Source organism: Gossypium hirsutum, chromosome D01 (assembly GCF_007990345.1).
Source record: "Gossypium hirsutum isolate 1008001.06 chromosome D01, Gossypium_hirsutum_v2.1, whole genome shotgun sequence".
Taxonomy (NCBI): domain Eukaryota; kingdom Viridiplantae; phylum Streptophyta; class Magnoliopsida; order Malvales; family Malvaceae; genus Gossypium; species Gossypium hirsutum.
The window spans coordinates 437,601-697,101 of record NC_053437.1 but is presented as its reverse complement, the minus strand read 5'-3'; the positions used below and the strand labels follow the sequence as shown (position 1 = coordinate 697,101).

General features: G+C 31.8%; 28 protein-coding genes and 1 non-coding gene across 51 annotated transcripts; 16 read left to right on the top strand and 13 right to left on the bottom strand.

Annotated features, from left to right (window-relative positions):
• The first annotated feature begins 38,848 nt into the window (after window positions 1-38,848).
• LOC107928837 (FT-interacting protein 3) lies at window positions 38,849-42,370 on the top strand. Its single transcript, XM_016860112.2, has 3 exons — window positions 38,849-39,160; window positions 40,203-41,609; window positions 41,750-42,370. The coding sequence occupies exons 1-3, from the start codon at window positions 38,849-38,851 to the stop codon at window positions 42,368-42,370; spliced, it is 2,340 nt and encodes a 779-aa protein (XP_016715601.2).
• Window positions 42,371-45,341: 2,971 nt separating this feature from the next.
• Window positions 45,342-49,446, top strand: LOC107928852 (exosome complex component RRP43). Its single transcript, XM_041086632.1, has 8 exons — window positions 45,342-45,516; window positions 45,604-45,653; window positions 45,747-45,816; window positions 45,917-46,022; window positions 46,451-46,517; window positions 46,694-46,769; window positions 47,704-47,999; window positions 49,192-49,446. The coding sequence occupies exons 1-8, from the start codon at window positions 45,357-45,359 to the stop codon at window positions 49,273-49,275; spliced, it is 909 nt and encodes a 302-aa protein (XP_040942566.1). The 5' UTR covers window positions 45,342-45,356; the 3' UTR covers window positions 49,276-49,446.
• A 3,417-nt stretch (window positions 49,447-52,863) lies between these two features.
• LOC107928919 (vacuolar-sorting receptor 3) lies at window positions 52,864-60,689 on the top strand. Of its 4 annotated transcripts, none has more exons than XM_016860214.2 (13): window positions 52,866-53,421; window positions 55,121-55,813; window positions 55,946-56,034; window positions 56,137-56,206; window positions 56,279-56,362; window positions 56,714-56,790; window positions 56,865-56,946; window positions 57,540-57,622; window positions 57,718-57,784; window positions 58,175-58,303; window positions 58,400-58,509; window positions 58,882-59,024; window positions 59,395-60,689. In XM_016860214.2, the coding sequence occupies exons 1-12, from the start codon at window positions 53,115-53,117 to the stop codon at window positions 58,978-58,980; spliced, it is 1,890 nt and encodes a 629-aa protein (XP_016715703.2). In that variant the 5' UTR covers window positions 52,866-53,114; the 3' UTR covers window positions 58,981-59,024; window positions 59,395-60,689. The 4 variants fall into 4 exon arrangements, with proteins under 4 accessions (XP_016715701.2, XP_016715703.2, XP_016715702.2 ...); XM_016860213.2 differs by lacking the exon at window positions 59,395-60,689 and adding an exon at window positions 59,233-59,296; XM_016860212.2 differs by lacking the exon at window positions 59,395-60,689 and having other exon boundaries at window positions 52,864-53,421; window positions 58,882-59,296.
• On the bottom strand, window positions 60,689-65,889 carry LOC107928957 (zinc finger protein-like 1). The gene is made up of 10 exons (XM_016860274.2): window positions 65,820-65,889; window positions 65,590-65,680; window positions 64,850-64,930; window positions 64,272-64,392; window positions 64,055-64,149; window positions 63,467-63,538; window positions 62,435-62,674; window positions 62,212-62,320; window positions 61,836-62,022; window positions 60,689-61,073 (listed from the first exon to the last, which is right to left on the bottom strand). The coding sequence occupies exons 2-10, from the start codon at window positions 65,611-65,613 to the stop codon at window positions 60,977-60,979; spliced, it is 1,026 nt and encodes a 341-aa protein (XP_016715763.2). The 5' UTR covers window positions 65,614-65,680; window positions 65,820-65,889; the 3' UTR covers window positions 60,689-60,976.
• Window positions 65,890-67,304: 1,415 nt separating this feature from the next.
• LOC107928808 (40S ribosomal protein S29) lies at window positions 67,305-69,382 on the bottom strand. Its single transcript, XM_016860085.2, has 3 exons — window positions 69,094-69,382; window positions 68,211-68,310; window positions 67,305-67,493 (listed from the first exon to the last, which is right to left on the bottom strand). The coding sequence occupies exons 1-3, from the start codon at window positions 69,153-69,155 to the stop codon at window positions 67,485-67,487; spliced, it is 171 nt and encodes a 56-aa protein (XP_016715574.1). The 5' UTR covers window positions 69,156-69,382; the 3' UTR covers window positions 67,305-67,484.
• A 4,594-nt stretch (window positions 69,383-73,976) lies between these two features.
• On the top strand, window positions 73,977-75,025 carry LOC107928816 (uncharacterized). The gene has a single exon (XM_041086630.1). The coding sequence runs from the start codon at window positions 74,000-74,002 to the stop codon at window positions 74,738-74,740; it is 741 nt and encodes a 246-aa protein (XP_040942564.1). The 5' UTR covers window positions 73,977-73,999; the 3' UTR covers window positions 74,741-75,025.
• A 9,289-nt stretch (window positions 75,026-84,314) lies between these two features.
• Window positions 84,315-87,978, top strand: LOC107928960 (RNA pseudouridine synthase 4, mitochondrial). The gene is made up of 10 exons (XM_016860276.2): window positions 84,315-84,747; window positions 84,872-84,943; window positions 85,766-85,903; window positions 85,999-86,046; window positions 86,130-86,210; window positions 86,601-86,714; window positions 86,825-86,926; window positions 87,048-87,162; window positions 87,241-87,287; window positions 87,366-87,978. Exons 1-10 carry the CDS (start codon window positions 84,385-84,387, stop codon window positions 87,723-87,725), a joined length of 1,440 nt encoding a protein of 479 aa, XP_016715765.2. The 5' UTR covers window positions 84,315-84,384; the 3' UTR covers window positions 87,726-87,978.
• A 243-nt stretch (window positions 87,979-88,221) lies between these two features.
• Window positions 88,222-94,111, bottom strand: LOC107928961 (protein unc-50 homolog). Of its 5 annotated transcripts, none has more exons than XM_041086626.1 (12): window positions 93,999-94,111; window positions 93,787-93,916; window positions 92,705-92,772; window positions 92,133-92,158; window positions 91,472-91,562; window positions 91,012-91,107; window positions 90,336-90,413; window positions 90,146-90,204; window positions 89,927-90,049; window positions 89,210-89,281; window positions 89,024-89,123; window positions 88,222-88,333 (listed from the first exon to the last, which is right to left on the bottom strand). In XM_041086626.1, exons 1-11 carry the CDS (start codon window positions 94,055-94,057, stop codon window positions 89,059-89,061), a joined length of 867 nt encoding a protein of 288 aa, XP_040942560.1. In that variant the 5' UTR covers window positions 94,058-94,111; the 3' UTR covers window positions 88,222-88,333; window positions 89,024-89,058. The 5 variants fall into 5 exon arrangements, with proteins under 5 accessions (XP_040942560.1, XP_040942561.1, XP_040942559.1 ...); XM_041086627.1 differs by having other exon boundaries at window positions 88,222-88,310; XM_041086625.1 differs by having other exon boundaries at window positions 88,222-89,123.
• Window positions 94,112-95,672: 1,561 nt separating this feature from the next.
• Window positions 95,673-97,818, bottom strand: LOC107928825 (transcription factor MYB73). The gene has a single exon (XM_016860102.2). It carries the CDS (start codon window positions 96,887-96,889, stop codon window positions 96,161-96,163), a length of 729 nt encoding a protein of 242 aa, XP_016715591.1. The 5' UTR covers window positions 96,890-97,818; the 3' UTR covers window positions 95,673-96,160.
• Window positions 97,819-103,114: 5,296 nt separating this feature from the next.
• On the top strand, window positions 103,115-105,996 carry LOC107928912 (probable carbohydrate esterase At4g34215). The gene is made up of 2 exons (XM_016860203.2): window positions 103,115-103,892; window positions 104,708-105,996. The coding sequence occupies exons 1-2, from the start codon at window positions 103,326-103,328 to the stop codon at window positions 104,963-104,965; spliced, it is 825 nt and encodes a 274-aa protein (XP_016715692.1). The 5' UTR covers window positions 103,115-103,325; the 3' UTR covers window positions 104,966-105,996.
• A 1,994-nt stretch (window positions 105,997-107,990) lies between these two features.
• Window positions 107,991-114,822, bottom strand: LOC107928836 (LRR receptor-like serine/threonine-protein kinase EFR). Its single transcript, XM_041086624.1, has 2 exons — window positions 113,789-114,822; window positions 107,991-108,443 (listed from the first exon to the last, which is right to left on the bottom strand). The coding sequence occupies exons 1-2, from the start codon at window positions 114,718-114,720 to the stop codon at window positions 108,227-108,229; spliced, it is 1,149 nt and encodes a 382-aa protein (XP_040942558.1). The 5' UTR covers window positions 114,721-114,822; the 3' UTR covers window positions 107,991-108,226.
• A 7,223-nt stretch (window positions 114,823-122,045) lies between these two features.
• On the top strand, window positions 122,046-126,396 carry LOC107928802 (cyclase-like protein 2). 2 transcript variants are annotated; one of them, XM_016860078.2, is made up of 6 exons: window positions 122,046-122,567; window positions 122,650-122,694; window positions 123,845-123,917; window positions 124,280-124,377; window positions 125,373-125,443; window positions 126,152-126,396. In XM_016860078.2, the coding sequence occupies exons 1-6, from the start codon at window positions 122,189-122,191 to the stop codon at window positions 126,215-126,217; spliced, it is 732 nt and encodes a 243-aa protein (XP_016715567.1). In that variant the 5' UTR covers window positions 122,046-122,188; the 3' UTR covers window positions 126,218-126,396. The 2 variants fall into 2 exon arrangements, with proteins under 2 accessions (XP_016715567.1, XP_016715566.1); XM_016860077.2 differs by lacking the exon at window positions 126,152-126,396 and adding an exon at window positions 125,623-125,845.
• A 1,009-nt stretch (window positions 126,397-127,405) lies between these two features.
• Window positions 127,406-132,228, top strand: LOC107928920 (cyclase-like protein 3). The gene is made up of 6 exons (XM_016860217.2): window positions 127,406-127,942; window positions 128,036-128,080; window positions 128,178-128,250; window positions 130,242-130,339; window positions 131,067-131,137; window positions 131,910-132,228. The coding sequence occupies exons 1-6, from the start codon at window positions 127,552-127,554 to the stop codon at window positions 132,033-132,035; spliced, it is 804 nt and encodes a 267-aa protein (XP_016715706.1). The 5' UTR covers window positions 127,406-127,551; the 3' UTR covers window positions 132,036-132,228.
• Window positions 132,229-132,807: 579 nt separating this feature from the next.
• LOC107928921 (leucine-rich repeat extensin-like protein 3) lies at window positions 132,808-136,137 on the bottom strand. Its single transcript, XM_016860219.2, has 7 exons — window positions 135,580-136,137; window positions 135,379-135,483; window positions 134,557-134,683; window positions 134,397-134,468; window positions 133,502-133,547; window positions 133,120-133,411; window positions 132,808-133,024 (listed from the first exon to the last, which is right to left on the bottom strand). Exons 1-7 carry the CDS (start codon window positions 135,620-135,622, stop codon window positions 132,987-132,989), a joined length of 723 nt encoding a protein of 240 aa, XP_016715708.1. The 5' UTR covers window positions 135,623-136,137; the 3' UTR covers window positions 132,808-132,986.
• Window positions 136,138-137,756: 1,619 nt separating this feature from the next.
• On the bottom strand, window positions 137,757-144,431 carry LOC107928925 (phosphatidylinositol 3,4,5-trisphosphate 3-phosphatase and protein-tyrosine-phosphatase PTEN2A). Of its 10 annotated transcripts, none has more exons than XM_016860223.2 (15): window positions 144,242-144,329; window positions 143,452-143,515; window positions 143,143-143,225; window positions 142,388-142,875; window positions 142,130-142,231; window positions 141,998-142,054; window positions 141,379-141,444; window positions 140,660-140,836; window positions 140,462-140,548; window positions 140,278-140,342; window positions 140,126-140,202; window positions 139,559-139,605; window positions 139,303-139,433; window positions 139,137-139,206; window positions 137,757-138,364 (listed from the first exon to the last, which is right to left on the bottom strand). In XM_016860223.2, exons 4-15 carry the CDS (start codon window positions 142,799-142,801, stop codon window positions 137,969-137,971), a joined length of 1,689 nt encoding a protein of 562 aa, XP_016715712.1. In that variant the 5' UTR covers window positions 142,802-142,875; window positions 143,143-143,225; window positions 143,452-143,515; window positions 144,242-144,329; the 3' UTR covers window positions 137,757-137,968. The 10 variants fall into 10 exon arrangements, with proteins under 10 accessions (XP_016715712.1, XP_016715716.1, XP_016715713.1 ...); XM_016860227.2 differs by having other exon boundaries at window positions 142,388-142,829; XM_041086623.1 differs by lacking the exon at window positions 143,143-143,225 and adding an exon at window positions 138,638-138,762 and having other exon boundaries at window positions 138,287-138,364; window positions 144,242-144,331.
• Window positions 144,432-158,738: 14,307 nt separating this feature from the next.
• Window positions 158,739-160,572, top strand: LOC107928958 (uncharacterized protein At4g06744). The gene has a single exon (XM_016860275.2). It carries the CDS (start codon window positions 158,932-158,934, stop codon window positions 160,477-160,479), a length of 1,548 nt encoding a protein of 515 aa, XP_016715764.2. The 5' UTR covers window positions 158,739-158,931; the 3' UTR covers window positions 160,480-160,572.
• A 1,871-nt stretch (window positions 160,573-162,443) lies between these two features.
• On the top strand, window positions 162,444-166,104 carry LOC121213690 (putative NAC domain-containing protein 94). The gene is made up of 3 exons (XM_041086621.1): window positions 162,444-163,333; window positions 163,605-163,894; window positions 164,894-166,104. Exons 1-3 carry the CDS (start codon window positions 162,538-162,540, stop codon window positions 165,536-165,538), a joined length of 1,731 nt encoding a protein of 576 aa, XP_040942555.1. The 5' UTR covers window positions 162,444-162,537; the 3' UTR covers window positions 165,539-166,104.
• An 853-nt stretch (window positions 166,105-166,957) lies between these two features.
• Window positions 166,958-167,747, top strand: LOC107928791 (40S ribosomal protein S16-like). Its single transcript, XM_016860057.2, has one exon. The coding sequence runs from the start codon at window positions 167,163-167,165 to the stop codon at window positions 167,598-167,600; it is 438 nt and encodes a 145-aa protein (XP_016715546.1). The 5' UTR covers window positions 166,958-167,162; the 3' UTR covers window positions 167,601-167,747.
• Window positions 167,748-169,500: 1,753 nt separating this feature from the next.
• Window positions 169,501-169,573, bottom strand: TRNAR-UCU (transfer RNA arginine (anticodon UCU)). Its single transcript has one exon. It is a non-coding gene; the product is annotated as a tRNA-Arg (tRNA).
• Window positions 169,574-170,935: 1,362 nt separating this feature from the next.
• Window positions 170,936-174,447, top strand: LOC107928826 (cold-regulated protein 28). Of its 3 annotated transcripts, none has more exons than XM_016860103.2 (5): window positions 170,936-171,208; window positions 172,745-172,903; window positions 173,017-173,230; window positions 173,819-173,931; window positions 174,035-174,447. In XM_016860103.2, the coding sequence occupies exons 1-5, from the start codon at window positions 171,053-171,055 to the stop codon at window positions 174,116-174,118; spliced, it is 726 nt and encodes a 241-aa protein (XP_016715592.1). In that variant the 5' UTR covers window positions 170,936-171,052; the 3' UTR covers window positions 174,119-174,447. The 3 variants fall into 3 exon arrangements, with proteins under 3 accessions (XP_016715592.1, XP_040942553.1, XP_040942554.1); XM_041086619.1 differs by having other exon boundaries at window positions 172,742-172,903; XM_041086620.1 differs by having other exon boundaries at window positions 172,742-172,903; window positions 173,819-173,936.
• Window positions 174,448-175,375: 928 nt separating this feature from the next.
• LOC107928817 (glycoprotein 3-alpha-L-fucosyltransferase A) lies at window positions 175,376-180,551 on the top strand. The gene is made up of 7 exons (XM_041086618.1): window positions 175,376-176,056; window positions 177,223-177,383; window positions 178,175-178,416; window positions 178,493-178,597; window positions 178,672-178,828; window positions 179,312-179,539; window positions 180,022-180,551. The coding sequence occupies exons 1-7, from the start codon at window positions 175,667-175,669 to the stop codon at window positions 180,275-180,277; spliced, it is 1,539 nt and encodes a 512-aa protein (XP_040942552.1). The 5' UTR covers window positions 175,376-175,666; the 3' UTR covers window positions 180,278-180,551.
• A 1,143-nt stretch (window positions 180,552-181,694) lies between these two features.
• On the bottom strand, window positions 181,695-184,646 carry LOC107928893 (protein CYPRO4). Its single transcript, XM_016860171.2, has 2 exons — window positions 182,941-184,646; window positions 181,695-182,161 (listed from the first exon to the last, which is right to left on the bottom strand). Exons 1-2 carry the CDS (start codon window positions 184,537-184,539, stop codon window positions 181,880-181,882), a joined length of 1,881 nt encoding a protein of 626 aa, XP_016715660.2. The 5' UTR covers window positions 184,540-184,646; the 3' UTR covers window positions 181,695-181,879.
• Window positions 184,647-187,000: 2,354 nt separating this feature from the next.
• LOC107928815 (EKC/KEOPS complex subunit TPRKB) lies at window positions 187,001-189,583 on the bottom strand. The gene is made up of 7 exons (XM_016860092.2): window positions 189,337-189,583; window positions 188,343-188,409; window positions 188,114-188,236; window positions 187,935-188,018; window positions 187,742-187,828; window positions 187,564-187,655; window positions 187,001-187,198 (listed from the first exon to the last, which is right to left on the bottom strand). The coding sequence occupies exons 1-6, from the start codon at window positions 189,402-189,404 to the stop codon at window positions 187,569-187,571; spliced, it is 516 nt and encodes a 171-aa protein (XP_016715581.1). The 5' UTR covers window positions 189,405-189,583; the 3' UTR covers window positions 187,001-187,198; window positions 187,564-187,568.
• A 1,286-nt stretch (window positions 189,584-190,869) lies between these two features.
• Window positions 190,870-212,096, top strand: LOC107928866 (putative leucine-rich repeat receptor-like serine/threonine-protein kinase At2g14440). Its single transcript, XM_016860138.2, has 9 exons — window positions 190,870-191,068; window positions 191,894-192,443; window positions 194,395-194,858; window positions 196,200-196,338; window positions 210,035-210,106; window positions 210,320-210,388; window positions 210,905-210,976; window positions 211,258-211,329; window positions 211,906-212,096. Exons 1-9 carry the CDS (start codon window positions 190,978-190,980, stop codon window positions 211,934-211,936), a joined length of 1,560 nt encoding a protein of 519 aa, XP_016715627.2. The 5' UTR covers window positions 190,870-190,977; the 3' UTR covers window positions 211,937-212,096.
• Window positions 212,097-216,277: 4,181 nt separating this feature from the next.
• On the top strand, window positions 216,278-223,630 carry LOC107928806 (probable quinone oxidoreductase). The gene is made up of 18 exons (XM_016860083.2): window positions 216,278-216,407; window positions 216,562-216,735; window positions 217,230-217,411; window positions 217,510-217,615; window positions 218,166-218,242; window positions 218,348-218,435; window positions 219,413-219,608; window positions 219,963-220,089; window positions 220,290-220,370; window positions 220,503-220,604; window positions 220,725-220,820; window positions 221,133-221,207; window positions 221,759-221,878; window positions 222,196-222,321; window positions 222,456-222,530; window positions 222,889-222,975; window positions 223,054-223,140; window positions 223,229-223,630. The coding sequence occupies exons 1-18, from the start codon at window positions 216,353-216,355 to the stop codon at window positions 223,277-223,279; spliced, it is 1,905 nt and encodes a 634-aa protein (XP_016715572.2). The 5' UTR covers window positions 216,278-216,352; the 3' UTR covers window positions 223,280-223,630.
• A 6,356-nt stretch (window positions 223,631-229,986) lies between these two features.
• On the top strand, window positions 229,987-237,397 carry LOC107928951 (probable quinone oxidoreductase). The gene is made up of 18 exons (XM_016860263.2): window positions 229,987-230,249; window positions 230,398-230,571; window positions 230,819-231,000; window positions 231,105-231,210; window positions 231,826-231,902; window positions 231,988-232,075; window positions 232,881-233,076; window positions 233,381-233,507; window positions 233,708-233,764; window positions 234,028-234,129; window positions 234,253-234,348; window positions 234,515-234,589; window positions 235,227-235,346; window positions 235,770-235,895; window positions 236,259-236,336; window positions 236,670-236,756; window positions 236,863-236,949; window positions 237,038-237,397. Exons 1-18 carry the CDS (start codon window positions 230,195-230,197, stop codon window positions 237,086-237,088), a joined length of 1,884 nt encoding a protein of 627 aa, XP_016715752.2. The 5' UTR covers window positions 229,987-230,194; the 3' UTR covers window positions 237,089-237,397.
• Window positions 237,388-240,291, bottom strand: LOC107928952 (B3 domain-containing protein Os01g0234100). 3 transcript variants are annotated; one of them, XM_016860265.2, is made up of 7 exons: window positions 240,169-240,283; window positions 239,461-239,535; window positions 239,048-239,079; window positions 238,785-238,947; window positions 238,496-238,702; window positions 238,307-238,397; window positions 237,388-238,226 (listed from the first exon to the last, which is right to left on the bottom strand). In XM_016860265.2, the coding sequence occupies exons 1-7, from the start codon at window positions 240,205-240,207 to the stop codon at window positions 237,526-237,528; spliced, it is 1,308 nt and encodes a 435-aa protein (XP_016715754.1). In that variant the 5' UTR covers window positions 240,208-240,283; the 3' UTR covers window positions 237,388-237,525. The 3 variants fall into 3 exon arrangements, with proteins under 3 accessions (XP_016715754.1, XP_016715753.1, XP_016715755.1); XM_016860264.2 differs by having other exon boundaries at window positions 239,461-239,538; window positions 240,169-240,266; XM_016860266.2 differs by lacking the exon at window positions 239,461-239,535 and having other exon boundaries at window positions 240,169-240,291.
• Window positions 240,292-242,351: 2,060 nt separating this feature from the next.
• LOC107928956 (uncharacterized) lies at window positions 242,352-247,932 on the bottom strand. 2 transcript variants are annotated; one of them, XM_016860272.2, is made up of 7 exons: window positions 247,525-247,932; window positions 245,049-245,106; window positions 244,862-244,942; window positions 244,712-244,747; window positions 244,349-244,585; window positions 244,120-244,261; window positions 242,352-243,188 (listed from the first exon to the last, which is right to left on the bottom strand). In XM_016860272.2, exons 1-7 carry the CDS (start codon window positions 247,704-247,706, stop codon window positions 242,716-242,718), a joined length of 1,209 nt encoding a protein of 402 aa, XP_016715761.1. In that variant the 5' UTR covers window positions 247,707-247,932; the 3' UTR covers window positions 242,352-242,715. The 2 variants fall into 2 exon arrangements, with proteins under 2 accessions (XP_016715761.1, XP_040942551.1); XM_041086617.1 differs by having other exon boundaries at window positions 244,349-244,576; window positions 247,525-247,885.
• A 3,307-nt stretch (window positions 247,933-251,239) lies between these two features.
• LOC107928862 (cyclin-dependent kinase inhibitor 7) lies at window positions 251,240-252,774 on the bottom strand. Its single transcript, XM_016860135.2, has 4 exons — window positions 252,188-252,774; window positions 252,006-252,061; window positions 251,733-251,894; window positions 251,240-251,535 (listed from the first exon to the last, which is right to left on the bottom strand). The coding sequence occupies exons 1-4, from the start codon at window positions 252,479-252,481 to the stop codon at window positions 251,466-251,468; spliced, it is 582 nt and encodes a 193-aa protein (XP_016715624.1). The 5' UTR covers window positions 252,482-252,774; the 3' UTR covers window positions 251,240-251,465.
• Between the last annotated feature and the right edge of the window lie 6,727 nt (window positions 252,775-259,501).

Below are 259,501 nucleotides of genomic sequence, written 5' to 3'. Positions count from 1 at the left end.
TTAAGTTTTTTTTTTTAAGTCCACAAACAAAGATCTTATTGTGTTTGTTGATACCATTTATTACTCTATTAATAATAATAATAATATAATTATTATTTATTCATTTATATCTTTTAGTTTTAAATTTTATTATATATGTACATTATATATTTTTATAAATTTTGTTATTGTTATTATTGTTGTATTTGATGCTTGTTTGTTTATATGTTTGTTATTATCTTCAGTTATGTCCGGCTTCATTGCTGCATTGCATGAAGGCGCAGTACAAGGGGAACAATTGAAAAAAATAGTAACAGACCCTGAGTTTCAGTCGGGGGTGGCTAAACTGGCTGAAAGGTTTAAAAGCTCTATGGGAGATGATTCCGGGAGTGTGGATGGGACAACTTCTGCCTTAGCTGATAAGGTTGCAGCTTCCCCAAAATAAGAAACGGTTCAATTTAGAAACCTCAAAAACGAGAGAAAAAAATAAGTTATTAAACCATTCTATTATTGCTATTTTATTATAATAAAAATATTTAAGTTAAATTAAGTTTTACTCAAGGGAAAAAAAACACAAAAAATTTTGTGCATGTGCCATATTCATTTAATTTTATAAAATTCAAAATATTCTAATTTTATCCTTAAACTATTGGTAATATGTCAACAAGGTCCTTCCGTTACTAAAATTGTTAAATGAGATGTCGGATTTTATGTGACATAATTTAAAAATGAATATTTTAAAAATGGGTGTTGTAAAAATCTTTGGTTTGAGGCTTTCAAAACTTGCACAGAAGCTAACGTTCACTCGCTCTTTCTTTTTTTCGGTTTTATTTTATTTTTAGTTTTTAATTTAAAAGCTATGCGACAACATTTTACTTTCTTTAAAATTTTCATTTTCAAATTATGTTATATAAGATTTTTTGTGTCATTTAAATGTTAAAATAACGGTTTCAAAAATAGAATGACCTGATAGATGTAACATCGATAGTCTTTTTGCGTTCTTTGCAATATGTGTAACACCCCCACCCCGTGTCCCTCGCCGATACCGGGTTACGGAGCATTACCGGAGTTTATAGATCAAGCATACAAAAATCTCAAACATTTTATATCATTGAAACAAGTCATTAAAGCATCATTTTAATCCAAATTATAAACTCTCCAAACTTAATCTTATAAATTCATTTACAATCAAACCACAAAATAGCTATTATTTAGACACTCTAGGTCCATGCCGACACAAAGAAATAACCATCACCATATTTGAGTTCGGGATCGTTGTTGGATGCTGAATCAGCGATCAAACTTATGTACTTAACCTGCACACAGAAAACAAAACTCGTACGCTAAGTAAAAACTCAGTGGTATTTCTATAATCCGAATTTTAAAAAAAATAAAACAATAAAATATAGATAATAAAATGTTAAGCACAATTAAACATTTAAAATAACACAATACTCAATTTTTATCACTTGCTATATATAATACATTTCCACAATTTATTCACGTATCATTTAAATAATGGCACTATTCATTCCACATTCAATTTATGAATATATAACTCGTGTATTCCATGTATTTACAACATATTTCACATTCTATTTTCAGTTTACTATATCATATTCTTAGCCCAGAGTAGATTTTATCGAACACACCGGATATACGGAACAAATAAAGAGGTACATTATTACGCACTAATGAACAGAGGGCACTAAAGTGCTATACAAAGAGCACAAATGTGCTAAACGTAGAGCACTAACGTGCTAGTAATTAGAGAGCGCACTAAAGTTCCTTAATGGCATGCCACTAATATCCTAGTAGTTCTAAATTCCGTCTACTTGGGCATTAAAACTGAATTTTATACATATCAAAAATAATTCAATTATCATATTTGCACAATTTCACATTTACACATATATATTCATAATATATATATTCTTATTCAATTCAATCAATATAATTTCATCACATACCAAAACAATCCATTTCAATTGTAAAACACAATAATTCTCACCTCAATCACTTACCATAACATTTAATTAAAATACAATAATTAATAATTAGATTCAGATTATAGAAATGCAAACCAAGAATTCCGAGCTATTCCTCGTCGACTATATTTTTTCGCTTTTTAGTCGAGAATTCCGGTGCGACACTAGCTACGGAATTAAACAATTAAAAATCATCAATACAACACCATTCAATCTCACATTAAATATTTCAATTTTTACTTAATATTTTCCTAAATTCCAATTTAGTCCCTGAACCAAGACTAACTTTTGTTCTCAAAACTAATTTCATATTTTCATTCCATTCCCACTTTAAACTAATTTAACTCTCTAATTTCATCATAAATCCCTAATTTTTAAATTCTCTCAATTTAGTCCCTATTAATTCAAAACTTATGTTTTATTTTACAAATCAATCCTTTACTAACTCCTAACTGGAAATTTTATCAATTTAATCCCTAATTCTTCAATTATTCAACATGAACAACTTCTAAAAATTTACTAACTTTCAAAATTTCAACTTAAATCAAGTAGTATTTTGTTCTAAGATTCTAAAACTCAAAAATTACAAGAAAAGAGACTAAATTGGCTTACCAATCAAACTCTGAATTTTGAAATCCCAAATTTTCTTTCTTTCCTTCCCTTTTTCTTTTTCTTTCCTTTCTCCCCTGATTTTGTTTTGCTTCTCTGTTTCTTTCCTTCTTTTCTATTTGGTTGTTCTTTTATAATATAATATAATATAATATAATATAATATTACACAAGCCCAATTTTTAGCCCAAAAACCCAATACAACCCAATCAACTCCCTATACACCAAGCCCAATTAAACTAACCCATTCCAGACCCAACTAACCAAAACAAAACCCAATTAGCTTAACCCACTAACCTTCAGCCCAAAACAACTAAACCCAATAGACCCAATTTAGCCCAAGCCCAATTCCCTAAAAAATATCTGCCTAGGGTTTCAGAGACTGAAACCCTAGGCGCCGCCTTCCCCCTTAGCCTTTTGACTTTTGGCCTCCTGCCAGTCACCGCCACCGGCGCCGGACGTCCCATCTGTGTCCATCACCGCCATGCCCACTTGCACCGTCACCTGCAAAGAAGAAACAAAACAAAGAAAAAGAGGGCAAAGAACACAAGCAGTAGAGAATCGGCTATAAAAGCCGAATATGTAACTCTTCTTTTTTTTTGGGAGCGATTTTTGTAACACAAAAACAAACATTAGCAGAGAAATATAAAAAAGAAGTTTGAAGGTGATTTGCGATTCTCTTGTTTCGAATTTGCTTTTTTTTATTTTCGTTTTTATTTTTCATTTTTTCTCTATACACCAGCAAATAAAGAAACAATTAAAAAGAAAAAGAAAGGGAGTACCTTTCTTCCAATGTCACGCTGGAGGAGGGGAAGCCAAGCGGTTTCGCTACCTTTTTTGCGCTTTTCATTCGTCTTTCGCCAGTTTCGGCCTTAGATCTATAGCCTAGAAGTTACCGGCTTTGAAAAGGAGTCGAAAATGCCCTATTTTGCGCCCATGGCCGCCGCCCATGGAGGCGCGCCGGAGCTTTTGGCCGGAATTCATGGCCGGATGAAGAAAGGGGGGAGAGTTTTTTAGTTTTTTTAGAAGGAGAAAAAGAAAATGACGCCGTTTTGGCCCTGACCCGCGCAGTGACCCGACCCAGAGGGGAGGATCCGCGTGTTTTCTTAAAAGGGGTTATTTACTCGCGCAGTCCCTCCTATTTTTCAGCGCATTCCAATTTGATCCTATTTTGTTGTTTTCTTTTATTTTGATTTAGCTCTAAGATTTTACTTTTGTTTCATTTTAGTCCATTGAGGCGCTGCGTTTTAGAACTTTGGGGTATTTTGCAATTTCGATCCTCCCCCTTTCGGCGCGTGTCACGATTTAATCCTTTTCTTTTTTTTTATTTCGAATTGGCCCTGTATCTTTATTTTTATTGCAATTCAGTCTATTTTTAGTTTCCTTTATTATTTAGCTAATTATTCTTAACATTATTATTATTATTATTGTTATCTTTACTATTATTATTAATATTAATATTATTACTATCATTATATTTCCATTAATAATTACTTATATTTTTAAATATATGTGCCATGTTATATTATCATTATTATATAAGTGTTTATATATTCATATAATTTATTTGACATACTTTTTTTTATATATATGTGCATATTTATATACGTATATCTATATACTTTTTTTTCTCTCTCATGAATATATGTATACATACTTATATATGTATTTTACTTAATAATTTTAAAATACACATATGTACATACATTTTTTTATATTTTATAATTTTCATATATTTTCCTTTATTTTTATGCTCATTTATGTACTTATTTATATGTTCATTTTTATGCTTTAGTTTATTTATTTGTTTATTTGCTATGGTATATGCATGATTTATTTTATTATTCGTTTTTGTTCATTTTTATTTCACATTATCATGTTTATTACTCCATTACGCATATAAATATCATATTTCAAAAAAAGAAAATATTTCTAATTGAGGCAATACTTAGCATTTCGAAATTCGAGAAAACATGCCCTAAGGTGCTGGGTGTCGATTTTTCTCGTTCGACCAAATAGCTAAATATCCTTTTAAGAATTTTAAAATAAGGCAATGTTTTGCGTTTGGAAATTCGAGAAAACATGCCCTAAGGTGCTGGGTGTCGATTTTTCTCGTTCGACCAAATAGCTAAATATCCTTTTAAGAATTTTAAAATAAGGCAATGTTTTGCGTTTGGAAATTCGAGAAAACATGTCCTAAGGTGCTGGGTGTTGATTTTTTCTCGTTCAACCAAATAGCTAAATATCCTTTCAAAAATTTCAAAATAAAGCAATGTTTTGCGTTTGGAAATTCGAGGAACGTGCCCTAAGGTGCTGGGTTTCGATTTCTCGTTTAACCAAATTGCCAAATATCCTTTTGAATTTTAATCCATGCCATTCGAGTTTTTTTTAAGGATCGTATTTTAAATTTCTTTAAAGTTTTCAATTTTCGACATTAAGACATTGAGTAATCAACTAGGTACCAATTTTGGGCGTATCGAGGGTGCTAATCCTTCCTCGTTCGTAATCGACTCCCGAACCCGTTTTTTCTAAATTTCGTGGACCAAACTTGTTGTTTTAATAAAATCAAATCGTTTATTAAAAACAACCACTTTTCAAGGTGACCCAATCACACCTTATCAAAAAGGATTGGTGGCGACTCCCAAGTCGACCCCGTTTTCAAACAAAAAAATGGTGTCAACAAATATAATATAATATAATATAATATAGATAATATATATACTTAACTTTTAAGTAATATTATTATAATATTATAATATATTTTAACTTTAGATTTTTAAATAAATATCTACTTATGCCGCCTCAACTTTAAGCAATGGCATAATTCCTTCTTTGATCCCTTTAATTTTTTAATCTATAATTCAACTTTCACCTTTTATGCAATTTAGTCCCTTTTAATTAATTAACTATCGAAACGTTAAAATTTCTTAATGAAACTTTAATACCACCTTAATGACACTCCGTAAATATTTATAAAAATATTTACAGCTTGGTTTATAGAACATCTCATTTTCTAAAACCACTTAACCGAATAAATCTTCATAAAACACTAATTACTAATTAAAAAAAATCTTTCTAAAATCATATTTGACTCATAAATATTAAATAATAATATTTACGAACTTACTTGCCGGATTTGGTGGCCTCAAACCACTATTTCTGACATCATTGAAAATTGGCTGTTACAATATGTTTAATGTGAGAGAAATTTTTGAAGCTTTTGAAAGATCTCTTTAGAATTGTCCTTTTAAATGGAATTCTGAAAATCATTGCAGGTTAAAGGGTTCACCAAATAGCGTAAAAGGATTACAGAAAAGCCATCACATGGCTAAAGGTGAGCATGGACTGGGTTCGAGTTGGGCCATAACGAAAATTTAAGCCCGCCTGATAGGTTAAATTAAAACAACAATAATAATGACAAACATAGCTTTTAAAATATGGAGAGAAGTTGCACGTATTTTAATAGTGTATGGCTATTAAGCACCGAACCAGTCAATGGCCCCTAAATTCGGCAAAACTATCTCATTTTAAACTCTTTAAAATTGGTCTCGTTTCCATCCCTATGAGTTGATAAAAATATATATTACTTTTTTTGCTTAACCTTTTTTTTTTAAAGATAACATGGTAAAGGTTTCTTTCGTTGTATTCTCATTGGCTTTGTTGCTCTCAATCCAATTTGTGGTAGGACAAAACGAGGATGAGGCGACATCCCCAGAACTCGAAGCAATCCAATTTGTGGTAGGACAAAATGAGGATGAGCCGGCATCCCAGAACTCATTATGTCTGACATTGGGGAGCATTTCAAAAAAATAATAGCAAACCCTACCTTTAAGTCGAAACTTGTTGAGAAGTTTAAAAGCTCTGTTGCAGATGATTCCGAGAGTGTGGATGGGACAACTTCTGCCTTAGCTGATGAGCTTGCAGCATCCCCAGAATCCATGAGGGTATTTTCGCCTTCAGTTATGTCCGGCTTTATTATTGCATTGCAAGATGGCAAAGTACAAGGGGAACAGTTGAAAAAAATAATAACAGACCCTAACTTTCAGTCGGGGTGGCTAAACTGGTTGAAAAGTTTAAAAGCTCTGTGGGAGATGATTCCGATAGTGTGGATGGGGCAACTTCTACCTTAGTTGATGAGGTTGCTGCTTCCCCAGAATCGGAAGTAGAAATTGATACTGAAATTGTCGGTGGCTTGTCGAGGAAAATGGGAAAGGATGGATTAGTAGACCTGAAAGAGATGACTAAAGCCGTTCAATATGATAAAAGCAATGGTAACACAAAAAATGAGAAGAATTAGTGAGGGAATGATGCAACAAATTTCCATATACATGTAAACTAATCGCAACGAGCAACCTTATGCCATGTAATTGAACAAAAAAAAAACATTATGCAATGTATTGATGTCTATATTTATAAAGGCTACCAATTTTTCTCAATGCCAAAACAACAACAAATTGGAAGTCTAATTGAAAAGGCATTAGAAACTACATGTGATTGCTATTTCTTAAAAATTAAGACACAAAAAAACTTCAGGTACCAAATTGAACAATAAAACTAAACTCATGTACCAAACAGTATATTAACCCTATGATAAGAAACTGAAACCTCAGAAAAACAGAGAGTTAAAATATTTGAGGATTCAAGGGAAAAAAAACAAATTTGTGCATGTGCCATATTCATTTATTTTTATAAACTTTAAAATATTCTAATTTTATCCTTAAACTATTGGTTTTATATAAATAAGGTCCTTCCCATACTAAAATTGTTAAGTTAATTGTTAAATTATTTTTATAAACTTTAAAATATTTTAATTTTATCCTTAAACTATTGGTTTTATATAAATAAGGTCCTTCCCCTACTAAAATTGTTAAGTTAATTGTTAAATGAGATGTCAGATTTTATATGACATAATTTAAAAAAAATTTTTAAAGAAAAATGAATATTGTAAAAACGGGTGTTGTAAAAATCTTTGATTCGAGGTTTTCAGAACTTGCATAGAAGCTAACGTTCACTTACTTTTTTTTTCGATTTTACTTTATTTTTAGTTCTTAATTTAAAAGCTATGCCACAACATTTTATTTTCTTTAAAATTTTCATATTTAAATTATGTTATATAAGATTTTATGTGTTATTTAATGGTTAAATTAATGATTTCAGAAATAGAATGACCTGATTGATGTAACATCGATAGTTTTCAGGATGCAATTAAAATATTTTGAAGTCTGGGGACCAATTTAAAATAAGGGTCATAGTTTGGGGACGTCTGGCACTATTAACTCTTTATTTTAAAATTTGTTATCTTGACCAACAAAATAAGCAATAAAAAAGTGCAAAGTTTTTGGGCATAGCCTTGTTGTATAAAAATAAGCTAACAAATGCATGCAGGGGTGAATCTAGAAGGGGTAGATAGAGGGCCCTCGCCTCGCAAAAAAAATGCCTTTTTAATCTCGAGTATTTACAAAGTTTTAAATTAATTTAATGGTAAAATTGTATTTCGAGTCTTCCTAAAATTTAAAATTAAATTATTCCCTCTCCAAAAACAAAATGTTTATAGTTTAATTCCTTAAAATTGTAAAAATTTACATAAATACTATGACGAAATTACATTTTTAGCTCACTCAAAAATTTATAATTTAAATTTGACTCCTCCGAAAACAATTGTCTGACTTTACTCTTGAATGCATGGTCCTGAAAACTTGATTTTGACTAATAAGGACATCTCAAACAATCAAGAGAAGACCATGCACTCCTATGTTGAAAAAGGACTCACAAATAACAAAAGGAATGAAGGTGAGACTTAGCTATAAAGAGGAAGGTACAACTATTAACAACGACAACCTTTATTTTTCTAATTTTCTCAAAATGCTTATACTACAAAAATTTACTAAATTAATCAATATCATTTTTTTGGGTAAATATAACGCTTTTAAATCGGTTACATATTTCAATTATTATAATAGAAACAACTGCGGCATCGGTGCAACCAAGCGCAAGAGATTAATAACTCTATCCTTAGAAAGTCGTTCATATTTGGGGCGCAAATGATTGACGACTCTATCCTTAGAAACCCGCTCATATTTGGGGTTCATGTCAGCCTTTCTAATAATATTATTTTTAAGGTTTAAATTTGCGCTCTCTCATTAGAAGTACAACATGTGTTACCACTGCACCCAATACTTATTATTTTCATATTTGCGATGTGATTGAAAAAAGTATGTAAAAATTTATGGGGTAATTAGTTGTAATAAATCACTAAGAAATAAGCCTAGCTTGATGGTTAAGTAGTTTATATATTCCTTCAAACCACACCTCTCCCATTTATTTTCTTTTTATTTTCAGCAAACTAGGATGAAAGACACTTAAGAATATATAATAATTGAGTAAAAGTTGAACAAGAGTGGGCATCTGTCCAAACGGTTAAACATGCTTGTTTCCCCCTTTCTTACCCAACTTAGAACCATCCCTTTTCGGCAAAAGGGGTAAATTACTCTATATCCCCTCAAATATTCTAAAAACCTAGCTATTTAGTCCCTTTTGCTAATTACATTAGGATTTTGATTTATTTCTTTCATTCCAATTAGAATTTCGATTTGCCTTTTCAAATCCCCTTACAATTTTGCTTCCATATTTTCTATTTAATCCCTCTTTCTTTTCTTTTCTCCCTTTTACATTATAATTTTATTCCACTGTTGAAAATTAATTTTTGCCTCTCAAATCAAAATCTATAACACCATTAACCCGTCTTCGTCACTAAACTAGAGTTACTGAGTACTACGATTGTAATACTCTGAAAATTTTTACAATAAGGAAAGTAATATAATATCTTTGATATAGTAAAATAAGGAAATAAAGTGCTAAAAAGGGGTAATTTTGAGTTATGGCAATATTGGGAAGTATATTATAACATATTAATTCAAGAAAGGATTAAATCGCAAAAGTGAGAAAAGTTTTGTTACCCAAGAGTAAATACTCAAAAGTTGAGGGGTTAAAGTGTAAATATGAAAAAGCTGAAGGACAAATGGTGTAAATATTTTAAGGGTGGAATGATCTAGAAACTAAGAAAAATGGATGGATTAGGACCAAATTGAAAAAGGTGAAGAAGTTTAAGGGACTAAATCACAATTTTACCAAATTAAGTGATGACTCAAGGATGGAATTTTAAAAGATTATGAAGGGCAAAATGGTCAATTAGAAGAGAGAGAAATCTAGAAGATAATGATGATGTTGGAGATATTTTAGATTAATAAATAAATAAATATTAGTTTATTAATATTTTAATTTGATTTTTTTTAAGATGATATTATTTTATTATTATTAATTTATTTAGTATATATATATGTGGAAAGAAGGATGAAAAGCAAACATTCCCACCATTTTTGCATGCATTAATGTGGGAAGAAGAGAGAAAGAAAGAAAGTTTTGCTTTCTTTACAATTTGGTCCTTTCACCAAAAATGGTCCATTTTCACTTAGAAATTAAAGAAATTTCCATAGCCACCAAGAGAGAAAGTTGACAAGGAGACTATGGGAAGCTAGAATACCAAGTTAGATTCAAGAAATAGAGGCTGGAGGAGAGAGAAAATCAACTCAAAGATTGAAGTCAATTGAGCAAGGTAAGAACATCATGATTTCAATATATTTTTGAGTTTGATATTATTGAAAAAGTATGAGATTGATGTTAATGTAGGGTTTTATTATATAAGGTTATATGTTCTTGATATGTTAGTGAAGAGAAAATAAGAGAAAGTGTTGAGAAATAGTGTAGAGAAGGAAAGTAAGAGTGTTATAGACTTAGTAATCAATATTTTGCACTAAAACAGTTTTGGACTGCAGCAGTAGGTTAACTTTGAAAAATCACCATAAATTTTGGAAAACAAATTAGAGGATGAATAAAACATTAAATTAAATCTTATTGAGTCTAGTTTCTCATAGAAGAAACGGTGTAAGCAATAGAATTTTAAATCATGAATTTTGGTTCCCCTGTTCTGACTTTGGAAAATTATTAAAAATTGTAAACAAATAATTATGGGATAAAATTTATATTCTTAGAATCCTTGATGAGTCTATTTTCAAAGAAAATAAACAAAAACATCATACAAATTCTATAAAATTAGGTAATTCATTTTTAGTGAAGAGTGGTCGGAACTGTCAGACAGCGAAACAGGGGAAACTTTAAAGAATAAACTGTACTATTTGGCTAAACCAAAAATTCTGAAAATTTTATGGAAAGAATATATGTGAGTCTAGTTTCAGGAAAAATTAACGTATCTTAATTTGGAGCTCTGTACCTCTGGATAAAAATAATTTAGTGACTCTGACTCGAATAAATAGCTTTGAATATACATGTGAGTGAATAGTGAAATTATAGTTAATGTTGTTTAAGTGTACTATACACATTAAGGATGTGGAATGGAGAGGAGGAGGAGGAAAATAAATGTATGAATATTCTGCTAGCATGGATTTGCATTACAATGGTTAATTTGCATGATTTGGGCTCAGGGACTAAATTGAATAAAAGTAAAATTTTAGGGGCAATTTTGGAAAAATGTCAAAAATGAAAAAATTGCATGAAATGAGTTGTTTTATTGAATGAAAAATTAATTTAGACCAATATCGGGTAGAAAATCGAGAAAAATGGAAAATTATCAAACTGCCCTTGTATCTTGGTATTTCTGCAAATTAGCCTGGTAAGTTCATATGGCTGAAATTTAATGATTAAATGTTAATTTAATGAATTATATAATGTATGATGAAATATATATTTATTGATGAAATGAGAATAAAATAAAGATACGAAAACTGAATAAATGATCAAATTGAGCGGAACGTCGGATTTGAGTACTTCTGATCAAGTGATAAGGTGATATCAAGTGATAAAGTGATAAGTGGTAGCTTTAGCTACACTTATCTGATCAAGTGACAAAGTGATAAGTGGTAGCTTTAGCTACACTTATCTGATCAGGAACAAGTGATAAGTGGTGACAAAGTGATAAGTGGTAGCCTAACTACACTTATCTGATCAGGGACAAGTAATAAGTGATCATACGTAAGACCATAGTGATACTATGGCAAAGTGAAAGTGAAGTACTCAATTTTCCGTAATCGTTCCCTAATTTGATTAAGGATGGTAAGTGACAAATGGACCCAAAAGAATTAAAGAAAATAGATAAGTGATAGTATATTTATACCAGGATGAGGTTGTTATATAAGCTAAAATGATATTTTCATTGCAAAATTTAGAATTTCATAAATGTGTTAATGAATGGTATAATCGATAAAAGTTGAGTTAAATGGTAAATACGTATTAGTGTTGAACTTAATGTCATTGAATTGTACGTGAATTAAATGGAAATTGCTAGTGATATGATTTAAATTGTGAACATGAGAAATTGCGAATTGAATGAAATGGAAATGAAGCATTGAATTGCATAAGTATGTATCGGGTCTCGTAGGCCCTAATTATTATGATTATAATATTTTGAGGATATATTGTGAAAAGTTATAGAAGCATGTTAATTATTTTGAAAGTTTTAATTTAGATGAAATTTTATAACTCAGTTTAATACGTTTACAAGTGTATGTGTTTTGGTAATGCCTCGTACCCTATTCCGGTGTTGGATACGGGTAATGGGTGTTACAACGATAACATTTCAAACATTTAACATTTCATACCATTAAATAAGTAATCACATATCATTCATAACTTATATATATACAGACCTTAAAACGAGTCAACGAGGTCCTAAAAATAGATTGGGAACATTCTAGGTCAAATCATAACAAAATGGAAAGTTGGGAAAAATGGAAAATTTTGGAAACATGGGATACACGACAGTGTGGACTGCCCCAGACCGTGTGACTTTTGAAATTGGGACACACGGCCGTGTCCCAGCCCATGACTTGAGACTCACAGTGAGTCATTTGACTTCAATACTGGAATCTGCCATTTTGTACCGTATAGTCTTTTTGCGTTCTTTACAACATGTTTAATGTGAAAGAAATTTTTGAAGCTTTTGAAAGATCTCTTTAGAATTGTCCGTTCAAATGGATTTTGAATATCATTGCAGGTTAAGTGTTCGCCAAATAGCATAAAAGGATTGGCTAAAGGTGAGCATGGGACAGGTTCGAATTGGGCCATAACAAAAATTTAAGCCCGCTTGATAGGTCAAATTAAAACCAACAATAATAGTGAAAAACACGGCTTTTAAAATTGTAGAGAGAAGTTTTATGTATTTTAGTCGTGTATGGCTATTAAGCACCGAACCAGTCAATGGCCCCTAAATTCGGTAAAAAAAATCATTTTAAACCCTTTAAAATTGGTCTCATTTCCATGCCTATGAGTTGATAAAAATATATCTTCCTTATTTTGCTTAACCTTTTTAAAAAATAAAAAAACATGGCAAAGGTTTCTTTCGTTGTATTCTCATTGGCTTTGTTGCTCTCAATCCAATTTGTGGTAGGACAAAACGAGGATGAGGCGGCATCCCCAGAACTCGGAGCAATCCAATTTGTGGTAGAACAAAATGAGGATGAGACGGCATCCCCAGAACTCGTTATGTCCGACATTGGGGAGCATTTCAACAAAATAATAGCAGACCCTACCTTTAAGTCGAAACTTGTTGAGAAGTTTAAAAGCTCTGTTGTAGATGATTCCGAGAGTGTGGATGGGACAACTTCTGCCTTAACTGATGAGCTTGCAGCATCCCCAGAATCCATGAGGGTATTTTCGCCTTCAGTTATGTCCGGCTTTATTATTGCATTGCAAGATGGCGGAGTACAAGGGGAACAATTGAATAAAATAATAACAGACCCTAACTTTCAGTCGCGGGTGGCTAAACTGGTTGAAAGGTTTAAAAGCTCTGTGGGAGATGATTCCGAGAGTGTGGATGGGACAACTTCTACCTTAGTTGATGAGGTTGAAACTTCCCCAGAATCGGAAGTAGAAATTGATACTGAAATTGTCGGTGGCTTGTCGAGGAAAATGGGAAAGGATGGATTAGTAGACCTGAAAGAGATGACTAAAGTCGTTCAATATGATAAAAGCAATGGTAACACAAAAAATGAGAAGAATTAGTGAGGGAATGATGCAACAAATTTCCATATACATGTAAACTAATCGCAACGAGCAACCTTATGCCATGTAATTGAACAAAAAAAAACATTATGCAATGTATGGATGTCTATATTTATAAAGGCTACCAATTTTTCTCAACGCCAAAACAACAACAAATTGGTAGTCTAATTGAAAAGGCGTTAGAAACTACATGTGATTGCTCTTTCTTAAAAATTAAGAGACATAAAAACCTTTGGTACCAAATTGAACAATAACTAAACACACGTACCAAATAGTATATTAACCCTAAAATAAGAAACCGTTCAATTTAACAACCTCAAAAAAGAAAGAGTAAAAATAAGTTATTAAACCGTTCTATTCTTATTATTTTATTATAAGAAATATATTTAAGGATTCAAGGAAAAAAAACACCAAATTTGTGCATGTGCCATATTCATGTATTTTTATAAACTTTAAAATATTCTAATTTTATCCTTAAACTATTGGTGTTATATCAATAAGGTCTTTCAGCTACTAAAATTGTTAAGTTAATTGTTAAATAAGATGTCGGATTTTATGTGACATAATTTAAAATGAAAATGTTAAAGAAAAATGAATATTGTAAAAATGGGTGTTGCAAAAATCTTTGGTTTGAGATTTTCAAAACTTGTATAGAAGCTAACGTTCACTCACCTTTTTTTTCGGTTTTACTTTATTTTTAGTTCTTAATTTAAAAGCTATGCCACAACATTTTACTTTCTTTAAAATTTTCATATTTAAATTATGTTATATAAGATTTTATGTATCATTTAATGGTTAAATTAATGGTTTCAGAAATAGAATGACCTGATTGATATAACATCGATAGTTTCAAGATGTAATTAAAATATTTTGAAGCTTGGGGACCAATTTAAAATAAGGGTCATAGTTTGGGGACGTCTGGCACCATTAACTCTTTATTTTAAAATTTATTATCTTGACCTACAAAATAAGCATTTAAACATAGGAATCAATGAGTGCAAAGTTCTTGGGCATAGCCTTGTCATATAGAAGTGCTTTAGCTAACAAATGCATGCAGAGGTGAATCTAGAGGGGTAGATAGGGGGCCCTCGCCTCGTAAAAAAATGCCCTTTTAATCTCGGGTATTTACAAAGTTTTAAATTAATTTAACGGTAAAATTGTATTTCAGCTCCTCCTAAAATTTAAAATTAAATTATTCCCTCTCCAAAAACAAAATGTTTAGAATTTAATTCCTTAAAATTGTAAAATTTTACATTAATACTATGACGAAATTACATTTTTAGCTCACTCAAAAATTTATAATTCAAATTCGAATCCTCCAATATCAATTGTCTGACTAAACCCTTGAATGCATGGTCCTAAAAACTTTATTTTAACTAATAAGGACATCTCAAACAATCAAGAGAATACCATGCACTCCTATGTCGAAAAACGACTCACAAATAACGAAAGGAATGAAGGTGAGACTTAGCTATAAAGAGGAAAGGTATAACTGTTAACAACGACAACCTTTATATTTCTAATTTTCTCAAAATGCTTATACTACAAACATTTACAAAATTAATCAATACCATTTTTTTGGGTAAATATAACACTTTTAAGTCAGTTACATGTTTCAATTATTATAATAGAAACAATTGCGGCATCCGTGCAACCAAGCGCAAATGATTAATGACTCTATCCTTAGAAAGTCGTTCATATTTGGGGCGCAAGTGATTGACGACTCTATCATTAGAAACCTGTTTATATTTGGGGTTCATGATTGCCCTTTTTAATGATATTGTTTCAAAGGTTCAAATTCGCGCTCTCTCATTGGAAGTACAACGTGTGTTACCACTGCACCCAATACTTATTATTTTCATATTTACGATATGATTGAAAAAAGTATGTAAAAATTTCGGGGGTTAGTTGTAATAAATCACTAAGAAATAAGCCTTAGGCTTGATGGTTAAGTAGTTTATATATTCCTTAAAGGTCCTACATTCAAACCACACCTCTCTCATTTCTTTTCTTTTTATTTTCAGCAAACGAGGATGAAAGATGCTTGAGAATATATAATAATTGAGTAAAAGTTGAACAAGAGTGGGCATCTGCCCAAACGGTTAAGCATGCTTGTTTCCCCATTTCTTACCCAACTTCGAACCATCGCTTTTCAGCAAAAGGGGTAAATTACCCTACAACCCTCAAAAATTCTGAAAACCTAGCTATTTAGTCCCCTTTGCTAATTACATTAGGATTTTAATTTATTTCTTTCATTCCAATTAGAATCTCGATTTGCCGTTTTCAAATCCCCTTACAATTTTGCTTCCATCTTTCTATTTAATCCCTCTTTCTTTTCTTTTCTCCTTTTTACATCATAATATTATTCCGTTGTTGAAAATTATTTTTTGCCTCTCGAATCAAAATATGTAACACCCTTAACCCGTCTCCATCGCCAGATTGGGGTTACTAAGTATTACGATAACATTTCAAACATTTAACATTTCATACCATTAAATAAGCAATCACATATCATTCATAACTAATATACATATACGGACCTTAAAACGAGTCAACGAGGTCCTCAAAATAGATTGGGAGCATTCCGGGGTCAAATCATAACAAAATGGAAAGTTGGGAAAAAAATGAAAAATTTGTGCATGGGCCATATTCATTTCTTTTTACAAACTTTAAAACATTCTAATTTTATCCTTAAACTATTGGTGTTATATCAATAAGGTCCTTTCGTTGCTAAAATTGCTAAGTTAATTGTTAAATGAGAAGTCGGATTTTATGTGACAGAATTTAAAATGAAAATTTTAAAGAAAAATGAATATCGTAAAAACGGTTGTTGTAAAAATATTTGGTTTGAGATTTTCAAAACTTGTATAGAAGTTCACTCACCCTTTTTTTTTGTTTTACTTTATTTTTAGTTTTTAATTTAAAAGTACAACATTTTACTTTTTTTTTTAAATTTTCATTTTTAAATTATGTTATATAAGATTTTATATGTCATTTAATGGTTAAATTAATGGTTTCAGAAATAGAATGACCTGATTGATATACCATCAATAGTTTCAGGATGTAATTAAAACATTTTGAAGTTTGGGGACCAATTTAAAATAAAGATCGTTGTTTGGGGACGTCTGCGCGATTAACTCTTTATTTTAAAATTTGTTATCTTGACCTACAAAATAAGCATTAAAAATAAACATAGGAATCAATGAGTGCAAAGTTCTTGGGCATAGCCTTGTCATATAGAAGTGCTTTAGCTAACAAATGCATGCAGGGGTGAATCTAGAGGGGACAGATGGGGGACTTGGCCTTAAAAAATAAAAATAAAAATGTCCTTCTAATCTCTCGAGTATTTACAAAGTTTTAAATTAATTTAATGGTAAAATTGTTGTAACACCCCTTACCCGTATCCAACACCGGAATAGGGTACGAGGCATTACCAGAACACATACACTTGTAAATGTATTTAACCGAGTTATAAAATTTCATCTAAATTAAAAACTTCAAAATTATTAACATGCTTTTATAACTTTTCACAATATATCCTCAAAATATTATAATCTTAATAAATATAGCCTATGAGACCCGACACATACTCATGCAAGTCAATGTTTCATTTCCATTTCATTCAATTTGCAATTTCTCATGCTCACAATTTAAATCATATCACTAGCAATTTTCCTTTTAATTCATGTACAATTCAATGCCACTAAGTTTAACACTAATACGTAATTACCATTTAATTCAATGTTTATTGACTATACCATTCATTAACACGTTTATGAAATTCTCTATTCAATAACTTATTCTATTTCATATCTAAACCTTACAACATAAATTTTTTTAGTAATTATTTCACATTCATTTCAATTTCCCATTCCATTTTAATAATTTATCCATCATCAATTTCCATTGTCAATTCGTTTTTTTTTATAATTAATTTACAGTTAGAGTCTTTAAATACTCACTTCATACACTAAATCCATAAATATTTTTCAATAACTTGTATTCAATTAAATTCAAATATTATTTCACTATTTCAAATTATTTCATTTTCACTTCTCATATTTACATCATTTTATATTATCAAAATCTATTTCATAAAATTTATCATTATCTGACATTAAATCACACACATACTTTTCATTACAATTATCACTACTAATAAACAATTCAATCTTTTAATATTATCAACTAATTATATATAACTATCATTATTATTTCTTTATTTAAAATTTCACTTTTCACATATGTCTTATCATTCAGATTTAGTTTTATCAGTAACTTTATTTCATTTGCCCCTATTAACTTGACTCGGACTCGACGGATACACGGATTCCAACCAAACACACCAGTATACAGTAATCAGTAACGGTAGCAGTAACAGTATTCAACACACAAAGTGCTGAATCTGTAACAGTAACAGTATTCGACACACAAAGTGCCGAATCGATAACAGTAACAGTAACAGTATTCGACACACAAAGTGCCGAGTCGGTAACAGTAACAGTAACAGTATTCGACACACAAAGTGCCGAGTCGGTAACAGTAATAGTAGTCGGCACATAAGTGCCTAATCAGTAAGCCGGCAAATACCCCGTACTCTTCCATATCCTATGGCATGCCAACTATATCCGACTAGCCCGACTAGTTAATAGGGTATTTAATTCACTTTCCAGTATAAATTTCCATCTTAGTTCAGTATCAATTATAATTTCTTATTTCAATCAGTTTCACAGTATTGCAGTAATTCATTATTTCAGTATTTTCACAGTTCAATGCAGTATACATAACAATATTCAGTATTCCGTAATTCAGTTCAGTATCAATCTCACATATCAATTTCCACTTTCTCAGTTTCAATTCCAATAAAATCCATATCAATCACCAATTTCAATATTCCAGTTTAATTCAATAATTCAATTCAAACCATTTCAATTTCTATTCAATAATCACATTTCAATGCATAACTTATAAATTTAACGTGACATAATTCAGCCATTACTGTAACACCCCTTACCCGAGACCGTCTCCGGAATCGAGTACGAGATGTCATCCAATTTAACTTACCGATTCGGAGCATAAAAATTTGCTTTTAAAATTAAATTCACTGTTCATAACAACACTATCCACCTGCGCAACTGTCACTAATTTAATTATAACTTGAGTTACGAAACTCAAAATTTAAATCCGTAAATTTTCTATGAAACTAGACTCATATTCCTACTTACCATAAAATTTTCAGAATTTTTGACTTAGCACATTAGTACAGTTTATTCATTAAAGTATCCACTGTTTCACAGCTCGACAGATCTGACATCTTGGCGCTAAAAATCAAATATCTAATTGTACAGAATTCATATAAGGTTACCATTAATTTATTTTGAAAATAGACTCACTAAGGAATCTAAACATATAAATTATGACCTATAATTATTTCTGTACAATTTATAATGATTTTCTAAAGTTAGAACAGGGGACTTCGAAAACCATTCTGACCCTGTCTCACTAAAATTTAAATATCTCAAAATATAAAATTCCTTTGCCTACACCTTTTCTTTCATGTAAAAATAGACTTGATAAGATTTAATTCTATATATCATTCACCCTCTAATTCCATTTCTACTATTTATGGTGATTTTTCACATTCACGTCACTGCTGCTGTCAAAGAAACTGCTTCTTTGAATTAGTTACCATTTAAACATACATAACTCCAAAACATATTCTTTAATAACTACTTCAATAGCTAACATTAGCCATATCATTTGGACATGCTCAAAATGATTAAGACTCTATACATGCCATAGTTTAAACATTTTGAAAAGCACATAATACCGAGATGGTTATGATAGTGTGATACGAGCTCCGACGGTCCACTATTCGATCAAGTTCAAATCACTATAAAACAAAGGAAAGAAAGAGATGTGTAAGCTATAAATAGCTTAGTAAGTTACACGTAAACAATAATTACTCAATTAATAATTAACACTTTTAACATATAACTAATCAAAACATTTCTTAGCAATTTCAATCACTTACACATACACAATCTTACCAATTCACTTGCATATACATTTTCACACTTAACATTTCATATTCACTTTAATTCATTATTAATCCCGTTGAACACTTGGAATATACACGGATACGTAGAGATTTAGCACATAAGTGCCACACTGATATGTAGCCGAAGCTACCACTGATATGTAGCCGAAGCTACCACTGGATGTAGCCAAAGCTACCACTGAAATGTAGCCGAAGCTACCACTGATCAATAACACTGGAAATGTCCACGGGTCTGCTCACACAAGCTGTCAGGTGTCTGCAACACATGCTAGATCACCCAGCACCCGGGACTCACTGTAACACTGTAACACTGGTCTCTAGTGACATGTCACTTGTATCCAATTCTATTCCTAAGTTCAACCGGGAATTTACACTTAACACTTTATTTTCAACACTTTATCACTTGAATAATTCATGAACAACTTTCCTTCCATATTCAATATTAATTCACATATCAAATATAATTCACAATTTATACAAATATAACTATTATTTACATATAACTTACCTCGGATGCAAAACGACTATTTTTGTAATTTAGTCGATAACTTTCTCTTTTCCCCGATCACTTGCACTATTTCTTCTTTCTTGATAATTGAGCTTAGGAAAATCAAAACCCTTAACTATGGTAACCTGAAACTTTCGGCAGCAAGCTTCTGATTTTTTTGAAGAAGATGGACACTTATTTTCTCTTTATTTTGTCTTTTACCCAATTTGGACAAAAATGCCCTTGACCCATTACTTAGATATTTTTCTAGAAATACCCTTTTGTGTCCATAACACTAATTTATGGTCTAATTGCCACATAAACACTTCCAATTTCATGAAATAATTCAATTAAGTCATTTAATCACTAATTAGACACACTTTGCATTTTTCTCAATTTAGTCCTAAAAATTCAATTAAGCACTAAAGCATTAAAATTTCCTATCCATATTTTCACACAATATTTCAATCAATCAGTAACTAATAAAAATTTATAAAATTAAACTATTTCACTTCGGATTTGTGGTTACGAAACCACTATTCCGATTAGGCCCTATTTCGGGCTATCACAATTCTCCCCCCTTAGGGATTTTCGTCCCCAAAAATCTTACTAGTGAATAAGTTGGGATACTGTTTCCTCATAGCCTCCTCGGTTTCCCATGTTGCCTCTTCCACCCCATGTCGTTGCCATAACACTTTCACTAAAGCAATTTCTTTGTTTCTCAACTGTTTCACTTCTCGTGCCAAGATTCGAATCGGTTCTTCTTCGTATGTCATATCCGATCGAATTTCCACTTCAGTCGGTGAAATCACATGTGCGATCGATATCGCCTCAACATAGAAACATGAAACACATTATGAATTCTTTCCAATTCCGGTGGTAAAGACAATCGATAAGCCACTAGACCAATTCTTTCTATCACTTCATACGGACCAATAAATCTTGGACTTAATTTGCCTTTACGGCCAAATCTCAAAATTTTCTTCCATGGAGACACTTTCAAAAATACTTTATCTCCCACTTGAAACTCAATCTCTTTTCTTTTCAAGTCCGCATACGACTTCTGTCGATCCGATGCAGCTTTCAAACAATCACGGATTATCTTCACTTTTTCTTCGGTTTCTTTTACCAAATCGACTCCATGTAACTGATTTTCATTAAGTTCAGTCCAATATAATGGAGTCCGACACTTTCGTCCATACAACGCTTCATAAGGTGCCATTTTTATGCTTGACTGATAACTATTATTATAAGCAAATTCCACCAAAGGTGAATATCTTTCCCAATTACCTTCAAATTCCAATACACAACATCTCAACATGTCTTCGAGTATTTGAATTACTCTTTCAGACTGTCCATCGGTTTGGGGATGGAATGCTGTACTAAAATTCAATTTAGTACCCAATGCCTCTTGTAATTTCTTCCAAAACCTTGAAGTAAATCGTGGATCTCTATCAGATATAATAGACATAGGTACACCATGTAATCGGACTATCTCAGCAATATACAATTCAGCTAACTTGTCAAGTGAAAAACTCATTCGCACAGGAATGAAATGAGCCGACTTAGTCAATCGATCAACTATAACCCAAATTGAGTCTTTCTTTTTCGGTGACAATGGCAATCCAGAAACAAAATCCATAGTAATTCTATCCCATTTCCACTCGGGCACCATAATAGGTTGAAGTAATCCTGAAGGTACTTGGTGTTCAGCTTTTACTTGTTGGCACACTAAACACTTTGTCACATACTCGGAGATATCCCGTTTCATACCCGACCACCAATAAAATTTCTTCAAATTATTGTACATTTTTACACTACCGGGGTGAACTGCCAAATGACTATCATGTGCTTCTTGCAAAATTTTTTGAATTAAATCAACATTTTTCGGAACACATATTCTATCACGAAACATTAAACATCCATCTGAATCAATCTGAAAATCAGAATTATTGTCCACTGCACACTGAGTCTTTCTTCTTTGCAATTCATTATCCACTTTCTAAGCCTCACAAATTTCTTGAAGAAACAATGGTCTAGCTTTTAACTCTGCAAACAATGATCCATCTTCAGTCAATGTTAATCTCGTATTCAAAGCTCTCAAAGCAAAGAGAGACTTTCTGCTCAAAGCATCAGCAACTATATTAGCTTTTCCCGGATGATAATCTATCACAAGTTCATAATCTTTCAACAATTCCAACCATCTTCTTTGCCGCAAATTCAGATCTTTTTGTGTCATAACATATTTCAAACTTTTATGATCTGTAAAAACACGACATTTCTCACCATATAAATAATGACGCCAAATCTTCAAAGCAAAGACAATAGCAGCCAACTCTAAATCATGGGTAGGATAATTTCGTTCATGCGGTTTCAATTGTCGAGAAGCATACGCTATCACCTTTCCTTCTTGCATCAATACACATCCAAGCCCATTTAGTGACGCGTCACTATAAACAACAAATTCCTTTCCTGACTCAGGTTGCACTAACACCGGTGCCTCAGTTAAACACTTCTTTAATTTCTCAAAACTTTGTTGACACTCCTCGGTCCATTCGAACTTAACATCTTTTTGCAACAATTTTGTCATCGGTGAAGCTATCATCGAAAAACCTACTACAAATCGACGATAATATTCGGCTAAGCCCAGAAAACTCCTAACTTCAGATACATTTCTTGGAGGCTTCCACTCAATTATTGCCGATATCTTATTCGGATCCACTCGAATGCCATCTCCCGAGACAATATGCCTCAAAAATCCAACTTCACTAAGCCAAAATTCACTTTTGCTAAATTTAGCAAACAATTTCTTTTCTCGCAGCGTTTGTAGCACAATTCTTAAATGTTCAGCATGCTCGGCTTCACTTCGGGAATAAATAAGAATATCATCTATAAACACCACAACAAATTTATCCAAATAGGGCCGAAAAATTCGATTCATCAAATCCATAAAAATAGCTGGAGCATTAGTCAGACCAAAAGGCATTACAAGAAATTCATAGTGGCCATATCGGGTTCTGAAAGCAGTCTTTGGCACATCTGACTCTTTAACCCTCAATTGATAATATCCGGATCTCAAATCAATTTTGGAAAACACTGTGGCATCCTTTAACTGATCAAACAAGTCATCTATTCGGGGTAATGGATACTTATTCTTCACTGTCACTTTGTTAAGTTGACGATAATCAATACACAATCTCAATGTCCCATCCTTTTTCTTCACAAATAGCACAGGAGCACCCCACGGAGAGTAACTTGGTCTAACAAATCCTTTATCTGTCAGCTCTTGTAATTGCACTTTTAATTCTTTTAATTTAGTTGGTGCCATTCTGTAGGGAGCAATCGATATTGGAGCAGTACCTGGCATTACTTCAATACCAAACTCTACTTCTCTAATCGGAGGCAAACCTAGCAACTCTTCTGGGAACACATCTACATATTCACATACCACTGGCACTGATTCGATCTTTATTTCAGACACTTTTGTGTTCAACACATAAGCAAGATATGCTTCACAACCATTTTTCAAACATTTCTGAGCAGACATGGCAGAAATCACAATTGGCATCACATTTGACTTATCTGTTTCAACCCGAAGAACTGTACCACTACCACACTTCAACTCAAGAATTTTCTGACTGCAATCTATCTTGGCCTTATGTAATGTCAACCAATCCATTCCCAAAATAACATCAAATTCATCAAATGGCAACAACATTAAGTTGGCAGGGAAACACTGACCTTGTATAATTAAAGGACAATTTTTGCATATTTTATCAACTATCACATGCTTGCCTAAAGGATTCGACATTTTAACCACATACTCAGTCAATTCAACACACAAATTCTTATCAGACACTAAATTCATGCATACATACGAGTGAGTAGAACCAGGATCAATCAATGCAAGAACATTAGTGTCGTAAAGAGAAAATATACCAGTGATCACATCAGGAGAAGATGCTTCCTCTCTAGCTCGGATGGCATAAGCTCTTGCTGGAGCTCCCACTTCAGATCTTACAGTCGTGTCTTTTGTTACGCCTCTACCACTAGTTCCAATCCCCACATTTCTCTGTGGTCTTCCTCTAGTAGTCACACTGCTCGATCTCACATTCTGAAACTTTTCTATCTCTTCTCTTTCCGGACAATCTTTCACAAAATGATCTTGAGATCCACATTTAAAACAAGCTCGGCTGATTAAATAACATTCCCCCAAATGTTGTTTTCCACAATGTTGACATTCCGGTCTAGTAGGTTTAACACTACCTGTACTTGCCATAGAAGTTGCCTGAGCTTTAGAACCTGAATATTGTCTTCCTCGATCTCTTTGAAAATTCACACTAGAAACATTCGATCGAGTATTCATTTCTTTAAACTTCTTCGCTTGAGACTGAAATGGCTTGCCCATTGATCTTTTTCTTTCATCTCTTGCTTCACTTTCCACCTTTCTTTTCTCTTTGCTCAATTCTTCAGCCTTGATAGCTCTTTCAACTAGTACCACTAACTCTTTAATTTCAAGAATTCCCACTAGCAATCGGATATCCTCGTTTAATCCATCTTCAAACCTTTTACACAATGTAGCTTCATTAGATACACACTCTTGGGCATACTTGCTTAATTTGACAAATTCTCGCTCATATTCGGCTACCGTCATGCGCCCTTGTTTCAATTCAAGAAACTCTTTTCTCTTTTGATCAATGAAACGCTAACTCACATACTTCTTCCGGAATTCTTCTTGAAAGAAGTCCCATGTAACTTTCTCTTTAGGCACCACTGACACTAAAGTTTTCCACCAATTATAAGCCGAATCCCTCAGCAATGAGATAGCACATTTGAGACTTTCTTCTGGAGTACAAGATAATTCATCCAACACTCTGATAGTATTATCAAGCCAGAACTCTGCTCTTTCAGGATCATCATTTACATTAGCTTGGAACTCTTCGGCTCCATACTTTCGAATTTTGTCCACTGGAGGCTTTGACAATTTTAACACTTCAGTTTGTTGAGGAGCTATGGGAACAGCTTGAGGAGTAGGAGGGGGCGGAGGAGGTTGAGCATTAGGATTAGTTCTAACAAACTCAGTGTACCAATTGTTCATCATTTGGAGAAAAGCTTCTCGAGCCTCATCTCCTTGACTCTGAGTCTCGAATCGACTTTCAATAGGCACATTACTTTGAGCATCATCAGCTGTATCTCGGTTAGAATCCATTACTAAAAAAAACATTTTAAGATGTCAGGAGTCGTCACACTATCATTATTCAATTATGGCATGTATAGATAGTCTATTACACTCGCTACGTTAGTCCGAGAATCGACTAAACCGTAGCTCTGATACCACTAAATGTAACACCCCTTACCCGAGACCGTCTCCGGAATCGAGTACGAGATGTCATCCAATTTAACTTACCGATTCGGAGCATAAAAATTTGCTTTTAAAATTAAATTCACTGTTCATAACAACACTGTCCACCTGCGCAACTGTCACTAATTTAATTATAACTTGAGTTACGAAACTCAAAATTTAAATCCGTAAATTTTCCGTGAAACTAGACTCATATTCATACTTACCATAAAATTTTCAGAATTTTTGACTTAGCACATTAGTACAGTTTATTCATTAAAGTATCCCCTGTTTCACAGCTCGACAGATCTGACATCTTGGCGCTAAAAATCAAATATCTAATTGTACAGAATTCATATAAGGTTACCATTAATTTATTTTAAAAATAGACTCACTAAGGAATCTAAACATATAAATTATGACCTATAATTATTTCTGTACAATTTATAATGATTTTCTAAAGTTAGAACAGGGGACTTCAAAAACTATTCTGACCCTGTCTCACTAAAATTTAAATATCTCAAAATATAAAATTCCTTTGCCTACACCTTTTCTTTCATGTAAAAATAGACTTGATAAGATTTAATTCTATATATCATTCACCCTCTAATTCCATTTCTACTATTTATGGTGATTTTTCACATTCACGTCACTGCTGCTGTCAAAGAAACTGCTTCTTTGAATTAGTTACCATTTAAACATACATAACTCCAAAACATATTCTTTAATAACTACTTCAATAGCTAACATTAGCCATATCATTTGGACATGCTCAAAATGATTAAGACTCTATACATGCCATAGTTTAAACATTTTGAAAAGCACATAATACCGAGATGGTTATGATAGTGTGATACGAGCTCCGACGGTCCACTATTCGATCAAGTTCAAATCACTATAAAACAAAGGAAAGAAAGAGATGTGTAAGCTATAAATAGCTTAGTAAGTTACATGTAAACAATAATTACTCAATTAATAATTAACACTTTTAACATATAACTAATCAAAACATTTCTTAGCAATTTCAATCACTTACACATACACAATCTTACCAATTCACTTGCATATACATTTTCACACTTAACATTTCATATTCACTTTAATTCATTATTAATCCCGTTGAACACTTGGAATATACACGGATACGTAGAGATTTAGCACATAAGTGCCACACTGATATGTAGCCGAAGCTACCACTGATATGTAGCCGAAGCTACCACTGGATGTAGCCAAAGCTACCACTGAAATGTAGCCGAAGCTACCACTGATCAATAACACTGGAAATGTCCACGGGTCTGCTCACACAAGCTGTCAGGTGTCTGCAACACATGCTAGATCACCCAGCACTCGGGACTCACTGTAACACTGTAACACTGGTCTCTAGTGACATGTCACTTGTATCCAATTCTATTCCTAAGTTCAATCGGGAATTTACACTTAACACTTTATTTTCAACACTTTATCACTTGAATAATTCATGAACAACTTTCCTTCCACGTTCAATATTAATTCACATATCAAATATAATTCACAATTTATACAAATATAACTATTATTTACATATAACTTACCTCGGATGCAAAACGACTATTTTTGTAATTTAGTCGATAACTTTCTCTTTTCCCCGATCACTTGCACTATTTCTTCTTTCTTGATAATTGAGCTTAGGAAAATCAAAACCCTTAACTATGGTAACCTGAAACTTTCGGCAGCAAGCTTCTGATTTTTTTGAAGAAGATGGACACTTATTTCTCTTTATTTTGTCTTTTACCCAATTTGGACAAAAATGCCCTTGACCCATTACTTAGATATTTTTCTAGAAATACCCTTTTGTGTCCATAACACTAATTTCTGGTCTAATTGCCACATAAACACTTCCAATTTCATGCAATAATTCAATTAAGTCATTTAATCACTAATTAGACACACTTTGCATTTTTCTCAATTTAGTCCTAAAAATTCAATTAAGCACTAAAGCATTAAAATTTCCTATCCATATTTTCACACAATATTTCAATCAATCAGTAACTAATAAAAATTTATAAAATTAAACTATTTCACTTCGGATTTGTGGTTACGAAACCACTATTCCGATTAGGCCCTATTTCGGGCTATCACAATTACTTGGCCAAAGCCTAAGCATGTATACCAAATATGTTAGCCAAATACACATATAACATAAGCATTATAAGCATGGATGAGCACAACATTTATTAATGTGCCACATTTACCAACAGATGTTAATTCATAAACCATTCATGACATTACTTCATGCCCAATCATGTACCAAATATACTATTCACACGTACTATGAAACTTTATTTTCACACATGAGCTTAAACCATATACAATAATGCACAAATATAAGCATCATTTCTATTTTCTCGTTTATCAATTATAATCAAGCATATGACCAATTATACACAAATCATTCATACATTTCCCAATTTTCCTCCTCCTCCTCTCCATTCCACATCCTTAATGTGTATAATACACTTAAACAACATTAACTATAATTTCACTATTCACTCACATGTATATTCAAAACTGTTTATCTGAGTCAGAGTCACTAAATTATTTTTATCCGGAGCTACAGAGATCCAAATTAAGATCCGTAAATTTTTCCCGAAACTATATTCACATATCTTCTTACCATAAAATTTTCAGAATTTTTGGTTTAGCAAAATAGTACATTTTATTCTTTAAAGTTTCCCCTATTTTGCTGTCTGACAGTTCCAACCACTCTTCACTAAAAATTAATTGTCTCACTGTACAGAATTCGGATAATGTTTCCATTTATTTCTTCTGAAAATAGACTCGTTAAGGATTCTAACCATATAAATTTTAACTCATAATCATTTTTGTACAATTTTTAATGATTTTCCAAAGTCAGAACAGGGGAACCCGAATTCATTCTGACCTTGTCTCACAAAATCCATTATATCTCATTATTTACAATTCCATTGCTTACACCGTTTCTTTTATAATAAACTAGACTCAATAAGATTTAATTTCATATTTTATTCATCCTCTAATTCAATCTCTACAATTTTTGGTGATTTTTCAAAGTTAGACTACTGCTGCTGTCCAAAACTGTTTTAATGCAAAATGTTGATTTCTATTTTGCCCCAAATTTCAAACAATTCAGTCCTTTCTCAATTAACCCCTCAATTGATCTAATTCTCTCAATTAATACTTTACCTAGACATTATAAGTTATTTCACAACTATTGAAATTCAGAATTTCCACATATAGCTCTAACTTCAAACTCTTTTACTATTAGGTCCCAAACATTCACTTTCTATTCAATCCTTTCAATAAAATCAGCATATGAACAATTTAAAGCTCTAATTTCATGCTAAATCATCATATAATTCCAGCACATATTCATATCAACTTTCAACTTCTTCCATAAAATCAAAAACTAATGAATTCAACAAGTGGGCCTAGTTGTAAAAGTCACAAAAACGCAAAAATTTCAAGAAATAATCAAAAATTGAACTTACTTGCAGTAAAAATATGAAGAACCAGCTTGAAGAAACCCTTCCATGGTGTTTTAGCTGATGAGAATGCAGAAAAATGAAGAGAAATCTAGATAATTCCACTTTGGTCCTAACTTTATTAAGTAAATTTTGCAATATTCCAATTTTGCCCTCAATTCTCCTGATTTTCTGCATTTGCCGTCCAGCCCAAATAGACCTTGGGTCTATTTTCCTTTTAAGCCCTCTTCCTTTTATCATTTAAGCTATTTAATCATTTACTATAATTTTGCATTTGTTACAATTTAGTTCTTTTTGTTCAATTAATTATCGGAACTTTAAAATTTCTTGACGAAACTTTAATACTAACTTTTTAACACTCCATAAATATTTATAAAAATATTTATGGCTCGGTTTAAAATCTCTGAGGTCTCAATACCTCGTTTTCGATTCTAATTATTTTAATATTTATTTCTAGTGCACTATTCACTATTTCAAAATTTTTCCTAACTTCACATTTAACTTGTACTCACTAAATTAATAATATTTTCTACTCATTTGTCGAATTTAGTGATCTCGAATCACCATTCCGACACCTTTGAAAATTCAGGCCATTACATTTTTTTCCTCGTCGGATTTGTGGTCCCGAAACCACTGTTCCGACTAGACCCAAAATCGGGCTGTTACAATTTTATTTCAGCTCCTCCTAAAATTTAAAATTAAATTATGCCCTCTCCAAAAACAAAATGTTTATAGTTTAATTCCTTAAAATTGCAAAATTTTACATTAAGACTGACGAAATTACATTTTTAGCTCACTCAAAAATTTATAATTCAAACTCGACTCCTCCAAAAAAAATTGTTTGACTTTACCCTTGAATGCATGGTCCTAAAAACTTGATTTTGACTAATAAGGACATCTCAAACAATCAAGAGAAGACCATGCACTCCTATGTTGGAAAAGGACTCACAAATAACAAAAGGAATGAAGGTGAGACTTAGCTATAATGAGGAAGGTATAACTGTTAACAAGGACCACCTTTATTTTTCTAATATTCTCAAATTGGTTCTTCTAAAATGTTAATTTTTGTTTCTTTTTAGAGGAATTTTTTAATGAAAAAAAACCTTTGGTTCGCACTTGGAAAACAGTTTCGTTCCAATAGTTGTTAGAATAGAAACGAACATAAAGGTTTACTACAAAGTAACACAAGGAGAAAAGTAATAAGAGACTTAGCACACGATATTTGTTAACATAGTTCAGACACAACGGTCCTATGTCTGCAGAGGCTTACCCAATAAATGATTTTATTCAACAATCATTCAAATCACCTATCAGCCTAAGCCCAATCTACCCTTACACAAATAAGTAATTGAAGCCCCAATACCAACCCCATTTGTCACAAATCAGTCATCCAAATTCCTCACAATACAATCAATAAACTCTTCAAAGAATACCTAAAAGAGTGTCACAAAATAACCACAACAAAACTGTCAACAATGACACTCCAAAACTACCCTCTAAGTGAGGGCACAGATAGCCTATTTATAGGCTGATGCAAGAGTCCATCCAATAGAGCTTTGATATGATTTAAACTCCTATTTAAAAGCTAAAATTATCCTATTAATTATCTAGAATATTTTTCAAATAAAAGTCTTTACAAATTAATCTTGCAACTGCTCCAAAACCCTCTCAAGAGATAAGAATAAGGATAAATATTGTCTTCATATTAAACTTCCCAATATGACTGATAGTCACGAAACTAACTAAAAATACGACAAAAGGCAAGTGCACCTATCGATAAATAGTATAGCTACAGTGAGTAGAGATATAATATCCACGATGACTAAAAGTACTAGTAATTACCGTTTTCCTATTATTTAACTGACAAATTGGAGTGATTGGTTTAAGCTAAAATCTACTAAATCAATTAACTAAAGAACTCAGTAGAGAATAAATAAGAAAAATAATTGAGTAATAACCAAGAAGCTAAACAATACCCAGGAAAGAATCCACCTAGACTTCATGTAATAGCCCGATTTTAGGCCTAGTCGGAACAGTGGTTTCGGGACCACAAATCCAACGAGAAAAAAAATGTAATGGCTTGAATTTTCAGAGGTGTCGGAACGGTGATTCGAGATCACTAAATTCGACAAATGGGTAGAAAATATTATTAATTTAGTAAGTATAAGTTAAATGTGAAGTTAGGAAAATTTTTGAAATAGTGAATAGTGCACTAGAAATAAATATTAAAATAATTAGAATCGAAATGAGGTATCAAGACCTCGGGGATTTTAAACCAAGCCATAAATATTTTTATAAATATTTATGGAGTGTTAAAAAGTTAGTATTAAAGTTTCGTTAAGAAATTTTAAAGTTTCGATAATTAATTGAGCAAAAAGGACTAAATTGTAACAAATGCAAAATTTTGGGAAATGATTAAATAGCTTAAATGATAAAAGGAAGAGGGCTTAAAAGGCAAATAGACCCAAGGTCTATTTGGGCTGGACGGCAAAGGCATGAAATCAGCAAGAAAGTGAGAAGAATTAAGGGCAAAAATGGAATATTGCAAAATTTGCTTAATAAAGTTAGGACCAAAGAGGAATTATCTAGATTTCTCTTCATTTTTCTGAATTCTCATCAGCTAAAACACCATGGAAGGGCTTCTTCAAGCTGGTTCTTCATATTTTTATTACAAGTAAGTTCAATTCTTGACTATTTCTTGAAATTTTTGTATTTGTATGACTTTTACAACTAGGCCCACTTGTTAAATTCATTAGTTTTTGATTTTATGAAAGAAGTTGAAAGTTGATATGAATATGTGCTGGAATTATATGATGATTTATCATGAAATTAGAGCTTTAAATTGTTCATATGCTGATTTTATTGAAAGAATTGAATAGAAAGTGAATGTTTGGGACCTAATAGTAAAAGAGTTTGAAGATAGAGTTATATGTGGAAATTCTGGATTTCAATAGTTGAGTAACAACTTATAATGTCTAGGTAAAGTATTAATTGAGAAAATTAGATTAATTGAGGGCTTAATTGAGAAAGGACCGAATTGTATAAACTGTGAAATTTGGGGCAAAATGGAAATCAACATTTTGCACTAAAGCAGTTTTGGACAGCAGCAGTAGTGTAACTTTGAAAAATCACCAAAAATTGTATAGATTGAATTAGAGGATGAATAAAATATGAAACTAAAGCTTATTGAGTCTAGTTTCTTATAAAAGAAATGGTGTGAGCAATGGAATTGTAAATCATGAGATATAATAGATTTTGTGAGATAAAGTCAGAATGAATTCGGGTTCCCCTGTTCTGACTTTGGAAAATCATTAAAAATCGTACAAAAATTATTATGAGTTATAATTTATATGGTTAGAATCCTTAATGAGTCTATTTTTATAAGAAACAAACGAAAACATCATCCAAATTCTTTACAATGAGATAATTAATTTTTAGTGAAGAGTGGTCGGAACTGTCAGACAGCGAAACAGGGGAAACTTTAAAGAATAAACTGTACTATTTGGCTGAACAAAAAATTCTGAAAATTTTATGGTAAGAATATATGTGAGTCTAGTTTCAGGAAAAATTAATGGATCTTAATTTGGAGCTCTGTAGCTCCGGATAAAAATAATTTAGTGACTCTGACTCGGATAAACAGTTTTGAATATACATGTGAGTGAATAGTGAAATTATAGCTAATGTTGTTTAAGTGTGTTATACACATTAAGGATGTGGAATGGAGAGGAGGAGAAAAATTGGGAAATATATGAATGATTTGTGTATAATTGGTCATATGCTTGATTTTAATTGATAAACGATGAAATATGAAATATACTTATATTTGTGCATTATTGGTCATGGTTTAAACTCATGTGTGAAAATAAAGTTTCATAGTATGTGTGTATGGTATATTCAATATATAATGTGGCATGAAATAATGTCATGAATGATTTATGAATTAACACATGTTGGTAAGCCTGATATATGAATAAATGATCAAATTGAGCGGAACGCCGGATTTGAATACTTCTGATCAAGTGATAAAGTGATAAGTGGTAGCATTAGCTACACTTATCTGATCAAGTGAGAAAGTGATAAGTGGTAGCATTAGCTACACTTATATGATCAAGTGAAAAAGTGATAAGTGCTACACTTATCTGATCAAGAGACAAAGTGATAAGTGGTAGCTTTAGCTACACTTATCTGATCAAGTGAAAAAGTGATAAGTGCTATACTTATCTGATCAAGTGAGAAAGTGATAAGTGGTAGCCTTAGCTACTCTTATCTGATCAAGTGACAAAGTGATAAGTGGTAGCCTAGCTACACTTATCTGATCAGGGACAAGTGATAAGTGATCATATGTAAGACCATAGTTATACTATGGCAAAGTGAAAGTGAAGTACTCAATTTTTCGTAACCGTTTCCTAATTTGATTAAGGATGGTAAGTGACAAATGGACCCAAAAGAATTAAAGTCAATGGATAAGTGGTAGTGTATTTATATCAGGACGATGTTGTTATTCAAGCTAAAATGATATTTTCGTTGCAAAATTGAGAATTTCATAAATGTGTTATTGAATGGTATAATCAATAAACATTGAGTTAAATGGTAAATACGTATTAGTGTTGAACTTGATGTCATTGAATTGTACGTGAATTAAATGGAAATTGCTAGTGATATGATCTAAATCGTGAGCATGAGAAATTGCGAATTGAGGGAAATGGAAATGAAGCATTGAATTGCATGAGTATGTATCGGGTCTCGTAAGCCCTAATTATTAGGATTCTAACATTTTGAGGATATACTGTGAAAAGTTATAGAAGCATGTTAATTATTTTGAAAGTTTTAATTTAAATGAAATTTTATAACTCGGTTAAATACGTTTACAAGTGCATGTGTTTTGGTAATGCCTCGTACCCTATTCCGGTATTGAATACGGGTAAGGGGTGTTACACTTCATCTATTATTATGAATCTGAATTAAATGATTTATTCACTTGGTATCTTGATCCGTAGAAATCCCTAAATTATATTAATATCTCTTTCGAAAATAAGAGCAATTGACTTTAGGTTGATTAATTGAAATTTCTTTCTAATTAAAACCCCTATTGTCGCATTAACTCGATCTATGGATTCCCCTATTAGATTTTACTCTAATCCGGTAGATTTATATCATTCTATTTCTAGGATTGCATGCAACTCCACTCAATTATGCTAGATCTACTCTTGAACAGGGACATTTCCTCCTCTGATTTAAACACATTAAACATGCATTAATATTCAAAAAATATTAAAATAAGAGACAAACACACATAACTGAGAACAAGAATAAAGTATTTATCATGTAAAATAGAAATCAAATAATAGAATTCATCAGAGGATTCATCTTCCCTAAGTATCTAGAGAATTAGTTCATAATTGTAAGTAAAAACATCTCAAAGATAGTATAACCACAAGAAATAAAGGCATTCATAAAAACTTCAAAGAAATTAAAAGGAGGTTTTCAATCTTGATGAAAATCTACTTCAGAGTCTACTTCAATGGTGTTCTTCGAGTTGTTTTCTTCAATACTCTCTGATGACTCCCTATTCTCCTCTTTTGTTTGGTATTTATAGGTCTTAAAATGCCCAACAAGCCTAAAAATTGCATTTTTCTGCGTGTTTGGGATGCGAATTGCGAAATCAACATGGTCTGGCACATGGCCGTGTGCCAGCCCATGTGGCTCACAGGCCATGTGTCCAGCCTGTGTGGGAAAGCCCAACTCGTGTGGCTCTTGATATATGTTCTATTTGTTCAATTTTAGTTTTTTTTGTTCCTTTTGCTCTCAAATGCGCTCCTAAGTATAGAAACCTAAATTTAAAGTATTAGGAGCATAAAATTCACTAATTTGCATAAATAATCATCCAAAAAAGCATTAAGAATGGGATTAAAATATGATACTTTTATCACTTATGAATGACTGATAAAAAAACTGAAGAGTCCTAGCTAGACTCTAACTGTTGTTTTATCAAACATGCCACTCATTAGTAGGCCAAAAAAAAGGTCAAACACCTATGGGACTGAAAAAGCCCACGACCCAAGAAGAAAATTCGTTCTCGTTCTAACAAAACATAAAACAAGCATGTCAGAATCCCCAACATTTAGTTACCTTATCTTTGATTTGATTCTCATGTTTTCATCCTCTGTTCAAAGGTTTAATTTTTCATGTGGTAAATTTTTTTGGTTAAAAATGAATGTTTAAAGGGTTTGCGAATGAGGAAGAATCAACTTGAGTGAGCAAATTCACTCATTGTTGCATAAAAGTATGAGCAAAACGGTTAGAATCAAATTGGTTTGAGGGAGAATTGGATTTAACACCCTTTTGAGTAAGCTTTATTTTGCTTGGAAACCTTTAACTACAACCCATCCCATGGATTTAGGAAATGAGTACTATACGGTCAAATTCAATTCACTAGCTTGTCAATATTGAGTGAGAAGCTATGTTTTGGACAAGCCTTTGACCTCGCCAATCCCACATCCCATAGTTTTTGTAAAATATGTCATGTAATAATTTACTTTTAAAATTTTAACATTTGCTCAACCAATAAATATATTTAAGTTTCATTTTAATAAAGCAGATAACATATTTTATTTTGGAAAATTAATATTTTTAAATTTACGAAATGATCTATTAATTCCTCTTTTAACTTTTCGAGAATGAAATGAAGAGTACAAATCAATAAAAGTATTATGGAGACCTCTATACTAGGAGTCAAATTCCATTTGTCCCTCTAATAAAAAATTAGACAAATTAGACCCACAATTCAAGTTTCATGTTTATAGTTGCACCAAATTAAAATTTATGTATCAAATTGCACATTGAAATAAAGTTTAAGTATAAATTTGATATTTATCCCTTTCGGGATTGAATCCAAAACAAGAAAGTTATTTTTTTTTAATTTCAAAATATGTGTTAATAATCAATCAAATGTCTTTTTTCTTTAAATTAAATTTCTAAAATTACATGTATTTTAGTCGTGTATGGTTATTAAGCGTCGGACCAATCAACGGACCCTAAATTCGGCACAAATATCTCATTTAAAACTCTTTAAATTTTGTTTCATTTCCATCCCTATGTATCAATAAAAATATATCTTACTTTTTTGCTTTAACCTTTTTAAAAAATAAAAAAGATGGCAAAGGTTTCTTTCGTTGCATTCTCATTGACTTTGGTGCTCTCAAGCCAATTCATAGTAGGACAAAATGAGAAGGCTATTGATGAGGCAGCATCCCCAGAAGCGGTAGGAGTATTTGGGGCTTTAGTTATGACCGGCATTATTTCGAAATTGCAGGATGATGGAATCCAAGGGGAGCATTTGAAAAAAATAATAGCAGACCCTAACTTTGTGTCGAGGGTGGATAAACTCATTGAAAAGTTTAAAAGCTCTGTTGGAGATAATTCTGGGAGTGTGGATGGGACAACCTTTGCCTTAGCTGATGAGGTTGCAGCTTCCCCAGGATCGGAAGAAGAAATTGCTACTGAAGTTTCCAATGGCTTGTTGAAAATGGAAAAGGAGGGATTAGTAGACCTCGGTGATGTGACATCAGACCCAAATTTTAAGGAAGAGGTGGCTAAAGCCATTCGATATTTTAGAAGCAATGCAAGAGATAATGCTAACACAGAAAATGAGAAGAATTAGTGAGGGAATGATGCAGCAAATTACCATAAACATGTAAACTAATCGCAACGAGCAACCTTACGCAATGTAATTGAACAAAAAAATTATGCACTTTAATTGATATACATTATTTACTTAATGACAAACTTGTAACAGCAAAAAAAAAAACTTAATTTCTTAACGTATAAAGATCTGTATGTATCAATCTTATGATAACAATGTTCTCTTCTAGGGATATCGCTAAAGTGGATTGACATTGTCACTTTCTTTATTCAGAGGAGGGTGAGATACTAAAAGGTTCGATTAAGAGATGATGAACCGAAAAATAATAATTTAAAGAGACTCTCTTCAATGCAATGGGAAAAATGGTAGATGCGAACAATAATACAGATGAGTAAGATAGTAAACTCTTAGATGGTGATGTTTTGATTGAAGTCGTTGATCGAATCCCTTCAATCAAATTCTCTGAGCAAATTCTCTCATTGTTGCTTAAATGTATGAGCAAAACGATTATAATCAAATTGCTTTGAAGGAGATTGGATTTAACACCTTTTTTAGTAAGCTTTATTCTACTTGAAAACATTTAACTACAATTAGACCAGCTCATGGGTAAACATTTGCATTGAAAAAATTGACTCGATTCTTTCTGAAAAGTTAATTACTAAATTCAGTAAAAAAGAGAGAGTCAAATTGACCACATATATAAATATTGAGGATTAAATTTATCATTATGCTATTTAAATATGATATGATGTTTTGAACTTAAAAAAGGAAATAAAAAAACCTTTACAAACTTAATCAATATCACTTTTTAATTAGTTACATGTTTCAATGATTATAATAGAAACAACTATGGCATCCGTGCGACCAAGCGTAAGTGATTAACTACTCTTTTCTTAGAAAGGCGTTCATATTTGGGGTCCATGACTGCGCTTTCTAATAATATTGTTTCAAAAGTTCAAATTCACATTCTATCATTGGAAGTACAATCTGTGTTACCACTGCACCCAATACTTGTTATTTTCATATTAAAGATATGATTGAAAAAAATATGTAAACATTATAGTCATTAGAAGTTATATATTAATAATTTATAGATCTATAAATCTAATTATATCAAAAAGAAGATCCAGATAATTATTCCATTGACCTATCATACACTTTATATATACATTTGTCTCGAATAAATATATAGGGGATCTTTATATTTAATTTATTTTAAAATAAATAGAGTAATTTAATTGAAAATATAGCGACATATTTATTTCGGTTGATAAATGACTAATTTAGTCCCTTTATTTTAAGATTATAGGACGAATTCTAAAAAAAAGAATTTGGCACAATCAGTTATCTATAAAAATATTTAAAAGGAAAAAAGAAAATTTGGAAAATTCCATTTAAAAAGTAATTTTGAATATGCATTTGAAAATCAAAGAAAAAATTGGAGTTCAATAATATTGTATTCCGGTGCTTTTGACAATAATTCCATTAATTTTTAAAATGAATCGAAAACTTTAAATATAATTTTAATAACAATTAATCGAAAGTATTTTCCATGTGATTTGGTATGACTCTATTTCATCTAAATTTGATTCCTTATAGAAATGTCTCTTACATAAAGTCTATATATCTTAAAAGGGAATCGCTTTACTACTAGCGTCGCCAACTATTCCTCTCCTACTAAGGGAGGAAAAATGATTTTCGTGTTGAGGTAAAAAATACTTATTAATCAACTTTGGATACCCACATCATGTGCCCCAACCCCAATCCCACCTACACACAAGGCACAATTTAACTTAATTATTCAATCAATTAAGTGGATCTCATATATATATATATATATATACATCTCACACTTGGTATTTAACCAATGTGGGATCTAAATTTTTTTTCCTCAACAAATATTTTCAAATAGCTTATTTTGAGTATCAATTTCTCATTCATCACTCAACTATCTTGAGCATATAATATACTGTTGTAAAGGTCTCATGAAATAGAATATAGACCATAATTTATGATTCAACTCTCAACCTTTACCGATTGAAAATATAACTCAAAGTTTTCATAAATTACAATTTTTCCAACATTATCATTAGAGATGCGCAAGATTCTACACTCAAAAGTATCATTGCATGAAAACATGCCTTCCCCTTTTGCGGCCGAAGCAGTGGCATGTTTGCAGGTGTAGACTTAACGACGGTGGAGGTTGAAGGTGATTCTTTAACCGTGATCCGAAAACTGCAAAAAGAAGAAATTGAAAGGTCTGAAATAGCGTTGGAAAGTTGTGTTTTTAAGCATGTGCCGAGACAGGCGAATAGTGCTGCCCATGTTCTAGCTACAGAGGGACTAAAAAGAGAAGAAGCTCCTTATCTGATAGGTGATGTTCCCCTTTATGCAAAACGAACGGTAGAAGATGATGAACGGTGGTTGGCCCTTTCAACTACGGCAGATGGTAGAAGGTTGGATCCACTCTTCCAGCGAGTGGTTGGATAACAAAACTAACAGACATGAGTTTCATCCTCTTCTATTCTCTTTGATACTAAGAAAACAACTTCATCAAGTAAAGATATATGCACGATGGACTTGTACCCCTCAAATGGAAAAATTATCTTTTAGTCCCCTAATAAATTGTAGAATTAAAAGTTACTGTATGGTAAACTTGTAACATAAATATTCACTTACTGCAATGACATTAACTAGGGATGTTTTTCCAGGCCTATTAAAGATAACTCCATTTCTTGCTTGAAAAAGAGACTACAAGAATGAGATCTAGTATGCAGGAAACTTAATCCAAACATAAGGGATTAACATGCAAAATAATAATAATAATAATACATTCAGAACTCTTTCTTACTTATAACATAATCTCAAAATCTTACGAGAAGTAACTAGACCTGTTCGTAAGTTGGTGGTACAAAAATATTAGATATGTTTAAAATATGGGTTGGATTTAGATTTTAACATTCAAAGGTCAAGCTCGGCGCAGTCTATTTTTAAGTTTGTAGTACTTTATATTATTTTATTTTTATATATTATTAAATAAATAAATATATACTAAATATATAATACTACTCTAATTGTAAACATTAAAATAATATTAAGATGGCTATATAAAAAATTTCAATAAATAAAAATAAATAATTTTTTTAAATATTAAATTATAATTTTTTTTTAAAATAATACATAGTTTAAAATGAGTTTAGATTAGACTTTTGCAAATACTGACGAATTAAACTAATATTTTGAATCGAATCAAATTTAAACAAATATAAAATACATTAATATTATGTTTAAAATCAACCCGACCCAACCTATAACCTAATTTCGAGCAATAATTATAATTTCTAGACTGTAATATTAACTTTATTCACTTATGACATAAAAAAATATTAAATGATTATTTAATGTAATTAAAATTTTAAAACTAGCCGTATCTAGTTATATATATATATGGCAACTCTATAAAAGTTGAAATTTATATCTTTTGAAATCTAATCCTATTCTTTATTGTCTTTTCTTTTTCCAGAATCTTTTCAACTTTCGTTCCTCTCTTTCCCGCGGGCATTGCACAATGGCAGTTGAAAAAGTAGATTTTTCTTTGAAAGAAACCAGCCCAAACATCGGCAGTGACCGAGTTTCCGGCGGCGAAAAACTTACATCTTCATTTGATCTTGTTGAGAAGATGGAGTTTTTATTTGTCAGAATAGTTAGAGCTAGAGACTTGCCATTGAAAGCTGTCAATGGAATCATTGATCCTTACTTTGAAATAAAAATCGGAAACTATAACGCGACAACCAAGTACTTCGAGAAGAAACCGGATTTTGAATGGAACCAACTGTTCGCCTTCGGACAAGATCGGTTGCAGGCTACAACTATGGAGATCACCGTGAGAGACAAGGAACTAATAATTGGTGACAATATGATTGGCAAAATCACCGTTGCTTTGCATGAGGTTCCACCTTGTTTTCCCCCTGATAGTCCCCTCGCTTCACAATGGTATAAATTGGAAGATAAAAATGGTTTCACTTTAAGAAAAGGTGAATTGATGTTGGCTATGTGGTATAGCACACAAGCCGATCGCGTGTTTACCGATGCTTGGCACTCGGATTCGGCAATTGTGAGTGGCGAAAGCCTTTTGAATACTCGTTCAAAGGCATATCTTTCGCCGAGACTTTGGTACCTTCGAGTTAACGTAATTCAAGCACGAGATTTAGTCCCAGGAAGCAAGGATCGAAATCCCCAAGTTTATGTTAAGGCTGTAGTTGGGGATGTGATATTGAGGACCAGAGTTTCCCCTGATAAGAATGTGAATCCTCAATGGAATGAGGATTTGATGTTCGTTGTTGCTGAGCCATTTTTCGATTCTTTAATAGTAACGGTCGAGGATAGGCTCGAAAATAATACGGTCCAATGTTTAGGGAAGTGCGTGACTCGTTTATCGAATGTTGAACAGAGGCTACTACCTTTACCAGCTGATCCGTTGTGGTACACTCTTGAGGACATTGTATTTGAAGATGGAATGGAGAAAGAGGCGAATTTCTTTAGTAAGCTTAACATGTGTGTAAGTCTTGATGGCGGATATCATGTGTTCGATGAATCTGTTCACAACGGAAGCGATTACCGGCCTACTGCAAAAATGTTGTGGACGGCTATGATCGGAGTTTTGGAGTTGGGGATCATAAACGCTTCCGGTCTGCAGCCAATGAAGTTAAGAGACAGCCGTGAAACGACCGATGCTTATTGCGTGGCGAAATACGGGCCTAAGTGGGTCAAGACTCGGACAGTTGTTGACAGTTTCGATCCAAAATGGAATGAACAGTTTAGTTGGGATGTTTATGACCTGTATACCATGCTTACCATAGGAGTTTTCGATGACTGTCACTTGCATGGTGGCGATGCAGTTGGAGATGGAAAAGATCCGAGTCTCGGAAAGGTACGAATTCGACTTTCAACTCTTGCAACGAACAAGATTTACACATATTCTTATCCCCTTTTGGTGTTACAACCCAATGGAGCGAAGAAAATGGGAGAACTTCAGCTAGCAATAAGATTTACTTGCTCATCTTACTTGAGCTTATTTCTGGTTTACACCATGAATCCTTTGTTGCCTCAAATGCATCATATTTACCCTCTTTCGATATACCAACTCGATATTTTAAGGAAACAAGCCGTTCGTATTCTTTGTTCGAGTCTAAGCCGAACCGAACCGCCGTTAAGGCAAGAGGTTGTGGAGTACATTTGGATGGAGGTTCCCAAATGTGGAGCCTAAGGAAAGCCAAAGCCAATTTTCAGAGATTTTTGGCTACTTTTAAGTGCTTTTCCAATGCTCGGCAATGGTTCGATGAAATACGCAAGTGGAATAATTCGGCAGCAACTGTTTTAGTCATGGCGATCTACTGCATTATAGTTTTTAAACCAGATTTGATATTACCAACAGTGACTCTTTATAGTATTCAAGTTATGATCCTCCAATGGAGAAAGCGACAGAGGCGTCCAACTCATATCGATGTGAACCTATCGGTTGCCGGATCTGTAACAGCCGATGAATTGGACGAAGAGTTTGATACTTTCCCATCTTCAAGACAATTCGATGTTCTTCGGATGAGATATGATAGACTGAGAAGTATTGCGGGGAGAATTGTGACAGTGATCAGTGACATTGCAACACAGGTTGAGAGGTTTCACTACTGCTAAACTGGCGTGACCCAAGAATTACAGTGATGTTCCTTGTTTGTTGTCTTGTTGGATCATTCATGTTATATTATTTAATTAGTCTTAAGATTTTTCTTATTTTTGGAGGATTTTATGTAATGAGGCCTCCATTTTTAGGAAAAGATGTGCTAAATGCACCCCAGAATTTCTTCAGTAGGCTACCTACAAAAGCAGATTACATGTTATGAGTACACGGCGCCAAGACTTCTTGTAGGTTATTTGAGCCAAAATTCAATTCAGTAATTATAAATTCAAATTTGAACAACTCGAATTATTAATCAAATCAAATTTGAGTATTATAATACCCGTTTCGAATGGTTTAATAGTCTAATTGAATTTTCATTTTTTTAGTATTTTTATATTATTAATTTACAATTTCATTATTGTATATACAATATTAACCTTAATTTTCCCTTCTTTTTTCAACCGAAACCTATGTTCACGGGAAGAGAGCTTATGTTGGTTTAAACAATAAACCCAACTAATTTGGTTTGGTTTGTCTCAATTTGAGTGATTTGGACAGTTCTCTAGTTATAAGATCCATCTTACCAGTTAGTTTTATTAGTTATCAATTTTTTAATTTTTAAACCTGGTTAAAAATAATAATTTAATTTCATATTTTTCAAAATTCAAAATTATATTTTATAATATATAGTAAATATATATCGTTGAAGCTCGACTTTGGAGTCGAACTTAGAGATGATTATGGGCCGGATCGGGCTCGATAGAATTTTAGGATCAGGACTGGTTCGGCCTAAAAAGTGGACTTAAAATTTTGTCCAAGTTCGGATCGGATAAAAATGTTAAAACCTAAGTCTAGCCTGCTCGTATCAAAAAATTTTATATTATTGTTTTTACATAAAAACAAATTTAAAAAATATAATACATCAAATACATTAAAAACATTAAAATAAATGTTTCTCAACAAATTGAAAATAAATTTAGAAAATTTATTTATACTTAAATAACACTAAAATAGGTGCAACTTAGCATGCAAATACTTCTAAAATAGTAGTAAAATTAACAATAAAACAAGAGTTATACAATATCAAAACAATCACAACAAAATAGTAACAATATAATAGCGAAACTGCACCAAAAAAGTGACAAAACAGCATCAAAAAGCAGCAGACTTTTTTTTCAGATTCGGGTCGACCTCGGGCCAAAAAAGCTTGCCCATGGCCCGACCTGTTTAGAAAATGGGCATCTCTTTTTTTTGCCCAAACCCGTTTTTCGGGCCTATATTTTTACCTAAACCATCTCACTTTTTTGAGCAAACATTCGGGCCGAGACGAATAGCCAGACCCATGATCAAGTCTAGTTGAACTCGAGCCCTAGATTCCTTCTATCCAAAAAAAATGCATATTTTATTTTCAGTTGGCCCCTGGACTTTTACCTAACGTGTAATGTAGTACAAATTAAATGTCCAATTTGATACACCATATGGTCCAAAATTTTTAACACTATTTAATTCACACGCTCACTTAACACCAACAAATAAATAGATACAATGTAATTTCTTATGATTGGTTTTGAAATTTACCTCTAATTTTTACTGGCTAATTACATTTTTACCAAATAATTAAAATATTTTATTTTATTTTTCTTATTTCAATTTTCAAAGGAACAACAAAATTTTGAAATAACTTAAAATTTAATTAAGTGGTAAAAATATAATCAACGAATAAAAAGTTATATACAAAATTCAAAATCAAATACAATGACATGTTATTCATTTATTCATTATTGTTAAATCATTGGTTAAGTTGTATTAAGGTTTTGGACGCAATCTAAGGTTGTCAGTATTGTATTAGTGAGCATGCCCTTTTTGTTATAATATTAGTATGTATCAATATTAGTATATTTTAATGTATTGTTTCGAATTTATTAATATTTTAAAATACTTTTCATGTATATGAAATCTAATTCTAATTTCTCAGTAAGTTATATGTTATATATACAAACAAATAAATATCAATTACATCTATTTAAATACATTTATACGTAAAAATAAGTTCATCTATTTAAATATATTTATACGTAAAAATAAGTTCTAAATTTATTAATTGGTCCAATAGCTTCACTTTATTTTAATTTTAAATGTAATTATAATAAATTAAAATGTTTAAGATAAAAAATTAAAAGATAAGTTTAAATATTAAAATTTTGTAGCAATTGATACAGGTTGGTATTGGCTAGAATGGACCAAAACACATTGCAACATGCGAAGCATACAAAGAAAACGACCCTTTTTGTCCCATGATTGAGATTGTTTATTAGCTCCTCTTCACCAATTTAAAGTCTCATTTTTCTTTGGCTTTTTATTGGGTGTTTTCATCATTTTTCCCTTTCTTTGTATGGTGGGTTATTTCTCGTTTCTAATTTGTTTATTGTTTTCATTTTCATTGCATGAGTTTATGTTTCAAATATTGATTTTGAGCATTGAAAATTTTCCGATTATGCTTATTTATTGATGAATTAGAATTGTTAATGTAGAAAGTTCTGCTAAAATTTATAAAATAATGATGCTCTTTGTACAACTAAAACACATATTTAATGGAAAAAGCAGTATGGAAACCGTTTTGCCCTTGTTCATTAAATCAAAGAACAAACTAGACCTTTCAGTCAAAATTTTTCATCTAAAGTGGTTTACAAAATAATCAGACAATTATATTTGACGCATTACATGTACCTTATTTTGATGTATAGGAACTATTTTTTAATAGTAGAAATGAATGAAAATTTTAACACAAGGACCAATTTGCTCTTTGATTTAAAGTATAAGGACTAATTTGCTCATTTTTTTAGTAGAATGGGCAAAAAGCAATCTGACTTCTAGTACAAGGGCTTCCATGCTACTATTACCTTGAAAACAACATTTTAAAATGAATGAAATATAATTTCTGATAATGGATCGGTATAAATGTGTTTTTTCCCCCTTTTTCGATCAAAAGAAAATAGATTGACGATGGGATTACCAAATGCGAACGGTGACTTGTCAACTGAAGTTGAGGTAGATGCTTTCAGACGCCTCTTTCCCCTTCATTTCTACGAGAAACATCTTTTAGAGTCTATAAGTCCTGATGCTCGTCCGCTTGGAAGAGCAAGAGAAACCACCATTGCCCTTGGTTAGTAAAAGAAAAAAGATATAACTGTGAAACTTTTATGTGACATAATATTTCTTCATACTTGGATCTGATTCCTTTAATATCCAGGGGCTGTTGCATCTGCTAATGGTTCAGCACTTGCAAAAATTGGTTCAACTGTAAGTTTGTCACTTTCTCTTAATACATATACTGCTTTGCTTTGGCAAGCAATTAAGCTTGGAGTTTAATAATTAATTCCTTGCATGGCATAGACTATGTTGGCTGCTATCAAAATGAAGGTCATGACCCCTTCATTGGAAACACCGGATGAGGGTTGTATAGGTTTGCTGCCGTTAGCTGCATGCTTTCCTGTTTCTCTTTCTCTTCTTAAAACGTATCTGTTATCTCTCGTACTTTATCATAATTTCTTTTTCATTTTCAGTGATTGATTTCCACATGCCTCCAATTTGTTCTCCAATTGTTAGGCCTGGCGGACCGGCTGAGGCAGCACCAGTCGTTGCAAAGCAATTGTCAGACACTATTTTAAGGCATGCCAATTTAGTTCCTTGGTTGTTTATTGATGCTGAGATGCACCCTATTAAGCCTGTTAATTTACTTGTAGTTGTGACGTGTGATGTTTGTCTGTGCTGTAATTCTTTAGAATGCAAAGTCTGCAATTTGTTATCTCATCTTTGTGTGGATTCAATCATTATCTTCCTCTTCGCCTCTGTATTTACTTATGATTATTGATGTGGTTAACTGGGTATTTTAGCCTTGATATTGGAACTTTGAGTTCTCCCTCTTGCTTCTTCCTGCTTGCTGAAGCACACTGCTCAGTTATTTTATCTAAATTTGTTGGTGGTTTCGTTTCTTTTGAATCTCTTTACACTTATAAATGTTCTGTTTCAAAACTGTTCCACTTTGTATCCTTTTCTTTCTGTTAGGTTCTCAAACAACTTGTCATGTGTAATTACAGCTCTGGCATGATCAATTTGAAGGAACTGTCCTTGGTTAGTGGAAAAGCTGCTTGGATGGCATATTTGGTACGTGAATGTGGTTTTAAAATGTCTTAATTATCCGTCTTAGGACTTTCAAGTTGTGTAAGAGCTCGAACATAAGCCATCTAGTGTTCATGCAAGTTGATATGGAAATTCAAGTAATACCATAGTGCCTTTGTTCTCCTTGAATATGGAAGTAACATAGTATTCTGTTTTTTCAGGACATATACTGTTTGGATGCTGATGGTGCTCTTTTTGACACTGCATTACTCTCAGCTGTTGCTGCCTTTTCTCATTGCAAGTGTTTCTCTCATTTTCATCAAATATTATAACATCAATTCACCATGCCACTAAATATGATAATTCTTGCCAAAAACAACCAACCTCTTCCATGAGAAAGAAGACTGGCAATGAGAGGGAAAAGAAAATTTGCGATGGTAAATTGCTTTGTTCTTTCAAAGAGAAAAATGTATGACCGCCTGAGGAATTCCTCCGGTGTAAATTAAATTAAAAGTAGCATTTCATTTATTTATCAAGAGTGAGTCATAATAGGTTGACAAAAGACACTTGGAACATAATGCTCCTTTTCCTTCTGTTATCTTTAAGAAATTTATGATAAACCACTAAAAGCTATATCCACTTGATGCATTAACATACAAATTGATTTTATTTCAGGGTTGACATTCTGATTTTCATGCTTCTTTTAAGTGTGTGTCTGGCGATCTTGGGGTTTTTGCATGAGTTACTTCCTTTAGTTTTAACATAGGAAACGCATTTTCATGTACCAGCAAAAATTACCACTGCTCTATCTTGGCAATACAATGATCAGAATTTGCTTTAGGAACATGGTTTCATCTAATCCATGATTAAAGCTTTTCCTTGGGTAAACCAAAAAATTACTAAATCTCATATTAGATGAGTGATTAGTATGCATAATTGGTAGTATAAATCTTGACCAAGCTTATTGGTTATAGGGCATACTTCAATGGTAAACCCTGTTGCAAAATATCGCAATTTATACTTTCATGATATAAGATACAAGGCAAGGTCAACCATATGTTATGGCTGTAATCTATTTACCTTTTAATTTTGCCTAGCTTGCTGTCCCATGCAAAGCCTCTTTATATTATCTGGTCTTGATATTCCCTCTGCAGCTACACTATTGATTTAATAGATTTTGTTTTGGAGTGTCTAATCTAACTGTTTTTATTTTACGAAAAAAAAATTCCAGTGGAAATCCCGGTCCCGGTGGTATCTCTCAACGATGATGGAAAGATCGTTTTATCAGAGGAACAAGGACTATCTGACAGGGAACCAGTCAATAAGGAGAAGAGAAAAATTAATCTGAGCAGCATTCCGTTTTCATTGACATGTGTACTTCACAAGAACTACATTTTGGCAGATCCTACTGCCGAGGAAGAATCTATTATGGACACGATTGTAACCGTGGTTTTAGATTCATCTAGTCAACTCGTCTCGCTTCATAAACCAGGTGGAACAGTTCTAGCATATACATCAGCTATCCAGGTCAGTTGAATCTTGATGTCCCTTTTTAGGTTTAATGAAGCTTTAGCAGCATAATACATTTTAGTGCTCTTATCATGGTGTATTTTTCACCGTTAACTGTTGAAGCCACCTTGCCTCCAAGATTAGGCCTGAAGGTCATTTTCTTGTCCAAAGTTAAATAGTTTATAGAAATATAGGTTGTCATGTTCAGAGTTCAAACTTTATTTTATTTTTCTTATGATGCTTTACATTTTAGTGCTCTTATCATGGTGTATTTTTCACCGTTAACTTTAGAAGCCACCTTGACTCCAAGATTAGGCCTGAAGGTCATTTTCTTGTCCAAAGGGAAATAGTTTATAGAAATATGGGTTGTCATGTTCAAAGTTCAAACTTTTTGGTGCTTTGAAGTCTTTTTTTTTTTATGATGTGTTTGCCATACAAATTGTTGTAAAATTAGGGTTAATGTAATTTTTGTCACTTAAACTTGACAACTAGGTCCAACTTGGTACTCTTAACTTTTTTTTATTAGTCTCAGAACTCGGTGGCTTTTCTTAATTTAGTCATTGAACTTTGATTCCATTAAGGTGTGATGACTTGACACTCTAATATTGTACCATGTCAGCTTTTCCCAATTATATATATTTTAGGTGATTATGTGGCACAATCTCAGAGCGTCATGTCATCACACTTTTAACGAAATTCAAGTTGAAGGACCAAATTGGTAAAAGTTGCAAGTTCTAGGACTAACGTGGACAAAAAAAGTTCAAATAGCAAAGTCAACTTAGTTGCAAGTTCTGGAACTAAAAATTACATTAACCCTTGAAATTATATTGTTAAAATTATGGTTAATGTAATTTTTTACCCCTAAACTTTGCAATTAAGTCCACATTAGTATCTAAACTTTTTTTTATCCACATTAACTTGGAACTTGGCAGCTTTTTCCAATTTGGTCCCTAAATTGGGTTACGTTAAGGTGTGAGCATAACACTCTAAGATTGTGCCACTTCTTCAAACAATCTCCAAGTGTCTCGTTATCACACTTTATGAAAATCAACTTGCAATGACCAAAATGTAAAAAGTTGCCAATTTCCAAAACTAACATGGGCCAAACTAATTGCAAAGTTCGGGAGCTAAAAATTATATTAACCCTTAAACTTATACTGAACTAATGGACCAAAAGCTTGATATGAAAATAACTTTTCCATGGATGCAGGACTGCATTGCATTAACACGGCAAAGAGTGAAGGAACTTCAAAAGATTCTAGAGGAAGCCATTTCTGGTATGGAGGTTGACTAGTCTTGCACCTACTAATTAAATGCTAATAATTGATCTTTTTTAAATTATTGTTGTTTGTTCTATTGCGTTTGTTTAGTGACATTATTAGTTCAGGGACTGGTTTTTGGAGGGTGTAAGGTACCAATTCTAGTATGCTTAAAAGTGGCAAATTTTGTTTATTGCTTTTTGGTATGTTAAAAATGTTCCCTTTTTGTTCTATAGAATTTCTTAATGTTGAAAGTATATGCTAAGTCCCTCTGTTATAGGAGCTGAATCAAATTTTTACTATTAAATAGATTGATTTTGTCTTGAATTATTAAAAAGAATCAAATGATGTCAAATTGTAATAAAGTTAACATTAAGTGTTTGAAAAATTACATGAAAAACTAATTTTTATTTGTTTCTAGTTCAACTCTAAACAAAGGATTTTATTTGCAAAACCACTAAATTTTCAAAATATTAACTTTGTCAAAGACTTTTTTAAAAGAAAAATGTTAACTTCGTTGAAGTTTCACCTTATTTGATTCTTTTTAATCGTATAGGGATTAAATTGATTCAGAGAAATTAATTTGATCCAATTTTTATAATAGAGGGGCCTACCAGGTAGTTTGCCATTTCTTAATTGTTCTAGAGTAAATGCTTGATTACAAAATTGGTCTCAAGCTATACCACTTGTTCCTCTTAGGTGCCCAAGGTGTTTTTTTTTTTTTTGTCAAAAAGTAGGCAGATAAATTATTCAATTTCGTCTTATTTTAGTGTACAATATGAGGGAATTATTTTTAAGATGCTGAAAATAAAAATAGGTTTCTAAAGAAAAATATGGTAATTATTTGAAGGTTAATTTTGCATTTAATTTTAATTTTAAATTAATAAATATATGATATTTTATATACAAAATTAAATGTATCTGTATTATAGCCGGTATTTGTATCCAAATAATTAATCTTTGGATGATAAACCAATCAACTAGACCAACATTTTTTTTTTAAATCTTCATTCTAAATCTATGAGCAGTTGTTAGATTATTTATTTATTTTGTTTTTAGCTTTGGATAAGACCGGATCGTATCACCTAAAAAAATCCAAATTAATTAAATTTATTGTTTTTTATATTTATATAATTAATTATTCATTAAAATATTCTTAAATATAAATCAAGCCCACCCAATTTTATTACTTTTTTTTTTCAGTTTTTGGACTCTTATGTCCATTTTTATTTTGTCTATATTTGCCTTAAAAGTTGACATTTTTTTAATTTAATCTTTATATTTGTGATGATATGGTATTTTGTGATTGTTTCAAATCATTATTTAAAAATTAAAAATTTATATAAATTTGAGAAAAGTTAATGTGACAGAACTCAATGTTATATAAGTTTAAGGATAAAATTTTAAAAAAAATGTTAGAAATTAAGACTAATAGAAAAGTTCAATATTAAAATTAATTTAATTATTAAGTTTGAGGATTAATTTGAGACTAATAAATTTTTTAGACTAAACAAATATTTCTTTTAAGTAAATAATTTTATTTGAGTCCCACCACCACATTCATTAATGATAATTAAATAATATAATATCATATAATATAAAACTTTTAGATGTAGTCGTTAGGATCCGACACTATTATCTAATAATTTCAAGCATAAGTTTAGGCATAATATAAATTTTAGTACTTGAACTTCGGAATTAGGTTCACTTTAATATTTATATTTATTTTTTTGTTTGATTTTAATCTTTAAATTTGATAACTAGATTCATTTTTATCTTAAAATTTAGATTTTGTCAAGATTTGATGACATAATTAATATTACTGGAACAAAATTGGATTGGACAGATTGATAATTGATCGATATAATGGTCCAAACAAAATAGTTGAATCGATTGACTCATAAATTGCTTGAAATTGGTAAAAATCAAAAATTGGGATAAAAGTCGACAGTTGAACATATTGAACCAGTATAATAAATTTTTTTAAATACTTTTTTAGATTTTTATAAATTTTTAATTGTTTATTTAATTCTTCTTGGTCCTGTTGTCAATTAGATCAAAGTGACTGAACTGAGAATCGGTGGTATGATTTGTTCAATCATTTGTTCGGTTATTAAAACATTAAACATGACATTCTAATATTGTACCATGTCATCATTTAAAAATGCATACAATTTTTATAATTTTCAAGTTCAGATATCAAAATAGACCTATTTGTTAAGTTTAAGTGTCAAAATGGACAAATAAAAAAATACAGAAACTAAAGTGAACTTAGTTGTTAGGTTTGCGAACCAAATTTATATTATCCTTTAATTATATATAAAATAAATATAAATCGAAAAATAATATAATAAAATCTATAAATATAATCCTAAGGTTAAACCTCAGCAAGTTCGAATATTATTTTTGGCAAAGATTTTTTCTTCCAACTCTATTGAAAATTCGAATGCTTGAACAAGCAATAGTTTCAACAAGCAGAAGCACTTCCTCGGATGCCTATTGATAAACCATTAAAAAGAATTAACATAATGATTTATTTAGTCCTCCAATTTTACAAAAAAAAAGGTTATTTTAAGTTTCAATTTAATTTTTTGTCTCTTTTTAACCCTTGAATTTATGTTATTTATCAAATCACTTCAAAATAGATTAAAAAATTAATGTCTATTAACTTTGCTGATGTGACATCCACATGTATGTCATATCAATAATTAATTATTTTTTAAAATTAAAAAGTATATCTTTTATATTTTTAAAATTTTTAATAGTGGGTTTTTTTTTTAATTTTTTGAATTGAAAAATAATTAATTGTTGATGTGGTACCCACGTGGATGCCATATTTTCAAAATTAACAAACATTTTTATCTATTTTTTGGTGATTTAACATACAGTGCAAGTTCAATAGTTAAAAGACACGAAAAACTAATTGAAGGGTTAAAGTCATTTTGTAAAGTTTGAGAGCCAAATAAGTCATTATGTCAAAAGAATTAAAATTTTCATACTCGATGATGTTTGAACTCACATATTAAATGAGGCACAAGTACAGGTTGGCTACATCAACAATAATTCACATAAATTATCTCAAAAACTCGAGCTAATTGAAAACATCTATTGTCATGGATCGAGTGAAAAGAATCTTGATTGTCTTTTAAACTAAACTAACTTGGACTGGCCACTCGAATATAAAAACCTCTAGACCCAACCCACAAGCACTTAATTACAACGAGAGTAAATTGCATCAGAGATTCACAAACTATGACTCATTTTTAATGGGTCTCTAAACTTTAAAATATTTTAATTACATCTCCAAATTTTCAAGGTTATGTCAATTAAGTCCTTCCATTACTAAACTTGTTAAATTCACTGTTAAGTAGAATGATGCTTTACTTTTTAAAATTTAAATTATGTCACATAAGATTTGATATTTTACTTAATAGTGAACTTAATGGTTTTAGTATCATAAGGACTTAATTAACATAATCTTGAAAATTTGAGGATGTAATTAGAATATTTTAAATTTTAACGACCAATTTAAAATAAGTCATAGTTTAGGAGCCTCTAGTGCAATTTACTCTTACAACGAGCCACACCTATGAATGACTAAGATTTTTTATTCGTAGCGTGTCAAAATTTCACTAGCTGTGTTCTAAAATCATTTAAAACAAATAAAAGAATCATAAAAATGTTTGTTTAAAAGATGAAAGATTTCGACTTTTGATTTAATATTTAATGGCCATTTTCACTATTTTTATTTTTAAAAAATCCATTTAATTTTACATGTTTTTCATACACGACCTTCATCTTCTTCATCAGTATCGTTCTTAAAACTGATCCAATCCAAATCCAAATCCAAGAACAAAAAACCCAAAGTAAAGATATGGAGCTACGAACATTCCATCATCATCTTCTTCAAGGGTTTATGTTATTATCTTTGATAAGCAATTGTTACGCGAGATTCGTGGTGGAAAAGAACAGCTTGACGGTAACATCGCCGGAGAAGATTAAAGGAACCCATGATAGTGCGATTGGGAACTTTGGGATACCTCAATATGGTGGAAGCATGGCTGGTGTTGTGGTTTACCCTAAAGAAAACCAAAAGGCTTGTAAAAGCTTTGATGACTTTGGGATTTCGTTTAAATCCAAGCCTGGTTCTCTTCCTACCTTTGTTTTGGTCGATCGTGGAGGTACCCTTTTTTTTTTCAAATTTTTCGCCTTATAAGAAAAATTAATCTGTGATTTTGTTTATTTGAGCTATAATTTGTTTGTTGTATGGTTGACTGATGAGGAATTTTTGTGTTGTTTTAGCTAATTTGAGTATTTCCAATTTGGGGAATTTTTAATATTAGGTTTATAGTTCAATTTGTTGGATTTGGTTTATTTATGGGGCAATAATTTATTTGTTAGTTTGGGATTTGAGGGTTAATTGATTTGGTTTTTTCATCTACTTGGATTTATGTTGTTATTTTTTAACTCTAATTCATTTAAATAAATTTAGGTTTATCAGTTTGATTTCGTTATCATTATTTATATATTTATTCATTCATTTATGTATTAATTTACTTGTTTTCAGCTTTGCTTTAAGTTGTTTGGACGGATGTCTTTTTCTCTTTTTATCTTACTAGTTGTTTTCTGAAATTAGGTCCATTTTTTTAGCTTCATTTCCCTCCTTTCATAGGGATATAGCCTTAGAGGTGTCTACAAAAGTAGAGCTAAGTTTCTCTGATTCTTGGTTTTGCTTTAAGTACCAGTTTTAGACTCAATATCCGAACATGTGTACGGTGATGTGATTTTTCAAAGATCCTTCTAGGTACATGAAAAAAATTTGAATATATCTGTTCAAACACATGCCTGTATTTGAAACTCATACCCGAGTCCAAGTGAACATAGGTTTAGAGTGTATGCTTTGAGTTTGGTTGGTTCTCAAGATAGATGTATGATAATAAAAATGAATTTCAAAATGCTGGTTATCTAAGAATTTCGTAGTAATGGCTTATAGTTTTCTCCGGATTGGATAAAGTGGTTTAGAGCTAAGTTTCTCTGACTCTCAGTTTTGCTTGAAGTACCCGTTTTAGACTCAATATCTGAACATGCGTGCGGTGATATGTCTTTTCAAAGATCCTCTAGGTACATGAAAAAAAATTGAATATATCAGTGTCAAACACATACCTTTATTTGAAACTCGTACCCAAGTCCAAGTGAACATAGATTTAGAGTGTATGATTTGAGTTTGGTTGGTTCTTAAACAGATGTATGATAATAAAAATGAGTTTCGAAATAATGGTGATCTAAGCATTTTGTAGTAATGGCTTATAGTTACCTCCGGATTAGATAATTCAGTTGCATTACTACAATGTGATTACGCTGTTAATAATCCTCTAGATATCCGTTTGAAGTACCCGTTTTAGACTCAATATCTGAACATGCATATGGGGACACATGACTTTTCAAAGATCCTCCAGATACATGAAAAACAAAAACAAACATATCCGTGTCAAACATGTGCCTATATTTGAAACTCATACCCGAGTCCGAGTGAACATATATTTAGAGTGTATGATTTGAGTTTGGTTGGTTCTCAAACAGATGTGTGGTGATAAAAACAAGGTTCAAAATGCTGGTTGATCTAAGCATTAGGTAGTAATGGCTTATAGTTACTTCCGGATTAGATAATTCAGTTACATTACTATAATGTGATTACACTGTTAAAGAGATGAGAAAAATCTGAAGTGTTGCCTATATACGGACACCAGTTGCTGCTAAGGTTGTAAAATTTGCTTATTGTCCTTGATTGAGTTATGGTCTTAGATGTAAGTTTTCTTTAGTTTTTGATAAATATATTTGCGGAGACTGCATTTAGCGCTTTTTTTCTTATTATTTTTCCAGATTGCTTCTTTGCTTTAAAGGTTTGGAATGTACAGCAAGCAGGTGCTTCTGCAGTGCTTGTTGCGGATGATATTGAAGAAGCATTAATAACCATGGACAATCCTGAAGAGGACAGTTCATCTGCCAAATACATTGAAAATATAACAATTCCATCTGCCCTTATCGAGAAAACTTTTGGTGAAACTCTAAAGAAAGCTATCAGTGGTGGGGATATGGTCAATGTTAATCTTGATTGGCGAGAGGCTGTTCCACACCCTGATGATCGTGTCGAGTACGAGTTATGGACCAACAGCAATGATGAATGTGGAGTTAAATGTGATATGCTGATGGCATTTGTGAAGGATTTCAAGGGTGCTGCTCAGATACTCGAAAAAGGTGGCTATTCGCAGTTCACACCCCATTATATAACTTGGTACTGCCCTCAAGCTTTCACACTAAGCCGACAGTGCAAATCTCAATGCATCAACCGCGGAAGATACTGTGCACCGGATCCTGAACAAGATTTTAGCTCAGGTTATGAAGGGAAAGATGTAGTTATTGAGAACTTAAGGCAGCTTTGTGTTTTCAAAGTGGCAAATGAGACCAATAGGCCCTGGGTGTGGTGGGATTATGTGACTGATTTTCAAATAAGATGCCCCATGAAGGAGAAAAAATATAACAAGGAATGTGCAGATGTTGTTATCAAATCTCTTGGTAAATAGTTAATTGGAAGAATCCTTGGTTTATCTTAAAATTTCTGTTAATAATAATAGCACAGTCAAAAATCAAAATCTTGCTGGAAACTAGTAATAAATTGATGATATTCTTTTGTCATCATCCATTCAGGGCTTGATGCTAAAAAGATTGAAAAGTGTATGGGAGATCCAGATGCTGATATGGAGAATTCCGTTCTGAAAGAAGAACAAGATGCTCAAGTATTCCTCTCAGGCTTAGATATTTTATGTTTTACTACTCTTTTTCCAATTCATTGTCTTCTTTGACCTTTTTAAAGCTATTTAATAGAAACATTTTCATAGGTGGGGAAAGGATCTAGAGGAGATGTTACCATATTGCCTACACTTGTTGTCAACAATCGCCAATATCGAGGTTCGTATTTATACCTGTATTTCCCAGATAAAATTTAGGGTGCTTTCCGTGTCTTAACATATCTGCATGCAGGAAAGCTGGCCAAAGGTGCTGTTTTGAAGGCCATATGTGCCGGCTTCGAGGAGACTACTGAACCAGCTGTTTGTTTGAGTGGCGGTGAGTTTAGGGGTCAAGTATTCAAAGCTACTGAAAAGTGTTTTTTTTTTCTTGCAAGAGAAGTATTTTAGTCTGGTTCCACTTAGGGGTGCTGACTCTTTACCTCTCTTGAGTACCCATGTCTGACACGTTTTCATATATGAGTATGGGGATATGACCTCCAAAAACACTCTGAATACAGGAAAAACTAAGAACAACTTGTACATATCCATGTTAGACATATGGCCTTATCCAACTCTCACACTAAGTAACATAGGTGAGAGCTAGGCTTTTAGAAATCCAGTGTAGTGTTTCAACTTACCGTCCAGTTGTTATTTGAAACACTAGTGATAGCAGTTACTTTTTTCGCAGATGTGGAGACGAATGAATGCTTGGAAAATAATGGTGGTTGTTGGCAAGATAAAGCAGCAAATCTCACAGCCTGCAGGGTATGAATCAAAACATATTTGATAGAGGTTCTCTTGTCCACGAGCTTATTTGAATATATTGATTTGCTTCTTAGGATACATTTCGAGGAAGAGTTTGTGAATGTCCCTTGGTTGATGGCGTGCAATTCAAAGGAGATGGATACAGTCACTGTGAACGTGAGAATCAAGATTTTATTTGCACGGATTAAGTGTTTATTTCAAAGTCAATGTTTAAAATATGAAGTTACAGATTCAATGTTCATTTGTGATTCATGTCTTATGATATGGGTGTAATAGGATGCATGGCATTATAGGATTCATGTAGCCTATCTAACATCCGTGTCCAACACATATTTGGACATGGGTATAGGGCTATGGCCATCTAAGGTCCCTCCAAATATATTGAAAAACTTAGAAAAATTAAACATACCCATTTTGGACACATATTTGTTCGATACTTATACCTGAGTTCGATTAACGTAGCATTTAGCAATCCCGCATTGTGAGAAAAGTTTGATTTGTTTTTTTGCCTTATGTCTTGATTTGAAGCCCCTCATTGGCTATTATGTTTTGCATATGTTTGATAAGGGCACTAAAACTTTCTTCTTGAGAAAGGACTTTGTAACCCTGTCATATATATTTCAAAACATTCATATTGGGATATGATCATCCAAGGGCTCTCAAAATACGTTTACATCTTGAAAAATTTTGAATATGTCTGAGTAACATAGATTTGTATGTTCGCTCATTCTATTACTCTTGCCATTCAGCTGGTGGGCCTGGAAGGTGCAAGATCAATAATGGAGGTTGTTGGCATGAGTCACAGAATGGGCGTGCATACTCTGCTTGTTTGGTAAGCTGCTATCTTTATTTTTTACAAGCTCCTCCATTTTTTGTTTATTCTTCCTTGTGAAAGTAAGTTTATGTTCTGATCAATGCTCTGAACAGGATAACGGAGATGTTAAATGCCAGTGTCCTCCAGGGTTTAAAGGTGACGGTGTCAAAAGTTGTGAAGGTGAGTTTTGAATGAATGAATACACACAAACACACGTGTGTGTTTCATGCTGTGATTAGGATCTCAAACTAGATTGAATTGGGATCTATCCGCTACGGGACACATTGACATCACCTACTTCTTTCTTAAAATGAAGAAACTTGCATGAAACTTGAGTTTGTTGAATGTTCCTATGTTGTTTGGACTTTTCATTTTTCTTGAAGTATCCATACCCAGCACTTGCCTTACACATTTTTGAATATGAGTTTGGGGATATGACCCTTTAAGGATCCTACATTTCTGGATATGCGTAGAGAATGTGTACTCATATGGCTCATATCCAACATTTTCAACCAAGTATTATAGGAATGTTATATTAAATTATATGTTTCTGCCTTATCCATCATGCAGATATTGATGAATGCAAGGAGAAGAGAGCCTGCCAGTGCCCTGAATGTAGCTGCAAAAATACTTGGGGAAGCTACGAGTGCACTTGCAATGGAGATCTTTTGTATATCAGGGACCATGATACCTGCATAAGTGAGTTGGAGGATCTTCAATTTGCTACAACATATTTTCTTCAGAATATATGACTTATGATTAATGTTTTTATATCGATTCCATGTTCTATCTCAGGTAAGAGCGGTACTGAAGTACGATCAGCATGGGCTGCCATGTCGGTCATTTTGATCGGCTTGGCAATGGCTGGTGGTGGTGCTTATCTTGTTTACAAATATCGATTAAGGGTAAGTTGTTGCATTACATTATAAGATAAGGCTGCAATATGCAGTTTGGACTGCATATTGGTTGGTTAAGAAAGCGACTTTTCTTACTGAAAGTCTTGGGTTTCTATCGAAATGCCTGGTCTTGACGGTTTTGATCGGCAAGCCAAACCTGAACAATCGATTCGGATTTCCTTCTATATTACGTGTGTATATATATTATTTATATTTTAAGCGTACATGGGTTTCAATCAAAGTGCCCGGACTTGAGGGTTTTACAGCGAGCCAAACTTGAACTATCCGTTTGGATTTTCTTCTATATTATATGTATTATTTGTATTTCAAGTATATATGGGCCATTTTCCCTAATATTCACTTGATTTATTACATATGCAGTCATACATGGATTCCGAAATCAGAGCTATAATGGCACAATACATGCCTCTGGATAGTCAAGGAGAAGTTCCAAACTATGTAAGCAATGATCGTGCATGAAGAACGAAAAACTCCAATATTTTCACGGAGTTCAGATCATTCAGGTTTGATATGGTTCTTGTTATGCCTTTAGTTAGATTTTTTGAGCATGGATGTTATTTCGATTAGAAAAAATGTATCGGACAAAAAAAAAAGAGTCCAGAATAGAAGTCGACTATCTGTTCGCGTAAACACCGTATTCATGCCGAAAAGGTTGAGATCAGGGGCAGATCTTAAGGATCTGACTGTAGCTTCTTCTTTTTTTCTTTACAGATTCTAAATCCTCAGAAGCTTGTTTTTGGGTTTTGCTCCATAATTTAAATGGCAATTCTGTCTATTTCATTTGGGTTTTTTTACTGTATTTCTTTTCCTACTTTTTAACTCCAAAATGAGAAGGAAAAAAAAGGCTTCTTTTATGGTGTAATGTTGATGCAGATTAAAAAAAAAAGGAATATATATTGATTATAGCAATTGGATAAGTCAAGCAAGGAAATTTGAACCGGACCAGCTGGATCGAGAATCGGCAGGGTATCCGTCTAGAGAATGATATTGAACCGGCTAAACAAATTACTATGTTTTACGTTTTGGAAATTTTAATAAATTTTAATTCGGATCAATTCAACAGTCAGAGTAGCAAACCAGTTAGATCAGCAGGAATCAGGTCAATTGGATTATATATATATCATTTCTGTAATCGAGTCATTTGAATAGATTATTTTTATGATCAGGTTGTTTAAAGTTCATTACACTTAGGTTTGCTAGCAAAAATTTTCGGGTTGAGTCTAATTTGAGTTACTTGTTTAGTTCATGGTATATTATAGTTCAAATTGACTTGAGTTTTAATATTTTAGGCTTGATATTTTTACTATTTTTTATAATTAAATTAAAATTAGCTTATATTCAGAATAATCAAGTCAAATTCGAATCGGTCTTGCATTAAAGAAGATAGCAGGAAAAAAAAAACTTAATTTTGGCTTTCATTTGTTATGATATGCTTAGTTCATAAAAGTATAATATCATTATTTAATTTCACATTTGTTAAGTTAATCGTTTACGCAGTAAATATTAAAAGATATATAGACCGTTGGTAAAAAGTTTCTAATTAAATTGGAAAAAGATATAAATCCATGAGCGTCCAAATTTACAATTTCAATCTCAATTGCATGAAAATATATAGGGCAAAATTACTCATTAAAAGTTTAAATCTCATCCCGTGCGAGTTTTTTAAACTTCATATAAAAATAGTATAACTCTATAAAAAACACGATTTTTTTATTTCTCAACTGAGTTTGAACCCCGGTGAACAGGCGATATAACTTCGTTGATAGTTTAAAAGGTAAACTAAACTGATCAACCAACTATAGCATTTTTTCTTTTTTCGATCTCAACTCTAAAAAGTTACAAAATATCACTTAATAATTTTCTTGTCACCCAACTATAAAAAAAATTACAAAATAATTACCCATCAATTCAATTGTCCTTTTTTGCCACTAGCCGACTACCAAACACCCAAAAATCTAAAAAAATTGAGTAACCAAATAATATTATATATAATTGAATGACTACTAATGTAATTTACGCTAGTAAAAATATAAATAATTAAATATATTAGAACTATTAACAAGTATCATATCATATTCATTATACCCCTATTATATATCAACATCATATAAGAATTTTGTTGTTGGCTTTTAAAATAATTTGAATCAAAAAAAAAAAACCTTGAATATTGTAAAAAGCATTTAGGTACCTCTTTACAACGTCATTCATTTAAACTCCAATACCAACAAAACATAGAAGAAGAAAAAAAGCTCAAAAAAGGGCCAAGAAAAGCTATGTAAACATTCATTTTTAACTTCATTGAATTGACAATTTTTCTTTGTATTAACACCAAATAGGAAATATTTTAAAAAGATGGGACTGATGGATAGTAAGTACCTCAGAATTTATCCGCCCAACCGCTGCTGTCGAAGCTAAGGTCAGAGCAGACAAGGCAGGTTTTATAGCAGTTGAAACTTTAATTAGTTACTATCGGCTCATCATCGATGAGTCCCTCGCCCAGAGCTCTTTGCGCAATTCTGTAATACAGAATACCCATGGTCGCCATGCAAGCCCTGCATAACACAATAGACGGTTCATTTTTTGAATAACAGATATATGCAGTACAAAGGCATCTGCAGTCTATGATTCTCAATACGAAACGGGACGAGCAAAATGATATGAGTTAGCAGTTAGGTAAAAGAAACATAAAACCAAGATTCGTGACATACAGGTATATTAACTGATATGAGCAGTACAAAGACATCCACAGTCTATGATTCTTGATACGAGATGGCATGAGCAAAATTATACGAGTTAGCAGTTAGGTAAAAGAAACACATCAAACCCAGATTGTGACATACAGGTATATTAACCGATATAAGCAGTACAAAGACATCCGTGGTCTATGATTCTTGATACGAGACGGGACGAGCAAAATTATTAGAGTTAGCAGTCAGGTAAAAGAACGGATAAAACCCAGATTCGTGACATACAGATATATTAACCGATATAAGCAGTACAAAGACATCCTAGGTCTATGATTCTTGATATGAGATAGGATGAGCAAAATTATATGAGTTAGCAGTCAGGTAAAAGCAATTGCAGAAAAAACCAATCTCGTACCAAGCAAAAGATTCGAATACCGAATCTACTTACATATATTTCTAAAGATCTTTTCTCCCTTATTTCAATCTTTCCGTATTAGTTGGTTTGTCATAAGCACAAATATCTATGCATACTAATCAGAAACAGGCAAGTGCATGCATATGTAAGCTAGTGGTTAGCATTGGCAGTTATCCATATCTGTATATATGTATGTATAAGTGCTAACTTACATGATTGCCATGAAAAGTAGGATTTTTCGTGGATCCATCCGTGATGACCTTTGATGCTTCAACCGACCTTCAGGGACATCATCCGCATTTGATGCATCTTTACGCGGAGGTGCAGTCACCGGTAGAGTCGGTAATGCACTTGACCAGAAGGGAATCAATGCTCTGAGAAACTTATGACGAAGTGGACCTACAACAACAAATTATACAAACGATAAAATGAATCATGAATTTGAGATCGGAGCATATAATAGATCATGATATATCCTAGTTATCCAAAAAGATCTGAAATGAAAATAGGTCATAGCCAGAGAAAAATGGAAATTCTAGTCAACTACAGAGCAGAATGGCTTCATGAACAAAGGCTTTTTTAACTTACCCCTCCTAGAATACTTTTTACGATTTCCGTCTTCATCATCTGCATAATATGAGATTTCTGAATTTTGTCGATCAGCATGAACTGTACTCTTTCGAGTTGTAGCCACAGGCTGGGTTGTGTAGCAACATAGAACAAACATCCAAGATAAGGAAACAAAAATTTAACATACGGAAAATGACACATACAAGCAGGGAAACCAACAATCTACAAGAATAAAACTTACAGCAACAGGACTAGAAGCTTTAATGTAATTCTCAGCTGAACTAGGACCATCTATCTCCATTATTTCAGTCACCGAAAGTTTAGAAGGTCCTGCAACAGTTGAGTATCCTTCATCTATTGCCACAGAGGGCAATGAATTCCCATCCCGATCCCTTTGTCCAGTAGAGTTCACGTTTACCAGTGGATCTGAAGCAAATGCAGGTGGAGGATGATTCCCGAACAAATTCTTCTCCATGCCAGTCTACACATTAGCAACTTAAGTCATTTGAAACATACATAAGCAGATACGGAAGTTGATCGACTCAGAATTATATTCATTTCAGCCTAAAGAATACAAAAAAGATCTGAGACAGAGCATGCTAAATCTAAAATCAATCCAAACCACTTTTTCTTTTGAGCACTTCTTAAAGATAATATTTAGATGTTAATTTCAGAGGGTAATCTATAAGTTCGGCATTTCGAAGCATGAAAAGATTTGAGTGGCCACCCCACATGAGGAGGGGATCTTCAACATTCTGGTGGCTGCGTTTTGAGTTTTATAATTTTGAAATAACTTTGGAAATGAGGTTTCGGGATCTATCTCATAGTTCAATGCTTTCACTGGACAGGGAAAGAAGAGGTTTGGCTATAAACTTCCATGGCCTACATTTTACTTTATTTTTCATTGGAAGCAGTTGGTTCTGCTGATCAATACATTTGACAGGAAAATTTTCTTAGCAGAATTTACGGCATCCATTTTGGAAACCTTTACCACAGTAACAATTAAATGCCAAAACATTCACGTCACCCACTGAAAGGCCAAAATCAAGCTTGACCACCACATCGTGAAAAGCATAACAACTGACAACTAGCAAGTGGCAAGAATGACTTCGAGGCACCAATGGGCAATATGATAAAGAAGCAAAGGATGTACTCAACAAAAAGCAAAAGAAAAGATTGGTAAGAGAAATATTGAGAAAAAGAAAAAGATATCTAAAGTTCACATTTAGAATGAGTGGATTTATAAAACAACTGAAATCTAGAATGAACTCACCTGCATGATAGCCTCCTTCAGCAGTGAATGAAGACGAGATGCTGAATCTTTTACATTCTTGGGAGGCCATATCTGGGCAAGAAAGCACTGCTAAATGAGGCAAGCCAAAGAACCACTACTGGCAGAAGTTTTAACCAAGACCATTGCACATAACTGCTATAATCCATGCATATAAATATACAAATTGAGGAATGCCACAAGAAACTTCTACAGATTCTTATACCTTAAGTAATAGATCAAAGGAATTGTTCTCACACAGGAGAGAATCTCATTTAAATTCTGTTCCAGTTATTAATTTCTACCCTCTGCTTCCACTAAGCCCATAGAAAAGTTTCAATTGAATGAAGTTAGAGGAAAACATCAGAAAAATGGTAATCAGCAAAGGAGTTTTCATCGACTAACTACACTGACTAGCTCCAAAAGAAGCAGCAGGATCACATTAGTTTTTATCATGGCCATCTCTTATCCATCAAGGTTCAAGAATAGCGTCACAAACAATTTCACAAGCGCAAATTTATCAATTGAAAAAATAGTTAAGAGAAGGATGTTACTGTGAGATAGCTGATTCATGATGATTAGAAAACTTACAGTTGTAGAACATGAAGGACATGTATAGCCAGCAGGTGCAGTGTGCGGAGGAAAGCTTTTGATATGTGAAATCAAGCAATTTGTGTGTATAACATCTAAAGAAGCAAATATATATGATAAGATTTACACAGCAAAAGTCAAACATGCAGCCTGTAAACAGATCAAATAAAATAAAAAGAAAAAGCTGAGGCAGTATCTAATCAGCATAAACACATACGTAAGCAACCCAACCGAGTAGTTTCAGAGCCAGCACCCTCCTCAAGCACAGCTTGGCATTTGCAACACTTGGGAGGCCAGTTATACTCTCCATCTATTACCCATTCCGAGTAGGTACGAATCTAGATCAAAATGGAAAGAAAAGTACATTATAATCCCCAAAACAGCATCTATACAACATCTCCACTTAAAAATGGTTTGTAACACTGTCAAGCTAATATATACATGGCAGAAATTGGCGTACTAACATCATAAAAAAGCAATTTTCATGATGTTGCATATTATTTAGTAAATTGCACATAAAGGTTATCGTAAAGTAAACTATTACAGTATCCAACATATCCCAAGAAATATAATAGAAAAAAGGTTGTAATCAATCCATGACCCTAAAATAGTTTTTACAAGAGTTCTAACTCTACAAAGGCCGCCACAATAAACCACTGCCAACACCAACTTTTTAGGTATAAATAGGATTATTATTTTCGTGTATTCACTGAAGCATAACCAGTCCATTTTAATCAATAAAAGTGCTTGGAAATACTGTTTTGAATGCAAATAAACTGAATGTTAAAAACTTACCACACATATTTGATGCTCAGGAAAACAGATGCATTCTCCACAAACTGGAACCTTGTGCACAAAACAATATAACTTTGTTGCCTACAACACCAAAAGGAGGAATAGATGTTTACACGATGAGATATTTGCAAAGCTTTGACCCCAACAAGATAACATAATCTCAAATTTATCCTACGCAATACACACTAGTAAATTCACAGCATAACAAGTCACTCTAGCACTCCAAATATCAAGGTCAATGTCCCCGCTCTGTTCGATTCATTCATTTAAGTAATCAAATTCACATTTTCCAATTAATAAAATCCAAAATTAAGAAACAAAGATCTGAAAACGTCCTAAGATGATTATTTTTTGGGATAGATCTAAAACTTGAGCAATAAATTACACATCGCAACACATATTCTACAAAAATGAAGTGAATTCATAACATAACAAGCAACATTCCACTTGAAATCTAAAATCTCTATTAGATTCGTTCATTTCAAATTCGCATTTCCAATTAATAAGGTCCAAAATTAAGACAACGATGATCTGAAAACAGCTAAATTCTTTTAAGACGATAACAAACTTTTTATAGATCTAAAACCTCCACCGATGAATCATAAATTGCAACACATATTTCTCAAAAATAAAAATTAAAAAATTCACCACGAAGAAATCTAAATCTACAACGCTAACACTAACAAAAAATTCATCATATGATAAAAAAAATTCAAAAAATTGATAAAAATAACTAATACCTTGCGGCATTTGCAGACCACCATTGCATAGAGAAGCGATCAAGCACGGGATCGATCACCTTGATAAATTCGATTCCGTTACCGTACAAAGCTACGGATTTTAGAAATGGATTGAGGTGAAAAATTAGCTAGGGTTTAAGGAGAGCTCACGATTAAAAAGGAAAAAAATTAAAAAGAAAAAGAAGAGAAAGATCTGAATTGAGATGAATATAGCAAATTTAATTTCATACACTGAAAAAGCAATATTTAAGCTTTTGGAACAAAATTATTTTTCATCGACGAGCCTTATTTTTTTCTCTGTTATAAACATTTTTTAGGCCGACTTCACGGGTAAGAAATAATATCTAACATCAAATTAATATATATATATAAGGTTAATTCTGCTAAAAGTCCCTAGACTATTGCTTAAATTTAAAATCGATCCTAAATTTTAGGGATAAAGTAACTAGTCCCTAATCTTGCCAATTTTTTCCAACTTGGTCACTGAAATATTTTGTCCATATTAAAACCGGAACTTGAAAGCTTTCCCAATCTGATCCATGAATCTGGATTTCGTTAATATGTGATTACATAGTACTTTAAGATTGTGACAGTTCATCATCTTAAAAATTAAAAAATATTAATAAAATCTAAAAAATAAATAATATATAAAAAATATATTTTTTAAATTAATAATGATATGAAACAATCTTAGAATGTCGCATTATCATATCTTGTTATAGTCTAAAATCAGTCGAGACCAATTTGAAAAAATAACCAAATTTCAAGATTAATGTGGAAAAAAAATTGAGGACTAAAGTAAAAAGTTTTCAACTTCAAAAACTAAATATTATTTATCAATGAATTTTAAATTATTCTAACTGAATCTTTTTTTCATTGAGATTACGAGATAGTAGGTTATTTTTGAAAAGCTTTTTACAACTTTTTTTTGTAAAAAGATAATAAAATAACATAACATAATCTCGAATCTCCTGTTATTATATCTTAATCAAATCTAAATTCAAAAATCAGATTAAGAATTTAGAATTAATGTGGACAAAAAAAATTCAAGAATTAAATTAAAAAATATATAAATTAATGAAATTTTCTCTCTTAATTTTTCGAAGAAAATGTAACAAACTTCAGATTCATTAAGAAAAAGATAAAACAGAAAAACAGATTTGTGATTATTGCAAGCAAAGCTTAAAAAAATGGAAATATTTTATGAAAATAATTGGAATTAACATAAGATACAATGTCCATTAGATTTCTGTTCATCTCTACATTTCAACTCCTTTAAATATTTAATTCTATTGTTTTCATTTCTAAAATTAAGAGTCCAGTCATCTCAAATTTTGTTCATTCATTGCTGACTTTTAACAATCAAATCAAAATTGGATCTAATTTAAGATGATCAACTCAAGTTTTCTAATTTCGAACCAAAATTAACAGGTCTAACATCAGAATAAAGGTTAAAATATCCCATAAATCCTTGTACTCTTCATAAATTTAAAATTTGGTCCCTATATATTTACTTTTAGGAATTTAACCCTTTTCAAATTTCAAAATTCTGGTACACCTGAATTTACAAATCTAAAAAGTAAAGGTATTAGATTCTCGAAAATAAAAATACAGTGCCTAGATTCTAAATTTGTGAAGAGTACAGGGACTTGTAGCTTATTTTAACCCAAAATAAAATAACATGAAATGCCAAAAAATTAACAGGACCATCACACTGCAAAGAAAGTTAACAATATGATTACTTGATTGAGAAAGGAGAAAGTATTTTTAGTTCAAGTTCATACTAAATTAACCAAAAACCAAAACGTTTCTTCTAGTACCGATAAATTAGAAAACTCCACACCAATGATTCGTGCTTAAACAAAGTCCTTCCTAATTCAGACCATATAAATTCTTCAGCGGTACTGCAAGATTTAAAAACATGAAACAACAGGAAGTTAAGAAATTACTTGCCCGAAAAACATATAACATCAAGATAACATTGACCATTGGAGCAGTGTTAGCAAGCCATTGCGGCTTAACATCAAACAACAAAAGCGCCTTAGACCCTTTTGGGCAAGAGGCATTCGATTATGCACACACCGAGTTGCCATTGAACACCCTTTTTTCTAAGACAATCGGAGCAGACAAGAAGTGTTCTTAAGCCGTTGCAGCTTAACATCAAACAACAAAAGTGCCTTAAACCCTTTCGGGCAAGATGCATTCAATTAGGCACACACCTAGTTTCCCTTGAACACCCCTTTTTTTTTTCTAAGACGATAGATGCACAAATAACCCGTCTGCTTGAAGTTTTCTAAATTATCCAACAATAAACATGGGACCGTAAGGAAATCATGCATCTTGGCTAGCAAAAAATAAAATAAATATTTTGGATGTTTGGAAAAATTTGGACCACTTTGCAAGCTCATTATCATGGTTATATACTTAAGATTATTCTATATACACACATACATAGACACACATAAAAACAATTCCATATCGTGCCTTTCTTCACTTAAGTTAGCACTTCTTTTTGGCTTAGCACTACAAGTAATATAAGAGTTCTAACGCCTAGAACATGTTGTATGCACTTAACTAAAGTGATCAAAAGAGTAACTGGCAACAATATTAGTTTTATTTACCTTGATGAATCCGATTTCCTTGGCATTGCTACGGAAGCACTGTCTGCAACACATGAGCCCATACTTCCTAATAATGGCATGGGGGTTGCCGCACACACGGCTATATAAACAAAAAAACAAAGAAAAACAAAATTCTAAGTCGTCGTAAACCAAAAGATCATACAAAGACATAAAACCCAATTTTACAATGGATCATTGCAGAATACTTCTACATCCTACACTAAAACAATTCATGGTACTCCAAATTTAAGCAAATTTGATGTCATTAAAACATATGCTGCTTCGACTAAGGGTGTAATCAAGCCAAGCCAAATCTAAATAGTGGCAAGCTCGAGCTCAACTCAAAATTTGAGACCCATACTCAGCTCAAGCTTGTTTATTATTTTTTGTACTCAAGATCAAGCTCAATTAAGCTCGTTTGTATTCAAGCTCGAGCTTTCAAATTCAGCTTGATTAATAGCTCAAGCTTAGCTCGATATTTACCAAATCAAATTCGAGTTTTTTAGTTGAAATCGAATAGCTTGTGAACACCAATATCTCATTTACACCCCTAGCTCCAACTACTCAGTTTTTGTTAAAATCATCCAAATACATGGAAAAAATTTGAAAATCTAACCATATCCATCTCATACACATTCCTTCACACTCAAATCCAAGTAACATTGTTAAATCTCTTAAGAGGCAAACAATTAACATTCTAATTCGTACGATGCAGGCACTAAAAATTTTCAACAAACCGAACTTCCGTTTGCATTTTTCTACGCATTTATATGCTAAAAGATTAACATTTTGCACAAAGATTAATTAAGACTTAAAAAGGTTTAATAATAATAAAGGCAATTTCTCGAAACTAAATAAGAATTATAGAGAAGGAAACAATTACCAGGCGCGAGATCCAGGGCCGTAGGTTTTCGGGTGAGAGTTCCATACGTTAGAGTGACCCATTGTTGATTTAGCTGCTCGTCAATGGAAGCTCTGAAAGAAGGCAAAATTTAAAACCCTAGATTTCGACAGTGGATTTGGTCCACTGGGGAAATTAGAGTATTTATATGGCGGGGTCAAATGTATAATTTTTTGGGTCAAAATATGCTGTTAGCACACGTACTTTTACCGAATTTTAGATTTAGTTCTTTCTACTTTAAATATGCTCCAAATCTTTTTGCTCCTGCATTGAACTATACTCAATTGACAGATTAAGTTATAATATAAATTTGCTAATTAATGTAGGATTTGGTTTCAATGCTTCAACTGGTACCTGAAATCGGTTTGGTTTAATTTGGTACTTGAACTTAGTTTCTTTGTTCAATTTAGTACTTACAGTTAATGACTTATTTGAACAAATTTGAACTATGAAGCCAAGTTCAAGTACTAATTTGAACAAAAAAGCCAAGCTTAGGTATCTAATTGGATAAAAAAGTCAGGTGTCAATTTGAACCTTGAGGCTAAGTTTAGGTACCTAATTAGTAAAAACACTTAAGTACCAATTTAAACTTCAAAGCCAAGTTCAGATACTAATAATGTATATTTTCCCCATAAATAAATAAAAATAAGAGTAGCAATGTGCATTAACTTAAGGGTTTTTTTTTGGGGTAAACTACAAAAAATAGTCACTTTTTTTGTCTCAGATTATATTTTAATCACTTATGTTTGAAATGTTACGTTTTAGTTACTTGCGTTATTATTTTGTTACGAAGTAGTCATTCTACCGTTAAGTTCCGTTACCTCCCTAATGGCAGTCCTGTGTGGCAGTCCGAATGGATTTTAAATGCTAACTTAGATGTCGTACGTGACAATCCAAATTAAATTTATTTAATTAAAAACTTATTTTCATTCTAGCAACTGGACATTCAAGTTGGCGTTTAAAACTCATTTGGACTGCCATGTAGGACTGTCATTATGGGGTAACGGAGTTTAACGGTAGAGTGACCACTTCATAACAAAACGATAACGTAAGTGACTAAAACGTTAAATTTCAAACATAAGTGACTAAAATGTAATCTGAGGTAAACAAAAGTGACTACTTTTGAGTTTACCCTTTTTTTTCCCATAAAACTAAGGTTTAATGCTAAATTTGACCCTCAAATTATACATATTTTCCCATTTTAGTACCTAAATTTTTATTGTTTTAAATTAATACTTAAACTAACATTTCGTTACCTGGTTCAGCTATATTTTTTGGTAATCATGTTGAAAAAAAAAGTTGCCACATGGTTTTATATTTATTTAAAATAAAAACATTGACCCACCATTGATTGGCTTGATAAATTTTGATCGTTCATGTGACATTATTAGAACATGCCATATCACCCTTTTATTTTGTTTTTTAGGGTCTGTTTGATTGCCAGTAAAATATTTTCCGTAAAATGATTTCGGGAAAATGTTTTACTTTTCTGTAAAATGATTTACTGGAAAATATTTTCTGGTGTTTGATTGAATCTGTGTAAAATATTTTCGGCTGTTTGGCAGATTTCCTGAAAATATTTTTCGAAAAAATTGTTTTTACATATATTGATATATATTAATAAATTTTTATATTTTAAATTATTTTTACATATATTGCAATGATTTATTTATAATAATACTCAATTATTAAGCTACAATATTAATCGTTATAAATTGAAAAAAATTAATATCAAATAAATTATTTGTAATTGTGTTAAAAAAACAAGTATTGAATAATTAAAAAAACAAGTTACTGGAAAATCGAAAAACAGAAGCAATTTTCTACCGGAAATGAAGGAAGGAATGAAGGAGGCGATAGAGAGGAGAGCACGGAAAATGTCTTACGAAAATTGAAAGGGTAAGACATTTTCCCTAAAATGTAACCCATTTTCCCTTGTTTTGGAGTTCATTTTCCAAATGGAAAATGTTTTCCGCCAATCAAATGCTGGAAAAGTTGGAAATGATTTTCCGGAAAATCAATTCCTTCAATCAAACAGACCCTTAATATCATATATAATATATTGTTTAAAATCTATAAAAATAATATACAATATATAAATAATTTCAAAAAAATTAAAATAAAAAATTATAAGATATATAAAGATAAAGTTATATAAAATATTTAATAAAAATTGATTTTTTTAAAATTATATAAAAATAAAATATTATATAAAAACTGAAAATTTTAAAATATATAAATTTAAAAATGAAAATATTATATAAAAATTGAAAAGTTTTCATACTTTTTTTTCAAAAACTTTAGAGTTTTTTTTTCAAAATATATCTATATTTCTTTTTTAATTTTTAGAATTTAGAGTTTTTGAAAAAAAGTAAAATTTATGAAAAAATTTCAATTTTTTATATAATATTTTGATTTTTAAATTCATATTTATATATTTTTATTTTTAAATTTTTTTAATTTTTATCTAATTCTTTAAAAATTTTCAATTTTCATATAATTCAATTTTTAAAAATTTATATTTATATATTTTAGAATATTATGCATTTTTATTTTTTTAAATTTGAATTATTTATATATTATATTTGATTTTTATATTGTTAAACAATAATTTATATAATATTCAAAAAAGAAAAAAGAAAGATGGCGTGATGCATTCTAATTGTAACAACCCGGTTATTGACCCTAATCGGAATAGTGGTTTCGGGACCACAAATCTGAATTAAAAAAATATTATTAATATTATTTTGTGTGTTTATTTTGTGTGCATTTGATTGTGTGAAATTTTCGTGTTTTAATTTCGTCGTTTAAGTGTCCGATTTAATAAAAGGGCTTAATCGCGTAAAATGAAAATTTAGGGGTTAATTATAAAAGCACCTAATTATTGTTGTCTTTATAATTTAGAGGTTTTATTATAACAAATTTTAAATGCCATGTTCTTCATCTTGGCCGAATATAGAAAAGAAAAAGAAAAGAAAAGAGAACAACAAGGTTCGGCTATCTCTAGGTCTAATTAAGGTATGTTTTTGCTTCGGTTTTTGATGATTTTTACGTTTTTTATATCGTTGCTTTGAATACTACCCGACCCATGCTTGAAATTCTGATTTTGATGAATATTTTGAGTTATGCCATTTATGAATATTTGTGTTTTGTGATGTTTAATGATGAATAATGAAAGATATGTCTTAGATTAACATGTTTTGTCTTGGGATTTTTGATGAATTTGAGTATTTAGGGTTAAATTGTGAAAATAAATTTTTGAGGGACTAAAGTGTGAAATAAATGCAATGTGTGGACTTGTATGAGAACCATGAATATTCGGCTCTTGTGTGGTATGGGCAAATTTTGTGTATTTTGTGTTTTGTGCAAAAAGGACTAAATTGCAAAAAGTGCAAAATGTTAGGGGCAAAATGGTAATTTTCCCATTTATGTATTTTTGAACTTAATTGAATGTTTTGATGAATAAAAAGGTTAAATTTGATTATGTTTAGATCAAGAAACGAAGAAAATGAATTTGGATCGGGGAAAAACGAAAGTAATCGAATAGTCGATCGTGTCCGCTGATATCCGAGGTAAGTCTATTAGCAATTTGAGGTTATTAAATCAGTATATATGCATGTATATCTATAGTAATTTGGTGAGCTGAAATTGAAAGTATATGGATTGAATTTTGTTTAAGTATGAATGATATAAATATATATATGTATCATGTTCGAAAATATATATATGTATAAATACTTGTTTTTAATCAAAGGTATTTATATATATAATATATATGTAAACATAAGGTCCGAATATATATAAGCATATACATGTATAAAGCCTTGGACTTGGTTAAAGGTATGAATGTGTATATATATGTACACGTGAGTTGTAATATATATGTATACTCATGAATAAGTCTTGAATATATTTAAGTATGAAATTATATATGTATATGTTAGATTCGAATATGTATATACGTACATGTATAAGTTATTGTATTGAATTTAGATATAAAGTTATATACATAAATTTGTTAGGTTGAATCATGAAGTTATTGAGCTGGATTTTGGTGTTTGAATTTCATGTACCTATGTGGTTCAAAGATATATGTTATAAATTTTGAGCTGAATTTTTATGTATGGATTTATATACATATATAGTTCGAATATGAATTACAGCTCTTTGGACTGAAATTATTGTTGTGAATTATGCAAGTATGTTTTAAGTGCATGTTTGTTACGCAGAATTGAATATAATTCAATTTCGACGGAGAAATGACTACCGAATTTATTGCCAGTGAAATTATTCAGACTATATGTCTAGCAGGCTAAGTGCCGGTGAATTGAATCGGACTATACGTCTAGCAGGCTAAATGCCGGTGAATTGAATCAGACTATACGTCTAGCAGGCTAAGTGCCGGTGAACTGAATCAGGCTACAAGCCTAGCAGGCTAAGTGCCGGTGAACTGAATTAAACTATAAGCCTATCAGGTGAAGTGCCAGTGAATCTGTTTAAATTAAGTGATTCTATGCATTGGGTATAAATATATATGCTTTTGTTTATATGAAATGGATAAGTTTATGAACATTGTTTCAAGGTGGTTGATGAGTATATAATCGTTCGAGTCCTTGTGAATAGTGAGTATGTATATATATATATATCGGTTGTCATGAAATTGTTGGATATATATATATGTGTATGTATGTATGCATTCGGCATAGGTGGGTATAGGTGTATATTTGCATTCGGCACTTATAGTTGATCAAGTATAAAATTATTATGCTTTTGGTATATGTATTTGAACAATTATATTTAAATGGATCCGATGAAGTGCGAACAATAAGTACTATAGAAATCAGTATATGCAGTTAATGATTATGTTAGTAAATTGACAAATCAAAAAATGATTCACCAAATCAAACAAACAAACCAAAAAATGGCTAATCACCCAGTTTTCTTCCTCGTTTACCTGCTCGCATTAGCTACATCCCTTCACAGCTCCACCGCGGTAGATTACACCGTCACAAATGAGGTCCCAACGACTCCTGGAGGCACCGTATTCGACAAAGAGCTCGGCGTCGAGTACACACGGCAACAAATGGAATCAGCCTCCCAGTTCATCTGGAACCTTTTCCGGCAACCCGATCCGGCTTCGAGAAAGAACGTTCAAAGCGTAAGCCTCTTCATCGTCGATAACCTAGACGAGAGAGTCGTCGCGCTTGCGAGCAACAATAACATCAACGTGAGCGATAAATCGATCCAAGGTTTAACCGGCGATGAGCTGAAACGGAGCTTCAACGGGGTGCTTTACCATGAGATGACTCACATATGGCAGTGGAATGGGAACGGGCAAATCGGCGATGGGCATCTCGGGAATTTGACGGAAGGGGTCGCGGATTTCGTACGGCTGAAAGCGGATTACGTCCCCGGAGGGTGGCCACGACCGGGGGACGGCGAGCATTGGTACGACGGGTACGCCGTGACGGCGTATTTCTTGGATTATTGTGAGGGTTTGAAATCTGGGTTCGTGGCGGAGCTTAATGCGAAGCTTAAAGATGGCTATAGCCCTGATTTCTTTTTTCAGATTCTGGGCAAAACTGTTGATCAGTTGTGGACTGATTACAAGAACATACCGAGAAATTAGATACATACACACACATATATAGTAATTAATTATTAATTATATGAATAAGCTTAGGTTCTATTTTGTACTTGATTACTCAAATAAATCTTAGCTGGATTTGAGTATGTTTATGGATCATCACTCCATAAACAAAGTTACACTCTAATTCAACTCTCGTGTTTGTTCGGATGGTCTCGTTTATTCCCAGAGTTCATCCGGTTCGAGCCTAAATATTTTATTTTGAATATAAATGTTTAAAACTACCTATAATTTCTTTCACCGCTTAAATAAATAGGAGGATAAATGCGTTCCAACGCACTCAAACTCACGTTCTTCTACATAAACAACAATGTCGACGACAATCGAACTAAAACTCAATCTAAATGCTTAAATAGTATTATAGACAAATTTATAGACTATTCAAATAATTTATGTTAATTATTATATTCGTTCCATTTTATTTAAAATTTATTGACATTTAATAAAAATGTGTTACAAGTTTTTTTATTGGTCACTTTTTTTTAGTGAATTGGGAAAAAAATGAGTTGAAAAAGTTAAGTGCAAAACTAAAAAATACATTACGTTATTAGTCCCTATATTGTATATAACTTGTAGATTTAACCTCTTTATTCTGAATTGATTTTTTTTTAGTTTCTATTTTCTAATTTTAAAATTTTACCATTAAATTCATTAATTTAAGTTTTATTATTTTTAAAATTTTACATGACAAGTATATTATCACATGTAAAATACTATATCAATTTACTAATTTTACATAACACTTACAAAAAAGTCATTCCATTTTATTCAATGGATTTGTATAATACATGTATATTATGTGTACATAAAGTAACAAGAGCTTACAATAACCACCATTGAAGTCACTTATTATGAGTGGGTAAAAATACTATGGAGTAGGGTGAGCAAAACTCAATTTAATTCGTAAAAAAAAATCGAATTTCAAGTTAATCGGATCGAGTTTTTCAAGTTTTTCAAGTCAACTCGAACAAGTAATTCAAGTTCGAGTCAAGTTGAATTTTACAATTCGAATAACAGATTGATGTAAATCTCCATTGGTCCTTGTCAATTTTAAAAATGAGCAAATTGGTCTCTTTCAACAAAAATTACAAAAAAAATTAAAAAATTGAAAATTTTTAAATATTTATAAAATTTATAAAATTAAAAAAATCTAAAGAATATATAAAGAAAGATAAATTTTTAAAAATGTTCTAAAATAATAATTTTGTGACCTAAATAAATTAATTAATGATTCAAGTTTATCATATTAAAATATTTCTTTTCTCTTTGAAAAAAAAGTTTTCAAATATATGTGATTTCAAATTTATGTGCTCTAATATTAAATTAGTTATATTGTAACAAGATTTTAATTTGACGTGTTTAATTTTTTTAATTTAACTCAAACAATTTCATTCAAATCGGCTCGACTTGAATTTCATTTCACTTGACTTGATTCGAAAAATTTTCAAATCGAGTTAGGATGATAAAATAAGGTTCGTTAACTCAATTAGCTTGAATTTTTTTACTCGATTTGATCGAACGCTTACCCCTACTATGGAGACCCAAATATTAGGAGTTAGACTGCATTTTGCCCCCTTATTCAAAAATGGGAAAAATAGTAGTATATGTACGTTAGATTAAAGAGCAAACTAGTCCATTCTGTTAAAAATTTTGTCCATTTATACTATTAAAAACTAGTGTGGCTGAAGAATAATCAAACAGTTCTATATGGCGTACCACATGTTCCTCATTCTATTGTATAGTGACAAATTTTTAACAATAAAAATTGATAAAATTTCTAAAGGAATATCAATTTGCTCTTTAATGACTAATTTACTCATTTTTTAAGTAAATGGAATAAAATACAATCTAAATTTTAGTACAAATGTCTCTATAATACTTTTTCATTTATTAGTGCTATCACCATTCTTTTTCAAGTATGTCCGGTACCAGGCACGGACCAGATTTCTCAACTACAATAATTCGAGCATTATTGTACTCATATGTCATATCTAACACTTGAATCTAATCTCTCAATTCCATCAATTCGACCTGAATCGGATTTCCAACTCCAACAATGTGACTATCATAAGATTCGTGTCTGAAACACAAATTTGAGCTCCAACTCGTATTTTTTTCAACATGGACGGACAGCAATATCGGATCCTTCAAAGTCCTACCTCTGTTTTGAACAAGAGAAAAACAACCAAAATGAGCAAATTGTTGCCCATTTTATTTTCAATAAAATAGTTTCCAAGCAAAGGAATTATTTGGATTATATTTATAGCATTTTGAAACAAAGTTGCTGTTTTCCGAGATTTAATGCTTTGGGATTTTTTTTTTTACTAAAACAGATACTGTAATTAAAAACAACATCCCTTGTTTCCAACAAAAGAAAATTATAAAATCATGTGTTGATTTGATTTTTTTATTTTATAAAACAACATTTAATCTTTCAATTTGTTAACTTTTTTTCATTTTAGTCCTTTTTTTTTTGCATATTAGTTTTGAAACTTGACAGTTTTTCTCAATTTGCACGAACTTGAATTTTATTAAAGTATGATAACAAAACACTTTGATATTGTACCATGTCGTCACTTAAAATATATATATTTGAAATCTAACAAGAAAATATTATAAATTTATTTTTATTTTTATCTTTCAAGTGATAACGAAACCTCAATAAAATCCAAATTCATAGAACAAATTGAGAAAAATTGTTAAGTTCCAAAATTAATATAAACCAAAAAAACTTCAAGGACCATATTAGAAAATTTTATCAAGTTCAGGGATTAAATATTACTTTATCCCTAGATTTTTATTTGTTTTGGCGTCACCGATAAACTTAGTTCCAATGACAGTAAAACCAAGAAAGCAAGTTTGTGTATAGTTGTTGGAATTGGATCGAATCATGTATTGGTTTGTATACCAATACAAACTAAAGAGTTGAATCGACTTTTGAGCGACGAAGGATTACGCAAAAAATTCTAAAATCTTTTTTGGTTCACATTAATCCTCGAACCTGGTAATTTTTTTCTAATTTGGTTTTCAAACTTAAATTTCGTTAAAATGTAATGATGTGTTATCTTAAAATTGTGCCACATTATCACTTAACATTATGTTGTTTGTAAATTTAGAATGTATATATATGTTTCAACTCCTTGTACTTTCTATAAATTTAGAATTTAGTCCCTTTACTTTTATTTTAAGGAATTTTACCCTTCTATATTTTAGATTTAAAAATACAAGTTCAATTGTAACCCCTGATAAAATTCTTATCAGTGTTATTACAATGACGTTTTTTTGTTGTGAATTTTTTTTTAATTTTAATATGTCAAACATTTTAATTGTGTTAATAATCAGACATAAATTTAAAAAAATAGTGAAATTAAATTCATAGAAATAAAAGTAGAATAATTAAAATTTTAAATGTAGGAGAAGTATAAGACTTGAAATCACATATACACACATACATATGTATATATTATGTGTACATATTGTCACAAGGGCATACAATAATTACCATTGAAGTCACTTATTAGTGTTATGACCATTGATTTAATTTTCACTTATGTCCCACACCAGGGCTTGGACCGGATTTTTCAACCGCAACGATTTGAGTATTAGTGTATCCATATTTGACAACTCCAATAGCTTGACCCAAGCTAGATGTTTGGACCCCAACGATGCGAACATTAAAATATTTGTGTCCGACGCCCGAACTTTGCCTTAATACCGTCTTTTTCCCACCATCAACGGACAGCAACTTCAAACCCTTCAAAACCCTACTCTCTGTTTTAAACAACAAGAGAGAAACAACAAGAAAAACAACGAAAATGAACAGTTTTTGGCCCATTTTTTTCCTAAAAAAAAAAAGCTCTTGAAAATGGTGGAAGGGTTTTTCTTTTATTTAGGTTACATTGCAGAAGGAATTATGGGATTGTATTTATAGATTTAATAGTGGAAATTTTTGACTAAAACAGATACTGTAATAAAAACAACAATATCCCTTGTTTGAAAGAAAAGACATCATGTGCTGATTTGATTTTTATTTGATTTGGTGCCGCCATTTGAGCTTTTGGTTCAATGGCAGTGAGCCATTAAAGTAACCTCATGCCCTGGTTTTTCTTTTTGAAACAAGTAAAGAAAATGTTTGGTTCGGTCTGCAACAATGATGAGGAACATGGGAAAATTAAGGTAAATATACTTGGTAGGTACTCCAAAAATTACCATTGAAACCCCTATACTAAAAGTCGAGTAATATATTGTCCCATTAACTCAAAAAATGGACAAATCGATCTATTTACATGAGATCAAAGAGAAAAATATCATTCTATTAAAAATCTCATCAATTTATATAGTTAAAAATTGGTTTCTATACGTTAGCATGAGGTGCACGTAGCACGCCATATGTCACTGTTGGGTTAGTTAACAGTACAAATGGATGGAGTTTTTAACAGAAATGACTAGTTTGTTCTTTGATCTAACATATAGAGATTCATTTGACCATTTTTCAGTAGAGGGGGCGAAATGCAATCTAACTCACAATACAAGAGCCTCCAGAGTACTTTTCCTACAAGTCGTCCTATGATCTGTATCAAATCAATCTCTCTATTATTAAACGAATCAATCTAATTTCTACGCTATTGAAAAAATCAAATGAGAATAATTTTCAACAGAGTTAACATTTACTAGTTTTAAAAAATAATTTATTGTTTAACAAAATTTTGTAAATTCTCAACAATGAAGGGACTTGATTCACCGAAAATTAAGAGTCAGCATGGTATAGTCTGATTTTTGGCATAAAAGTCAAATTATTACGCACAGAATTTCGCGCTTTCGCCACCCATATCATACGGCTGACAATTGGCGAACTCTTAAAACAACTATTCACCAAGATAGCGGGGGCATCTACATGTAAGGGATAAATCAAACATTTAGTCCCTAAACTTGAGAATGTTTCTCAATTTAATTACTGAATTTGGATTCTGTTAAAGCATGATGATGTGATATTTTGAAATTATACCACATCATCACCTAAATTTTAAAATATATATAATCTAAATGAATTGCACATGAAGGGACTCGAAGACCTATACATATAATTGTGTATGGTGTAAGGCGAATCCAAAATTCTTTTAGGGGGTGAAATTGAATAATAAAATTTTTAGGGATCAAAACATAATTTCATAACTTATGATTTCATCATTTCTAAGGGATTAAACATAATTTTATTCATTTTAGAAGGCCAAAGTATAATTTTACCTTAAATTATTTTTTTAGTTTAATCATTTAATAGAGACTTGTATGAAAATTCCCCCCTTAGGGAGGAAAGGCCCCTACTCGCCCCCTCAAATTCACCCCTAGTATGATGGGTCTCGAACCTAGATACTCAAAACATAAATACTATACCTTTATATATATAATTTTTTGAGAAGCATATATATATATTCTTCTTCTTCTTTTTTGTAATAGAAATATTCAATTTAAATACTTGTATTAAGTGAAAGATTTCTTGGTATTGTTGGCAAAGGCTAAAACCTTATATATTTGAGTATTTAATCTCGAGTCCCACCATAAATGATTATTATGTGCGAGTTTCCAAATCCACCATGTGGTAGCTACCATGGGTAGGATTTATTATATTATGATTATTTGTTCATATATACTTTATATTAAGTCATGACTACTATATTTCTAAAATATTGGAGTTTGATTTTTGGAGTATGACATCACATGTCGTCTTATCAATTGAGATTGAGTGATTAATGATAGAGCATACGATGTTTTTTAAAATACAAGTAGAGTGCCACATAACATTTTAGATACTATATGTGATACAACGTACGAGACATTCGAGAGCATCTATGTGTCCTCTTTGATCAAGTGACAGATCTTAACATTAAGTTCTGATGAGTTTAATTAATATTTTTAAAAAGTTTAATGAGAATTTTCAAAAATAAAAATATAATTAAAATATTCAAAAAAAAAAAAAGGCTTAATAACATCTTTTATTTTTTAATTTTAAATTCCAAGACACTTAAAAAGATAATTTTTAAAGAGAGAGGGGCTTAATCATATTTTATTTTTGGGAGGAGCCAAGCTCCTATAATAATTTAAAAGAAATAAAATAATAAATTAAAATAATTAAAAATCATAGTAATTAGAAAATTATATTAAAAAACAAAGATAAAAATAACCAAAATCTAAATTTTTTTGTTAAAGAAATAAAAAAATCAATTATTCATTTATGTTCTTTTTTTTTATCAATTTGGCAATGACTTTAACTATTTTTAATTATACATCACCAATTTAATTAATCCATCCAATTCGAATAATTATAATTTAACCGATTTAACCGAAACTCCAAAATCATTGTATCAATGGAATAATTACACCACAATCTTTTGAGTAGGTTAACACCCACAATCTCAAGAGTTGAAAATAATAATTGTGGCAACATACCAATGGGATCTTTATAGCACTTTCCTTTATTTGGCTAAGATGATAATGCTGTCAAAAATAGAATTTTGAGAGTACAGTCTTATCACATTTAAATATTATGTGTGAGTTTTTTTTTAGATTATTTTGAGTTAAGTTTTATGATATGTGTATATTATTTAAATTTATTCTGATTTATATTTGAATATATTTTAATTTTCAATCCGTTGTATTTTGTGTTAAATTGTTCTACGTATCAATAAGTTTTAAAGGGACAAAGTAATATTTATTTTTGAATTTGACCAAAAAAAATCAATTTGGTCTTTGATTTTTTGGTTTGTATTAGCCCCGAAACTTGATAACTTTTCTTAATTTGGCCAATGAACTTAGACAACGTTAAGGTATGATAACGTAACACTTTAAGATTATGCGACATCATTTCTATAAAAATTTAAAAAAACATATAATCTAAAAAATACCCAAAAAAATCAAGTGATGATATTTTATGATCTCGGAGTGTTACGTTATTACGTCTTAATAGAATCTAAGTTCAAGTGCCAAATAAAAAAAAACTGTCAAGTTTTAAGACAAATATGGACAAAAAAGAATAGTGACTAGTGTGAAAGTAGTTCTCAAATTTAGGGACTAAATGTTAATTTGTCCCATTATATGAGCACAAAAGTTGGACTTATACGGTCCTAAGGGTACAACATTAATGGAGCTTAGAAATTCCATGCATGGCTACAATTTATGTCCACAAATTGGTCTATAAAAACTTGAAATATTAGTTATTAGAATATAATACACCAACTTTCTCACCTATTTATCAACATTCTTTGTCGGTCGATAGCAAGCCATTGACCTTCACACCAAATAATACTAAATAGGTCAAAATATATTATTAGTCCCTGGATTTTACGCAAGTTATAGATTTAGTCTCTTTACTTTTTGAATTGTTCAATTTTAGTCCCTATACTTTTCGAAATTTGAAACTTTTATCTTGTCCAAATAGTAGCAGTTGGACCTGTTGGTTACATTTTTATACAAGTCATGTACTATGCATAAAATTGTAGATTTAGTGTGTGTTTACTGTTGAGGCTGAAAAGCACTTTTCAACCCAAACCATGATTTCAGACAAAAAATTATAGGAAAAAAAATAGTTTTTTTAAATCCAATCTTGATTTCAAACCGAGATTTTAAGCCAAGCCAAAAAACTAAAATGTTTAGCTTTTGGCTTTCGGAAAAGGGCTTTTCAGTAAAATTATTTTTTTATACTCTCATTAAATCTTCTACTTTACAAAATCATGTCTAAAATAGACAATTTATTTTCCCAAAATCACTTGTAGATTGTAATGGTAAACACCATCAAAAATTTCAAATACATTTTTTTACAACACTTTTCAACCTCAATGGTAAACCGTCCCTTAGTCCATTTTCTATATTAGGTAATTCTTAGTCCCTGTACTTTTTCAAATTTTGAAATTTCGGTCTTGGCGCAAATACAATCGCATTCATAACTAATTTTTTTCAATAATATGTAGAAATAACAAACAGACATTACATTACAATGTGATAATATGTTTGTCCATTAGATTTTAAAAATACTTATTTCTCTCCATCTTAGCCTGGGGAGGATAGGAGTTCCCTAAGTTGGCGATCCTTTCAAAGGACGAGTCCTTACACCAGTGAAGTTGCGTTGTTGTTGAATGAGCGAGCACGGGCGTTGATGAGGATACCTTACAGGGTTTGGTATAACAATTACATGGGTTTAATTATATTTTTAGTCTTTCTATTAGGTTGAAATTTAATATTTAATCCCTTTAATTTATCATAATTTAGTCCCTCTATTTTAGTCTTTCTATTAGGTTAAAAATGTTTAATGTTGAAATAAAATAATAAAAAATTAAATATTTTTTATTTTAGTAGGTATTTTTCAAATAAATATGTGGGGCTAATAACTCAATTTACTACTTATATTATTTTTTATAAAGTAATTAAAAATTTAATTACATTGAAATGATAACCCTTGTGACAATTTAATTTACTTCATTATGACATAAATAGTTTTTTATTATGAACTTTTTGAAAAAAAATTAGTTTAATAATTTGTTTAAATTTCAAAAAATGAACAACAGAGTAATTTTAAAAGAATTATCGTCAAAGTGACCAAAAAAAGTAAACATTTGAGGCTAATTTTTTCATTGGCTAAATTGGATTAATATTATGTATGATATTAACACGTTTTATACTTACCGTAAGCTCGACTTAGCTTGAATTATGGACCTCAAAATTTGATTAAGCCCACCAATATTTGTAAATAAATAACCTAAATTCGTTTTAGGCTTACCGATATTAATTTTTTTATTTTACAAAAGCATTTGCTATTTTAATTTAATAATTAATAGTTTAGTATATTTATTTAATTTAATTAAAATGGTAGGACATTAAATAACTTAACATATTATTTAATATTTAAAATTATAGTATTATATATTATAGATTTAATTTCATATGATACAAATTACATTATATATAAATAAAATAATACATTACATAATAAAAAATAGGTCATATTCCAACCTTGAATATTGAAGTGTAAATTTGACTTATATTTTAAAAATATATAATTTTTATTTATTTTTTTAAAAAATTATTATTTTTTATTCAAACTCTTCTAATTTTTAGGCAAAATTTCAAGATAATTCGACCTTTGAACAGTTGAGTTATTGGCTATTTTAGTGTTTTTCTTTTGGGTAAGTTATATTAGTAGTTACTCAATAATTTTTTTTCTTTTTTGGTCACCTAGCTATGAAAAGTTACAAAATAGTCATCTAATTATTAGTAAGATTATTTTTTAGTTACCCAACTATGAGAAGTTACAAAGTGGTCACTCAACTATTCAATTTCGTCTTTTTTGGTCATTTAACTATTTTGAATATTTTTGTGTTTCCATTTTTATGTTAGTTAACTGATGAATAAAAAATACGAAATTAAATAGTTAAGTGATTATTTTATAATTTTTTATAATTAAATTATCAAAATAAAAATTTACTAATAATTGAATAACAAATTTGTAATTTTTCGGTTTACGATTTTGCGCTTTTTTACAATTGGGCTTAAGCACCAATATATCATTTGCCATTTTGCCGTCAGTTAAATCTCATTTTAGTCCTTTCCATAAAACCCAAAACCCCAAAGTAACGGCGATGTTGGTTGGCGCCAATCTTCTTCGCCGCCTCTTACGTTCACAACTATCCGCCGATGACGGTGGAACTGGCTTTATCATCACCGCCATCTACCATCTCCGACCACACTGCAGTACAACCACCGAATTCTCAGATGAGGGAAATAGTGAAAAGAAGAAGGAAAGCAAATGGTTCACGCTACCCCCATTTGCTAAAACCGTCAATGCCTCCGAACTGGGAGCCAAATTAGCCAGAAAAAACCATTTGAAATCCGCCACATCCGCCGAAACCTCCGCCTATGAAACGACGGCGCTGAAGTGGGTTCTGAAATGCTGCCCGGAGCTGCCTAGAAATCTAGTACAAAAGCTATTTCGTTTAAGACAGGTTTTTATTTTTCAATCGAATTTAAAACTCTTTATTCGTTTGTAAATATTTTTCTTTTAATCCAAACAAAAGAAAATTTCTTTTTAAATTGAAAGGAGATTTTCTTTTATATTTATTCACACAGGTTCGAAGAGAATCCATAGCCATGGAGGTTACTGATGATGGTTGTCAAGTACAAAAGATTCAACTTAAAAGGGTAATTTTAATTTTATTTGAAGTTAGCTTTATTTTCCATGGTACTTAGATTCAGACGGGTGTTAGCAATCTATTCAAGTTTGATTTGATGATTATTGAGTTAAGCTCGAGCTATTGATCAAGCTAAATTCGAGTTATTAGATTATGTTGTTGCCCTAGATACATATTATTAACCCTAAGCTTAATTATCGAGCTCAAGCTCAAGCTTTAATAAGTACGAGCTTAATGAGCTAAAGCTCAAGCTAGTGTACAAAAATTGATAAAAAAGCTGAATCAAGCTTGAGCAGTTCGATTATATCTCGAGCTGAGCTTGAGCTCAAGATTTAATACATATGAGCTTAATTGAGCTAAAGTTCAAGCTTGAGTATAAAAATTGATAAATGAGCTTAATCGAGCCGAGCTTGAGCTTAAAAATAAATGTTCGGTCAAGCTTAAGCTGAGTATCAAGCTCTAAATTTCAGGTCGAGCTTGCTAATATTCGGGCTCGGTTTATAAGTGCAGAAAATTCGTTAGATATAAGTATGTTTAACTTTTTTCGAGTTTTTGTGTATTTGGAAGATATTAAGATGATAATATCGCATACCCATTTTTTTTTAGTTATGCATGGATACGAGTACTTTAAGTGAAATAAGAGTTGGATTGACATTGTCTATTTTCTTGTAAAGGTTAGAGCTAAAGATTCATTGAGTATGTTTAATTTATTTATGTATTTGGAAGATCTTTAGTCGGTAATATCAAATCCCATGTTTAGTTTTGCATCGGATGATACAAGTACTTTAAGGGAAATAAGAGTCGGATCAACATAGTTTATTTTCGTGTGAAGGTTGGAGCTAAAGATTCATTGAACATTGGAGATAAAATCTTTCTTCCTATTAGTGTCTGTGAGGTTCCGGAGGAGAAACACGAACATGATTGCACCGATGAAGAATCTAACTTTATCCGAAGCTTGGAGTTATATAAGGTTCTCTTATTGTAGACTAAGTCGGTGTAGTAAATATTAAGCTATTTCATTTACTTGTTCCTGAACTTACGATCCAACATTCGGTTTGATGTTAGGATACGGCCATTATTGTTCTCAATAAGCCTCCGGGAATGCCGGTTCAGGTAATCCATCTGACTTTTTTAATTTGTTGTTCCTATTTGTTTTCCTTATTTGTTTGAATTTATGTTTTTAAACTTCGAAACAGGGCGGCATTGGCATCAAATGGAGTTTAGATGAATTGGCTGCCGCATGGTTACGATATGATTACTCAGAATCACCACGGCTGGTGAGTGAACATAAGCGAACTTTATTATTTGTTCATTCTCAGGTCAAAGTCGTCGTGTTGTAGATGCATTGTGAGCTCAGATTTTATGGGTCTGTTATATTCTGTAATCCATACTGCTATGTTATGATTAGATGACTTAGCAGCCCACCTGGTTATGTTATGATTGTCGGAGACCGCCTCACTAGGTGAGTGAACATAAGTGATCCTTGTTATTTGTTCGTTTCTCGGATGTAATTCGAGTTGCATTGGAGATGATGCACTGTGACCTCAGATTCTCTGGTTCATCATGTTCCGTAATCCGTACTGTTATGAAGTAGTCGGATAGTATGTTATACCATTATACATATAGAACTGGTGTTTTTTTCGTGAACATTCTTTTGTGTTATTTAGGTGCACAGGCTCGACCGAGATTGCAGTGGCATATTGGTGATGGGGAGAACTCAAATGAGTGCCGCAATTCTTCATTCCGTATTCCGTGAGGAAACGCTCGGTGCATCGAAACATGTGACTTTCTTTTGTCTAAGCTTGCTTTCCCTTTCGGATATCATACATATCAGTAGAACGGCAATATTGTCGGTCTGGTTATGGCTAACTTTAGTCCGTTATGTTTTAAGGATTCTGACAACGAGAAAAGAGTCTTGCAGAAGAGGTATTGGGCACTCGTTATCGGATCTCCAAGGCGCCCCAAGGGAACAATTTCAGCTCCACTTCGAAAGGTTTGAATAATCTTCGATTCGAGGTTATCTTCATGTTTGAACTATTAAAGATCCTTAGTCACCGCGGATGCTTTGAACTATATGCATTTACCAAACAAGTCTCAGTTTCTGCTGGTTGTAGGTGGTGGTGGATGACGGGAAATCCGATCGAATCACTGTCTTTGAACACAATAACACGATTTTGTCATCTCAGCATGCAATTACAGAGTATCGTGTCATTAAAACATCAACACATGGTAACATCATTGTAACGCTTGTTTCAAAATCCGACTTCGGCATTGCATACCCTCTTATGCTTAGTGATCTTAATGCAGGGTTCACATGGTTAGAACTGTCTCCTCTCACTGGTAGAAAGCACCAAGTATGTATCGAAGCCAAACTATTTCATTAATTTTTGTCACTTTCGATTTTATAAACCAGTCTCTACTGTTTACTCTAGCTTCGAGTACACTGTGCCGAGGTACTGGGAACACCGATTGTTGGAGACTACAAATATGGGTGGCAAGCTCATAGAAGGTTGCAAAATCTGGCTGAGTCAGACCTAAGAAAGAACTCAAACGAGAAGGTAGCAAAGGAAAACATGCTCCCTTTCGGACTCAATATGGATAGCGGAAGCATTTCGGAAAAACACCTTCGTCTTCATCTTCATTGTCGGGAAATGATCTTACCGAATGTTTCTCAGGTATTGCGAAATCCGAAATCGTTTACGGATGATGATCTTTCAAAGCTCAAAAGCCTGGAAATAGTTGCTCCATTGCCTTCATACATGCAAAAGAGTTGGGATATCTTGAATTCTTGAGAACTAAAAAACTAGGATCTTATAAGCTTACAATTTTGCCATCATTTTCCTATGCCTTGCTTTGGAAGATAAATTTTTTTATATATATACATATTTATATAGTTTTAATAATTCTTAATTATTTATTATATATACTCGCATTCTAATTTTTCATTTTGTCCGACGTAGAAATGATATTCTAAATCTATGAAATCTCTATATTTATATATCTCCAAATCCAAGATAGTTAATATATTATTTGGTATTTGAGTTTCGATTTGATATTAAATTTCTCTTTTCTTAATTTGGTACTTAAGTTATTCTTTTGCTCCAATTAAGTATCTATGTTTTTAAATGGAGTACACAAGTTAAATATTCATTATGTGACGTAATGTTTGATTTGAGTACTAAATTGGACACTAAAATTAAATTTAAGTATCAAGTTGAGATTAAAAATAAATAGCAAATTGAATACCGCATCAAATAATATATTAACCTTAAATATAACACAATGTAATTAATAAGAAACAAATATGAATTTTTTTTTTATTTAAAAAAGAAAAGAAAAGAAAAATCATACCCAACATTTGCATCCGTAACTCGTCTCTGAATTCGGATAACATAAGAATCTATATTAATAAGAGACAAGGATGAAAATCAAACGTGTCCAACACAATTCAATCATAGATATAGGATCTTTAAAATACATGAAATACCTTTTTAACAAATTAGTATCCATAGAAGACACATACTCGTTTTCGAATTAGGAACAGAATATCGATTGATAACAAAAATATATCTCCATTTGATCACTGAAAAATCATTTTCCTAACCTAAATTTCATTTGGTTCTAATTTTCTGCTCCTACTGATAAGTAAAGAACATTTAACAAAAGCTACGAAGGCATTTTTCTTCAGCTGAGGTTAACTTTTTCTTCTTTTTTATATGCATGCAAATTATTAAAGCCTTCTAAACATTAATGCAATATAAAAGGGTAAACAACATTACTAGTCACCCAATTATAGTTTTTTTTTCTTTTTTATCATTTAACTATGAAAAATTACAAATGGTCACTCAACTATTCAATTTTGTCTTTTATGGTCACGAGTTAGCTAAGTTAAAAGTGAGAACACAAAAAAATCCAAGATAGTTGGGTGACTAAAAAAGACAAAACTGGATAGTTGAATGCTCATTTTGTAACTTTTCATGATTGGATGACCATTTTGTAACTTCTTATAGTTGGGTGACAAAGAAAAAGAAAAAAATCAAAGTAGGTGACTACTAATGTTATTTCCCCATGTCAAAAACTAGTCACTGACCTTTAAAACTCCTGCTATTCCGAACGATTCGAAAATCATAACGTTCGGCTAAAGTATATGTTCATAAAATATCTTGAAGGGTTGAATCCGCTTAAAATCACTGCAGCACGGAGAAAAGATGTCGAGTTTCAGCAATTGGAATCGTTACAAAAAGGAAAAAAAAGAAGATAACATGTTGAAACTTACAGATGGGGGATAGAATGATAACGATGCCGATCGGGTAGAGAAAAAATGTTGTTCTTTCCAAAAAGGGAAGTACTGTAAGCACAATAGATATATCAATTTTTGAAAAGACTTCATTGCTATTGACACCGAACACGGAAAAGAAAAAGAGTGAACTACACTAGTAGTTAACTAACTATTAGTAAATTTCTTTTTTGGTCACCAAATTATGAAAAGTTACAAAATAGTTATATAACCATTCAATTATGTCTTTTTTGGTCATCAGGTAGTCTTGACAGCTTTTAAATTTGACATAATAGCAAATTTAACCCTCAACCTTTACACATTCAGTAATTTAGTCTTTTTTGCGGTTTTGCTTTTTTTTTTGTGATTCTTTCACCTAAAAAGCTAAAAAAAACAAATTTATTAGCTAAATTCGATTGAAAATATACAAGAAATATAAACATCCAAAAAGTCCAAGATAGACTAATTTCACAATGCGTATATGTTAAGGGTAAATTCTTTTATAACCGAGACTAAATTGACATAATTTATAAATATTGAGTGTTAAATTTGCTATTATGCTAATCTTAAAAGTTGCCATTGTTAACTAGCTGGTGACTAGAATAGTTGGATGACTATTTATAATTTTTCATAGTTGAGTGACCAAAAAAAGAATTTACTAATAGTTGGGTGACTACTAATATAGTTTACCCAAAGAAAAAAAAGGCACGAAATTACCGTCATAACCTAAGAAGTTGAGGTAGTGATGGTAAGATGCTGCCACCATGAAAAGCAGGTTTGATAGCAGTGCAGGTATGAAACCGTGGGCAACAAGAAGTGGTGAGAGAAAATAATGTATTACTGCCAAAAACCGAAATATTAGTCATACTTACCGATCCGTTTCGGTATTGAAATTATGCATGAAAGAGCCGAACGGGTCATTAACTGTAAAATTACCGTAAAGCATTACAAACATTGGGAAGAAAGAATTGCAATGCACATCGAACGCATATAGCCTGCAAGCAAGGGAAAACCAGAGTTAGCAATGGATGAGTATTGATGAACATTGATCAATGAAGAATAGAACTGACACAAACAGCTCACTCATGTAGATAATTAAATTTGTGGAAGGTTAGGAAGAAGTCACCAGACTTGCCATTCAACCCGTTGTTCAACCACGCAAGTATTTGGAGCCTCTTCCCGAAGATAAGCATTTGTCAGGAACCTGCATTTGTCGTAACGTGCTAGTAAGAAATTAAAGCGAGCTTTTATTATGCCTATCAGCAGAGACTCGCAGCATTGTCGTACACATTCTTAACGTTGTCTTGCAGTTCTTTTGAAACTTTTTATTTACTGAAGGAAGACATACGATGGGAGCTTAGAATGTAAATGGTATAGCCTCGAAATAAAGGTAATTGATTTACTTCTGGCTACCAAATCCTTGGATTTCTTAAGTATTCACGCCCTTTCGTAACAGTAATGTCTTCTAGACAACGAACCACTACCAGGCCTATCTGCAACCATAACTATATTTCACAAAGCTTAAACCACATAAAAACAGTGAAACTGAAACAACTATAGCATAATGGTCCAGCCTGAGACCAATTTAAAAGGAAAAACCGGACATTAAAATATCAACCACAGATATATGGTCCAGCAACTGGACTTTCAGAAAGAACAATGGTCACTAACTCGATTAACATTCTAATTATCAGACAGATGTGTGGAACTAAAGCCGATTTAGAGATAAAAAAGTGTAGCATACATTTTTTTCTAAGATATAATAGCTCCAGTTCTAAAAACAAAGAGGTATTGGCTCTTACCAACAACATGTTGCCAGGAGTATTCCAGCAAGTAAAAAATGGAAAAGCAATACTGAAATAACTACAGAAACAGCATGTGCAGCACTGTGATCATACCTGTATAGAGAAGACAGCAAAACATTACAAGACGAGGTCTATAAAATATTTGATGGTACAATGGAAACAGATAAAGTGAAAGAATTCCGATATATAGTACAATATTTGAGCCAGCCAGAGAATTACTCGGAAGAACTTAGAACTCTCACTATGCTGAAGAGTGAAATCTAAGAAAACCTTAGAACAAATATACCATATAAGCACCATATGCATGCCAATTCGGTGTTAAAAAGATTTATCTAAGGCTAATTACAAATCCAGAATCCCCATCAATGTCAAGGCAGGGAGCAATTTTAAAGTACCAGTGGTTAGCAATCTATTTTTGTTAAATGCAGCGATGTTTAAAATTGTAAAAGAAACTTACGCAGCACAATAAGCTACTGTTGCAAGTGCCAAAAGAAGGCTGCAGATTACAACAAAAGCGGGGTCGTCACGTGCCCATTGGTTCTTGGTTTCTGAACCAAAAATAAAAATAAACAAGTTTTCGAGGTCATGAGATCAAGGAAAGAATTTAATGAGTTCATGAACATGAAACTTAAAAACCAAAAGGAAAAAGAAAAATCTATATTTACCTATTAGTTCTAACGTTTATACAAATTACCTAATACTACCGTATTCTAATCGACTTAATCGTGCTTTTAATGTGCTAGGGGGTATGGGAGACCTTAGGGCTCACTGCAGTTACAAACTACATTCACATTCAATTAACCACTTGATACTTAAGGTTACAAATCAGTCAAACATGCACTGAATCAATTATTCAATTTATTAAAGCACATACAGCCTTAAAGGCTTGCCAAAGATGATGGCAGCTATCATAAAATAGTACATACAGTGTGCACAACAATTTAGACTAATACGAGCTGATTGTCGGCAGTATAAGCATCAAGTGTCAATTGACAAACTATTATTGCAGTCAGCATTCCTCTTGAGAAAAGAAAAAGTCATCCTGTGATTAACAACATTGGTCCTCCAACTCGGCATAAACAGATAAAAAACACATTCATTTAACAGAAATTACTTACGTTTGTGATACTTTGTGTGCTGATAGCTGCATCCAACATAGAAATCCATATACACAATAGAACAAAAATTAATTAGAAAAACACATTTCCAAACTCAAAATACCTTTTCTTTTCCTGCATATAATCCCTTTCACTCATTCCGCAAATAAAGACTAAAAAGAACACTTAATATGCATGAAGCCAACCAAAGAAAAGAAAGGTTCCTGTAGTGCTATAAAAGAGAGCAATATGACTAAATCTTATATCTGTAACCAAGCAAAAGGCATAATCAAAATTAGGAAGTAACAATTCTGGAGCAAAAAATAATAAATGGTAAATGCTCAAAGCTTTCTGAGATAAAGTGGATTAGTAGTTGAAATTTCATTTCAAGAATCTCTGAAGCCGTATGCAAGGCGAGCAATGACAAAAGAAGAAAAAATTTAGTCAGCACAAAATGGTGTGTTAAGGTACTTGTCTTCTATTGGTGGAACTATATGAACTTAGACTAGTATCAGTAACCACTAACCAGATGATAATGAAAATACGGAAACAATGGAAAACAAGTGGATTGATGATTATGGCTGAGTACTTACGCAATCTTTGGTGCAGTACATAGATGAAGCATTTGCCAGAATGTATATTCAATATCCATTTGTTGCCACTACATGAACAAGGAAAAAGGAACATGATGAGATAAAGCGACCATATTGAGAAAGACGATCATAGGGAACACAATGGAGATGAACTTATTAGATGCGGCTATACCAAATCTTGGTCAAAGAAATAACAATACGTAAAAAAGGAAAAAAGTAAGACTTCACATTTGACATCAATCCACCTAGGAAGGCTCAAAACTAAAAACTTAGCTAAATTATCTCTCAAACTACTCAAGCTTAACTCGAAAAAAAACCTAAAACTAAATCTTATAATTATCAAGCTGAGCTTGAGCAGCTCGAGCTATTTATTGAGTTGAACTGAACTTTTCATTTTTAATATATATTGTAAATATTTTTATATTATTAAATTAGGTTATTGTTTTTAATATATCATTAGCCCTAAGCGTAATTATTGAGCTGAGTTCGAGCTTAAGCTTGAATATGTACAAGTTTAATCGAGTTCGAGCTTGAGTAGCTCAATTACATCTCAAGTCAAACTCAAACTTAAAAATAATGTTTGATTGAGCTCAAGTCAAATATCCAACTCCAAATTTCAAGTTGAGCTCGAGCTTGAATTTGCTTGCATTTGGATTCGGCTCAGATCAATTACACCCTTACACACCCTTACACGTGAGCGGTCAAATTTAACACTGCAAACACCTATATCAAAAGTCAAATTTCAATCACTAACTACTAGAGATTTCGAAGAGAAATAATCCAGCTACAGTTACTCGAACATATTTCCAGTACGAAAAAACTATGTCACTTATCACTTCCAAAAACTTAAATCTACTCCTGGATGCCAGGCATTACCGACAACTAAATCCTCAAATTCAAAACATTAACAAAAAAAAATACATACATTACGATTCAAATTTGTGAATTCCAGCAAACAGGCATCAGGAAATGACAGCAAAACCGAGGAAATTTCATAATTGGATCAGGAATCGAACTATATATATAAAAAGATAAGATGAAAATGAGGATCAAGATCCAACGAAAGCGAAAAGAGATCGTACCTTGACGATTCGACGGAGATACTGAGGGAACATGGCGTTAGGACGTGATATGGAGATCGACGACCGCGTTTTGCTAACCGTCGGTGACATATTGCTTGAATTTTTATAGCTGTTCGATTTGCTGTTTGATCTGTAAATCGTTTTGAATCTCTTTTAGCTGTATATATCATGTATATATATATCTGCTCACAGCTCTTCTGAATCTCGCTTACTTGAAAATGAGAAGACGGAAACGTAAAAACGACGACCAGTAAGCAAGCCGAGCCGACATCGGTTATATTTATATATATGTTTACTTATTAAAAATAAAAAAAATACAAATAATTTTATATTGATGTTTATATATATTTAATTATAAATATATTATTTTCCATGATTTTTTAATATTAAAACGGACCATTTGAGAGGGTTTTTAGATTTGAATCTTGCTCCGGTCCGACTTGACTTGAGTCATTTGTATTTTATCAAATTAACTTTAAAATTTAAATTATGACATTGTTTTTTTTCTGTTATTAAAATATATAATTTTTGTCAAATAAATATATTATATTAGACTAGAAAAACACGTATTACACTAGAAAAAGTATTAGACTCAAATACTAAATTACATAATGTGTAAATGTTGAGAGTTAATTTTTTTTAGAAGCAAGACTAAATTGATATAATGTATAAATATTTAGGTTTAAAGTAGTTATTATATCAATTTTAAAAGGTGTCGCCATTACCATCTAATCAATTTGTGACAAACAGATAAAACTGAATAATTAAATAACCATTTTATAACTTTTAAATGTTGAGTGACAAAAAAATATTAATAATTAGATCACTACTTACTTTTTATATATTTTAAATTGCTATACCCTAATTGAGACATGTAGCAAAACAAGAAACACCTAAGAGCTACCTGTATGGACGACCTTATGCTTACCTCTTAGCCTACAACAATTGACATATTCTCTACCTAAATGACATATTCTCCACCTAAATGTCCAGACAATCCTTTACTGCCTGATTATTGGATTGCCAACCACTCAAACATTTCATCCTCTAGATTACTCATTTTTAGCGAAAATGCACTCGCCACAAAATATATATATAAGAAAATACATATAATTATTATTAAAAAATAATATAAATGCGAAATAAATATAAAAAATTAGATCATCATATACTTTTTATTATTTTAAATTTAAATAAAATAAATTTTATATAAATTCTTTCATCAAAATCAGATTTTATTATATATTTAATCGATTTTCTTATATATCCAAATCAATTTAGTTTATCGTTTATTTTAAAATGAAATATTTTAATTAACAAAAAATAAAATAATTTTAAAACATATAATTTAATTGAAACTCAATAATTGTAAAATTCAATTTATGAATAAAATATTTGGGTAAACTATAAAAATAGTCACTTTTGTTTGCCTCAGATTATACTTTAGTAATTTATGTTATCGTTTTGTTATGAAGTGGTCACTCTACTGTTAAACTCCGTTAACTGCCTAACGGCAATCCAAATGAGTTTTAAATGCCAATTTAAATGTCTAGTTGTTGAGATGAAAATAGATTTTTAATTAAATAAATTTAATTTGGATTGCCAAGTAGGACATCAAAGTTGGCATTTAAAATTCATTTGGACTGCCACCTAGAACTATTGTTAGGGAGGTAACAAAGCGTAATGGTAGAGTGAACACTACGTGACAAAACGATAACGTAAGTGACTAAAATGTAGCATTTCAAACCTAAGTGACTAAAATTAAGCTGAGGCAAACAAAAGTGGCTATTTTTATAGTTTACCCAAAAATTTTAATCATTGAATTATATTTTTCGATAAAATCTCAACTCAACACTATTATTCAAATCATTATCCAAACCAAAATCTATGTAAATTTTCAATTAAATTTATCGAATCAAATGTTAAAACCTATATGGTACAAACTGAAAAATTTTCTCTCGAAAGAAAGGTAAAACTATTTAAAATTTTGCCAATTTGGTCCCTTTTGTGTTTCGTTTTATGTTTGTACATCCTTAAAGTTTTCTCTTTTTGTTTTTGTTGTCGTCATTTTAGATCCCGCTTTATTAATCAAAATATAAAATTGATCCTTAAACTATACCATATTTACACTTAGGTACATTTTTTTTGTCAAAAAATTGTACTTAAACTATTAAATCTAGTCTCATTTTACCCCGATATCAACCAATAAAAACATGAAATGTGACATTTTTTTATTGGAAGTGTTACATTTTTAAGGGTGAAATGAGATGAAATTGATAGTTTAAGTATCATTTTGGCAAAAAATTAGGTACTTAAATGAGAAAAGTGGTATGCTTTGAGGGCCAATTTTGGAATTAAACCTTCAAATTTCCCTTTATTCAATATTTCCAACGGCATTCTTCACGCTTTCACTTTTAAATCCAAACTCTTCCATGTAATCCCTCACTTCTTTCTTAATCATCTCCTTTATCGCCGCCAATATTTCCGGTGGAAGCATTGCCGCCGCCACCGTCGCCGACGAATCATTCTCGTGCTTTTCTGCTGTTAATTTCAAGTCATTTTCTTTCGACAAGTGATCATCATCGTTGTTCAAATCGACCGATTCGTTCCAAGAACTTCGGAGTGTAAGCTTAGTCGAAACACGAGAGCACTGACTCAACTCATCGGCAACGACACCGAGTCCTAAATCGTTCGCGTCAGAACGCGACGGACTACTACTACTCGCCGTCCTCTGCGATTTAGCTGGTTTTTTCTCCGATTCCGAATCCTCGATAAACTTACGCTTCAACGTCGAGTTCCAGTGATTCTTAACGGCGTTGTCCGTACGCCCGTTCAGTAATCTCGCGATGGTCGCCCACTTGTTCCCGTACAAGGCATGCGCTTTCCTAATAATCCGATCTTCCTCCGCCGTGAAGGCACGGTGCTCTACTTCCGGCGAAAGCTGATTACACCACCGCAATCTACACGATTTCCCCGATCGACCGGGAATCGACGTCGAAATCACCGTCCAGTTCCTCGGACCATACCGCTGCACCAACTTCCTCAACAATTCATCCTCCTCAGGACTCCATGGTCCCCGTACCCGATCAATATCCTGACCCATTAAATCCAAATTCCGACTGCGGTCTTCGTCGATTCTTCTCCGGCGCCTGCGATTTAAATCTATTTGTAAAGGAAGAAGAAGAAAGGAGGGTTTTTAAACGGGATAGGTAAAGGTAACTGATAGGGCCGGTAAAGTAATACAGGTAATAAGCCTTAATGGCACTGGTATTGACCAGTAACCGTTTGGAAGCTAATACAGCTGTAATACGTTTCGGGGTTGCCACGTAGGTAATGACTGAAATTATGCGAATCTTAACAAAATCTTGGGGGTAACATAGGAATTTCAAAACGGTAGTTTCCTGATTTGACTCGTACAGTTCTGGAAGTTACTGATATGGGAAATGGTAGATGAGGCGCTGGTAAGTGAGTAAATCGCGAGAATTTGAGGAGAAATTTGTGGGGATTTTTTTTTTAATTCGTTTTTGTCGTTTTTTCAGTTCTGGATCGTTATTCGTTAAGGTTGTGGGAAGGATTTTAATAAAATTTTATTGATATTTGTTGGTTAAAATGTGCCTATAGTCCTTGTACTTTTTAAAAATTGAAAATTTAGTCCTTGTGCTTGTATTCCTACGAAACTAATCTCTCTACTTTTTAGATTTCAAATTTCAGGTCTAAATGTTAATACTTTTTTTTTGTTAAACAAGTTGTTGCGGTAGCTATGTAATTAAAAAAAATTTGTAATTAACCTAAATTTAACAAAAAAATAACAATATTAACAATTAGACCTAATTTTTGAAATTTGAAAAGTAAGAATAAATTCTTGAAAATACAAGTGCATGGAATAAATTCTTAAATTTTAAAAAATACAGGGACTATAAACATATTTTAACCGTCTTTGTATTAGACATAAGTCAAAGATTTAGTTTGTGTACTTTAATTTTATCATATTTAGTCTTTGTATTTTTTGGATTTGAAAATTTTAATCCTGATTGGAATAGTAAACGTTAAATTCATTTAATTAAATTTTACCATTTCCAAAATTTAATGTTACAAGCATATTATCACGTTTGTAATGTTATATTAGCTTGTTAATTTTAGGTAACATTCATAAAAAAAGGTCAATGTTTACCATGAGTCTTATAATTCTATGTAAATTTCATTTTAGTCCATCTACTAAAAATTGCTCCAAGTTAGTCTTGAGACATTAAAAATTTATTCAAAGCATGACATTAATATAATTTGTTATTGAGTTACAGATAATTTAGACAAAATATATCATACTTAATTGATTTACCTATGACCTGACCTAGTCGTAGAAAAACTCAATCTTATATAATGCCATGTTAGCTTATTATTTCCACATATTACTCATAAGAACCCAATCAACAAACTTAATGATTATCGTTTACACCAAATTTTGGAATTAAAAAATATAATGATTGTAAACGTTCTAATTGGAGAATAGTGCTAAATCAACAACTCTACGTAGAGAACACTACTAATACTAGAGTTTAACCAAACATATTTAATTTCTACCACTTGAGATAGGACTAAAATTTCAAGATTTTAAAAATATCAAAACTAAAATTTATAATTTCGAAAAGTATAGTGACTAAAATTGAACTAAATGTGCAAGTTACATAGAGTACAAAGACTAAAAATCAATGTTTTAAAATTTGACTAATGATTGAACTAGTTAGATCATCGATTCTTGGTTAAATGGATTTGACTACTGATCCAACAATAATTAAACAAATGTTAAAAGATCCCATAAGTCATTTTACTTTTCATAAATTTAGAATTTAGTCTTTGTAATTTTATTTTTAGGAATTTAGTCATTTTACTTATTAGATTTTATAATCGAGATCCAAAAGTTAACACTGTTTAAATTATTTTGTTAAATTCAAGTTCATTATCAAGGTTTTCAAAATCAAAATGGTAGTCAAACTGGTCATGCCTGTAACACCCCTAACCCACATCCTTCACCAGAACAGGGTTATAGGATGTTACCGGAGTTTACAGAATAATTGCATATAGGGGTGAGCAAAACTCGATTCGACTCGAAAAAATCGAAAAAAAATCGAATTTCGAGTTAAACGAATCGAGTTATTCGAATCAACTCGAATTTTTTTTCGAGTTTCGAGTTCGAATCGAGTTGAGTTTTCGAATTCGAATAACTCGAATAATTCGAATATCAAACTATAATATTTTACATTTTTACCCCAAACTCCCAAACCCTTTTACTTTTCCCTCAAAACTTTTACTCCTTCTCACTTTCCCCCCAAAACTTTTACTCCCCTCCCCTCCCCTCCCAACCCCCCAATCTACCCAAAATCCATTTCCCACCAAAATTTTACTCTCTCATTTATTTTTCTAAAATTTTTACTCCCAAAAACCCTCAAAACCTTTTATTTCCCCCCAAAATTTTTACTCCCTCAAACATTTCCCCTAAAACTTTTATTCCCTTCCCATCCCACCTTCCATCTATCCCAAACCCTCCCCACTCCAATTTTTTTTTAATATTTTTTCTCCAAAATTTTACTCCCCCTTATTTACTTTCCCTTGAACTTTTATTCCCCAAAACTTTTTATTTTTCCCCTAAACTTTTACTTCTCACCCTTTACTCTCAAATAAAAAATCAAAATTATCCAAAAAAAATCACTAAACATAAATAGTAATAATTTTATTTATATCTACTATTTATATTATTAAATTAAATTTCACATTTTATATTATTTATATTGTTGAATTGTTTAGTCATATTGAATATTTATATTAAAATTGAATTATTAATTATGCCATAAAATATCCGTGTTAAAATTTATATTGGTATTAATTTCACATTTTATTTTTAAAATAACTTTTATTAAAAAATCATATTTTTACATTTAATATATTTTTTAATTCTAAAATACATAGTGACAAGAATTTGAAGATAATTGAAACAACTAAGCAAGCAAAGAAGCTAACCAATATATAAAAAATTAATAAATAAATTATGAAGTGATGAAAGTTAATAAAAATTTTGATTAATGTGGACAAATTTTATTACGATGGGTGACAATGGTTAGAAGGACCCAAAATTATTTTTTAAAATTTAACTCGAACAAATATATTCGATTCGATTCGATTCGAATCGAATTCCATCTCACTCGACTCGATTTGAGAAAACTTCAAATAAAGTTAGGATGATAAAATGAGATTCGAAAACTCAATTAACTCAAAAATTTTCGATTCGATTCGATCGAATGCTCACCCCTAATTGCACATAATTCCACTATTTAGTTTGTTCATATCAAAGCAGTCCACACGAGTCATAGTCATTAAATTATTTATATATTGAGCTACGGAACTCCGAATTAAGATCCGCTAAATTTATTTGAAACTATACTCACGTATCTTCTTACCATAAAAATTTTAGAATTTATGGTTTATCCAATAAGTATATTTTATTCTTTAAAGTCATCCATGTTCTGCTGTCTGACAGTTTCGACCCTTCTTCACTAAAAATTAATTATCTCCTTGTACGAGATTCGGATGATGTTCCCGTTTGTTTCTATTGAAAATAGACTCATTAATAATTTTAAACATATATAATTATAACCCTTAATTATTTTTAGAAAGTTTTTAATGATTTTCCAAAGTCAGAATAGGGGATTCTGAAATCACTCTGACCCTGTCTCGTAAAAATTCAAATATCTCATAATATGAAATTTTCTTGTTTACACCATTTCTTCAATGTAAAACTAGACTCAATAAGCTTTAATTTCATATCTTATTCAACCTTTAATTCAACTTTCACAATTTTTGGTGATTTTTCAAAGTCGAACTACTGCTACTGTCCAAAATTGTTTTAGTAAAAAAATGTTAATAACCAACTTTATAACATCTTCACTTCTTTTCAATTAAACCCTATACATGCCATATAAACCTTATGATGCACAATAAAATTTACCGAAGTAATTTGGATAGTGTGTCCTGATGTGTTGATCCGATCCACTGATTTCACATCAATCTACAAAGAACATTAAACACACAAAAGTAAGCTTACAGAAACCTTAGTAACATCATAAGCCCATAATAAAATCTTATCAAGATTTCACTAACAATATTAATAAACAAGTATAATTCAACATTTCCTGCCAATCATAATCTCAAATAATGAATTTACTCAATCGAGCTCAATATCAGATATCAACTTATTTCCAACATTTAGGTTCAATTGCACTTACAAATACTTGTCAAATTGAGGATCGTCTTGTGGATTTGAGTACATCGTTTGCCCGGTGCCACGATTTGCTTGAATCTTTTACAATGCTGTAACTCAGTATGATTTTCTTCACTGAAATACCATACCTACTTTTCACAACTCAGTATGGTTTTCTTCACTGAAACACCATACCCACTTCTCACAACTCAGTATGGTTTTCTTTACTGAAATATCATACCTACTTTTCACAACTCAGTATGGTTTTCTTTATTGAAATACCATACCTACGTTTCACGCTTTGCTATGGATCCACCATGGATTTATTAGTCAATTTATCACTGGTTACTGAACGTATGTATTCAATCTTGCATATCCCTTAATTTGAACTTACAATCTCATTTTTTTCTCATTTTCACAATAATCATAATTCAACAACAATATACAAATTAATGCATTATATCATTCCCACATTAACAATTAATTATAAAATTTCAGCCGTATGAACTTACCCGGGTCAATTTCTAAGAGTTGTAATATTTTAGGGACTAGTTTGATATTTTCTCTTTTTCGCGTTTATCTTCGGATTCCCGATATGGTGTAAAAATATGAGAAACCAGCTTGTTTCAGACCTCCTATGGCGTTTTTGCTGATGAATTATGAAGAAATCTCTAGATTTTTCAATTTTGTCTTTGTTTTATATGTTTAATTTACAAAATTTCTAATTTTGCCCTTGTTACTTTCTTGTTGATTTTACTTGCCCAAACCGTCCAGCCTATATAATTTAGGTCTAATTATCTTTTAAATCCCTCCTTATTAGTCACTTAAGCTATTTAATCACAATTTAACAAATTTTGCACTATTTTCAATTTAGTCCTTTTTAATTAATTGACTATCCAAATGTTAAAATTTTCTAACGAAACTTTTATACTAACTCAATGACACTCCATAAATATTTATAAAAATATTTATGGCTCGGCTTATGAATTCGGAGTCTCAATACCTCATTTTAGACCCAATTTACCTATTAAATTCTTTTTAAATCACAAAATTCACTAATTCAAAAATTCTTCTAAATTCACACTTGACCCATAATTATTAATTTATTAAAATTTCAAGTTTACTTGTCGGATTTAGTGATCCCAAATTACTGTTTCTGACACCACTGAAAATTGGGTTGCTAAAATGCCACTGATTTGTTGGTTTATATGATTGATTAAATAAATCATTAAAAATCCGATTCAACCGATCATTATCGATTCATGGCCCAACCGGTTCAATGCCTTTTTTCGAACCAATACCCTAGTCGGCTCACAATCCAATCAATCTGATCAACTAGTCCAATCTAGTTCAAACAACCTCGTTCATTACATGTTAAATTTTTTAGTTACATGACTTCCAAATGAGTATTTTTAGGGTAAAGTACACCATTAGTTACTAAACATTGGGTAAAATTTTATTTTGGTCACTTAACAAAAAAAATTGTAAATTTGATCGCTAAGCTTTTTGAAAATATTTTTTTCTCACTCGACTATTAAATGTCAATTTTTTAATTGATATAATAACAAATTTAATCCAATGTTATTTGAGCTAGACCGACTGATCAGAAGATTGGTCCAAAAGTGACTTTGAACCGGTTAGACCGGGAAACAGTACAAACGATTGAACCACCTAAAAACTCGATTAAACTAACCGTTGAACTAAAATTTTTTTTCAAAATTTTTAATAATGTTTTAATTGAGTTGATCAAACTGACAAATCGATGACCTAAACTAGTCAATCACCAATCCAACTTAGGGTGGATTTGGATGGGCGATTGGGTGCGGTGCGTTTAGCTTACTTTTTGTCTCACGCTATAGTATCGCTACAGTATCTAATTTCACCGCCACCGTTATTTTTACACTAACCACAGGTAAACGCACCGCCAATCCAAATCCACCTTTAAAAAACATTGTTTTAATCCTAATTTTTATATTTTATGTAAACAATTAAAATTCATAAAAAATATTTAAAAAATTATAAATCACATTGAATCTTTTTATGGGAACCAATATATACCAATCGATTTTCGAGGGAATGGTCCAGTCTGGTTCCACATCACTGCTGAATCGTACACCTAGTTTTTAAATCACACACCTACCTAAATAGTAATAATAAGAGCTTGCTGTCGATACTTGCGCAGAGAACAAACTGTACATCTCCATCACCAGTTTTAGCTTCAATTTCTCAACCAAACCAAGCCTTAAAGGATAATCAAAATCAAACCCAACAAATCCCAAAATCCATAGACATGGAGGAAACAAAAATCCCTGTTACAGAGCAAAATCAATTCCCACAAACACCCGAACACATTTTCATCCTTTCAGGCCAAAGCAACATGGCAGGCCGAGGCGGCGTTCACCACCACCACTGGGATGGCGTCGTCCCACTGGATTCTAAACCACACGCTTCCATCATCCGCCTTAGCGCCAACCTCCACTGGGAACCCGCCCGGGAGCCGCTACACCACGACATCGACGTCCGTAAGGCCTGTGGAGTGGGGCCCGGGATGTCGTTCGCCAATGCGGTGAAGGACCATATCGGCGGCGGCGGAGAGTGTTTGGGTCTGGTCCCTTGCGCCGTGGGTGGCACTGCAATCAAGGAATGGGAACGTGGGCAGCACCTGTATGATAATATGCTTAAGAGAAGTAAAGAGAGTGTGGAGAAGACTAAAGGGGAAATCAAGGCTTTGCTTTGGTACCAAGGGGAGAGTGATACGCCGTCGTATCATACTGCTGAAGCTTATAAGGAAAACATGGAGAGGTTGATTCATAATGTGCGTGAGGATCTTGGGTTGCCTTCGCTTCCTATCATTCAGGTTTGGATCATTAATTTTTATCCATAGGTTCTTGATTATGCATAAGTTTTGGATTTAGCCCTTCCATTCTAATTAGGTTTTTTTTCTTCCGAATTTTGAAATTTCAGTGAAATTGGTTGATATAAATTCTATTATTTCCAAAATCTTATACAATGAACATATTATCTCTTGCTATTTTTATGTAATACGCACAAAATTTTTTTGTCGGAACTGAAATTTCAAAATTCGTATAGCGTAGAGATTAAAAGGGAACAAATTGGAGTGCATGTATTAAATCCACAACCAGGTGTTGTGCGGGACTAATAATAGAATATGATGTAAAGAATTTAGCTGCTACCATTAGGATTAGGACTGAAATTATCGAAGTTTAGAAAGTATAGGGACTAAAATTGATAAACTTAAGAGTATATAGACTAAACCCGCAACTTAAATATAGTATAGAAATTAATAGCAGAATTTGATTTATTTTTACAAATTTTAATACATTAATAATTCATATTATATGATGTTGAGACGCTTATTACTTATCACCTTTTAGTTAGTTTTATGTATACCTCTACTAGGAAGAAACGAGATGTTATCAAACTCTCCTCTTATAAATATTTTGAGTATTCAACAACATACATGATAAAACAATAATTGCTATATATACATACATATACATTGCACATACATATTGTGTCTTACTTCACTACAATCTTTGGCAAGTGCTTATTTTTACACTTGAATCTTTAACAACATTGATGATGATTGGTGATCAACGTTATGAAATAATCATATTGCATGCTACTCATAATGTGGTGAATAATTTGCAGGTTGCAATTGCATCAGGGGATGAGAGATACATGGAGAAAGTGAGGGAAGCACAACTGGGGATTGATCTTCCGAACGTAATATGTGTGGATGCCAAAGGGTTGGCTCTGAAAGAGGACAATCTTCATTTAACAACCGAGGCTCAGGTTAAGTTGGGGCACATGTTGGCTGATGCTTTTCTCACCCATTTCAATGCTCCACCATCACAATCTTCCCCTTGCTCAGCTCCAAAAAACAGGGTAATATCAATCTCAAAGTAACTAAATCCCAAGGCTTCATTAAGTCATAGTCGTCTTCGTCATTGTTGTTCTATTTGCTTCTTTGATTTGATGTTAACCTTGTAGCTTCAAATTTGTCCGCATTTATCATGTTTGCCATATTCATTTCCTTGTTTTGGCTATGGTGCTTTGCTTGAATCTGAAACCCACGTAAATCCGAAAGTACTCAAATCCCAAGGCTTCATTATATCCATTGTTTGTTTGTGTTTGCTTCTTTGGTTTGATGTTGACCTTTAGCATCGAATTTGTCCACTTTTCTTTATTATATTTTCCATATTCCTTCCTGTGTCCTGGCTATGGTGCTTTGCTTGAATCCTAAAACCGGGTAAATCTTAAAGTACCCAAATCCCAAGGCTTCATTATGTTGTCGCAGTCGTTGTTGTTGTTGTTCCTTTTGCTTCTTTGATTTAATATTGAGCTTTTAGCTTCAGTTTGGTCCATTGGACTTGATTATGTTGCCATATTCATTCCCTTCTTTTGGCTATGGTGCTTTCTTGAACCCGAAAACAAGGTAATCTCTGAAAACTACCTAAATCCCAAGGCTTCATTATGTTGTCATTGCCACTGTTGTTGTTGCTATTCCATTTGCTTCCTCAAGTCGATGTTGACATTTTAGCTTCGATTTGGTCCACTGGATTTTATTATGTTCGCTATATTTGGTGCTTGCTTGAATCCAAAATCAGGGTAATCTCTGAAAGTACCTAAATCCCGAGGCCTCATTTGTTGTCATCGTTCTCATTGTTGCTGCTATTTGCTTCCTCAAGTCGATGTTGACCATTTTGCTTCAATTTGGTCCGGTGGCCGGATTAAATTTTTTGCCATATGATGTTTGAAGCTGAGGTCTGAGGGCTACCCAATAATGAATTTGGCAAAGCATTAGGGTATTAGTCAAATAAAATAAATGTAGTAAAATTATGTGCTATTAGTTTGTTTTTGGAGTTTGCAATTGGTGTATATGTATCATATTTTATTTCATTTTCGTGCCAATTATATTATTTATATTGTTCTGATTCTTCATTTGCCTTATGGTATAAGTCCGGAGTTATAGTATAACCCTAAAAAATTTGGGAAAAAAGAGTTGAGCAGACCATCATCCTCAATTAACTCCAAAGACTGTAAAAAAACAAAGGTTAATATACTATTTTGGGATCTGAGTTTTACTTCAATGTTCAATTTGATACTTGAATTTGACTTTAATTTTTAATATTCAATTTGATATACGAGTTTCTTTCAATTTGACAATTTTAAGCATTGTATTTAAAAATAAAAATTAAGAATTATGATGTTACACTCGGAAGTAAATAAAAAAAAACTTTTTATAAAATACCAATAATAACTGTACGAGTTTTAACACTAGTGAAAGAGTTAATAGGTTCACTCTTGGAGAAAGAGAACCCCAAGGTTGAATAACTCTAATTCCAACCATCAACAACAAAACCGAAACGCGCAAGATCATTCACTTCAAACGAATTACGATAGAGGAGCATCACAAGCATGATCGTGAAGATAAACAAGCTCCATCTTGAAATCGGGTCGAAATTAGAGTGGAAGGCTAGTGTCGTAATATCGGGGCTGCAAGAGGGGAGAATCGCGTCCACAAGTAGAAGCAACAGTCGCACATGCCATGGACCTTCCCTGATTGGCCACAAAATAGAAGACGATATAACATAAAAAAAGGAAACCCCAAATGGTTGCTCGACCTACGGCTGAATCCTCGACCAAAGCACAAAAAACGGGCTTCTAGGTAATCTTTACTTACATGACGAGGAGATGGTGTCAAAGATGCCCAGAGACAAAATAAAACCTAAAGGCCGAAGGGTAACCATCCTTCGAGCCTTGCTCCAACCAAAACAGAGCTCGCAAGGACCTTCTTCCCCCCCCCCCAATTGACTAAGGACTCATTGGTGACAAAAAATATAAGATCCGATAACCCCCAAAGGCTGGACAAAAGTGAAAACAAAGGACAATGAAGAGCAAATGGAGAACATTATGTAGGGCAGGAAGGGGTGAGCGACACTAACTTAGAGGTCGGACGACCATTCGCATGATGGAAAAAGATTTCTATATGGATGGCAACTATAGAAGAGAAAATGTATATATATTTAATGGATGCATTTTATATTTATGTTCAAATAATATATTTAGGGTTAGAGTATTTATTTCTAAACATTCGTATTTTTATTAGTTTTATGATTTATAAAAATTAATTCTTTTTAATTTTGTATTTTTTTATGCAGTTTATTCAACTTTTATGAAATCACAAATTAAAATAATGATAAAATTACACTTTACTCCCTCTTAATTTCTATTCATTTTTGGTCCCTTAAAATTTTTTTTTTGTTTTACCCTTATGTAGAAATACAGCAATGCACCTTACAATTTCTTTTTTTTTCCTCTCTCTGAAGCCTCGCTTTCCCCATTTCCATTGTGATTGTTGGCACGATCAACCTTGTGTCGGCCATTGTCGGATCTTTTTTCCTTCCTCCTTTTCTTTACCTTTCCATTTGTTTTTCTTTTACTTGGACAAAATGAAGTCTGAACCGTGCCCCTCTCGTTCGTTGACCTTCTATCGGTGATCTGAAAGCCTTTTTCCGATCGCTCCTGACTTTGGGCCTAACCCTCTTTCTTCTCTCCTATAGCGTTTATCTCTGAGTGCTATCTATCACATTCACCATGGTCCTTCGCTAGACGGAGCTCGTGTTTTGTTGTACCAGCCTACACGATTGGTGGTTGAAGCCATTCGCTGGCCATGGATCCCTTCTCCAATGTCGACTCCCATCTGGCTCCACGGTGACTTGTGGGATTCCATTTTTGTGTTGCCCCTCATAGTCTCCCTCCGGAAGCATTACTTGTTTTGTGTCATACTTTTTTCTTTTAAAAGTCTGTACCTCTATTTTTTTCCTTTAATAAAAATCATATGAAAAAAAAAAAAACAAAAATATATATATTTATTATATCATACGTAAATTTTACTCCACTCAACCATAACTAAAAATAAGCTTCGATATATAAATAAATAACATTTATTTTCGAAAAAAACACATGGGAAAATCAACCAAACTTGAGACTGAAGGGATGAACATCAAGGTACCAGCAAAGCTGACACCAGTAATCATTATTTAAAGAAAAAACAAATCCATTAAACTATATTTACATCATATTAATTATTTAATTATTGCACAAATTCTTTAACTATTTTATTATTATTTTAAAAAATAAACAACGTTGACTAAAATTTGACTCTTAAGACCTTGGTTTCCCACTATAAGCTCGCTTGCAAATTGCGTACGATTTTTGCTGCGGCGAGCACAGCTGAGAATTTGCCGGACATCCCCGTAGACAATTATCGCCCAAACTACCCGTAACCTCTGTATCGCCGGCGAAAAACTCTGTCGGTGGTGTTCCGATCAAGAAATTCCCATCCAAAAATAATCGCCTCAAAGACTTTTTCTTGCTGTAACTGTTAACATTAATGGGAGACAATATTAATGGCAAACAATACAAAGTGGTGCAAGTTTAGCACCCTAAAGTTGACTTTGAAAAAAGTGGCATGGGATAATTTTTTTTGGTCCTTGAGATAATGGGCTATTTATTGTTTGGTCCTTAAACCTCAACTATAAATAGGCCTTCTCATTTCTCATTTCAATTCATCCCAACCAATCTTTCTCTCTTAGTTTTCTCTCTTCTCCTATTTGAGAATTCTTAAGGAATTCTATTTGTTTGTAATACTTTGGAGATAGTAAAGTTATCATCTGGTGTTAGTGCCCGAGGACGTAGGTATAATTTACCGAACCTCGTTAAATCTCTTGTGTTCTTTCTTGTCCTATTTTTCTTTCAATATTTGAGGGTATAATAGTAGTATTTAATTGTGCTATTAAATTACTATAGAAGGGATATTCTGTCTAAGGAAATACTTGGTATTTAAGAGATCCATGTGATCCACCTCTCTTCCCTGAGAATTGAACTTTGTGTGATTTTTTAGTACAATAATTTACACGCTTCCGACCCTATTGGAACAACAAGTGGTATCAAGAGCCGAAGGTTAATCGTAGTATGCTCTGTGGTTGCAGTTTGAACTGATCTTCCACATCAGAAAAGATTTCCTTAGGTATATTGAAAGATTATGGAGAAAACGGTCGGTGTAGGAGCTTCAACATCGTCCATGTGGACAAAACCGACAATTGCAAATGCAAGATTGGCCGTGGAGATCTTTGATGGCACGGGCCATTTTGGTATGTGGCAAAGTGGGGTTCTAGATGCCCTTTTTCAGCAGGGTCTAGACATTGCCATTGATGAAGAGAAACCAGATGATGTACAGGAGAAAGATTGGAAGGCGATCAATCGGTTGGCATGTGGCACAATTCGATCATGCCTTTCTCGAGAGCAGAGGTATGCTTTTTCAAAGGAGACTTCTGCAAATAAGTTGTGGGTGGCACTTGAAGAAAAATTTTTGAAGAAAAACAGTCAAAATAAGCTCCACTTGAAGAAAAGACTGTTTCGCTTCACATACGTCCCAAGTACCACAATGAATGATCACATCACCAAATTTAATCAGTTAGTCACTGATTTGCTGAATATGGATGAGACATTCAAAGATGAAGATTTGGCTTTGATGCTGTTGGGGTCACTTCCTGAGGAGTTTGAGTTCCTAGAAACTACTCTACTTCATGGCAGGAGTGATATATCTCTGAGCGAAGTCTGTGTGGCCTTATACAGTTATAAACAGAGAAAGAAAGACAAACAGAAAAAATCAATCAGAGATACAGAAGCTTTAGTAGTCCGAGGTCGTTCATACACTCGGAAGAAAACTCAAAAGGGGAGATCAAAGTCAAAGTCCAGACTCGGGAAAGATGAATGTGCTTTTTGTCATGAGAAAGGCCACTGGAAGAAAAATTGTCCAAAGCTGAAAAATAAGGGAAAAGCTGTTGTAGATGCTTGTGTTGCTAAGCATGATACTAGTGAATCTGAACTATCACTGGTTGCATCATCATCGTCGTTCCATTCAGATGAGTGGATATTGGATTCGGGTTGTACCTATCATATGTCCCCTAACCGGGAGTGGTTCTCTGATTTAGTAGAACTAAATGGAGGAGTTGTTTATATGGGCAATGACAATGCCTGTAAAACTGTTGGGATAGGTTCAATCCAATTAAAGAATAAAGATGGATCAACCAGAGTTCTGACTGATGTTCGGTACGTGCCCAGTTTGAAGAAAAATCTCGTCTCATTGGGAGCCTTGGAATCCAATGGTTCAGTTGTTACTATGAGAGATGGGGTTTTGAAAGTGACATCTGGCGCACTTGTGATATTGAAGGGCATCAGGAAAAATAACTTGTATTACTACCAAGGTAGTACAGTTATTGGAGCAGTCGCTGCAGCTTCCGGTAACAAAGACTTAGACTCAATGCAGTTGTGGCATATGAAGTTGGGACATGCCAGCGAAAAATCCTTGTAAATTCTAGCAAAGCAAGGATTGTTGAAAGGTGCAAAGGCTTGCAAATTAAAATTTTGTGAGCACTGTGTTCTGGGAAAGCAAAAGAGAGTGAAATTCGGCACTGCTATCCATAATACAAAAGGTATTTTGGAATATATTCACTCAGATGTGTGGGGGCCTTCCAAAACACCTTCGTTGGGAGGAAAACACTACTTTGTTACTTTTGTTGATGACTTTTCCAGAAGAGTTTGGGTGTATACCATGAAAACTAAAGATGAAGTGCTTGGAGTTTTTCTTAAATGGAAAACTATGATCGAAAACCAGACTGGCAAGAAAATCAAGCGGCTTAGGACGGACAATGGAGGGGAATATAAAAGTGATCCGTTCTTCGATGTGTGCCAAGAGTATTGTATTGTTCGACACTTCACAGTTAGGGATACACCACAACAGAATGGAGTGGCAGAGCGTATGAATCGAACATTGCTGGAGAAAGTTCGATGTATGTTGTCCAATGCTGGGTTGGGCAAGCAATTTTGGGCTGAGGCTGTGACATACGCTGGCCATCTTGTTAATCGTTTGCCATCATCTGCATTAGAAAGAAAAACTCCTATGGAGGTATGGTCTGGAAAACCGGCTACAGATTATGATTCCTTACATGTGTTTGGAACCACTGCATATTACCATGTGAAGGAGTCAAAGTTAGATCCGAGGGAAAATAAAGCTCTCTTTATGGGAATCACTTCTGGAGTGAAGGGATTTCGTCTTTGGTGCTTAAGCACAAAGAAAATGATCTGTAGCAGAGATGTTACCTTTGATGAATCTGCCACATTGAAAAAGGTAACAGATAAAGATATTCAGACGAGCAATACTCCACAGCAGGTGGAGTGTACTCCAAAACAGGTGGAGTTTGAGCAGATGGGGATTTGCCCAGTTAATAAGTCTAATTCTCCAGCCACAATGGAGGAATTAGAGGTTGAAGAGGTTCTGACCCAAGAACCACTAAGTACACCAGAACCAGTTGCAGTTGCAAGGCCACGGAGAGAAATTCGTAAACCTGCTCGATTTACTGATATAGTGGCCTACGCCCTTCCCGTTGTTGATGATATTCCTATCACTTATCAAGAAGCAATGCAAAGCTTAGAAAGTGATAAATGGAAAAGCGCCATGGATGAAGAAATGCAGTCTCTCCGGAAGAACAATACTTGGGAGTTGGCGCAATTATCGAAAGGTAAAAGGGCAATCGGATGCAAGTGGGTATTCGCAAAGAAAGATGGATCTCCTAGCAAGAAGGATATTCGCTACAAGGCAAGATTGGTAGCTAAAGGCTACGCTCAGAAGGAGGGAATTGACTACAATGATGTATTTTCCCCTGTTGTGAAGCATTCCTCCATTAGAATTTTGTTGGCCTTGGTAGCACAGTTGAATTTGGAGCTAGCTCAACTTGATGTTAAGACGGCTTTCTTGCATGGTGAGTTAGAAGAGGAGATCTATATGACTCAGCCCGAAGGATACACAGATGCTGGTGGTAGAAATTGGGTTTGTAAGCTAAACAAATCGCTATATGGATTGAAGCAATCCCCGAGGCAGTGGTACAAGCGATTTGATAGCTTTATGAGAAGGCAGAAGTACACAAGAAGCAAATATGACAATTGTGTGTATTTGCAGAAGCTGCATGACGGATCTTTCATTTATCTACTCTTGTATGTTGATGATATGTTAATCGCTTCGAAGAGCCAAAAGGAGATAGATAAGTTGAAGGCTCAGTTGAATCAATAGTTCGAGATGAAAGATCTAGGTGAGGCCAAGAAGATTCTCGGCATGGAGATAAGTAGAGATAGACAGAGAGGCAAGCTTTGTTTGAATCAGAAGCAATATCTGAAAAAGGTATTACAATGTTTTGGTGTAAATGAAAACACAAAACATGTAAGTACCCCACTTGCTTCTCATTTGAAACTTAGTGCTCAATTATCTCCGAAAACTGAAGAAGAAAGAGAATATATGGCGAAAGTCCCATATGCTAATGCAGTTGGGAGTTTGATGTATGTGATGATGTGTACGAGGCCTGACATTTCACAAGCTGTTGGAGTTGTGAGCAGGTATATGCATGATCCTGGAAAAGGACATTGGCAAGCTGTGAAATGGATTCTACGGTATCTTCGAAAAACCGTAGATGTTGGTTTAATTTTTGAACAGGATGAAGCACTTGGTCAGTTTGTAGTTGGATATGTTGATTCCGACTTTGCTGGTGATTTAGATAAACGTCGTTCAACTACGGGGTATCTGTTTACTCTTGCGAAAGCCCCAGTTAGTTGAAAGTCTACCTTACAGTCTACAGTAGCTGTGTCTACTACAGAGGCAAATATATGGCAGTTACAGAAGCTGTTAAGGAGGCTATTTGGCTTAATGGATTGTTGAAAGACTTAGGAGTTGTTCAAAGTCACATAAGTTTATATTGTGACATTCAGAGCGCTATTCATTTAGCGAAAAATCAAGTCTATCATTCAAGAACCAAGCATATCGACGTAAGATATCACTTTGTGCGGGAAGTCTTTGAAAAAGGAAAAATTCTACTTCAGAATATTCCGACAGCAGATAATCCCGCAGATATGATGACCAATGTGGTAACAACAATCAAGTTTAATCATTGTTTGAACTTGATTAACATCCTGAGAATTTGAGCACCTTCAGGTGTATGGCGCTCGAGAGCGCATTTGTAGGCACTACAAAAGATAGCTTTATCGAATTTGGGGAGTTGAAGAAAGTGTGTGAAGATGTGATTATCCTAATCAAATCTTCAAGGCGGAGATTGTTAACATTAATGGGAGACAACATTAATGGCAAACAATACAAAGTGGTGCAAGTTTAGCACCCTAAAGTTGACTTTGAAAAAAGTGGCATGGGATAATTTTTTTTGGTCCTTGAGATAATGGGCTATTTATTGTTTGGTCCTTAAACCTCAACTATAAATAGGCCTTCTCATTTCTCATTTCAATTCATCCCACCCAATCTTTCTCTCTTAGTTTTCTCTCTTCTCCCATTTGAGAATTCTTAAGGAATTCTATTTGTTTGTAATACTTTGGAGATAGTAAAGTTATCATCTGGTGTTAGTGCCCGAGGACGTAGGTATAATTTACCGAACATCGTTAAATCTCTTGTGTTCTTTCTTGTCCTATTTTTCTTTCAATATTTGAGGGTATAATAGTAGTATTTAATTGTGCTATTAAATTACTATAGAAGGGATATTCTGTCTAAGGAAATACTTGGTATTTAAGAGATCCATGTGATCCACCTCTCTTCCCTGGGAATTGAACTTTGTGTGATTTTTTAGTACAATAATTTACACGCTTCTGACCCTATTGGAACAACAGTAACCCAATGGGATGGCGCCACGTAATCGATTGTAACGCAAGGACAGGGAAGACAACATCGGATAGTCGGCGAAGTTCGCCGGGAGGTTCCCTTCGATCTTGTTGAACCCAAGGTTGACGGCGACTAGGTCGCTGTTACCACCGGCGGGCTTTGAGATCTCGACATGTGTAAAGCTGTTGTTGGCTAAATCAACTTGTTGTAACGACGGTAAGAGGAAGAACCATGCTCCCAGGGTACCGGAAAACGAGTTGTCATTAAGTTCAACGACTTCTAACCGAGTTAACCCGTCGAAAGTTGATTTCGAGACATACCCAGATAAAGAATTTGCTTTTAAAGCAAGTTCCAATAAGTTCAACGGGAGTTTCGATAGAAACCCAGTGAGTTTGTTATAACTCAGGTCGAGCCTCTTTAAACTCGTAAGCGAGTTAAGTGATTTCGGTAATTTCCCGGACAGAGCATTATGAGAAAGGTCTAATGTTTCAAGCGATTTGAGAGCCGTGACTGAGTCAGGAATTGAGCCGGAAAACGAGTTGGATGTTAGAGTCAGAGTCTGGAGATTACGTAGAGAAGAAATGGAAGAAGGTATACGACCGAAGAAATAGTTATCAGAGAGATCGAGTGTGGTGAGTTGGGTGAGTTGTGAAATGAGTGGGGTGAGTTGACCCGAGTAACCAATAGGATCAAGCGTGATTTGGGTGATACGAGTGGCGTCAGGCGAGCAAGAAACGCCGCAGATAAAGCGAGTATGGTGGGGGACGGCGCAAGGGTCGTCGGAAAAGTCCCATGAAGCTAGGCAAGACCATGATGGGATTGAGCTTTGTTTGATTGAGGATTTAAAGGCTTTTAAAGCTGAAATATCTTGTGGTAATGTTAAGGCTTGAGCTTGAAGTAGATGGTGAAGAACAAAAAGAAGAAAATGAACAAGATTGAACATTTTTCAATGAAATTTGCTCTATTTTTAGGGTTTTTTTTAAAGCTTGTGAATGTCATCAATGGAGTATGATGCAAACTTTAAAGGAGTTTCAATCAAGGGTTTTTTTCTTGGATGGTAGCGCTTTGAAAAAAAATATGTAATGGTTGGACACCACTAAAGAAAAATAAGGGTAAATTACACCAAAGTCATTAATTATTAGTAAGTTTATGTTTTAATTACTTAATTTTAAAAAATTACAAAATGATCACTTAATTATTTGAAAGTTTTCATTTAAGTGATCGGACTGTTAAAATCGTTGTTGTATAGCATTTTCTACTCGCACCACTTGCACCAATCGAAAGCTATACTTTCTATTCTCTTCTATAGTTCAATTTTTTTTCATGAAACAACTTTAAACATTACGAATTTGTGAACCAAAATTCAAACAGTTTTCTTCTCTAATCTTTGTCACTGGCTGTCAGATCTACTTAGACCTAATGTATGTTTTTTCTACTTGTCGATATGTATTGATCCACAACAATGATAATCAAATTGTCACTTGGAGCTCATTACCTGGACTTTTAAAAAAAAACTTAACAACTCAATGACTTAAATAAAAAAATTTAAATAGTTCAATGACTTATATGAAAAATTTTTCAATGGCCATTTTGTAACTTTTTTAAGTTGAGTGACCAAAAGACAAGCTTAATAATAATTTAGTGACATTGAGTGTAGGTTGCCCAAAAAATACATGGTTAATCTACCTTTGAGAATTTTAAGCCCTAAGGAGACGATCTGGGCTTCTTCATTGTCGTAAAGACAATTAGAATGCTTTGTTGGTAAACTTTCTGTTTAGAGTTCGAGGTAGCCCATTCTTTACTGCTACTTATCAAAACATGGATAACTTTGTGTATCAGTCGCTTCCCTTTGTCTTCACATCGATTATTCGAAGGCTTCGCTTCTTGATTATTAGCCCTGTTTAGCGGGTAAGTGTCTCAGGCCACATATTGTTCCAATTGGCCTTTTTGGATGGCATCTTTAAGTTGAACACATCGATTTGTGGTATGATCGCCAACATTATGAATGCAAAAATAAAAAGGCGAGTCATATTGGCGCCGATTGAAGGGCATAGTTGGTAGATTTGGTAAGGTTCATTGATATGCAATTTGATCAAATATGATGACAGGAGAACAATTGAGTTCATGGTATGTGTGATTGGTGGTTATATGAGACTCGATCTCGCTAATACTGATTAGGGTGATTATCCTTCACAAGTCTTGAGTGACGAGTGGTCCTACAGTATTAACCATATATGCATATCATGAGACTCTATCAGTATTAGGTAATTATGCCTAAATAGATTCCTCATTGTATTGGGAGTGTGTTCACGCTAGGATAGTGTCCACACGATGGAACAGATGGTCATACTTGGAGGTACTAAGACCAGATTGGCCTACCAGGATGCTATTTCAAAAGAAGTCAACGTGGATGTCAACGATGTGTCAGTTGTTGCCAGATGTCCAAGTTACAACAGGGGTATAACAATCTTATATATTAATTGTATTGATCTAACGTGTCAAAAATAACATTTTTTTAAAATTTTAACAGCACTATCTATTTTTTAATACATACGATCCAATTGTCTATATGATATATACAAGTGTTTATAATTTAATTTGCATGGTCTTAAAATGCTTTACACTGCACTAGCATTTAGTGTCTAGATTGATGGTTAAGCTAACAAATGGATCTGGTTGATACGATAATGATATTTTGAATAAACACTTATAACTTTTATAAATTTAGGATCAATTCAGAATTTGGATGATAATTTGAGGATATTTGGTCAATTAACCCTTTTGTTTATAATAAAAAAAATGCGTTGTAAAATGAAAGGTTAGTTGTTTGGTAAAAATGTAAGAACTTTTTTAAAGTTGAATTATAAGTTAGGTACATAAAATTATGTTAAATTTAAAAGTGGCTGCTTTTTTTAATGTTTGTTGTATCTAAAATAATTAATTAAATAAAATACACTAATATTTTTAATTTTATTTTGATTTGTGTGTTAATTGAGACAAATTTTTATTATAATAATAGCTTTAGAATATAGTGTTTTTTCTATTAAATAGATGAGTGTCATACATATCCGCACAACTCATGACCAGTCAACCAATATCTATATATTTAATTTAGGTTTAATTTTACCTCGGTCCATTTGTTTCGAATTTTTGGAATTTAATCCATCTTTAGGAATTCAGTTTTTTCTACTCATCTGATTAAAGTTCAATTAATAACACTATCAATAGACTGACATTAAATTTGAATATTTAGCGTTCTAATATATAAATGTTTGATTTAAAAATTACAATCCTATTGGCAACACTTTTTCGTAAATCAATTAATAGAACGATATTAACCATTGGACTTTAATTTATAAATTAGAAAATAAAGGGACTGAATTATTGGAATTAAAAGAAATGGGACTAAAAAGTTCAAAAAGTACTAGGATTGAGGGCAAAATTAGACCTTTTGATTATGTCAGGAAAGGGTGAAGATTATTTGTTTTTTTCATTTGCAGTTTTTGATACAATGTCTGAACTACTCATAACCTCTCCCCAATCCATAAATAGGAGGATAATACGCTTCAACGCACTTGAACCTGCGCCCTCTTGCATTAGTAACAATGCCTATGCCAGTCGAGCTAAGACTCAATCAACATAATATTTCTTTTAAACATTAAATTTTAACACTAATAAAATTTTACCTTATTTGATTCTTTTTAATAGCATCGAGACTAAATTAATTCATTTAACAACAGAATGATTAATTTAATAAGGTCTTTATAATAGTGGGACTTAAAATGTAACTAAATCAATTACTTTTTTATATATATTTTAAAGTATTTGATAATTTTCATACCAATTGCCAGTTGTAATGAAATAAAAGTTGGTTAAGCATGGGGCATTTTGAGTACTTTGTTTATTAATTATTTTAAGTACCCTTTAAATATTTAATTTATAATTAATTATACCAACTCAATTGTTCTTGACAACTATATAAATCAATTTGGTTTATATTTTCTTTTATAATTTATTCAATAATTTATTTCAAGAATATATTTTCATATATGTCAAACTGGTAACAACTTCATAAATATTTCGGTTGCAGCAACCTAACAAACAAACCATTAAAGAAATGGGAAAACAAAGCTGCAATGTTTTTTTGGGTATAATTGCAAATTAAGCTCTTGAAGCTTACATTTCTATCAAATTGACCCTTTTTTAGTTAAATTTGACCTCAACCATTTAAAAAGAGTTAAATTTGAGTATCAATGTTTTGAAAAAAAATTCAAATTGTTGTTTTTTTAACGGAAATGCTGACCAAAATGTTAAATTTTCAAATATGATAGATTGCATGAAAATTCATGTGTACTTTATGTTAATTTTTTTTATTTTGAATATTTTTTTGACTTTTTAATATTTATAATTTATTGATGTGACATATAAAACAAATAGAGCCATGTCAACATAAAGTATACGTGGACTATCATGTGGGTTGTTATTTCCGTAAATATATTCTAATGTATTCGTAAATATTTCCGTTTAAAAAAATGATTTCATTCTTTTTAAAATGTTAAAGGCTAAATTTAGCTAAGAAAAAAAGATTAAATTAATTTTTTATAGTTATAATAGAATAAATTATTATAAATATTTCACTAAATTATTAAATAATAAGCTAGATTTAAACTAACTTTTTATGTATTCCTTTCTTTTAATTATTAAAAGTCGTGGCTAAAATTTACTTTATTAATGGATCTATATAAAACGGATAATTAATTACTCGGCTCGTTTCAATAAATACAAAAATAAAGAAAATGAAAATTTTAAAAATTTAACATAAAATATGATAAAATCATTTAACAATGAATTTAAGACGTTAAAGAGAATCAAAGTTAAGTGGATGAGTAATCATGAAGTGTGGCAGTGGATGAAAAGTTTCCTTAAAGTCAACTCATTGAGGTTTTTTATATTCGGATATTGTTATTCCCAATAATTTTCGGCTTCAAATATTCTAATTATTATTTGAATAAATGGAAATAAATTTATAAATTATATTGATTTAATGGTTAAAGTAGGTAGGAAATTTACGTATTATATGGATTATTATTAAATAGTTTGATTTAGTCTTTATATTATTTTAAAAAATCAAATACGTTTTAGATTTTTTCAGTTGTTATTAAATTCCAAACAAAATTTTAATTTACAAACTCTATTAAATAATAAATATTAATTCTATTTTAATTTGATAGTGTTTAATTTTTTTAATAATATAAGGATTAAATTGTTCCATTTAATACTAGAGGGACTAATTCGATCAAACTTATAAAAAAGGGACCTCTCTGGTACATTCATCTTTATTCAATCCACCACCATCCATAACTAAAAAGGTTAACATCTCGATTGATAATTAAGTTTAGTTTTATTGTTCAGTTTGGTACTTAAGTGTCGTTTCAATGTTTAATGTGGTAACCAAACCAAATGATATAATGCGATTTAGTGAATATTTGACACGTGTATTATAGTAAAAAAAATATAAATACTTAATAGAAACAAGAAAAGAAGATTCAAGTACCGGGTTTAATATTAAAGCTAAACTCGTGTACTTAATTGAAAAAAAATCGAGTATAAATTTGACTATTAAAACGAAATATAAATACCAAATTATAAAAATAGTACTAAACTCAACATTGAATATTATTAACCCCAATTAAAAGGTCACGTGAAACCTCCGTACGTGAGATATTTTTAGACTTCTTCGTTTGCCAACGTCCACAATTAAGTGCCCTAAATATAGCCAATCATGTCTTGGCATTTTTGGTATAGATTAGTTGATTGGGTTTGGTAGAATTTTTATTTTTATTTTTCAAATTTGATCGTGATAATTTGATTTAGTTTAATTTTTAGATCTTTTGATCTATTTTAATGAAATAATTTTTTATTTATGACTTTTAAATTTTATTTGATAAATTTTTAATTTTTTATAAATATTTTAAAACAATAATTTTTTAAGTAAAGAAAAAATATATGATTTTTTTTAAAAACACCCTTTTATATAGAATTTAAGTTAGTTTTATTATTTTAAATATAAAACATTTTTTTTATATCATAACAAATTAAAATTAGTTATTACATAAATAAAAATAAAAATCAAATTAGTTCGAGAAACTTTAAAATTTTAATTTATATTTTATAAACGGTCCAATTATATTGATTCAAGTTAGTTTTTCGTTTATCCCATTTAAATCATATATGGCCCTTATATGCAGCTCCTTTCGACAGTTGCTCTGTCTTAGGGTATATTATATTAAAGTTGTGCTTTGTAATGTTTAATTTTGTTCGTAGTAATTCGAATGTATAAACTTAATAGGCATAATGATAAATTTAGCCATTAATAGTTATATTTTTTTTGTTAATTTGACCCTTATTCCTTCTTCGTTTTTTGAGATAAATTTAGCTCTCAACCTTTTAAATAATTTTTTTTTGTATGAGTATAAATGGATTTTCGAATTATCTATTAATGAACCTTGTGAATAAAACCTTATCGTGTTAATAAGGTTGAGGTATTGAGATTTTAAACACCTAGGTTCGGGTCTTGCAATGTGTCGGCTTTCTTCGGGCTTATTTTAGTTCAAATCTGTATTATCTAGATTTATTTTGGTTTAGTTCCGAATATATGGAGGTTAGGTTAAAATGTCATAAATTCATCCACTTTTTAAATTTTAAAATCTAAGTCTAACTGTTAATATTGTTTTTTTGTTAAATTTGTTGGTGTGACATTTTGTTATTTTTAATTAAAAAATATGCTTAACATTAAAATAAATATGAATTTAACAAGAAAAAAAAATAACAGTTTAATAATTAAACTTGAGTTTTAAAATTTAAAAAGTAAACAGATAAAATTCTTAAGAATAAAAGTACAATGATTAAATTTTAAATTTTTAAATAGTACAAAAACTTATGAGATATTTCAACCTTTGGGTTATCAATCAATTGTGTTGATGTACATTATTTACATCCGGAAGTACAATTGTAGTTGTGCCCTAAAAATGTTAAATAGTAATCAACATTAATATACTCTGATTATTTGTTTAAGTTAACAAATGGACATAAAATAAAAAAATTTAAATTATCCATGAATTGTTTATTAAATCGATATAAGTTAGTTTAATTAGTTGAGTTTTGATTGGTATCAAAATTAATTTAAATATGTTAATTCGGTCTAGATCAATTTATATAATTAATAATTGAATTGAGAATTAATCGAGATTATCAGTGAGTACTCAATGACGAAGTGATGATGTAGTATGGGTTTAGTAAAGTTGGGTATGGATTTAGTATGGTATTTGAGATTGTGAGGTTTGGGCGAGAGTACGAGGATAATTGGAAGCTTGAAGAAGAACGGAGAAGGAGATGAATGGATGAATGTTGTTTTACAAAGTTTCTCTCTTTTGTTTGGTTGACCATAAAATTTGATAACGGGAAAGAAACTTTTGAACTTTTTTTCTTATAATTTTTTAATCGCAATGTTGCGCGGTTGCATATATCAAAAGTAGAAGTATTTTGTGGGTTTTTCATTATTTTGGATTATAGCTAAGAAAAATTTACTTATTTTAATTTTGATTGATTATTATTATTTTGAATATTTTATTTAAAAATTTTAGAATTTGGACTGAATTGACAAAATGTACAAACATTAAACGTTAAATTTGTTGAATTTTTAGAATTAGGACCAAATAGCAATTAATTTTTTCAATTTAGTCACTCAACTTTTCAAAATCAAATATTTTAGTCACTTTTCCATTAGTTGTCGTTAGATGAATGACGAAAAGCTAACATAGGCTTTTTTTTATTGACATAATAATAAATTTAACTCTCCAATGTTTACACATTCTATCAATTTGATCATAAAACTAAAAAATTCAACAAATTTGGCCCTCAATGTTTATAAAATTTGTCATTGTAGTTCAAATTCTAAAAATTCAATAAATTTTGCCCTCAACATTATAAAATTCAATAAATTTTAGGATCAAATTGATAAAATGTATAAATATTGGAGGGCTAAATTTGTTATTAGGTCGATAAAAAAGGTTTGCGTCATCTTTCCGTCACTCATCTAATGCGAGAGTGACTAAAATATTTGATTTTGAAAAGTTAAGTGACTAAATAAAAAAAATTAATAGTTTGATGACCAAAATAGAACTAAATACATAGTTTAGTGACTATTTTTGTAGTTTACCCAAAAAAAAAATCCACAAAATTGGGAACCAAAATGGCAAAATCAGCCATATGCCCAATCCCTTTTGTCTTCATACACAATTCCCCACAAAAATGGAATCTGTCACTGTTATATTAATATATGTGGCTAAGAGCTTAAGCTGTTGGCTTCATAATTGTTTATTTGAGAATCAAATCTTATATACGCTCCAACAATGACCAAAACCATGTTTCTTCCGCTTCTCCTCCTCCACCTATCCACCGCCGCAGCTTCCACTTCAGTGTCAACGGAGTGCACAGTTTCCACGATGGACGATTACCCGGTTCCCGTTCGGCGTGAAGTTTACGGCGACGGGAGAATCTTCGATATTAGCCATAGATACACCATGGATATGCCGTCATGGGAGAGAAAGGATGGTCTGGGTCGGTTCCTCTGGCTTCCCGCCAGCATGAAGAATGGGTCGTTGGCTAATAACTCACTGATGAAACTACCGACTCATAGCGGCACACACGTCGACGCGCCGGGCCATATGATCGACCGTTACTTCGACGCCGGGTTCGATGTCGACACCCTTGACCTAGAAGTCCTTAACGGTAAACGCCCACCGCCGTTATTAATCTTCTTTTTTAAATGTTAATCGACGATGAACACTAGGCGTTTGTTTAAATGCCGCAGGGCCAGCTTTGTTAGTGGATGTGCCGAGGGACAGTAATATAACTGGTAATAACCATTTCTAAATACTCTTCTTTGAATTTAAGTTGAATATTTGATAGTGAAAATGGGCCGAGTGGACCTGAGCCGGCCCATAAATGGGATTAATACGATACATGATCTCCACTCGAATTTATTTTAGCCTAAATTCCGACACGAATGTTTTCTGTTTTGAGTTTTTATGATTTAAATTATCTTTTATTTGTATTTTGCACTGATTAATTTTGTTTGTTCGGATATATTGTTTTGTGATTATATTAGTACCTAATCATGTTTGATTCAGACAGGCAAGTTGGGTAAGTTGGATTGAGAATTGGTTAGGGTATTGATTCGAATAATGACTTTGAACTAGTTAGAAGGGGAACCGGTACGGACCAGTTGAACTGACTAAAAATGGCACGGACTAGTTGAACCGGCTAAAAATCGGTTGAATCATTTTTTAATGATTTTTTAGGTTGAACTAACAAATCAAGGGTCTGACCAATTTGACCACAAACCAGTTCTAAAAACATTGCTTGTACCCCGTAAAAAATAATCCGATCTGATTGAACCTTGCTCATGAATTACATTAACTCAATATATGATTTATCAAGTCCGGTCCAACCTAAATATAAGCTTTAAATTTTGTTTAAATTTATTCATATTTTTATAATAATATTTGGTACATTACTAGTGAAGTTTTTAGACTTCACAACTAGAGTTGGGGGTTAACAAGTGTCTTATAAATTAGTACACTACCAATGTACCAAATGCTAACTCATAGTAAAATATTAAAAAATAAATATTTAAAAAAAAGAAACATGTGATCATTTTTTAAGATTGCTTGTAGAATAAAAAAATACATTTATAGTGTACCAAATATTTATACGCTATTTTTTAATATTTATAATTTTATAAATGTTTCATTACAATTTTAAATTTAAATTGCAAAATTATATATTAATTTTTCATATAATATGAAAAAAATAATATATAAACAAATAACATATTATTTAATTGAAAAACGGGTTGGATTGAGCTCAACTTTAGCACAAGCTCAACTCATAAATTGAACCAACTTTGTTTTCGGCTTAAATTTATAAAACATTTCCAAACTTTCTCAAATATCGATAGATAAATGTAGATATGATAACAAATAGTAATCTTTTGCTTTTTGCAGCCAAAGTTATGGAGTCGTTGAAAATTCCCAAAGGAGTGCGTCGTGTTCTGTTTAGAACACTAAATACAGACAGGTATGTGTCTGATATGAATATATGTTTAGGTTAAAATATGCTATAAGTTCTTTTTTTTTTGTAAATTCAGAATTTAGTCAATGTACTTTTATTTTTAGGAATTTAGTTCTTTACTTTTAAATTTTTAAAATTCAGATCTAACTGTTAATACTATTAAAATTATTTTGGTTAAATCCTTTTGTTTTAGTTACATTGCTACCATGTGAATATTTTCTTTGTTTCAAAAATTTCACACCAATAAATTTAACCAAAAAAATTTAACTATGTTAAATTTTGAAACCTGAATAAATTCTGACTTTGTGAATAGTAAAAGGACCTCTGAATAAATTTATTTTTGGATATTTCTGTTTTCTCAATTTCAGGAGGCTTATGTTTAAAAGTGAGTACGATTCTAGCTATGTTGGATTCACAACAGAAGGGGCAAGATGGCTGGTGAAGAACACTGACATCAAACTTGTAGGTAAGATTACTCGGATTTGAGTGTTAGTGTTGGATATAAGTATTTATTTGATATAAATATTATGATACTTATTTAAAGATCCCATTATAGTGAGATCACATAGGAAGGACAAAAAAAAAACACTAATTCACCATTGATCATGCCACATAAGATTTTCATTGAGAGACATGAGTTTACCTTTTAACCAATTCAACCAGTTTTAACACTAAAAAAAAGATATTGATTTCCAAAGAAAAACAATGTATTCAATAATTGATTTAACAAGTTCTAAATCATGAGCACAATTTTCTAGTTTTTAATGTGGCTTGATCAAACTGTTATAAATTCTTCATTTCTATCTTTTAATCACAACCGTTAATTTAAAAAGGATTCTATGAAATTCCACTATAATAAAATCTCAAATTACTTTACCTATAAATATATACAATGTTTTTTCAAAATATTCATGTCTTGGTGGATCTTTAGAGGAACATATCCCTATATCGACGTTTGTATACATGTCAGGTACGAATTTTAAGGCACTGCAACAAAAAATTGAAGAGCAAGAATTGTTGGGATAACTACATTATTTGAATGATGTTAGAATTGGACTAGACCAGCTAGTTGAATTGGTATACATTCTATTAAATCGATGGTATATAATTAGATATAAATCAAATCGATATAAACGGTAAAAGAGATGGATATTGAAATAAATAAATAAAATTTTGTTAGTTCAACCTATGGAATCGGTTGGTGACTTTTTATATTTTTTCTTTATTTGCTGTTGAGAATTTAAATTTAAAATCAATGATCTGATCAGTTCAACCATCGGTTTATTTTTTATAATATTGCATGACAATCATTCGGAAATAGGAAAAAGGATGTTAAATTCTCGGATACGAATCCTAAACCTTTTAAATTTTTTTAAAAAACAATTGCATGAACCAACTGAGTTAATTCGATTTTTGGTTGTTTCCTTGCAATATAAGTAATTATGCTGATGAATTTTTTAGGAGTCGATTTCTTATCCGTTGCATGTGAGGATCATATGGTTTCGGCTCATCTTGAATTCTTTGAAAGCAGGGTAAGGAATTTTTTACAATTTAATTCCTTTTCTTTTCCTTAAATTATTTGTGTCGGTCGATTTATATTCAAACATGAATATTAAATATGATCCTCGAAATATATGAGTAAACTTTAAGTATACTCGTATTAGACACATAACTATACTCAAACACTCGCTTTCGAGTTCGGATAATGCAGGAAATCATTCTAGTAGAGGGCTTAAAACTTGATGATGTTCCAACTGGGATATATAATGTACATTGCTTACCTTTAAGGTTGCTTGGTGCTGAAGGATCACCCATTAGATGCATTCTCATTAAATGATACATGTAATTTATTCTGGATTTAGCCTTTGTATTATCATATGATGTTTTTCAGTGTTTATACTTTTTAAATTTTAAAATTTCGTTCTTGATCTAAATGGTTATTGTTAAATTTCTTAAGTTAAATTTAACTATTTTCAAAAAGATATATATTTGATTCACTACCGGAGGAGTTTGTAGATTCCACAAGTAATGTTAGGGTTTGACAAGTATCTTATAGGGATATAGTAAAAAAAAAGAAAAAAAGAAGTCACATGATAATTTTTAAGGCTACTTGTGGAATAGAATAAATACACTGTTAATGTACTAAATACTGATCTTTTTCAAAATATTATTTGACAAACATATTATCACTAACTGATTGAGTTTTTGCTTGATTGACATGGCCATTGTTGCCAATGTAGGAGAATGTGCGTTCGAGTGCGCTGAAGTACATTATTTTTCGATTTATGCTTGTCAAAAAATTGTAATGCCAACATGGATTTTCATTTCTCTATAAAGCTAGAACATTGTAATATAATATATATATCTGATATGATACGCGTAATGCCATGTCAGCTTATTATTTTTACTGCAATAAGTGTTAAGTGTAGTAGCAATACACATTGCTCTTTTAAAGACATAATGCAAGTTCGAACTTTGGAGGCAACATTGTTGGAAGAGATAACCGTGAACTCGAACATAGATAATAAAAAAACCAAGGGTGAAGCTAGAAAATCTTTTTAGGGGTGCGAAATTAAATTGTAATTTTTATGATAGTAAAAATGCCATTTTTAAAAGATTAAATCAAAATTTTATCATTTTAGAGGGCCAAAGTGTAATTTTACCTTTACTAATTTAAAATTTTAAAAATTTTAAAAGGTCAAAATTTTAAGGGGGTCGGGGCGCCTGCTAGTCCCTAGATTCGCCCCTGAAACAAACATGAACAATAAACAAAAATTGATCAAATTAGAATAAATGGATTAAATACGTAACTTACGCATATAATAAGGACTAATAATAGAATTTGACTCAAAGCTTTGGACAACTATACAAATAAAGGTCCAATTCTGATTTTGCCTCTCTACTAGGCTGAAATTTGATAATTAGTCTCTTCATTTTGATTTACTTAAAAACATACTTAAGCATTTGGTTAATATATAACTTTTTATTGGTTAAAGATAATCGAAAGAATTTCGCCTAACTTTAATTGTATGATAAAAAATAACAATAACATTCACGCAATCACTTGAACAGAAATAAGTAGAGATGTTTTTATGCCAAATTAAAGGAATTAAATCACAATTTCATCGGAATAGAGGGACTAAAACTAGAATTAAACCAATGAATTTTGGAGCACTATCCAATTTATAGGTAAAAGTATTATGGAAGTGTGTATATTAGGAGATAGATTGCATTTTGCCTCATTTACTTAAAAATAAACAAATTAGTCCACTAGTCCTATTAAAAGTTTCAGCCATTTTTACTATTAAAAACTAGTTTTGTATGTCAGTATGAGATACACGTGGCACATCATGTGTCACTGTTTAGTTATTCTGTCAACTATACCAATTTTTAATAGTAGAAATAGTAACTTTTTAAAAAAAAATTATCAATTTACTATTTAATTTAACGAACAGAGATTAATTTATCTATTAAAAAAAAGCTAAAATATTTTAACCCTCTCGGTCTTATTTTGATAATAGTTAGTTGAGACGAATGGTCACAAAACACAGTTACCGACAACATTCAAATCAGACACTGTTATATGTATATCATAAGAGCTACTAAGCTGTTTCCATAAGCTCCAAATTGATCAATAACCATGTCTTCTCTGTTTCTCCTCCTCTTATCCACCGCCATCACCGCCGCCGTCGCTTCCATTCCCGCCTACCCTTCAGTGTCGACAGACTGCACCGTTTCCGCCGAGGATGATAACCCGGTTCCCGTTCGTCGTGAAGTTTACGGCGACGGGAGAATCTTCGACGTTAGCCATAGATACACCGTGGATATGCCTTCGTGGGGGAGCAAAGATGGTCTGGGTCAGTTCCTTTGGCTTCCGTCAAGCATGAAGAACGGTTCAAGGTCCAATAATTCCTTGATGAAGCTGCAGTCGGTCCATTCCGGCACCCACGTCGACGCTCCGGGACATATGGTCGACAGCTACTTCGACGCTGGGTTCGATGTCGACACCCTTGACCTTGATGTCCTTAACGGTAAACACCCAACGCGGCAATCGCCATTGTTGGATCTCTTATTTTTCATTGTAATCAAATGATGCACTCCAAGTGTTTGTTTAATTGTCGCAGGGCCAGCTTTATTAGTGGATGTGCCGAGGGATAGTAATATAACCGGTACCGATCCACAGCAGCATTTTTTTTTTGGCTTTGTGTATGATCTGATACTGATAATAACCTATAATCTTCTGTTTTTATTTTAATGTTGTTGCAGCTAAAGTGATGGAATCATTGAACATTCCCAAAGGAGTGCGTCGTGTTCTTTTCAGAACATTGAATACCGACAGGTAATGGAGCTTAATTCAAGACAAAAATACTTGGATTATTCTTTTAAATGTTTCATTACTAAATTAACCCCTAAACTATAATCAAATTTCCAAATTAATCATTAAAAACTTTTTATGTGATACTTAAGTTATTAATTTTGCTCAATTTTTTTAAAAAAAAACTACATTTAATAAGAACATATCACGTGTCATGTTTTTATTTGCTAATATCATTGTTTGGGTAAACTAGGATAAAATTAATAGTTTAGAATTATTTTTGTTAAAAAATGAACTGGGTAAGAAAACTTCTATGTTTCTTCTTAATTTTGATATTGAACAAATTGGGATATAAGTTTGGGGTTAATTTACTGAATGCTAGCATATGTGGTGAATTTTTGGAGCAAAAAAGCTTTCAGCAACCGCGGCTGGCAACCGCGGCTGGCGGCGCTATCACCAAAAACTAGGTTTTAAGGAATATACATTTCTATGTTCGTTTTATAATCTATATTCAACTTCATGGTTATTTTCCTAATAATATCGTCTTTAAAATTTAAATCTACATTCTCTAGTTAAAAGTACAATGTGTTTTACCATTGCATCTACACTTATAATCTGTCGAAAGATAAGTAGAAATGAAATTAAACGTAAAAGGGTAGAGATGAAAAAAAACCAAAAGAGGGTAGGAAAAGAAATTATGATAGGGAGAGAGAAAAAATTAATATTTACATAAAATAATTTTGTATTTAAAATTTGTATGTATTCAATAATATTTATTATTTTGGTGATCATATTTTAGTATAATTATAAAATTTATTTTAAATAATATATTTTAATAATCCATATTACAATTTTTTAAAATACTGTCATAATATTTTTTATTTTACTAATAAATATATTATATTTAAAAAATTATAAGATATTAATAAAATTAATAAGGTATCAAAAAAAATATTTTTATTGTAAGGGTAAAATTGATTTTTTTAATTTATTCTTTATTTATTCGTTAACATTATTATAAGTAACCAAAAAATGTAATACTTTGTATATTCCATTAAATCAACAAGTTATGTTATACTTATTATTTCTTTATTTCATGTGCATCAAATAGCTATTTTATTATTTTTATTCCAATGAACCAAAGGAGGGGTTAGTTTTTATTATGTTCTTGGAAGTTACATGCTATGCTATCAAGGTTTAACGGTGAGCTTGGGTATGTATCAAATATGAGGACATGTAATTTATTTCTATGTTTCTTCACATCTTTGGAGGACCATACTTAATTTCATATATATGGTTTTGTGGTGTGCATAGGTGACGACTTGAACTATTTAAGAAGAATGAAAAGTTTGAGTATCATAAGTTATCAAGTATGTTGAGGGTTTCTCAAAAGAAAAAAAGGCGTCTTTTTTTGTGGGGGACTTTTTACTCCTTCAGAAGAAGTATGTGAAGTGTTGTTTGTCTGTTTTAAGTCGACAAACCCCTCAGCAAGTTCAGTATTATCCTCAATGGTTTTTTTGCTTTTAACCTTGTTGAGAGCCCGAATATTTGAAGAGACAATGGATTCACAGGGCGAGAGTGCTTTGCTGGGTGTCTAAAAAGGCGAACCATGCAGAAGTGGTAGCATTTTCACCCATTAATGCCCTATATGGGATTGAGTCCAATCATGTGCAATTATGCATGGTTCGCCTTCCCAGGCACCCAAGGAGGCGCTTTCTCACTCTGTGAATTTGGAGTCTTTTCAGGTTACTTCTTTAGACACTCAAGCTCTCAGTAGAATTGAGAAACAAAATTCTCACCGGAGATAATAACGGACTTGTTGGTCCACCAGTTTTGAGCGGACGACACTTCACATACTTTTCCCGAAAGAATAGGAAATCCCTGAACAAAGTATTAACTCAAACAAACCTATCAACAAAATAATCAAAGTCATTGGCGTTGTCTCCTTTTTGTTTGAACATAGAATTTGTTTGAAATGGTAGATCATAATTTTGTATCCTTTTCCCCAACTTCAGGCGGCTTATGTTTAAAAAGGAGTTTGATTCGAGCTATGTTGGATTCACCACAGATGGGGCAAGATGGTTGGCAAAGAACACTGACATCAAACTTGTAGGTAAGATCTTTTCTCGATTTTGAGTGTTGGATACGAGTATGTTTATTTTTCCTCTTAGTTCTCATTTATTTGAAGGGATCTTGAATCCGTATTTGAATTGACGAGAAAAACAAATGTCAGATACGAGTACTTAAAGTGAGAGATATAGGGTATAAGGAAAAAGAGTGTTTGAGTTATGTTCTTAACTTTATATCATCACATAACTTCATTTCTCGATTTCAACATGGAACTTGCTAGATGTCAGCTTTTAAAAGTAGTTTGCAAGCTAAACTCTAATGGAGCGTATTTGAATTTACGGGGAAAACAAATGTTGGATACGAATACTTAAAGTGAGATATAAGGTTTAGGGCAATGTTTTTTAAACCAAACCAGTTAGGCCACTGGTTCGTTAGTCTAAAATAAATAAAAAATATTGTTCAATCGATCTGTACCGATTCAAAGCCATTCTTCAGACCGGTACCTCAGTCCAACCAGTCCGATCTGATTCAAACATCCTTGCTTTAGGGTAAAAGAGCTTTGAGTTATGTTCGTAGCTTCAAATTATAACGTAACTTCGTTGCTCGATTTCAACCTGGAGCTTGCTAGATGTCAGCTTTTAAAGGTTGTTTGCATGAATCAAACGTGCTAAATTCTGAGCTCCTTCGATCAGCCTATTGGTGTTGCTACTTTAGTTTACTTGCAAAACAAGTAATCTTAGGGACGAATTTGTTTATCTTGGAAAATGCAGGAATCGATTTCTTATCTGCTGCATGCTATGATCATTCCGTTCCAGCTCATCTTGAGTTCTTTGAAGGCAGGGTAAGGAAATTGTACTTCAACAACACATTATTTTATTACTTTTATACGTGGTCAAATTAAGGTTTTGGTCCTTTTATATACCAAAAATTGGAATTTAGTTCCTATAATTTAATTTAGCATAATTTAATCCCTTTATTTTTATAACGCCTTAGGTTAAAATGCTACCGTGGATTTTCCTTAGAAGTACCATCTCCAATTCCAAAAAAAAAAAAATCATGTTAGCATGATCAGTTGAAATATTGTATTTAAGAAAAATCCATGCTATCAATTTTGACTAGAATTAACGATAGTTCAAACTTAGGTTTAAATATAAAATTGTCCTTAAATTATATCAGTTTTCCCACTAGGGTTAGGTGCTTAAAGTTTTTTTTTTCTATCAAAAGTGATACTTAAACTATTAATTTGGTCTCATTTTATCCCAAAACACGATATCATCCAATAAGAACGTGACATGCAACATGTTTTTATTGGACTTCATACGTTATTTTAAGTAAAGTGAGATGAAATTGATAGTTTAGGTACTATTTTTGACCAAAATTTTGTTAGGTACCTAAGCGACAAAAGTAGTATAGTTTGGAAGGCAATTTTGTGATTAAATCTAAAAGTACAGAGATTAAATTATGTATGTAAAGATAAATCTTAAATTTAAACTCAAGGATTAAGGATCGGTTTTCGAAGTCAAACTCTTCTAAATATATGAAAAAACTTTGAATATTCTTAAATTAAGTATATATCCATATAAACACTCATTGTCAAGAATTATTGGATCCAGGAAATCATTCTAGTGGAGGGCTTGAAACTTGATAACGTTCCAGTTGGAATATATAATGTTCATTGCTTGCCTTTAAGGTTGCTTGGTTCTGAAGGATCGCCCATTAGATGCATTCTCATCAAATGATCCCAACTCCTTCACTGTTCTTATGCTAGAGATTTCATCACCACTAATGTTGTTCGGATTTTTAATATTTTTGTCTAAACCCCTTTTTTATGTTTAAACTTAGGATTATAAATGAATCGAATTTGAACGAATAAACTTTTGTTCATGTTTGTTTGTATTCGGTGGGTGATTTTAAGAATTTCAATTAGTAAAAGTCGTCGTCCATTTATTTAAAATTATGTATAATTATGTTTATTCGTTTAAATTAAAAAACATATTCACGAACATAAATGAGCTTGTTCATAAATTGAACAACATTTGTTCGTGTTCAGTTCGTTTAATAAACGAGTCTTTAAAACTTAAATCAAACTATGCAATGAAAGCCTTGTTCATCTACAATCCTTCTTAAACTACATGTAACCTTTCGTCCCTAAATTGAAAAATATTATTCGTCAGATTACTGCTAACAATGTTGTCAACCCCCAGTCTCAAAAATAGAGGATGGTGGATAAACATTTTCAAACTCAAACTCTATATCGTTGCAACAGCAATGATGGCAAATCTTAATCCCAAAATTTTAAAAAAATGTTACAAGCTTAAACATGTTTAAACATATTTAAGTTCGCATCTTTTAAAATGTTGCAATACCAATTGATTCTAAAATAACGGACCTTCAAGTTAGGATAATAAATAGTCTGCCTTAGGTTAAGTTTAGGTAAATTGTTCAATATTTCATTTGGCTTTGGTGGTGTTGTAAGACATCAAAGTTGAACAAAACAGAGTAGAAATGACCTAAAAAGAAATCCACAAACTGAAATGTATTATCATCATAAAAAGTCAAAACTATACAATGGCTATTACAGAGTTCTAAGTTTTCTGTTTCCACACAATATTTTAAATACTTCTCATTTTTGCTTTCGGTTGACACGTGAAACCCTTGGCCGATGAGGAATTGTCTCCTCCTTGGAGGTTTTAGTACGGTGGTGGGGGATAATGACCCGGGAAAGGACCTGTTTGCAAAATGGAAAAGAATGGAACTTAAGTACTATATTTGAAATGCAATGGGGAGTAATCATCGAAAGATATAAAATGTAACTGAAATTACCTGGCGGATAATAGGGTGATTGTTGTGGATACGTAGATGGGGGATACGATGAAGGTGGCGGAGGGTATGCGGAAGGTGGTGGAGGGTAAGCCGAATGTGGTGGAGGATAAGCCGAAGGTGGAGGAGGGTATGCAGATGAAGGATACGCTGGATATGGTGATGGAGACGGATATGTTGTAGCCGGTGGTGGATAAGAAGCAGGATAAGTTGCCGGAGGTGCGGAATATTGAGGGACATGTGGAGGAGGAGCTGTATATTGTGGTGCTGTCGGAGCATATGTTGTGGTTGGCGGCTGCAATAATCCAAGTAACCGTTTAGTTCACATTTTTTCAAATAAATATTAACAAAGATGATGAATAAAAGTAAAATAGATTGGACTTACTTTGGCATTTCCATAATGCATTATCAGCCGTACTTCTCCGGCATATCTGCAATTCGAAAAAGTAAGAGTTGGTAGATGCTCAAAGATTGCTCTAGTTAAAGGAAATCCAAAAATAGGGAATATAACATGAAATTTAACTCCGCAAATAAAATAAGTCAATAACAGAGCATGAAACAGAATGTCTTGCTGGTATATATATAACAAATAAGGTTCCAAGAAACACAATTGCTATCAAAACAGTATCGTAACATCTATGGAGCAAGACATTGCAGCAAAATGAGTAATTGCGTGTCAATGTTGATGAACAGAAGCATAAATTAAGCAAAAATCTTTCGGTTTGAGGGCAACTGAGACATGCGTACATGACTACAAGAACCGGTTTTCTTCCTCATAAGCCGTGAGAGAAAAAATGAATCCACAAGGAAGATAGGATGCAATAAGTCTAAAGACAAGCTAGCAATGACAGAGATTCTGGAATTATATGGAGGAACATAAGGGTTTCCACCAATATAAGCTTAAACCGATCTCGAGATTAAGCGTCCTTAGATTCTTCATCGAAACATATCTTATCCTAGTACATGCTAAAAGCTACCATTCAATTGTCGATTCATTTACCTGCCGATTTTTCTTTGAAGTGACCAAAGCAGTATCATTAAAATCCCGAGATTCCGGAATTATATGGAGAAATATAAACAAAGTTCTGCAGCCAATATAACTTAAACCGATCTCTCAAGGTCAAGTGCCGCTAGAGATTATTCATCGAAACATATCTCATCCTAGTACATGCAAAAAATGACAATTCGATTTTGGTTTTCGATTTGTTATTCATCAAAACATATCTTACCCTAGTGCATGCAAAAAGTGACAATTCAATTTCAGTTTTCGATTTTTTTACCTTCCGGTTTTAGTCTGAAGTGACCAAGCAGTATCATCAAAACCCTGAGAAAGAACCTTCTGCAATTGAATCCTACAAGAAAACCGAACATTAGAATCGAAAAACCAATAAGAACAAATCTTTTCAAAAGCACATAAACGGATCAAAGGCGTTTTCTTACTTTCCACTGCCGATAAAATCGTCATAAGTCAATGTATTGCTGTTCCAAACCACAACATTGATCTCTCTAAGCCCTTCAATCAATGTGAATGTGAACCTCTCTTGGAATACAGGTGCTTTGCCACCATCTAAAACAAAAAACCGAGATGTTAAATTTCCGGAAGAGTTCTAGGGCGAGCTTTTTAGATTGAGCTTTCTACAAGCTCCGATCACACAAAAACAATGAATATATTAACTATAAATCTACCGATTTTATGTCACCCTTCAATTCAAACTAGGAAAAGCGACGTCCATGGATTCTAAACATTCATGATTTGTATGCAAATTAAGCGAATTACTTACACCTTGTTATCACAATTTTTTCATAATGTTGTCTAATATCACAATTATGCAAAATATTATTTAATTACAAAAATTATTACATCATTCGTAATGTTTTAACATTGCACAATTAGACAAATTATTATAACTTCTATAATGTCTTATATAACATTGAAGCTTACTAAAAGCTCATTTTAAGGAGCTTCTCTTAGAATTTTCCTAAATTTTGACTTAGATCCAAAAACCCAAAATACATGCATTCGTATATATATATAATGCTGAATCTTACATGAAGAATACCCAATTAGACAAACTATTAGAACTCCTGTAATGTTTTGTATAACATGGAAGCTTACGGATAGCTCGTTTTAAGGAGGCTTTCTTAGAATTTTCCTGAAGTTTAACTTAGATCCCAAAACCCAAATTAAAAACCCTAAAATACATACATACATTCATCTGTGCATATATATATATATATGTAAAGTTGAAAGAGAGAAAGTACCAGTGCAAGTTCTAGTACGGTATTTAGTGCTGCCATATTCAAGACAAACGTAAGGATCTTGCCTTGAAAGCCATTCGGTATCTTTCAATCTATTGCATCCAACAACTTCCATAGCCACAAAAGAAAAAAAAAAAACCCAACATTCAAATAAGCACAAAAATCAATAATTACCCTATAAAATTCAAAAAAAAAATCGCGTACCAGTAACCTCGAGAACATGGCCATGGATACCAGAAACCGACATGGATTTGATACTAAACTAACAAATATAAAGAAAATAAAAATGAAGAAAAGTACAGAGAGGAAATTTGGAGTCCTTTTGTGATGAAATTTGGTGATTTGACCTGCCTTTCAAAAAGGGGGGTGACTTTTTATAGATGAGAAAACGAGTGAACTTTTAATAGATATTTTCTTTTAAAACTTTTTTTTTTCTTTGCAACAGCAAGGGAAGTTTAATTGAATTTGGGGGTTTTCAATTCGGTTTTAAAAAACTGGCAAAATCTATGCAATTTCCATATAAAAAATATATAAACGTGTAGTTGCCATAACTGAAAAGGCTTGTAAAAGTGAAAAAGAAAACGATTTTTTATTTTCTGTTTGGATAAAAAGAAAAAAAAGAAAGTTTTGGTTTTTGCGTTTAGGGGTTGTAACTTTCAAGTTGTTTAGTTGTAAAATGGTAATGGCGGCTGTTATATATGAATAAGAAAATTATAAAAAAATAGATTATTTATTTCATCAAAAAGAAAATTAGACTCTCTCTTTTTTTGTAACTTTATTTCGTTGACAATGAACAGCCATTGTCAAGAAATTATAAACGAAAATGCCACTTGAATAAAATACAAAAAACAAAATTTCCAAGTAGCTACTTGTTTCTTAGTTTATTAACAAAATTTAGAAAAAAAAATAACAAAAACATTTTTTTTAATTCAAGTATTTTTCATATTCATTTAAATAAATAGTAAATGTATTAATGACGAACAGCCTCTCGGTCTAATAGTAAGATTATAATCTTATAAGACAAGTGTTTTGGTTCACTCTCAAACAACTCTGTTTTTTTCTCTCAATTATTAATTATAAAAAAATTATTGTGGTTTAATAGTTAAGGTTGAAATTTTAATATCTTAAATTTGGATGGTTCTTAATTCATTCATGTGTAATAATTTAATTATATGATTACAAAAAATCATAAATATTAAATATATTTTTTAGAAAAAAATTAATAAATATAAATAATATTATAAACATGATGATCAGTTAAGGGCTCAATCCTCCTTTGGTTTTATAGCATCAATACTCAATTCAACAGCTCAATCGCTTTAGTTGATTAATTTAATCCGATTTTTAACAACAATGATTAAAGACTTTATTTATGGTATACATAAATACAAATTAATCTTAATCTAACACTTATTGAATTAAATATTAAGAAAATATAATTTTATTAGTATAAGATACACACAAAAAATATAATTTAACAAAATCGATCCTATCCAATAATTTAAGCCGTGTGGTGTATTATATACACAAAGAATACTTTCCTTAATGAGGCAGAGATAAGGCTTCGATTAAGAAAAAAGAAAAGACCTTCTAAGAGAAGAATTTTTTATTATTTTGAAGCCCTTTTACTCCACGTCATCAAATCAAACAAAAACCAGGTCAAACTCTGACTAAAACGTTTTTTTTTTAATTTGACAAATTAAGAGATTTGGCCACTATTTTGACTTTTTATTGCTGAAATTCGTTTTTTTATATATATTAATATTTTTATGTATTTTTTTTATAAACGTTTTAACACGTTAAAAAATTATATTTTTTTATAATTTTTTTTCTTAAAGAAGTTAAACAAATAATTCAAGTACGAATAAATATAACCAAAAGTAAACTATTACGATAGACAAACAGATTGGTAATCAAAATATAAGTGAACCCAAACTAGAATAAATTTAGACAGACGCGCGCATGGAGAAATTTTAAGCAAAATAAAATCTATACATAATTGACACGGGGTAAAACATAAACTAAAGATCTCAAAGTTCTCAAAACCTCGACCTTATCATCATTATGTCAATATATCATAGGATTTTTATAAAAAAAAATTCATTTATTCATGTGAAACGACCAAGCCGTGCTTTAAGAAAAAGCATAAAAAAGAATTATGTTACTCGGACTTGGATATGTTGGTATATTCATAAATTCAACATGGACATATGTCAGTTGCAGACGCGAGATAAAATACTTCAAGAAAATTGAAAAATCGGCAAAAAGTAAAACCCTAAGACAACTCATATAGTATCAATAACCCTGCAAACTACATGATAAAGAACGAACAAACCAAATGTTACTTTTCTAAATGGTGAACTAATTTTTCTTTCACAAAGTAACCAAACAACGAATTTCTTCGAGACTTTGATTCATAATTTAATGCAGAGACTATTTTACCAGCCAATTTTTTTTATGGGGATTTACAACACCTATAAGTCAGAATCAGAATGTGAGATGATTCGAATAAAACGAATACAATAGAATACTACCTGGGATTCATATAACTTGCAACTTGATGTATGTACAGGAAGTTTGACGTTGCTCCAGTTTATTCGCTATCAAAATCTTCCTCGTCTCCGAAACTGAAAACAGATGCATCAGCAGCCATTGCCTTGAATTGACTTTCCGAGCTGGAAATTGAAACACGTGCATCAGCAGCATCAGCAGCTTGCTGGACGGTGTCTTTTCTAGGCTCATTAATGGCATGTGTATGTTGGGTGTCCGTACTTCCTATGGAAACTTTTTCAGTAGACTTCACCAAACTTGCAACCTGATCGGAATTAGTTGTTTTGGACTTGGAGGTGGCTCCATCGGCAGATTCAGAGGTGCCTGAGCTTTCATCTTGCTTATTTGTAGGAGTTTCGGACTGTGACTTTGTGGGGGCAGTGCCACTATAATCTACAAGCACAATCTCAACCTGGAAACCGGGGGACGGCAATTTCCTCTGCAAAAAATATCCAAAAGAGGAAGAAACATCAAAGAGGACATTGTTTCAACCAAAAGTAATGAAGATACGTAGACAGGTTGAAAGAACATCACAAATAAATTTAGGGTAAATTCTAGAAACATATCCTGCAGTTAACGGCGGACTAGATATGCCCTCTGAGGTTTAAAAATCGACACTTTAACTACTGTGGGATGTGTTTGATTTTATCTTTCCAAAACACTCTTTAACATTTTCGGTTTCTTTCCAAAACTTCTCATTTTCACTAAATACCTTTATAAGCCGTCCAGCATCAAAAACCTGAGATTTAACAATTACGCATTTCCACATCCATGCTCATTCCAGGCTCTCTCTTTCTTCCTTAGCCATTTCAGGATTCCCAGTTCCCCCAGAAAATCCTAAAAATCGAGATCAAACAGCCTAAAAATATTGTTACCATGGCTGTTGGCCAAGTATATTATGGATAAGGTTTTTAGCTGCAAATTTAAGCATAGTAGGAAGCCGAGAAATGGCTGCTAATGTGAAACCATGAGATAGGAAGCGAAAAAAGGCTGTAAAAAATTTTCTTACCAGAAACAAAGAAGTCATGTAAAACTAAGAGGAAAAATGGCTATCGATGTCGTGTATAAAATAAATGGAGGCAAGCATAAGATAGTTCAGTGTCAGATTTTTAACCTCAGGGGCCAAATTTATTTTGGGTTAACCACAGGGTGCTTTCTTGGAGTTTTACACATAAATATATTGTCTCAACGTAAAGCATATCATGTTTTACCTTGTCGAAACCATCAAGATCACCAGTACTCAGAATTTTTCTGTTTTCTATCATTGTTGTATTTAACCAACTGATGAATCAAAAGGCCAAGAATCACAAAGAGATCAGTTTCAATTCATAAATACAAGCCAAGGAGCTAATTTTATTTGAGAGGAAGATTACATACCAGTAAAAATCCCCTTGGCGATCATTAAAATGGACTTTAAAGTCCCCAGCCAACTCAGTCAGACCCGATTCCCCAGGCAAAGCAAAGACCATAACTCCTTTCTTTGGAGCGCTAAACCAAAAATCTTCTGGCTGTGAAGAATAATCATATGCACCGAAGTTCAAATTGGTATAAGGATGCTCCAGAGCTTAAAACGGCAATTTTAAAAATATGGGCAGTGATTGTGATAATTAATCAAACAACCAAAGAAACATACAGAGAGATCCTTGGTACGTGGATGCTTCTTTGTGGAGAAGAGAACACCTGTGCATGAAAAGATTATTATGTTTGGCTAGGCAGAAGGTTAAGGTAGCTTTAATATGACAATAGAATGGCTGCGAGTCAATTTCACTTCTTTGAAGTGCTAGAAGGGAAAGAATGTATCTGAAATTTTAATTTGCAAGGAAAGGTTAGAACCTAGAATTACAGCAAGTGCTCATTAAAGCATTCCGACAAAGACTGTCATTAACAAATGCTTTCAAGTGATGCAAAATTACATCAAGGAGTGGGTTTTGATCCTAAAACATAAGGAACCACAACTATGCATTTTAAACATTCTTAATGCCGGTATTTTAGATTCTTGAGTAAGAGCGAATGTAGACGTGTAAAGGTTGAGTGAGAAATCTTATATTCACATCTAACCTAAGGAATTCCTCTAAGCATTTAAAGTATCTTATGCATTGGCAGACCCTAATTTATAGAAAAGCTTAGCTTAAAGAAAAATATAGAAGCACAAATAATCAATCAAATCAAAAAACCTATTTGCGGACAAAGTATGCTGTACCATTATGATCAGAGACGGTAATTGAGGGCCTGATCCAATAAGGGCAATGATGAAGCCGGAATCCTCTAAGAATGCACCTATATAAAATGTGCTGTCAGCAATAATACAAAGAACAAAGATGCAATATAAACATTGCATAGCCAAGAGAATACCTGCGTCCAGGCTGGTTTTCACCATTGAAGTATATTAAGGTGCGTTCAAAGTATTTGACATATCTCTTCAGAAGATAACAAGAAAACAAAAGTGGCAACCAGGTAAGATATAAACAGCTTGCCAAAGACAGAACAAATTCAGAAATTACTCGTCCAAGAATATCACTAGAAGTCCATTGCTCACAATTTGACTTGGCAGAACCAGCCCCTTCCCATCCACACATCTTTTCTGGTTGTAGTAGTCAATTGACTCTTCAGCAGTGGGGAAGAACTAGAAGGGATAATAATTTATAAAAACAGTATCAACAATTGTAACTGCCAAAACATGTAGCTTCACTAAATTCACTATCATTTCTTCAAAAACATGTCCAATGGGTCAAACCTTCAAGTATAGAAGAAGGCTAGAGATCATCAACCCTGTCCTTGCCATCCCAGCTTTACAGTGCACAACCACAACATTCTCGATATCTTCCTTTAGCCATGAGTAAGCACTTTGACAGAAAGATATTATCAATCGAATTGGGGGACAATTATGGTCATCAAATGGGAAACTAGCAACCTGAAGAAAAAGTATGATAACAATAATAAGAACATGGTACAACTTTATTTACATTGGTCATCCTATAACAACAGTCAGTTTTAGTTGATTTGATTTTAACCAACTGGGTTGTATCTGTTGTTAAGGATGCACGAATGAGAAACAAAAGGTAGTGAAACAACAAAAAGAGCTTGGATGGAATTGACTCTTCCCAGGAATTATCCTCTAACAATGACTGATTTCATCATCAAGTACAATATTCCACTCAATCCTCTCCGAATGGATTCCAAAAGAAATTAGGGGCTAATTTCTTCATTTGGGTTAAACTTATTTTTGCTTTAGATTAATCCACAGGTCCGAACAAATGAAATTTAATCTCTTTTCAAATGCTAAAATAGAGCAATATGCTTATTTGGTTAGGAAAAGGGTTTCTTTTATCAAAGCTAAACAATAGGCACAGGGCATATAGATGCCAGCTAACCACAAATTATGAGATAAGCTCAAGTGAAATATGAATAGCAAACATATTACCCTGTTAGTTCCCATAACAAACCATGTCATACCTTTCCTTCAAACAGTGAAGCATCATATAGTCTCTCAGAGCAAAGGTTATATACTTTGTACTTATCCTGCATATAGAAAGTCAGACAGATTTTAGGGCCAAACTGTACAATGTCATGTAATTGCGAATTAGCAACATATAAAAGCCCCGTCAAACCCAAAGGTTCATTTTGAGTAATACAACCAAATATTCAGGCAAAGCAACTTTAACTGCTCCACAACAAACAAGGTTCATGTTGAAAGAAGGTTGATGTACTAGGATAAAGGTATAGGCCAGAAAGTTGACATTATAGTCATCACCCACAACCAGGTATGTTTAAATTATTACAAATACAGCAAAACCTAACAGAACATAGATCAAGCTCATCATATTTTCGTTCAACTTATGAGGTCAGCACAAGGTTCCTGTCATCTATGAGGAAATAAATGGTAAAGTCCTCACAAAGAAATGGTTCACGACAATCAAATTGTCTTGTTCAATTTTTATATGCAGCCATCATAAGACAAAATTTGTGGTAAAAAATTATTAAATAAAAATATAAACATCAAAGTGAAGGAAACTAGAAAAAGAAAAAAAGATTAAAGGAGTAGAAAATTATAAATCAGTAGATGTGTCATTACCTTGTGATAGGTTTCAAAAAACCTAATCACTTCTTCCATGTGATTTCGATAGAACCCCTGTCTCACAATTACAGAAAATTTAGGACAATTAAAAGACAGTAGCCAAATTTAGCTATGAATTAGTTTAGCTACCTCAACATATCCAAAAAACCCAGAGCTCATGTCACCAGCAGGGAACCCCATAGCAATTATATTCTCAGTGATATATGTCATATCTAAGTCAAATCCTCCTTCCTGAAGTCAAAGTGCAGAGGCAACTTTACAAATATTGAGAATCAAATCACCATAAAAAACAACAATTACAATATATATCACATATCAATTCCCATTTTTACAAGAGAAAGAAGTTAAGGAAGCATCTCCGTGCAAAAGAAAATAGCAGAATCTGACCTGGAATCTCCGTTTGTTCTGTGAAACAACATGCCGAGCCTTGACCTGTACAGCTTTCACAGCATTTTTAGATGTGTTGACTATGCCATTTGTAATTGTTCCCAAAAATCCAGGTTGAGTAGTTGGTGAATTCCCTTCATTACTATCATTGGCTGGAGGAGATTTAGGAGACGAACGCAGTCCAATTCCACTGGTAAACCGTGCAAGAGGTGACTTTCCAGCAGTTTCTGTTAGTGAGTCCTCTTGTGAGGCAGCAAATGGCTGAGGAATTTTTAAATTTTTAGCCCAAGACGACAGCTTTGATGGTGAATCATGTGTAAGGCTTTGTTGTCCTAAATCTGTGGCAGCAGGAAGTTGTACATCAGAAGCTTCAGCAGCAGGTGAACTTGATGAATCAGTGGGTCCGTTATCCATTCCAATGTTCCAGGGGTATCAATAATGACTGAAGGTCAAGAGCACAGATCTCAACATATGAGAAGGAATTATAGCTGCAAGCATAATGTCTAGGTTCAGCTAATAAATAGTGACTGCAATAAGAAAATCGAAGTTAAGAAAATCGAAGTTGTGGTTCTTCTTGCCCTAACCATGAATAGCTAAATACCATAATGATTTGGCGCAATGCCCAATAGCAAGTATATAATGAGAAGGAACAGTATGACATATAGTAAAATTGCAATGTAATTCTACTAATTTTCTTAAGTTCATATTCCACCTTAAGAAACAAAGAATGCATCAAAAAACATAACTGCACTAACCCGAGGGTATACTATAGCGTGAGTCGCTTGAGCCTTTTTTAATTCATGAACTCATTTGCAAAAGAATTTTCAACTGGCGAATACTGAATAAACAACTACGAAGTCAGGCTAGCAAACATTCAGATAGCATCCAAGCATATTATTACTAGCCAAAACCAAATTCAACCAACTTATTTGGAGAACTAATCAATGCATAATGGTAATTCAAATAGTCAAAATCAGTAAAACTGTAAGGAAATTAGAAAATGATCTAAAACAGCAATCGCTATTAACAGTTACAAATGTGGAACGAACAAATTATCCACTTACCACTCTGATTAGCGGCTAATTAACAAATAATAGTCACTGATTTTTCGCTCTGAAGATCAAAAGCCTACATTCAATTGGTAATAAAATTTCACTTAAATCTTCAACATGTAATCGAAATCAAATTCCAAATTTAGCTCCCAAATAACAAAATTATCTGCTTAACACTTTGATTGGTAGCTAATTAACAAATGATAGTCACTGATTTTTCACTCTAGAGATCAAAAGACTACATTCAATTGTCGAATAAACAAAATCTGCTTATTACTCTGATTATTAGCTAATTAAAAAGTAATAATCACTGATTTTTCAATCTAAAAATCAAAAGCCTACATTGAATTCGTAATAAATTTACAATTAAATCACAAATTTAGCTCCCAAATAACAAAATTATCTGCTTAGCACTCTGATTGGTAGCTAATTAACAAGTTACAGTCACTGATTCTTCACTCTAGAGATCAAAAGACTAAATTCAATCGTGGAATAAACAAATTATCTGCTTATCACTTTGATTACTGGCAAATTAACGAGTAATAATCACTGATTTGTCGCTCTAAAATATCAAAAACATACATTCAATTGCTAATAAATTTACCATTAACAAAATCCGAATTTCAGCTTCCAATTAACAAAAATCATCAAAATCAACAAAGAAAAAAAGTGTATAAATCAAACTTCAGAATCCAAATCCCAAAACAGTTTCAAAACCTAAAGATGAAATCAAATTAAAGCATCGGTCGGCTTCAAAAGATTTGATTCAATAGATTAGGTCTACGCCGATTATAGATCTTACCTTGGATCGATATTACGGAAGAACCTGAACCATGGGATTGCAAATTTTGAATATAAGTAAAATAAAATTAATTTCGTAGAAAATGGAGAAATGTGAGAATGGCATTTCGTAATTTGAAGGTGTTCGAGGGGTTTTAGGGTCAATTCACGTGATTTCACAGTCAATGAATGTGGACCGCTGATTTGGTAGAAGCTTAGATCAAAATATGTTTCGTAAATGATATAAACTTCGTCTGTGATAAAGATTTAATATTTGAATTTGGTAATTTTTTATTTTGGAATTTGAATTTTTATGGGTAAATTCTATTGATAGTCCTTCAATTATTCATAAGTTTTTTTTAATCACTCAATTATGAAAATTTTCAAAATGCTCATCCAATTATTCCGTTCTGTCTTGTTTTTTTTTTTGTCACCAGTCCTTAAATGCCTAACAAAAAAATGATATGATAGTTTAAATTTGGCATAATAGTAACTTTAACCCTCAACACTTATATATTATGTTAATTAAGGCTTGATTCTAAAAAGTATAACCCTCAACATTTACACATTGTGTAATTTAGTTTATTTTCTTTTTATTTTGCTTTTCTTTACGACCCTTCCACCTAAAGAGCTAAAAAAATAAATTATAAGCTAAATTGGTAAGATATGATAATATGATATCTTAATTTTTTTTTAATCTTTTAAAATTAACTTCTAATAATTTTTTTGATTTTATATAAAAATACTGAAATTTTTCAAGTGATGACATGCCAAAATCTCATAATGCCACATTATCGCTCTTGAATTGACTACATTGAGAAAAAATTGCCAAGTTTTGGATTAATGTAGATAAAAAATCAAGGATTATGTTTAAAAAAATTGTCGGTTCATGGACTAAACGTCACTTTTTATCATTTCTAATTTGTATATCTATTATTTTAGGTTTATTTATGATTTTAATCCCTCCATTATTTTAAAATTTATGATCTAATCTCTCTATTTTACTCATGCATAATGTGTTACCCAAACTTTTATAGTACTATTAGCATATAAGAGAGTTTTTTTTTTTTTGGAATAATCTTATATGTTTTGATCAAATTTGTTCTTCTTGACATAATACCTAACGCACTAGAACTCACGTTCTTTTGTATTGGCAACAAATATCCATACTAATCGAGTTAAAACTCAATCGGCGCATATAAGAGTTAATAACACTAATAGTTATTGTTGTTAAAGTCATGGATATTTTTTTTTTACTATTATTCGATGCAACAATTAGACCCATATCAAGTATCAACTAATGTTAGATCATTATGGGTTTTATTAATTTGAACTTACTAATAACATTATACAATGATGATTGAATCATATCAAATTAAAATAAAATAATTAAATTTCAAATTTTATCAAAGTAGATGGACTAAAACCGTAATTTGACTTATTATCATTTTAAAAATAATCCCATTTATGTTTTAATTTTTTTTATAGAAGAACGATTTTATTTAAAAGCATATTTTCTCGTATTTTTTAAAGGCGCTTTACCTTAATATAAATTTCTTCTAATTTCTATCGAGTACATTGCACTCATAAGTAGCAAACATAAATCTAAACTTTGAAGATAACATTGTTAAGATAACAAAGAGTAGGCACAAACCCGAAATAATAAATCGTAAATTTGGACACTTCAATTTTTTGTTTCTTTCTTCTTCTTTTTAATAAAGTAACATTTAGTAAAAATTATAATTACCAACAAGTTGTTGGTTGAAGTAATAGTGGTTTAATCTCTGTAAAAAGTGAGAATACGAATTCAAATATGAAAAACATACTTGTTTGAAGAATTTTTATCTCAGATGATTTTGATTTACTGAGTAGAGGTGTAATCAAGTCAAATTGAACTTAAATGGTGGTAAGATAGAACTTGATCTCGATTGCAATTCAAGGCTCAATATTTATTTGGGCATGATCAAACTGGAGGTGTTCATTCGGTTAACCAACCCGAAATAATATTAACCGAATTAATCGACTTTTCAAAAATTTTAACCATTAACCGAACCGAAATTTTTTCAAAAAAATTAACCGAGCCAAAATTTTTTTAAAAAAATTAACTGAACCGAAATTTTTTCGGTTAATTCGGTCGGTTAACCGAATTAACCAAAAATTATATGTTTTTATTTTTAGTTAAAAATTAACCAAATTATCCGAATTAACCGAACTACCCAAATTAACCGAATTGAATCACTACATAATTAAATTATTTTTAAACTTTTAGACTTTTAGACTTTAGTTTTAGTTTTAGTTTTAGTTTTAGAATTTTATTTTTATTTATTAAATTATTTGTAATTTTTATGATTGGATTGGGTTGAATACTTGGGTTTGGATTAGGTTTAGGTGAATAGTGATATATTATAATTTTATTTATTAATTTTTTCGGTTAAACCGAAAAAACACTGAAAAATTAAAAAATAATTAACCGACCCCAGACCAAAAAAATTCGGTTAACCAACCGATTAACCGAATTCGGCCGGTTAACCGAATTTTTTCGGTTTTACCCGAATTCTGCACACCCCTAGATCAAACATTAATTTCTAAGCTTGAGCTTGATTAAGTGTATTTATCAAATTCATATCTAAGTTCGAACTCAAGTTCAATTAAGCTCATTCATACTTATACTTTTTTCTATATAATAAGAATAATAATGTAATTTCATAATATAAAAATATTTAAAAAAAGAAGAAGCTTTGGTTAGGAAGATAAGCTTTTTGAATAAAGTATTATGATACTTGAATTAAACTTGACTAATATCTCACATTCAACTTGACAACTACCGAATTGAATTTTTTTTTAAAGTCAAACTCGAATAGCTTGCAACTAGAGGTATTCATGGGCCAAACTAGGTTCGAGCTGGACCTAAGTATGATATTAGCATACTTTATGCTTACCCAAGCCTAATCTGACCCGAAATATAAGCTTAAATTTTTATCAAAGTCTATTCATATTTGTAAATAACTAATTCAAACCTATCTTAAGACCACCCATATTATTTAAACATATATATACATTTATATTATTTTAATTCAATATTTAAAAATTTATATATTTTTTATTTATTAAAATTTTACATATAGTTATCTTAACACTTTTTAAATATTTACATTACAATAATATTATATATTACTATAGATTTTATTTTTATATGTTATAAATTACATAATATGTAAAAATAATATAATATAAAACATTATAAACTTAAAAAATAGTTAGTTTGGGTCGAGCTTAAATCTTGAATTCTTAAGCTTAAATCCGACTCATATTTTAAATGAACCTATTTTTTTTACTCTAAATCTACTTTTCGAACTTAATGTTTTTACTTAAATCTTTTCAAAATTTAGACAAATTTTTAAACTTAAACAAATAACGGTTTTTTTACAATAATATTATAAAAAAAATAAAAATTTACCAAAATATTATAACTTTTTTTTATTTACCAAAATATATAATTTTTTTATTTACCAAAATATATCAAAAAAATCAAAAAAATCAGATCGATGTGACAAAACTATTGGCGGCACCAGTTAATAATAGGGGGGGTCGGTGGTGGGGGAGGCAGAAGGAAAGGGAAAGAAAGAAAGAAAGAGAGAAAGAAAGGAAGAAAGGAGAGGGAAGAAAGAAAAAGAAGGAAAGAAAGGGAAAGGAGAAGAGAAAAAAAGAAAGAAAGAAGAAGAAGAGAAGGAAAAGAGAAGAAAAAAGAAAGAAAGAAGGAAAGAAAAGGAAAGGAGAAGAGAAGAGAAAAAAAAAGAAGAAGAAGAAGAGGGAAGGAAGGAAAAAAAAGGAAAAAAAGGTAATTTTATTTATAAATTTATTTTTTTGTAATATTTGTGTATTTAAAATTTATGTTATTTCATTATAGTTATTTTATTATTTTATTTAGCATATATATTTTATGAAATATGTTTAGAAAGAAAAAATAATGGTATGTACATTGTATGTTGATTAGAGATTTTTTTATGAAATTTATTTAGGAATTTGAAATTAAAATTTTAGGAAAATAGCATTAAAAGTAAAATGACAAAGAAGTATGTTTAAGAAAACATAAAATACGAAAAGAAAAAATGGGAATTGTATATTTATCGAAAATAATAAAATGCGGAAAAAAATGTGAAAAATACACATGTAATAGATTTCAAACATAATAAATTGAAATAATGTAAAATTATAAAATAAAAAATTACGATATTTAAAAAAATAAAATACGGATAAAAAATACGAAGAAATGGCCGAAGTAAGAGTGTATTACTTTTTTTTAAAACATCAATAATATAATTTATACAAATAATTGAAACAAAATGTACTGAAATAATATAAAATTATAAAATACGAAAATAATATAGTTTTATTGAAAGTAATAAAAATCGGAAAAATAATAATACGACCAAAGAGCAGGGGAAAGGGTTTATTGCGGCTTTTTTAGCAAAAATATTACAAAAAAAAACCAAAATTTTATAAACTTTTTCTTTATTTACCAAAATAATAGAGGAAAAAAAGGGGTGATGGGGAAAAAAAGGCGGCACAAATATGTGGCTAATTACCTTTTAATCACTGCTTATTTATTATTTTCTTTTATTCCCCCTTAACACACTAAATTAATAAATTTCAAACATGATGCACTGAAATAATGTAAAATTATAAAAGACTAAGTTTATGATTTTTTTTAAGTAATAAAATGCGGAGAAAAAAATACGAACAAATGGCAGAAGTAAGAGTGTACTACTAACTTTTATAAAATTCAGAAATAATTAATACAAAATATTTCAAAGAAAATGTACTGAAATAATATAAAACAATAAAATACGAGAATAATATAATTTTATTTAAAGTAATAAAAATCGAGAAAATAATACGAGTAAAGGGCAGGTGTAAGGGTTATTTTTTTACACCAAATTAATTTAAATAACACACTAGAGTAATAAATTTCAAACATTATGCACTGAAATAATGTAAAATTATAAAATTAGAAATTATGATTTTTTTTAAAGTAATAAAATGCGAAGAAAAAAATACGAATAAATGGCCGAAGTAAGATTTATTTACTAACTTTTTTTTCAACTTGCAGGCATCGCAATGGCTCGATTGATACGAACCGATATTAGACACATATCTGATGCGGCTAATAACGCGGTATGATTTATTGTTTGTTAATCAGGAGTTCTATTTATTTAAAAACGATATACGCAGTATATACAAATAAATTATGTTATTGTAATATTTTTTCTGTAATTTTACACTATCAGGACTCGTTCCGAGTATTAAGGGGCCGTGTCAGTGCTTTAAAGATAGCTCCGGATGCACGATTTATGTCGTACCTGGAGCTAGCCGGATTTGGGTCAGTAGCATTGATCCTGTCCTCCGACTTGCGGTTTGATTTATTATCTGCGCTAGTGGAGCGGTGGCGTCCGGAGACCCATACTTTCCATTTTCCGTGCGGGGAGTGCACGGTGACCTTGGAGGATGTTGCAGTGCAGCTAGGGCTCCCAATTGACGGGAGTCCTTTAACGGGAGTATCTTCATTCACCGATCCGACTGCAGTTTGCTATCAACTCCTAGGAGAGTCACCAGAGGATGGTGATAAATATTTTTCAGGCATAAAATTTACATGGCTAAAAGCCAAAATATGTGGATTATCAACGACCGCCAGTGAAGGTGAGCTGATGTGCGCTGCTCGAGCGTACATCATGCATGTGATAGGGGCAGTACTCATGCCTGATGCAAACGGCGACAGTGTGCATTTGTCATACTTGCCCCTTCTAGCTGATTTCTCCACTGTTAGATCGTACAGCTGGGGTTCTGCCGTTCTAGCAACGCTGTACCGGGAGCTTTGTCGGGCGACAGAGCCGCAAGTTAAAGACATCGGTGGATGCTTCATACTGCTGCAGTCATGGGCGCTTTATCGGATGCCATTTTTGGCACGCGTTACTCACCAACCCTATCTGTATCCACTGCCACTCAGGTGATAAAAATATTACAAATTGTCATTATTTGTCCCGAATAATATATATGGTAATGTTACCAACCCTAAACCCTGTACTAATTTTTGTAGGTGGACGACCCGTCCAGGCATTGGGAAGTCGAGTGATGTCCCGATATACCGCCTCAGGATTGAACAGCATGCCCAGGAAGGGGTAAGCTGCTATTCTATTATTAATGACATATATTCTATTTCTATATCTTACTTACATGTTATCGGTCTAACTCGTTACAATGTTATTACTCATGCAGTTTATATGGATGCCGTATCGGAGGCCGAAAATTTTGAATGTTGTACCCTCGTCCGCACTCGTTGATTCTCACATATGGTGTACTAACACACCAATAATAAATTTCAACGTCGTCGAGTGGTATCACGGCGATCGGGTGCTTTGGCAGTTTGGGTGCATCCAACCTATCCCGGATCCGCCGTGCCAGTTGGGGGATGATCACGGCTTAACAAAGAGAGGAAGAGTTCAATTGGACTGGGGAATATATCACCGGAAATACGTCATACTGTGGAACGATCGATTGCGCCGAATTCCTCAGATGGTTATGGTTACCGACCTGCAACCATCATTGGAGTATGCACAATGGTACCATAGTTGCGGGAAGCCGTATTTACTTGGAGCGCAATCAACTGTAATCCCCCCTACGTGCAGCAAGTTTGGGGATCGGACGCAGCAAGCACGCTGGATGCGCAGCCGATGGCATATTATTCTTCGCAACAGGTAGAGCTCAAGCAGGACCCCCAGCCAGATCTCGGACAATCACAGTTAAATATGGATTCACATGGCTATCGTCCGGATTCGGTGGGTGGTGAATATTATCCGAGCTTCGCACAGGGCGAATACGCCTACGACTTTGAACTGTTTGGATCCCTCCGGGCGCAGTACGGCATGCCTAGCCCGCCCGACACGTATCCGCAGCATTATAGGACTCATGATGGTTCAAGTTCATCGGCGGTGAACGAGCAACAGGACTTTTCCTTTACGTTTTCCACGCCTCCACCTGCGGACGATGAAGATGTTAGTCGTCGCCCAGGCCGTGAGCGTCGACCTCCGCATAGGTATACCCCCCGGACAACACCATCGAACTATCAAATTTAGGGGTTTAATGCACTTTTTCCATAAATGCCATATTTGTATTTTAGTTATTGCTTACTTCTGAATTTTATGTATAAATATCCATTGCCACGACTTTTTTCATTATATTAAAGCTCAATCAAATTATGAATGCCTCTATTTTCGATATAATCTTAATAATTCCACAACGCTCACATGGTTTTTTTTACATTTAAATGGTAATGTTACAATTTGGATACAATTTAAGCATAAGCATAAGCCGAATAAAAAAATCGATATAATCTTAAAATTACCTTTTATAACAATATACATAAAAATTTTGGGTCAGTAGCTCAATTTCGCCCCGATCTCGACAACTGCCCGACATGAAAGTTTCGGTTATGGCATTTATTCCGGCTATGACCACTTAACCTACATATTCCACAACGCTTTCCGTCAGATTTCTCCCTAATGTCCATCTCATTACGGATTCTGCTTGACTGCGGACGACCCTTTGGATTCCTCCATAGCCCTGCGTCTGGGAGAAGCTCAAAAGTGATCAGCGGCACCTCCCACGTAGATAGGTCCGGCAGGACGGGGAACTCATTCTCTCAGACACGCAATGTGCGCTCCAGCGTGTACACATCATTGACATATTGTTCAGCATCAAGGTTAACTTTAGCACACGCTGCCACGACATACGCACGGGGATAATGAAGTGTTTCGAACTTCCTGCACTCGCACCGTCTGTTTCTGAGATCAACTCCGTAGGACCTAGTTCGACGACCGATGTTCTCAGTAACTCGAAACGTTTCCAGTCGTCGTGAATATATTTCCACGTTCATTGACCTCGCCAACCGACGGTTTACGAACATTGCATCCCTCACATGTTCGACAAGCACATGTCCCGTCTAAATCTGGTCGACTTATTGCCCCCCATTCTTGGCATCAACGTAGCCAACCTGTAGAAAGTAGCAGAAAATACCAATGCAATCGGAAGATGACGTGTTTTCAACAAGACAGCGTTGATCCCCTCGACTAAGTTTGTGGTCATGTGGCCATAACGAAAGCCCTCGTCAAAACTTTGAGCCCACTGCCACGGCTCCATTGTGCGCAACCATTACCGAAAAGATGTGTTTGTCTACCCCTCCATGTCACTCTCAAGACGGTTCATTCTTTGCCGGAAAATATGTGGTTCTAACTCGTATGCTGCATACGTATTAATGAAAAATAAGTTCTAGTAAGTTGATAACATCAAACATTACAACTTAGATTGAAAAGATAAGGTTATCATTTACCCATTGCCACGACTTGTCTCTTCCAGTCTGCATTATTGTAATCTTTATGGAAGTTTGACACAATGTGACGAATGCAGTAAACGAATCTCCATGGCACACCGGAACGCCTAATAGCTGCAATTAAACCCTTCCCTCTATCGGAGATGATGCAAATGTTATCGTTCCTAATAACATACCTCCGTAGATTTGTGAGGAAGAATTCCCAAGACTCCATGTTCTCTTTACCTACGATAGCAAATGCTATCGGGAGCACGTTTCTGTTACCATCTTGCGCAACTGCAAGAAGCAGTATCTGTGTATATTTTCCATACAACTAGGTCTCATCCACCTGCACAAATGGCTTGCAGTGGGGAAATGCCCGCACACATGGATCGAACGTCCAGAACATCCGATGGAAAATTTTTTTTGTCGGCTGTAATTGCTTATCCGGGCTGTAATATAGACTTGTCTGCAACTCAATCACAGTCCCCGGTACGTACTCCCGCATAGCAGTTATCCAACCTTGAAGCTCGTTATACGACGAATCGTAATCCCCATACAGTTACTCCATCGCCATCTGTTTAGCTACCCATGCCTTCCGATATGAGACTCGATACTGGAATCGTGCTTGTATTTTCGCAATGAGTACTGAAACTCTAATGGTCGGCATATCCTTCACCATTGGCATGATACACGTACAAATAGTTTTCGAATCAAGTTTTCCATGATCTTCTGTCATACGTGTTGATGTGCATATATGGGGACTAGAGGTGCTCATGGGCCGGGTCGGGCCGGACCCATAAAAAAATTTCGGCTCGGGCCAAAATATGGGCCTAAGATTTTACCCAGGCCCGACCCGGAAAAAAATCATAAGCCCGGACCCGACCTGGCCCGGCCCATTTTTATTTTAAAAATTTTAAAAAATTAAAAAAAGTATTTTAAAAATATTTTAAAATTAAAAAATTTTTAAAAAGTATTTAAAAAATATTTTAAAATTAAAAAAGTGGTGCCCGAGGCACGGTCCGTTTTCTAAACGGGCCTAGTTTTTTGTCCAAGCCCATATTTTGGGCCTATATTTTTACCTAAATCCTCCCATATTTCGGGCGGGCCGTCGGGCCGGGCCAGACCGCCCGACTCATGAGCACCTCTAATGAGGACCAATAAATTTTCGTATCTCCCACATCTGAGAACTTCTAATGAATGCAGCTCGTACCCGCCAATTGCAGCCTTCCGCTGCCTTCCAACACTCCCCAACATATATTTTCGGAGTAGAGACGGAGACTTTATAATCCACTGATATCTTCATGCTGTACCGTTTAATGGCATATACGCACTCTTCTTTACAACTGAATCTCTGGCCTATGAATAACTCATCATCATCAGATGTTACGGCCAGCCCGTGAGAATGAACTATTTCAGGGTACTCCAGAAACTCAGATACATACGCTGCGTCGGGGTCTATGAGCGACATGTGTGGCCCAAGATTATTGTGTATCACAATACGCCGCATCTGCTCCCCGACCGAAAAAGCGTTAATGCCTTCATCGTTGTTGACATCTTCAGCGTCAATATCATCAGGTACATCGTCCACATCGGGATCAGCGTCACTATCGACCTTTTCATCCCAATTATCGCCACCATCTTCTTCTTCGTCGGCACCTTCTTCTTCACCACCAACCATGTCAACATCGGCTGTAATATTCAGTTCGATACCGATCTCACCCATAGTTGATTCAATACCATCCGCGGTTCTTCAGCCCCGTCTTCTTCATTAGATGCATTTTGCTCCATACCGACTAACTTAGCAAATAAGTGAATCGGTGCATTCTTCTCACTCCCATTCCCACAGTAGAGATAGACCATTGTCTCCACGTTTTCGTCGTCTACAAGTTCCATTTCGACGAATTTGTCGAAACTGGACACTTGTAGAAAATTTTTGATATCCTTCTCTCACAACGTCTATGGATTTTTGCATTAATCCTTGCCTTCATTTTATCGAACGATACATTTCTATTAAATCTCATTGCTATTTGTTGCCGACATTCAAATACACATCCAACACTTGTTGTCAGTATGACTCAATCGAAATAAATGCATACAAGAAACTTAGCATCCATCTTCAATATTTAATCTGTCAAATAAAAAAAACAAAATCTCATAAAAAATCTCGAATGGTAACTGAATTACTTAAAAAAAATTATACTCAAAATAATACACACTAAAATTATTAATTTTATACTCAAAATAATATTAATAATTTTATACTCAAAATAATACACACTAAAATTATTAATTTTACTAAAAATAATAACTAACTAACTAACTATAATAATAATACTAGTTTTTACTAACTAGTTTATTTTCGTAAATAAAAATAATAAGTAACCATAATAATAATACTAGTTTTCTGCTAACAATAATATTACTAAGTTACATCTTAATACATTAATAACATCTTAATACTAACAACAACAACAACAACAACAACAACAATAATAATAATAATAATACTAACTAATACTATTATTTTGAGTTTTATTAATCTTAATAACTAAACTAAAACAAAAAATATTACAAAATATACAAAATAATAACAACAATATAATCAATTATTTTTAAAAAAATACATCCTTTTTCTCATCTTTTTCTCTTCTTTTCTGCGCCAACTCTTCTTCTTCTTTTTTTTTCTTTTGATTTTTCTCTCTTCAGCTGGACAGAGGTCGTATTTATAATACGAGTGGTGCCACCAAGGGCATTGGCACCATTGGTGCCGCCAATGGTTTTGGCACCTTTGGTGCCGCCAATCCCATTGGCGTGACCAGTTAATTATCACATCGATCTAATTTTTTTTGGTTTTTTTATATATTTTGATAAATAAAAAAAAATTATATATTTTGGTAAATAAAAAAAGTTATAATATTTTGATAAATTTTTATTTTTTTATAATATTATCATAAAAAACCCACAAATAACTTAATCCATACACTGATTCATAATATAAAATATATTGAAATAAAATGTGCAATTGGGCTTTTGAACCGGTCGAATAGAATAGTTTTAGGGTATCCGCTTTGCTACACGCCTAAACACATAATTGCCGGTGTCTGTCATGTCAAAGGAAGGTTAGCACGTCAATTTCCTGCTGGACCGGGAACAAGGAAAAGAATTTGTTACTGTCCATTTCCCCTTATATAAAACTTTTTTGACTATTCATTCTATTAAAAGTTTTATTTATTTTTAGTATTAAATATTAGTATTTAATAGAAAAAATAAATTTTTTTTAACGTACATGAATTAATTAATTTATTTATTAAAAAAAATAAGATAAAATACTATTTATTTACTAATATAATAACTTCTCTGATACTTGAACCCAAATTTTAATCAAAAATTTCATATAATACCACGACTCAAATCGACTTCCGTACTCGATTTTTTTAGCGTAATATGACATAGACATTATAGATGCCGAAATGCACATGGCAATTTGGGGCTCATGAGAGCAAAACTTGACCCCCAAGACGCCGATGAAAAGCAATAAAACAAACAAAACCGTCGGCGTTGGCCCATCTTTACAGGACCAGCTACTCTGCCACCATTCAAAAGAGATAGGCTTAGGTTGCAAAGGGTTAAAAAGTATAGGGCCCATCTTGAAATTTCTAAAAGCAGAGTGGATTTGATTTTTTTTTCTTTTGGTTTTGTTATGCATGTGAACCTACTCTTAACTGGCTTGGCTACTATTCCATGCAAAACGACAACGTTGTGTTTTGTCCCCATCTTGGTATTTTTCTTCTAAAATAACTTTTTAAAAAGGGTTTTTTAAAGTTGTCTTCAGCTAGTTGGATATTATTCTTAAAAAAAAGCAATTAGTGTGACATTTCAAGCTACTTGATTGGATAGATATAGATTTCATTTGATTAAAACACTTTATTAGTTTTTATATTTTTTTATAGAATTCGAGATTATCTCTGTAATTTAAAAGTTAAAAATTTAATCATATTACTTTTTAATTTAAAAATCTTAATTCAACCGTCGACATGATTTATAGTCACTGTTAAAATTTGCCATCATGTTTATTTTCCATCAATAGATATACATGGGCAGCTCAATTAATATGTTAATTTGACAAATTTTTACAAAAAATATTTACAGTTTTAATGTCTGGACTGACAATTTTAAATCAAAACTGTTGAAGGGCTTAATTTCTAATTTTTTAAATACATAGAGTAAATCTTTAATTTGGTCAAAGTTTTTTTTCTTAAATTTTGAGTTTTGATCCAATCTATGAACAAGTTTAACTAAGTTGTATTTTGAAACTTTTTTATTTGACTGCAAATGAATTTTTTTGCTAGGAGATTGCAAATGAAAAAAAATGTTTTCAATTGAGTTTTTCGTCTATAAATGTTAACTTTTTTAGGTTTTGACATTATTTAATTTTTCTTTTAGAACAAATATCAAATTGATGCATTTAATAGTAGAGTGACTAATTTGATGAAATCCCTTTAATGGAGGGACTTCATAGGCACTTTCACCCTTTTTATTTAAACCAAATTTTTGGGTTCATATTTGCTTAAATTACCCACAATCCCCCTATTGCTAAAGTGAAAGATATTTGGTGTTTAAATTCATCTAAATTTTCACAACATTAATGATACCAACTGAATTAATATTTTTATTCAAGTCCTTTCAAATATCAAATAGATCTCTTCGTAAAGATTGTACTCGAGATTGATGCTAACTAGAGTCTCTAAGTTGTTGTAATGTCAACTATGCCAATTAAACTAATACTTTTATCCAAATCCTTTTAAATAAAATCTTTTTGTACAGATTAAACTCGAGACTGGTACTTTAATAAATAATCACCCAGTTATTAGTGTGTTCTTGCTTTGGTCACTTAGGTTTAAAATTTTATATTTTAGTCCCCAACGTTATTGAAATTTAATATTTTGATAACTTCTCTATTAAAATCACTAACGATGGCTTTTTTATGGGCATAATAACAATTTTAGCCCTCCAATGTTTATAGATTCTATCAATTTAGTTCTAAATATGAAAAATCTAACCCTCAACTTTACACATTTTTGTCAATTTAGTCTTGATTCTTGAAAACTTTAAAAACTTTAAAAAATATAAAAAATTATTTAAAATTTCTTATTCAATAACATACATACAAAATAGTTGTAAATAAATGAATATGTTATTTTTCTCATTTTCTAACATGAAATTTATTTATTAAATAATAATTATATATATAAAATAATACTATTAATAAAACAATTTAAGGGGAAAAAACCACGAAGATGACTTATGCAAGTTCAAAATTTTTCTTTTTTCAACATTAACGATCACCATATTCAAGTTGAGTCAAAAGCTATAACTTGAAGTCAAAAAGGGTGGGAATCAATGCTTTAGGTTGTTGCTTAGAATGGGTTGTTGCGTTTGAGGTCGTAGTTGAGGACGGGCATGATTTGGGGATGAAGTCTTATGAACTCAGTAGGTGGAAGGCCATGAGAGCAACTCCACTACCAAATCCTAGTTCGATGGTGCGATGATGGAGAATATGGAAATCAAGTAGTCTAGAGTAAAGGTTATTGGTGCTTGTGGTTGTGGGAGAGGGCGTTGCCCAATGCTTGACAAATTTGACGAGGACTAAGAAGCAATGCTAGATGTATAATAAAATTTAGTATTTATAAAATAAACTAAAAAAAAGGAAAATTTTGAATCTAGTTCAAGTATTGTTTGTGGATTTTTTTTAAATGTTTTATTTTAATAAATAAATTTTATGTTAGGAAAAAAAAGAGAAAAATGGATACTCATTCATTTATAAATTTGTATGTATTTTATACAATCTTTTGTACTTTTATAAAAAATATTTAAATAAATTTTTATTTTTGAATTTTTAAGAAGTAATAGTAAGTGTAAAGTTGAGGATTAAATTTAATTTTTAAGATTAAGGTTAAATTGATAGAATCTGTAAATATTTAAGGACTATATTTATTATTACACTAATGAAAAAGAGCTACTATCAGTGATTAATAATCCAAATATTAAATTTTGATAATGTTAATGACTAAAATAGAAAATTTTAAACTTATAATTAAAAATAAAAAAAAAACAAAAAAATTATGAGAAGAAGTTATTAAGGTGCAATTGTGCAAAGGGAATCGAGTAACAAAGCAAGCAGTTGTTAACAAAACTTTCATTTTCCAAGACAAAAACAGTACGATCCAACTTTGTACCATGTCGTGAACCTTGACTTTCCCTTCAATTATGGTAACCCCTATTGCCCTCATTTTTTTAATCTTATATAATCCACCATAGCCTTTCACTCAATTTCTCAAAGAAAAACAATGGGTAATCTTTCTCTTTCGATTTTAGTTTTGATCGCCATTTTTGGTTCTTGTTGGTCTCGCGAGGTGGTTAGTGACAATGATGATGGTGGTCTGTATCCGTTCATTGGGACTAACAGGGAAACGTTAGAGATCATTATCGGCGGCGGCGGCGGTGAAGCTCCTGCTCCGTCGCCTGAAGATTGTCCTCCTCCGCCACCTGAACCTGAATGTCCACCTCCAGCATCTCCACCACCACCACCACCACCACCACCACCACCACCACCACCACAAATACGAAAACCAAAACCAAAACCAAAACCAAAACCAAAACCAAAACCAACACCAAAACCACCGCCAAAACCACCGCCAAGACCACCGTCGAAATGTGGTTACCGGAGCAGCAACCTCTGCTTCGAAAACGAACTGCTCGCAACATCTTATGGAGTAATCCAAAAGTTCAAGAAGCTAATCAAACCAGACGAAAATGGCAAAAGATACACAAAAACATGGAACGGTCCCAACGTTTGCAAATACAAAGGCTTCAATTGTGATGTGCGACCGGACGTGAAAAAAAAAGCAGTCGCCGCCGTCGATTTCAACGGCGCTAAGCTCTCCGGCATCAATGGTTCCCTTCCACTCCACGATTTCATCGACGGATTAACAGATTTAGCCATTTTCCATGCCAATTCCAACAACTTCACCGGCACCGTTCCGTTCATCGGAACGTCCAAAATCAAATACCTCTACGAACTTGATCTCAGTAACAACAAGATCACCGACGATTTCCCGATGGAAGTCCTCCGTGCCACACAATTAACTTTCCTCGATATAAGGTTCAACCGAATCAAAGGCGTCGTTCCGGCGACAGTTTTCAAATTAGACCTCGACGTTCTCTTCATCAACAACAACAATTTCAGGCAACGTCTACCGGAAAATTTAGGTGATACACCGGCGTTATACATAACATTTGCAAACAACAAGTTCACCGGTCGGATCCCGCCAAGTATTGGCAAAGCTAAAAACCTCCTCGAAGTACTATTCCTCAACAACGAACTCACTGGTTGTTTACCGTACGAGATCGGCTACTTACAAAACGCCACCGTTTTTGACGTCGGAATGAATAAACTAACCGGGCCGATACCACATTCGTTCGGTTGTTTGAAAAAGATGGAGCAACTCAATTTAGCCGGCAATGAATTTTACGGCGAAGTACCGGAAATCGTTTGCCGGTTATCGAATCTTCAAAACTTGTCTTTGTCGAGTAATTATTTCACCCAAGTCGGACCGGCATGCCGGGATTTGGTAATGAAGAAGAAGCTCAACGTTAAGAACAACTGTATCTTGGATTTGCCGGAGCAACGATCAAAAGCCGATTGTGCTATGTTTTTCTCGAGAAAACTGATTTGTGATAGAACAGAATCTTTCAAATGGATTCCTTGTATGGCAGGGAAAAATGGGTTTCATTCAAATTCCACTGAAGAATCTGAGAAAAAAGAATCTACTGGTTCTGGTTTTTCTTCGCCGTCAGCTACTACTTATGGTGTTCTTAAACCTCATCGGTTATGAACAAAACGAAAATATAATAAGGTTAAATATGTTATAAGCCCCTGTACTCTTTCCTAATTTAAAATTTAGTCATTTTACTTTTATTTTCAGAAATTCAATCTCTCTATTTTCAGATTAAAAAATTCAGGCCCAATTATTAATACTGTTAAAATTATTTTATTAGATTCAGATTCATTAGAAGGAGCGAAGCCAAAATCTTTTTTTGGGGGCGAAATTAAGTTGTGTAATTTTATGAGCTAAAATGGAATTTCACCATTTTAATAGCTTATATCTTCATGATTTTTTAAATGACTAAATTAAAATTTTATCATTTTTAAAAGGTCAAAGTGCAATTTTACTATGTACTAAATGGCCAAAATTTAAATTTCCAATTTAACGAGTCAGGGCTCCTACTAGCTCTTACTGTCGCTTGTGTTCATTACATTATTTTTTTAATTATGTGATTACTAAGATTTTTTTTTATTTCAAAATATCACATCAATAATTTTAATAGCTTTAACAATTGACGTTGAAATTTGAAATTTAAAAAGCAGATAGATTAAATTCTTAAAAATAAAAACCTAGAGACTAAATATAAAATTTTGGAAGAGTATAGGGACTGATGGCATATTTTAACCGGTAATTTTTTCTCGAGAAAATTGAGTTGTGAGAGGAAAGAATCTTTCAAATGGTTTCCTTGTACGGAAGGGGAAAATGGATATAATTCGAATTCCATTGAAGAATCTGAGAAAAAAGAATCTACTGGTTCTGGTTCTTCTTCATCATCTACTACTACTAATGGTGTTCTCAAATTTGGATGAGAGCATATCCAATGGAAAGCTTAAGGGGTTATTCTCAATATAGTACCATTCGTCATGCAAGATCGGTTATCGTACTTGGTTAAGTTCAATTAGTTCTGGTAATCATTTGGCTAAAGCGTATGCATATAACATATTATGTGAGACCTTAGTGGAATGAGTGAAGGATCGGAGTTTGTTGTGCTTTCGACTCCGAAGAAAGCATCTCGAGCTATAAGTTGATTAAAATTGTCTCTACTCGAGTCCAAGTAGCATATGATAATAGTTCCTTTTGTTATGACAGCAACAGTTCTGTCAATACAGCAGCTGGTTTGTATCATCGCTCGAATTTTATGACATCTTTGATTCGTTAATACTTCATCCTATGGTTCACTTAAACGAAAAACGTTACCTCAAGGACGAGTCTATCGCTATCCACCGGGACATGGTCTACCCGTTGTTATCACGCCTAATATTGTCGGTGCCATGCTTTTCGTTCCATACAATATGTCAATAGGCGATGCATAATAGTCTCAGCCGATTCCTATAGGAGCGGGTCCATACAATATCTCATTATTTTTTAAAATTTAAAAATTATTCTTTAAAAATAATATTTTTTGGTAATTAAAATAATATTATTTTTATTCCTAAAAATTCTCTCCCATTTTGTTGGTCTCTAATGTATATTATCTCCTAGTATTATAGGGATTCATCCTAAATAAAAAAAAATTCTCTCCTAGTGTTATAGGGATTCCTCCTAAATAAAAAATTCACTTCAACTTGAGCTCTAATTTTATAAATTTTTATTAAAGAATTAATATTTATTATATAAAAAAATTAATATTTTATATAAATAATAAATATTTATATTAATATATGATCTTAATGGTCGAAAAAAAAATCAGATAACCAAAATTTTTAATGAAGACAGTTTTTTTAATTAACTTTTGAAGGATATTTAAAAAAAATAAATAATGGGATTTAAATAATTAAATTTTGTACTTATAAATTAAAAAAATACATAATTAAGTTTGAAAGAGGCTTCGGGAAGTGTCTATAAAAGTTTATTTAAACTATTTTTTCTACCATTAGTTTTTTATTAAAAATATATTATTTTTTAAATAATTTAATTTTTGTTCCTAAAATTTCTATATCTAACCCTACTACAACTCCGATTTTGTTAATATTTGTTTATTTAAATATAGAAAGCTTAAAATTTTTCCCAGATAACCAAAATTAGTATTTTATCGCTCCTTACCGTACCATCGTATTTTCCACAAATATGCAAAACAAAGAGCAAAATTTCTCAGCTGCCGCTAACGGCGGCGCCACCACGTCTGAAGGTCATCAAGTTGTCACAATGGCAGCAAATATTGAAAACCAAAACGATATTTCAAATCCCTCAATTGCTTCGAACATGGACGCCACCGTTCTTGAAGGAGGTGAAATCGTCACAACAGCGGAGAATGAGGATTATAACAACAGACTAATTTACTCAGCTGCTACGGATGGTGGTGCCATCGCTTATGAAGACAGCGAATTGGCGACAATGATGGAAGATATTTTTAATCAAAACAGCACGCTAAGTTGCTTTGCTGCTGCGGATGGCGGCGCCACCGCTTATGAAGTTGGTCAATTCTTCACGCAGGAGGAAGATATTTATAACCTAAATAGTGTTCTAAATTCTACAGTTGCTTCGAACATCGACGTCACCGCTTTTGAAGGTGGTCAGTTCTTCACGCAGGAGGAAAATTTTTATGATCAAATCAATGTTCTAAGTTCCACAGTTGCTTCGAACATCGAGACCACCGCTTTTGAAGGAGGTGAAACCGTCACAACAGCGGAGAATGCCAATAACCGAAACAACATTCTGAATTCCTCAACTGCTTCTAACGGCGGCCGAACCGTTGCTGAAGTTAAAGACTATATCCAATCGTTTCCTCCTGGAGTCCGATTCGTCCCTACCGACGAGGAATTGATTCAGTATTACTTGTTGAAGAAGGTTAACAATGAACTTTTACCTTCTAACCTTATTTGGGAGGTTGATCTCTATGGAACAGAACCTGCCAAACTCACTGGTAACCTAACTAAACCTTAATTATTCCTATTATATTCGTATTAGTTTTTTTAGGTAAAAGTGCAGGGATCAAATTGAAAACAATTCTAAAACGCAGGGATTAAATGTTACATTATCCTTTTTAATAAATAATTTTTAACTTTGACTTGTAACCAGGAGCAGTTGCGTGGACCCCAACTTACTCAAATATTAGATATAAAATTAAAATTATTCTATATTTATTCAAATATTTATTATATTTTTTTATTTAAGTTTTATAATATTTCTGTTAGAGTCCTACGAACCAAATGGAGAAAGCGAATGGTATTTCTTCACGTCGAGGAGAAAAAAATACCCAAACGGAGGAAGGCCAGATCGTTCGACAGAGAATGGCTTTTGGAAGCCGACCGGAATGGATAAAAGCATCCCTGAAGGCGATCTGAAACCTATAGGCTCCAAAAAGACACTTGAATTTCACACCGGCCGACATCCTTCTGGTCACAAAACTGAATGGAAAATGCATGAATACAAAGTTGATCCTAGCCTGATTAAACCCCAAAACAAACCCCAGGATGGCATGACGGTAAATTCTTTCAAATTTAATTTTAATATTTTTTTCAAATTTTCAAATATTTATATATAATATATGATTATTAATTAATAATCTAATATGCCTCTCGTTTGTATTATCAAATAAAATTTATTTAATAGTAAAAAAATTGGTCATTCAATTATGAAAATTACAAAACGATGACTTAATTATTTAAATTTTCTTTTTTGGTTACAAAGGTTAAATGACTAATAGAGTATAGCTTGATAGCTTTTAAAATTAGCATAATAGTAATTTTAACCCTTAATATTTATACATTGTGTCAATTTAATATTGATTCTAGAAATATTAACCCTCAACATTTACACATTATAAAATTTAATTTATTTTTTTTATAATTTTACTTTTATTTATCACATTGAGAGTTTATTTTAAAATTTTAATTATTTAATATTATAAGTACAAAGAATGGTAAGAATTTATTTAGTGAAACATTTACTGTTTATTAAAATTTATCATGATTTTACATTTCAATTAGCAGTATGTTGCCTTTGAATGTTAAAAAAGTTGTTTAAATATAGGTTAAATTATGTTATTAGTTCCTCTAGTTTGTAATATATGTGAATTTAGTCTTTATATTTTAACTCGATTAATTTTAGTCCCTATACTTTTAAGATTTTGAAATTTCAGTCCTTACCAAATGATTACTTTTAATTAATTAATTATAGGGACTAAAGTTGATCAAATTAAAGTATAATGACTAAATTCAAAATTTTTACAAAGTAGAAACTCACCGGAAACAAGGGGAAGTTTTCTGCCGTTTAGGGTCTGTGTGAAGCTTCTAGGTTTTTGTTTTGTTATCTTTTATTTTTTTCCCATGTTTCGTTTGTTTTTTCTGTTTTATTGGGTTTCACCTGGGTTATCTGCTGTTTTGGATCTTCTTTTGTATTTGACTAATAGCATATTTAACCTTTAAATACACCATTGTTGTTACTGTTATTTTACTAATAAATTTAACTTTACATTTTGTAGCTTGATACATGTGTTCTATGCAAGGTGTACAAGACCCAAAGGAAGGGTCAAAACGAAAACTACATTGAAAGTTTTGATCAAAATACCAACACTAGTTCTTCCTCGCAAATTTTTGATGCCGGAGCATCCTCGGAGGCAACAAACGTTTCATATCCGATGACGGGTTTTGCTGGACAACCTGATAGCGAACTGTATCCATTGACCACTTCCCCGATGCCCAATTACGAGTATTACTCGAATACATGGTTTCAACCTACCGTCGATGGGGCACTAAACAATGAAGCTTTTGTACCAGCACCCAATAGAAATAATACCGTGTTTAGAAATCGTAACTCGGACACGACTTGGCCGCCATATCATCCTTATTATTCGAATGGTTTGTTGTTACATCGAGGTGTTAATAACGGAGCATCAACATCAACAATGGCTGGAAATTACATCGATAATAATGTTCGTGCCCTTCAAGTTCGGCCTCCAAATGCAGCATTGACTCAGCTAACTGTTAATAATGGCGGACCGAACAGTGAAGCTCATTCAATGGCAGCGAGTAGGAGTAACACCATGTCTAGAGGTAGGGGTGAAGCTCAAAGAGGTTCTCGAAGGGGTGGAAATCGAGGAAAAATCATTATGTTACCTCGAGGATGAGTTATAATGCTTAAAATTGTCGGTGTCGTGCTTTTCGTTCCATACGATTTGTCAATGCGCGATGCGTAACATTCTCAGCCGATTCCTATAGGAGCCTTAGTCTCTTCTCTTGCAAATGCTACTCCGGATCAACAAAGAACGATATGCGTCCTTCTGTTTTACTTATTTATTCCGATTAACCGAAAATGTTACATCAGGCGAATTTACAGGGGGAGAATCACTATCCACTTGTCGAAGCTCTAAAACCCAATGTTGCAGGTTGCTTCTCAACAGTAACAAGCCGATGGTGCGGCTGATCAACCGACCTCGTCTCTGGAGTTCCAAATGCATGCTCCATAGTTTACCCATTCGTCTCCTTAAACACCATCGTAGTGTCCTCTTTACTGAGTCCGAATAAGCCACATCATTAGTCAGATACGAGCCAATTCCAATTCTGTACCTTTTTTGAGTGTTTCGGAATTTCGATACCACCATTTGCATGATTATTTTTTACTGATTCATTAAGCTCAATGAGATTTAAGATCACTACATTATGATGATTTCTTAACCAAGAATTCACCGTTAGTATATTCATATATATATATAATATCTTTGTATCATAATCAAGTTTAAGGTCTTAAGAGTAAATATTTCAATTTGTGTATTTATATTATATTTGAATATATTTACAAAAGTAAAAAAAAAAAAAACTCGTAGTCGATTTGAGTTTGGTAAATTTAAAATTTTTTTTATTTATTATTTATTATATGTTAATTTTAAGTTTAAACAATTTTAGGTTTCAATGGATTTAACTTCAGTTACGTTTGATATTTTATTTCGATTTTCAAAAATTAAAATAATCTATGATAACAATTTTAGGTAAAAATGAGATGAAACAGAATAAAATGTAGGTATTTAAATGAAAAAAGAGGTATAGTTTGGGTGTTAATTTTATAATAGACCATTTCTTACTCGTGTTATTTAGACAAAAGGATGGTTAAAATATGACATAGATCCCTGTACATTGTGAAAGTTGTGGATTTAGTCTCTATACTTTAATTTGATAAATTCTATCCCATGTACTTTTCAAATTAGTACGCTTTAGTCATTATACTTTATGAATTTTCAAAATTTAGTCATGGACCAAACAATAATAGTTAAATTTGTTGGCTAAATTCAATTACTAGTCATGTACTACGCGTAAGTTATAGATTTAGTCAATATTCTCCAATTGGATCATTTTAAGTCCCTATATTTTCATTTTTTAAAATTTCAATCTTGGTACAAATAACAGTTGTTATTCCATTAATTAGTTTTTTAGTGTATCAAGCTAATATAGTATTAGGCATATGATAATATGTTTGTTCTATTGGATTTTGAAAATAATAGAACTTAACAATTATAATTTTGGTGAAGAATAAAATTTGAAAATTGAAAAATATAGAGACTAAAAACTGATCAAATTAAAGTATAGGGACCAAATCTACAACTTTCGTGAAGTACAAGGACTAATAACAGAATATAACCTAAAGAAAATACAATGATATGACAATTTAACCCTTACAAAAGAACAAACCTAAGCCATAGCCACCCTATATAAATCTCTCAGCCTTCATTTTTTGAAAACCCTAATGAAAAAAGAACAATGGCGGAAAAAGCAGTCGAGTCCGTACAGTGTTTCGGCCGTAAGAAGACGGCGGTAGCTGTAACACACTGCAAGAGAGGCCGTGGTTTGATCAAGATCAATGGCTGTCCCATCGAGCTCGTGGAGCCGGAGATCCTCCGATTCAAAGCTGTCGAACCGATCCTTCTCTTAGGCCGCCACCGTTTCGCCGGCGTCGACATGAGAATCCGAGTCAAAGGCGGAGGTCACACTTCTCAGATCTACGCTATCCGTCAAAGCATAGCGAAAGCCCTCGTTGCCTTCTACCAAAAGTATGTCGACGAGCAAAGCAAGAAGGATATTAAGGATGTTTTGGTGACGTACGACCGGACTTTGCTGGTGGCTGATCCAAGGAGGTGTGAGCCGAAGAAATTCGGTGGAAGAGGTGCTAGGGCAAGGTTCCAGAAGAGTTACCGTTGATGAAATTTCAGGGTTTGTTTGGCCAAATAAACTGGATTTTCGTTTTTTTCTCATAAATATCTATGATTTTAAGATGTTACTGAGTTTCAGAATTTTGAATTTTTGTTTTTTATGTTTATTTAAATTCATTGCTTGAATCTTTTGAAATTGGCCTTAAATTATTGTTGATTTCTAATATTCTTGTTGAAGTTGTCGACCGTTTGGATTAAAAAATCATAAAAATAAAAATCGTTCAATCAATCCGTCATTCGATACCATTTAATGAAATAGTGCCCTGTCTTTTTCAAACATCATTGAAAAGTGCAAGTACTTTTTGTGTCGCTTGATCATATTATTGGTGGTTTGATCCTCGTTTATGAGAATGAAATATAATTTTACTGTTTATCTCTTTGAAGAGTATTTAGAATGGAGGGATGTAAAAATTATTGTTCAAATTCAGCTTAAGTCGAGCAATTTGTCCGGCTTCTGGGCAATTTTACAAGTAAAATCCTCCATTACTGGGATAGGATGATATTAATATTTATGGCTATAAATTTGTCATTCTCATTAGCAGTGAAATACATAAAAAACTAACCTTTTAAGGGAGCAAGTGGAAGCAAGTGGAAGGTCTTTATTCGGGAAGCTCTCTTCGAACATGATGTATGTGTGTGGTGTGGTTATCTGCCCATTGATTACCGTATTTGAAAACTAACCTTCGAAATGTACATATCTTAAAAGTTGAGGTTAGATAAAGTTTTGATTAAATTAATTGTTTTCCTTAAATTCTACAAATATTTAAAATATTTAAATACTTAATATTTTTAATTTTGATTAATTTTTAATATTAAGTCCGATAATAAAAATAAAACATATTTATTTGAAAATTTAATTGAAATTTATCAATTATATATAAAATATATTATAGGATCAAAACAAAATAATTCATTATTAAATAAATACATCAATTACTAATATTAATATATATTATTTATTAAAATCAAACCCCACATCGCGGGTATTATTCCTACTATTTAATTAAAACTCATCTCGTGATTGATTATCCAATAACCTCTACTCCTTTATTAAAAAGGATGAATGTTTAGTCCTCGAGCTTTACAATTATTTTTCATTTTAGTCTTTGAATTTTTTTTGTCCACAATAATCTTAAATTTTGATAACTATTCTCCATTTGGTCTATGAATTTAAATTCATTTAAGGTGTGATGACGTGGAGTGTCCCATCATCACTTGAAAAAAATTTAAAATTTATATAAAATTTTTAAAAAATACAAAAAATAAAAGAATGATAATTTTTTACAAATTTTTTTTATAAGTTTTCAAGTGATGACATGATATTATCTATTAGCGACATCATCACATTTGGTCATTAATCCTTTGATTACGTTGTCCTTTGTTTTTTTCTCCACGTTTATTTATTTTTAAAGGGTGAAAGCAAGAGTTAGTCTTTCCCATTTTGGTCTCCAAATTTTTTTTGTTCATATTAGTCCTAAAAATTAACACCATTTCTTAGTTTGGTCCTTGAGCTTAGTAATTGTTTTTGTTCATATTACTCCAAGTTCAGGGACCAAATTTAGAAAGTTGCCAAGTTCCAGAACCAAGATGGACTAAATTGAGAAAAGATGTCAAGTTCTAGGACTAATATGGACAAAAAAAGTTCAGAGACCAAAATGAGAAAAGTTATTAAGCTCAAGGACTAAATCTTACTTTATCCCTTTCAAAATAAATATAAAAAGTCGAGAAAAAAGGAATAAGGACCAAAGGTTGGGCCTTTGACTGGGCCCGTTAGTTTGCTGCAGCCAATGGGCCGTAATAGGCTCACTTTGGTCATTAATACAATGAGCCCAGACTTCTGCCCAATAATACTAGATAAAAAAAATAAAATAAAAAATAAAAAACTTACACACGCCCGGTGGGACTCGAACCCACAATCGCCTGATTAGAAGTCAGGCGCCTTATCCATTAGGCCACGAGCGCCGATGATGTTACTCTGACATAAAAATTAATTCAAATTAGCTATATATATATTTTTATTTTTTAATGATTTATTTAATAGAATTGGACATATCAGTTAAACTAGTTGGACTGAAGAATCCATGGTTTGACTAATCGCGATTACCAGTCTGATTTTAGAAATCTTGATGATTCTCTTATTTAACTTCAAGTTCTACTATTTATATATGAGACTGAATTGAAATTATTGAAACTCGAGTTTAAATCGAACTTAACAATGATCGATTAAATTTGAGATTGTTTTTTTTTTTAAACTTAAGTAGCATAAATCACTCATTTACATCTTTAATATTGGCATGTGATATAAAACTCGAGGAGGATGAAAATGAAAGAGTAAGAGAATTTTGTTATAAAATGGATAAGATTAATAATTACTTTCTTTCTCTTTTAAGAAAACTACTTTCCTAGCCATAAACTTGTTACTTTTCCTTCGCATAATTAATTTTTTATCCTTTGCTCCTATACCTTCCCAACATCCGGTGGTTACATTACGTTTCGACCAAATATAAATTCGAGTTAAGTTAAACTTTAAACATTAGGCAAAATTCTCTTAAAATTATTTTTCCCATCAACAAAAATTAAGCTCAAGACTTACTTAAATAACATTAAGCAGTTTATCGGAGAATTCAAAAAAAAGTTTAGAGAATCGGAATTAAATTATAATTTTTATGAAGTTAAAGTGTAATTTTATCTTGTATTAATTTACAACTTCATCACTTTTGATAAAAAAATAGAAACCTTTTTATTTTTAGGGACCAAAATACAATTTTACCATATATGGATATGAAATAATAACATATGAAACTTAGATATATGATATCAAAGGAAAATGAGTATCATTCTAATTTTTTGGCACAATTTGTTTTTTAGTACGTCAGATCCCACTAGTTTATGTAATAGATACAAGCATATTTATAATTTAATCCAAATGTTTTAAATATCCTCTATGTCAGATTGAGATTGCATTTAGCACCTAAATTCACGATTAATCTAATGTAAAAAAGACATAATAGATACAATATTAATACTCCCTTTAAAACTGAAGGACTAATTTAAAATATTGGTCATATCTTGAGGATGTTTAATGAAATTAACCCATATTTTAAATATACATATATTTTTCACGTGTACCGTTAAAAGCGTGCGAACAGCTTAAATGCTTCAATGCCGGAAGAGGGAAAACAAAAATATCTGGTTGACACTGGCCCAAGATATTATCGCACCTGTTGACGTGTCACCTACCTTATTTTGACACGTGCAAAAGCGTCACCTTGTGGACCTTCTTTACTGGCCCTTCAAACAAACAACAATAAACAACAGCGCCTCTCTATTTTCTCTGCTAAATTTAAGGATTTTAATTTTTTTTTCTCTTTATAAATTTCAAAACAATCTTCACGTTTTTCCTATTTTTCCGATTTGAAAGCCAAGAAAAAAAGGTCAACAATGGGACATAATCTCCGGCGGAATTTTCCGGTACCGGTTCCGTCTTCGGATCCGTTATTGGATCGTCTAAATGAGTTCACTCAGTTGAACTCGGACTCTTCTTCCTCTGGTGTAACCATTGAGAGCTTCCGAGATCCTACTGCAAATGCCACACCGGTAATTTAGTTATTTTCTAATTTAACTTCCTTTTTTATTTTTGAATTGTAGCTTGATGCGTTATTCTTTATCCGTTAAGTTTTAGTCATTACTTTTTTAGTGATGTTTGAATCATGGAGGTCTGATTTCAAGTATTAGGGAACAATAAAGAGAAAAGGAGATCGGTTCATTTAAGACGACTAGGTTGATTTTAGGATTGCATGATAATGATTTTATTACTGTTGCTGTTTCTTTTCAAATTTTGCTGTGATGATGTTTTGTTGTTAAAAGAATGAAGATTATAATGAATCATTTTGTTTTATGTGTGTGTGTGTGTGTTTTCTCTTTGTGCATATTTTGATCTGTATGTGAGAATCTCAGTTTTTATAATGCTTAATAAATTGATATGATTTAGTTTTTTGGAGTAGAGAAGTGGAAATTCACAGTAAAATTAGGGAATCGCAGAGAGAAAAAGAGACCGCTTAATGAATTATTTCTTTTCCATTTTCATTTTCCAGTGATGATGTTGTGTTGATAAAAAAATGATGATTATAAATCATTTTATTTTATAAGTTTTTTTTTCTGTTTGTGCATCTATTGATCTTAACTTGAGAACGGAGAATCTCAGTTTTTATAATGCTCAATGAGTTTAAATGATTTAGTTTATTTGGAATAGAGAGATGGAAAATTCACTGTAAAATCATGACTAGTTTCTTTATTTAGCACCAATTAAATACTAGTCGTTTGAATCAATTGTATAATGGGGGCATTGTTACTGCTAAATATTGTAGTTTCAAGTAAATGAACTCTATGGCTTTCTTAAGATGACCATCATAGAGAATTTTTTTTTTTTAATTTCTTATAAGCTGGTTTATACTTGATATATTTGCGAGGAACGAACTTTTTTTTAATGTCTCCAATATTAATGAAAAATGAGATATAATTTCAATAAATCGCCAGAAAAGGCAAGCTCAAAACAGGTTTCTCTATCAATCACAGCCTCAAAACATAGCACCCTTCATTCCCTCTATTTAAGGAGAATATCTCCCATTTACTTCATTCATTTAGTGCCTAAGATGGCTTTCTGCTGGATGTGATTAGGAAAGCCTTATAAATGTCTTGTTTATTCTTCATTTGCTATCAGTATATAAACAGCTTTAATTCTCTGGTCCTCTCCAATTTCCTCATTTAGATTCTAGGATTGTAATCCTGGATTCCTTTGGTTAGTAATGCAATTTCCTCATGCGCTACCTAGTTCTTCCATCATAGATTATGTTTTGTTGAGCACCTTTTCCTTCTGTTTGTCCCGATAAATTCTATCCAAGAAATCCAAAAAGGTAAACCTACCAGAACGGTCCTTCGGCTATTTGATATCACTATGGATTGGATGGTAAGTTAAAGGATGTCCTCTTATTGAGGAAACTCTTATTTCTTTATTAGTTCATCTCGTGCAAATGGTTTAACTTTTTTTCCTGAGGTTAATTTATCATAGAACTCCCATTTCATCGTGTATGCAGCTTAAATCTTTTCTGTTATTTTTTATTTTCAACTTAGCAGGGTCAAACTATGGTTTGGACCAACGAGAAGCACAACTCGTATCTTGAGTTCTTAGAAACATCATTTGCCGAGCAGTTGCATTATTCTATGAGATCGCGAGGCTGTTATCCACGGGAGGAAATGTGGGAGCCATGTCCAGCCCCACAACTGCCTGCCAAAGTAAGTTATTCCTCTCATCAAGTCAGAGACTTAACCTGCTTGCCATCTTCACCTTATGGTTTTAACTCAATTAATTGCTTTGTTTCAATAAGTTATCTTGGTTGTCTTTTCAGTTTTCGGTTCTCCAAGATGGCTGCTACCTGAAGAGCAATGACCCGTTGTTGAATAGCACTGCTGATTCTAGTGATATCCTGGCGAATCCATTACATTATTCTACATCTGCAGCCAAAAGCAGCTCAGCAACATTTCCTTTTTCGAGAAAAACTGCGGTTCCCAATGTCAGAATCTGCTCTAGAAGTAATACGAATTTGGGTGCCTGCACTACTGGTACATCTAGGCTTAATCTGCTAGCATATTTTCCTCTTCTTATTGCCTTCAAGCGTTTCTGTTATGAGCTTCCCCATTCCATGCTATTTGGTGCATACCTTTTTTAACTTAATGCATTGCTCTTTCCATGAAAATGCATCATTTTCGTGGAGATCTTTGTAAACAAACTTGTTTTCCTCTCCTAGTATGCTTTTGACATAAACGTTTATCTGAATGAGCCTTTTGGGTTATGTGATTGGTTTAACAACCAGTGGAGGAATATCGGTTTTGGTTCTTTCTCTGAACTTCACATGCACATGATGGGTGAAAGTGACTTGAAGTTACCGATGTGAGATTGGATGAAGTGCCCATTTGGCTTGGTGGTGCTGCACGGTGGGGACTTGGAAGGTATCCCACCACACCAAAACCCACTTTCGAATAGACTTGAAATGGAGAAATGCCATGTGTGGTGTCATGTTTCCTTAAAATCAAGAGGCACTTGTTTTGTATTTTCTTTTGTTTGCCCCGAGAGAAATTATTTACTTCCGAGTTAATCTGGAATGGTGCTTGTATTTTTTTTGTTTAACTGAAGTATTTGCTCTTTTATAGAGGTCTCAGATCAGAATTTTGTGGATGAAAAGCTAAGAGAAAAAACCAGCTGTTTTTCCGGGGCAAAACGCTTGAAGATGATGCCGATGCTTGATGCTTCAAGTAACGGTCAAGTAAGGTTAAAAATTTTAACTGTCTCTGCCTTTTACAAAAGCTTAACTGTTTGAGAAGATGTCTAGAAACCTCAAATTTATTATCCATGAAACTCTTGTTCAGGTTTCGCCGCTAGGAAAATTAAACTCGGCAGATGACTCAATCATAAGCCATACATCTGCAAAAAGAGGAACAAAAAAGAAATAGCTGTCAGGCCTCACCAAGAGCTTCACCTGCCGAAAGTCCAACATACAATACTTCCTAATGGAGAGTTCAATTTCTACTAATGAACAGGGAAAAAAATCAATGATACTTATTTTTGGCCGTGAAATAAATTCGGCAATTTCTTGCTCAGTGCTCGGTTGCCGAAAAACGCTGGGAGAGAATGCAGTGCAAAGAATTGATTGATGATTTTGCAGTTGGACGATTTAGCATAGATTTACGGTAGAATTCTTTTGTTCTTTTTCTTCTCTTCATTATTAGATCTGCGCTGCAATTTTATACCTAATTTTATACCTAACTTGCATTCTAAGCTATCAGTGATCTGTTTATGCTTTAGGTAGGCACAATGAATATATACCTTAGATCCGGATGCTCCAATTCATCAGTTTTTTAAAACGTTTGTGTTTCGCACTTCCGCTCGTTTCCGATGCATAGCTAGTTATATGTACGAGAATATAGAAAGAAAAATTTAGATAAAAGTGGATGCATTGAGTTTGGTATTTGAAACTCACATCCGAGCCCGAGTAACATGATAATAGATGGAAAATGAGTGTTTTGAGTCCATTACATATTTTGAAAATGAGCTATGAAATGGTTTGATTGATAAGATGTTGATATTCGAAAGCTCAATTAAAATATTTTGAAGTTAAAGAATCATTTTGAAATTTGAATCATAGTTTGGGAAAGTTCAAAATTTTAATCTACATATTTTAAATTTACTCCAAATCAAATTTAAATTGACATTTAACATCATGTTAGGCAATGGAATAGTCGGATGGGTAAGATGATGATACTTCGAAGCTCAATTAAAAGTGTTTTGAAGTTAAAGGATGATTTTGTAATTTTGAATCATAGTTTTAAGATGTTCCATGTAATTGACCCTTCATAAATTATTAATAAAGATAAAAGGAACCTTTAGTATGTGTATTTGGTACATTTTCTCAACTTGGTCCTTAAATTTAAACTCAATTAAGGTGTGATGATATAGCACTCCAAATTATATTATGTCATCCCTAAAAATATATTATAATAATTAACAAAATCCAAGTTCAAGAATCAAATTGACCAAGTTTCGGGACGAATGTGGGCCAAATAAAAATTCATGGACCAATCCTTCAAAAAGAAATATGGACCAAGATTAAAAATAATATCAAATTTTGAGGACTAAATTATACTTTATCCCATATTAATATACAAGTATTATAAAATACTATAAATATGATTTCTCAAAGTGTTATTCTTTCGTAATTTTATTTAATCCTCTCCCGCCACCACCCTAACTAAGTCTATCCGCTGCTACGGCTCGCCGGCGGCCGAAGCCGAAAACCGGAATATCCGACTCGAACGGGAAGCCCATGCCAACGTCAATGCCTTTTTTGAACGACGAAAAATGTTCGTCCGTCCATTAATTCACAAACAAGCCATTACTATTCAAATTTTATCTTCAAATTTTCATTTTTCATTGACGTCGAAGTCTTTATTTCTCTAATTATTTCGTGGTTTCTACCCTTAAAACTCGAATTAAATCGAGAAATGCCAAATCTAAGAGGATCAAGAGCCCATGAAGGGTTGCCCATTTCCGATGCATCTCCCATATCCGTTTCCAACAAGAAAAGATGGTCCACTTTGATGCCATGGCTCATCGCCCTCGCCGTCATTGCTCAACTCGCGTTTCTGGGTCGTCTCGGGAACGCCAAAAACGCCACGTTTTTCCATTCGTGGCCGGAATTGTTCCGTACACAGCACTCTTCTAGTGGTGTGAAAGTCGCCGGCGTTCGAAATTCCGGGATTCGAGGTTTGGGTGGTCATCGTAACTCAGGTGTGGAAACCTGTGAGGAGTGGCTTGAGAGAGAAGATACACTGGTTTATTCAAGGGATTTTAACAAGGATCCAATCTGGATTTTGATTTCTGGTGATAAGGAGGTTATTACTATTACTATAATTATTTTTCGTTTAGATTTTTTAACCTTTAGCTTTTAAGATTGTGATTTTTTTAGTGATTTGTTTGTGAAATTCCGAGGTTACTAATAAGCTCTGTTTGTTTATTTTTATCATAATACATGAATGCAGGTGATATAATGTTCTTTTTTTGGTATTTTTGCTTTTGAGTGAAGATCATGTCTTCATTGCATTTGTTTATGGCAGGCAGGCATGCATGCATGCATCATGTATGTATGTATATATGTCTTCATAGCCTGTCTTAATTGTGTGTATATGTATGAATGGATGGATGCATGGATGAATGGATGGATGTATGCATGCATGCATGTATGTATCTTCATAGTATCTGTTAATTGCAGAGGAATAACCTTGGAAGTCAGACATATATGTATTTCGCATTATTCGTAAATTGGTCCTTAAACTATACCCCATTTTTAAGATTGGTCCTAAAGTTTTATTTTTTGTCAAAAGTGATCCTAAACTATCAATTCTGTTCCATTTTACCTGAAATGTGTATGGCATCCAATAAAAACATGTCAGGTGTCAACAAAAAAGAAACACTTTAAGGACCAATCTGAGAATTGAGGTATTGTTTAGTGACCAATTTACTATTAAAGTCTATATATTTACATGCATATATATATATAGGTTAATCCTAGAGATTTCTTATATATATATGTTTATCCTAGACATTGTCTATATAATATATATATGTCTTCATAGCATTTGTTAGGGCTAGAAGAACTATCTTGGAAGTCATATACATTTATATATTAATCCTAGAGGTTTCCAATATATATAAGTTTATCGCATTGCCTATATGAATATGTCTTTATAGTATCCGTTGGCGGAACTATCTTGGAAGTCATATATATATACATATATTAATCCTAGTGGTTTCCTATATATATGTGTATATATAAGTTTATCCTTGACATTTTCTATATTTTCTTCTAATCTAGTACATTAGGAAACTTGTATATTATTTTGCTAGTTCCCTCTAAATGTTCTCCTAATTCTGCATATCATTGTTTCAAGCTTGATGATGTTTAGAACTTGAACTTATTAGTTGGCTTTCGGGACTTAAAATCCGATTTAAGTCGTTATATCCTTTTTGAATTACTGACTTCAACTTCTTGGTATTGTAGGACTTTAAAAGTTGTGCCGTGAATTGTAGCTTCAGATCCAACTGGAGTAGGAAAGCTGATGCTACTTTTAAATTGCCTAAAAAATCTAAAGCACCTAGGGTGCATCGTTCTATGGAATCGGCTTCCTACTATGAGGAGAATAATATTACTCAGGCACGACGGTGGGTAAGCACAATCTATGATGGCTTTGGTTGTATTTGAAATGATCATGGATTTTACCGTTAATATTGCCTTACTCGTGATGCTCAATTCTGTTAAATACGATGTTTGCTGTGAATTACCCGTAGAAGCTTATGATCTGTGGACTATAAACTAACATGTTTCTGAGAACCTAGGCTGGTTGACATGGCTTTACCATTATACTTCTAATGTGCTTATCTTTTGGATATGTTAGGTATAAATGAACCCGATATTCCCACTTCAAACCGTTGAATATGTTACTAGTCCGAAGTGGGTTCTAGTTAAATGCGATATTTCCTGTGAATTACTCTTAGAAGGTATGATCCATGGACAATAAACTCGATGGTGCTTCAACAACAACTTGTTTCCGAGCATCTAGGCTCATTGACATGGCTTTACCGTTATAAGATTCTAACGCATACTTCTAATGTACTTCTCTTTCAGATATGTTCGGAATAAATGAACCTGATATTCCCCCTTCAAACTGTTGAATATGTTCATAATCTGACGTGGGTTCTAGTTAAATGTGATATTTGTTGTGATTACCCTTAGAAGCTATAATCTATGGACAATAAACTCAATGTGATGCTTCAACGAAAACATGTTCCAAGCATCTAGGCTCGTTGACATGGCTTGACCGTTATGAGATTTAACACATACTTCTAATGTGCTTTTCTTTTGGACATGTTTGGTATGAATGAACCTGATATTCCCCCATCGAACTATTGAATATTGGTGTAAAACTAATGGTTTTCTTTTTCTATGAATTTAGGGATGGTTTTGAGATTGTAATGACAACTAGCCTCTCGTCCGATGTACCTGTCGGATATTTTTCTTGGGCTGAGTATGATATCATGGCACCGGTGATCCCGAAGTCTGAGAAGGCTCTTGCAGCTGCTTTCATTTCTAACTGTATGGCTAGCAACTTTCGTTTGGAAGCTCTTATGGAGCTCGAAAAGGAGAATATCAAGATAGATTCTTATGGTCGTTGCCATAAAAATCGTGACGAGAGAGGTGAATTGAAGTATTAAACTTAGTATATTTTTAATTCAAATATGAATCCGTGTTTATATTTCATTTAAATTTGCAGTGGACAAAGTCGAAATTCTGAAACGATATAAGTTTAGCTTGGCTTTCGAGAACTCGAACGAGGAAGATTATGTCACGGAGAAGTTTTTCCAATCTCTTGTTGCAGGTATGAACATTACGCTCCGATGCCGTTTGGTTTTAGTTTCATCGTCAGATTAATGGAAATGGTAAATTTTGTAGGAAGCGTACCCGTGGTGATTGGTGCACCAAATATTGAAGATTTTGCTCCTTCTTCCGATTCATATTTACATATTAAGGACTTGAAGGATGTTCGATCCATTGCAGAACAAATGAAGTACCTTGCAGGAAACCCGGACGCTTATAATCGATTATTAAGGTGAATACGTTACCATACGGAAATTGTTTCTTTGATGGCCAGAATTATAATATGATTTCTTCACGAGGAATCTTGTGGTAAAAGTACCATGGAGGTCCTTATATTTTATATTAGGAGTAGTAGTCGAATTTCATTTAGTCCCTATACGTTAGATTAAAGAGTAAACTAGTATTTTTATTAAAAATTTTATCCATTTCTACTATTAAAAATTGGTCTCTATATGTCAGAATATATCAAAATAAGGTACACATAACACACCACGTGTAATTGTTTGATTATTTTGTCAGTTATGCTAGTTTTTAACAATAGAAATAGATGGAATTTTTAACAGAAATAATTAGCTTGCTCTTTGATCTAATGTATAAGGACTAATTGATTCCATTTTTGAGTAAAGGGGATAACATGCAATCTAACTCCTAATACAGGGACATCCATGGTACTTTTACCAGAATCTTGTTAACAATGAGATATCAATGGGTTTAGGTGGAAGCAAGAAGGCCCGACCGATACTTTCAAGGCCCTTGTCGATATGGCTGCGGTTCATTCGTCGTGCCGTTTGTGCATTCACATAGCAACCACCATTTGGGAAAAAGAAGAAAAGGATTCCGATGCCAAGAAACGTCCCTGCAAGTGTAACAAAGGATCAGAAACCGTATATCATTTATACGTACGGGAACGAGGGAGGTTCGAGATGGATTCAATTTTCTTAAGGTAGTATAGCTCTTGTACTCTTTAGCTAATATTAGTACTGTTAAGGGGGGTTGGCTCTCGTTTTTAGAGAAGTCTTTGAAGTGTTGTCCACTAAGTAGCCGATCAAACCTCGAACGGAGGTATTATTCCTGAGATGTCTATGCTCGATTTTAGCCTTGGGTTTTTGTCTCCCTACTCCGAGAAAAGCCTGAAGGGGTTCACGGAGGGGGTTCGAACCCCTACCCTTAAAGGGTCTTAGTGGATAAGAACACTACCGCCCTTTCTCGAAATAGGGAGACAAAAACTTAGGGCTAAATCGAGTATAAACACAATAGGAACAATACCTCCATTTAAGAGTTCTGTCGGCTTCTCAACACATAATAATTCAAAAACTTCTCACCAAAAAAGAGCCGACCCCCCTTAACAAGTAAAATGTTTGCAAAACTGTTATTACTGATGACAAAACAAGACAAAATCCTTATTTTTCCGATATCGGTGAGCAGGTCCGGCAATATGACCTTAAAGGCCTTGGAGGTTGCGGTTCTTACGCATTTCAAGTTTCGGAAACACGTTCCTATTTGGAAACCGGAAAGGCCAGAAAGCCTTCGAGGTGGAGATGAACTAAAAGTACACAGAATATATCCTCTTGGGTTGACACAAAGACAGGCTTTATATACATTCAAGTTCAAAGGGGATGCTGATCTTAAGAACCATATCGAAAACAACCCTTGCGCGAAGTTCGAAGTTATATTCGTGTAAGACCGGTGGTTTCCGTTATCTCATCTTCGAGCACCAATGATGGATTCCTGATATCGATGACTGTTTGCTGAGGAACATTTCCTCAAAGATCAAAGGCAGCCTCATGCAGCTTATGAATTTTATCCAATGCTTCTTTTTGAATTTTGTTTTCATTTTAGATTGATGAACTGCTAAGTTATAGTTGATGAGCAATGATTAAAATTTTTGGATGGTATTAATCAGTACCGTATTGGTGAATGTATCGGTATTGTTTTGGTACCGGTACAATTTGGTATATCGTGTTAGTTTTTGTCGGTACTTTTTAAATATTTTTCATATATATATTAATATATTATATACATATATGCAACTATAAAATTTTAAAATATTTAAAATTAATTTAAAATATTAAAATATTATATCAATCAGTACGTGAAAATGTACATAGTACGCATTGGTATCTGTCAAAATAGGTTAAAATGCACCAAAACGGGTCGAAGTTTTGATCAAAACGGAACATAAATTATTTAGTACTAATTTAGGATTAAAACATGTATTAAATGGTATGATCAATATCGGAACGATACTGGTTATTATGATTCGTAGCATTAAGTTTTAGCTTCAAAATTTTCATAGCATCATTAATTGTGTATTAAGTCTATTAATTTTGATAAATAATCAAGAGAATAAATAATGTTTTAGAAGTAATAAAATAAAAAAATAAAAAATAATTGATCATAAAATATTAAGTAATTAGATAAAATAACTAATTATTCGAATACAAATCAAAAATTTACCTACAAAGAACTATTTATTTAATATTTCATGTCATTGACATAATATAATCATATTTTTTTTTGGTGCCGAAAACAAGACTTATTAAATAACACTAAAATATGATTTTTTTCCCGTATAATTTTTTAGATGTTATTCTGAACGAAAGTATATTACTAATGCATATATTTATCATATTAAATATAAGTTTTAATTGGTATATAATAATTCAAGTTTCATACATATAATTCAACAAATCAAATTTTATGTATCAAATTATACATTAGACCAAAGCTTATATATAAATTTAATATTTATCCCTAGTTATTATTATATTTAAAATAAAATCATATTTATATATATTATATTTATTTAATTAAAAACTTGAATTATTATTATTTTTAATTTATCTAATTATATTAAATGATTTTATAAATTATAATTTTATAAATTAATAATATTTTATTTAAATTGAATTTTTGAAAGATATAACTAAATTAATTAATTTCACATTAATATACTATCATATTAATTAACATTACTTTTATTACTATCATATAATAATATTACTAAATTATTATTCTAATGTCAGTAATATAATTAACAATAAAAAAAATTCCTATAACAAAAACTAAGTTATATTTAAGACAAGGCTTGAAAGAGATAAAAGAGAAACTCATGTACCATATATTATTTACAAGTGCGTGAAAAGAAAAACAATCACACTGATGTTCAACAATCCAAGCTTTTTTTAATACAAACACAAAGCATATGATGTGAGCGAATGTCAGATATGGATAAGTTTCTCTTTACGTATATGAAAAGTAATATCCTCTACTTGGGCAAATGTCATCCTCTGCCAGAGAGGCTGATAGAGCTGACTTTCATCGGAGTTGCCACAACCAGCGGAGCTTCGGGTGAGTTACTAACGGCAAAGTTGTCGTGCATGAATCGACTCTCTACGATAGATTCATCCTTCAATACGATTTTGTAGCAATAACAGCTCTTGAGACCCTGTTGATTCCGATAGCATTCGTGAGCGCTGTTCTTCACTTGCTGGAAATCCCATATCACGCTGAATTTCCCCACGGTTGCAACTAGGTGTCGCTCTTGTTTACCATTCTCGGTGACCTGAGAAAGAGAGTTCGATTAGTGGGTCAGTTCCGAAAGTTATGAATGTCATGTAGTATTGAAGTTACGAAAATCGAAAAGAAGCAACGTAAATGATCATTTAAACTATCCAACGTTAATGAATCACGTCCAAGGGAGACTATGTTTTATACTCAATATAAAGCATGCACAAAGGCCTAGCCAGAGCGACTTTGAGTCCATGGTGACCGGTCCTAGAGGTCACGGATTCGGAATGGGAATCAAACTATGAGATCTAATCTCCCATTGTCGCTCGATAGCTTAGAAAAGGAAAATTCAAGTTCATAATGACCGTTTCATATCCCGGAGACTGAACTCTATTAGATCTAATCTCCTGTTGTGACTATATAGCTCAGATATCCGAGTTATAGTGACTGCTCATATTGGTCATGAATCAAGAACGGGAATTGAACTCTACGAGATCTAATATCCAATCGTTCTTCAATAGCTTAGAAAAGGAAATTCGAGTTCATAGGTGACCATTCATATTGGTCACGGATCAAGAATGGAAATTGAACTCTACAAGATCTAATCTCTGATCGTTCCTTAGTAGCTTAAAGGTGCAGTGGTCGGAAGCGTTAAAGGTAAATAAAACCTAATACACTAAACATCAGATCCCAAAACCCTAACCCCTAAACAAAAATTAGAGCATAGATGTGAATCTTAAGTCCTAAACAAGAACTGTAAACCCTAAACAAAACTGGAAAGTGAAAAACGATGTAGCAGAAAGCAATTAAATAAAGGTCAGTCTCGATGTTTACCCATGAGAAATGGCCACCATGGAACTTATTATTGTTCCCAGCTAGATGTGAATCCAGAGGAGTCAACTTCAACAATCTGGGTGCTGGAATTTTATTCCCCATTCTACCACTAAACCCGGTTTTTGTCTTCCCGTCTTTATCTGTAAACAGAGTGCAAATGAGGACAAGATACGTATCAGTTGTGCCCAAAACCCACTTCCCATCATAGGTAACATCCACATGAGTGATCGGTGAACCGAGACCGGGAAATGCAGTCTTGGCCTGCCTCATTGATGTCTTCGAATACAACCGAATCTTCCCGTCAAGTGATCCGACCACAATTGACCCATCTCCAGTGCTCGCAAAGCACTGAAAATTTGTCCCTCTCGAGAATTGATGCCCTTGAGACCAATGCAAAACAGGTGAATCACTTGTGGCAATGTTTTGAACCACCCCTTTTCTATCTCTCATATCCCATTGACACAACCTATTATCATCTAAACCCAAAAATGTCGATTCCGAGGGATCCAATTGCGACCCTTTGGTATCGTTAGTGATATCTCTCATTGTGACATCGGCACCGTCTTTCTCGAACTTCCACTCCGTGACAATCTTCCCAGTCTCGATATCAACCTGCTTGAGCCCTGTTGCATTTGGTTTCCCTTCATTCTCTGGACTCATAAGCATCATATTCCTTTCGGCCCTCATTAACAAAGCCTTTTTGGGAGTCGAACTCGACGGACTTCCTCCGATTCTCGAACCACCAGCATCGAACTTAACACAAATTCCTTTCCCATGAATCCCACGGTTAAAGTTCCTATAAACTTGAACACCCAAATCATTAACCAAGAAACTATTATCCAATGCACCTAAAGCCAAACTTTGAACACCTCCATTAGCAGCTTCTTCAAACTCTTCCATCAACTCTCGATTCCCTTTAACCGGAATTGAACCCGAGCTCAGATCATCCGCGTCTTCCCACATGGAATCATCGGCCACCTCGGGTTTCATCCACCCAATAAATTCCTTTCCACAAACCTTAACTTTGTTCTCTTCACTAGCTTCCATACCATAAACATTCTCAAACAAACAATTCTGAAATTGAGTAACGAAATTCCTATACTCTTCATCACTTAAAAACTTCAAAGCCCAAACAGCTTTATCCACAAAATCGACTCTCTTCTGATCCCCAAACATTTTCAATTGCATTTCAGTCGAAACCCTAACCCTAACTTTCGCTCCTACTTCCAAAAACCAACAATTCTCATCATTATCACCATTTTCCTTAGTGAAACTATAAGAAGTGAGCTTTTCAGAGATTACCCATTTCGCTTTGGGTGTGTTCCCGCCTATATGAAGGTAAAGCTTCACTGGGTTTTTGAGATTATGGCTTGATTGCTGAGAATTGTATTTCAATTTCAAGGATTTGAGCTTAGCATCGATATCGTCGAGGCTTTTCTGAGTACCTGAAGAAGTTGAAGTTGAAGATGAAGATTGAGTGTTTTGATGATCGCTTAAAGCGTCGTCGTATTGCTCCTCCTCCTCTTCTTCTTCTTCTTCATAGCCTTCATCGGATTCTGAATCGGTGATCCGATCTTCCCTGCTTTGAGCAGTGCCCATTTTAGGACCTTAGTGAATTTCAAATATAAATTGAGGGACTAAAGAGCAAAATTCGAAACTTGTGAGAGCTTTATGATTTTGCCGATGGCAGATTTCAAACAAAAGGATAGAGCCGATTACTGTATTTATAGATCCGACTTTGACACTTTAGTCACCGGCTAGTACCGGTTAATACATCTTTTTCTTGTTTTCTTTATTTTATTTTGCTTTTTATTATTTTATTTGTGAATGAATTATTAGATTCCTCTGTTCTTTTTATGTATTTATTAAAATAGCAGGGACTAATTTAAAAAGTAAGGAATTTGAATTTGAAATATTTTTGGTGGAATTTTTATTTTTTAATAAGTAAAAAAGTAAAAAGGATTAGCTAAATTTGATATTAAAACTACACGTATATAATACGATTAATTGAATTAGTTTCACAAGTCAAAACAACAATAATTTAATTAAAAAATTAATTAAAATTTTTTATTAAAATAATAAATATTAAAATAATATATTTTTATCTTTTATTATTTCGGAAATAATCTAATAAAATTAAAAACTAACAAATTAATGATATTAATGGAGTTAAAAATTATAAAATTAATTATAAATAAAAATATAATTAATATTAATGCACCATGCTTTTGAGTAGTTGAGAAAGTAACCGGATATTATCGGTTAGCGGTTAGCTACTTAGCGTTAATATAACGTGGCGCGAAATCTTAGCAGCGAAGTAAAATGCCACGCTGGAAACTTTGGATAGTACGCAAATGTAGGCAACCGCGTCGCGTTACAAAAAGGCCGAATGTTAAAAAATTAGCAGTTAATACGCGTTTGGATCGCGTTTAGAGAAACTCCAAAACATGATAAGGCTTTGGATTTTCCTTTGGGTAAATTACTCTCAAGGTTGCTATACTATTCTAAAGTTACAAAATGATCATTAAACTATTCTAAAATTTTATTATAGTCCTTAAATTATTCAAAAGTTTTATTTAAATCACCAAAAAGTTCTATTAGCAAGCTCTAAGAGACAATTCAACAATTGGTATGACGAAATAAGTAATACCTATTGGCCAGTAAAATATATCTTAGATCCAAATTGACTTGACAATCAATGTCGAATATTAAAAAAAAACTACTTGAATTTTAATTTGTAAATTTGTGACGTTCAAATTTATTTCATAAAGAAAAATTAAACTGTAGAAGGAAAAGGAAAAAAAGAGCTTTGAATTGATGAAGACGATACAAGGAAAGTCATACATCAACAATTTTAATCGAGTAACTTAGATAAAAACTTTCGAATAGTTCAGTAAGACAATAACCATTTTAGAAAAACTTTTTGAAGTTCCAAAATATACTAATTGTTTAGTAACTTTAGGTGTATTTTTACCCTTTCCTTCTTTTAACTCTAAAATGGGATTAATTACATCAATATCCTTAACTTATGACTCAAATTCTAAATTAGTATCAACCTTCAAAAAACTTCGATTTTCTCATTAAAGAAATTTGGGAATAAATGATAACAATAACATCACAACAATCAGACTCAAAGATGGCATGAGAGCATCCTTGGTCTTTAGTCCTCAAAACATTAGTAACGTAACAATTAAATCCTAAATTCCAACTCAAATTTAACATAAAACACATTTAAAATACGTAAATCTAATTGAAAACTAGTGTGAACTTTTGTATAGATAGTTTGAATTTGACGCGTTAAAAAAATAACACTACTACTAATTTATCAACACTGTCTTTGCCATAGTCAAGTCCTCCATGTTATAGGTACACATACATAACCAAAATAACACTACTACTAATTTATCAACACTGTCTTTGCCATAGTCAAGTCCTCCATGTTATAGGTACACATACATAACCAACATTTAGCTCCTAAATTAATGACTAGACTGGCAAATACTTTGAAGACACAATCAGAATGTTTTAAAATTTAAGAACCAATTTAAAATCTAGGTGTGTAAATGAGACATTGATGCTCCGAGTTATTCGAGTTTCACTAAAAAAAATTCAAATTCAATTCAATAATTATCAAGCTAAACTTGAGCTAGCACCATCCGAGCCCTTCATTTTAATATATTTTTATATTATGACAAATTTTTATTCTTATTATATAGAAAGAGATTAATTATGAATACGCTCGAGCTTGAATATGAACGAGCTTAATTGAATTCGAGCTTGAGTAGCTTGATTATCTTGAGCCAAGCTCGAGGCTAGGAATTGATGTTCAAGTCGAGCATGAGCTTGCCACTATTCGGGGCTTCGCTCGATTACACCCTTGGAAAATAGCTAGGAGATATTTGATGCAATTAACCCTTTCTACTATACTACGCGGATTTGATGGTATCAAATACAAATATGTATCTAATGCAGGTCTTTTCCCTAAATTCTTTTATATATTCGAAGGATCATACCATACTAATATCTAAATATTTATTGAACATGAATACGAACATAAATATTTAAAGAAAAAAATCCCAATAACATAAGTTTGAATTTTAGAATACATTGAATTACATTACCATAATTTCCAAGTATCATTCTCCAAGCCTTTATCATATTCTAACTAATAAGAACAGTTTTAACAATAAATACCTTGGCATTTACATTTCTTTGCTCTCTGCTCCATTTTTGTCTAAGAAGCAATGCCTTCTGAAATCTGCATTGTAATCAGGAGTGAAGCCCGGAATTTTGTTTAGGGGACCAAAATAAAACTATAATTTTTTTTTTTGGGAGGAGGGGCAAAGTTAAAACTATTATGCTAAAAATATTTAAATTAAATTATTTATTTTTTAGAGGGGCCAAAAGTTAAAATTTTCTATTTACTAAAGGCTTAAAATGCTTAAAGTTAATGTTTTACTTATTAGAGGGCCTTATATTGCAATTCTACAATTTGGCCAAGGGGGGCTGTCCCTTCTGGCTACGCCTCTGATTGTAATCATAGAACACTAATCTCCGTGGTGAAATGACACAGAGGAGATGCATATACGAAACGGAAAAACAACAAAAAATATGGGAACTCACTGATCTCATAAAGCATCTCGAGCAGCAATTCGACATGTTATGGCATCTGCGAGAGTGGATATGCCTAGCTCGGGGCCGGATATTTTGTAGTGCTGAAGAAAACCCGAAAATGATAAAACAACCATCAGAAAGATAAATGTGAGGAGAGCAACAAAACATTGAGATCGAAGTCGCAAACCTTTTGTATCTGAGCTTGGTCTGCTCTTCCTTCAAACTCATCTAAATCGATCTCTTTTCCATTGATAAGCTTCTCCACAGCTTTCATCTATGAGAATTTTAGTAAATCGTTAACATGGAGTCAATGGGATATATCTACGTAAAGAAAATGAGTGAATAGCTCAACACAAAAGATGCATACGATGTAGTATTACCTCATCGGGAGAAGCGTTAAATCGAGCGGCAAGGACATACCTTGAACTTTCAGAAATACCACATCGTTTCAGGGATTCGGTGATCTGGAAACAATCATCGTTTTCTCAGTTGTTAAATATTGAAATAACAGAAAATCGGGTAATGAACTACAGAGTCAGAAATGGTTCAAGAAGATTACATGCTTAGACCCAGAGTAATTGTAAACAAGTTCGGAATGGAGTGTTCGTGTAGTCAACGACTCACGTGACTTGGAAATAAGTGTCTTATGCACTGCTGCTAGAACTGGAAAAACATCCGCAATCTGTGTCGATCATCCATACACGTGAAATCAGTGAAACTATATGAATATACATATATGCATATATATATCTGTAAGTTGACAGAAACCATAAACTCGGGATTCATACAAGTGATGCATTAAGAAACGCAACTTCAGGATCAAGCGTTCCGGCTTGCATAGAGTCTAGGAGTTCCCTGCAAGATCACAAACAAAATTTAGGAACTCAGTTTATAAACGAAGTCTCAAGGCATTTTGCATCAATGAGACAATTCTGCTTGCAAACTATTTACATGTCTTCTCAAAAGAACTTGAACTCGGCTCAGTCATTGTTGAGTCTAACCAAATTCAAGTATTCTGATACTTCTTAGAGTTGAGCTTTTATTATTGTTATTATATATGTTTTATTTTTCAATTAGTATTGAAAAATTTCAACTCAAATTCAAACTCGAGTATAAATAATCGAGCTTGAAGTCGAGCTAGGGAATCAAGCTCATCTTTTCCTAGGTAAGCAAACCTACTCGAGTGAGCTCAAGTGGCTCGATATTTATCTCTAATTGAACTGAAGCCGAGATTCTAACATCAAATTTTGAAATGAGCTCGAGTTTCTTACGGTTTTAGCTTGGCTAGACTCAGTTACACTGTTATCAATCATCCAATGCTAGCATATAAAAAAAAGTCGAATATTTTATCTCGAATTAAGCTCGAAATTTAAAAACGAAGCTCGATTAGACAAGCTTCAAAGCTCAAATTTCAAAATGAGCTTGAGCTTTCTTATAGTTTTAGCTCAACTCCACTATCAATCAGTCAATGTTAATATATATATATATAAACAGTATTCTCTAAAAATTCCCATTACAAAGAGCTTCATGGAGTGAGAAAATTCCCAAATACTCTAAACAGGTCAATGGAAATATGAAATTGAAACCCAAAAAATCTCATATTGGCTAAATCAGATCAAACAATTCATGATTTCATTCAATTATCAACAAAATTCAAGAGTTTAGCAAGATTTAAAACCGTATTTTTTTTTTAAAAAAAAAAGAAGAATTTGGAAACTAGTGCATAATTCTTTCATTAAACCACAAAATAAAGGCATTGAGATAGAGAAAGGGAGAAAGTACTTGGAGTTGGTGACATCAGCGAAGAGGGCAAGCGAGAGAGTGTTGCCATTGATTTCAAAGACCTTCATTTCTGCTCTGCAAAAACACTTGACAACTAGAGAAGCTTGGAAATGGAAGCTAGGGTTTTAGCTTCATCGTCAAATCTGCATTATAAGACCAATACGGTGCGTTTGATATGGAAAACAGAAAGGAAAGAGTTAATACCATTATACGACCTCAAACTATGATTCAAACTCTAAATTGATCCAAAAACTTCAAAACGTTTTAATTGAATCCTTAAAGTATCAATATCATATGGGTGAAGTCCTTTTGCCAACCTAGCAATTAGATTTAGCATTAAATGACAACTCAAATATGGATGACATATTTAACACACGTGGATTAAATTGTAAACATGTATGTATCTACTCAAATCCAATTTGACCATGAGATAGGTTCATACATGTTTACGATTTCATTCATGTATTTTAAATATGTTCGTTTAATACCTAAATTTACATTTAATGACTAAATTAAGGTTAGGTTAACGGAATGGCATGATTAACGCAATAAAAATATTTTAAGACTTAACTAAAATTTAATGATCAATTTAAAATCTTAGCGATAATTGAGAGACATTTAGTGCAATTAATTCGGAATGACTAAGACTTAAAAAAAAAAGAGGAGGAGGAATAAGGTTTGAGTAAATGTAAATTTAATTTCACTAGACCAATCAATTGAGTCAACGGTTCAATTGATTTGATCAGTTACTTAAATTTATAGAGCAAAATAAAAAATTAGTGATTAACCGATTGAATCAATTTAAGAATTTTTAGTAATTTTTTTTTTATTTTTAATTATTTTTGAATTGATGATGTGATTGGTTCAATCACCAATCCAATTTTTACAACATTAATATTTCATTAAATGCAAAAAAAGGTTAAAATATGCTATAAGTATCTGTACTTTTGAAGTTTTAGAATTTAGTCCCTATGGTTTTATTTTCTAGGAATTTAGCTTCTTTACTTTTCAGATTTTAAAATTTAGGTCCAACTATTAATACTTTTAAATATATTTTGCTAAATTTGTTAGTATGACGTTTTGAAATAAAAAAAAATACTCACTTGGTAGTCATGCAATTAAAAAATGATGTTATAGTTAACTTGAATTTAATAAAAAAATTAAAGTGTTAACAATTTGACCTAAATATTGAAATATGAAAGATAAAAAAAAACTAAATTCCTATAAACAAAAGTACAAAGATTAAATTCTAAAATTTTAAATAATATAGGGACTTATGGTATATTTTAACAAAAAAAATATTTTTACAATTTAATTTTACCTTTCGGTTTTTCTGTGAACATAAACCTGTTCTATTTATAACCTCATTAAACTACTAATAATAGGTGGATTAAATGCAAAAACAACAATATTACTTCAAAATTAGTGGACTGAGGATGACATTGACCTGGTCAACCATGTTTCACCATGGATTCTTTTGAAAATTGAAAATTTTCTATCTTCATGCATACCTCCTTTTCTTTTTCTCTTTCTTTCCCACCAAACAAACAAAAAGTAAAACACAAAATCATCCAAATACCCCCCTCACCTTTTCTTTTTTATGCCTTAGAAAAAAAAATCTTTTTTGAAGGGTTTATCTTCATGCCCTTCACAAATATGTCTCTCCCCATCTTCCTGCTCTGGCTGGTTAGCATTCCCTTTTTGGCCCATTCAGCCCCTTCTCAGCCTAGAGGTAAGCATTACATGCATGCATACATACATATATAACATATGTTTGTACATATTAACACATTTTACTAATGGCACCATTGTTAATAGAGAAATAGATTGGGGATGTTAATATTTGAATTTTAAGATATTTCTTAAGAAATGGTTGAGAAAATTAATAATACATGCAAAGCAAAGGCTTAGTTAAGGGGTAGGCAATTGGCTGGGAGTTATAAAGTGGTATAATATTAACTTTAGTCCCTTTCAGTTATAAAGTATTCAATTTAAGCCCTTTTTACACAATTCTTTTTACTTTTGGTCTCTCCAAGCTTTAACATTTTTATTTTGACGCTCAACACTGAATTTTGGCTTCATCCGTTATGCAAAATCTCTTTAGGATTGGGGGCAAAGCCAAAATTGTGTTAGGGTTCGAAATAAAATTAAAATTTCTTGGGGGCAAAGGCATAAATTTTATATTTAAAACAATGAAACTAAAATATAATTTTTTTAAAGGACTAAAAGAGCTATTTAACCATTTGAACTAAGGGACGCCAAAGCTCCCAAAATGGTAAATTGATTATATAATACCTTCAAAATTTATGAAATCACAAGTTAAATTTTGATAAAATTATTTTTGACACTAAAAAAATTTATTATTCATTTTAGTCCCCTAAAATATTTTTTTTCACCCCTTGCTACCGCTAATTAGAAAAAAAGTCTAATCATACTAGTGTTGGACACTAACACCCAAGACCAAGTAAGAAAGCTTGATTTATGCAAATATTTGTGTGCCTTTTTAATTCTCCCGTACATGCATGCATGCATGCATGGCCGACATTGATATACGCAGGCACGTTGGTAAGCTGCGGCTCGTCGACAAAACAGTCAATACCCGACACCAGCCTCAGTTACATCCCCGACGACGGCTTTATAAACGTTGGGAACAAAACAACTCTCGAAAGCAATGATTTGCTGCCGATCCTATCCACGCTACGATATTTTCCCCAGAAATCGGCGAGGAAATATTGCTACACGTTCCAAGTGATAAGGGGAGGGAAATACTTGGTGAGGACGATTTATTTTTACGGAGGTTTCGATGGAGGGAAACAGCCGCCGGTGTTTGATCAGATCATCGGAGGAACAAAATGGAGCGTGGTGAACACGACGGAGGATTACGCCAACGGCATGTCGTCGTATTATGAGATTATCATCGGAGCTCATGCGAAGACGTTGAGTGTTTGTGTGGCGAGAAGTAATCAAACGGCGGCGAATTCAAGCCCGTTTATATCCGCCATTGAAGTGCTCTCGTTAGAGGATTCCATGTATAATTCTACTGATTTTCGTACCGAAGCGTTGGTCGCTGTTGCGAGAAGTGCGTTTGGGAATGAAGATAGCATAAGGTAATGATCAGTATTTTTGGAGTCGGAAAGGACCGGTCGGTTGTACCAATAACTGACCTGGGTATCGGTTTGGAATAAGGAGTCAGATTGGTTGACTCGTGAATCGTTTAACCGTTTGGATCAGACAATTGGACGATTGAATTGGCTTTCTCTTTTTTTTTAAATTTTTTATCGTTTAATAATTTATTTAATCAAATCGATTGAACTAAGAATCGATGGTCTGACCTGTTCGACCATCAGTCCAATATAAAAATCGTAGTAATGGACAATCAATTTCGGGTTTAATTTGATCTAGTCGAGTTCAAGCAGCAAGAAACTCAAGCTCAACTTAGATTTTGAGGCTTGAAGTTTAGGTTGTGATTGAGTTTTACTTTTAAAGATCTAGCTTGTTTGCTTGGACTCGTTCAATTAAGCTCATTTACATAGCAAAAACGAGCTTAAATCTTGTGTTTGATTTTAAGCTTTATTATTTGTTCTTGAGCTCAAACTCGAGTTTGAGTTTGAATTGAAGATTTTCAATATAGAATAGCTCAAGAGGTATACTTGAGCTGCTTAAGCCTGATTCCACAATGATTGAGTTAATTTTCAGTGAGTAAATATACATTTTTGTACTTAAATTTAGTTTCAAGGTTCAAATTGGTATATAAGGTTTTTTTCTCTAATTAGGTATTTGAATTTGGCTTTAAGGTTTAATTTGGTACCTAAAATTTGTTTTGGTCTAGTTAAATACCTGAACTTGGCTTTTTGGCTCAAATTGATACCTAAATTTGACTTTTCTGTCCAAATTAGTACTTATAGTAAATGACTTATTTCAACCAATTTGAATTATAAAGCTAAGTTTAGGTACTTAATTGGACAAAAAAAAAGGTACCAAATTGAATCTTAAAGTCAAATTCAAGTACCTAATTGGACCTCCAAAAAACCTTATGTACAATTTGAACCTTGAAACCGAATTAGGTGCCAAATGTATGTTCACCCATTTTCAATATTGGGTTTTGAATTGGATTTTATATACAAGTTCGAGCTCGGTTTGGACTTTATTTTAAAACTTTTAATACTAATTTAGTATATATATATGTATATATATAAAGCTTGTAAGTTACTCGAGTCAAACATTATAATATATTCAAATTTGGCTTGACATTTAGGTTCTATTATTTGTTCTTGAGCTCAAACTTGAGTTCGAGTTCAACTTGAGATTTTTAAATACTATTAATTGAAAATGAAGAAAAGATAGATTAAGCTCAAGAGTTACTTGAGTCAAATATTAAGATACTCAAGTTGCTTGAGCTTGACTCTATAATGATTATGCCAAAATTCAATACTAAGTTTTAAAATAGCTTGAGCTCAAGTTGTACTTATTTTAAAAGTTTTCCAATAAGCTTGCAAACTGCTCGAGTCAAGCACTAGGAAGTATTCAATTTTCTTAACTTAACAATGATAGTTGAATTTGAAATTTTTTTAGTCATTTACACAAAAATATCTTATATTTGAATTTATATAGTCTTTAATTTAGTAAATGTACCATGGAGGCCATTGTAATAAGAGTTGGAGTGCATTTTGTCCTCTCTACAAAAAAAAATTGACAAATTAGTCACTATAAGTTAAATCAAAGAGTTAATTGGTTATTTCTGTTAAAAATTTCATTCATTTGTGCTATCAAAAACTGGTTTAGCGTGCCATGTGTATCTTATGTTGATGTACAAAAACCAGTTTTTAATAGTAGAAATGAATGGAGTTCTTACCATAAAGACCAGTTTGTTCTTTGATCTAATGTATAGAGACCAATTTATCCAATTTTTTGAGTAAGGGAAGCAAAATGTAATCCAACTACTACTACAAATCCTCATGTTAATTTCACACTTTGATTTTGTACTGCACATGAAAAATAATTTTATAGGTTTCAAAAGATTTTTTTTTTGTGGTTAAGTGTGTTATCTTTTGAACCTAGCTTTCCAGATGATCCATACTACCGATTATGGCAACCATTCACAGACAAGAACGAAGTCGTTTCGACCCAAACAAGTGTAAGCAGTTCGGATTTTTGGAACAAGCCACCGGAGAAAGCGTTCTCAAAGGCGATCGCCGCAGGTGTGGGGAAGAAACTCGAGATTCAATGGCCGTCAGGATCACTTCAGAGCACTAGATACTACGTTTCACTGTATTTCCAAGACAATCGGGCTGCGAGCGCCAATTCTTGGAGAGTGTTCAGTGTTGCGGTAAATGGGAAGACTTTTTACAATAATCTTAATGTCTCAACTGGCGGCGTGACGATTTATTCAGCGGAATGGCCATTGGCAGGGCCGACTAAAATTACCTTGACTCCTGACTCTAAAAGCTCCGCCGGGCCGTTGATCAATGCCGGTGAAGTTTACCAGATTCTACCTTTTGGTACAAGGACTCTTGCAAAAGATGGTAGTTTTTTTCCCCTACTTTTAGTAGTTGAATATGGATACGAAGATATTATTTTTCAAAAAAACTCGGTAAAAAATGGTAAGAGTATTAGGGAGGTCCTTGTTTTGGGAGTCAAATTGCATTTTTGGTCTTTCTACTAGAAAAGAAATGCAAATTAATCTTATTAGATCAAAGAGCAAATCAACGATTCTATTAAAAGTTACATCTATTTCTACTATTAAGAGCTGGTCCTTATACCTCAGCATGAGGTATACGTGGCACACCAAGTGTCACTATCTGGTTATTCTATCAATCATGTCCGCTTTTAATAGTATAAAGGAATGAATTTTTTAATAGAAATGACCAATTTGCTCTTTGATCTAACGTTTATGAACTAATTTGCTTATTTTTTTAGTAGAGGAGGCAAAATGCAATCTGCCTCCTAGTATAAGGGCATTTATGGTACTTTTACCAATAAATAACCTATCAATTCAAACTCAAACTAACTCAAATCCGGACTTGACTTGATTAATCTAAACTCAAAATTGACTTGTCAATAACTCAAATCCATCTAGTCCAAACCTAAATCGACTAGAGCTCAAAACAATCTAAATATGAAGTGATTAGAATATGAAGTGATCTGAACCCTTAATGACCTCAACTCGAAATTTCGAGCTTTGACTTGAATTACCTGAACTTGAAACAACCCAAACCGAAATGATTATTTAATACCTAAATTGATCCAATCCAAAATCAACCGTATCCACCCAATTAACATAAACACGTTAGTAGCATCCAAAATGCAACGCGTAACTAATTTCAAAGTGATATGAAAAAGAATTGAGCAATTTAATCATTGTCATGTTTTGGGTTTTGATTTTTCTTGTTAAAAGTATCATAGAGGTTTTTGTATTAGGAGTTAGATTGCATTTTGTTCATTACTTTAAAAATAGGCAAATAAGTCCTTATACGTTTGACCAAAGAGTAAATTGGTTCTTTCTGTTAAAAATTCTATCTATTTCTACTATTAAAAATTGGCGTGATGGAAAGAATAACTAGACAATTACACGTGGATTCTACTCATTCTAGCATACAAGGATCAATTTTAACATTAAAAATAGATGAATTTTTTAATAGAATGACCGGTTTGCTCCTTGATCCAACATAAATGACTAGTTTGTCTATTTTTTAGTAGATGGCAAAAATTATAATCTTAACTCCTAATACAAATATTTTCATGATACTTTATTTTTGCTGATTTTTCTTTATTCACTTTTAAACACGAAAAGTCGAGTTTTTTTTTAACTTAATGATATTTTTTTACTGATTTTAATAATATGAATGCCTTTTTGGATTTCCTAGTGGCGGTAATGGAGGAACTGGCTAGAAACCTCGACAACCCTCCACTTGATTGGGTAGGTGATCCATGCTTGCCCCAAGAAAACTCATGGACTGGAGTTTCTTGTTCCATAAAAGATACCGTTGCTAGAATTATCTCTTTGTAAGTTATTTCGAGTTTTCATTTGTTTTTTTATATTATGCATGTTTGTTTTACGTTTCACGTTTGAGGTTCGTAATTGTACCTCTCATATTATCTTGAAGATTCGAACTTACGTTTTTTTCTTGAGAGTGCAATGTTTCTAACATTCATATCTAATTTTTAGTTACTCAACTCGGTAATGAGGTATATTTTGGTATTTGTACTTTATTTTTTATCTAGTTTGGTACCTAAACTTGACAACTAAATTTATTTTGATCCTTGAACTTGAAAGTATAAAAGTTTGACGGCACTACACTATGAGATTGTGCCTAATTTTCAAGTGATGATGTGACATAATCCTAGAGGGACTAGTGTTTTAATAACTAGACCAATGATTGAATCAGTTAGACTATCAGTTCTCGATTCAATTAGTTTGATCAGTTCAACTACTAAACTGATAATAATTAATTAATTAAAATTTCATAAAAAAATATTAAACCGGTTCAACTACTGGTTTTTGTCCTTTTTTTATTACTAATTTTGAACGGTTTTTGATTAAATCAATTCAACCCCTTTGATTGAACCAGTATATTAGTTGGTTCTTGGTTCAATCGGTCCAACCGATCAATCTAGTCTCATTCCAAAAGCACTAGTCATATTATTAAATCTTAATAGAATACAAGTTTAGGGACCAAATGTAACACCCCTTACCCGTATCCAACACCGGAATAGGGTACGAGGCATTACCAAAACACATACACTTGTAAACGTATTTAACCGAGTTATAAAATTTCATCAAAATTAAAACTTTCAAAATAATTAACATGTTTCTATAACTTTTCACAATATATCCTCAAAATATTATAATCATAATAATTAGGGCCTGCGAGACCCGATACATACTCATGCAATTTAATGCTTCATTTCCATTTCATTCAATTCGCAATTTCTCATGCTCACAATTTAAATCATATCACTAGCAATTTCCATTTAATTCACGTGCAATTCAATGACATCAAATTCAAAACTAATACGTATTTACCATTTAACTCAATGTTTATTGATTATACCATTCAATAACACATTTATGAAATTCTCAATTTAGCAATGAAAATATCACTTTAGTTTGAATAACAACATCGTCCTGATATAAATACACTACCGCTTATCCATTTACTTTAATTCTTTTGGGCCCATTTGTCACTTACCATCTTTAATCAAATTAGGGAACGGTCACGGAAAATTGAGTACTTCACTTTCACTTTGCCATAGTATAACTATGGTCTTACGTATGATCACTTATCACTTGTCCCTGATCAGATAAGTGTAGCCAACTATCACTTTGTTTCTTGATCAGATAAGTGTAGCCACTTATCACTTTGTTTCTTGATCAGATAAGTGTAGCCACTTATCACTTTGTCTCTTGATCAGATAAGTGTAGCTAAAGCTATCACTTATCACTTTGTCTCTTGATCAGATAAGTATAGCCGAAGCTATCACTTATCACTTTTCACTTGTCACTTGATCAGATAAGTGTAGCCGAAGTTATCACTTATCACTTTGTCACTTGATCAGATAAGTATAGCCGAAGCTATTACTTATCACTTTCCACTTGTCACTTGATCAGATAAGTGTAGCTAAAGCTACCACTTATCACTTTGTCACTTGATCAGAAGTACTCAAATCCGGCGTTCCGCTCAATTTGATCATTTATTCATATATCAGGCTTACCAACATGTGTTAATTCATAAACCATTCATGGTATTATTTCATGCCAAATCATATACTGAATATACCATACACACATACTATGAAACTTTATTTTCACACATGAGCTTAAACCATGACCAATAATGCACAAAAATAAGCATCATTCATATTTCATCGTTTATGAGTTATAATCAAACATATGACCATTTATACACGAATCATTCATATATTTCCCAATTTTCCTCCTCCTCCTCTCCATTCCACATCCTTAATGTGTATAACACACTTAAACAACATTAACCATAATTTCAATATTCACTAACATGTATATTCAAAGCTGTTTATCTGAGTCAGAGTCACTAAATTATTTTATCCGGAGCTACGGAGCTCCAAATTAAGATCCGTTAATTTTCCCTGAAACTATACTCACATATCTTCATACCATAAAATTTTCATAATTTTTGGTTCAGCCAAATAGTACAGTTTATTCTTTAAAGTTTCCCCTGTTTTGCTGTCTGACAGTTCCGACCACTCTTCACTAAAATAATTATCTCATTGTACAGAATTCGGATGATGTTTTAGCTTGTTTCTTCTAAAAATAGACTCATTAAGGATTCTAACCATATAAACTATAACTCATAATAATTTCTGTACAATTTTTAATGATTTTCCAAAGTCAGAACAGGGGAACCCGAATTCATTCTGACCTTGTCTCACAAAATCTATTATATCTCATGATTTACAATTCCATTGCTCACATAATTTCTTTTATAAGAAACTAGACTCAATAAGCTTTAATTTCATATTTTATTCATCCTCTAATTCAATCTCTACAATTTTTGGTGATTTTTCAAAGTTACACTACTGCTGCTGTCCAAAACTGCTTTAGTGCAAAATGTTGATTTCCATTTTGCCCCAAATTTCACAGTTTATACAATTCGGTCCTTTCTCAATTAACCCCTCAATTAATCTAATTTTCTCAATTAGTACTTTATTAGACATTATAAGTTGTTACACAACTATTGAAATTCAGAATTTCCACATATAACTCTATCTTCAAACTTTTTTACTTTTAGGTCCCAAACATTCACTTTCTATTCAATTCTTTCAATAAAATCAGCATATGAACAATTTAAAGCTCTAATTTCATGCTAAATCATCATATACTTCCAGCACATATTCATATCAACTTTCAACTTCTTTCATAAAATCAAAAACTAATGAATTTAACAAGTGGGCCTAGTTGTAAAAGTCATAAAAATACAAAAATTTCAAGAAATAGTCAAGAATTGAACTTACTTGTAATAAAAATATGAAGAACCAGCTTGAAGAAGCCCTTCCATGGTGTTTTAGCTGATGAGAATTCAGAAAAATGAAGAGAAAATCTAGATAATTCCACTTGGGTCCTAACTTTATTAAGCAAATTTTGCAATTTTCCAATTTTGCCCTTAATTCTCCTTACTTTCTTGCTGATTTCATGCCTCTGCCGTCCAGACCAAATAGACCTTGGGTCTATTTGCTTTTTAAGCCCTCTTCCTTTTATCATTTAAGCTATTTAATCATTTCCCAAAATTTTGCATTTGTTACAATTTAGTCCTTTTTGTTCAATTAATTATCGGAACTTTAAAATTTCTTAACGAAACTTTAATACTAACTTTTTAACACTCCATAAATATTTATAAAAATATTTATGGCTCAGTTTAAAATCCCCGAGGTCTTGATACCTCATTTCGATTCTAATTATTTTAATATTTATTTCTAGTGCACTATTCACTATTTCAAAAATTTTCCTAACTTCATATTTAACTTATACTTACTAAATTAATAATATTTTCTACCCATTTGTCGAATTTAGTGATCTCGAATCACCGTTCCAACACCTCTGAAAATTCAAGCCATTACATTTTTTTTCGTCGGATTTGTGGTCCCGAAACCACTGTTCCGACTAAGCCTAAAATCGGGCTATTACAACTCTCCCCCCCTTTAGGGATTTTCGTCCCCGAAAATCTTACCAGATGGTAGGTTAATGATTTACTTCCACAGTATATTTCAAATTCGCACATGATTTTGGATTTTCATATCTTTTACAGATAATCACATAGATTCATAAGAAAATCAGGATAGCGATATTTCAGCATCTGAAGCTACACAAAGTATCGAAAAATTACAATCCATATAGAATGATATCCATTTTGATAATCTGAGTAGTTTTCAGAACTATCAAATATTTCTCTCTTTTTATATTGTCCTCATTTTCTAATTCATTCACTTTTCCGACCACATTATTATTCTTCCGTACACGAACTTCTGTAACACTACACTCGTAAGCTTATTCAACCAAAATCTCACAAATTTCATTGTAACATTTTACTAATATGGGGGTGAGTGTAGTAAAGCCTCAAATTTATCTTACACATAAATGCGCATAACACATACCATCACAAATAGCCAATTCATTACTAAGTTCACATTCTCAAAGCATTTAATAAACATTTGCTTTTAATCACTTTTGTTCTCAACACAAAATTCTAACTCAAATCACTAATTCACAATCAAAATTTCTATATAGCATCATAATCCAAATATCATAACTCATATGCTTGTATAATTATAACATTCATCAATAAAAAAAATGTTTTATCCTTTGATCCATACCTTTATGAGTTTCAACTCATAATCAATACATTTTCACTCAAACATTTTAGTATTTATTTCTATACTATTAGAATTAACTCAGTTGAAAAACATATCTGTCTCATCAAGATAATTTTCGTCATAGAACAATACTGATAAGGGGGTGATGGTGAAGTCATAAATCTTTCAACTTGCTCTCATAGATACATATATATATATGATTTTGTATTCATCATCAATGTAATACCATCAAAACCACGTAATTCATTCCAAGCAAATTAACACATCTATTTATTACAAATGTTTTCTGTCACTCACAATTTCACACAACGAATTTACTTACTTAAGCTCAATGTTAATATCTAATTAAATTCCAATACTTGGCTTCTATTTTACTTACCGACATTTGCCAAATTAGAGAATGTCTTACGGAATTGAGTACTTCGTTTTCTCGATGCCATAGTCCAACTATGGTCTTACACGTAATCACAAATCACATACCGATGCCATAGCCCAGCTATGGTCTTACACGAAATCACATATCACTTACCGATGCCACAGCCCAGCTATGGTCTTACACGGAATCACATAATCACATGTTCACATGTTGCCATGGTCAAACCATGGTCTTTTCCGTCAATTCATCACATATCACTGAACGAAAGTACTCATTCCTGCGTTCTACTCAATTTGACTTCCAATTCAATTTTTCATACTATTATAATATTCATGGTTTAGACATAAAACAAAATATCTTATTATCTTTAATTTAACAATTAAACATAAGATTCTATCATATGAACATACTAATTTCACTTATTCAAGCAGATGCACATACACACGTTCCATCTATTTAAGTAAATTTGCTTATCATATTCACTTAATCAAATATGTTGAGCACATAGCATTATATAATCACCAACATACTTGGATGAGCTTATCACAACATAAACTTTTTTTGTAACTTATAGTCATCTCTTTTCATACATGAACACATCCATATCACAAATTTTTATACTTACCTTTCCAAATTCCAACATAACGTGAGCATATTTCATTTATCTCAATATCATTTTTAGCATTATCGAAAATAGCTCGATTGAAAATCATCTCTATCTTAACAAAGCAATTTCGTTAGAGCCTGGAGATATCACATCATCAAGAGTAATAACGTGGCATGTATAGCTAGGCTCACATATGCTACGTTTGGTCCGAGAACCGACTAAACCGTAGCTCTGATACCACTAAATGTAACACCCCTTACCCGTATCCAACACCGGAATAGGGTACGAGGCATTACCAAAACACATACACTTGTAAACGTATTTAACCGAGTTATAAAATTTCATCAAAATTAAAACTTTCAAAATAATTAACATGTTTCTATAACTTTTCACAATATATCCTCAAAATATTATAATCATAATAATTAGGGCCTGCGAGACCCGATACATACTCATGCAATTTAATGCTTCATTTCCATTTCATTCAATTCGCAATTTCTCATGCTCACAATTTAAATCATATCACTAGCAATTTCCATTTAATTCACGTGCAATTCAATGACATCAAATTCAAAACTAATACGTATTTACCATTTAACTCAATGTTTATTGATTATACCATTCAATAACACATTTATGAAATTCTCAATTTAGCAATGAAAATATCACTTTAGTTTGAATAACAACATCGTCCTGATATAAATACACTACCACTTATCCATTTACTTTAATTCTTTTGGGCCCATTTGTCACTTACCATCTTTAATCAAATTAGGGAACGGTCACGGAAAATTGAGTACTTCACTTTCACTTTGCCATAGTATAACTATGGTCTTACGTATGATCACTTATCACTTGTCCCTGATCAGATAAGTGTAGCCAACTATCACTTTGTTTCTTGATCAGATAAGTGTAGCCACTTATCACTTTGTTTCTTGATCAGATAAGTGTAGCCACTTATCACTTTGTCTCTTGATCAGATAAGTGTAGCTAAAGCTATCACTTATCACTTTGTCTCTTGATCAGATAAGTATAGCCGAAGCTATCACTTATCACTTTTCACTTGTCACTTGATCAGATAAGTGTAGCCGAAGTTATCACTTATCACTTTGTCACTTGATCAGATAAGTATAGCCGAAGCTATTACTTATCACTTTCCACTTGTCACTTGATCAGATAAGTGTAGCTAAAGCTACCACTTATCACTTTGTCACTTGATCAGAAGTACTCAAATCCGGCGTTCCGCTCAATTTGATCATTTATTCATATATCAGGCTTACCAACATGTGTTAATTCATAAACCATTCATGGTATTATTTCATGCCAAATCATATACTGAATATACCATACACACATACTATGAAACTTTATTTTCACACATGAGCTTAAACCATGACCAATAATGCACAAAAATAAGCATCATTCATATTTCATCGTTTATGAGTTATAATCAAACATATGACCATTTATACACGAATCATTCATATATTTCCCAATTTTCCTCCTCCTCCTCTCCATTCCACATCCTTAATGTGTATAACACACTTAAACAACATTAACCATAATTTCAATATTCACTAACATGTATATTCAAAGCTGTTTATCTGAGTCAGAGTCACTAAATTATTTTTATCCGGAGCTACGGAGCTCCAAATTAAGATCCGTTAATTTTCCCTGAAACTATACTCACATATCTTCATACCATAAAATTTTCATAATTTTTGGTTCAGCCAAATAGTACAGTTTATTCTTTAAAGTTTCCCCTGTTTTGCTGTCTGACAGTTCCGACCACTCTTCACTAAAATAATTATCTCATTGTACAGAATTCGGATGATGTTTTAGCTTGTTTCTTCTAAAAATAGACTCATTAAGGATTCTAACCATATAAACTATAACTCATAATAATTTCTGTACAATTTTTAATGATTTTCCAAAGTCAGAACAGGGGAACCCGAATTCATTCTGACCTTGTCTCACAAAATCTATTATATCTCATGATTTACAATTCCATTGCTCACATAATTTCTTTTATAAGAAACTAGACTCAATAAGCTTTAATTTCATATTTTATTCATCCTCTAATTCAATCTCTACAATTTTTGGTGATTTTTCAAAGTTACACTACTGCTGCTGTCCAAAACTGCTTTAGTGCAAAATGTTGATTTCCATTTTGCCCCAAATTTCACAGTTTATACAATTCGGTCCTTTCTCAATTAACCCCTCAATTAATCTAATTTTCTCAATTAGTACTTTATTAGACATTATAAGTTGTTACACAACTATTGAAATTCAGAATTTCCACATATAACTCTATCTTCAAACTTTTTTACTTTTAGGTCCCAAACATTCACTTTCTATTCAATTCTTTCAATAAAATCAGCATATGAACAATTTAAAGCTCTAATTTCATGCTAAATCATCATATACTTCCAGCACATATTCATATCAACTTTCAACTTCTTTCATAAAATCAAAAACTAATGAATTTAACAAGTGGGCCTAGTTGTAAAAGTCATAAAAATACAAAAATTTCAAGAAATAGTCAAGAATTGAACTTACTTGTAATAAAAATATGAAGAACCAGCTTGAAGAAGCCCTTCCATGGTGTTTTAGCTGATGAGAATTCAGAAAAATGAAGAGAAAATCTAGATAATTCCACTTGGGTCCTAACTTTATTAAGCAAATTTTGCAATTTTCCAATTTTGCCCTTAATTCTCCTTACTTTCTTGCTGATTTCATGCCTCTGCCGTCCAGACCAAATAGACCTTGGGTCTATTTGCTTTTTAAGCCCTCTTCCTTTTATCATTTAAGCTATTTAATCATTTCCCAAAATTTTGCATTTGTTACAATTTAGTCCTTTTTGTTCAATTAATTATCGGAACTTTAAAATTTCTTAACGAAACTTTAATACTAACTTTTTAACACTCCATAAATATTTATAAAAATATTTATGGCTCAGTTTAAAATCCCCGAGGTCTTGATACCTCATTTCGATTCTAATTATTTTAATATTTATTTCTAGTGCACTATTCACTATTTCAAAAATTTTCCTAACTTCATATTTAACTTATACTTACTAAATTAATAATATTTTCTACCCATTTGTCGAATTTAGTGATCTCGAATCACCGTTCCAACACCTCTGAAAATTCAAGCCATTACATTTTTTTTCGTCGGATTTGTGGTCCCGAAACCACTGTTCCGACTAAGCCTAAAATCGGGCTATTACAACTCTCCCCCCCTTTAGGGATTTTCGTCCCCGAAAATCTTACCAGATGGTAGGTTAATGATTTACTTCCACAGTATATTTCAAATTCGCACATGATTTTGGATTTTCATATCTTTTACAGATAATCACATAGATTCATAAGAAAATCAGGATAGCGATATTTCAGCATCTGAAGCTACACAAAGTATCGAAAAATTACAATCCATATAGAATGATATCCATTTTGATAATCTGAGTAGTTTTCAGAACTATCAAATATTTCTCTCTTTTTATATTGTCCTCATTTTCTAATTCATTCACTTTTCCGACCACATTATTATTCTTCCGTACACGAACTTCTGTAACACTACACTCGTAAGCTTATTCAACCAAAATCTCACAAATTTCATTGTAACATTTTACTAATATGGGGGTGAGTGTAGTAAAGCCTCAAATTTATCTTACACATAAATGCGCATAACACATACCATCACAAATAGCCAATTCATTACTAAGTTCACATTCTCAAAGCATTTAATAAACATTTGCTTTTAATCACTTTTGTTCTCAACACAAAATTCTAACTCAAATCACTAATTCACAATCAAAATTTCTATATAGCATCATAATCCAAATATCATAACTCATATGCTTGTATAATTATAACATTCATCAATAAAAAAAATGTTTTATCCTTTGATCCATACCTTTATGAGTTTCAACTCATAATCAATACATTTTCACTCAAACATTTTAGTATTTATTTCTATACTATTAGAATTAACTCAGTTGAAAAACATATCTGTCTCATCAAGATAATTTTCGTCATAGAACAATACTGATAAGGGGGTGATGGTGAAGTCATAAATCTTTCAACTTGCTCTCATAGATACATATATATATATGATTTTGTATTCATCATCAATGTAATACCATCAAAACCACGTAATTCATTCCAAGCAAATTAACACATCTATTTATTACAAATGTTTTCTGTCACTCACAATTTCACACAACGAATTTACTTACTTAAGCTCAATGTTAATATCTAATTAAATTCCAATACTTGGCTTCTATTTTACTTACCGACATTTGCCAAATTAGAGAATGTCTTACGGAATTGAGTACTTCGTTTTCTCGATGCCATAGTCCAACTATGGTCTTACACGTAATCACAAATCACATACCGATGCCATAGCCCAGCTATGGTCTTACACGAAATCACATATCACTTACCGATGCCACAGCCCAGCTATGGTCTTACACGGAATCACATAATCACATGTTCACATGTTGCCATGGTCAAACCATGGTCTTTTCCGTCAATTCATCACATATCACTGAACGAAAGTACTCATTCCTGCGTTCTACTCAATTTGACTTCCAATTCAATTTTTCATACTATTATAATATTCATGGTTTAGACATAAAACAAAATATCTTATTATCTTTAATTTAACAATTAAACATAAGATTCTATCATATGAACATACTAATTTCACTTATTCAAGCAGATGCACATACACACGTTCCATCTATTTAAGTAAATTTGCTTATCATATTCACTTAATCAAATATGTTGAGCACATAGCATTATATAATCACCAACATACTTGGATGAGCTTATCACAACATAAACTTTTTTTTGTAACTTATAGTCATCTCTTTTCATACATGAACACATCCATATCACAAATTTTTATACTTACCTTTCCAAATTCCAACATAACGTGAGCATATTTCATTTATCTCAATATCATTTTTAGCATTATCGAAAATAGCTCGATTGAAAATCATCTCTATCTTAACAAAGCAATTTCGTTAGAGCCTGGAGATATCACATCATCAAGAGTAATAACGTGGCATGTATAGCTAGGCTCACATATGCTACGTTTGGTCCGAGAACCGACTAAACCGTAGCTCTGATACCACTAAATGTAACACCCCTTACCCGTATCCAACACCGGAATAGGGTACGAGGCATTACCAAAACACATACACTTGTAAACGTATTTAACCGAGTTATAAAATTTCATCAAAATTAAAACTTTCAAAATAATTAACATGTTTCTATAACTTTTCACAATATATCCTCAAAATATTATAATCATAATAATTAGGGCCTGCGAGACCCGATACATACTCATGCAATTTAATGCTTCATTTCCATTTCATTCAATTCGCAATTTCTCATGCTCACAATTTAAATCATATCACTAGCAATTTCCATTTAATTCACGTGCAATTCAATGACATCAAATTCAAAACTAATACGTATTTACCATTTAACTCAATGTTTATTGATTATACCATTCAATAACACATTTATGAAATTCTCAATTTAGCAATGAAAATATCACTTTAGTTTGAATAACAACATCGTCCTGATATAAATACACTACCACTTATCCATTTACTTTAATTCTTTTGGGCCCATTTGTCACTTACCATCTTTAATCAAATTAGGGAACGGTCACGGAAAATTGAGTACTTCACTTTCACTTTGCCATAGTATAACTATGGTCTTACGTATGATCACTTATCACTTGTCCCTGATCAGATAAGTGTAGCCAACTATCACTTTGTTTCTTGATCAGATAAGTGTAGCCACTTATCACTTTGTTTCTTGATCAGATAAGTGTAGCCACTTATCACTTTGTCTCTTGATCAGATAAGTGTAGCTAAAGCTATCACTTATCACTTTGTCTCTTGATCAGATAAGTATAGCCGAAGCTATCACTTATCACTTTTCACTTGTCACTTGATCAGATAAGTGTAGCCGAAGTTATCACTTATCACTTTGTCACTTGATCAGATAAGTATAGCCGAAGCTATTACTTATCACTTTCCACTTGTCACTTGATCAGATAAGTGTAGCTAAAGCTACCACTTATCACTTTGTCACTTGATCAGAAGTACTCAAATCCGGCGTTCCGCTCAATTTGATCATTTATTCATATATCAGGCTTACCAACATGTGTTAATTCATAAACCATTCATGGTATTATTTCATGCCAAATCATATACTGAATATACCATACACACATACTATGAAACTTTATTTTCACACATGAGCTTAAACCATGACCAATAATGCACAAAAATAAGCATCATTCATATTTCATCGTTTATGAGTTATAATCAAACATATGACCATTTATACACGAATCATTCATATATTTCCCAATTTTCCTCCTCCTCCTCTCCATTCCACATCCTTAATGTGTATAACACACTTAAACAACATTAACCATAATTTCAATATTCACTAACATGTATATTCAAAGCTGTTTATCTGAGTCAGAGTCACTAAATTATTTTTATCCGGAGCTACGGAGCTCCAAATTAAGATCCGTTAATTTTCCCTGAAACTATACTCACATATCTTCATACCATAAAATTTTCATAATTTTTGGTTCAGCCAAATAGTACAGTTTATTCTTTAAAGTTTCCCCTGTTTTGCTGTCTGACAGTTCCGACCACTCTTCACTAAAATAATTATCTCATTGTACAGAATTCGGATGATGTTTTAGCTTGTTTCTTCTAAAAATAGACTCATTAAGGATTCTAACCATATAAACTATAACTCATAATAATTTCTGTACAATTTTTAATGATTTTCCAAAGTCAGAACAGGGGAACCCGAATTCATTCTGACCTTGTCTCACAAAATCTATTATATCTCATGATTTACAATTCCATTGCTCACATAATTTCTTTTATAAGAAACTAGACTCAATAAGCTTTAATTTCATATTTTATTCATCCTCTAATTCAATCTCTACAATTTTTGGTGATTTTTCAAAGTTACACTACTGCTGCTGTCCAAAACTGCTTTAGTGCAAAATGTTGATTTCCATTTTGCCCCAAATTTCACAGTTTATACAATTCGGTCCTTTCTCAATTAACCCCTCAATTAATCTAATTTTCTCAATTAGTACTTTATTAGACATTATAAGTTGTTACACAACTATTGAAATTCAGAATTTCCACATATAACTCTATCTTCAAACTTTTTTACTTTTAGGTCCCAAACATTCACTTTCTATTCAATTCTTTCAATAAAATCAGCATATGAACAATTTAAAGCTCTAATTTCATGCTAAATCATCATATACTTCCAGCACATATTCATATCAACTTTCAACTTCTTTCATAAAATCAAAAACTAATGAATTTAACAAGTGGGCCTAGTTGTAAAAGTCATAAAAATACAAAAATTTCAAGAAATAGTCAAGAATTGAACTTACTTGTAATAAAAATATGAAGAACCAGCTTGAAGAAGCCCTTCCATGGTGTTTTAGCTGATGAGAATTCAGAAAAATGAAGAGAAAATCTAGATAATTCCACTTGGGTCCTAACTTTATTAAGCAAATTTTGCAATTTTCCAATTTTGCCCTTAATTCTCCTTACTTTCTTGCTGATTTCATGCCTCTGCCGTCCAGACCAAATAGACCTTGGGTCTATTTGCTTTTTAAGCCCTCTTCCTTTTATCATTTAAGCTATTTAATCATTTCCCAAAATTTTGCATTTGTTACAATTTAGTCCTTTTTGTTCAATTAATTATCGGAACTTTAAAATTTCTTAACGAAACTTTAATACTAACTTTTTAACACTCCATAAATATTTATAAAAATATTTATGGCTCAGTTTAAAATCCCCGAGGTCTTGATACCTCATTTCGATTCTAATTATTTTAATATTTATTTCTAGTGCACTATTCACTATTTCAAAAATTTTCCTAACTTCATATTTAACTTATACTTACTAAATTAATAATATTTTCTACCCATTTGTCGAATTTAGTGATCTCGAATCACCGTTCCAACACCTCTGAAAATTCAAGCCATTACATTTTTTTTCGTCGGATTTGTGGTCCCGAAACCACTGTTCCGACTAAGCCTAAAATCGGGCTATTACACCAAAAATAGATCTAGTTGTCAAGTTTAGGTACCAAATTGAATAAAAACATAGGTACTAAAGTGAATCTAGTTATCAAGTTCAGAGGTAAAAAATTATATTATCTCAAAAATTTTGAACATACTTATATCAAACACGAAGACACATACCTATATTCAACACTCGTATTTGAGTCTGAATAAGCTTAATATCTAAAAAAATGTGCTAACTTCCTTTTAATTTCTTGATGATATATATGAAGGGATCTTACAAATGCTGGGATATCTGGCACTCTACCTCTAACTATAGACAATTTATCTACACTTCACCATCTGTAAGTAGACTAGCTTCTTCCATTATGTTAGAGATGCGCATTCGTTTGGTTCGGTTTTAAAATTTTGAAAATTAATTAAAACAAAAAAAAATTAAGTAAAACTGTTTAATTGAGAAAAATAACCGATTAAATCAAGTAAATCAATTAGTACTTGTCTTGACTCACCAGTTTCACATATTCATTAATTCATTAACTGAATTTTTTTGTTTGCAGTTGGTTAGGAGGAAATAAATTCTCTGGTTCGATCCCCGAAATGAATTCATTGCTTAAGCTTGAAACTTTGTATGTTCTTTGACAAAAATGCCCCCTCTTATATGTTCTTATTTGGTTAAAGTATGTTTTAATCCATTTACTATACTCAAAATTTTAATTTAGTCCTTGTATTTTAATTTGACATAATTTAGTCTTTCTATTTTAGTAATATTATCAGTTGGGCCAAATAGTTAACAACGTTAATTGTTCTGGTCAAAATGATAGTGTGAATTTTTTCGAAAACACACCTTCCAAGATCGGAAACGAAAAATCAAGTCAACATATGAACTGGAAAATGGTGTTTTCAAGAAAAAAAATCCACATCAATATTTTAACTAGAATAATTAACGATTTTAACTATTTTGATTGACTAATAAATTTATAAAAGTAGAAATATTAAATTATGCTAAATTAAATACAGAGATTAAATTTCAAATTCAAGTACTGTAAAGAAACCAAAACCGTAATTTGAGTAGCTTTTTTTTTCTTCAATTGATTTGATTGCATTTGACATCTATGTATTTTGTTCATTGTTTTCCACGGAAGGCATTTGGAGAACAACAATTTTACTGGGGAAATCCCTCAATCATTAGGGAAACTTCCTTCTCTTCGTGAAGTGTAAGTATTATATGTAAAACCGCTAATTGTGTTAATATAATGAGTCATTCGAGCATTAAGTTAAACAAATAAATAGAAATCTTTTTATGAAGTAAATTATATTATTATAAAGATATATTTTTCTTTTTTTATATAAAATTAATAAAAATATTCATATTGTGAGGTTTGGCCCTAAAATAATATAATATTCGGACCTTCAATTTTATAATTTCAACCAAAATCTTATTTGATTCTTACGTAATTTTTTAATAAACAATTTGATTTTATTGATATTTTGACAGGTTACTTCAGAACAATAATCTCGATGGTTCAGTTCCTGATCAACTTGCAGCGAAGCAGGGTCTAAAACTTCAGTAAGAATATCTTGCTTCAGTTTTATATTCGATATTTGTATTTGACACGTAATTGAGGATGAACATGGAGATATAACTCTCCAAAGACCTTTCAAATACATTAAAAAAAAACTTAAAAAGTTCGAACTATCCAACACACATACAGAAGTGTCCATAGGCTAGGCTGGGTTGTGGTCAAGTTCCAAAAAAGAAATCAATCCTAAGATTATTTTTGGCCTGGTCCGAGGCATGAAAATACTTAACCAAGTTTGAGATAAGTCTATTGGGTTGGGCGGACCACTCGACGCATGGATAGAATCTTAAACCAAATGACCTAAACTCGAAACTGACCAGAACAAAAAATGATTTGAACTCAAAATAACCTGGAACCTTAAAATCAAAATTGACCCAACCCACCCGATTAACCAGTCTACTCTAAGGATCTTCTAAGAAATACCCATATCGAACATATGCTCATTTTCATTTTATAATCACACTCAAATCCGAGTAATCGAAAATCTCGAACCAATCCGACTTACTTCATCCAAAGCTTATAACAAAGTATTGAGCCTCATTGATTGTGCTTTCTATTTTCAGGGTGTCTCCTGGAAATCACCTTTCAAAATGAATGAAAATGGATCTAAAACAACATACCAAAGTCTCATCACCAAACAAATGATGTAATTTTCTTTTTCAAGCAATGATATTAAAATCCAGCTCAATGGAATATTGTATCTACATAAATAAATGTTTTAATACAATATTCAAATATTTAATATTATTTATTATACCAGATGTTAAATTATATAATATTAAAATTTCCAAAAATTGTGTTACTTAAATTATATAATATTTAATATTATTTACTAATATATAGTAAAATTGCATTTCAACCCCTTCAAAATAAAAACAAATTAATTTTTTGTCCTTTCAAAATGATGAATCATAAGTTAATATAATATAAAACCAAGGGCTAAGATAGAAAAAAAAAATTAAGGACAGAATTGAATTATAAATTATTTGAGCTAAAAAGCATATTTTACTATTATACTAATTTATAATTTTATAATTTTTTAAAGGATCTTAGAAGCAATTTTACCATCTTAGGGACGAGGTTCAAGACCCTTATCTGCCCTCCATTGCCTTCGCTCCTCGATAAAACTACACTTTGACCTTTTTAAATTTTATGATTCAATTTCGATTTGATTACAAATATTTTTTTTACTTTGCCTTTTAAATGGAAGTGTTTTGTTCAAGTGAATTGATAATCTTAATTTTTAAGATGGTGGAATTCTAGTCCGAAAAATCTTATTATTTTTTATTTGAATTTGAGTTAAGTCGAGTTTAAGTTAACCCCAAATAAATTAATTAATTTGTTTTTATTATTCAAAAAAATAAATTTTTATAAAATTAATACTTTTATATTTTATGATTAAATTTAAATAAAATTTCATTATTATCAAATAGTAACGTGGACGGAAATTAAGAAAAAGAATGGAGTTTACTATAAAGCAAGTCTACTTGTGTAAACATTGTAAGAATTACGAAACTCACAATTTTATTTTGACATAATAGATAATTTTATAAAAAAAATTTATTTTAATTATTATTTTAATTTTTAAGATCTTTTAGCCCTTAAATTAGTGTTTTTAATCAAAACATCAAATAAAAAATTAATATTTACTAACTTTACGTGACAATTCACGTTTATTTCACATCAGTAATTAATACATAATATAATCGATATTAGTTACTATCCGCATTTTATAATCGAAGTACGTTTGATCATATAATAAATTCATATTCATTTTGTAGAACAAATATATTTAATAATTTTGAATACAATAGAATTACATGATATGGAAAATAATTACAACAAATAAAAAGTAAGTCAATAGTCAATATTCAAGAAGAAAAATTATCTTTATTGGAAAAAAATAGAGACTTGTCCATTTTTTTCCAAAAAGAAAAAGGTATTTTCCATCTTGGACCTATAATTTCCTTGACTGAAAATAGATATGTGTTACATGTGAGTCTATTAATTTTTTTAATATATGTAATTTTTTTAAAAATAGTATATTTATATAATTATAATTGAATATATCGAAAACGAATATTATATATAAATAATTCAAAAAATAAATGAAAATCGAAACAACATAAATTTTTTTATTCCACAGGTTGAACTTAAATTCCAAAGCTGAGGAAAAAAAAATTCCAAAGGATAGTAATTAACTTTTCTAAGATTCTTATTTCATATTTTTCAAAGGATTTAGTGGCAAGATTATCATAGAGTATAGTATGAGAGTTTCGATTCAAATATTTAATATCATCTATTAAACTTGTTCAAAGGTCGGAATGTGTGTTTAAAATTTATCAGATTTTTAATAAAATATATGATTAAATTTAAATAAAATTTCATTATTATCAAATAGTAATGTGGACGGAAATTAAGAAAAAGAATGGAGTTTACTATAAAGCAAGTCTATTTGCGTAAACATTGTAAGAATTACGAAACTCACAATTTTATTTTGACATAATACATAATTTTATAAAAAAATTATTTTAATTATTATTTTAATTTTTAAGATCTTTTAGCCCTTAAATTAGTGTTTTTAGTCAAAACACCAAATAAAAAAATTAATATTTACTAACTTTACGTGATAATTCACGTTTATTTCACATAAATAATTAATACATAATATAATTGATATTAGTTACTATCCGCATTGTATAATCTAGGGGTGAGCAAAACTCGATTCCACTCGAAAAAATCGAAAAAAATTGAATTTCGAGTTAAACGAATCGGTTATTCGAATCAACTCGATTTTTTTTTCAAATTTCGAGTTCGAATCGAGTTGAGTTTTCGAATTCGAATAACTCGAATAATTTGAATATCAAACTATAATATTTTACATTTTTACCCTAAACTCCCAAACCTTTTTACTTTTCCCTCAAAACTCTTACTCTTTCCCACTTTTCCCCCAAAACTTTTACTCCCCTCCCTTTCCCACCAAAATTTTACTCTCCCATTTACTTTTTCTCAAAATTTTACTACCAAAAACCCTCAAAACCTTTTATTTTCCCCCAAAATTTTTACTCCCTCCCACTTTTCCCCTAAAACTTTTATTCCCTTCCCATCCCACCTCCGATCTACCCCAAACCCTCCCCCCTCCAAATTTTTTTTTTAATATTTTCCCTCCAAATTTTTTTTAATATTATGCCATAAAATATTCGTGTTAAAATTTTATATTGGTATTAATTTCACATTTTATTTTTAAAATAACCTTTATTAAAAAATTATATTTTTACATTAATATATTTTTTAATTCTAAAATACATAGTGACAAGAATCTGAAGATAATTGAAACAACTAAGCAAGCAAAGAAGCTAACCAGTATATAAAAAATTAATAAATAAATTATGAGGTGATGAAAGTTAATAAAAAATTTGATTAAGGTGGACAAATTTTATTACGATGAGTGACAGTGATTATAAGGACCCAAAATTATTTTTTAAAATTTAACTCGAACAAATATATTCGATTCAATTCGATTCGAATCCATCTCACTCAACTCGATTCGAGAAAACTTCAAATAAAGTTAGGATGATAAAATGAGATTCGAAACCTCGATTAATTTGAAAATTTTCGATTCGATTCGATTCGATTCGATCGAATGCTCACCCCTAATATAATCGAAATACGTTTGATTATATAATAAATTCATATTCATTTTATAGAAAAAATAATAGAATTACATGATCTGGAAAATAATTACAACAAATAAAATGTAAGTCAATAGTCAATATTCAACAAGAAAAATTATTTTTATTGGAAAAAAATAGAGACTTGTCCATTTTTTTCCAAAGAGAAAAAAGGTATTTTCCATCTTGGACCTATGATTTCCTTGATTGAAAATAGATATGTGTTACATGTGAGTCTATTAATTTTTTAATATATATAATTTTTTTTAAAATAGTATATTTATATAATTATTATTGACTATATCGAAAACGAATATTAAATATAAATAATTCAAAAAATAAATGAAAATCGAAACAACATAATTTTTTTTATTCCACGGTTGAACTTAAATTTCAAAGCTGAGGAAAAAAATTTCCAAAGGATAATAATTGACTTTTCTAAGATTCTTATTTCATATTTTTCAAAGGATTTAGTGGCAAGATTATCATAGAGTATAGTTTGAGAGTTTCGATTCAAATATTTAATATCATCTATTAAATCTGTTCAAAGGTCGGAATGTGTGTTTAAAATTTATGAGATTTTTGATAAAGAAAACTAGGTCCGGAAAATGTACTTAGACAAAAAGAAACTTATTTATCTTGAAATTCTAGGTGTTTTAAATTTTGTGTTAGTTGATGACCAAAAAAGATAAAATTGAATAATTGAGTGACCATTTTGTAATTTTTCATAGTTGAGTGATAAAAAAAGAAAAAAGACATAGTTGGGTGACTACTATTGTAGTTTACCCTAGATTTGTATATACTACGTAATTTATATCATATAAAGGTATTTTTTGATGGGTTACTAGACTTGTCCATGGGAAAAAAAAAACTCAGATACCATTTTGAATATTAAATCTAAACTCAGGTACCAAATTGAGATAAAAAAACTTCTAGTATCAAATTGAATATTAAAATTAAAATCAGATACCAAATAGTATATTAACAATGTTTAAAATGATTAAATTGAAATTTCATCATCTTAAGCGATAAAATGCAATTTTACCATTACATTAACTTATATAATTTTAAAATTTTTAAAGAGACTAAAATATAATTATACCATTTTGATTCCCTCCCTCCACCCTTTGGCGCCATCCAATATTCAGTAAATACAAAAACATAATGACAAGTGAATTGGATTCAAACTTTATATATATATATATATATTCTACCCAAATAAATAATTTTATATTTACTATAAATAATCTAACATTACCTTGAAAATCAAAGCGTAGCGGTCAAACAAGGCCCTTAAGCATTTTCATAGCTCTTAACAACACTGATTTACAAAGAAACAATGGAGCTTAAACCTGGCTTATCAGCTTTGGTCACCGGCGGAGCTTCCGGCATCGGTAAATTTTTTTAAAACTTTACTTTCTTTTTCCTTTTAAAAAAAAATTCAGTATCATATTTGTTTTCGGAGGATCTATGAACTTGATTCGATGTGATCGATTGTAAAGCGGATCGAATGAAGTAACTCGTTTGATTTTATTGAATTTTTTGCAGGTAAAGCGTTGAGCTTAGCTTTGGCGAGGAAAGGATTATTTGTCACGATCGTAGATTTCGCTGAAGAGAAAGGGAAGGAAGTTGCTTGTTTAGTTGAGAAAGAGAATTCCGGATTCCATGAAAAGTTAGAGTTTCATTCTGCTATTTTTGTTAAATGTGATGTTACAAATCCAAGTAAGTTCGATTTGAAGTTTTCTTTGTTTATTACTTGCTTGATCATTTTCTTCAAAGTACGTATTTTAACATACACTCGCTTGATTTCGATTTTTGCAAATAGGGGTATAACTTTAGCATTTGAGAAAATGATTGTGTTACTAATCCAAATAAATTCTTTCCTCTTTTTAAGTATCTTATATCTCATATTCAAACATACATTCATTGGCAAATAGGAATTTACATTTGAGAAAATTATAATTTCTAATTCAAGCATATGCGTTTGATATTTATTTATATTCATATCAGGTACATTTTTTATTATATACTCATTTGATTTCAATTTTCGTAAATAAAATGTATAACTTTAGTGTTTGAGAAAATGATAGATACTAATCCAAGAAAAACCAATTTGATCCTTTGTTTATAATTTGCTCGATCATTTTCTTCAATGTACTCCTATCCAATACATAATTAAAAATATATATTCATTTGATTTTTATTTTCATAAATAGGAGATATAACTTTGGCATTTGAGAAGCATGTGGCTACATTTGGAGGACTGGATATTTGTATTAACAGCGCCGGCATCGGCAATCCAGTGCCATTTAAGGATGATCAGACTGATGGGACCAAGACATGGAGGCACACCATTAATGTCAACCTTGTAGCAGTTATTGATTGTACTCGACTCGCTGTAATGTTTCCACTATGATTAATTTTTCTGCAGTTTTTGCTTTGATGACAATCCTAATTTGCAGCAATGGATTGATTGTTTACGAGTTTTTTTAACAGATTAAAACTATGCAAGCTCAGCAAAAGCCAGGGGTGATCATTAATGTAGGGTCCTCTGCTGGTCTTTATCCATTGTTTTTGGGCCCCGTCTACTCTGCCTCAAAAGGTTTGCATTCATTTTTGTCATTCGGCTCAATATTTTATTTGGTAAAAGTATCTCTACTAAAAAAAAGCAGTTTAATCTTGTGTGTTAAATCAAAGAATAAATTAGTCCGTTTTATTAAAAAATTTATCTATTTGTATTATTAAAAATTTATGTAGCAGATGAAATAATCGGACAATGTTATGTGGTGTGTCATGCGCACATTATATTGATGCACATGAATCAAATTTTTAACCATAAAAATAGATTAAACTTTTAATAAAAAAATTGATTTATTTTTTTGACTTAAAAGACTAATTTATCTATTTTTTAAATATAAAAAATATAATATAATATAATATAACTCTAAAGACAACACCTTCATAATTTATTTGTCTTATTTAAATCCTCGGCTCTAATAAATTTATCAGATTATTTGCAGAGATTAGTATGAGAAAGGGAAAACGCATATATTCAGAATGAGTTGGTGTTAATAAATATCTTAACGAAAGGGGTCTATGTGTGTAACACATTTATGAAATTTGACGAACTGCTTAAAATATTTGTTTTCCAGGAGGTGTTATCATGTTTACTAGGTCACTAACTCCTTACAAACGTCAAGGAATACGTGTTAATGTTCTTTGCCCTGAGGTAAAAAATCTTTAGTTAATTTTAAGATTTTCGGTGTTCATAGTTAGCATTAGCCTTCCGAAAACTGTTTCTCTTAATATGATTTGCCTTTGAACTTTCATGTAGTTTGTTCGAACAGAGATGGGAGAAAAAATGGACCCCAAATTGATTTCACTAATGGGAGGCTTTGTGCCAATGGAAATGGTGGTGAAAGGTATATATTTTGGGGTTTTGCTAATAAGTGCCTCAAAATAAATCTATTTAAGAGCCGGGCTAAATAATTTGTAATTTTAACCAATTTGATCTAGTTCGAATTATTATTCAATAATAAATTATTATTATTCTTTAAAATTATTAATATTTTATTATTTTTAAATGGATTAACTACAAAATTGACTTTTAAACTATACCATGTTTCACTTAGAAACCTAATTTTTTTTGACAAATGAGGTATTTAAATTTTCAATTTCGTCATTCTTCCCCAAAAGTGTATGATGTCCCGTAATAATGTGCCATGTGTCACATCTTTATTGGTTGACATTGTGTTTTGCGTAGAATGAAAGGAAATTAATATTTTAATATCACTTTTGGGAAAAAAAATTACTTATAATTTGATAGCCAGTTTTACATTCAATCTATTATTGAAATAATAAATAAACTTTTTTATTTAGTCCAAATGAGATTTGGGCAACGGATATTTTCAAACAATTTGAGATTATATACTATAAAATTATAATAAGTTCTTTGCCATCTATCTCAAAGGGCATCTTTAAAATTGTTATGTAATAATATTTTCATATATTGCACTAGAAACGATGAATTTTTTTTCCATTTCTCTAATTTAATACAATATTACCATAACTAATATACTAAATTAAAAATAAATTTATCTTGACTTGAATGAAGATGGTTAAAACTCTTGACTTGAATGAAGATGGTTAAAACTCTTATTAGATACTTATTTGGTATAAATTTAAACTGTGTTACTCTTACCCTTAATATTGTATAAAAAATAAATTTAGAAAATTTTGTATATCCTGATCTTATTAATATAACTTCTCATACTATAATTGTAGTTGAGGTATAATATACTTATATAAAACATTGGTATAATAATGAAATCAAAATCTAGATTTTGCCCTTCTAATGATTTCTGTTAACTCTCTATGCACTTATGCATAATATTTCTAGGTGCTTTCGAGCTTATCACTGATGAAAGCAGAGCTGGTTCTTGCCTATGGATTACAAACCGCCGAGGACTGGAGTATTGGCCTACTCCAGCTGAAGAAGCAAAATACACTGTGCGTTCTTCCTCAAGTTCCAGGAACGACATGATCTCGTTCCAAGCTCCTTTAGGTTTCCGACTTCCTCACAACTTCAAGAAACTGTAAGTAAAAAAAAGCTCATAATTTCTTCGCCAGCTTAAACATAGATTCAGTTCTTGCATGGTTTCAGAAAGCTACGGTTTTAGGACAACATGTAAGAGTCTTGAAAGCGTAGCTTCGAAGTTTTGGGAACAACTTATTATCAGGTTAATAAGGACATGATCTTTAAAATTGAACATTGGTACGAGAATATGATATTCAAATGTATGAAAATTTTAAAAATATTGAGTATACTCGTCTGCAACATATATTCTTTAGCAGTACTCATCCCGAGTAACAAATTTAATAAATATAGGATGTTTGTTTATTGGTTTATTAAAGATACTGACCTGGGCCTTTCTGCTCTTCCTCTTCAGTGTTGTGCATACATTGAGTTTCCATTTTCGTGATTCAACCCATATAATAAGTGCACCATTGAAACTTCCTCTTGAATTAGACCAAGTTCTTCTGAAAGTCATTTATGCTGGTGTAAACGCAGGTGATGTAAGTTTTCTTATTATGCTTTTTCATTTATGATTCATTTGATTTTCCCTTTACCCTTTAATTAATTTCTTCTCTGCACTCAACTTTTGATCTCATTAATCCCGAGTATAAGAATCCTGTATAATTGTACGTCTCTTTGATATATAAATTGTAGACAATGTTCTTATTTGTGTGCTTTTTGAATAATATGTTACACACAGGTGAACTTTAGCGCAGGTCGGTATTTTCAAGGAACCAAGGAAGAAATTAGTTCCCTTCTTCCATTTGATGCTGGATTTGAGGTGAAGAAATAAAATATTAATTAAATGTCAAAAATTAGAAATGGTAGTGGACTGGATATCCGCATTAAAATGTTAATTTAATGTTGAATTAAGCAGATATCCTATGATTATGGTTCAATTTTGCTGTTACAGGCAGTGGGAATAATTGCTGCCATTGGAGATTCTGTAAGAAATTTGAAAGTTGGAACTCCTGCTGCACTCATGAGTTTTGGATGTTATGCTGAATTTGTGAAGGTATAAATCAATTTTATTTTTATTATGTTTATAAAGGTCTTGTTTCATCATCTATTTCAATCTCTTTTTTAACCATATTTATATTGTTCAACAATTATTGGATATTGCAACTAAACATAGGTTCCTTCAAAGCACATACTTCCCATTCCAAGACCTGATCCAGAAATTGTTGCTTTGCTTACTTCAGGATTAACAGCATCAGTCGCTTTAGAAAAAGTACGTTTCTATAGCAATTTTTTTCTTATTTTAGATGAGTACTTTAAGTAAACTACACTAGTAGTTATCCAATTATTAGTATTTTTTTTTTGGTCACCTAATTATGAAAAGTTTAACTCTGAAGGTATGTAAACATTCATATTTGGTGCATATAACATCATGGTTATAAGAATATGATCCTCTAAAAATTTTCCAAATATATAAAAGGACTTAAAAAGAAATCAACATATCCATATTAAACATATACCATTTCCAATACACACTTCCAGATTCGAGTAAGTTAACTACCGATCCCCTTTTTTTATCTTATAGGTTGGTCAGATGAAATCCGGACAAGTTGTCCTTGTAACTGCTGCTGCAGGTGGGACTGGGCAATTTGCAGTCCAGGTTTGTTTTGAACTCATTGATATTTCTCCAGTAGCTGAATTTGTATATGTAAGAAACTATGAGCATATAAAAATTTACATAAACAGATAACTCTTTGTATTATTACAATACAAAAGTTAATTTGAACACAACGTGAATGTGTTTTATCATATCGTTTGTTTAATAAAGTCTAAGCGTCTTGAAGTACTCATTTAATGTTTCGCACATATTCGACTATGGTACATAATATAATCCTCTAAATATATAAAAAAAAATTAAAATTCAGCAGTTTTATGTTGAACACGTACAAGTATCTGACTCTCATATTGAATCCTATTAACATAGGCTTTATTCTATACTCGTCTTAGTTTTATTCATACTGAATTATGATATTTCATTAATTTTCCAAAACATCTTCAATTATATATTTTATATGACCATATTTTACATCTTCAAAGATATATTTCATGATAATACGGTTTGTTTCATGGATTCAACAAGATTTTCCCCCCTGGATTTGTCTTTTCTGTTTGCTTTTTTATAGCATCTTTTAATAAGAGAGACATTTGCAGCTTGCAAAGCTTGCAGGAAATAAGGTTGTTGCGACGTGCGGAGGAAAAGAAAAGGCAAGGCTTTTGAAAGAATTGGGGGTTGATCGAGTCATAGACTATAAAGCTGAAGATGTCAAAACTGTATGTATCTGAAATTCTTTTCAATTGTTCTGCTTTTTTTTCAGACACCTACCTACATTGAAACTCACAACCGAATTCGAGTAAACATAGATTGGAAGTTGGAACTCTCAAACTATTGCATCCTTTTAATCATCATCCATGGCCAAACTTCTGAGATTAATCTCAACACTCTCTTCCATGACTAAAGATCTCAGCTGCCATCATTTATCATCATCCATACAATGTCCAATCTTCTGGAGACTGATCCCACCACAGTTTGCATAATTTCTGCATTTGGTTGGTTTCGTGAAAAGAACATCTGACTTTTAGTCTTTCAGGCTCTCAAGGAGTTTCCTAAAGGAGTCGACATTGTTTATGAATCTGTTGGTGGTAACATGTTTGATTTGTGCCTTGATGCTTTGGCTATCCGTGGACGACTTATTGTGATAGGATTAATCTCTCAGGTTATTATTATTACTAATGAGATTAAAATTTTAAAAGGAAGTTACTGTTCTTATTTTGTTGCCTTTGACCATAACTTTTAGTTTTTAACATCATTTACAGCTTCTGATGTTCTACTTCTTATTCTTATTTACAGTATAAAAGGAAAATTGGGTGGACGCCATTAAACTACCCAAGACTTGAGAAGCTTTTGTCCAAAAGCCAAAATGTGGTATGTAATCGGTAAAATTTGCGCATGTGACTCTTCATTTCTCTTAAACTATTTGTGTTTGACATTTTTGTCTTAAATACTTTCGGTATAACCTCAAGATTCGTGTATCCATGCGGTGTTTGTGTATCATTGGAGATAGAAACGACTAGCTTCAGAGAATATGAAAAAAAAGCCAATATTGTAGCCAAATACATATAGATTTAGGATAATTCATTGAGCTAATGTTTCCCATTTTCCGGTTATCGCCAATTTTGTGGTTTCGATCCTATCGTATATGTTTATACATCTTCGCACTTAGGCATTTCAAATCTTGTGGTTTGATACTTCGATTGAATTGAAAATAGCTTTTGTTTTTCAGTCTGGCTTTGTCCTGGTACAGTATGGTCATTTATGGAAAGAACACCTACTTAGACTGTTTCATCTTTACTCTTCAGGAAAGCTTAAGGTAATACATATATCCTGTTCTGTGTTTGATATACTTCTAGGAAACCTTTCCTAACATGCTGTAATTCGATTCTACCAGGTTGTAATAGACCAGAAAAGATTTTCAGGTTTGCATTCGGTTGCGGATGCTGTTGAGTATCTGCATTCGGGTAAAAGTACTGGCAAGGTGAGCACAAATTTTCACTAAATTGGGAGCATTCAAGTAAACCAACCTAGACCTCTAATGTGTTTATATTACTGTCAAAATTCTGTAGGTTGTCGTTTGCATCGATCGAAGCTTTGAACATCAAATGGCTAAGTTATGATTTGAAGCCAATGAAATTATCGTTCATTGTTCATCCCTACCGGGTACAATCTTAAACTATTTGCATCTTATATCGAAAGATTATTATACATAGATAGCAGAAGTTATGTTCATCTATAGTGGTTACTTGGTTAGAATAAAGGAACTATAGATGGCATTGAATTGCTGTTGTTGTTGTTGGCTTTTTTCTTTATTGTATGAGACAAATTCTGAGAAAAATGTACTGCTAAATGATACCATATATCATAGTGCACAAAGATATTGCTTGGTGGCATTGACCACCTTCTTGTATTGGTCTTTAGCTTTGTAATGACATTATTGATATGAAAGAATGACATGTGCATTTTTTTCACTGTTTGCTCTTTTGATTACTGTTTGTGTGTGTTTTAATTATACACATTTTTTTTATAGAAATAATATTATTTTCCGCCTTAAACTTGAAACTTGAAAATTAGGTTTATTTTTATATTTGTACATTTTTTTATCTACTTTAATATATGAACTTTGCAACTAGATCCATTTTGGTCTTTAAATTTGAAAAATATAAAAGTTCGATGGTAGTGTTTTAATAACCAGATTAGTAGTTGAATCAATTAGACACTGGTTCCCATTTAATCGGTCGATTTGATCAGTTCAACTACTAGATCAACCGTAATTAAATAAATAATTAAAATTTTAAAAAAAATATTAAACTAGTTCAACCTGTTCAACTACTGATTTTTGTCTCAATTTTTTATTTTTACCAATTTCAAGTTGTTTCCGATTCAATTGATTCAACCTTTTTATTTGGACCAGTATATCGATCAATTCTAGATCCAATTGGTCTAACTGACCAATCTAGTCATGTTCCAGAAACACTGGTCATATCATCAAACAAGTTTAAGTACCAAAAAGAACCAACAAAAAAAATACAAGTACCAAAATGAATCTAATTTTCAAATTCATAAGCCAAAAATTATATTCATTCCTCTTTTATGTTAAAAAAGGTTGTATTATATAGTAATAGATAAAGGAAAATAATGAAAGAGATCCTAACCCGATATTACTGTTGAATCTCAATGACCTGAGATCAAACTCTGTTAACTTCCTTGTACAGCATAGAGGCAATTCAAAAGCCTATGACATGGAATTCATGAAGATATACACTCGATACAGTATCTTCTTCACAAAATACTATCTGTTCTTGTGCTTGAGATATATGCAAAAGGTTTGTCGTCACCAATGGAACATGTTCCATTACAAAAGCTATTGAGTGGCCAGTGTCACCAAGGTGCATCGGCCATTTCTTGAAACAGAACCTTGAACCGAGCACATAGAAAACCGACTTTCATGCCTAAATTTGAGAAAACTGTGGTGGGAAGTTGTAAGCTTGGCTTCTCTAATGGCCTCCACGATGTTGATAGTCTCGGCAATGACTCCGGCCACCAGTTCGCAGTTAAGTACCTCGAGAAGATTACTTTTTATTGGAACCCACCCATTGTTTGAAAAGTCAAAAAGGGTGGGCACCGAAAGTAGAAAGTAAAATTGGTTGGCAAGTTGGGTTAAAAGTTGGCATGGGATAATTGCAATTTTGGTCCCTAATTGTATAGGGACATTGCAAGTTGATCCTTGAACCTCAACTATAAATAGGCCTAACCATTTCTTACTTTCTTCATCCCACACTTGCCATTCTCTACTTAAGGCAATTGTTCTCTCTCCCTATTTGTAAACTTTCACTTGTATTTTTGGAGTAAAATATATTTGGTAGTGCCCGAGGACGTAGGCAAAATTTGCTGAACCTCGTTAAAATTCTAGTGTTCTTTATTTTTGTTCTGCATATTTTGCAAGTGTCATTGTAGTGATTTATTGTGCTATTAAATTACGATAGAGGGATATTCTGGCTAGGAAAGATCTGGTATGTAAGCGATCCTCGTGATCCACCTCTCTTTCCTGGGAATTGAACTTAGTGTGATTTTTCAGTACAATAATTTTACTCTTTCACACGCTTCCGCGCAACACTTTTCATCACAGAAAAGTTCATAGTACTTCATCTGCAGGTACTTGGAAAACTTAGAATCTATGATTAAACCTTAATGCAAGTGTTAAAATCCTTGAAACTCTTCACTTTTTTAAAATCAAAAACGGATTCCGAAAGCCTGATTCGGTCCGAAACTTCGGAACCGAGATCAATTCACAGTTGGTCCAAGATCAGAACCGTAGAGTGTGAGGTCATTTCTATCTTCTATTTTTCCTACACAAAGGTCACAACCTTCGTGTATTCATGTCATGTTTATGTATTATTAGAGATAGAAATGGCTAGCTTTATGAAAAAAAAAAGGGCAACATTGTAGCCAAATACAAATAGATTTAAAGATGATTCATTAAGTGAATTCGTTTCCCCATTTTCCGGTGATCACGAATTCTGCGGTTTCGATTCGTTTATATTGTATTCTTCGCAGTTACCATTGGAAATTCTTGTGGCTTAATTGTATTGGAATTGACACTTGTTTTTCAGGCTGGCTTTGTCTTGGTAATGTCTTTCTAAAAGATTTTAGGGTTTGCATTCGGTTGCGGATGCTGTCGAGTATCTGCATTCAGGTAAAAGCACTGGCAAGATGAGCACAAATTTTGGATAAATTGAGAGCAACGTAGGCCTCTAATGTGTTGATATTACAGTCAAATTCTATATGTTGTCACGTTTGCAAAGATCCAAGCTTTTAAAATGGCTAAGTTATGGAGTGAAGCTGATGAAATTATTCTTCATCTTCAGGTAAAACCTTAAACTATTTGCTTCTTATATCCAAATATACTCATTCTACATAGATAGGTTATAGCATATTTCTCACGTTAAAAGTATCGTGTCTGATACTCCAGAGTCCAGCATAAATTTAGACTTGGATATATACCAACATAAAGATATTATTAGACTTCATCATGGCCAGGTTGAGTTCGGGGCAGGCTAATGTAAAATTTTGTACTTATTTTTTAGGCAAGGGCCTAAACTTAGGTCTGACTCAAAAATGAGTTTAAAATTCTGCCCAATTCAAGACCAGATTAAAAATCCTAAACCCGAGCTTAGTCAGCTCATAATACTTTTTTAGATTATTTTTTATATAAAACAAATTTAAAAATATAATACATTAAATACACTAAAATAAATATTTTCTAACAAATTAAAAATACATTAAAAAAGTCTTTATACTTTAAATAGCACTAACAAAGTTGCAACCTAGCAAGCAAATGCCTTTAAAATAGTAACAAAATTAACAATAAAACAAAGATTATACAATATTCAAATGATAACAACAAAAAATTAGCAATATAATAACAAAATGTTAGCAAAACAGCAGCAAAACAATAACAAGACAACAATAAAACAGTTGATTCGGGTCAAATCAGACTGAACCCAAACGAAAAAATCCTACTAGAGGCTCGACCCATTTAGAAAATGGATCTTATTTTTTTGTCAAAATCCATTTTTTAAATTTATTTTTTTTCTAAATCCTTTCACTTTTTAGGCAATCACAAGTAGCACAGCCCATAATAAAGTCTAAATATGACCATCTAATGTGGACTTTTCAAATATCTCCAAAGAAACTAAAATCCAAACCTAATCCAATTCAATTTGTTCTTAAAAGGTCAGCTAGTTAAACTTACATAACTATCCGAACCCAAAATATTTTTAACTTAAAATAAGCTATTATCAATTTATCTGATGTCTTTTAATTGATTTATGAATAGTATATTAATAATTTATTGTATCCGATAATAATGAAAAAATATAATTACATAAAAAAATAAGGCAAAAGAAAGAAATAGTAAGTCAATAGTCAACTTTCGAGAAATTTAAAAGCAATTGTTAGGGCAAATCATTAAGGCAAATAAAGAAAAAGGGTTACTTGTCAACTTTGTACAAAGAAAAAAGAATGTTTCTTCCGTTGAATTAGTCAGATCGTAAGGAACACTCCTCTTCGATCCCCACCATTCCCCTATTTTTATATTATTCGGGTTGGATTGTGAGACTCGAATATATAAACAAACAAAGGTGAAATCGAAAATTTTATATCAGGCATTTAGATAAAATTAAGGGTTTAAAGTTAAAATTTTTGTATTAAAAATAATTTAAATTGAATTATTAATTTTTTAGATTGATATTTTTTTTATTTAACCAATGATTAAAAAGGATTAAATTAAATTATTAATTTTATAGAGGTTAAAAATGAAATTGTATCATTTAATTTGACCAAATAAGTCAAGTAAAGATGTTCATTAGTTGGGCAGGGTCAAGATAAAACCTAATTTCAAAATAACCTTTTTAAAATTTCACATCGTCTTACTATTTAAAAACTTATACAAAAATGTTTTCATTTAAATTCAATTACAAAATATCAATATTAATATAAAATTATTTTATTATTTATAAAACCCAAACTAGGCTTAAAGCAAGTCAAGCTATTTAATCCACAAACACTTCTAAAATTGAAGTCCCTAATTTCACTTTTATATACATATTTGATTCAAAATATATTCAATATTTTTTCAAGATTTGTATATATTTAAAAAATTATATCTTCATATAATATTTGGATATATATCAAATTACATATTAAATCAAAATTTATATATTAAATTTATCTCAAATTTATTCCCAAATTTCTACTTTATGGGAGTCAACCTTAAGAACCAGCTCATTCAAATTCAATAAAAATAATAATTATGTTCAAAAATTCTTATTTCATATTTTTCCACGGTCAATTTACAAAGTCTACCACCATGTAATTATAGTCAGCAATATTTCTTTTTTCTAGATAAGGGGCACATCTTTATGACATCAAAAAGTAGATAAATAAACCATCAAAATTAGAAAGAAAAAAAAACACTAAAAAGCAATTAAAAATCAAACATAAAATAGTTAAATCATTTCAATTATTGATAATTGAAACATACGTCAAATCTAGATGCCCAAATTCCAATTATCAATAATTGAAGAAAAGAACATTTATTATAACTTTTCTAGATAAGTTATATCTACCCTACCTCCTATATTTTTTTTCTAAAAATTTAATCTATGTATTTTTTATATTTCAAAATTAAGTATAACTATTAATAGTATAATTTTTTTTTGTTAAAGTTTTTATTATGAAATTTTGAAATAAAAGAAATACTAGGTAGCTATTATAATTAAAAAATAACATTGTAATAAACTTAAATTTAACAAAATAATTTTAACATTATTAATAGTTGGACCTGAATTTTAAAATCAAAAAAGTAGAGGGATAAATTTCTAAAAATAAATGTATAGGGACTAAATTTCAAATTTTTCAAAAAATATAGAGGCTTATGGCATATTTTAACCTTCTAGATATAATTTTAACTTTTTTATAGATTTAGTCTCTCTCAGTTTTACTAAAATTTGAGATTTAATGTATTTGGTTTAACTTGATATAATTCTATTATTCTATTTTTGTAATGTTATTATTAGGTTTAAACTGATAGCATTATTGGTTATTGTCGTGAAAGTGGTGATGTGATTTTTTTTAAAAATTGGTTTACCATTTAATATATAAATTTATTATTAGTTGAATCTCATTAAAGTCAAAAAAAAAATTGATTGGGAATTGATTTATAAATTATTTATAAAGCTAAAATATAGTTTATCATTGTATTAACATAAAAATTTGCAATTCCTTGAGGGGTTAAACTATAAATTTTCATTTTTAGAGGGAAAAATGAATTTTCAAATTTAATGGGTCAAAAATGTAATTTACCATTAAATAACTTAAAATTTTATTATTTTTAAGGAGGCTAGAAGAACAATTGTCCATTCTTAACTATTTATGTGAAAAATTAACCATAGTTGAACGACAACTAACAATGTTACCTATTTGTAATCTACCAATAACACTAGTAAGGGAATTAAATTATGCAAAATTGAAGTAAAAATATTGAATCTAAAATGTTAACAAAGTAAAAGGAGTAAAATCAAAATTAAACCTTTTTATAGAGAATAATGAAACCTATTTTTTAGGGATAATATAGTTTTTGGCCCTTAAATTGGCAACTAGGTCCACTTGGGTACTTGTACTTTTTTTTTGTTCTACTTTGTTCCATGAACTTGGCAACTAGATCCAGTTTGGTCCTTGAACTTGGATTCTATCAAGATTCGATGATGTGACCAGTATTACTGGAATAGGGCTAGATCGGAAGGACTCAAAATTAATTAATATAATGGTTCGAACAAAGGGGTTGAACTGATTAACTCAAAATTTGTTTGAAAGTGACAAAAAAAATTGGGACAAAATTTGATAGTTAAAAAATTGGGGGTCTAATTTAATGTTTCCTGAGATTAATGAGATTTTCAAAAAAAAAGAGAGCTTAATTAAAATTTAAAAAAATTAAAAAGAATAATGAGAATTTTCAAAAATTAAATGGGCCTAATTAAAAATTTTAAATAACTTCAAAGGAGAAATGAAAATTTTCAAAAAATTTAAGGGGCCTAATTAAAATTTTTTAAAATTAAAAAATCAAGATTTCTAAAAAATTTTGGGGGCCCAAGACCCTAGGCCCCATAAGGATCCGCCCCTTATAAATATTTTGGGAGGACCTTTGTTCAAAATGGGTTTAATTGTCGAATTAAAATATTACAATGGATTAAAAAAAAAAACCCAAATTTCAAGACTGGCGGGTCTTACTTAACTGCCACCAACTTCAAGCAAAAAAAGAAAATGATGCAACGACTTTTGGTTCCATTAAAGAAAAAAAAAGAAGAGATTTTCAGAGTCAATTTTCATGGAAAGGAAAAAAATATAAAAAATCCAAAAAATATTATATATTTATTATAAATTGCTCACCCTATCGTGAAAATCGGTTTGTAGCTCTCCTTTTCAACAAACGATACTAATTATTATCTTTAACAACAGTGATTACAAAGAAAAAAATGGAGCTTAAACCTGGTTTATCAGCTTTAATCACCGGCGGAGCTTCCGGCATCGGTAGATATTTTGAAATCTTTACTTCTTAAAAAAAAATTTGTATAATATTTGTTTTTAAAGGATCCATGAACTTGATTTGATGTGAACGATTGTAAAGCAGAAATACTTTGATTGATTTTTATTGATTTTTTTTGTTTGTTTGTTGCAGGTAAAGCGTTGAGCTTAGCTTTGGCGGGGAAAGGATTATTTGTGACGATCGTAGATTTCGCTGAAGAGAAAGGGAAGGAAGTTGCTTGTTTAGTTGAGAAAGAGAATTCTAGATTTCATGAAAAGTTGGAGTTTCCTTCTGCTATTTTTGTTAAATGCGATGTTACGAATCCAAGTAAGTTGGATTTCATCTTTTGTTTATCACTTGCTCGATCATTTTCTTCAAAGTATTCGATTCATATTTGAAGATGCCATTCAATTTTGAATTTTTGCATATAGGCGATATGACTTTAGCAAAATGATTGTTACTAAAGTAAATTCCAGTTCATCCTTGTTTATCACCTACAGATCATTTTCTCCAAAGCATTTATGTTGGATATATATTGAATATACACTTGCTCGATTTGGAATTTTGTGAATAGGAGATATTAGTTTAGCGTTTGAGAAGCATGTGGCGACATACGGAGGATTGGATGTTTGTATTAACAGCGCCGGCATCAATAATCCAGTACCATTTCAGAACGATCAAAGTGATGGGGCTAAGACATGGAGGCACACCATTAATGTCAACCTCGTTGCAGTTATTGATTGTACTCGCCTTGCAGTAAAGCTTCCACTTTGACTAGTTTTTTTTCTGCAATTTTTCTTTGATGACAGTCCTAATTTCCAGCAATGGATTTTGATTGTTTAAGGTTTTCTTTTTAACAGATTAAAACTATGCAAGCTCTGCAAAAGCCAGGGGTGATAATCAATACAGGATCCTATGCTGGTCTTTTCCCATTTTTCTTGGACCCCATTTACTCTGGCTCAAAAGGTTTGCATTTATTTTTGCCTCTGTAACACTGTTTTCAATTCATTGATCTTCAGTCAAAATTCATAATTTCATTCGGTTTTATTCTTAAAGTTTTAAGCTCCTTTTGATATAAAACGAACTGCTAAATTATTTCTGTTAAGCTCAAGTTTGAATTGAATTTTTAAATGCTATTTAAATATGAAAACAGAAAGCTCCATCGAATTTGGTAGCCACTTTTTTTTTCGATACTATCCATGGCTTTTTTATAGTTTATGCTCAGGATCCATGAATACAACTTAAATTTAACTTGTTGAATAGGGTAAACCTAATTAGATAATAATGAAATAGAATTCGATTTTTTTTTAAGCGGAACACAAGTAGCTTATAACAGTATCTTGTTTACTCCCTTGATAGTAAGCAGTTCTTAAAAAAAAAAAAAGGTGGTTTGAGGATAAAAGAAAGACTAGACTTAAACCAAAACGAGTTATATTTTGATTGGTAAAAATAACTTTACAAACCAAACATTGAGTTCATCGCCTATTCATATTTCTCAGATTATTTGCAGAGATTAGTGCGAGAAAGGGCAAATGAATATATATGTAATTTGACAAATTGCTTGCAATATTTGTTTTCCAGGAGGTGTTGTCTTGTTTACTAGATCACTAACTCCGTACAAACGTGAAGGAATACGTGTCAATGTTCTTTGCCCTGAGGTAAAAAAATCTTTAGTTAATTTAAAGATATTGGATGCTCATAATTAGCTTCTCGTATGTAATTTGCCTTTGAACATGGATATAGGTTGTTCGAACAGAGATGGGAGAAAAACTGGACCCCAAATATGTATCTCTAATGGGAGGTTTTGTACCGATGGAATTGGTGGTAAAAGGTATATGTTTTGGAATTTTGCTAACGGTTATCTCAAAATAATTTTTTTGTTTTGAATTTATTGATATTTTATTATTTTTAAATAGTAAAATAGATATTTTAATTTAGTTGAAATGATGTTTGGGTAACGAATTTGCTTGGTCCAATTCCTGAAAATCTCAATCTCAAAGGATATATTTAAAGTTGTGATATATAATAATATTTTCATATTTTTAGATGAATAAATAGTATACTAACTTAAAAGAAAATTTGTACAATAATGTAACCTTTATCTTATGATAGCTATATTTAATGTAGGTAAAAGTATCATAAACCTCGTATTAGAAATCAAACTGCATTTTAATTTTTATATTAAAAAAATAGACAAATTAATTCTTGTACATGGAATCAAAGAGTAAACTGATCATTTTATTAAAAATTTTATTTATTGTTTCTGTTAAAAACTAGTCTTTCTACATTAGCAAGAGTTGCACATGGCATGTCATGTGTCACTGTTAAGTTGTTTTATTAGTAATGCTAGTTTTTAGCGGTAAAAAGGGTTGAAAATTTTAAAAGAAATTATCAATTTGTTTTTTAATCTACTCGTATAGGACTAGTTTGCTCATTTAATAGAAGGTGGTGAAATGCGATCCGGTTACTAGTACAAGGGATTTTATGGTACTTTTACCATTTAATTTATAATATATTTATAAAAAAATTAATTTTGAGTAGATTTTAAGTCATTCCTATAATAATGAAATCAAAATCGAGATTTTGCACGTGAAATCACTTCTGGTAACTTTCTTTGCACCTGTGCGTATTTCTAGGTGCTTTCGAGCTTATCACTGATGAAAGCAGAGCTGGTTCTTGCCTATGGATTTCAAACCGCAGAGGCATGGTATATTGGCCCATTCCATCTGAAGAAGCAAAATACTCTTTGCGTTCTTCCACAAGTTCCAGGAGCAACAAAATCTCGTTCCAAGCTCCTTTAAGTTCCCAACTTCCTCAGAATTTTAAGAAACTGTAAGTAAAATGTTATAACTGCTTCAGTTTTTAGTGTTTACAAATTATATGAGGAGTTTTGAGGGTTGGAAGTCTTGAGTTGCCAGCATTTACATAGATCGAGTTCTTGCATTGTTGCAGAAAGCTACAATTTCAGGATAACATATAAGAATCTAGGTCTTTATTCATTAGCCATGTGTTGGACACATACTCAGGTCGACACTCACCCTAAATCTGAGTAACATAGACCAACTTAAAAAGATAAGATGTGCGTTAATAGGTTTAGTAAGATACTGACCAGTGCCTTATCGCTCTTCGTCTTCAGTGTTGTGCATACCTGGAGCCAAAATTTTCGTGATGCAACCCATATAATAAGTGCACCATTGAGACTACCTCTTGAGTCAGACCAAGTTCTTCTGAAAGTCATTTATGCTGGTGTAAACGCAGGTGATGTAAGTTTTTTATTATGCTCTTCATTTACGATTCATTTTTCTCTTTTCTTTAATTAATTATTCTCTGCACTCAACTTTTGATATCTTTTATTCGGAGAGTAAGAATCTTGTATAATTATACAAAGTTTTACGTCTCTTTGATATATAAATTACATACATTGTACTTATGTGTGTATTCTTGAATAACATGTTACACACAGGTGAACTTTAGCGCAGGCCGTTATTTTCAAGGAACCAAGAAAGACCCTGGATTTGAGGTACAGAAATAAAATATTAACTAACCAAAATTAGGGATGACATCGATTGGGATATTTTCCATTTTTTGTAATACCGAATCTGAAGTAAAAGACATCATGGATATCTACATCATAGAATCAGAATTCAAAAAAATCGGATTTGTATCAGCAATTACCCGAAATCTCATTATCTACCTATTGTCATCCCTAGTGAAAATGTGGTAATATATTATAGTTCAATTAAGCTGATATCTTATGGCTATGGTTCAATTTTGCTGTTTCAGGCAGTGGGAATAATTGCTGCCATTGGAGATTCTGTAAGAAATTTGGAAGTTGGAACTCCTGCTGCAGTCATGACTATTGGATGTTATGCTGAATTCATGAAGGTATAAGATCAAGTTTATTCATTTTTTTATTCAATATTTTATAAAATATTGTGTATCATCTATTCTACCTTTTTATTCCAATATTTAAATTGTTAAATAATTCAATTTTGAAACTAAATATAGGTTCCTTCAAAGCAAATACTTCCAATTCCAAGACCTGACCCGGAAGTTGTTGCTCTGCTTACTTCAGGATTAACAGCATCAATCGCTTTGGAAGAGGTACCTTTTTATTGCATTTTTCCCTTATTAGATGTAGACTTTTGCATTCTCCCAAAATATGACCCCATCTTTCATTTCCTTTTTCTTAAACATTGTAGCTCTCTAATCAGCCTTTTTTTTAATCTTCTTCAATCTTTTTTTTTTGTTTGTTTTTTTCATCTTATAGCTTGGTCAGATGAAATCTGGAAAAGTTGTCCTTGTAACTGCTGCTGCTGGAGGGACTGGACAATTTGCAGTCCAGGTTTGTGTTAAACTGAGTTGATAGTTTGTAATACCAACATTATATGAAAAAAAGGTAGTAATAACGACACAAAATATAAGAATAATAGAAAAATAAGTACATGATATAATACACAAATGTATCAAAATTTACGTAAGCACAATTTAAATTACTAACATAGCAAAAGATGTGTTTGTCCATATTGTTTGTTTAATAAAGTCCTGGCTTCTGAATTTTATATTATCTTAGTATGCTTTTATCTTTGTTACTATAAACTCTTCATTTTCCTTAAAAGTACTGGTGTCAACATATTTCGGATACAGGTGTGGGCACGTTACTCCAAATATATTAAGAATAAAGGAAAAAGTTGAGCATACTCATGATAGATAAATCATGCCTATATCCAATTCTCATTCCGAATCAGTGTAACATAGACTTATATTCCTTGCTTAACTTAATTTTATAAGTACTGAATTATGATATTACATTTATTTTCAAAAACATCTTCAACGATATATTTTATATGACCATCATATTTTACACCTTCAGAGATGAACTTAAATGTTATCTCATGATTGTATGTATATGTTTCATGGCTTCAACAAGATTTTGCCTCCTGGATGTATCTTTTTTGTGATCCCCATCTCGACTTTTGCAGCTTGCAAAACTGGCAGGAAATAAAGTTGTTGCAACTTGCGGAGGAAAAGAAAAGGCGAGGCTTTTAAAAGAATTTGGGGTTGATCGAGTCATAGACTATAAAACTGAAGATATCAAAACTGTATGTATCTGAAATTCCTATTTTCAATGGTCAGCTTTTTTATCCATCCGTATCAGACACATGCTCGGTATCCGGCCCTTACAACCGAGTCCAAGTAACATATATTTGAAGTTTGAACTCTCAGTATGAGAAAGTCTAGTCTATTCTACTTTGCTGGTTTTCCAGTCTAGTCTATTCTACTTTGCTGGTTTTCCAACCAATGTATCCTTTAAATCATCATCATAGCCTAACATCTGCGTTTAATCTCAACACCATTTTCCATGACTATCTCAGTTGCCATCATTTTATCATCATTCATGCCATGCCCCATCTTCTGAGATTGATCTGACCACAGTTTACATATTAAAGTAATGCTGCCATGTCATAATTTCTGCATTTTGTTGGTTTCATGGGAAAAAAAAATCTGATTCTGTAATCTTCCAGGCTTTCAAGGAGTTTCCTAAAGGAGTTGACATTGTTTACGAATGTGTTGGTGGGAACATGTTTGATTTGTGCCTCGATGCTTTGGCTATCCGTGGACGTCTCATTGTGATAGGAATGATCTCTCAGGTTGTTCTTACTTCCCCTTTTTTTAATGAGCTTAAAATTTATAAATAAAGTTACTGCTATTCATATTTATTGTTTTTGACCGATTAATTTTTAGTTTTTAACATTTGTATTGAGTTTGATGCTATGTTTAGTTCAAATTTTATTCCTTTCAGATCACTTTTAATATTAGATAAGTATTTATATTCGTAGCTCAAACCCGAATTTGAATAACATAAATAACCATAGGTTGTTAGAGAATGATCAAATCATATGTTCTTACATGATATTGTATCTAGTGAGTTGTTAATTTAACATAAAAACAATCTAGCCGATCTTCAAATTCGCAACTTTAATATCTTTTGGTGTTGTACTTCGTATGGACAGTATCAAGGGAAGGATGGATGGAAGCCATTAAATTACCCTGGGCTTGTTGAGAAGCTTTTGGCCAAAAGCCAAACTGTTGTAAGTAGTTGGTTAAATTTGTTGCTGTGACTCTTCCTTTTTTTTCTTAAAATACCCTTATCCAATACTTATGTCCAACATATTTTTGAACATGAGTACATAGATACGATTTTTTTATGAGATCTTGTAATTACTAATGACTAGCTTATGAGAATATAAATAATAATAATAATAATAAGATTTACAATAATTCGTTGAGCAAAACCGTTTTGCCATTTTCCGGCAATCATGAATTTTATGGTTTCGGATCTACTATATATGTCATATTGTCCTCTTCACGACATCAGATTTCTTGTTGTTTGATTGTATTGAAAATGTTCTTTTTCTTTTCAGGCTGGCTTTGTCCTGACCCATTATAGCCGTTTAATGCAAAAGCACCTGATTAGACTATTTCAGCTTTACTCTTCAGGAAAGTTTAAGGTATATGTTTGATATACTTCCATAAAAGAATCTTGTGTTTTACTCGTTTAGCTAAACAAAAGCCTTAATGCTTCTCACTTAACATGCTGTAATTCGGTTCTACCAGGTTGTGATAGACCCGAAAAGATTTTCGGGTTTGCATTCGGTTAGTGATGCTGTTGAACATCTGCATTCGGGTAAAAGCACCGGCAAGGTAAGCACAAATTTACTATAAAATGAGGTCATTCATGCAAAACCAGCGTAGTCCTCTAATGTGTTTACATTACTATGAAACTGTTTAGGTTGTTGTTTGCATGGATCCAAGCTTTGAACATCAAATGGCTAAGTTATGATTTGCAGCCGATGAAATCATGGACTAATCGTTCATCATTCATCCCTACCGGATTAGTCTTAAAAACTATCTACATCTCATAGCGGAAATATACTCATACATTCGTAGCAGAATCATGTTCGTTTAAAATGGTTACTAGGTTTGAACAAAGAACCACAAGTTAGCATTAAATTGCTATTTCTTTTTTGTATTGTATAATGTAATGCTAAATGATGCCATCATGTATGTGTATTCGGAACTAAAAGTTATATCGAAAAATAGTAGATAGAAAAGTAATGAAGGGGGGGTCCTAACCCGATATTCTCCAAAACCCAAGTTTTATACACTTGTACACTTTCTTCTTCACAAAATACTATCTCTTGTGCTTGAGATATATGCAAAAAACTCCCCATCACTAATGGACTAGTTTCCATTACAAAAGCTATTGAGTGGCAAGTGTCACCAAGGCCCATTGGCCACTTCTCGAAACAGAGCCTCGAGATCATCAGCTTTCTCTTGCTTGAATAACCTTATCTCTCTATCAAGTTTAGTCAGTGTATGGGTTACTTCCGCTAGCTTTGCTTCGAGTTTCAGCTTTTCCTCATTTGAGTTGGCTTGTTCGAGTTTAACTTCTTTGTACCTCCTTGACTTCGTCAAGAGGTTCATCAACTTGTCCAACCGAGCACGTAAGAAGCCCACTTTCATGCCTAACCCCTCAAATGATCTCAAAGTTTTGTCCCAAGTGAGGAAACTGTCGTGGGGAGTTGTAAGCTTGGCAGCTCTAATGGCATCCGCTATATTGATCGTCTCGGCAATGACTCCGGCAACCAGTTTACAGTTAAGTCCCTCGAGAAGATTTTCGTGAAGGAATGAGTTTTGATCACAACAAAGCTCGTAGTACTTCATCTGCAAGTACTTTGAAAACTCGGAATCTATGACTAAACCATTAACAAGAATGTTAAAATCCTCGAAACTCTTCACTTCTCTAAAATTAACAATGGAATCTGAAAGCCTGACTCCGTCCGAAACTTCAGAGCCGAGATCAACCCTGTTATTCTTGGATTGATCCACAGTTGGTTCAATGTTAGAACTATAGAGAATGGGGGCATTTCTATCTTCTGTTTTTCCTACCGAAATTTCACATATCTTTAGTTCTTTCCCTGCAATCATCAAAAGAAAACCTCCATAAACCCTAAGATTCATGTATTCGTGTGTATTATCGGAGATAGAAATGGCTTACCATTGTCAACTAATTGAGTGGAAGATTCTAACTTTAGAAGGCCAAGAGCAACATCTACTTCATCTGAACATTTTTTTCTCACAATATACACCTAATAAATCATAGAAAGCTTCACCATAAGCATGTACGATACATATATGGATGTTGGTACGAGGGTATGATCAACCCAGAAAAAAACCATACAATTACCTTAAATTTGGAGGGTCTCACTAAATGAAACACACATACATCTCCTTCCAATAATTTATGAGCAATGGAGAACCCTCTCCATCCACCACTAAGACCAATCTTTTCCACTAAATATTTAACTTGAAACTCTTTCCCTTCTTCATCTTCCAAGACCATCATTCGATCTTCCTTCGGCAAATGATTCAAGCAGAAGTGCTTCGGAAGACCCTGCCGTCGGAAAAAGTTAAAACATCTGCCAATCAATATACCAATGCGGAAACAAGTCTCAATGACGAAAACCGAGTCATACCAGCCAAAATCCTCCGGTTACATGTGATGGAAGCATGTATTTGATCATGCTAGGGAACTCAGATGATAGATTAGCTTGAATATCCAATGCTCGTTCCATTACAGCCAATTTGGTTTGGCCATTTTCGTACACTTCATCGTATGTAGCTCTCTTCCGTTTATTACTAAAAAGGAAACAACAGAGACAATATTATATTATACAATGTTGTAATGCCCAGATTGTTTCAAAGACATGAAAGAAAATTTTGAGCTAAAATAACCCACCATTGAGCCTTCTCCTTTTCATAAGAGACTATCTGTCAAAAGATTCATAAAATTCCCATTAGTATATTCTTGAAATACACATATCAAACAACCGTTTCAAACTCATATTCTGATACAGGTAACGAGATATGACCTTCTAAGGACTGTTTCGATGGTATGTATGTATGTATGTATGAGGAAGAGACCTTGAAAGAGCTTATTCTCATATTCCGGGTGCAAGCATATGACCCTCTAAGAGTCCAAAATGCTGTTTCGGATGTATAACTGTATCCGAAATTTACACACGAGCTCGGTACCTTTCCGTACTTACACCCGAGCTCGAGTACCCTCCGTACTGTTGCTGAGAGTTTTTAGACTTACAGTTTAATGACAACCTTAAAGGAAAAAAGCTTAAATGGGATATTGAGGCTCACTTGGTTCACGGTCATTGCTGGAACTTTTTTCCTAAACAATTTGGTCTTGGGTGGTCTCCCTCTCCCTCGACTAACCTGCTATATATATATATGTATGTATGTGTGTATATTCATAACCCCCCAAAAAAAAATTTACATGTTTGGGTACTTTAAAATACATACATAAGTGGATGAATGATGATGCTTATGTATGTATGTATGTATGTATGTGTAAAAGAGGAAGAAGCAGAACTTATTTTCTGTTTTGAATAGAGCCCAAGAAGGAAAAAAAACAGAGTACAAGCTTTCGGTACTTCTAAAAAAATGTAAATGTTTGATTCTACAAACATAGAACATGTAGGTATGCTTATGTATGTTATGTATGATGAATTTATATAAGAAAAAAAGAGAGCTTGAGAGAGCTTACAAGCTTTGGGTACTTCTGAAAATACATACATACATACATAGAACATACGGATGATGAAATGATGATGCTTATGTATTATGTGATGTATGTATATATGATGAATGTATATAAGAAAAAAGAGAGCTTGAGAAAGCTTATCCTCTGTTTTTGATAGAACCCAGGAAAATAAAAAAGAAACAGATTACTAGCTTTGAGTATACTTCTCAAAGATACATGGAACATATGGATGATGATGCTTATGTATTATGTGATGTGTATAAGTATGTAGATATGATGAATGTGTATATAAGAGGAGGAGAGACCTTGAGAGAGCTTATCCTCTGTTTTGGAGAGACAGCCATGGCATCTCACTTTCAAAAGCTTTTGTATTTGAAATTTTGAAAATCAAAGAGAGAAAAGGAAGTTTATTATTATATTTATACATATACATATTTCAGTACTAAATGATCGGGTTTTGTGGGACACTGCAGAGAGAGAAATGTATGAGTGGAAAGAACATGAAAAGCATTTCTTCTTTTTTTCCTTTTTTGTTTCTTCCAGAGTTAAATTTTAAATTAATCCTCCCATCATCTAGATCTATTGTAATAAAATTTTAGGTTCATTTTCTAGCCTCAACCTAAATTTAAATTTAAATTTAAATTTTGTTCAGATTGTATTAATTTTTTGTTCGATCCATAAGTAAACTCAATATTAAAAAAGTAACAGATTAGATATTAGAATCCGGATGTTGATTTTCTATTAAATTAATTTAAGTATTAATTTTATAAATGTTTTGTTTTTAATGTTTAATTAAGGTTAAAAATTACTATTAGAAGTATATTTAATCTAAAAATTATTAGTTTTGTATTGGAAGTGTAATAGTGTGATAGTTTGAACTAAATTTGATCGATTGGTAGAATTAGTTAGACTGCGAATTGATTGAGGTATCAATTTGAAGAAAAACTTTGAATTGGTTGACTAGAGAATCGATACGGATCAATTAAATCGGACAATTGAATTGAATTTTTTATATTTATGAAAATTTTAATGATTAGTTTAATCGAATCAGACGAATTGGTTGAAAATAATCACCCCAATGGCTTGACCAATTCAAACACTAATCTAATTCTAAAAAACTGTGTGGCACATTAATTATTATACATATCCCAAACTTCACTAAATTTTCATCTCCAACAAGGATTGAGTCTATTTCATGTTTGATCAATCCAACAAGATTGCTATCACATCATTGTTAATATATCATGTAGTCTATAGGAAGGGTTTTTAGCTGACGTATTGAAAATGACTTTCCACAAAACGCGTTTTATTTTAACACATTAACTCTTATAGTTGCATGATTTGAGGTTTTGAGTCATAAGTTTGATTTTCTCCTACTCATATTTGTATTTTTTATATTTATTAATTAAGAACACTAATTAATTTTAAAAAAAATATTAAAACAACATAAGATAAAAAATAAGAATGTTAGGAAAAAAATCAAACTGAAGACTAAATGATAAAAACACTAATATCTAACTATCTTACTAAAAAAGCTGATATGTCAAAAGTAAGCACGTTTTTAGGAAGTATTTTTCGACATGTAAGTTGAAAACACTTCCTGCAAGAAGCAAGCATTTTCTATTTCTCTCTCGGATCGGTATATTTCCCTATTTGAAAAAAATAACCTACTTTACTAAATATGTTTTAAAATCGAGATTTGTATTTTCTAATTTACTTGAGCATAAGGAGTCTACTTCCCCGAACCTATTTTGTAAAGAGAGCTTGATCTTTTACATCTCTCTCAATTAAACTTTGTGGGAGCTCTTCCTCTTAACTTCTTGTTCTTCAATTCAGTTACTTGCAGTTCTTGGCTCACTTTACTACATTTTGGTGTCAACAGAAGGGATCTTAAATCCCTCAACTGTATAACTCTTTTGTTTTAAAATTTTATTTACTTAACTTAAAATATGCTTTAAACTTCTGTTTTCTTTATACATGAAATTTATTTATTTTATTTGTTTGGATTTAAAAATCTAGAATGATTTAAGAATTTTCTATTAAACTCGAGTTTATTACAACATTGTTGTTTTGTTACATTACTGCTAAATTAATTTTTATGTTTCAAAATATCACACTAATAAATTTAACAATCATGTTAACAATTTGATTTAAATTTTAAAAATTTTTTTAAAAAAAAAGAAAGTATTAAATTCATAAAAATATAAAAAGAAAAACAAAAAACTAAATTTAAAATATACCTTATCCAATAGCTTGTTTTACAATTAAAAAAGCATTAAAATATTTTTGAATTACTAACCTTTAATATAAACTTATAAAATAAAATTTCATTCCAACCTTGTTTATGGACCAAGGCTACTAGACCTAGCACATAACACCACCTTTAGACAAATCTAAATAAAAAAATATTTAAAAATCCAAATTTCATGAATACCCAAAATTACTGAATTGATTGAATAAGAAGAACATGAAGAAAAGAATAGAAGTATTTAATAAAAAGCCTCACTTAACGCATACATATCTTAGAATTCATAAAAACAGAGGTATAATATCTCACTTAATACATACATATCTTAGAATCCTCTTATGTACATGCATGCGTGCATAACACATATACATACATTTTACCAAAAATACATACATACATACATACAATCCTATGCATATGTTCTCAAATACACTACCTGTACACTTCTAGCCAAAGGATTATGATCACAAGCAAGCAGCACAACAGGTAAACCAACACAATTTCCTGCAAAAAAAAGTCCACGGACCTCGTTTCCGATACTCGAGTTGAGAAGAAGCTAAGCATCATTCATTTCCGGTATGGGATTTTGATTCATTGGGAACCTTTACAGTCTTGAACGACGATTGCACTTGATACCAAGGGGAGGTGAACGCCGACGGGCCGATGCAAATGGCTGTCCCTTACTGGAACCTGAATATCTAATATCCCAACCTTCAATGTTCTTAGGGACACAAGCATCAAAGAGAATTTGGCCGAGGACACTAAGAGCATTGATGCTTGGTTGTACAGGTAGAGAGATTGGCCGTTCATCTTGAAGAGATCCGGACTCTCTACTATTATGATATTTGGCTGAACTTGGCAAGAAAAAGTGGTCACTAGGACCAAGAGCAACTCTCCTAAAGCTTTGGTTCGAGTCGACTGCTGCTTTCTGCAGGCCATAGATTAACTCGGAGATCTCATCATGCATACCATTCATTTCCCTGAGATTTCGGATCCTGCGGGAATAGACCAAAGTTGTCTTCTCAAGGAAACTGGCCACGGCAGCCTTGTATTGGATAGGATAATGCTTGTAGTGTTCTGAAATATAGCATAGAATAACATTATCTCAGTTGCCAAAACCGAACACACAAGTAACCAAACATTTTAGAAGTACAAAACACAATCAGTTCCAAGCAAGCGCTCGGGCTTTTCGTAAATCAGAAAGATGACATAAAAATGAATTATTTTTATAAAGGGTAAACTACACCATTACTGGTTAAATTATAAGTAAGTCTTCATTTTGGTTAACACAAAAAATTACAAATTGATCACTGAACTATTTAGAAGTTTTCGTTTAAGTCACTGGGTTGTCAAAATTGATATTATATGGCTTTCTTTGTTCACACTGTCTACACCAATCGAAAACTCTATTTTCTCCTTTCTTACAGTTCAGTTTTTTTTTCATAAAATAACTTTGGACGTTACAAATCTGCAAACCAAAATTCAAAAAAAAAAAAATTCTCAGATCTCCGACGTTGACCATTAGATCAACTTGGATCTAAAGTATGTTCTACTCATCAATGAGTACTGATCCACTATACCGAACGTTGAATTGTCACTTAAAGCTCACTGACAGAACTTTTTTTTAATAAAAATGCTTAACAACTCAATGACTTAAAAAAAACTTTTGAATAGTTTAGTGACTTAAATGAAAACTTCCAAAAAGTTCAATGACCAAATTGTAACTTAGTTAAGTGACCAAAACGGAAACTTTCCTGTAATTTAGTGACTACTGGTATAATTTACCCTTTCATAAATCAGCTAATGATGCTTTTACTTTCTTATAATCAAGCAAATAATATGTAAAGTCTCCAATTTACTTTCATATGCTTAGACATATCATTTAGCTGTCCACCCTGCACCTGAATCGACTAGATACGTAAAATAAACCCATAATCAGTATATGACACGAACTTGACGGAAGTTACAATACTTGGTAGTAATAAAAAGCAGAGATGGTCAGACCGACCTAGATGAGGAGAGCCATTCCACTTTACAATCTCAACATCCGCCCCGAGATCCTGTAAGCATTGGGTGAAATCACGTATAACTGGATATGGTGCAAGGTCATCTTTCTCCGAGCATAAAATGAGATATGGAGCATCTAAGTCCTACAAAAGAGGAGTAAGGGAAATTAACCAAAGTGAAGCAGATCGAAAACAACTTAACAAGCTAACACTGGGGATTAATAAACTTACAACAGAGGAGTAAAGGGTTTCCCAATACTCGGTACGCTGAGACTCAAACCTGGTTAGATAAAGACCGTCAAGACCAGAAGCAACACCTTTAGCGATCCAAGAAACGAGTTTCGATGGTACGGGCATTTTACGTATGGAGGGATGTAATGCAAATCGGGCATTCAAATCACTTGCAAAATCTACCGGACCAGAATCATAGATTTGTCCGCAAACACAATTCCGAATCAACTGGATTTCCTATATGAAATGAAGAGCATTAACAACAAAAACTTCAGTTTAGTTTAAGAATATTAGATATTTCATAAAGGGACTATATATAACAAGTAAATTGCAACAAGAATTGAATGGAAAAAGAAAGGATACCGGATTAAGCCGACCTTCACCAGTTTCTTGAATAATCTACAATAAAAACAGCTAGATTATTTAAACTGCAACAATGGGAATTATAAAGCACAAAAAAAGTGTCTACACTCATTCGGAATTGGAATAATATTAAAGGTTCAATAATAGTACCTGAAAAACCTTGTACATACAAGCTTTAGGGCTGCCTGAGAAAGCGACAAAGACCACTGGACAAGTTCTAATCTTTAGTTTCTGGAAACCAAGAACCGAATATGGCTTATGTTTTAAGGTTGTTCAGTAATCACCAACTGAATTTTAAGACATCTTGTAATCAAGAATAAAACATAAAGAAACCGACCTCGAGAAGTTCGTTAAGAAGAACAAATGCTAAGGACATAGCCCTCTCAGGATAATATCTGCACAAAGAATGTAACATGAAACTTTTGAGTACATTAAAAGAAAACAAGAAAAGAATTTTGCCTAAAGTGAAGCAAAGGAATGTTAAATTGAAGATCATAAAATTTTGACAAGTACCATGCAGAGCTATGTTCCTTTGGCTTTTCATTTTTTGCTTAGTTATATGTGTGTTACATTCATGTTAACATATAGATAGAGATATGACCTACATAGATCCTCTGACTACACGGAAAAAACTGAGAAAAAGCTAACCAAACTCATGTTAGCCACATATTCGTATCCGACACTCATAACTAAGTCCGAGTAAGATAGATCCTATGAACTCCAAAATCCACTCCATACAACCCTACAAATAACTTTTAGAGCAACTCATTGGTCATATCAGTAGTGAACATTTAATTTAGAAACAGCCCCAACTTCATGTCCAAACCAAACAACATCCTGTCCATCCTCACGATGGACAATTCGAGTGAAAAAATAGTATCCTAAAATAAACCCATTCCATCACCCAAGCTATGTTACCAAGAATCAGGTTGACTAGGGATAAGTGTTGAATATGGATATATTCATTTTTTTTGAAGACCATACAGTGTACAATGTCACAAAATATGTATCCGACATAAGTCTAGGATACTTTGAGAAAAAGAGCCCGGATAACATGGCACCCATTAATCCAATTATTACAATTTTTTTCTACATTTGGAAGACCGTACCATGTACTATATCTAATCATGTATCGAACATAAGTGTTCGGTAACACCCATTAATCCAATTATCACAATCATTAGCAAGAAAAAGAATAAGAAAAACCTCTAATTGAACTCTGACCATCAGAATTTCAATGAAGCACAAGCTAATCTATAATAAAAAGAACCACCCAAAAAACCAAAAGAACATTAAAATTTTTCACCTAAATGACGAAATTTGGACAATTAAAGTAGCTAAATTAAGCTTATTCCACCATAATTTACTTTCTAAGCAACCAAAAAGCAATATATACATATGCTTGTGCATAAACTTACTAATAACAAAAGAAACACGAAAGTTTTTCACCTAAATGACGAATTTTAGACAATTAAAGTAGCTAAATTAAGCTTATCCCACTACAATTTACTTTCTAAGAAACCAAACAACAAAATATATACACAAATTCATAAAGAAACTTGCTAATAACAAAAGAACACAAAAAATTTTCACCTAAATGACGAATTTTAGACAATGAAAGTAGCTAAATTAAGCTCAATCCATGATAATTTGCTTTCTAAGTGACCAAACAACAAAATATATAAAGATATTCATAAAGAACTATAAAAAAAATAACAAAAGACACTAAAGCTTTTCACCTAAACGAATACATTTAGACAAGTAAAGTAGCTAAATTAAGGTTATCCCACTGTAATTTACTTTGTAGGTAACCAAACAATAAATTATATACATATATTCATAATGAACCATAAAAAATAGCAAAAGAACACTAAATTTTTTCACCTAAGTGACGAAATTTAGAAAACTAAAGTAGCATACTTAAGCTTACCCCACTACCATTTACTTTCTAAGTAACCAAACAACAAAACATATAGACATATTCATAAAGAAACTTACTAATAACAATTTTTTCACCTAAATGACGAAATTTAGACAATTAAAGTAGTGTAAATTAAGCTTATCCCACTATAATTTACTTTCTAAGTAAACAAACAACAAATTATATACATATATTCATAAAGAACCATCAAAAAAATAGCAAAAGAACACTAATGTTTTTCACCTGAATGACCAAACTTAGAAATTAAAGTAGCTAACTTAAGCTTATTCCACTATAATTTACTTTCTAAGTAACCCAACAACAAAATATATACTTATATTCATAAAGAACCACCAAAATGAACACTAAAATTTTTCACCTAAATGACGAAATTGAGACAATTAAAGTAGCTAAATTAAGCTTAATCCACTCAAATTTACTTTCTAAGTAACCAAACAACAAAATATATACTTATATTCATAAAGAACCACCAAAAATAACACCAAAATTTTTCACGACAACTAAAGTAGCTATATTAAGCTTAATCCACTATAATTTACTTTCTAAGTAACCAAAGAACAAAATATATACTTACATTCATAAAGAACCACCAAAAAGAACACTAAATTTTTTCACCTAAATTACGAAATTGAGACAATTAAAATGGTTAAATTAAACTTAATCCACTTCAATTTACTTTCTACGTAACCAAACAACAAAATATATACATATATTCATAAAGAAACTTATTAATAACAAAAGAACACTAAAATTTTCACCTAAATGACCAAATTTAGACAATTAAAGTAGCTAAGTTAAGCTTAATCCACTTCAACTTACTTTCTAACTAACCAAACAACAAAATATATAATTTTGTCATAAAGGAACTTACACGTTGAGAAAATCAGCACGGGAAACAAGGGAATTCCAGCCAATAGACGAATAAAAATCCAGGTAATTTTTAAGGTGTTTCTCGTGAATCGAAACCCAAGCGAAAATTACAACGATTCCTTTCACTTGTTTACTCTCTTCTTGATTTCTTCCCCAATACACACTTCCACCGCCGCCCATCATTATTTTTATCAAAGCTGTTTTCTTTTTCTCCCAATTTCAATTCCTAGGGTTTTGCTTTTTTCGATTTTCCCACGAAATTTAACAAATCCCAATGATTTTCAGGGAAAATTAAAACGAGATTTTGGTTGGTGAATTTTTGTGGGTTCGGTTTTTTTTTTTTTTTTGAATTATTGGAATCGATAATGTTGTAGAGGAGGAGGTGGTGGCAGTGGTGTAAAGGTGCCATGTGGCAGGTTTGATATTTTACGCATATATACCAGCTCATTTTAGAATTTGTTTTTTATCGTGCGCCCCATTTTAAGTAGAACGACGTCGTTTCTGTCCGAGAATAAAAATGAAACAAATTAAACGTATGATAATGGGAAAATTAACACCAAAATCAAATAACATAATTACCAGAGTTAAAATATAATTTTATTTAAATTTTGTGGGTAGTATTTATATTTTTAATGAGTTTACAGGACGTGGATTATTAGTTATTTGGCTCGTTTCAATAAATATCTTAATAAATAAATGATATAATTTTATCATTGTATTAATTTATATTTTTATAATTTTAAAAAATTAAATTAAAATTTTATTATTTTTAGTAAGTCAAAATATAATTTTACTATTTATTAACATCTAATTTTATAAAATTGAAAAGGGCCAAAGTTATATTTTTCCTATTTTATGGGGACCTGGCCTACCAGCCCTCTTGGTGCCACCCTTAGATATAAATTATAAAGATTAAATTGTTAGTAAAAGTTAAGATTTTCAAGTATTTATGCTCGAATCTTATCATATGTAGTTGTTTTAGGTAGGTTTTGTCGATTATATTTCAATTATTCTTCTATTTGTATTTCATATTAATTTGATTATACATTATATTAGTTTCAACACGTATTTTAATTGTAATTTATCCGTACTTGTAAACTCTCAAAAAATAAACATATACATATGTGATATATAAATTTAGCGGATTGAATTAATTTGAGATGGGTTCAATTTGAGTTTTGAAATTTATAATCATTTTAAATTTAGACTAATTTTAGATTCAGATTATTTTCAAGTGGTATTATTTAAACCGATCATTTGGGTTTGTTACTCATGTTTTGAAGTAAGTTATTTCAAGGTTGATGCTAAGATTCAGGTACTTGTGAATTACTTGTTCAAATCCCTAAGTTTGAATATTTTTTAATTCGAGTTTACGATAAACCCAAAAGGAAAGAAAGAGACATTTACCTCTTGTAAAAATAGAAACATTGCATTTTGGTATCTCTTAAAAATTGCAAATGTAGTTTTGATTTTGAAAAATTTATAATTTCATCTCAATTTCTTTAACATAAAACTTTGAGCTTCACCCTTGGTTCGGGTTACTTTGTATCCGTGTTTTTTCTTAAATGGATATTTTTCAATAAAATCATATTCGAATATAAATCTAATAAGCTCGAGTTATTAACTTTTAAAGAAATCAAATAGAAGGGTGTTACTTCTTGCAATCATAGTAATGAGCAGATAAATAAATAAATGTTAAAATATAACATAAATTATCATATTTTTCATAAATTTAGAATTTAGTCTCTATACTTTTATTAGTAATTTAGGTTTAATTGTTAATAATGTTAAATTTATTTTTATTACATTCAAGTTCATCACATCGTTTTTTTTAATTACATGGTTATCTAGTGTGTGTTTTTATTTCAAAATGTTACACCAACAAATTTAACAAAAAATAAATTTAACGGTGTTAACAATTGGACCTGAATTTTAAAATCTGAAAAGTACTAAATTTTTGAAAATGAAAATATAATTACTAAATTTTGAATTCATAAAGAGTACAATGACTTGTAGCAGATTTTACATTTTAATTAAATTTGTTTGTAAATTTTCATACTAAAAAATAAACTCCAGTTCAATTAAGTTCATTCGTATTTTAGTCCAGAGTAGTTTATACATAAAACTCTTTTTTGTATAATAAAAGTAAAAATGTAATTATATAATATAAAATTATATGAAAATGAAAAGTTCAATTAAATTTACCTATCGTTCAAATTAAATTATACATGTTTTAATTCAGTTTGACTCAAAATTTAAAATTGGATCAATAATTATTGAATCAAATTTGAGTATTTTTTTTAATAAAATACGAAAGATGTCTCGTTTACGTGTGCAACTCATCCAAAGCAAGCATACAAGTTATAAAAACCACGAAAAATAATAATTTTTATTTCTAATAGATTAAGATTGATTAAAATCGTTTTCCATATAAAAAAATTATTTTATCACTCAAAATTTATTATTTATATTCGAGCTTGATTAATACTAATTAAAAATTCTCAATTAAACAATAAATTATTTGGATATGAAAATGTATAAACTACCGTATTATACACCAAAAAAGGATCTAATATTTCATTGCTCTTTGTCATTATTTCAGCAATATAATCTTCGTAATTTAATAAATTTATTTTATTAATGTATATTTGTCCCATTGGATGTAATGAAGAGGCAAAACAACAAAGCTTCACTTCTTTTTTCTTTGCGGACTAAAATAGTGTAATGAATACAAAAAAGTTTAGGCATTTTGTTTTGTTTGTATATAACTGATAAAAGAGATAAAAATAATTTACTTTTTCTTTCTTACAAAACAAAGCTACAAAAGTAATAAAAAAATACTAAATTATTAGTAAATTTAAGTATTGATCACTCAATTTTAAAATATTATAAAATGACCATTAAATTATTCAAAATTTTCATTTAAGTTATTTTTGAAAGTTTTTAATTAAGTCACTGAGTTGTTTAGTGCTTTTTTAAAGTCATGGCTAGTGAGTTTTAAGCAACAATTCGATAATCGGTACAGTGAATCAGTACCTATTAACGAGTAGTGTCAAAGATCGAAAAAAAAACTATTTAAATTTTGGTTTGTAAATTCATTACGTTTAAAGCTATTTCGTTAAAAAAGCTAAACTATAGAAGAAGAATAAAAGGAATGAGACATTTCGATTGGTGCAGGCGGTGCGAATAGAGAAGGCCATACAACAATAATTTTAATAGCACATTGACTTAAATAAAAACTTTCGAATAGTTCAATTATCATTTGTAACTTTTTGAAGTTGAGTGCTAAAACATAAACTCGTTGATACTTTAGTGACTTTAAGTGTAGTTTATCTAATAAAATATTAATAATAAATATTAAAAAAATTACAAATGAGGAATTAGTAGCATTAGCAAAGGTAAAGGTTTTAGGATCTTGATGTTTAGCTCGAAAAAAATTTAAATTGTTTCGGTAATTATCGAGCTGAACTTAAATAGTTCAAACTACCAATCGAGCCTAATTAATTTTTTTGTTTTAATAATTTTTTAATTATAAAACTATACACCTTTATTATATAACGAATTTGAATATTAAAAAATTTTAGTTTAAACTTGAATCAACAAAATATTATTTTTATTTTTTTAATTATAAAATATATAAATATTAATTTTTTAAAGAATAAGAAAAGAAAAAAAGAAATTTCCAGATAAGTTGAAAGCAAATCGAAAAGGGAAGCTCAAACAAAACGCAACTTTCAAATAAATAACAAAATTCCCTATCAATGCTAATTTACTTAAAAATATAAATAAAAATTAGTTCAAATTTAAAAAAATAAAAAACTGTACAAATAAGTGAAAAAGAAGCGATATTCTCCACCTGTTTTGGTATTTGTCAACTGTCAGGTGCTATATCTCCGTGCTACCACCTGTAACTTTAACATATCTCTCTTTTCCTTCTCACTTTCAGGGCTTTAACCGAATCCACTGGTATCGACCGTCAAGAGGGACATCCTTGACAATATCATAATTGTACCTGAAATTAAAATATAAATAAATGAAAATTCTAAAGGAATATAACGAAATGTAAAAGTTTGTTAGTTAGTTAGAGATTTGGGGGGATTTTTTTTCCTGATTCTCTGAATGCTAAAATGCGCGGGTATGGTTACGGTCCTTATCCTACGCACTGAAAAAAAATGAGCAAAGGAAAGGAAAGAGAAGTGAAACACTTGCTTTTTTAAGAATCGGACTTGCTCGTACTTTTCAGCGACGGAGAAGAACTCGTCGATCTCCGCTTGTATCGGCGGCGGTGATGGTGATGGAGACGGAGGCGTATTTCTATGTGGCGGTTCCTCTGAGTCTCCGATGAGCTCGATTGTTGGAGTTGTTTTCGTACTGAAAAATGGAGATTTAAAGAAACGGAGAGTTATTGAATGATTGAAATATAAATTTGAAAAAGGAAAAATAGTAAGGAATCAATGAATGAAGGAATTAGTGAAAATTAACCTGAATTTGTTAGTGTTGTTGATGCACGTTGATATTTCAGTTTCGAAACTCTTGACCTGCGAAAGATCACATTAAAAAGCTAATGCGAAATGGTAATATCTTTTTTCCTTCCTGTTTCATTTCTTATCAACCAAACACTAAAAAATAAAGGCGCAGGAATTTTTTTTTTTCAAAATTCTCACCTCTAGATCTACGAACCTCGAGCTATGCTTAACAGTATCACACGACTCATTGCTAACACAACGTGAAGCCGAGGATGAACCATCGCCGGAGCCGAGGCTCGAACACATATCTCCGGCGAAATTCGAGGAAGTGGAGACTTGAATAGGTTTGTCCCCCGAATCCGAAAGGAAACGGCGACGAGAGTTTCCGAGTTTAATGTCCGATGACGGTGGTAACTCCAATTCCTGCAAATCTTTAGAATCAACGGTTTTTCTTCTCTTTGACAATGTGAAACTTGTCCTTGAAGATTCCATCTCCTGCTGTTTCTGCACTTCGTTTAGAGCTCCTCGTACAATTTTTTCGTTTCTTTGAGTGGTTTTTTTTATAGCAAAATTAACAATTTTTTCATTTTTAGCTATTTTTGGGGTTTCTCATTGAGGAGAGAATGGAGAGTATGTGTTATAAAAAAAGGGCGGTTTGGTGATGGATGATGCAACTCGAGTCGTTGATATCTTGGACGTTAAGATCTGTTATGGGTGGCGCCGGGCCGGGTTAAATCACAGTCTACTATTATTTCAAATTACCTATTCAAGTAGGGATGTAATCGAGTAGAATTTGAATAATGGTAAGCTTGGGTTAAATTCCACACTGATTTAAACTTTAATTTCTATATTTGAGTTTAAATCGAGTATCCAGTGTCGAATTTTGAGTTAAGTTCGTCTAAGTTTATTTATTAATTTTTGTTTTTGAGCTCGATTAATCTCATTCGTAATTAAATTTTATTTACGAGAGTAAAAATATAACTTTTTAAATATTGAAATAAAAACTAAATCACGCTTGTGTTACTTGAATTGAGTATTATGGTACTCGAATTCGACTCAATTAAATCTAAACAATCTTTAATTAGCATATCCACTAGATGACAAGCCTCATGAGGTCTTTTTAAAAACTTAACCACTAGTAATGCATAATGTTCAACAATCAAACGTGATATACTCAGCGTCCTTGCAATGCATATTCCCGCTCCAACCTCCCAAAGCTCCGCTCAGATGTTATCCGTCACGCCAATTTTCAACATAAAATCCCCAACCCAATTAGCATTCCGATCCGGCGCGCATCCGGGGGTTGGTAGGGGCTCCGACCCCCTAAAATAGAAAATTTTCTATACATGTTCTTTTATAATTTATAAAATTTTAAATTAGTAATAGTAAAATTATACTTTATCCCCAAAATGAAAAAAAATGATTTAATCATTTAAAAATATAAAGATATAGGCTCTTAAAATGGTAAATTTATATTTTTACTATCGTAAAAATATATAATTTATTTTTGACCCCAAAAAGAATTTTCTGACTTCACCCATGTTCTCATCTAGCAATAACCCACCAACCAAAGCCAAACCTAAACTCAATTTAACTGCTCCATCAATATTTAAAATGTAAATCCCTGTAGATGGTCGTTTCCACTGTACCCATTGAGGGGCACGAGCAATCTTAAGCATAATGGAGTTCATGTTCATCGCTTTGCCGATATCACATGTAAAACCCCATCTTTTTAGCTAATAAATAGCAATTCAAACTAATTTTTTAAAAATTTCTAAAAAAATTATCGATAAACTCACTTTCGACCAAAAAAATTTAAGATGCTCAGTCTTTAAACAGATCTAATATAACCTATAACAATATCAATTGATTTGATATGTGATACGAGCCGGCCTCTAGTTAAAATATTTCGTAATTAAAAAACAAAATAAATCTGAAGAGATTTCGTGTATGATTTACCTAATGTGAAACTCGCTCTTTGTCAACTTTGTCAAAAGTTCAATAACATTTATTTTTAATCCTAAATTCATTTAAATTAAATTTTTAATTTCGAATTGAAATTACGATATTTTTTATTAATAAATAATTTATTTGCCATTAATAAAAATATTAAAATTTATTATAATAGTATAATATTTTTAAATATTTATAAAATTACTTGAATAGATTACGTTAAATTTTAAATTATAAAATGTACAGCTGATCTAACGACCTATTCAAACTCGTGAATATCCCATCTTGTACGATTAAATTATTTAATAAATGTATAAAAATAATTATTGTATTAATAAGGTAATAAATAAATTAGGCCATAGCTTATCCAAAATAAATAAATAAATTATACCACTAGAGTTAAAATTTATCCTTATTTTTTTATAAAAAAAAATAAAAGTATATATCAAATCTAACCCTCAACATTTACATCTTTTATAATTTTGGTTTTTTAGCTAAATTTCACCATTAATTTTTCAAAAAAAATCATGACGTTTTTTTAAATAAAAATACTAACTAAAACATTAATTTGTAATGATGTTGGTGTGACAACTCACGTATACTTCATGCTAACATGGTACTGTTTGTTTTATATGTCATGTCATAATCTAATAATTATAAAAAATTAAAATTCACGAAGATTATCATAAAATACATGTGAAATGACATATGAGTTACCATGTTTAAAAATTTAACGTTTTAGTCAATATTTTCGTTTAAATATGACATTGTCCTAAAATAATTAATTAGAATGACAACGCAACACATTAAACAACAAAAGTGATGTAGAAATAGGAAAAGACATCAAATCAAAGAAATCAATTCGGAAATAACATTCAAAATTGCCCATTTCCATTTTCTAACAATTGTAAGTTTTAGTGCGGTGTGTTTAGCTTACTTTTTCTCTCACGCTACAGTATCGCTACAATATCTAATTTCACCGCCACCGCTATTTTTACACTAACCGCAGGTAAACGCACCGCCTATCCAAACTCACCCTAATAATAACATCCTAGCTGACTGCACTAACAATGAACTTTGATTAACAGCGGAAAAGATTCTAAAAATTTCTTTAGCATCGGTGATGCACAAAATTAATTCCCAAGGCTATCATAGATGTTAGGTTGATTCAACCTCATTGGAAACTTCCTGAAAACAAAATTAAACGATACAACTAAGAAAAAACACTAGAAACTACAAGTAGTAAAACAGTAACGCCGCTGCCACTTTCGAATTTTATTTGTATAATACTTTCGCCAATAACACCTGGTGGAACTCATCTATTAGAAAAAAATCATCACGAAAGCGGCTAATAAGCCAAAGGATCAAGAGAACCCAAAGAGATTGCTATATGTAATAAGTCTCTATACTTTCAAAAATTTAGAATCCCAAGAATTCGGTTTCTATTTTTAAAATTTTAAATTTCAAGTTAAACGGTTAACACTAATATTTTTTTTAATTTGTTGATATGACTTTTTGAAATAGAAAAAATACTCACACCGTAATCAACCTGAATTTAGAAAGAAAGAAAATGTTTATGGTTGGACCTAAATTTTAAAATTGAAAAGTAAAATGACTAAATTTCTATAAATAAAAGCATAAGGGACTAAATTCTTTTTTGTGTGTGAATAATTTCATCATAAGTTCTGATTATATTTGCTCTTTTCGACACAATGTCTAGAGCTACCCATAGCCCTTCTCAACCCATAATTAAGAGGATAATGCATTTCAGCACACTTAAACCCACATCCTCCTGCATTGGCAACAATGCTCATACCAATCGAGCTATAACTCAATCGACATATAAGAACTAAATTTTAAATCTTCAAAAAATATAGAAATTTATAGCATATTTAAAAATACGTACCAAATAGAAATATTAAATATATATATTAAAAAACAAATTAATAAATATAAATGAATGAGATAACAAGACACCTAAAAACCTAGACAAAGGGGCATAGATATGATGATTATTAATGGGAATGGGCATATAAATGGAAACAGCCAGTCGGTGGTGCCGTGTCAAATGTGAAATTAAATTATTGTGTTTTGTTGCCAAAAAAAAAAGGAGATATCTGACTTCTAATAAATATTGTTTTGAAATTAATTTCATTATTATTATTATATTCTTTCAATAATTTTACTTCAATATTAAATTTATTATTTGTTAATTACCATTTTAATATACATATATGATGTACATTAGACCTGTCTATGGGTTAAGTTAGGTCCATCCGAAAAGTGAGAGGATTTGAAAAAAATTATAAGCTCGAAAAATGAGCTTTAACAAAAAATAGGACCCGTTTAGAAAATGGGTCCGGCATCGGACAAGGCTATTTTTTTGGGCTAGGGCCCAATCCAACATGAATTTATAAAAAAAAATTGTTGTTTTCTTGTTGTTTTCTCATTGTTTTACTATCATTTCACTATTATGTTGTTATTATTTTATTATTATTGTTTAGATATTGTATAACTCTTATTTTATTGTTAATTTTGCTACTATTTTAGTGGTATTTACTTGTTAAGTTGCATTTATCTTACTGTTATTTAAGCATATTATTTTTATTTTCAATTTGTTGGGAAACATTTATTTTAATGTTTTCAGTGTATTATATTTTTACGAAAAAATTATATAAAAAATTTTAATACGAGCGAGCCAAGCTTGAGTAAAATTTTAAACCTATTTTTTAGGTCAGAACTTATCAAATGAGCTTAAAATTTTGTCAAAACCCGACTTAATTCATACTCAGGTATAATGTATACATAAAAAAATAACAATGACCGTTTAAACTCTAAATTATAAATATTTATGAAACACAAAAAAAAAACTATAAATAAAATATAAGAAGTTGAAAAATATCAAATTTTAAGATGGAAAAGTGTAGGCCGGTGGGTATATTATCACCATTACTAAAGTATTTATGGCAGACCCATTTGAACACATTGGCCTTTGCTTCATCAGTTTGGCATGTATTTATAAATAAATTAGAATTTGTTGTGGGGATTTTGACTGTTTGAGGAGAAGTTTGAAAAGTGTTATTTGATGAAAATTGATGGATTTTTTTTCAATAGTTTTGGGATTAAATTTAAGGTGTTTACGTTTCATTTTAATTTCGAGTTTTGTCTTTTGCTTCGGTTGAAAATCGCAAAGAGATTTTATGGAGAGAGAGTGTGTAAGATGAGTACGATATATTAGTGAATAAAGGTACTCTCACTCTGTGAACCTCTGAGGCTTTCAGTGAAAGTGGGGGACAAAATTTAGTGATAAAATCGAAAACAGACACATCAAACCAAATACCAAATTTGTTGAAGGTGTATCCCGGCCCAGCGGCCCGCCAGAAATATAGGAAGGTTCGGGTTAAAATATAGGCCCGAAATATGGGTTTGGGCAAAAAAACGAGGCCTGTTTAGAAAATAGACCGAGCCTCGGGCACCACTTTTTTGGTCCGGCCCGAATATAATAAATTTATATATTTTTATTTTTAAAATACTTTTTTATTTTTTTAAAAAAATTTGGTGTTTATTAAAAAATGGGCCAGACTCGGGCTTAAGAATTTTTCCCGAGCCGGGCCTGGACAAAATTTTAGGCCCATATTTTGGGTCGGGCCTAAGACACGGGTCAAAAAATTTTGGTCCCAGCCCGGCCCAGCCCATAAACACCTCTAATGTCAAGCCTTGACTGCAACACTTTGAAATCTTCTTTCAAAACAATCAAAATCTCCTCAATAAAATTTTATTTTACGTGGCCAACGTAAGAATGTTTATTTGTGCTGCACATTTTGCAAGTTCTCTTACTTCCGATCACATTCCTTAGTTCTCGATGTTTCTTGTACATATTTATACTCAATGCATCGGTTCCTTTGTGTATATTATTGTTAGAACAAATTTCCATCCAATATTTGTTTCGGCTTTAATCAAGGTTTTAAGATTCAGATAAGTGATAAAATCGGTCAAACCATCAATTCCTTAGTTCAACTGGTTCAACTAGATTGATTAAATAAATCATTAAAATTGATAAAAAATATTAAAAGTATTATTTAACCATTCAGTTCAACCAATTTTTTGCCCAGTTTAATCGATTTATACCAATTCCAAAATCAACCGATTCAAAACCCTTCTCTAGAATCAATCAAAATATTCGATTCAAAACCCTTCTCTAAAATCATTCTAAGTATTCGATTCAATCTTATTCAAACAACCTCATCTTTCTGCTATTCCATCTTAATGATTTTGTAAGACTAGACCTCATTATCCCTTCAATGGTGTAAGGTGAAAACTGTGGAGATAAGGTAAATTTGATGACACTTTCAGATTGAGATAATGTTAGCAGATATACATGTACATTCCTACATCCTTACCCTCTTGCATATGAAAACAAATATATATATATAATTTAATATATTGGTACTTTAATAAATGGTTATGTATCTCTTTTTTAAAATATTTTATTATAGGTGAATATTTAGTACACTGGTATTATACCTTTTTATTACACAAGCAGCCATAAAGATTTGACATGTCTTTTTTTAAATATCTATTTTTAAAATATTTTATTAATATTTCTATAAGATACTTGTAACCCCTTAACCCTGTTTGTTTGTGGAGTTTAAAAATTCTATTAATTAAAAGATTGGTTCTTGACTGTTCGAGAGCTGAGTTGAATTTAAACATTAAAGTCAAATTTAAGTACCAAATAAAAATAATAATTACTAAATCGAGCATTAAAACTAAACCGGGTATCAAATAATATATTAACCTATTTCTTTTTACTGCCATGAAATAGAAAGCCAGGGCCATATCGTTAAATTGATTGATGGTCTTGTATAAAGTTTACCATTGGGCTTCAAGAAACCCATCCTTTTGGCCCAAATCACTATTTATAAGGAAAATTTTCTATTTAAACTCTAATATATAGTTTATAAAATTTTAGATCAGTAATGGTAAATTTGCATTTTGACATATTAAAATATAAAATTTTGATTTAATCCTTTAAAGTTATAAAGATACAGGCTATTAAAATGGTAAAATTATACAATTTAATTTCGGCCCCCTAAAAATTTTCTAGCTTCACCCCCGAGCTCTTGTTCTACATGTTTAGTATGTCTGAATTACTTATCATTTTGTTCGTTCCATACAATGTAAATGTGACCAAATAAAAATAAAAATTTCGACTAAAACGATGATGTGGATTTTTTTCTTCTTAAAAACACCGTATCCAACTCATTATGTTGACATGAATTTATATTTTTGTTTCTGAATAAGTGATTTAAAAAAAATAAATTTTATATTTATATTTAACTGGAATAGATAACTATTTTAACTAACTAATTGAAATTACAAAAGTAGATAACCAGATTATGCCAATTTGAAGTATAGAGACTGAATCCTAAATTTAAATATAATAAAGGACCAAATTGATTATTTGACCGATAATTAAAGACCCTTTCCCCAAGTAAAAGATAAATATTACCACTTGCTAAAAAAAGAGACAACAAGTTTCCTATGTTCTAAATTGTC

Coding starts and splice junctions, on each gene's coding strand:
- LOC107928837 (XM_016860112.2), top strand. CDS start 38,849: ATGTTTGCAGGTGTAGACTTAACGACGGTGGAGGTTGAAGGTGATTCT. Junction 39,161..40,202: donor ATCCACTCTTCCAGCGAGTG/GTTGGATAACAA, acceptor TTCTTTTTCCAG/AATCTTTTCAACTTTCGTTC. Junction 41,610..41,749: donor AAGATCCGAGTCTCGGAAAG/GTACGAATTCGA, acceptor ATCTTACTTGAG/CTTATTTCTGGTTTACACCA.
- LOC107928852 (XM_041086632.1), top strand. CDS start 45,357: ATGGGATTACCAAATGCGAACGGTGACTTGTCAACTGAAGTTGAGGTA. Junction 46,770..47,703: donor TGTTGCTGCCTTTTCTCATT/GCAAGTGTTTCT, acceptor AAAAAATTCCAG/TGGAAATCCCGGTCCCGGTG. Junction 48,000..49,191: donor CATATACATCAGCTATCCAG/GTCAGTTGAATC, acceptor CCATGGATGCAG/GACTGCATTGCATTAACACG.
- LOC107928919 (XM_016860214.2), top strand. CDS start 53,115: ATGGAGCTACGAACATTCCATCATCATCTTCTTCAAGGGTTTATGTTA. Junction 56,363..56,713: donor AGCTGTTTGTTTGAGTGGCG/GTGAGTTTAGGG, acceptor CTTTTTTCGCAG/ATGTGGAGACGAATGAATGC. Junction 58,510..58,881: donor TTTACAAATATCGATTAAGG/GTAAGTTGTTGC, acceptor TTACATATGCAG/TCATACATGGATTCCGAAAT.
- LOC107928957 (XM_016860274.2), bottom strand. CDS start 65,613: ATGGTGGTCTGCAAATGCCGCAAG. Junction 64,931..65,589: donor TGGTCTGCAAATGCCGCAAG/GTATTAGTTATT, acceptor TTGGTGTTGTAG/GCAACAAAGTTATATTGTTT. Junction 62,321..62,434: donor AAGCTTCTAGTCCTGTTGCT/GTAAGTTTTATT, acceptor TACACAACCCAG/CCTGTGGCTACAACTCGAAA.
- LOC107928808 (XM_016860085.2), bottom strand. CDS start 69,155: ATGGGTCACTCTAACGTATGGAACTCTCACCCGAAAACCTACGGCCCT. Junction 68,311..69,093: donor GGCCCTGGATCTCGCGCCTG/GTAATTGTTTCC, acceptor TTGTTTATATAG/CCGTGTGTGCGGCAACCCCC.
- LOC107928816 (XM_041086630.1), top strand. CDS start 74,000: ATGATTCACCAAATCAAACAAACAAACCAAAAAATGGCTAATCACCCA.
- LOC107928960 (XM_016860276.2), top strand. CDS start 84,385: ATGTTGGTTGGCGCCAATCTTCTTCGCCGCCTCTTACGTTCACAACTA. Junction 84,748..84,871: donor AGCTATTTCGTTTAAGACAG/GTTTTTATTTTT, acceptor TTATTCACACAG/GTTCGAAGAGAATCCATAGC. Junction 86,715..86,824: donor CGCTCGGTGCATCGAAACAT/GTGACTTTCTTT, acceptor TTATGTTTTAAG/GATTCTGACAACGAGAAAAG.
- LOC107928961 (XM_041086625.1), bottom strand. CDS start 94,057: ATGTCGGCTCGGCTTGCTTACTGGTCGTCGTTTTTACGTTTCCGTCTT. Junction 92,159..92,704: donor TGTACTGCACCAAAGATTGC/GTAAGTACTCAG, acceptor TGTTGGATGCAG/CTATCAGCACACAAAGTATC. Junction 90,205..90,335: donor CGGGTTGAATGGCAAGTCTG/GTGACTTCTTCC, acceptor CCTTGCTTGCAG/GCTATATGCGTTCGATGTGC.
- LOC107928825 (XM_016860102.2), bottom strand. CDS start 96,889: ATGGGTCAGGATATTGATCGGGTACGGGGACCATGGAGTCCTGAGGAG.
- LOC107928912 (XM_016860203.2), top strand. CDS start 103,326: ATGGAGGAAACAAAAATCCCTGTTACAGAGCAAAATCAATTCCCACAA. Junction 103,893..104,707: donor CTTCGCTTCCTATCATTCAG/GTTTGGATCATT, acceptor AATAATTTGCAG/GTTGCAATTGCATCAGGGGA.
- LOC107928836 (XM_041086624.1), bottom strand. CDS start 114,720: ATGTTCAATCTTGTTCATTTTCTTCTTTTTGTTCTTCACCATCTACTT. Junction 108,444..113,788: donor CGTGGCGCCATCCCATTGGG/TTACTGTTGTTC, acceptor TAATGTTAACAG/TTACAGCAAGAAAAAGTCTT.
- LOC107928802 (XM_016860077.2), top strand. CDS start 122,189: ATGACCAAAACCATGTTTCTTCCGCTTCTCCTCCTCCACCTATCCACC. Junction 122,695..123,844: donor GAGGGACAGTAATATAACTG/GTAATAACCATT, acceptor TGCTTTTTGCAG/CCAAAGTTATGGAGTCGTTG. Junction 125,444..125,622: donor TTGAATTCTTTGAAAGCAGG/GTAAGGAATTTT, acceptor CGGATAATGCAG/GAAATCATTCTAGTAGAGGG.
- LOC107928920 (XM_016860217.2), top strand. CDS start 127,552: ATGTCTTCTCTGTTTCTCCTCCTCTTATCCACCGCCATCACCGCCGCC. Junction 127,943..128,035: donor TGACCTTGATGTCCTTAACG/GTAAACACCCAA, acceptor TAATTGTCGCAG/GGCCAGCTTTATTAGTGGAT. Junction 128,081..128,177: donor GAGGGATAGTAATATAACCG/GTACCGATCCAC, acceptor ATGTTGTTGCAG/CTAAAGTGATGGAATCATTG.
- LOC107928921 (XM_016860219.2), bottom strand. CDS start 135,622: ATGTCGGTTTCTGGTATCCATGGCCATGTTCTCGAGGTTACTG. Junction 134,469..134,556: donor GATTTTATCGGCAGTGGAAA/GTAAGAAAACGC, acceptor GTTTTCTTGTAG/GATTCAATTGCAGAAGGTTC. Junction 133,412..133,501: donor TGCATTATGGAAATGCCAAA/GTAAGTCCAATC, acceptor GGATTATTGCAG/CCGCCAACCACAACATATGC.
- LOC107928925 (XM_016860225.2), bottom strand. CDS start 142,801: ATGGATAACGGACCCACTGATTCATCAAGTTCACCTGCTGCTGAAGCT. Junction 142,232..142,387: donor AGAACAAACGGAGATTCCAG/GTCAGATTCTGC, acceptor CTTTGACTTCAG/GAAGGAGGATTTGACTTAGA. Junction 138,365..139,136: donor ATCTTGATGGTTTCGACAAG/GTAAAACATGAT, acceptor TATTTTTTGCAG/AGGAAATTGCCGTCCCCCGG.
- LOC107928958 (XM_016860275.2), top strand. CDS start 158,932: ATGGGTAATCTTTCTCTTTCGATTTTAGTTTTGATCGCCATTTTTGGT.
- LOC121213690 (XM_041086621.1), top strand. CDS start 162,538: ATGCAAAACAAAGAGCAAAATTTCTCAGCTGCCGCTAACGGCGGCGCC. Junction 163,334..163,604: donor AGAACCTGCCAAACTCACTG/GTAACCTAACTA, acceptor TATTTCTGTTAG/AGTCCTACGAACCAAATGGA. Junction 163,895..164,893: donor AACCCCAGGATGGCATGACG/GTAAATTCTTTC, acceptor TACATTTTGTAG/CTTGATACATGTGTTCTATG.
- LOC107928791 (XM_016860057.2), top strand. CDS start 167,163: ATGGCGGAAAAAGCAGTCGAGTCCGTACAGTGTTTCGGCCGTAAGAAG.
- LOC107928826 (XM_041086619.1), top strand. CDS start 171,053: ATGGGACATAATCTCCGGCGGAATTTTCCGGTACCGGTTCCGTCTTCG. Junction 173,231..173,818: donor TTTGGGTGCCTGCACTACTG/GTACATCTAGGC, acceptor GCTCTTTTATAG/AGGTCTCAGATCAGAATTTT. Junction 173,932..174,034: donor ATGCTTCAAGTAACGGTCAA/GTAAGGTTAAAA, acceptor ACTCTTGTTCAG/GTTTCGCCGCTAGGAAAATT.
- LOC107928817 (XM_041086618.1), top strand. CDS start 175,667: ATGCCAAATCTAAGAGGATCAAGAGCCCATGAAGGGTTGCCCATTTCC. Junction 176,057..177,222: donor TGATTTCTGGTGATAAGGAG/GTTATTACTATT, acceptor TTGGTATTGTAG/GACTTTAAAAGTTGTGCCGT. Junction 179,540..180,021: donor ATGGATTCAATTTTCTTAAG/GTAGTATAGCTC, acceptor ATCGGTGAGCAG/GTCCGGCAATATGACCTTAA.
- LOC107928893 (XM_016860171.2), bottom strand. CDS start 184,539: ATGGGCACTGCTCAAAGCAGGGAAGATCGGATCACCGATTCAGAATCC. Junction 182,162..182,940: donor ATGGTGGCCATTTCTCATGG/GTAAACATCGAG, acceptor TCTCTTTCTCAG/GTCACCGAGAATGGTAAACA.
- LOC107928815 (XM_016860092.2), bottom strand. CDS start 189,404: ATGAAGGTCTTTGAAATCAATGGCAACACTCTCTCGCTTGCCCTCTTC. Junction 188,237..188,342: donor CGTTTCTTAATGCATCACTT/GTATGAATCCCG, acceptor TGATCGACACAG/ATTGCGGATGTTTTTCCAGT. Junction 187,656..187,741: donor ACCAAGCTCAGATACAAAAG/GTTTGCGACTTC, acceptor GGTTTTCTTCAG/CACTACAAAATATCCGGCCC.
- LOC107928866 (XM_016860138.2), top strand. CDS start 190,978: ATGCCCTTCACAAATATGTCTCTCCCCATCTTCCTGCTCTGGCTGGTT. Junction 194,859..196,199: donor AAGGACTCTTGCAAAAGATG/GTAGTTTTTTTC, acceptor TGGATTTCCTAG/TGGCGGTAATGGAGGAACTG. Junction 210,977..211,257: donor CTTCCTTCTCTTCGTGAAGT/GTAAGTATTATA, acceptor ATATTTTGACAG/GTTACTTCAGAACAATAATC.
- LOC107928806 (XM_016860083.2), top strand. CDS start 216,353: ATGGAGCTTAAACCTGGCTTATCAGCTTTGGTCACCGGCGGAGCTTCC. Junction 218,243..218,347: donor TTAATGTTCTTTGCCCTGAG/GTAAAAAATCTT, acceptor ACTTTCATGTAG/TTTGTTCGAACAGAGATGGG. Junction 220,821..221,132: donor CATCAGTCGCTTTAGAAAAA/GTACGTTTCTAT, acceptor TTTATCTTATAG/GTTGGTCAGATGAAATCCGG.
- LOC107928951 (XM_016860263.2), top strand. CDS start 230,195: ATGGAGCTTAAACCTGGTTTATCAGCTTTAATCACCGGCGGAGCTTCC. Junction 234,349..234,514: donor CATCAATCGCTTTGGAAGAG/GTACCTTTTTAT, acceptor TTCATCTTATAG/CTTGGTCAGATGAAATCTGG. Junction 236,950..237,037: donor CGGGTAAAAGCACCGGCAAG/GTAAGCACAAAT, acceptor GAAACTGTTTAG/GTTGTTGTTTGCATGGATCC.
- LOC107928952 (XM_016860264.2), bottom strand. CDS start 240,207: ATGGCTGTCTCTCCAAAACAGAGGATAAGCTCTCTCAAG. Junction 239,539..240,168: donor AGAGGATAAGCTCTCTCAAG/GTCTCTCCTCCT, acceptor ATATATATATAG/CAGGTTAGTCGAGGGAGAGG. Junction 238,227..238,306: donor CACTCAATTAGTTGACAATG/GTAAGCCATTTC, acceptor TGATGATTGCAG/GGAAAGAACTAAAGATATGT.
- LOC107928956 (XM_016860272.2), bottom strand. CDS start 247,706: ATGATGGGCGGCGGTGGAAGTGTGTATTGGGGAAGAAATCAAGAAGAG. Junction 244,943..245,048: donor TTCTTAACGAACTTCTCGAG/GTCGGTTTCTTT, acceptor CTTGGTTTCCAG/AAACTAAAGATTAGAACTTG. Junction 244,748..244,861: donor GTATGTACAAGGTTTTTCAG/GTACTATTATTG, acceptor TTTTTATTGTAG/ATTATTCAAGAAACTGGTGA.
- LOC107928862 (XM_016860135.2), bottom strand. CDS start 252,481: ATGGAATCTTCAAGGACAAGTTTCACATTGTCAAAGAGAAGAAAAACC. Junction 252,062..252,187: donor CGAGGTTCGTAGATCTAGAG/GTGAGAATTTTG, acceptor GATCTTTCGCAG/GTCAAGAGTTTCGAAACTGA. Junction 251,536..251,732: donor CAAGTCCGATTCTTAAAAAA/GCAAGTGTTTCA, acceptor TTTTAATTTCAG/GTACAATTATGATATTGTCA.